General features: G+C 39.1%; 2 protein-coding genes across 6 annotated transcripts; both read right to left on the bottom strand.

Annotated features, from left to right (window-relative positions):
* Positions 1-40,836: 40,836 nt before the first annotated feature.
* On the bottom strand, positions 40,837-206,651 carry TSHR (thyroid stimulating hormone receptor). 5 transcript variants are annotated; one of them, XM_058739907.1, is made up of 11 exons: positions 206,480-206,651; positions 113,126-113,197; positions 108,095-108,169; positions 86,901-86,975; positions 84,008-84,082; positions 82,519-82,596; positions 79,165-79,233; positions 73,724-73,744; positions 68,178-68,255; positions 46,824-47,012; positions 40,837-44,460 (listed from the first exon to the last, which is right to left on the bottom strand). In XM_058739907.1, exons 1-11 carry the CDS (start codon positions 206,647-206,649, stop codon positions 43,047-43,049), a joined length of 2,316 nt encoding a protein of 771 aa, XP_058595890.1. In that variant the 5' UTR covers positions 206,650-206,651; the 3' UTR covers positions 40,837-43,046. The 5 variants fall into 5 exon arrangements, with proteins under 5 accessions (XP_058595890.1, XP_058595891.1, XP_058595892.1 ...); XM_058739908.1 differs by lacking the exon at positions 73,724-73,744; XM_058739909.1 differs by lacking the exon at positions 108,095-108,169.
* Positions 182,111-182,662, bottom strand: LOC131517585 (charged multivesicular body protein 3-like). Its single transcript, XM_058739913.1, has one exon. It carries the CDS (start codon positions 182,595-182,597, stop codon positions 182,202-182,204), a length of 396 nt encoding a protein of 131 aa, XP_058595896.1. The 5' UTR covers positions 182,598-182,662; the 3' UTR covers positions 182,111-182,201.
* Positions 206,652-206,880: the final 229 nt, after the last annotated feature.

Below are 206,880 nucleotides of genomic sequence, written 5' to 3'. Positions count from 1 at the left end.
TTTGCATTTCGTTTAAAGCGCTTTTTAGCTCCTCGTGACTGTTCCTTAGTCCCTTGATCTCTGTAGCAAGAGATTCTCTGCTGTCCTCTATACTGTTTTCAAGCCCAGCGATTAATTTTATGACTATTATTCTAAATTCACTTTCTGTTATATTATTTAAATCCTTTTTGATCAGTTCATTAGCTGTTGTTATTTCCTGGAGATACTTCTGAGGGGAATTCTTCCGTTTGGTCATTTTGGATAGTCCCTGGAGTGGTGCAGACCTGCAGAGCACTTCCCCTGTGCTGTGGTGTAGAACTGGAGTTGGTGGGCGGAGCCGCAGTCAGACCTGATGTCTGCCCCCAGCCCACCACTGGGGCCACAGTCAGATTGGTGTATGCCTTCTCTTCCCCTCTCCTAGGGACAGGATTCACTGTGGGGTGGTGTGGCCCGTCTGGGCTACTTGCACACTGCCAGGCTTGTGGTGCTGGGGATCTGGCGTATTAGCTGGGGATCTGGCGTTTTAGCTGGGGTGGGTAGGCAAGGTGCATGGGGGTAGGAGGGGCAGGCTTAGCTCGCTTCTCCTTAGGTGATCAACTTCAGGAGGGGCCCTGTGGCAGTGGGAGGGAGTCAGACCCACTGCCGGAGGGGTGGCTCCGCAGAAGCACAGCGTTGGGTATTTGCGTGGAGCAAGCAAGTTCCCTGGCAGGAACTGGTTCCCTTTGGGATTTTGGCTGGGGGATGGGCGAGGGAGATGGCGCTGGCGAACGCCTTTGTTCCCCGCCAAACAGCTCTGTCGTCCGGGGGCTCAGCAACTCTCCCTCCCTTTGTCCTCCAGCCTTCCCGCTTTCCGAGCAGAGCTGTTAACTTATGACCTCCCAGACGCTAAGTCGCGCTTGCTGTCGGAACACACTCCATCTGGCCCCTCCGCTTTTGCAAGCCAGACTCGGGGGCTCTGCTTGGCCGGCAGGCTGCCCCTCCGCCCCGGCTCCCTCCTGCCAGTCCGTGCAGCACGCACCGCCTCTCCGCCCTTCCTACCCTCTTCCGTGGGCCTCCCGTCTGTGCTTGGCTCCGGAGACTCCGTTCTGCTAGTCTTCTGGTGGTTTTCTGGGTTAGTTACGCAGGTGTAGGTGGAATCTAAGTGATCAGCAGGACGCGCGGTGAGCCCAGCATCCTCCTACGCCGCCATCTTCCCTTGGTCCCCGAGTTTTAGAAGTTTTCTAAGTGTTCTGGATATAATTCCTTATCAGATACATGATTTGCAAATATTTTCTCCCACTTCAGTGGTTTGCCATTTTATTTTGTTGATACCATCTTTCGATGTATAAAATTTTCTAGTTTTCATGAAGTCGTACTTGCCTATTTTTTTAATTTTCTCGTCTGTGCCTTTGGTATCATATCCAAGAAATCACTGCCAAATCCAATGTCATGAAGCTCTTACCCTAGGGTATCTTCTATATTTTATAGTTTTATGTCTTGCTGTTAGGTACGTGATTCACTTTGAGTTAGTTTTTGCATATGGTATTAGGCAAGGGCCCAATTCCATTCTTTTGCCTATAGACATCAAGTTTTCTTAGCAACATTTGTTGAAAAGACTATCTTTTTCCCATTGAATAGTCTTAGAACCCTTCTCAAAAATAACTTGACCATGTATGTAAGGGTTTATTTTGGGGATCTCTATTCCATAGTGTGTATTTTGTCTTTATACCTGTGCTACACTGTTTTAATTACTGTTGCTTTGTAGTAAGTTTTAAAATCAGAGGACTTTGAATCTTGGGGTCATGAAATGAAATTATAGGAGCAGTCAGAGGTCCTACATATGTTCAAGTCCAGTGGTTTGAGAGTGACTCTCTGGGACAAGGGCAGCCTTCTAAAACAATTTTTGCTAGAGCAGGTCTGTGGTTTTTGCCTCCCCTTGCTTATTCCTGCCTGAGATTGCTTTCCCAGCCTTCTTGTTAATTCTGCAGACTACTGTAGCCTTCAAGCCAATTCCCTTTTGCACTTAAGTCAACCAGAGTTTATTCCTCTTATTTGCAACCAAGAACCTTGATGGTATAGCTCAGTTTACCTGGGGATGAGCAACCTTAAGCATTTACTTGGCATGAAAAGCTTTACTAATCATGCAAAGGAGTATCTGTTGCATGGCTCAGTAGCAAGTTTCATGCTCAGTTACATTTCTATACAGTATTCAAACACTTCCACATTTATCTTTTGGCAAGAGGGGCAAAAAGGTTTGATTTAGCAAAACTGTGGAAATAATGAGGCATGTCCTAAGAATCACCTTCCTCCCCTTGCAGAGAGGCTTCTACCTTTATATTAACCTTTTTTCCCATTAAGCATTCAATATCCTAATCTTCATGAGATACACAAAATAGCAATGTATAGACACTATTATTATGAATATTATTGTTTGTTATGATTGTGGTTGGCTAATTATCCTTGAGAACAAAAGAGTTACATTTTTGTCCTTTACTTGTTGTATTATTCATGTGTTGAGTACCTACTCTGTGCGCAATGAGAGCTAGATCCCAAATGCAACCCAACACAGTCTTGGTGGAATGACTAGTTGGGAGGGATGGAAGCGTCAGGTCAGGATGCTTCATCCCTCACATAGCTGCTCATTGGAGGCCAAGCTGGGGCTTGTCTGGAGGAGGCCACTGGAGGCCTATTTGTAGGGGATGAAGGAGCGTATTGAGGATCCATAGTCATCGACGTCTCCCTAAACCTATTTGAGCCCAAGTCTGCTTGCATTAACTGGGTCCTTTCTCCAAAACATTCTCTCTTTTCTTGGTGTGAGCACATATCAAGATCCCAGGCCCTATCCTGACATGTCATTCAGTTTATATATTCTACATTATAAGGAGTATGTATATATGTACTTAATGTTATTTTCATGTTCTTAAAATCCTCTTTTTGACATGATTCATATATTCTGGAGCTTTCCCATAGAATTCCACTTCCCATCATCAAAGGACCTTGTATGGGGAGTTCTTGTTCTTAAAGAGGGCATTAAAGATGGAAGGAGAAGGTCACTAAAAGATTTTTAATTTTTAAAATTTTTTTTAAGTTTTTTAATTTATTTTGAGAGAGAGAGAGAGAGAGAGAGAGAGAGAGCACATAAGTGGAGAAGGGCAGAGATAAGAGATAGAATCCCAAGTAGGTTTTATGCCATCAGTGCAGAGCCCAATGTGGTGCTCAAACTCACTAACAGTGAGATCATGACCTGAGTAGAGATCAAGAGTTGAACACTCAAATGACTGTGCCACCCTGGAACCCTGAAAGAGACTTAAGAATGAACATTTCTTAGGACACCTGGGTGAAGTCAGTTGGTTCAAGTGTCCAACTACGGCTCAAGTCATGATCTCGCAGTTTGTGAGTTTGAGCCCCGTGTCAGGCTCTGTGCTGACAGCTCAGAGCCTGAAGCCTGCTTCAGAGTCTATGTCTCCCTCTCTCTTCCATTCGTCCACTTGAGCTCTCTCTCACTCAAAAATAAATAAACATTAAAACAGATTTAAAAATAGAGTGAATATTTGAGTGCCAAGTGCTTTCCTTACTTTCTTAATTCCCATAATAGTCCTCAAGGTGATTATTTTTATCTTCCTTCTACAGATGGTTGATTGAGCTTTATGGAGGTTAAGTAATTTGCCTCAGATCACATGGCAAAATGATAGTGAGGCTGGGACCCATTGCTCGAGTGAGGTCAAGATCATAGTTAAGACTAGGGGTGCCTAGGTGGCTCAGTCAGTTCAGCATCCAATTTTGGCTTAGGTCATGATTTTGCCATTTGTGAGTTTGAGTACCACATCAGGCTCTCTGCTGACAGCTTGGAGCCTGGAGCCTGCTTTGGATTCTGTGTCTCCCTCTCTTTCTGCCCCTCCCCTGCTCACATTCTGTCTCTCTTTCTCTCTCAAAAATAAACATTAAAAAAAAAAATTAAGATCCTAGTTAGGACAAGTTGGTCTCTCTGTCACTGAGTTTTCAGGAATAAATGGTGTCCACTTTAGCTGAACCTGCTGGCAAGAGGCTGTGGCTCTTGTGGTAGCCTGGTCTGCTATTTATGTTCAGAGGATGCACTTGTGTTCTAGGAGCACTCCTCCAGTCCTTACTGTCCATACTTACCGCTCTGAAAAGGCAGGGAAACAAACACAACGGAGCAGGGCCATGATGGCAAAGTCAGTCTGGAGAGTGGTTCTGTGCTGAGCTGGCATCAGCAAAGTGGAGAGTTACCGCTTTCTTCCCTCTACTGATGGTGTCAGGTTAAATGAGTCAAAGGAAAAGAGTGCCTTTTCAGAAAAAAAAATCAATATTTTTGTTTGCCCGAGGGAAAGTTGTCTATATTCAGCTCACACCACTTCTCTTCTGCAGGTTTATTCCCAAGAGCTTCCTAATGCAATTGAAGTGGCTTCTGAGGAAGGATCAGGTTTTTGGTATAAGTTTGAATTGACCTAAATACCACAGTTAGTATTGTGTTTTTTTTTTTTAATGTTCATTTATTTATTTTTGAGAGAGAGAGAGATAGAGAATGAGAAGGGAAGGGACAGAGAGACAGAGACAGAGAATCCCAAGCAGGCTCTGCACTGTCAGCACAGAGCCCGATGTGGGGCTCAAACTCACGAACTGTGAGATCATGACCTGAGTCATGATCAAGAGTAGGTTGCCTAACCAACTGAACCACCCAGGGGCCCTGTGTTGAGTTTTAATAATAATATACTTGTTAGCTTCCTTTGTATTACATACTTTTTAAAAAAACATTTTTACATTTTCTACATTTGACATAAATGAAATAAGACAATCACAAAAATTCTAATACTATATGATTACACCAATATGAGGTATCTAAAGATGTCAGATACATAGAAACAGAAATTAGAAAGGTGGTTGCTACAGGCTAGAGGGAGGGGGAAATGGGGAGTTGTTTAATGAGCAGAATTTCATTTTTGCAAGATGAAAAATTTCTGGCGGTTGGTTGCACAACAGTGTGAATATACTTGGCACTACTAAGCTGTATATACTTAAAAATGGTTAAGATGGTAAATTTTTTAATGTGTTTTTACCACAGTAAAAAAAAATATATAAGCCTAGGTATCTTTTAATAAACATTGTCTTCAGTATAGAAATTAATTGGACAACTCTCGATTATACAATCAGACCCCAATACTTGGGGCACAGCCATACTCACCTGTTTGTTTGTTTTTTTAATTTTAATTTTAATTTTTTTTACTAATTTTATTTTTTTAATTTAAATCCAAATTAGTTAGCATATAGTGCAACAATGATTTCAGGAGTACATTCCTTAATGCCCCTTACCCATTTAGCCCATACCCCCTCCCACAACCCCTCCAGTAACCCTGTTTGTTCTCCATATTTGAGAGCCTCTTATGTTTTGTCCCCCTCCCTGTTTTTATATTATTTTTGCTTCCCTTCCCTTGTGTTCATCTGTTCTGTGTCTTAAAGTCCTCATATGAATGAAGTCATATGATTTTTGTCTTTCTCTGACTGACTAATTTCACTTAGCATGATACTCTCTAGTTCCATCCACAGAGTTGCAAATGGATTGCAAAAAGATTTCATTCTTTTTGATTGCCGAGTAATACTCCATTGTATATAAATACCACATCTTCTTTATCCTTTCATCCATTGATGGACATTTGGGCTCTTTCCATACTTTGGCTATTGTTGATAGTGCTGCTATAAACATGGGGGTGCATGTGTCCCTTTGAAACAGCATACCTATATCCCATGGATAAATACCTAGTAGTGCAATTGCTGGGTTGTAAGGGTAGTTCTATTTTTAATTTTTTGAGGAACCTCCATACTGTTTTCCAGAGTGGCTGCGCCAGCTTGCATTCCCAGCAGCAATGCAAAAGAGATCCTCTTTCTCCGCATCCTCACCAACATCTGTCATTGCTTAACTTGTTAATGTTAGCCATTCTGACAGGTGTGAGGTGGTATCTCATTGTGGTTTTGATTTGTATTTCCCTGTTGATGAGTGATGTTGAGCATTTTTTCATGTGTCGGTTGGCCATCTGGATGTCTTCCTTGGAGAAGTGTTTATTCATGTCTTTTGCCCATTTCTTCACTGGATTCTTTGTTTTTGGGGTGTTGAGTTTGAGAAGTTCTTTATAGATTTTGGATACTAACCTTTTATCTGATATGTTGTTTGCAAATATTTTCTCCCATTCCGTCAGTTGCCTTTTAGTTTTGCTGATTGTTTCCTTCACTGTGCAGAAGCTTTTTATTTTCATGAGGTCCCAGTAGTTCATTTTTGTTTTTGTTTCCCTTGCCTCTGGAGACATGTTGACTAAGAAGTTGCTGCAGCCAAGATCAAAGAGGTTTTTGCCAGTTTTCTCCTCAAGGATTTTGATGGCTTCCTGTCTTACATTGGCGTCTTTCATCCATTTTGAGTTTCTTTTTGTGTCTGGTGTAAGAAAGTGGTCCAGGTTCATTATTCTGCATGTCACTGTCTGGTTTTCCTAGCACCACTTGCTGAAGAGACTGTCTTTATTCCATTGGATATTCTTTCCTGCTTTGTCAAAGATTAGTTGTCCACACATTTGTGGGTCCATTTCTGGGTTCTCTCTTCTGTTCCATTGATCTGAGTGTTTTTGTGCCAGTACCATACTGTCTTGATGATTACAGCTTTATAGTACAGCTTGAAGTCTAGGATTGTGATGCCTCCTGCTTTGGTTTTCATTTTCAAGATTGCTTTGGCTATTCAGGGTCTTTTCTGGTTCCATAAAAATTTTAGGATTATTTGTTCTGGCTCTGTGAAGAATGCTGGTGTTATTTTGATAGGGATTGCATTGAATATGTAGATTTCTTTGGGTAGTATTGACATGTTAACAATATTTGTTCTTCCTATTCAGATGCATGGAATATTTTTCCATTTTTTTGTGTGTCTTCGATTTCTTTCATAAGCTTTCTATAGTTTTCAGTGTATAGATTTTTTACCTCTTTGGTTAGATTTATTCCTAGGTATTTTATGGGTTTTGGTGCAGTTGTAAATGGGATCGATTCCTTGATTTCTCTTTCTGTTGTTTCATTGTTGGTGACTGGGAATGCAACTAATTTCTGTGTATTGATTTTATATCCTGCAACTTTGCCAAATTCATGAATCAGTTCTAGCAGTTTTTTGGTGGAATCTTTTGGGTTTTCCATATAGAGTATCATGTCATCTGCGAAGAGTAAAAGTTTGACTTCCTCCTGGCTGATTTGGATGCCTTTTATTCCTTAAAAGGAATGTGTTTGATTGCTGAAGCTAGGGCTTCCAATACTATGTTGAATAACAGTGGTGAGAGTGGACATCTCTGTCTTGTTCCTGACCTTAGGGGGAAAGCGCTCAGTTTTTCCCCATTGAGGATGATATTAGCGTTGGGTCTTTTGTATATGGCTTTTATGATCTTGAGGTATGATACTTCTATCCCTACTTTCTTGAGGGTTTTTATCAAGAAATGATGCTGTATTTTATCAAATGCTTTCTCTGCATCTATTTAGAGGATCATATGGTTCTTGTCCTTTCTTTTATTGAAGTGAGGCATTACGTAGATTGTTTTGCAGATATTGAACCAGCCCTGCATCCCAGGTATAAATCCCACTTGGTTGTGGTGAGTAATTTTTTTAAATGTATTGTTGGAGCCGGTTGGCTACTATCTTGTTGAGGATTTTTGCATCCATGTTCATCAGGGAAATTGGTCTATAGTTCTCCTTTTTAGTGGGGTCTCTGTCTGGTTTTGGAATCAAGGTAATGCTGGCTTCATAGAATGAGTGTGGAAGTTTTCCTTCCATTTCTATTTTCTGTAACACCTTTAAGAGAATAGGTGTTAACTCTTCCTTAAATGTTTGGTAGAATTCCCCTGGAAAGCCATCTGGCCCTGGACTCTTGTTTTTTGGGAGATTTCTGATTACTAATTAGATTTCTTTACTGGTTATGGGTCTGTTCAAGTTTTCTATTTCTTCCTGTTTCAGTTTTGGTAGTTTATATGTTTCTAGGAATTTGTCCATTTCTTCCAGATTGCCCATTTTATTGGTGTATAACTACTCATAATATTCTCTTATTATTGTTTTTATTTCTGTTTTGTTGGTTTTGATCTCTCCTCTTTCATTCTTGATTTTATTTATTTGGGTCCTTTCCTTTTTCTTTTTGATCAAACTGCTAGTGGTTTATCAATTTTGTTAATTCTTTCAAAGAACCATTTTCTGGTTTCATCTGTTCTACTGTTTTTGTTTTTTTGTTTTTTTTTTGTTTTTGATAGCATTGATTTTTGCTCTAATCTTTATTATTTTCTGTCTTCTGCTGGTTTTGGGTTTTGTTTGCTGTTCTTTTTCCAGCTCCTTGAGGCATAAGGTTAGGTTGTGTATCTGAGACCTTTCTTTCTTCTTTAGAAAGGCCTGGATTGCTATATACTTTCCTCTTATGTCTGCCTTTCCTGTGTCCCAGAGGTTTTGGGTTGTGGTGTTACCATTTTCATTGGCTTCCATGAAGTTTTTAATTTCCTCTTTAACTCCTTGGTTAATCCATTCATTCTTTAGTAGGATGTTCTCTAGTCTCCAGGTGTTTGTTACCTTTCCAATTTTTTTCTTGTGGTTGATTTCAAGTTTCATAGTGTTGTGGTCTAAAAATATGCACTGTATGATCTCGATCTTTTTGTACTTATTGAGGGCTGATTTGTGTCCCAGTATATGGTCTGTTCTGGAAAACGTTCCATGTGCACTGGAGAAGAATGTATACTCCACTACTTTGGGATGAAATATTCTGAATATATCTGTTAAGTCCATCTGGTCCAGTATGCCATTCAAAGCCATTGTTTCCTTGTTCATTTTTTTGATTACATGGTTTGTCCATTGTTGTGAGTGGGGTGTTGAAGTCCCCTACTATTATGGTATTATTATCAATGAGCTTCTTTATGTTTGTGACTAATTGATTTATATTTTGGGTGCTTCCACATTTGGTGCATAAATGTTTACAATTGTTAGGTCTTCTTGGTGGATAGACCCCTTAAATATGATATAATGCCCTTCTTCATCACTTGTTATAGTCTTTATTTTAAACTCTAGATTGTCTGATATAAGTATGGCTAATCCGGCTTTCTTTTGTTGACCATTAGCATGATAGATGGTTCTCTTTCCCCTTACTTTCAATCTGAAGGTGTCTTTAGGTCTCAAGTCGGTCTCTTGTAAACAGCATATAGATGGATCTTGTTTTCTTATCCATTCTGTTACCCTATGTCTTTCAATTGGAGCATTGAGTCCATTGATGTTTAGAGTGAGTACGGAAAGATATGAATTTATGCCATTATGTTCCTTGTAGAGTTGGAGTTTCTGGTGGTGTTCTCTGGTCCTTTCTAGTCTTTGTTGCTTTTGGTCTTTATTTATTTGTGTGTGTGTGTGTGTGTGTGTGTGTGTGTGTGTGTGTGTGTGTTTCATCTTTTCTCCCCTCAGAGCGTCTCCCTTAGAATTTCGTTAGTGGTCACAAACTCCTTTAATTTTTGTTTGTCTGGGAAACTTTTTATCTCTCCTTCTATTTTGAATGACAGCCTTACTGGATAAAGAATTCTTGGCCGCATATTTTTGTAATTCAGCACATTGAATATATCCTGCCACTCCTTTCTGGCTTGCCAAGTTTCTGTAGATAGGTCTGCTGCAAACCTGATCTGTCTTCCCTTGTAGGTCAGGGACTTCTTTCCCTTGATGCTTTCATGGTTCTGTCCTTGCCTGAGTATTTTGTGAATTTGACTATGATATGCCTTGTTGATGGTCAGTTTTTGTAGAATCCAATGGGAGTCCTCTGTGCTTCCTGGATTTTTTATGTCTGTGTCTTTCCCCAGGTTAGGAAAGTTTTCTGCTATGAATTGCTCACATAACCCTTCTACCCCTTTATATCTCTCTTCATTTTCTGCGACCCCTAAGATTCTGATGTTGTTCCTTTTTAATGAGTCACTGATTTCTCTAATTTTTAAATCGTGCTTTTCTGCCTTAATCTCCCTTTTTTTTCCTCCTTCATTATTCTCCATTAGTTTGTCCTCTGTGTTGCTGATTCTCTCTGCTGCTTCATCCATCCTTCCTGCCGTGGCATCCATTCAAGATTGCAGCTCAGTTATAGCATTTTTATTTCGTCCTGACTAGTTTTACTTCTTTTATCTCCACAGAAAGGGATTCTAGTATATTTTCAACTACAGCTAGTATTCTTATTATTGTGACTCTAAATTCTGGTTTAGACATCTTGCTTGTATCTGTGTTAGTTAAGTCCCTGGCTGTCATTTCTTCCTGCTCTTAATTTTGGGGTGAATTCCTTCGTTTGATCATTTTGAAGGGAGAAAAGGAATTAATGAAGTAAAAAAAATTAAAATTAAAAAATATTAAAATTAAAAACTTAAAAACAAACACACACACACAAATTGAATAAGTGATGCTCGATCCTAGGTGTGTTTTGGTCTGGGTGTTGAAAGGGGCTTGATAGATTAGGGAAAAAAGGGGAAAGGAAAAAAAAAGGAAATCCTTTGAAAATTTGAAAAAAATGAATACACTGAAATAGACTAAAATCAAGTGATGGAAGTAAAATAGAATTTGAAAAAATTTACACAAAAGTTAAAAAATATAGTAGAAAAAAATTAAAGAAAAATATTTTTAATAAAAATTTAAAATAAAAACGAATTTTATATCTTTCTGTATTCATGAAAAAGAAAAATGAAAAAAAAAGAAAAAAGAAAAAAAGAAAGAAAATTGAATAGATGGACCAGTGAACAGACTGAAATACGAATGAAATTACTTCTTTTTCCCCAGGAAGTTGAACTATGAAGTGCTTTATAGTCCATAAACTAAGCAGGTGGAGAGACTTGTGTTCCTGAAGAGTGAGGTTGGCCTACTTGAGTGGGGCTTAGTGTAATGGCTCCATTCTCCACTAGATGGTGCTGCTTAGCTTACTGGGGTGGATTGTTGTGGCACTTGTAGGTGTGCATGCACATGCACTGGAGTGGTGATAATGGCATCACCCAGCTACCAAGTGTCTAGTATTAGAACTCTGTTCTCCCTTATCAGCAATCATGCACCCATCCTTTGTCTTTGGCTTCCATCCACTCCCCGCTGTTACACTGTCCGTGACCAAGCCCCAGGCAGCACCTCCCTCCTGAGTTTTATCTCAGATGCGGCTTTTTCCCGACCCCTTATTTCTGCGGAACTGCGGCTTTGACCCGTTCTGCCCCTCTGCAGGAGGGTCACACTGAGCAATGGCTGGGTGCCAGCTGCATCTAGGAACGTTTATGGCACCGTGCAGCTGCCAATGTCCAGAGACTGGTCGGGTGCCAGCCCACTCCAGAAAATGTTCAGGCGATTGTGTAGCAGCAGCATTTCAGGGATTATGGCAAATCACAACACACATCTGGTACCAGGCTTCACTCCCAGTGATCTTGTTCCAGCACCAGCAAATGTGGTTGTTCTCCCAGGTCCACTGGGGCCTTTGCCTGTTGGGGGTCCACATAGCCTCTACCAGATGTCCTCCCAGCAGGGGAACCGCCTCTCCCCATGTGGTCTGAAGACCGCAGACTTCACTCTGCTCCTTGGAATTCACCATCCTCACCAGAGCACCACCAGGTATTGAGCTGCAGAGTTTCAGACTCTGTGCTCCCCATGTTTATAGAGTCTTAATGGAATTTAAACCCTCTCCTTTCTCCTTTCTCCCTTTTTAATTCAGTCCCTATGGCAGTTTCCACTTTTCCACTTTCTCTCCAGCTGCTTTTGGGGGGGGGGATGCTTTGCCATATTCTCCCCCCAACACACCATCTCTGTCCTCTCTCTGCATGCAAAAACAGCTCCCCGCCCTTCGTGGCTTCTTTCTCTCTCAGTTCACCTCTCCATGCTGCATACCTGCTGAATTCTGTGGCTCGGGTTGTGCAGATTGTTGTGTTAATCCTCAGATCAGCTTTCTAGGTGTGAAGGATGGTTTAGTGTTGGTCTGACTGTATTTCATGGACATGAGACACAAAAAAACTTCCATGCTGTTCCACCATCGTGGCTCCTCCCCATACTCACCTGTTTTGAAAGTAAATTCCCCTGGGCTCCAAATTGTTTGCATTTGGGGCTAACCTCCTGCATCCAACTCTGGTGGTGTTACATATATCTGTGTTTAGACAGTAGATTAGAAAGAAACAATAGGAGCTCAACAATTTTAAGAACAGAAACAGAATTTAGTTATTAAATTATGTCCTTCAATGTGACCACTGGGAATTTTTATTTGTTTTTAAATATAAAACAGTGAAACAGTGTCAACTATGAAGTACAATCATTTCATTTGGTAAATGTAAATTTAGTCCATAAATGAATATATTTGCTTCATTTCATGACTATTACTGAAAATAATTGTGTCATATACGGGAGAAGGAGGTGTTAACAATGAAATGTTCTGGGTGTCAAATATGCTAGGAACTGGGCATCAAGATCAGACCCTATTCTTTAATGATTTGAAAACAAACACTTACATTAACTAAGGACATAGTGGCACAGTGGGGAGAGCCTGGGCTTCAGAGTTAGATGGATTTGAATTTGAATTCAGACTCCATCTTTCGTCAGCAGACTTTGGGCAAGGCTTTTAAACCCTTTATCTGCTTAAGGGGGATAAGGATACCTCTCTTGTAAGGATATTTTGCCCTGAATAAAGGAGAAAGTGACTGCAAAGCACCTAGCACAGGTATAGGAGGGAGTAAGCATGATTTGTGCTAGTGCAGTGGTTTCCTTGGGCTGCCAAAACGATTTCCCACCAACCAGGTGGCTTACAAGAACACAAATTCATTCTCACAGTTCTGGAGATCAGAAGATCAAAGTCAAGGGGTCAGCAGGGCTGTGTCCCCTCTGAAAGCTCCAGGGGCGAGAGTCCCTCCTTGCCTCCTCAGCTTCTGGTGGCCCAGATGTTCCTTGAATTGTAGCTCCAATCTCTGCCTCATTTCTCTTGGCCTTTTCCTCAGTGTGTCTAATAACTCCCTGCCTCACTCTCATACAGACATTCATCACTGGGGCACCTGGGTGGCTCAGCTGGTTAAGCATCCATCTGACTCTTGGTTTCTGCTCATGTCATGATCTCAACATTTGTGAGTTCAAGCCCCCTGTCAGGCTTTGCACTGACAGCACAGAGCCTGGTTGGGATTCTCTTTCTCCCCCTCTCTTTGCCCCTCCCTCTCTCAGTCTCTCAAAAATAAATAAAAAACATTAAAAGGAAAAAGACATTCATCACCGAATTTAGGGCCCCCTTGGGTAATCTAGGATAATCTCATCTCGAGATCTTTAATTTAATTACATCTGCAAAGACCTTTTTTCCAAATAAGGTCACATTTACAAGTTCCAGAACATCACCATATCTTTTGGGGGCCACCAGTCAACCTGCTACAGCTAGCCATTGGTATTATGAATATTAAACACTGAATATATATTGGGCTCTGTGCAGACTATATCCCAGAAAGAGTCCAGGCCTCTCTCATCACATGGCAGGGCCGATTTTGTTCTTTGTCTTCTCTTTTCACTTTGTGGTTCAAAGAATTTGGTAGACCTTAAATACTCCTTCATTTCAGTATTTTCTTGCCCCTAGATCTTGGCAACTGAAAGAAAGTTCATGGGATACCTGGGTGGCTCAGTCGGCTGAGCGTCTGACTTCAGCTCAGGTCATAATCTCACGATTCGTGGGTTTGGGCGTTACGTCCCACTCTGTGCTGACAGCTCAGAGCCTGGAGCCTGCTTCAGATTCAGTGTCTCCCTCTGTCTCTGCCCCTCCCTCGTTCACACTCTCTCTCTTTGAAAAATAAATAAATGTTACAAAAAAGTTAAAAAAAATAAAAAGAAAGTTCATGATTAGGAAGGTGAGGAGGCCTTTGTTTCTGATGCACTCTTGACTTTTGCTCTACTTAATGAAACAGATCCCTGCTATGTTATAAATACATTTGAGAAAAGAGAGAATTAGATCAAAAAGTCAAGTGGCCCAGTCAAGTGCTAAGCATGTAACATCAGGGCCTTGTTTCTACTGTCTGACTTTTGCTGCCCTTTGCTTTGGGTTTTCTGACTAGCTTTAAATCACCCAGTGTGAAATGCTCAAGCTCTGCTGTTGGCAGGAAAGGAATTTTGCAATCACCAGTGCATAATCAACCCAACTGGTATCATTGGTTTTTGTCGTTTCACAGAGGAGTAGAATAAATATGCCAGCCGCACTCTGTGTTTAAGTGTAAGATTTTGGTTTGCTGCTCATCTCTGGCCTTTGGGAAGGGGGGTTGGGGTTGAGGGAAAATGGAGAGAGGAAAATAACCATTGCCAGACCTTGGCACAGGATGCTTGTCAGAGCAGGTAGGTCTGGGGTGGGATAAAAAAGTCACTCTGCATTGATCATAAGCCTTGCTCCTTGTTACTAAGTAACAAGAGGAAGGGAAAATTGGTGCGAGCTCTTAAGCAACATGCAGCTTCTCTGAAGTGGGGAGTACACTTGTAACTGCCTCTCTCAAGCTCAGACATTAAACCGTACTCGAGGATGACAGGGCCAAATGCCAGGGCTATTGCTTGGGGCTGCTGTGCTTGACTGTTCCATTTGGAAAAGAGGAGTGGAGGGCTCGGAGTTACCTGTGTAAACACCAACTCATAGTCAGGAGTCTCAGCTGCGTGGTTCAAAAATCCAACCCACACTGGCTTAAGCAAAAAGAGAAATTTAATGACTTGGGATACCAGGCTTTAAGCAAGATTGGAAGCACGGGTTCAACTAATGTTATCAAGACTTTCTCTCTAGCTCCATCTAAATGTAAAGTTTCACTTTGCATTTTAATCTCATTCTGGTCTACCCTTGACAGACTATGTCAGAGGAAGATGGTAGCCACCAGTAGGTTTGCATATTAATCCTTAAAGTTTGTATACCTCTCTTAACTTCCTATTTTGAAAATTTTGGACAAGTGCGCCAATTGGCCTGGCTTGGATCCTATGCCCAATCTTGGACTAATCACCATATCCAAAAGAATGCAAGCCCATAATTGACCCAAGCTGGGTCACATGTCCACTTTTACCTAAGGATGGCAGGGATGGAACACTATTGACAACTGAGTAAGGACCACACGGAGCAGGAAAAATGTCCTGAAGCAAAAGGAGGTACGGTTTCTTTAATTCATCCACTCATCCATTCATTCACTCGTTCAGTGTATACAATTTATTGAGTGTCTACAATGTGACAGGCACTGTTCTAGGTGCTAGGAATACAAATCCCTGATCTCATGGAGCTCACCTTCTAATTGAGAAAGACAGATAATTCATAAGTAAAAATTTTAAATTAAACAAATCGATAAATAAGTGAATAAAATAATATTGGAAAATAATAAGTACAATTGAGACCAAATAAGGATGATGAAATACACAGCAATCAGGGGCATAGGTACCACTCCAGAAAGTGTGGCTGGGGAAGTCTTCTTGGAGGAAGTAACATTTGAGCTGAGACACGAAGGGTCAAGAGGAACTAGACTTTGCTAAACTCTTGGGTAAACATGTTTTAGGAAGAGGAAATAGCACTGACAATGTCTTTTGGGCGAGAAGGTGTTTTCTGTTTTGTTCATTGATTGTACCTCAAGTATCTAAAACATTACCTGGGACATAGCTGATGTTCAGTACACATGCCTTGAATGAAAGCACTGAAGGAAGGCCCACATGGCTGGAGTGTTGTAAATAAGAGAAAGAATGAAAGAAGATGAGGTCAAGGAGTAAGAAGGGCTAGAACGTAGGGACTGTAGGCCCTGGTGATTAAGACACTGGATTAAATTCTGAGTCCATGGCAGTTTATTGGATAGTTGAAAGCAGAGGGTAACATGATTTATTTCCTCCCCCTACCTTTTTTTTTTAAACTTCATTACATATTTCCAAAAGAGGGTGGATCGTAATAATACCAGTCAAAAATCATAGAAACCAAAATGCCCCTACACTTAGTACAGTCTTAGCAGTTTTCATATGCTTGTCCACATGTGTGATCCTCACTTCCACTGCAGAACAGACGTTATTCCCTGCAGTGGGAAGGGATCCGTTGCTATTTAAAACAAACAAACAAAAAAGGACTGTCTGGTTCTTCAAGGAGATAACAGGAGGAGTGGCATGATCCATTGTAGAGGAAGGGTGTGTCTTTATACTGCTCCCTTTCTCCTTAAAGACATTGATGCACAAGTTTAGCCACTTCCAGGAATGTGATCCTGTAAAGACTAATATCACAGCTTCTGCTGTGTTTGGGGTTGAGGCAAAGGAATAGGGAAAGATAGCTGGCCTTTTATTTTTGAAGCACCTTAATGAGTTTCCCATGTTAAAAAGTAGGCTGCAGAAGTTTTAGGGTAACAAGTGAAGGACTGTTGTATGAAAAATGATGTGACATTGTCGGAACCTGAAGGTTGGTTAGAGAAGAAGGAAGAGAAGTAGAGAGGGCTAGTCCTGTCCCACATGGAGGTCCCTGAGAAGAAAAACATAATTGAGGATGGTTGAGGGACTTTTGAGAACAGCAGTGTCTATGGTTCAAATTTAATGCATATGAGAGTATGATTCTGGGTGTGAGGCATCCCCCCACCCTCATTACCACATCCCTTTTACTTTTAAGCCTTCAAAAAATGGTTTGATACATTAAAAAAGCTTGTCGCCGTGGTGGGGAATTGAAGGAAAAAGGCGTTTTTTTTATGTGTTGGGCTACTGAGAGTGAAGGGAAGATTAAACTACAGGAGGCAAGATGTGAGTGCCGATGAAGATTCAGGGGTTCAAGGGAATGTGAGCAGAAGATCACCAGAGGCAACTGATACTCTTAAGTATCTGGGGGGGGGGGGGAGGGGGGGAGCCAGCATGCTCTTTCTTCTCTGTGTTTGAATGGGACTTTACACTATTTTAATTTAAATATTAAAGAAATGGTGACCTCTAAAACTGGAGAACTGGGATATCATCAGGTGACTGGTTAACACTTAGGTTGTCCCCCATTTTACAAACGAAGAACCTGAGACCCAGTAGCTTTGAGTGACCTGAATGCAGCAGGTTCCAGGTTTGAGCCCTGATCTGCTCAGTGATTCTCAGTGAAGGGCCGACTGTGATACTCCATCCTACCCCACCTCTGCTGCCAAGAACTTCTGTCACCAGGAGCTTGTGTAGGGGCACCGTGGACTAGTTTCACAGATGGTCCTACCCACTGTTGTTTTGCAGCTGCCAGAGAAATGGTTTAGAAAATCATAGCAGGTTTTATGAGCAATATTTAAATTTAGCCATTTTAAATATTAGATGCTTAAATTTTATTGACATTATTTTCCTTCCCAATATTCTTTTTTATTTCTTCCTACACATAGTAGACAATAAAAGCTGGTTCTATCAGAAAAAAAAATCTCCCATGTGACTCATTTTTTTTTGAACTTCTAAGCAAAATATTTTTGACAAATTAGTTATAGTATTTTTTTCCATCATATGAAATGATTCTAGTGAATCTAGGAGGATTATTTTTGTTTAATGATTAAGATAGGTGATTTGGGAGAAGAGGCTAGGGATTTCAGAGGTGACTTTGGGTACACTTGCACATTTTAGCTGCTTTGTACATGCCCTACAGATTAGAAGCACTTTCAGGGAAGAGGAATGATGTGCTTTAGAAATGGCCATAAGTTGTCCATGAGCTTTTAGAAAATTAAAGCACTCTCTCAAATGACTTTAGGGAAGAAATGACTTCGGAAAGAACTTTTGGTATTAAAAAATGGGTCTTTTCCAGCAATGGCTTTGAGTGGAAAGAATGTTAAAAATTTGATTGCAGACTTTGGATTCTAGCAACATTGCAGACTGTGCTAGTGTGAACTGTGTTCCCTACTCCCCAATCCTCAACGCTTACCTCAACTATTCCGTCAAGCCTTTTCTGGTATGAAAGAAGAGAAAAGATTATGTACAGAACTGCATGTGAAAGAATGGAAAAGGAATCCCCTGAACTACCTCAGGCATATTGTAAAACAAAACCCCTGTGACTTAGTTTTCCTCTCTGTCAAATTAAATTAATAATATTGCCTACCTGTAAGATTGCTGTAAGTATTAAATGAGTTAATATAGGTCAAACATTTAGAATGGGTCAGGGCATATATTACGTGCTGTGTGTTAGCTGTGATTGCCATATTGCTGTGCTGATATATGGAGGTTTCTAATTCCCCTACACTGAAGGACTCTAGACAGGGAAATTATCACAGGTTTTTTACTTTGTTTTGTTTTATTTTGTTTTGCTTTTTAAGAATATGCTTGAGGTTCAGTGTTATTAAGAAGTCAAGTAAAGGGGTGCCTTGGTGGCTTTGTTAGTTGAGTGTCCAACTCTTGATTTCAGCTCAAGTCATGACCTCACTGTCATGAGATTGAGCCGCATGTTGGACTCCATGCTGGGCATGGAGCCTGCTTGGGACTCTCTCTCTCTCTCTCTCTCTCTCTCTCTCTCTGCTCCTCCCCCTATCTCTCTCTCTCTCAAAATAAATAAATAAACTTAAGAAAAAAAAGTCAAGTGAAGATTGAAACCCAGGAAGTGTGTAGAGTTGCTGTTTTTAGTCTGTATCCTGTATTACCTTTCAAGGAAGAATGCATCTATCTGCTCAGGGCTCTGGTGGGACAAAAAGCTGTCCATGGAAACTCAAAGTTCTAAGTATACATACAGAATCTAATTTACATTAAGCATTGACTCAAGAATCTTGAAGCCAAAAAATGTCATATAAAGATTGATCCCAGATATACAAGGAGTGCACAGCAGAAGTAATGCAAAATTTCTCTCCATAATGTTACCACCTCTTAAGGTACATGGAACTCCCATAGAAAAAGCCAACCCTGGCTAAAGAGTTGAACACAGGGAAAAATTATAAATTACATGAGGAACCAGTTCACTACGAGGGAGAATCAGAAGATATCACAAGCAAGAGGATTAACACTCTAAAATTCAATCTAAAAATATCAAAAAGACTACAAGCATGTATAAAATGATTAAATAGATAAATTAAGTCTTATATTCACAAGTAAATAATTGAACACTATGAAAAAAAGAGCAGGCATATTTGAAAATAAAACAACTAGAATTCACACACCTGAAAATTTATGTCTTTAAAATTAGCAAAAAAAGTAATGGATGGGCTAAGCAGCAAGTTAGTCGTAACTGAAGAGTATTAGTGAACTGGGAAAGTAGTTCTAAGGAAATTACCTAAAACATGGCACAGAGGAGTAAAGATATTAAAAGCAGTAGAGGTTGCTAGACATGGAAGTGGTAATGAGAAAGCCAGAAAGCCTAGCATACATTTACCAGGAGTTCCCATAGGAAAGGATAGAGGAAAGGTAATATTTGAAGAGATATTCACCAAGACTTTGCTAGAAAAAATGTAAGAATAATTCACAGTTTCAGGAAGACATCTAGTCCTGGGCAAGATAAAAAAGACAATGCCAGATGATTTTTATGTTTTAGATAGTGGTCACATATGAATCTTTAAATTACTCAGTGCACACATCGGGCCCCGTGCTGCCAGTGCAGAGCCTGCTTGGCATTCTCTCTCTCTCCCTATTTCTCAAGATAAATAAATAAATTAAAAAAAACATTTTAAATTAGTGCAGTATACTTTAGATTCCATCCCTAGCCTCCTGACCCCCATTTTTACAGATAGGGAAACTGAGTCAGAAAAATTGTGTATCTTGTCTAAAGCCACACAGCAAGCAAAGCCAAGCTTGGATCTAGGCTGACCTTAGAGACCGACTACTTACCCACTAAGAGTAGATTCCTTCTCAAAAGAAGAGTAATGAGGGGCACCTGGGTGGCTCAGTCGGTTGAGTGTCTGACTTTGGCTCAGGTCATGGTCTCATGGTTCATGTGTTCAAGCCCTACATTGGGCTCACTACTGTCTGCGCAGAGCCTGCTTCAGATCCTCTGTCCTCCTCTCTTCCCCTCCCCCACTTGTGCTCTTCCAAAAAATATATGAATATTCAAAACAAAATAACAAATGGAGTAATGACGTAGACGTAATTATCCCCAAGAGAGGATAATTCAACCTAGAAGCCTATCTCCAGCCAAAACTATTACTGAATGTAGAGAAAATAAAGATAAGCTTAGATAAAAATGGAACGTTATTACTATTTATTAAGGCCCAGGTTGAAAAAACTACTAAATAGTGAATTTCAGGAAAAAAGATCATGGAAGGATTATGGAGGGGGCAGTGGGGAGAGGGTTGGGTAGGGAAAGAAGGGATGGAGAGCAAGAAAACTTGTGTGGATAGATAAATCTAAATATTAACCATGAGAAAAACATTTGTGTGGGAAATTTTATTTTTATTTTTATTTTTTTAAAAAATTTTTTTTTCAACATTTTTTATTTATTTTTGGGACAGAGAGAGACAGAGCATGAACGGGGGAGGGGCAGAGAGAGAGGGAGACACAGAATCAGAAACAGGCTCCAGGCTCCGAGCCATCAGCCCAGAGCCTGACGCGGGGCTCGAACTCACGGACCGCGAGATCGTGACCTGGCTGAAGTCGGACGCCTAACCGACTGCGCCACCCAGGCGCCCCTATTTTTATTTTTAATGTTTATTTATTTGAGAGAGAGAGATCATGAGCAGGGAAGGGTCAGAGAGAGAGGGAAACAGAGAATTCCAAGCAGGCTCTGCACTGTCAACACAGAGCCCATTGTGGGGCTCAATCTCACAAACCATGTGGTCATGACCTGAGCCAAACCAAGAGTCAGACACTTAACTGATTGAGCCACCCATGCGCGCCTCATGTAGGAACTTTTAAAAGAAAGTGCAACAAGTAGAATTATAACAAAATTTAATTACTCCACGAACTGTAGATAATGGAGTTCCTTTATATAAATGAAGACTATTTTTAGCTTTTAGCTCCATTAAGTTGTCTCTCCTCAGAGGTGATAGCCTGATAAACCTTTCTTATGTATATGTAGCAAAAATTCAAAGATAACAAAATAGTGGTGTCAAAATTTTTTTTGTAGATGACATTATTAGCCATCATTAGCCTCCTAAGTTGATTCTACTGGGAAAATGCACATTTTGGTTATTCCAGTCTTGCTATTTTACCTTGCACTGGTGGTGCCATCAGGTGATGAAGAATATGTTCCTCCCTCTTAAGCATTTTGACTTGTGTTCACTCCGGACACATACTGATCCTTGATTTAGTCCAGATACTTCACATGGTTTTATTGGTCATATAGCATTAGCACAGGTGTGAAAATTGTCAAAATTATTCCTTTTAAGAAAACATTTTTTGAAAGTTCCTTGTCCTTGTATGGGCAGTAGCAGTGATGTCCTGTGTAATTTGCAGGTTTTTGTTGACAGTAATGTATGTTAAGGAAAAAATTTACTTTTCCATGAAGTGAACCTCATAGGATTATTATTAGCGGAATCTAACACTACTTAAAAGATTTTTTTCAACTCCTTATATTTGGATTCTATGCATTTTTATTCTAGATTTAGCATCATGAGTTAACATGATTGTCTAAAGGACTGCATAAAAGGTGATGGCACAATTCTGTATTATTTATTTGCTGTCAAATTGTTTTGACATGGAAGGAATTCTAGTAACATTGACAAAGAGTTCACATAAATTCTGACTATGGAAAAAATAAATATATGTTGCTCACAGCTGCTCAATTTCTGAAGTACAGAGATAAGAATGCAATGTGAGAATATGAATTAGTCAGGGAAGGTGAACTTATGTAACGTTCCTTAAACTCCAAGATTTCAGTGGCTTAACTCAGTAAAGGTTTGGTTCTGCATGTCACAGTACAGTACAGATTGGTAGGGTTGGCTCTGCCCCATGCAGTAATTAGGAACATAAGTTCCTTCAATGGAGTGGTTTTACCTTTCCTTAGGACTGACTCTCTCCCTCTTTCCAGAATCCTTTGTGTTGGTCTAACACAGAAGGAAGGTAGAAAGCACAGGAGGATTGTGTGGGAGCTTTTATATACCTGGATGTGTCACTCCTTACACCTGTCTATTCCATTGGCCAGATTTCAGTCAATGAAAGGAGGGGTGGGAGATTTGTATGTAAGTGTGCACCCAGGATGTAGCGAAAATGGTGAATATATAGCCTCATGTTTGCCATAAAATAGCTAATCGTGTTTGCAAGTATGAAAAAACAACAGTGGGGCGCCTGGGTGGCCCAGTCAGTTGAGCATCCGACTTCGCCTCAGATCTGATCTCGCAGTTCGTGAATTTGAGCCCCACGTTGGGCTCTGTGCTGACAGTTCAGAGCCTGGAGCCTGTTTCAGATTCTGTATCTCCCTCTCTCTCTGCCCCTTCCTCGCTCATGCTCTGTCTCTCTCTGTCTCTCAAAAATGAATAAACGTTTAAAAAAATTTTTTTAAAAGAAAAGACAACAGGAATAATTAAAATATGTAGTGATCACATTTATAATTATCACAGACAGTTTTAACAAGTTAATTATATTCAATTATTCAATTATTTCCTGATAGCCATCGACATGAGTCCTAGAGACAAAACACTATTTCATTTATGTGTTTGAACGACTCATTGTTTTAACATGCAGCTTGCTTCTTATTTTATGTGAGGAATAGAGTATATATGTTGAATGCAACATTTAATTACAGTTTGTCAGCATTTTGTCTTGTAAGTTTAATTTATTTATACATACACATCATCTTCCATTCTATATTTAAAAGCATCACATTCTTCAACAGAAGCTTAATTATTGACACTTCATGGTGTTTGTTGTCATGGACCTCCCTGTAATTGGGGAGTGTGATTTGATTTTGGGCAGCGCTAAGCCCTTTCACTTACAAACTTTGTAAATTTTCATAAAGGAGGAAAGCTATCCAACAAAGCAGAAATAGAGAAACTCTTCAAGTCTGCCTACTCTGATTGCACCTGACAGAAGAGTGTTGCTTTGGGTTTGACAACAGTTGGGCACAGGAGTTCAGTATACAGAAAGGGGGTAAGAGGGGCATATAAAGGGTTTTGACTTCAACCAAGGAATACAGTCTGATTCTTGTGGGAAATGTGGGGAGAGATAGTCTCATGAATGTCTACTCCTCAACATGAAAAATGTAAGTGATTAGACTGCAAGAAACATCTCTATCTTGTGTGGTTCTTTCCTTAGAACAGCTCTTGCCTCGACAGGTCACAAGGTAACTTGGGGTCAGATTTCCTGGATTCCAATGCCTTACCCTTTTCTCTCTCTCTCTTTTTTTTTCTTTCAAGATTTAATTTAAATCCAAGTTAGTTAACATATAGGGTAGTAATGGTTTCAGGAGTAGAATTTAGTGTTTCATCACATACATAGAACACCTAGTGCTCATCACAGGAGCCCTCCTTAATGTCCATCACCCATTTAGCTCATCCCCCCTTCACCTTCCCTTCAGCAACCTTCAATGTGTTCTTTAAAGTTAAGAGTCCCTTTTGGTTTGTCTCCCTCTTGGTTTTTACCTTATTTTATTTTTCCTTCCCTTCTCCTATGTTCATCTGTTTTGTTTCTTAAATTCCATGTATGAGTGAAATCATATTGTATTTGTCTTTCTCTAACTTATTTTGCTTAGCATAATACACTCTCATTCCATCCATGTTATTGCAGATGGCAAGATTTCATTCTTTTTATAGCTGAGTAGTAGTCCATTGTGTGTGTGTGTGTGTGTGTATATATATATATATATATATATATATATATATATATATATATATACATACCACATCTTCTATATCCATTCATCAGTTGATGGACATCTGAGCTCTTTCCATAATTTAGCCATTGTTGATAGTGCTCCTATAAACATTGGGGTGTATGTGTCCCTTTGAACCAGTATTTTTATATCTTTTGGATAAATACCTAGTAGTGCAATTGCTAGGTCATAGGGTAGTTCTATTTTTAACTGTTTTCCACTCTCACCAACAGTGTAAGAGGGTTCCCCTTTCTCTGCATCCTCACAATCTGTTGTTTCCTGAATTGTTAATTTTAGACATTCTGACAAGTGTGAGGTGGTATCTCTGTGGTTTTGATTTGTATTTTCCTGATGATGAGTGGTGTTGAGCATTTTTTTCATGTGTCTGGTAGCCATTTGTATGTCTTCTTTGGAGAAAAGGCTATTCATGTCTTCTGCCTATTTCTTAATTGGATTATTTATTTTTGGGGTGTTGAGTTTGATAAGTTCTTTATAGGTTTTGGATCTGCCCTTTATCCAATATGTCATTTAGAAATATCTCCTCCCATCCCATAGATTGCCTTTTAGTTTTGTTGATTGTTTCCTTTGCTGTGCAGAAGCCTTTTATCTTGATGAAGTTCCAATAGTTCATTTTGGCTTTTGCCCTTGCCTCTCGGGATATATCTAGTAAGAAGTTGCTGTGGCCAAGGTCAAAGAGGTTGCTGCCTGTGTTCTCCTCCAGGATTTTGATGGTTTCCTGTCTCACATTTAGGTCTTTCATACATTTTGAATTTATTTTTGTGTATGGTCCAGTTTCATACTTCTGCATATTGCTGTCCAGTTTTTCCCAACACTATTTGTGGAAGAAACTGTCTTTTTTTCCATTGGATATTCTTTACTGCTTTATTGAAGATTAGTTGACCATATAGTTGTGGGTCCATTTCTGGGTTCTCTGTTCTGTTTCATTGATCTATGAGTCTGTTTTTGTGCCAATACCCTACTGTCTTAATGATTACAGCTTTGTAATATAGTTTGAAGTCTGGAATTGTGATGTCTCTTGCTTTGCTTTTCTTTTTCAACCTTACTTTGACTATTCAGGGTCTTTTCTTGTTCCATACAAATTTTAGAATTGTTTGCTATGGTTCTGTGAAAAGTGCTGATGTTATTTTGATAGGGATTGCATTAAATGTGTAGATTGCTTTGGGTAGTGTAGACATTTTAACAATATTTGTTCTTCCATTCCATGAGCATGGAATGTTTTTTCATTCCTTTGTGTCTTTGTCAATTTCTTTCATAAATGTTCTATAGTTTTCAGAGTACTGATCTTTTACCTCTTTGGTTAGGTTTATTCATAGGTATCTTATGGTCTTTGGTGCAATTGTAAATGGGATTGATTTCTTGATTCCTCTTCCTGCTGCTTCATTATTGGTGTATAGAAAGGCAACCGATTTCTGTATGTTGATTTTATATCCTGCAACTTTGCTGAATTCATGTATCAGTTCTAGGAGTTTTTTAGTGGATCTTTAGGGTTTTCTACATCGAGTAGCATGTCATCTGTGAAGAGTGAAAGTTTGACTTCTTCCTTGCCTATTTGGATGCCTTTTATTTCTTTGTGTTGTCTGATTGCTGGGGCTAGGACTTCCAATGCCCACCCTTCTTTAGAATGGAAGTTGTTTCCAAACCACCCGAGTAGTTTGCAGCAGGGGGAGGAGGGCAAGGGTGAGTGATGCAATCTACCATTTCCCATTTCAACCATCATTATCTAATGGGACCAGAAATCTTGGAGAGTTTTAACTAAAACAAGAAGGTGCTGAAAGGTCTCATGGAATGTGAGGAAGCCCCTGAATTTGGCATTTTTTGGTACCAATGAGGCCATGCTAACAAGTTTGTGTCTAAATCATGGCCTATATTACAGACCAAGGTGAAAATATAAAGAAGCAGAACTGAGTTTCAGGCCCATACACTGTCTGGCCATGGGTTTGTGTTCCCTGGCCTGTGAATCAGCAGCAGAACAATTAGTCATTGTTATAATATCCTGGCTGGGAGAATGACATCAAAGGGTAAAGGACACAGGAGACATGTCTGTCAATCACACTTGGGGACAGCTGAGGATACATGTCTTCCTTGTGTCCCAGCTGTACAGCCTGCAGAGGGAAAGAGTGCTCTCTAGGTGAGGATTTGATCTGTGACATCCATCAACTGTGAATACATTGATGGGCCCTGAATCTCTGGCAAGAGCAGAGGGGAGAAACATATTTTCAAGTAGCTCTAAGTACTTGTCTAGCTCAAAGCTACTTAACTTTCTTCCTCCTCCTCCTCTTCCTTCTCTTTTTGTTCCATTGGTTGATGATGACACTTCAATTTGTCAAGGTCTTGACCTCATTCACTGACCTGACAGACTAGCTGAGTAAGTGTCTGTAGTAAGCACACCTAGTGACGCAGGTATCTTTCATCAAGGTTCTCTTTTTTATTCCTCATGAAAAGGTCACTCATATTTGGCATTTTGGTTTTAGGTCATGTTAACCTTACCCACATTTGGATAAAAACTTCATCCCTTGCCACATTTTGACTCTGAGACTGGGTCTGCCAGATCCATTTGGAGCTGCTATTAAAAAGCACATCTGTCCAGCAGCTGGACTTACCTAGGACACAGGTGAGAACTTAGATGTACACAAATGTGGAATGTAACAAGTTAAGAGACCCTTTGATCCCAGTGTAAGAGAATATGTGTTTGACTCATGGGAGACCTTCTACTACTTACTTTACATAAAGTAAAACTAAAATTTTCTGTCAGTTCTGTAATAAAATCAAACCTATATTTACATTGGCCAAGGAGCAAGACCTTCCATGAAGAGAAGGTACCTGAACTTTAAAGCTTCAACTTCTATTTTTCCTCTCCTTGTCTTCTCAATACTAATCTTGGCAGGCAAGGGATTGATTTTGATAAGGTGTTGATACTCTACAATATGATTGGTGGATTATGTGGTTGGATTAATAGGATAAGTCTAGCTTCTGGGTGACCCAGATGCAGAAGTAGGAGTAGAAGCTTCAAGAAAGATGTAGAAATGGCCCAACTTCTAGAAACCTTGGGTATTATAGATCCTATAGATCCTAAATCTCAGTGTAATATTGGAGGTTGGAAATGTATCATGGTATGTGATATACAAGTATGAACTTTCATAGAAGGTCAAGCTACCTAGGGAAGAACGAGCCAATAGGACCAGCTAAAAGGATAGCAAGAACAGCGTGACTGGCAAGAGAGCTAGAAAGGTATCTAGCAAGGTAAGGAGGCAGTTTGCCTCCTTGTGGGCCTGATGTTGAGATAATCACAGCTAAACAGGTTGATTATTGAGTCATGTTACTCCTTTATTTCTATAACCCCATGGGTTTTTAATAAGGTTTAATTAAATATTCCTGTTCTCAACTGGCTACTGTCATACCCCAGTACTGGGCAGTGTCCATCCAGAACAAAGACACCTTTTTCTAATTTGTTTAAGTGTCTAGTGTGGGCTAGCTGTGGCCTTGGATGTGCTATGAGAAACAAGGGAGGAGTCTTATGATTGTGACTGGATCAAACGCTACAGGAGGACCAGGCCCTGCCTGAGGTCAATGATAATTCATGAGAGAACCCCAAGAGGAAGAGAATCTTCTACAGATGGTGTTGGAGCCCTAACATAGAATTGCATAATTAGTATGTCTGAAATGTGTTGCAAATGTGCCTCAATGTTGAATCAATCCTTAGGGAAGATGGCCAAGTTGTGGGGCAGCTCTGGCTGAGAGTAGCCTCATTCATTTACCTAGTGTTCATGCAGTATGATTGTGTTCGCAGTGTGCCATGATGTGAACAAGTTTGGGGAACATTGTTGTAAGGTTTCACTTGTCAGAGAACATGGGTTTTATATCTTGAAGGAAATAACTAGTCTTCTTCGTACTGATTATCTGTTTCCCAGAATGACCACAAACAAACATTAGAAAGTGATGAAGTAGGAAAATGTCTGCTAAATAACCTTGACCTTCAGCGAGTTTCTAAGACAGAAGTGCTGGAGGATCCTGCGGTGAACATGCATAGGTTGCTGCAAAGGATGAAATCTGGAACCTTGGAGAGAATATGAGCTATTTAACTCAGAGTTAAGTAGCTGTGACAGTCTCTATTTAAAGCTGACAAACCATTCTTACTCTTACCAGTGTTAGTAGTGTGTACCTATGATAATCTGAGCTACTGATAACATTATTGTGTTCATTCTTTCTTTGAAATGTCCCCAGGCCAGCCTCCTCATTTATATTCTCCTAAATCATAGCACCCCTTTCTTAACAGTCAGGCCCTTGACATATAGTTATGCGGTGTCCACTGAGTAGAGGTCAAACTTTACAGTCTGGCACCTCCGTGATCTGGCTTCAGTCTACCCGAATCAGTGAAGATAATGGCAGGAAACGAATGACTCACTCAAAGAGTTTAAAGGAGAATTGAATGAGCAGACTTCCAGAGTGGTAGATAAGGTTGAAAGAACCAATCAAGAATGATGAAACACCCAGGACTTAGCCACATTAAAGTAATTACCACCCTGGGGCTAAATGGACAGGAAAGCAGGCTTGATACTAGACCCTGCAGAGAACTTGGAGCCAAAGAAGAGACACATCCTAGACAGAAGCTGTAACCAAAGAACTACTACTGCTAAAACAGTCAAGAGGCAGAGAGGCATCTGGGGATAAATACCCAAACTGTTGCTCTTCCTGCACTCTGATCTCAAGCCAGTGTCTCCATTGCCAAACCAACTGGAATCAAGAGGGCAACAGAGCGTGGGTGATGCAGTCTGTAGGGGTCAGCCTCTGCAGAACAGAAAACGTTGGGAATGCCTCTAGGAGAATAACCAGCACATTCCTTGCTTCCTTCTAATCCTCTAATCCTATGCATTAGTCATGCTGGTTGCTTTTCTTAATGGTACTATGGCAGTTCACACTTCTCTGAATTTGCTCATACTTATGCCTGGAACTCCTTTCTCACTACCCTCCTATATTAATATATTTGAAGTCTTACTTGTCCTTTAAATCCAAGGTTAAAGATGACTTTTAAGACTTCTACGATCCCCCAAACAGATTCTCTGGACCAGGAGTAAGTATGGCTTGCAAAGCTGAAAATATTTACTCTCTTTGCTCAATTTGTTTTCTGGTTTCAGGTCTCACATTTAGGTACTTAATCCATTTTGAGTTAATTTTAGTTCTGTGAAAATGCTATTGGTATTTTGATAGGGATTGCATTGAATCTGTAGATTGCTTTGGGTAGTATGGAAATTTTAACAATGTTAATTCTTTCAATACATGAGCATGTTATATCTTTCTGTTTGTTTGTGGTATATTCAGTTTCTTTCATAAGTGTCTTACACTTTTTAGAGTATAGGTCTTTTACCTCCTTGATTAAATTTATTTCTAGGAGTTGTATTCTTTTGGGGAAAATTGTAAATGGGATTGTTTTTATAATTTCCCTTTCTGCTATATCCTTATTAGTGTATAGAAATGCAACAGATTTCTGAATACTAATTTTGTCTTGCAACTTTTCTGAATTCATTTATTAATTCTAATAGTTTTTTGGTAGAGTCTTTAGTGTTTTCTATATGTAGTATCATGTTATCTGCAAATAGTGACAGTTTTATTTCTTCCTTTCCAGTTCAGATGCCTTTTCTTTTTCTTGTCTGATTTCTGCAGCTAGTACTATATTGAGTAATAGTGGTGAGAATGGACATCCTTGTCTTATTCCTGATTTTAGAGGAAATGCTTTCAGTTTTTCACCATTGAGTATGATGTTAACTGAGAGTTTTTCATGTATGGCCTTTGTTATGCTGAAGTATGTTTTCTCCAAGCCCACTTTGTTAAGAGTTTTTACCATGAATGAAGTTGTATTTTGTCAAATAATCTTTCTGCATCTATTGAGATGATCATATGATTTTATCCTTCCTCTTATTAATGAATGTTATATGTCACACTGATTGATTTGCAAATATTGAACCATCCTTGTATCCTGGGAATAAATCCCACTTAATCGTGGGGAATGATACTTTCATTGTATTGTTGAATTAGATTTGCTTATGATTCATTGGGTATTTTTGCATCTATGTTCTTCACAGATATTGGCAGGTAGTTTTATTTTTTTTATAGTATCTTTAACTGGCTTTAGTATTGGGATAATGCTGGCCTTATAGAATGAATTTGGAAGTTTTCCTTCCTGTTCAAGTTTTTGGAATAGTTTGAGAATAGTTATTAACTCTTATTTAATTTTTTTAACGTTTGTTTATTTTTGAGAGAGAGACAGAGTGTGAGCAGGCGAGGGGAAGATAGAGAGGGAGACACAGAATCTGAAGTAGGCTCCAGGGTCCAAGCTATCAGCACAGAGCCCAACACAGGGCCTGAACTCATGAACTGCAAGATCATGACCTGAGCCGAAGTCGGACACCTAACCAACTGAGCCACCCAGGCGCCCCATTAACTCTTATTTAAATATTTGGTAGAATTCACCTGTGAAGCCATCTGGTCCTGGACTTTTGTTTCTTGGGAGTTTTTTGATTATCAATTCATTTTTGTTACTAGTAATTGATCTGTTCAAATTTTCTATTTCTTCCTGATTCATTATTGGAAGACTGTATGTTTCCAGGAATTTATCTATTTCTTCTAGATTGCCTAGTTTGTTGGCCTACAATTTTTCATAGCATTCTCTTATTATTCTATTTCTGTCGTGTCAATTGTTATTTCTTCTCCTTCATTTCTGACTTTATTTATTCGAGTCCTCTCTCTTATATTCTGATGAGTCTGGCTAAAGGTTTATCAATTTTGTTTATGTGAGGAGATGATAAGTGCAACAGAAAATAATAGAGGAACATGGAACAAGTTACAATTTTAAGTAGAATGGTTATGACAGGACTCACTAAAAAGGTACCACTTAGGCAAAGGCTTGATGGAGGTGAGGGATTTGTTCATAGAGCTATCTCAGGCAAAAGTATTCCAGACAATGATGAGTCAATGCCAGGGGTCTGGTTAGGGAGTCTGTTGGTGTGATCAAGGAGTAGCAGGAAGGCAGAGCAGCTGGAAAAAAGTCAATAAAGAGGATTGTAAGAAATGAAAGCAGTGAGGCAATTGGGGCCAAATCATATGGACTTTGGCTTCTGCTGAAAGAACTGGAGAGCCACTTACGAGACTGTGCAGAGGAATGACCTGATCTGACTGAAGTTTTAAGAGTACCACTCTACTCAATCTGTTGAGAATATACCAGAGGTTGGCAAATTGTTCTGGAAGGAGCCAGAGAGTAAATATTTTAGGCTATGTGAGCTATATAGTTTTTCTCCCAACTCTGCTATTGTAGCATATGTTTATCCAAACACATGAATGAGCCACGACTGTCTTCCATTAAAACTTTATTTATAGGGACCAAAATTTGAGTTGCATATAATTTTCATGTAGCCTCAAAATAGTCTTCTTCTTTTGATTTCTTTAACCATTTTGATCTCAGGATGTACAAAACCAGGAAGTTGGGCCAATTTAGCCAGTAGGCAGTAGTTTGTCAACCTCTTAAATAGATTGTAAGGGGATAAAAGAACAATGGAGACCATTTAGTAATCCAAGGGAGAGAGATGATGATAATTTAGACCAAGGGAACAGCAGTTAAGGTGTAAGAATGGTCCTATTCTAAATGCATTTTGAAGGTTAAGCCAAAAAGACTTGCTGATGATTTGGATGTGGGTCATGAGAGAAAGGAAGAATGAAGGAAGCTCAGGATTTTCATCTGAGCACCTTGAAGGGTATGTTGCCATCAACTGAGATAGGGAAATGTGAGAACTAAGCCCATTGACCCAATCAAAGGAGTGACACAGAGACTCGGGGCACAATGAAGTGAAGCCTTAATCAACGTTCTTGCAAGAGCAGGTGTCTAATGGACAGGCACACTTGGGGCAGTTACAGCAGGCAATTTGTCTCCTAGCATGAAGTCCTTCCCCTGATTCCTCATTGGCTGAGTACTACAGAGATTACAGCCTTACCTGGAAGTCACCTATGCCCATGTAAGGCCAGAAAGTAGTCTGATTGGAACAAATGTACATTCCTTGAGGTGATGCAGAGACTTCAGTTCTTTGGCTCATGCTCATTGCAAAGCCTGTAAAAAATAAGCCTGTGAAATGAAGAGGTGAAGAAGAACCAGGAACTGAAGTGTCTAAGGGCTTGGGACTCCAATGTGGTGGGGATGGGGATGTTTGTACATATTTCCAATAGGTTGTAGACCTATTGTTAACTAGACAGCACAGTTTTTATTTGGTATTTCTGAAAATGAATCATCTCACTTACTTCTCACAGGAAGACTGTAAGTGAAGTGGGTTTTAGGGTAGAAGATCAGAAGTTTCATTTGACATGTTGACTTTGAGATGCTTATTAGATGGTGAGGAGGCAGATGGATATACACCTTTGGAGTTTGAAGAAAAGTGTGGTGTGAAGATATTCTTTGGGGAATCATCACAAATAGATAATATTTAAAGCCTTGTGACTGTGTGAGATCAGCCAGAGAATAAACATTAATAGAAAAGACAAAAGAACTGAAGACTGAACCCCAGTATCAAAACATTAAAAGGTTGATGCAAAGAGAGAAAGGAGCAGTCAGTAAGTTAAGTGGAACACCAAAATAGTGTGGTGTCCTGGAAGCAAAGGGAAGAAAGGGAATCAATGAGGAAGAAGAAGTGAACAATATACCAGATACTGCTATAACAATATACTGCTAGATCAATTAGGATGAACTGAAAATTGACCATTGGATTTAGCAACATGGACTCATGGATGACTTTAATGAGATTGGTTTCCATTGAGCTGTGGGATTGAAAACCTAGTTAAGAGTGGGTTTAACAGAGGATAGGAGGAAAGCAATTTGCAGCAGTGAGAAGGGCAATTCTTTTTTTCTAGCCTTGTGACAAAGGAGCCAACGCCAGAGAAATGATGGGGGAGAAGTAGAGTCAAGAGAGACTTTTTTAACATAGGAAAAATAATGTCATGTTTGTATGCTGATGGGGGTAACAAGAGAGAAGGAGAATCCAAAGTATGATAACTTTATTATTTTATAATAACTCAAAGAGGAACATCTATACTCCATTTACTAGAATATGGGTATCCTTGTCTATAATTACACAAGGTAAATAATATACAGAGATAACAAAAATAATTAGAATAATGAGCTGTAAAAAGTTTTTGATTTTTTAAAATGTTAATTGAATTCTGAGAGAGAGACAGAGAGAGAACACATGCCAAGTGAGTGGGGAAGGGGCTGAGGGAGAGGGAGACAGGATCCCAACCAGGCTCCACATGGTCAGCACAGAGCCTGATGTGGGGCTCAAGCTCATGAACCTCGAGATCATGACCTGAGCCAAAGTTGGATGTTTAACCCACTGAGCCACTCAGGTGCCCCAAAGTCTTTGATGTTTAATTGGAAATTTTGTTTGCTACCTTAGAATTTAGGACTGTTTCTTTTGGGATAAGTTATATGACCCAATTCTGTTAAAGAAGCTGAGCTAGAGGTGCCGGCTGGCTCAGTCATTGGAGAATGCGACTCTTTTATTTATTTATTTTTTGAATGTTTATTATTGTTGAGAGAAAGGGAAAAAGAGAGAGAGAGAGAGAGAAAGAGAGAGAGAGAGCAAGCTGGGGAGGGGCAGAGGGACAGGGAGACACAGAATCCAAAGCAGGCTCCAGGCTCTGAGCTGTCAGCACAGAGCCCAAAGCGGGGCTCAAACCCACAAACTGTGAGATCATGACCTGAACTGAAGTTGGACACCCAGCTGACTGAGCCACCCAGGTGCCCCTGGAGCATGCAACTCTTGATCTTGGGGTTGTGAATTTGAGCCCCATGTTGGGTGTAGAGATTGCATAAATAAATAAATCTAAACATAAATAGAAGCTGACCTGATGCCTTAATTTTCCTCTTTATTAAATTTTCCTATAGTATAGGCATTTGATATCATTCCACTGACCTTACTTAGCCTTAATTACCTGTAATTTTATTATCAACAAACTTGATGATGATTTTTCCCTTGAAAAATATTTCTGTATGTTAAGGCTAATACCAATTTGTACACTTTGTCCTCCCCTTCTTATTTCAGAGCAAGCACAATCAGAGGAAATGCAGGGGACTAGGAAACAAATCAGTGATTGTCAACTTCCACGTTCCCATTTAACACTTAGTTGACAATTTTCAGAAGGCTTTGTAATTGGAAAGCTAAAGTCATAGAAATAGTTATAAAGTTTTAGCAGACAGTTTTGAAAAGAAATTTCCAAACCTCTCTATGGAATTAAGACCAACATTAGATAATCTACTGATTTTCCAGCCTACTGGTGTCTCCCTAAACTCAGACTTTGAATAAACAAATTGAGTTTTGTCTTTCAATTAATTATCATTTAAATTAGGACATCTCTTAATACATAAGAGCGCTTTGTATAAGACAAAACTGAAGATTGTCTTAGGCATGTTTGAGAAGGTTTATTCAATAAAACCTTAAAGCAAATAGGTGGATTAGATGTTCCCACACATTTTTTCCAAATATTGATTTTTTTAAACATTTTTTTTTTTTGAGATAGAGCACATGTGCACAAGCAGGGGAAAGGCAGAGAGAGAGAGACAGAGAGAGAGAGAGAGAGAGAGAGAGAATCTTAAGCAGGCTCCATGCTCAGTGCAGTACACCACACAGGGCTCAATCCCACAGCACTAGGATTGTGACCTGAGCCAAAATCAAGAGTCAGACCCTCAACCAGCTGAGCCACTCAGGTGCCCCCGATTTTTTTTTTGATGATTGTTATTAATATATCAAAAAAGTTAAGGAATCTTTCTCTGAAAATGTTGGACAGCACTATACAATTTCTGAGGCAGCAATGTAAATATGAAATTATCAGCCCCTGCATTTCCTTTTCAGCTAACTGGAACAGACAATACTAAGCAACAGCCACAGGTTTCCTTTTCATTCTGTATAATTACCATCTCTAATCTTGAACCATTCAATCATTCCTACTCCCATACTCTGTACTGTTGCCATAGCCAGCTTATGATGATTCTTGAACATTTCTGTATATACCCCAGATAATACATCTATCACCAGTGGCCCCTTTACCCTTTATAATCATGGCATGAGGGGTATAGAAGTGGTATTTTTGGGACTCAGGGTAGAATAGAATGAGTGGTTAGAGAGAGGGTATTAGGACCAGGATAAAATAGAAGAGTTGGTATAGGTTGAGGCTCTTCCAGATGGTAGACAGAGTGTGGCTACAGGGCGAGTGGGTTTGGAGAGAACTTAGGAGTACCATATAGGCTGGATGGTCGGTTAAAGAAGAAGAAAATACTTTAACTTCCTTCAGTTATTGCTCCCACTAGTGGCTCAACTGCACCAATTAAAATAAAACCACATAGCCACTTGGATGTCTGGGAAGACCTGAGAGTGCCAGAGGTGTGTGCTCACTTTTTCCCTTTCTCCAGAGTTGGCCCACAGATAGTGAAAACAGGTATGACATCAGGCATCTCTTTTTTCATCTGGACTGTGGCTTCGATTGGTCAGGGTATCTCATTTCTCCAACATTTGTTGAAGCTATTAATACCTCCCCCAGTTCTTTTTTCTGTCAGAATGCTTAAGGAACACTGAGAAATCAGAGAAATATCTGAGAACAAATAGAGTGAATTGGTTCTATTTGTTATTAATAACAAATCCTAGGAGTCCCATATTCCCAGAGATCCACAAATCATTTGCCAATATCTAGTTTGACAATAGCTAGATTTGTCCACTATCGTACCAGAAGCCTTTTCACGTGATGTCTGGAGGACTGAGGTGGAATGTAAGAAAATTTAAACCTGGGGTTTGCTAAAAAGAAATAGGGATGATATAGTTTTATTTTTCTCAAACTTTTACCTCATCTACTTACTAAGGCCCTTATTAAGAAACTTTACAAGCCTCCTACAGAACTGAGGATCTTTAAGACTTTTTTGCAACTCTCTCTGGGGTTAGACCTTTAGATGTAATGCCTGTGGTGGAAGAAAACAAGAGTCATGGGAATAAGTTATAAATAGGCTTTTGTCAGAATACTTCCTGCCTGAGGGTCAGATCTGTAGTGCTGTTTTTGATTGTAAATTTACTAATGATTAGAATCCTTTGTTTAAACCCTATTATGGTAAATTATTAATACATCATTACATGGTTCCCATAGGCCTGAGCTATTTCTATAGTGCATTGTGACTCTAATACCCCCAAATGGGCCACAAGGAAACATGTTGTTGTCTTTTAAGACTGAGAGGCACATGATTGATGTACAATTAGACTCTTTATTGTGTCCTGTCAAATAGCAATTGCCATCACCTCCCTAATCCCCTCTAAAATACTTCAGTAAATGAAATAGAATATTCCTAAATATTACCAAATTCTCAAAATATATTCCAAAATTATACTAAATGGGTGACAGAATCAAAGTTGTTTATACTATCTTGATTACCCTACTTTGTTTAAAGTTTTACTTTTTACTTACTAAATTCATATGGTAGATAATAATTAGTTGCTTAATTTTCCTACTGGAGAAAATTTTAATTTAATATGATTAGGCCGTCCAATAGAATAAGTCACAAAGGGTTTTTACTTTTTTGCCAGATATAGCTACCAAATAGGCACTTTAAGATTCACTGGCTTGCTCTCTCTTTCTCTCAAAATAAATAAATAAACTTAAAAATAAGAGGGGGTCACCTAGGTAACTTGGTCAGTTAAGTGTCCAACTCTTGATTTTGCCTCAAGTCATGATCTCATGGTCGTGAGACTGAGTCCCAAGTCAAGATCTGCAGGGAGTGTGGAGCCTGCTTGGGATTCTCTCTCTCCCTCTTTCTCTTCCCCTCCCCTGTTTGTGCTCTCTCTCTCAAAATAAATAAATAAACTTAAAAAAAAAAGACTCACTAACTTAGATTTATTACATCCTAAAAGTCAAAATTTTGCAATGGCTAGATTTTTGTTCAAGACACTTTCAAAAATGTGGTCTGCCTCCTTCTCTTATAATTCTTAAGTCATAATAATTCAACACTATGATAAAATTGCCCAATCTGCACCTTTCTTTAAATGTCACATGTTTTTTAAGTTTTGTTTGTTTGTTTATTTTTGAGAGAGTGAGCAAGAGTAGGGGAGGGGCAGAGAGAGGGGGAGAGAGAGAACCCCAAGTAGGCTCTGCACTGCCAGTGCTGAGCCTGATGCAGGGTTCCAACCCACGAACCAAGAGATCATGACCTGAAATCAAGAGTTGGAGGCTTTACTGACTGAGTCAACCAGGTGTTCCTAAATGCCACATTTTTAATGTTAATTATCTTAAAGCATAATACTATTATAATAATTTCCATTCCACTGTCTTAAAAAAGTATGCACATGATTTAAAAAACCGGCAGTACACAAGGGTACCAGCTGAAAATTTTCCATCTGTATTAGTTTGCTCCGGATGCTGTAACAGAGTACCACATGCTGGTGACTCAAATAATGGAAATTTATTTACTCCAACCTCTGAATTGAGAAGTTCAAAACGTAAGTGCTGGCAGATTTAGTTTCTGGGGTGGGCTGTATTCAATGGCTACTTTCTGGCTGTGTCCTCTGGTGACCTTTTGTCTGTGCCCCACCCTTATGACTTATTTAACCTTAATTATCTCCATAAAGGCCGTGTATCCAAATATAGTCACACGGGGTGGGTGGGGTTAGAGCTTCAACCTATAAATTTGTGGCAGGGGAACATAATTCCATCTATAACACCACTCAATCCCTAGTCTCAATCTCCAGAGAAAACCATTTTCAGTCAATTTTTGACTTTAATCCTTCTGGTGCTTATTTTTATAATTCTGTTATATACTTAAACATCTGGTTTTTTAGATTATAGATATTTAGACAATATAACTTTTGGCTGGATATAATGAAGAATAGGAAATTAGTTGATTTAACATTATCTGCTAACTCCCAGCTTTAAAAAAAAATCTTTGCTAGTATTAATTTTAACATTTTCAGTTGGTTGATTTTATAACTGTAAAAAACAAATTTCGGTTTCTAATTCTATTAACTGTGGGCATTCTCTCTTTTCTATGGTGTAAAAGAAGAAATTATCTCCTTTACCATGTCCTACACCTCTCCTCTTTCCCTCCCCCTTCTGACTTTTGTCAGCAATACCATTACTTTGACTTGCCAGGGTTTGTAATATTTATATTCTATTGTTAAATATAAGTCAGTCATATAATTTGATTTTAAAACAATTACAGTATGACGGCATACAACTATTATTAATTATAAAACAAATAGTATGTTAAGATCCATTGAGAAAGAAATACATGATTTTCTAAAGTACAACTTCAAGTAATTTTTCAGAAGGAGGATATAAGGAACATTAAACAAATGATTCTCATGTAAATATAAAATAAACATTTTTCAAAGATTTTATTCAACGTAAAATTTAATGAAGAAACTAGCAAAATGTTAAAACTGGTCCAAAGAAACACTTAAGAAGCTAAGTATGTATTAGCGATATACAAATGTTAGGATGATACTGCTGGGTTAGATAAAAAACTGGTTAATGTTCAGCTGGGCCATACACCATGCAGAAGTTATTTGAATCTCCATGAGTCGAAAATCTGCTGGACAAGTTAACCTCTGTCCTGACCGAGTTATAAAATAGCCTAGGCAATAAGAAGTCAAACCCAGCACTGCATCAAAACAACACCCAGTTATCTTCTTGCTTATTTCCAAGTTGTGAATATTTGACATAAGTAATCTTACCAAGTACTTACATATATAAACATGTTGTTATTTTGCCCTTATACTTGGATGGTGATTTAACTGGGTAGAGCATCCTGGGTTTAAAACATTTTTTTCCCCAAAACATTGAAAGCATTGCTCCATTGTCTTCTGATAGACAGTGTTGTTAAAGTTAAAGGTCAGTCTGAGTGTTAATCCTTTCTGATACCCAACTTCTCACTCTCTCTCTCTCTCAAATATTTTAGATCTCCCCTTTCTGACATTTTATAAGAACTGTTCTCATGTGAATTTTTTTCATTCACCCGTGTTAGCGCTAAAGGGACACTTTTGATCTTTACCAGCTCACTTTATCGGCTCAAGATTTTCTCCTTCTGTTTCCCTGGTTATTGTGTTTTCTATATTTTCTCTAGAACTCCTGTTACACAGATGTTGGACCTTGAGACTGATCCTCTATATCTTTCAACTTTTGTCTCATATTTCACATCTTTTGTTTATTTGTTCAACATTTAGGAGATTTCTTCTACTTCAACTCCCATTCTTTCTATTAAAACTCTTGCTTTGAGGGGCACCTGGGTGGCTCAGTGGGTTGAGTGTCAGACTCAATTTCAGCTCAGGTCAGCATCTCACAGTTGTGAGACTGAGACCTGCATCGGGTATTGTGCAGAGCATGGAGCCCGCTTTAGATTCTCTCCTCTCTCTCTCTCTCTCTCTCTCTCTGCCCTTCTGCCCATCACCTGCTCACCATCTCTCTCTCTCTCTCTCTCTCTCTCTCTCTCTCTCTTTCTCAAAACAAAGAAACAAAACAAAAAACCAAAAACTCTTGCTTTGGCAATCCCATTTTAAATTTGCCAAAACTCCTCATTTTTTATTACTACTTTTTTTTAGGTAGCTTGCTATTGTTTTAGGACCCAGTTTTTTGTCAAATTTCTCTGTTGTTACTAACTAGAATTAAAAAAAAAATACTCTGTCTCTGAACTATGCTTTCCCCCACTGGAGAAATGACCTGTTTGTTCAATTTGGTCTTTTTTTGTGTGCTATTGATGTGCAGTTCATTTTCCTCAGATGTCTGGTAATTGTTGTCATTCACCTATATTTTTGAATGAAAGAGAAGGATTGATAACTGAGGTTAATGTTGTATATTTTTCTCCAAGATGCTTTTCCGTGACTGGGGGGCTGATAGTGATGTCTATGTCAATGTCCATGCTCTGTTGTATGATGTGAGAGCAGAAGTAGGTGAGTGGGCTGCATCTGCCACTGCCCCAGACCAGGAACTTGGCCCCATTTACACTGATCACTTAATTCCTTTACAATCACTTTGTTGATTTCAGCCTGGGGCAAACACTGAATTCTAACTAACATAGGAAGAGTCAATGGGGGGGCCACATGAAACAGATTTGCAATTAATTACTTTAATTAGTCCCTTGGTCCTGTGACTTTCAGGCTTAGATGTCTGTCTAGGACTATGCAGGGAAGAACACATCCCTCTAGAACTGCAGCCTTATTCAGTCATTGCGTTCTGGGCCACAGCCTTCTCCAGTCGGTTATCTATCAACTCAAGGCCATAGACTTTCCATCCTTCAGAAAGCCACAGAGGCTGGTCTGTTCTGGTGCCATTCCCCCTGTTCACAGTATGGCTTTGGCTTGGTCCCAGTTTTTACTTCTTCATTGTCATTTCAGTGGAATTTGAAAGAGAAGGTTGGTAGGTGCCAGGACTCCATTCACTGCTCTGAGCTAGAACATTTATATCTTTTAAAACAGAATGCATTGCTACCAAGTTTTACTTGTCCCCTCTACTGTGTTATTATACATTTTCCCCTAAAGACTCCAAGCAGTTAAGAGTATTTATTTTCAAACTGTTATTGTTTTGAATTCTTGTGAATACAGTTTTCATTTTTTGCCCTCACTTTTGCCTTATTGCCACTCTCATGGTACTTCCCAGAATTATACTCTCGCCTTCTAATTGGCTGCTTCTGGTATACAGTAGGTTATTCATAAAGTAAGAATCATAAACTTTGAGGGTGTTTTGAGAGACACTCTTATGGGCAACTAAGCTTTAGGGCATGAAGTTTGTGACATCTATTCTGATTGGCCTGACACTGTTTATCCTGTTATTTGGGTCTATCTTCAGAAGGTTGAAAGCTGCCAGATAAACTAAACTCCAACCAGGAATTATAGATTTATTACCTTCACTAGAGCACTATTTAAATTCCTAATGTCAACACTAATCATATTTTTTCTCTTAGCCATCACTGCAGGTCAATGGATCATAATTCAATTCCTCATGAATAAGTTTTTTACATAAAGATCATTTATTATCAAGACACAATTTTATACTTAAGTTATTGGCAGTCAATAATTTGTTTTAATATGATTTAATTACCAAATTTTTCAACTTTTTTTTTTCCTGTCTTGAGTTTTAACACATGTAATGGTAACCCTAAAAGAAGCTCACAAATTAGACAAAGCAATACTCTAGGATTCAGCACAATCATTTCAAAGGAAGAAAATTTATTTCACGTTGTGAATGAAAATTTTAGTAACAACTGTGTTGAAGTTTCTTTTCTAGGACTGTTTCCAAAATGTTATTTCAACTACTCGAGATAAAACTCACTATCAGGATGTGAGATTTCAAAATGTTATAGGTGAGAAACACTTGCCAAAGCATCACACATCTGTTTAGTTTCATTAGTTACAAGTGAACTGGTGGATAAGTCATGATTTCAGTGTGTAGAGTATTCCTATTAAGATTCTGAGGTTTCAGTGATGATAAGAAATGGGTATTGCTATAGGGAGATTCTAGGTGAGTCAGGGGGACCATCTCTGGGGCCCCACTCCACAGACTTACAACAACAAAAGCTTCAAATTCCTTGGTGTGGTTCATGAGCACTGAGAAGCAAATGCCATCTCTGCTGGGGATGTAATGAAGGGGCTGTCTTGACAGATAATCTGGAGAGTACATCTGTAGATAAAGATAGATCCTAACCATTTTAAGTAAGGGAGCACTGTTGGGGAACAGATTTTATGTCCAATGATCAACAGGCTGGAAAGAGCTAGCAGTTTCAGAAAGACAAACCTTCTCTTGATAGCTTTAGTGTCGCTTTACCTGAGTGCTTGACAGCTTTAGTACTATATTATGGGTTGGAAACAGGTAAGTAAAGAAACCAATCCCTGAAGACAAGTTAAATGTTTTCAAGTGAATCTGCACAGTGACATAGTAACTCCAAATAACCAAAATGTGCAAAACTACCTTTTATTCTATAATATGAATACTAACCTGTTTTGGCCTGATAATTGTAGCTGTGTGATCTAGTAATTAGATGAGTAATTCAGATCCAGCCCAACTGGGTCACTCCATAGAACTTTTGGTTCAGATATCACAACCAAAAATGAACCAAGAAATTTCCTGTGTTGTACCTCTAGACTCCAAAGAGAAATAGACGGCAGCCCTACAAGATAGGAAAAACAGATTCTACTTTCTTAGTGCTTTTCTTTTTTCTTTGTCATGGAAACATGTTTTAAGGGAAAGGGATACACATAGAGATTTAAAACTGGAAGAGGCCATCAAGTTCCTTCATTTCTTTCTTTTTCTTTTTTTAAGTATATTTATTTTGAGAGAGAGAGCACATACACACACATACACACACACGTGCGCGCGTGCACACACACACACACATATTGGGGGGAAGGGCAGAGAGAGGGAGAGACAGAATTCCAAGCAGGCTCTGAGTTGTCAGTGCAGAGCCCAGTGTGGGGCTTGAACTCAGGAACTGTGAGATCATGACCTGAGCCGAGATCAAAATGTTGGATGCTTAACCAACTGAGCCACAAGGTGCCCTAAGCTCCTTCATTTCTACAGACTTAGAGGTGGCCCAGTGATTTGCACAAGGTCCAGTAGTTACCTCGCATCCAGCCTGCTTTGTTAATCAATGGGTGATTTGGTGTGCTCTGCTCATAATTCCCACTTGCTGCTGCTTAGAAATATTTCTAGAGTTCATATCTTTTATGCTATGGGACTAGCCAAGAAGAACAATTCTTAGTTTGCTCAGCCACATAAAAACTGAAATTGCCAGTTTTTTTCTGGGCAACACATAACAGTTGGGTCACATCAGGTAGATTCTTATGAAGAGATGATTAGTAGTTTCAGAGTCTGAAAAAACAAAGCTAAGCCTTTCCCCTCCTTCACCTCATAATAGCTGCTCCTGTATCCTGTTTGACTTTTCAGTTTTGAGGAATTCACATTCTCTTTGGTTGTATCAGGGAACATGAAAATGGACCAAGCCAACATAAAGCTAATTTTATATTGTGGTCACCAGCTAAGTTAATAGCATTTGCCATTTGCTGAATCTTCAGTATGAAACGCTATCTAAAAGTGAGAAGCTCAGTGTTGACCTAGTTCAGTTGATATTTGTTGAGCATCTTACACAATGTTGTCACTGCAGTTAGCATCAAGCAAGTCTTCTAGAAAGGGTCAGTTATTTTGATATCACCTGGGATTCAGACGTGCTGGTAGCTTCTCTTCCTTCTGGGAGATGATTAGGTTAATGCTACCTCTCTCCAGAGATGAAATTTTGCCCCATGAAACATCACCTGCACAAGGGTTAGGTCAGTCATCTTGTGTATGTAATGGGTTAGGAATACATGTTCAAGAAACCAGCCTTTTATAAGTCCCATTCCATTGCAGTTAGTGTAGGGACAGCTTACAAAACTGTTTGATTATACTCTTTTGAGATTTGGCTCTGCTTATTTGGGGTTAGATGGGAGTTTTCCAGCAGTTCATAGTCATCCTGCATGTTGGGGAGACTTTGCCTCATGTCCCGGGTAACCTTTTGGACCTGAATACCAGTGCTATTCTTTGGAGAAACCCTCTGGCCTCGGTATGCCTGAGCCTGGCGTTTACAGATGCCAAACTTGCTGAGCAGGATAAATACATCCCTCTGGAAGGCTTTTGTGAAAATAGCATAGAGAAATGGATTGGCACAGGAGTTAAGTGGATAGAAGAGAACTAGCAAGATTTTGGAGTTGGTAACAGTGATGAGAGGCTTGTTCATAAGTGCTGACAGAGCATAGAATGAGATTGGAGCCATGCACATGAAGTCAGTGAAGATCAACACAGCCATCCTTTTCGCAATTTTGGTGTCTTTGTCCCCGGGGTTGTACTGGGGATTTCGGACTGTGATGTAGATCTTCACGTAACAGGAGCAGACAATGATAAAGGCGACTATGTTGAGCAACAGAACAAGGATAATATATGCCAGGGCAAGAGGTGTCTCAGTGTCCATGGGCAGGCAGATGCTGACCTTGGCATAGCTGCTTATTCCCACCAAAGGGAGCAGGGCCAGCAGGAAGCAGCAAACCCAGCCCCCAACCATGATGGCATATGCGTGCCTGAGGCGCATCTTCCGGTCCAGGCGCATGGCGAAGGTAATGGCATACCAGCGCTCCAGAGTGATGACTGTCAGTGTATACACTGACAATTCACTGGCAAAGACAGTGAAGAAACCAGCCGCATTGCATCCAGGGCCTGTCTGCCAGTCAATGGCATGGTTGTAGTACTCAGAATGAGTGTAGAGGTCTACAGAGGCAATGAGGAGCAGATACATCCCCATGCAGAAATCTGCAAAGGCCAAGTTGCACATGAGAAAGCGTGGGACAGTCAGTTTGTAGTGGCTGGTAAGGAGGATGATCAGGACAAAGACATTGCCCAGGAGAGCCAGCAGACTAACAAACCACACCACAATTCTCAGGAACTTGTAGCCCATTATGTCTTCACAGGGGTTGAACTCATCTGACTTGGGAGTACACACCATGTCTTCATTGCCTCCACACACAGTGTAGTCATAATGGCTATCAAAGGCCTGTAGGGTCTCTTCTTGTGGGTTTTTAAGCTCCTGGCCAAAACCAAGGATCTCGTCTTCTTGTTCTTCAAAGAAGACATAATAATGAGAGTTGCTGCGAGTATCCTGGAACTTAGAGTTGTCCTTGTATCCAGCATGGCTGTCACCTAGATACTCTTCATATTCCTGGTCGAAGGGACTATTCAAAGCATTCACAGATTTTCTCTGACGCAGGCTCCGAATACTGCTGTCATTACACATGAAGGACTCAAGGATTCTGTAAGGCAACAGAAAGAAGTCACTGCTTGCTGAAAACCCCTAATGGTCCCTGCAGGACTTAGCAAAATATGCAGAATACTTACTGTGATCTACATGAGTCGACAAGATTCTACATAATCTAGTCAGGCTTGTTTCTCCTACATTACTTCCTATTACCCACCCTACCCCTTCCCCTGCTGTACTCCAGTGACATTGGCCCTTATTTCTCATCTGTACCCAGTTCAAGAACAATAATGAGTAAAAAAGCATGGATGGTAGAGTCAGTCTGCTTAGGTTAGGATTTGGTTCTACCATTTACTAGCTGTTCACCTTGGGCAGGCCTATGAAGCTTGGCTTTTCCCATTTTTATTTACTTATTAAAAAAATTTTTTTAACATTTATTTATTATTGAAAAACAGAGACAGTCAGAGCATGAGCAGGGGAGGGCCAGAGAGAGAGGGAGGCACAGAATCCGAAGCAGGCTCCAGGCCCTGAGCTGTCAGCACAGAGCCCGACGTGGGGCTCGAACTCAGAAACCACAAGATCATGACCTGAGCTGAAGTTGGACGCTTAATCGACTGAGCCACACAGGTGCCCCTGGCTTATCCCATTTTTAAAGTGGAAGGAGTATCTATTTCATATAGGGTCGTTAAAGGATCAGATGAGTATATTTTTTAAAACTCTTACAAAGAGCACCTGGAACACTGATATGCCATGTATGTGTTGGTTATTATTATTACTGTTCAGAGCTTTTGAACTCCATGTTCCCTTTGCCTGAAAAACGCATAGCTGCTTCTACTCATTATTCAGTTTTAAATTCAAATGTTCCTTTCTCAGTGAGGCCTTCCCTGATCTCCTTAAATAAACTGTCCTACTTTGTGTTTATTTCTTTTGTAGTAGTATCTGATATCTTCTTACTTTCTTGTTTATTTTCTGACTTCCCCCACTAGACTGAAAACAAAATGCGAGAGGGCTTTTGCCCGACCTATTCATTGCTATGGGATTGGACAGTGCCAAGCACGTGCTAGGTGCTTAATAAATACTTATCAAACAAATGAATAAATGGACATGATCATGCAGGCAGGCTCATGGAAGTGAGATTTAGTTTTTCACTAGCCTGCCATACTGACATCAAAAGGGATTCTTTAATTTGTTTCAGCTGCAGAAGCAGATGTTAATTCATCTATTGGGCTCTGGTTAAAATGCCTAAAGGACTGCCTATTGCAGCTTGTTTGGAGGTTAACGAGAAAACTGGACCCTGCCCTTGAGGTACGCTCTAGCCTCCCACCCATCCCTGGTGCTTTCCTACCCCGAGGCCACACAGCCTCAGTATCAAGCCTGCTCTCACCACCCCATACCTGACTTCTGGCTTTCTGCAGGCATTAGGCCATACTGGCCTTCTCTGCACAGCTGTTCAACTTTCCCCTTTGCTTCTGCCCCCACAACTAGATCCCATTTTATTTCTTTTAAAAAAAATATTTATTTATTTTTGAGAGAGAGAGAGAGCACGAGCAGGGGAGGAACACACACACACACACACACACACACACACACAGAATCTGAAGCAGGCTCCAGTCTCTGAGCTGTCAGCACAGAGCCTGACACAAGACTTGAACTCATGAACCCGTGAGATCATGACCTGAGCCGAAGTCAGACGCTCAACCAAATGAGCCACCCAGGCGCCCTAGATCCCGTTTTATTTCTGACTGCAAATATGAGTCAGAAAGTCAGCCGGTAGATATTATATAGAAACTGAGCAGAAGTGAGTAAATGATAAATGAAGGTGGTGTTAGGACACAAGAGGGGAAATAATGCAGAGTAAAAATGTAAGTGAAGAAAAGATTCAGACAAAGCACAGAGAGAAGAGGCCATTCCTCCTTTGCAGCTCGTAAGCAGCCTGATAATAAAATAATACATACCATAGCTAATGTTTTTTGAGAATTTAAAATATTCCAGGTAATTGTGATAGGTGTTTTCTATTCAGTTTCTCATTTACTCTTCTCAAACCCTCTGTGAATAGTAACATTACCATCTCCACAGAGGCTCAGGGAGGTTGAGTAAGCAAGCTGGAATAACACAACTAGAAAGTGGCCGAGCAAGGGTACAAAGCCAGTTGACTAGGAATCATGTAGTATGATCTCTACAAGATTCTATATGATCCCCCCCCCCCCACCTCCCTGCTGTGATCCGGTGACACTGGTCTTATTTCACATTTGCAGTCACTTTGAGTCTGCAGTCATTGTGTCCCACGGATTTCATGATAGTCATGGATGCTTCCATTCTTTCTACCTGGCTCTCAAACCACAGACCTTTCCCAAACCCAGAAATTAATTCAACTTGCACTGAAACCTTTTGTTGCTTTTTCCAGACACCTGTATTTACCCTCTGATTTTCTTCTGATTCTTAAAAGCACAGCAGTGGCTTGGATAAGAAAGGTCAGCCCGTGTGAGGTGAAGGAAACTCAAGGTAAGTGGAAGTTTCTTTAGAGTCCAAGTGTTTCTTGCTATCAATTCCTTCAGGTGCTCCAGGCCTTTGGATGGCAGGGCAGTGACACTGGTGTAAGAGACGTCCCTAGGGAGGACAGAACAGAGTAGTTCAGAGAGGCGGTGAGCAGCCAGAACCTTCTACTTCTTGGCTAGAAAGTCAGGCAGGCCTGAGATTAACAGGGGTGTGTTCTCTTCTGCTGTTGAATATAGACTCAGTTCTTTAGATACTGCCACCGGCTGAAAGAGGAATATTTGGTTTCTAAGTTGATATGTTACAAAGGACTCCCCATTTTTATCACTTGGAATTCCAGTATGCATCGATACAGATAATAGCTTCACAGACATCTTCTTTTATTCATTGCAATACATGCAAACTCTTGGAATCTGAGATGGATATCAATTTTATTCCAGAAATTACAACATATAACTACTAAAGTGTCTCACAACATAAGAGAAATATATTTGAGTGGGTTTAAAGGGGCCTGAATTGCTCTCAGTCTCTATGGGGTCTAGGGTTTGGGGATTAATAAGCTGTTCACTGATATGGGCCAACACTAGTGTTATGAAAATCTTCTCCTAATGATGCAGAGCTTGGGAGTTATATAGTGAATTTCTGACTCCGAACAACCTCCTTACGCTTCCTTTAGGAGGCTGTCAACATATTTCCTGTAAAGAAAACTCCAGTATTTACATTAGTAATCAAGTCACCTCTGAAAATAATGAGGAAGGTGGTGAGGCTGGAAGCAACATAGACACTAGTGTTAGTTACTCAAGCAGAAGTAATTCCCATTGTAGTGTAGCATTTCCTGTTCTTTTCTCAGTCCCAGACAGTCCAGGTTATATATCCTGCTCCATCGTTTTGTCTTGCTTGCATTGAATAATAGCTTGAATAAAACCATGAACATTTAACCTAATATCTCTCATTTTATATTTTATCAATTAAAATAGTCACTGAATAGTGTTAGATTTTACATGATTTTTGCATGATTTTTTATTATGATTTTTAAAATAATTACACTTAAAATGTTTAATATAGTTAGTAGTACTGATTAGCAAGTGAATTCCAATATCTACAGCTTCTTCCTCCATGTCGTTGCCATTGTACTTACCTGGGATTTACATTCTCTGGGTTCAAGGCTGCTAGAACATGCTAGTCATTTTTTACAAACACGAAGCTCTCACATTAAGTCCGTTCTTACTACAGAGCTGTAATTCTCAGGGAAGGGTGCCACATTTGCTATTCTGTGTTGTATGTACTTTAAAAATTCTATAATTCAGCATTTCTCAAACTTGCCTGGTGGTAAGAATTACCCTTGGCACTCATTACTGCATGATCCCAGCTAATTTTGAAAACTAAGCAAGTATGTGTGGGAAACTGGCATAAATGAACCACTTTGCAGTTAATGAGCGAGTTGAGGGATTTTGGAGCCAACCATAAGGGGAATTGTGAAGTAAGTGAAGCTAGACGTTACTCTTCTGCCTCATCTGTCCTGTTGATGCTGTATTTTCCCTTTTAGACATGCTGTCTTCAAGGTGTTGCTATCTTCCTGCCTTCGGTTTTCTGAAAGCAACTTGTGTGTCTCTTTATGCAGTGATGCAGTCATGTCAGTGAAACAAGAGAGCATCTCTTGGCTCATTTTCCCTGCTTTGCTATCTGTTGGATACACTGATTGCGTGTGTTCATCTGAAAGAGCTTATCCTTCCAAGTACTGCGTTTGCATTTTAATAGCTTTTCTTGAGAAAATACTTTAGGAACCATCCCAATTACTGAATGGCAAAACACCCCAAAACTAAGTGGCATCAAACAACAGTCTTTTTATTGTTAGCATAGCTTTTGTGGGTCAGAAATTTGAACAGGGCGTGGCAGGGGTGGCTTATCTCTGCTCTATGATGTCTGGGGCTCAGCTAGGAAGACTTGCCAGGGCAAGTCAGTGATGGGGGCTGGTATTATATGCAGAATCCTTCACTTACATGCCTGGGCCAGGGCTGAGACGACTCAAAGCTCAGCTCAAATGGACTGTTAAGATGGCTTCTCCATGGGGCTTGGGCTTCTCACATCAGGGCAGTCAGGTTCTGAGAGGGAGCATTTTGAAAGGAAGCATCTGGGGTGTCCCAAGAGAACTAGTAGATTGAAAGGTGGGGAACATAGAACCATCTCACAATTGGAGGAGTGTCAAAGAATTTGGGCCTTAGTTAAGAACAAACAAACAAACAAACAAACAAACTGCTATAGTAATCCATGTGGTGAGGATAGGATGAAGGCAGACATTTGGTGAAAACTACCAATTTGCCATTCTGTAAATCAGTGTTTCTTGTCCAGACACCAGCGTGGACCAGCATCAGAATTACATGCAATACAGACTCCTGAGCCATACCCCAAACCAACGGGAGGAATCTGCATTACTTAAGATGCTCTCTAGGTAATTTAGAATCTCACCTCAATTCTCAGAACATTTTTATGAAGCAGATGGAAATTAAATCGAAGACAAAGAAATGAGGCATGTTATATCCAAAGAGACTCAGCAAACAAGGGTAACTATAATTTGGATCTAAAGTTCAGATTCAGTGCTCCAGGAACTCTTCTCTACTCCTTATCATCAATCAGGTCTCTGGAGTCTTTGAATATATGTCCAGGCGCAGTAACCCTCCAGGGACTCATTAGGAATCTGTTGGGGAGAAACTGATTCCATGCTGTGTCTGAGTGTCTGCAACCCAAGCATATCTCAGATGGCCACCAATTGGGTCTCAGAGGGGCTGAATTGGGAGGGTGCTTGGACATGCATGGAGAAAAGCAGGTGTTGGGAAATGTGTAAAACTTATGATAGAAACATCTGTAACATAATGGGTACTTGGCATATAGTAGGGGTTCAATAAATGTCAATTCCCTTCTTGCCCAATTTGGAGTTTATCTTGAGTCAGAAGCAAGGAACCCAGAAAATAGAGCTCCAGGCCAGATCTTGACTTACATATCCAACTGCTTATTTGACATCTCATCCTGGATGCCTCATAGGCAACTCCAATTTAACAGGTCCATCCTACACTTAGCTTTTGATTCCCCATCCCCACCCAACGTACTCTTTTCCATTAAATCTAGCAGAACAAAACAAAACAAACATCCAAAAAACTTTTGAATCCATGTATTTCCATCTCCAGTTTAAACTCTCTAGTCTAAGCTAATGCCATCTGTTGGTACAATAGCTTTCTTGTCTACCCTTTCTCCCTTCCAGTCCATCCTTCACATAGCAGCCAAAGTAGTCATCACATATGGGTTGAGTTGTAACATATGGGTTGAATAACCTTTCAGTGACTTCCCAATGTACCATGAATAACATTTACTCTTCCTGCCATGCTCTTTAATGTCCTACAAATCTGGCCTATGCACTCATCTCAGGCACCTAAGGCCACTTACAGCCCAAATTAGAATCTATTGGAACCATCTGACTCCCTGCTGTCACGAGCCTCTTGATGAAGCTCTAACTATCCATTAGGCCTACTGTTACCTAAAGTGCTCCTGAGCTGCTGCCCTTTCCTGATGTAGGTCGCTCCACTCATGCTACTTTGGTACTTTATAGAGTCAAGCAAGAGGAGTGACTGCTTTTTCTCATTATTGGGGATTTAACCCCTCTTGCAGAGAGCTACAGTTTTAATCAGATATAATCTGGCTGCTATCAGAAAGGAAGGTAGTTCCTTTATACTTGAACACGGTTGTAACGCTGACTCTCCACTCAAAGAATTCCTGATTCTTCCCTCCAAGCCTACTGGTGTTTATTTCCTATTTTCTGTCTACCATCTTGTGGGGCTTGTGTCCTCATGGAGTCTCTTTTGCTCTTGCCCTATATTTATGCCATGAATGTCTATACTAAGATACAATTGAGCTATACCCCTCATCAGAGGATAGCTCAGTTGTTTATAAGTCTTTAGCCATTTACAGTCTCCTAGTTCTCATTGCAACCACCTTAGTTTAGGTCTGAATTACATTTCACCTGAGGTGTGCAAAAACTTTCTGCCTGGTCTTAGAAACCTTCTACTAATCCCACTTTCAGACTTAAAGACAGAATGTTCTTTCTAAAACTTGGATCTCAACGTATTGCTTTCCAGCTTTAAGCCATGGTTCCTCCAAAGTCTATACAATTCTAGCTTCTTAGAAGAGTACTCCTTGTCCCCAGTGGAAATTTCTTCCTAAATCCTGTGTAGTGTTCTTGATTTTTTTCCCTTTCATTGGAGGAAATGTTTGAGTAATTTCTTAGAAAGGCTATATATGAAAGAGATATTTTCTGCATTCTTGCATGTCTGAAAATAACTTTTTTTTCCCTATCCTTATATTCAGTTGATACTTCACCTGGCTGTAAAACTTCAGGTTGTAAATAGTTTTTCTTCAGAATTCTGAAGGCTTTACTGTACTGAATTCTATCACTCATTGTTGCTTTTGGTAAGATAGATGAGATTTAGTTTCTTATTCTTTGGTCATTGACTGGTTTTTACTCTCTGGTAGCTTTTATGGCTGTCTCTCTCTCTCTTTAATTTCCAGTTTTACTGAGATATAATTGATGTATAACATATGTAAGTTTAAGGTATACAACATGATGATCTGATACATGTATATTTTGTGAAATGATTATATGGCACTCTCTTTGTTCCCAGTGTGAGATTTCATGAAGGTAACCCTTGATATGGATCTTTTTGCACTTATTGTGCTGGCCACTGAGGGTGGGGGTGGAGCCTTCAAACTGGAGGGCTATGTTCTTCAGCTTTAGGACAATTTTTGGTATTGTTTCCAGGATAACTTACTCCTCGTATTTTCTTTGTTCCCTCTCTGTAATTCCTAGGAAGTGAAAAAGGAACTTCCTATATTCATCAGACTTATTCCCATTTTTTCTTGTGATTTCTCCTATTATTTTTTATTGAATCTAATGGTAGAATTCTTTGACCATATCATCCATCTCTTCTTTTTTTTTTTTAATTTTTTTTTTAACGTTTATTTTTGAGACAGAGAGAGATAGAGCATGAACGGGGGAGGGTCAGAGAGAGGGAGACACAGAATCAGAAGCAGGCTCCAGGCTCTGAGCCATCAGCCCAGAGCCCGACGCGGGGCTCGAACTCACGGACCGTGAGATCGTGACCTGAGCTGAAGTCGGATGTTTAACCAACTGAGCCACCCAGGCGCCCCTCATCCATCTCTTCTACTTAATTTAAAGAATTAATTAAAAAATTTTGTTTCCAGGGGCGTTTGGGTGGCTCAGTCAGTTAAGTGTTGGACTTTTGATTTCAGCTCAGGTCATGATCTCACGGTTCATGAGTTCAATCCCCACGTTAGGCTCTGTGCTAACAGTGAGAAGCCTGCTTGGGATTCTATCTCTCTCTACTCTTTTCCCATTCACATTTGTTCTCTCTCTCTCTCTCTTTCTCAAAATAAATAAATAAAACTTAAACTTTTGTTTCCAGCTTTATTGAGGTATAATTGACAAATAAAAATTGTATAGAGTTATGGTGTATAATGTGGTGTTTTGATATATGTGTACATTTTGAAATAATTACCACAATTCAACCAATTAACATATCCATCACCTCATACAGTTTTTTTTTTTAATGGGGAGAACATTTAAGATCTACTCTCTTAGTAAATTTCAAGTATACAAAATGGTATTATCAACTGTAGTCACTCTGGTGTACATCAGGTCCTCAGACCTTAATACATCCTGCATAACTGAAACTTTGTACCCTTTGACCAATATCTCCCTATTTCCCCATCCTTCAATCCCTGGCAACCACCAATCTACTCTCTTACTATGAGTTCAACTTTTTTAGGTTCCACATATACATGAGATCATGCAGGATTTGTCTTCCTGTGCCTGGTTTGAATTTTTAGTTTTAGTTTGATGAAAGCTGGGACTCTGCCTATTCTGTTCATTGTTGTATATTTTTGGCACTTAGACTGGTGCTTGAAAGACAGAAAGTTGTGACTACATATTTGTCAAATACAAAGATACATTTTAAGAAGAGCTTTCATGTTTTCCTTTTTTATAGTGTATTTGAGGAAGCACACTATGTTTAGAATGTTTAGAAGAATGGCTTTTAAATTCAGACTATCTGGATTTGAATTCTGGCTTCTATACTTACTACCAGTCACTTAACCTTTTTGTGCCTTAGTTTTTTTATGTTGGGTTTGTTGAACAATAGCTGACAGGGTGTTCTCAATAAATATCTATTATCATTATTGTCACCTTGCAATGAGACATGTCTTCTCAGATTTATCTCAGGTCACTAATGGTTGCTTTGTTGAAAGTTCTCTCCTGTTCTCTTCAATGTGTTTGGCTCCTCCAGGCTTATTTCCACCCCACTTGTTTATCTTGGTTTTGATCTTTCAAGTCACAAACGTTCTTTGGCCGGTGATCCTAGGTTGCATGCTCATGCTTAAAAACAAGGCACTGAAAATCTAATTGGGAGCTTATCTACTGGCGAGAGTCTGCTTTAGGACAATTGTGTGGCATATATGCTGTTGTATCCTAAAAATGCCAGAATATGGAGGCTTTTTGTTTGTTTGTTTTAGAATTTGTCAACTTCTTCAGAAAAGAGTCTTCACATTTCTAGCCTAGAGGGAAGGTACTCTTGGCTGCTGGCATTTTACATGAATAGGGCGGTGGGTTAGCATTTCCAGATGCAGACCTTCAATAAATCCTTCTGTTTATAGCCCCACGTTTCACTCTGTCACTTGCCACCCCCATCACCTCCAAATCCCACACCCTTCAGAAGTTCTGCAAGGTAAGGCAGCTGCCTCCTCAGGTGTGCTTCCTCTGAGTACTCATTTTTGTCTCCTTCTCTTCTGCCTTTTCTCATTCAGAATTCTGTAGCTCACCAGACCACCCACGCACTCTCATCTGTCCTCTCCGTCCTTGTGGATTTATGTATATCAAAATGCCATTCCCATCATTTTAGGGGCCTCTCAAAAGGGAGAGGAAATAAAAGCTTAGGTTGAATTTATCACCTTAACTCTTAGTCATTACTCCATTTAATATGTAGATCTGTGCAAGAGCTTAGAACAGATACTTGTTGAGTGTTGAGTCAGCCAGACAACTAGACAACTAGGCAGATTCCCATGTCTGGTGTTGATGGAGAGAATGAGCCTCAGTCTGACAAAATCCCCAAACTCAACAAGGCAGGGATCATTTTAACTTCTTTGAAGCTGTATCTTTCCTCATTCACCTAATTTTTTATTTGACCACTTTGAATCCAGGATTTACTAACAGTGTACCTTCTTTCCTAAAATAAAACTTGCAAAACGTAGCAAGATTTAAACATTTTGTTTTTGGAGTGAGAGAATATGGAGAGCAGCTATCAGCACTAAAGGGGCCCAAAATAATTTGTGAGTGTAGCCAAATGGATGGAGACCTACAGGCTGGAGGGCTGCCCTCTCTCTTAGTGACTTTGGCACTTTCCACAAAGAGCTCATTAAGTGTTGGGTACCAAGCTTCCTGAGAATTTGTCTCTAGCAAGTATTTACTCACAAAACAGTGCAGTGGAGCTAAGCCTGGCAGACAGTAGGAAATCTGATTGTCTAGGTCATGGGAACCACCTCGAGTTATGTGTCTAATGAAAGTAACAGGACATGAATTTGGAAAGAGTGAGACCTGCAGGGTTACATACAGGGCAAGAATATCATGGAATTTTAATGATGCCAGGAAAAAAAAAGACCCAATTGATATTCGGTGTCATCAGAAGAACAAATTTCTCCTCAAGCAATTATGTATTCTAACATCCCCAAACATGGAAATAATTTCCATTTTTGTGATATGCATTGTCATTATTATTTAAGATGAACCTTTGATGAATTCAATTGTAAATGAAAAAATTTTTTTAGTGTTTATTTAATTTCAAGAGAGAGACAGAGTGCCAGCTGGGGAGGGGCAGAGAGAGAAGGAGACACAGAATCCAAAGCAGGCTCCAGGCTCCAAGCTGTCAGCACAGCTGACATGGGGCTCCAACCCACCAACCGTGAGATCACGACCTGAAACGAAGTCGGATGTTTAACCGACTGAGCCATCCAGGCACCCCCAGTTGTAAATTAAATAAGCACTAATTAGCCTGCCAGTGTTTCAGCAGCAATTTCAAGTCTCTTTAATGTTTGCTTGTAATAAATGTGGGCTTTTCCTAAAGGTCAATAGGTGGAAGCTGACCCATTAAAAATGTATAGTCACATCTGCAAATTGGTAGATGAAATGCATCTAAAACAGAAAGAAGATTAATTTACCATTTAAAAGGCAGTTTAATTTATTAATACTGACTCAGAAAGGGCTTAAAAGCTTAAGGGCTTAAAAGCTATATGTTCAAGAGTGAGCCTGATTGATTATGAGCATTTTAAAACATGATATGCATTTATTCAACAAATATTTATTGATTGCTTTTTATGTATTGATCTATGATACAAGCAGCTAGGGCTCTAGCAGTAAAGTAAATGGGAAGAAATTCTTGTTCCTCTCATGCTTATATTCTAGTGGAGAGAGAGGGACAATTAAAAAAAATAAGTAAAACACAGAGTATATTTGGGGCACCTGGGTGGCTCAGTTGGTTGAGCATCTGACTTCAGCTCAGGTCATGATCTCATGGCTTGTGAGTTTGAGCCCTGCCTCAGGCTCTGTGCTGACAGCTCAGAGCCTGGAGCCTGCTTCAGATTCTGTGTCTCCCTCTCTCTCTCTGCCCCTCCTCTGCTCATGCTCTGTCTCTCTCTTTCTCTCAAAAAAATAAATAAGCATTAAAAAAAACATAGTATATTTGATAATAAGTACTATGGGAAAGAGGAAGACAGGGAAGAGGAAAGGAAGAGCTTAAGAAAGGGGTCACAATTGGGAAGGGTGTCAGGGAAGCCCTCATGGAAGAGATAGTTGAGCAGAGGTCCGATGGAGGTAAGGGAGAGAAACATGTTGATGTCTGAGGCAAGAACAGTGCAGGCTGGGAGACCAGATAGTGTCATAGGCCCTGCTATGTTTGAGGAAGCAAGGAAGCCAGTGTGGCTGGAGCTGAAACAGTGGGGGAGTCGAAAATGTGGGTGAAATCAGAGAGGTAACGGGGAGCTAGATCATATTCCTACGAGGATGTAGGCCATCAGAAGGACTTTGTCTTCTATCAGAGTGAGATCAGAAGTCTTCAGAGGAATGGTATAACCTGACCAAGCATTTCAAAGGACGAATCTGGGTACTGCTTTGAAAGTAAACCAAAGAGAGCAAAGGGTAGAAACAAGAAGACCAAGGTTCAAGGAAGGTGCCTTGGACCAGAGTGGTAGCACTGGAACTGCTGAGAATGATTGGAGTTTCTACAGATTGAAAAGGTAGAGCCAATGGAACTTTCCCATGCATTGGATATGGGTGGGAAAGAGGGGAGTCAAGAACGACTCTGAGAGGGGTGCCTGGGTGGCTCAGTGGGCTAAGCATCTGACTTAGGTTCAGGTCATGATCTTGTGGTTCGTGAGTTTGAGCCTTACCTCAGGCTCTTACATCCAGGCACTCGGAGCCTAAAGCCTGCTTCAGATTCTGTGTCTCCCTCTCTCTGTCTGCCCATCCCCCACTCATGCTCTATCTCTGTCTCTCTCAAAAATAAATAAACATTAAAGAAAATTTAAACAAAAGGTTAAAAAAAGAATGATTCTGAGATTTATGGTCTGCAACTAAAAAATAGACTTTACATTTCCTGAAATGGGGAAGTGAGGCAGGTATGGAGGGAAAGATCACGGGTTCAGTTTTGGACAGGTTGAGTTTGAGATGCCTATTAGACATCCAGATGGTGATAGTGATAAGCATGCAGGAGAAACATACAGGCAGGAAGTGCAATGCGTGCAGCTTGCAAATTTAAATAGGGTGTTCAGGGAAGACCTTGATGAGAAGATTACATTTAAGCAAAAATTGAAGAAGGCGAAGGAGCAAGGCCCATGGATACCTGGGGGAAAAGCCATCTATGTAGAGAAGACAGTTAGTGCACAACCCCTAGATGGCAACATGTTGGAGGGGGATGTGTTCAGTGTGGCTGGTGTGGAGTGTTGAGTAGGAAAGAAGTAGGAGATGGAATCAGAGAACAGATCATGGATAGGGAGCTGTTTCAGCAAAGTCTTTGCTATTTGTAAGGACTGGAGCATTTTAAGCAGAAATTGAAGAAAATGATCTAGGAAAGTTGGAGAATTACAACAGGTACAAGAACAATCATATGTGAAAGGGGCTCACTTTGTGCCCCTTTGTGTCCCTAGGAAGAGACGGTGTTTCTGGGTTAGTTAGTGCTGGTTTGCATTCTAGCACCATCGCTTATGGCCAGATGACCTTGGGGACTTACCTATTATCTCTGCACCTCAGTTTCTCTTTGTTAAATAGGGATAATAACACCTGCCACTGAATAGTTAAAAAGGGTAAAGGTGATATACTATCTGTAAAGAACAGAGAACACAGCTGAAGCTCAAAAATATAATTGCTTTGTAACTCAGAAATCACTGTTAACCTTTCCTCTATCTCTCAAGTTTGTATAATTATATTTCTTTTAAGCCTTTTGCTTCTGTGACCTATGAAATCCCATGGAACTTACCATATAAGCATAATGGATCCTTCAAAGACAAACTACCCATATACTATAAGTCAGTATGGTCAGCTCTCCACCACACAATGACAAGAGGAAATGATGGCAATTTATTGCCAATATTCAGATACTGAAATAAAAACCTATCCTTGTCCTTAGTGTTGAATCCTCTCCCTCTCCTCCCCAAAACACATACGAAATGACCATCACCACAGTGGCTAAAGGACCTCAATGCTACTGGTGAGACGTGAAAAGTCCACTTTCTTTTAAGGTGTTTATTTCCTTTAGACTCAGAAACAGAACATAATTAACAAAATGGATTTCAGTGACTTGGCAGAAATAGTGTGTCAGAATGATAACCCTTAACTACCTTATTTCCTGTCGCAAGAGTAAAAATCTCAGAAGAGTCAAAGAATTTAGCATTCATCTATACTTACTTGGGAAGAACTGAGTGCCTAATTGTGCACACCAAAAACTGTTTCATGTGTTTATGTTTGTGGGTTATTTGTTGAAAATTTTAATCCTAGGTTAATTTATCCCTCCTATCAGTAAGTCTGTTGTCAGCATCTTCTAGTTAATTGTAAAATCATGAGTAAAACGTGCTATAGAATAATGATTTTTGCCTTGTCTATTTGGCTCTATGCAATCTTTTTTTCACCCCGTGACTAATTGAGACTTTATGTGGGTGAAATCACCAAAAACTCTGAGAGGAGTAGTGTTGGAGGGGTCAGAATCCTCTGGGATCAATAGGATGAAATAAAATAATTTATACAAAATATTTAGCAGACAGCCTAGTAGGCGCTTACTTAAAGGTAGATTGTTTATACTTAAAATTGCAAAGAAGATGTGCTCTGACTTACTTTCTGTTCTAAGATTTGTTACTGTTGAGGACTCCTGACTAAAGAGCAGTGATTAGTTAATAAAACTAATAATAATTCTGTTCAGAATTTATATGTTTTAGAACATTTTGCAAGCATTGTTTTCCTAGAATTCAGACTCAGCAAATATTCTTTTATGTTCTATCAGTTTTGATGAAAGTAAAAAGCCCTTACTTAAAGAACTAATTTTAGCAAAACCATGTTACAAGAAACAGTTAATGGGTTTGTGAACTATTCATTTTTATAGGTGAAAGGTCATCCCAGTTTACTGTCCATATTGGCATAGATATGAGAACATTTATTCAGACTGAATACCCTGGTGGAAAATGCATGATCATTTGAGGCCATTGCTCCAGGACCCTGGCTCTTGGTGCTTTGGAGAACTTCTCTTTCAGTTAAAGTAAAAAACTTTTGAGGATGATAGTAGTTGAAATTTTAGTCAGTTGAAGAAATGCAAAGGTTCATATGATTTTGAGGACCTTTGTAATAACTCCATCACCTCTCTCCCACCAAGAGTCAGCCCTCTAGTTTAGGAATTCTCTGGAATGTTTTATCATTAGTTATAAAAAGTAACCCTACCATGATAGATTGCTGTGACTTAAAGTATTAGCTCTGTTTTCTCATATCAGTGGCTATGGTAGTAAGAGATGCTACTGATCAATAAATTTGGATTTTTTTGTTATCCAACTCTCGTGAATTGTTGACACAAGTCTTCCAGTCTGAAGATTCCTAGGACTGAAGTAGGCCATCCTACTTCAAGAAGCCAGCATGCACACAATTATGGAAAGGTTTCTATCTACTCTTTCTCTTCAAATTCTTCTGTGACCTTCCTTGTAGCTCTCAAGGACTGAACAAAATGGTTGCAAGCCATCTCCTTGCCTCTGGAGACACAGGTGTGTGTCTTAGGAGGGATGACCCACTTTGGTTGCTTCCCCAACAACTTGGATCCCTTGGCAAAGGTCTGCTGGCTTGATGGCTTGATGCCCGAGCCAGAAACTGTAAGAGTATGTTTACCTTTGCAACTCATTTATCACTCCAGTGAGCAGAGCAGCCTAGCAGACAAACCTCCTCTGGTTTTCCACCCCTAGGAGATTCCCTTCCTGTCCAAGAGAGCTGCCCCAAAGGCTCTGTTTGACAAACACAGAAAGGAAGACAAGGAGTGCCAGGCTGATTAGGTCTTTGGATTTGATCTTGTCCCTATCTTTGGAGGTCCAGTGCCTGCCAAATAGCCAGGAGATATAGATGAGCAGTCACAGCACAGTTGTTGGGACAGAGGTATCCAAGACTAATAGTGTCAGGGCCAAGGGTGGGTGAAGATGAAAGGAAGAAGGCATGGGGGTGAGTTGAAAAGGGCCACACACTGTAATGGGTTATATAACTATTACTAATATTTCCATAGTAATTCTTCAGTGGGCCATCCTTGACCTGCTGAGTCAGGTCATGGTCCTCACAATATGATTTCAACACAATACACTTTTCCAACACTACCCTTTGCCCCAAATTATGTTTTGTTGCTGTTATTGTTACTATTCTTTGAACACATCCTATGTTTTTCAGTAGAATTGCCTTTGTTCTTTCTCCATCTCTGTCTGTTGCAATTCTACCCCTTATCTGAAGCCCATCAAATACCATCTTCTTTAATGAGGCCTTTGCTGGTCACCCTACCTAGAAATGGTATCTTGATTCTCTAAATATCTGTCATGGCTCTTTTGACATCAAACTTACAGTTATTTACTCACATTTCTCCTAAATTTGGCTGTAACCAATTTAAAAGCAGAAGTTATGTCTTATCCTTATAACATTCATGGAGTTCAGTAGGTGCTCAGTAAAATGTAGAATAAGTGAGTAAATGAACACCTTGCACAAGTTTGCTGCATTTTCTTAAAAAAATTTTTTTTAATGTGTATTCATTTTTGAGAGACAGAGCATGAGCAGGGGAGGGGCACAGAGAGAGGGAGACACAGAATCCGCAACAGGCTTCAGGCACTGATGTGTCAGCACAGAGGGCTGTGCTGACGCAGGGCTTGAACCCATGAACCGGGAGATCATGACCTAAGCCAAAGTTGGACGCTTAACCAACTGAGTCACCCAGGCACTCCTACAAGTTTGCTTCAGATTAGCTATTTCTCCTTAGAAAGGAAAGAGAAAAGGAGAGGTTCAACTATGGATGGTGATGGCCTTGGGGTCAGGACTAAAGCTGATTTCATTTAGGACTAAAATGTACTCAGGATCGCAACTCAACAACAAAAAGACAATCTAATCAAATAAGGTAAGATATTTGAACAGACACCTGACAAAAGAAAATATACAAATGGTTATGAGGTACATGAAAAGGTACTCAACATCATTAATAATCAGGGAAAACAGAGTCAACCATAATGAGAAACCACTTTATAGCAACTAGAATGGCTAAATCAAAAAGACTGACAATATAATGGGTAAGCAAATATCAAACTTTCATACCTCTCTGGTTTGAGTAGAAAATGGGATTTTTGGGAGGCATTATTTCCTATGAAGTTAAATGTACATCTGTCCTGTGACCTAACAATTTTACTCCTAGACTTTTACATTAGAAAAATACATAGATATGTGGTTGTATACGGAAGGTGGAGCATGAGGGAATTTTCTGGTTGATGAAAATGTTTGAAGCCTTGACTAAAGTAGGATAACATAATTTTGCCCAAACTTATCAAATTGTATACTTGAAAACTGCATGTTATTGTATGGAAATTATATCTCAATGAAAAATAAATTTGTCCAGGCTCATACCTAGAAAATTATGCATTCAACACACCAGTGGACTTCACATATGCCCAAAAGAACTGTGCCACAATTTTTCAGCCATCTAATAGTATGATTTTGTGAAGATCATTGAGTAAAAGACAAGAACATAAGGTGCTTATTCTTCTGTAAACCCAGATGGCAGTGCCTTGATCTTTAGATTTTTAAATAATTCATTTGATCAGCTAATAGCAACAAAAGTTTATTTTTGTTGAGGCATGTTACACAGACTCAAGGATATTGTTACAGAGCTGTTCTCTTCTTAGGAGATACTTATAATAGTAACTGGGACTATTATAATCATTTTCAGTGGTAGGTTAAATGCTTATTAACGTGAGTTACATAATTTAGACCTTAGAGAACTCTGGTTATTATGGAAGGCATTGCATTTCAGTGCATTCTTTCCTTGGGGATTATAAACACCGAGAGCTTCTCTTTCAAAATAAGATTAAAAGAAAACAAGATAATCAAAAATGAAAAGCATAAAAATAGAAAATGAGATTGCATGTCTTGATTAGAAAAACAATAGGTAATAAATGTTATTGAACTCCCAAACTATATTAAAAGGCTTTAAAAAATAGAACAGGCCGTACTTTAGATGTTGCACCTGTTTTGAATTAGATTCTTTTTTGAGAAATGACCTTGAGAAAAGATGGTAAACTAAGTGGGCAAAATTTACTGTTTTTGTTGACTGTTGGAAATGACTGTGTTCTTTCTCAAATATCTTTATGAAGCAGAAATATATAGCAGCCATTTTTCTTCTCTTTAGTTGGAGTTTAAGGTTTTCCAAGTTGGCTTTAACACCAACTCACACCCAAATCATGGCTATTTGGTATTCAGTTACAACTTATCAAATATTTATTGAATACTTGCTGTCTTGTCTTTTGAAGCAGGGAAATTACAGAAAGTGTAAGACATAGTCGATTTCCTTAGGATCTTAAAATCTGGTTAATAGGGAGAAGATCTGTGGGAAATACAGTGATAAAGATTTTGACAGATGTTCAAGACAAGAGGTACATGGTGATGTTACAAAGCCATTCATGAGTAGTTACTAGATGCTCTTTAAGACAACTGCCTGAAATTTGAAGGGTGAGATTGAACTCTTTGTTCATTTCTTACTTTCCTCCTACTGGCATTTCAAATGCTGCCATATCCATTGTCCTCTTTTCCTGTGCTTTGTGGTTTTCTTTTTAAATTAAATTCTAATTTTCATTAAAATAATGTGTGGACCTATTTTTAAAAAGCAAACTACACTGGAAGCTTAGTTATACAGGCTCTGGTGCAATTCCTCCCTGCAGTCTGCTTTCTGATGCCCTGAAAACAACTACTTTTAACTTTTAACTGGTATTTTTTTCCATAATTGTAAATATATTTTGATTTATTGGCTTTTGATTCACCCACTGACTTCCTGCTAAGGAAGATGAGGATTTAGCTCTCTTCTATCACCCTACACACAAATTCTCCTGACACCCCCTCTAATCGCCTGAAATAGTTTTAGGACATATTTGGTTAAGCTTATATTTAGTATTTTGGTTATTACAACTCTGCATATTTTGATTTCATTTCCTTTCTTGTGTAGCTTTATTTCCTTACAAAACATCTTTATGAAACATCTCTCTTATTTATGTACCTTGTTTGGATGGACTTCTTGCTAAGTCTTGCACACGCTCTAAAGTTCTCTAAAACATCTATCAAAATAGTTTTTCATACAGCCAATCCTGTCAGATAATGTATCAATCTATTTTATTTCCAGAACTTTCTCTTGGAGCTCTCTTGGTGGGGAGGGTTATCAGAAGTCTCCATTCTAGCCATTTATTGAGATTTCCTCCATAATCACATCTCCCATTACCACCTACATTCCAAAGCATCTCAAATACATCTCTAGCCCTGATCTCTTGTGTTACTTTCCCATCTGTAGCTATCACAGTCTGCTTGGATGTGTCACACATACCTCAGACTGTTCTTCACCACTATACCAACTCCTCCCACAGTCTTCCCTTTCTCAGGAAGTAGTGATCCCATTCGTCTGGCTGCTCATGCCAAAACCCTTGCAGTTGTCTTTGATTCTTCTCTTTTTCTCATTCCCTATGTACATTCCATCAGCACATCATATCGGCTTTACCTTTAAAATATAGTCTGAACTGACCGTTTCTTATTGCCTTCACTGCTACTACCTTGTTACAAGCTGCTATCACCTCATGCCTACATTATTTTTATACATTCCTAAGTGGTGTCCCAGCTCCCAGACTTGGCACCCTACTCTCAACACAACAGCCAATGTGACCCTACTGAAACAAAGGTCAGATCATGGCAAAAGACTCCAGTGGCTTCCTCTATATCTAGGAGCAAATAAAAGACCTTAAAGTGACATTTAAGGCCATCCACAAGTTGCTCTCCCCACCCCGTTATCTTTTTGACCACAACTTCTATCTTTTTCCTATTTAGTTTACTCTTCTTGAGCTACAACAGCCTCCTTGCTATTCCTCAAACATGCCAGGAATGTTCTTACCCGGGGGTCTTTGCACTTTGTCTAGAATGCTTTTCTTTCTGGTAGTCACATGCCTTGTTCCTTTATGACTGTCATATTTTTTCCCAATTGTTACCTTCTCAAAGAGGCTTTCCCTGACCACCTGTCAAAATAGGACCCCCCCTCCCACCATCAAAAGCTCCTAACAAAGAGTCCTGAGCTTAGCCTATGATCAATAAATGTTTACTGTACATTTTCAGAGGTTGATTAGGAAGAATTTAATCGAACTGATGCAAATGGGTCAGAATGACAGAGAAGGAGTAGAAATTTCAGGCAAGTGAGATAACTAAATCAGAGTTCTGAAAAACCTGAAATTAGAAAATTTCTCTCATATTGTCATAATATTTGAGAACAAGTGATTTAACCAAAGGAGAGACAGAGAGGAGAAAGAGCCAGAGCTCGGAACTGAAATACTGGGGGCAGTGATCTCTAGTGAGAAAGATTAGGAAGGAGTGAGCAGAAAGGCTTAGAAAGGTAAGAATAATGAAGTATCAAGAGGCAGGAAGAAGCAAAGGTAATCACAATGCTTAACATTCGTGAAGCATATACAAAGCGCTTTTAGTTTATTTTCTTACTTAAGCTTCACTACTTTTAGTAACTCTGCTTTGACAAATAAGATCACTGAGTCATGGGTCTCACAATTAGTGATGAAAGCAGGAGTCAAGTCCAGGCCTCGCTCCTAATCTAGCTCACTTTTCACAACCTGGCCTGTGTCCAGAAGCAGGAATTGCATTGTCAAGTAGTTGCACAGCTGCTCTTAACTTGGCCAGAGAGTCTTGAAAAAAAAAAATCTTGCCAATACTATCAAAACAACTTTTAAGCAACAGAAACAAATAGATAAATTAATTTACCACTTAGAAAGAAATATAAATGGACACTCTCCCTTAAGGACAAAGTACTGAAATATCTTTAAAATGTGACTGCTATTTAAAGGCTACAGCATTTACAGAAGTGTGATTCAAGTATTTATTGTATACCGAATTAATTTTGCTAACATTTTTTAAGCTAGTACTATGTTTTAGGCATTGTAAAACGAAGTAGAACTGTAGAAACAAGACAGGCATAACCCTGCCCTCTAGGAGCTCTTGGAGAGATAGACAGAAACATACTACTGTTGCTTTGAGATGCATACATAGAGGGGCTAGAGTACAGAAGAAGAAATGGTTATCTTTCCCTAAGGAGAATAAGGGTCAAGAACGACTTCAGTGAGGAGGAGGTTTTTGGTTGAAAGATAAAATGGTAGTAGGTGCTAATCAGACAGGTGAGGTTGTGGTAGGGTTTTCCAAGCAGAACGAAGAAAGAGTTTAACATAGCCATGTAAGTAGGTTGGAGTATTAGGAGAGCTAATACAGACAGATCATTGGTCAGGGGTGTATAGTGGTGTGAGAGACAAAGCTGAAGATTATCACGGAGCCTTGTGTGCCACACCAAGGTCTTTATCCTGAGGGGTACAGGAGACCAGAATTGGTGTTAAGATCCGATTTGCATTTTAACACACACAGGTTTGGGGAAGACGGAATTGAGAGGGACCGAGATAGAAGGCAAAGGGAGATTTGGAGGCTCTTGTCATCTAGACTAGTGCTACTCAAAGCTTGGTGCCCACTGGCCAACTGTTTCTTATGAGTCCTTGACAAATGTAAGAAGCTTGTACTGTAAGGCAAGCCAATGACTTCATGAAGCACACTGTTCAGTTGGGGGCAACTTTGCTTTTATGGGAAGATTTTCTCCATAAAGGAAGCTGTATTTTGATGTACATTCTGGGGCTAGCCATTCACCTTGTAGTGGCCCCGATTTGAGTGGTCGTAGTCTACATCATTGGTCTTTAAATCCTTCCAAGGTCACATATTCACATGCAAAAACTGTTTGAGTATGTGCCTTTAACCTGTGTACATTTATGATCTCCATGCACATATTACTGTAATACCATGTTATATACACTATAAAACACATGAAACATACATTTTAAAAGGATAAGATGAAAATAAATGAGTAATCTTTTAAAAAAATTTCACTAAAGTGAAAGCACTGTAATTAAATATACTTCACTAATTTTGAAAATTGCTGTTTAACCCTTTCTGATATAGCTATTCAGATGTCTGCTTCTGTTTCAGTTTAGGTTTAAGTGGCTGTCAGTGAAAAAGTCACCTCACAAAGATAGATGGTTCCCCATGGACTAAGGCAGGCATGGCTGTACTCATTAAGTTAAGATTCTCAACTCTCAATCCAATTCAGGAACTAAATACACGTTTTTTATTGAAATTCATATTCTCGGATGTCCATCAGTTGTTTTTGCACACTAACCTATGCATGTTTCATTTTCATATTTTATACACGTGGATTTTAAGACCATTGTAATTATTGATTTGAAATATTTTTAAAAAGGATAAAATTCAATTCCTGGTTTTAGCAAACATAATTTTCATAAGTGATATTCACCATTCTCATCGGGAAGATTACATAACTTGGAAATGTTTTTAAATACCTGTTTCTAAAGGCCATTTCCAAAGCACAAATTTCTTCAGAGAAACAACATTCATTAGTGAAATATCACCTTTATCTTGAAGGAGCAGTTATAATTCTTTAAAAATTTTTTTAAAAATGTTTTTATTTTTTTGAGAGAAAGAGAGAGACAAGCATGAGCAGGGGAGGGGCAGAGAAAGAGGGAGACACAGAAATCTGAAGCAGGCTCCAGGCTCTAAGCTGTCAGCACAGAGCCTGACTCGGGGCTCAAACCCATGAACTGTGAGATCATGACGTGAGCCAAAGTTGGATGCTTAACCAACTAAGCCACCTAGGTGCCCCTTGAAGGAGCAGTTATAAAGTTGTCTTTTTTTAAATGTTTATTTTTTTATTTTGAGAGAGAGAGAGAGAGAGAGAGAGAGAACAAGTGGGAGAAGGGCAGAGAGAGAGACAGAAAGAGAGAATCCAAAGCAGTCTCCTGTCAGATCAGAGCCCGACAGAGGGCTCGATCCCACAAACTGTGAGATCATGATTTGAGCCAAAATCAAGAGGTGGCTCAACGGACTGAGCCACCCTGGAGTCCCTATAAAGTCATCTTCTAAAAGTATCTTCTAGGTTAAAAAAAATCACATAAAAGGCCAGCACATTTTTTTTTTCACTTGACTTTTTGTAGAAAGAAAAATGTATAATGCTTTTAAGTACTTTGCCATCAGTTAACAATGAATCCCCATGTGGTATAGTAGATTTTTAGGGTCACTCTGCCCTCTCATATGGCACCTATGTGTTAAGAAAATAAGGCCATATGGGCACCTGGGTGGCTCAGCCCATTGAGCGTCCAACTTCAGCTCAGGTCATGGCCTCACAGTCATGAGTTTGAGCCCCAAATTGGGCTCTCTGTTGTCAGCCCAGAGCTCACTTCAGATCTTCTGTCCCCTTCTCCCTGCCCCTCCATTGCTCACATTCTCTTTTTCTCTCTCTCTCTCAAAAATAAAAATAAAACATTAATTTAAAAAAGAAAAAAAGTAAGGTCATAAATTCACTTAACTAGGTGCATTCAATCTAAAAAGGAAGTACAATTGTTAGAAGTGAAAGAGTGACGATGTTAAGTACTCAAGACTGTGGATCACCCACTGTTCCCTGGGAATGCGTCCATTCCCTACCTGACACCTGAGGGGCTGCAGTCATCTGTGTATATAGTACCAAAACTTAATTTGTCCTTATTTAAAAACATTTCTTAATGTTTATTTTTGAGAGAGAAAGAGAGAGACAGAGTGTGAGCGGGGGAGGGGCAGAGAGCGAAGGAGACCCACAATTTGAAGCAGGCTCCAGGCTCTGAGCTGTCAGCGCAGAGCCTCACGTGGGGCTCGAACCCATGAACTGTGAGATCATGACCTGAGCCAAAGTCAGATCCTTAATGAACTGACCCACCCAGGCACCCCTTATTTTTAAAAGCTTAAATATAAATAGAACCTCTAATATTTATCCTTGCCTCTAATGGATTACCTTGTGCCTTCTCCTGGGGTGCTATGTTCTGCTTTGGCAAGGACCAGATGTTCAATGGTGAGATTCTAAACTGCTATTTTTAAAAATAATTATGTCTCTTTTCCAGTGATTGTAAATTTTACTAGATTGGAGTCAGACAATTTATACTCTTCCTTCTTCATGCCAAGCATTGTGCAATGCACATTCACACACATTTTTCTCTGCACAGAGTGCCTGCCACCTGTTTGTAGACCTTGTGTCTCAGAATTTTGCAAACAGCACCTGCTCAAAGATGCCTGTTTTTTTTGCACTGGGGGCCTCCATGAATGTCCAACCAAGGTGGCTTCCTAATGAGGCATCCGGATGGTACGGTGGAGTGGCCTTCTGAGTGTCAAAGAACAAGAACTTTCTTCCAAGCAGTAGCCTATACAGCTGGGTGGAAGACTACTGCGGATGTCTTTAGCCAAGACAACATGGCTTACCTGTAAACATCAGCCACTTCTCTTGGTGACTGTCCTTTATTCCAAATAAAATAAAATAAAGACCGACATATTCTTCTGTATGTCTTACTCACAGCAAGGTTGGTCCACTGTACACTCCTCCAAATGCATCTTGGTCAATAGCTGTCAAGTACTTATTCTTGTTCAGGTAACTAGAGAGAGAGAAAGAGAGAGAGAGAGAGGGAGAGAATGAATTAAGTGAGGTTAAGCAAATTGACGCAAATTCCAAAATAAAATGTGAGCGTGGTTTCCCTAGCTATTAACTGGTTTCTAAGACTTTGGAAAACACCTTACCTTCTTCTGGCCTAAGCACTCAAAACATCCTAGGTTTTAGTGGTGCAAGATTTATACATATTAATTGCGGCAGAAGTCTTTGAAAGTGAGCATGTTCAGGATCCAGTTTGCATATCTAGATTTTATAAAAATTGCTTCATTCCCTATTTACAGGCATACCTCAGAGATGCTGCAGATTTGGTTCCAGACCACCACAATAAAGTGAGTCAAGTGAATTTTTTGGTTTCCCATTGCATATAAAAGTTGTGTTTAGACCATATTGCAGACTTTTAATTGTACAATAGCATCATGTCTAAAAACCCAATGTACATATCTTAATTGAACACTTTGTTGCTAAAAAATGCTAATGGTCACCTGAACTTAAGCAAGTCGTAATCTCTTTGTTGGTGGAGGGACTTGCCTTGATGATGATGGCTGCTGACTGATCGGGGTGGTGGCTGCTGAAGGTCAGAGTGAATGTGGCAATTTCTTAGGACAACAGTGAAGTTTGCTGCATTGATTGACTCTTCTCTTCAAGAATTATTTCTCTGTAGCATGTGATGCTGTGTGAAGCATTTTACCCACAGAACGTCTTTCAAAGTTGGGGTCAATCTTCTCAAACCCTGCCTCAACTAAATTTATGTCATAATCTAAATCCTTGAGTTATCATTTGAACAATCTTTACAGCATCTTCTCCAGGTGTGGATTCCAACTCAAGAAACCACTTTCTTTCCTCATCCATAAGGAGCAACTCCTCATCCATTCAAGTTTTATCATGAGATTGCAGCAATTTAAATATAATAATAATAAACAAGTTTGAAATATTGTGATAATTACCAAAATGTGACAGACACAAAATGAGCAAATGCTGTTGAAAAATGGCACCAGTAGAGTTTGCTTGATGCAGGGTTGATTCAAACCTTCAATTTGTAAAATGCAATATCTGTGACTCACAATAAAGGGAAGCGTGGTAAAATGAGGTATGCCTGTACCTGATCAGTGGTGACTGTAGTTTTCAATCCACTTCAGTACCAACTGATTTAAATTTTCTCAATATTGGTCAATATTCCCATTTGCTTCTGAAGCCTGGGCTTAAATCAGGAAGGGAGGGGTCCCTGGGTGGCTCAGTCAGTTAAGCATCTGACTTTGGCTCAGGTCATGATATCACAGTTCATGAGTTCCAGCCCTGTGTCAGGCTCTGTGCTGACAGCTCAGCGCCTGGAGCCTACTTTGGATTCTGTGTCTCCCTCTCTCTCTGCCCCTCCCCTGCTTGCACACCGTTTCTCTCTTTCTGTGTCTCTCTCAAAAAATAAACATTAAAAATATTTTAAATCAGGAAGGGAATGACCATGGTGAAGGTGGTGAATTTCTTTGGGGCAGGGTTGCCTGGTTTAGCAGGTAAAAATACAAGATGCCCAGATAAACAATGAATAACTTTTAGCATAAGTATTCCCCATGTAACTTTTGAAACATTCCTATACTAAAAAGTTGTAGTTTATCTGAAATTAAAATTTAATTAGGTGGCACGTATTATCTCTGACAATCATGTTTGTTGGGGGTGGGGCAGGTTATATAGATAAGATTACAGACAATGAATGTGTAAATGAGTGAATAAAAACAAAATCAGGGGTGCCTGTGTGGCTCAGTTGGTTAAGCATCCAACTTTGGCTCAGGTCGAGATCTCACAATTCATGGATTTGAGCCCCTTGTCAGGCTCTGTGCTGACCAGCTGGAGCCTGGAGCCTGCTTCTGATTCTGTGTCTCCCTCTCTCTCTGCCCCTCCCCAACTCAGACTCTGTCTCTCTTTCTCTCTCTTAAAATAATAAACATTAAAAAATTTAAAAAAATCAATGTAGCTCTCTTCAAAAGCAGTGAGGTGGGTGAAGTTCAACTTTTAGTGACACATGAGATTGCTTTAAGGAAAAAATAATCCAGAATGAAAGAAGACTCAGCATATGGTGTGGTGGCCACGTGACTTTCTTGATGGCAGTGACAGACAGCTAGCTGGTTTACAAATGCCACAGGGTATGGGCAGGACATGGCTTTTCAGGCAGTGACTGAGAAAATCCTAAGCTTCTAGGACATTGTTAAGTCTGAAATGGAGGGGTTCAATTAATCTCATACACACACACACACACACACACACACACACACATAAAGACCCGATTAAGATGTGGCAGCAGTCACGTGTGCCTTCTGGTTAAATGGCTGTCATGTAAGGCTGTCAATAACAGGCTTCATGTGGTCACTGTATGACTGTCCCTCAACCCTCCGTGTCCATGAAATTCCTTTCATCAGTGATAGCTAGAGCAGGCAAGAACCATCTTGGAGAAACAATCGGAGAGAAGACCCTGAACAGCATGATTTTGTAAAAAGACAACTAAGTGGAGTGCTGCACTGGCTGGCATCTCTTTTTGTATTCTTTGGACCCTGCAACTTGCAGATCACATTCCGTTCCCAGACTCATGTGAGGATCGGTGAGCTCATCTCAGTTTTTCCTCTTCATTGCAGACTGCTACAAGTGAAAATCGGCTTGCTCTAATCATTAGAAATTATTGTAAAACTAAATAATTGCTTGTCCAATTCTGTAGTGTTTTCATCTGATATTCAATACGCCCCCAAGGATAAGGAGACTGGTTGATAAGCATTGCAGTTTACCAGAAACGCCGCAGAAGATTTCAAACTGGGAAAGCCAGCCAGAGTCCAGGAGGGGAGAAAGGATGGAGAGAGGGTGCAGCCAGCTTGAACGGAGATGAACTGAGTCTTGGGGGAGGCTGTGTTCTCTAAAACCAGCAGGGTTGTTGGGCACTTTATCTCTTAGAGTTAATTAGGTGCTCGCTCAAAAATGAAACTATTAGGGGCGCCTGGGTGGCTTAGCCGGTAAGCGTCTGACTGGCTCAGGTCATGATCTCACTGTTCATGGGTTTGAGCCCCGTGTCGGGTTCTGTGCTGACAGCTCAGAGCATGGAGCCTGCTTCAGATTCTGTGTCTCCCTCTCTCTCTCTGCTCCTCCCCTATTCACACTCTGTCTCTCCCTCAAAAATAAAGATTTAAAAAATGAAAATATTAGTCCATGTGTAGGTGTTTCAAGGGGCTTCCTTATTATCACAGATTGTGATAATTCCGTGAAGATTTTTACCTTGGGTTCAGATTGCTGATCCCACTTTCCATTTGAAGCTAAGAGGATGGGATGGGGACACAGATTTTTAAAACCCTTAATATCCAAAAGGAAAGTGGTTTTTTTGTTTGTTTGTTTGTTTTGTTTTGTTTTGTTTTTATCATCCTCATTTATCACATAATGTTACCTGAGAATGTCAGTCTGGTTAGACTGATGCCTTCACCATGATTTAGGCTGATTCTCCTAGAATCCACATTCTATAAACAAGCTTGGATAAATCAATCACAAACCTTGGTAGGCTACATGAGTAAGCTATTCCAGACAATGATTCCTTTACAGGGATGGGGTATGTGATCATTTTTGCAAGGATATCCTTTTGCAAGGATATGGTTGACATAAATGAGCTTAATAGACAGTATAAAGTCTTTGAGTCAGAGCTGAAAGGAAAGACTTCTTGAAATCCAGGATTTCTAAATACAAATACTGTGAAGGACTTATGGGAAAAGAACTAACATTTCCTTTAGAAATGATACAGACACTGCTACGGGTGTGTTCAATGCTTTACACTGCTTATGATGTGTATCTCACAGTTAAGGAACAACAATGTAGTCAGAAAAATGAGGATGGTCAGGAATGAGTTGGGGAAGAATATCCAATTGATGAACTTAGTATGGAAGATACAATATTATAGCTCACATCCTTGTTCATTGGACTTATCCTTGGCACGTAACAGCCATTCAGTAAAAACTTGATGGATGAATAAATGAATGTCCAGTTGCTGGTTAACTCCTAGCTAGAGGTGCCCTATATATTATGTTTAGGCGAGGAAGTGACCTATGTCAGAGGGAGGAGGTTGACACTGTGGCAAGGAAAGTTGTGGTTGCTGTGGAGCTTTGCTCTCTGGGGAATTTTGGATATATTTCAGCTCCAAGATGGAATTTCAGCCTGCATTTCCATAGTCCCTTTAGGGGAAATTTGGGCTGGCACCTGTTTATGTTGTGAGACTCATGGGAATACTTCTGTAAGGAACCATGTTTCCCCATCTATGCGTTGGTTATTTGGAAAAATTAAAGGGAACCCCTGCCCAGCCCTCATTGCTCCATGAAAATCCTTTTGGTAGCAGAAATCAGATCTGTCTATAAACAGTAACAGGTGAGAAAATGCTCAAAGTTTCAATAGAGGTAAAAGACAGCCTTAGAGCATATTTTACAAGCCATTCAAATACTCCATGGGAAATAATAGCCTGCTTAATCCCATAATCTTCTCTATTGTCATCTTGTCCCAGTGCTCCAAACTGTGGTGTTTTGTGTCTAATCAACTAATGTGTGAGGCTCATTAGCACATGAATTGTGTTGACTTCTCTGTTCATAATGACTAGCGGTTCAGTATGTTCTTAGCAGATCAACATGGTATTTTTTTTTCTTGCCCAAATGTTTATTGTCAGATAGTAGCTAGTTACTTGAGTTTGACAATAGAAAATACAACACGGAGAATCAGACATTAAGTAACATATCCCTATGCCAGATTGTGTGAAAGAGAGGATGGAAAAGAGGTTCCAAAGAATGAATGTGTGGCTTAATTTACAACTGGGAGCAGTTCAACTTCTGCTGAGCAAGGAATGCTTGTATTATCATTAATTTCACATCTGAGTGATGACAGTGTGCTTGGTTCCATATGAAATCACAGGACCAAGTGCTTTTACACATCTGCCATGATTTTCACGAACTTCTACCCAACTACAGCTGAAGCATCTGTGCTTGTTCTTAATGTGAAATTTGTCCAACTTGGCTGCAATTACATTCTTTGGTTCCACTAAAAAAAGGTCTAAATGAAGTTAAATCTGCTAATTTCAGTAAATTGACACAAGGCGGATGATGGGGAATCATTGTTCTTTCAGACGATGACACATTGTTTAAATTTGAACCAAAAGATACACAAACATACTTCTGGAGAATTTAGCAATTTGCTAACATGCTAAGTGTAATGTTTGTACACAAATAGAATAATAGTAGGATATTGATGTGTTCACATTAGTTTAAAATCACAGTTAGCATTGAGACCAGAAGCAACAGCCCTATGTTAAAATCACAAAGTGAATACTATTTCATTATTACTATGGAAACTTGACCTCTGTTTTCTCTATCTGCAGCTCAACTCTTATCTTCCTGTAGTTCCCAAACCGCCTTAGCCCCATCATCATCTTGATTTTACCTTGTGTTTATATGATACCTTTCACTGAAGTGCTTAACTCTGGAAAAAAAAAAAAAAAAGTTTCCATGAGCCAGGAATCAGAAACTGAGGGTAGAATGATGAATAGATAGAACATTGTTTTATAACGGAATTTCAAATTTGGATTCAAAATACTAATTGGAAAAAAAGATCTTTGTTTTCTATTATGATTGGATCTGAACTTTCAAATCCTAAAATATTTTTGTCCAGATACTTCTCTTTATCCCATACTTGCCTTTGACCTTTACCAGGAATTGGAAGACTATATATTTTATCACACAGTCATCCTCACTGAGTACCCTCATCTAGAGCAGAGGTCCACAGACTACGACCATCTGGTCAAATCTTGCCTGCCACCTGTTTTTGTAAATAAAGTTTTATTGGAACACAGGCTCATTTTTTTTTTTTTTTTTATGTACTGTATGTGGCTGCTGTTACACTATAATGGCAGAGTTGAGTAGCTGCGACTGAGATCATATGGCCCACAAAGCCCAAAATATTCATCTGGCCCTTTCCAAAAATGTTTGCTGATCTCTGATCTAGATTTCTAAAAGTCAATAAACAAACGATTCTCATTTAAATATGTCCCACGTTAGTTAAATCCTCCCAAAAACCTTTAACATTTCACATAAAAATGTCAAGAAAGTATGGTGAAAATGGTGCACTGATTTCTTTCCTATGTTTAGAGGCATAGTTACAGTGAGTACAAAAGACTATAATTCAGGGAACCGTGAAATGAAATCCATTTCCCCCAACTTTATAATTCTCTGCCATTAGCCAGGCCTCTTGTAGAACCCAGGACATGGTCAGAGGAGAAAGATGGTGAGAAGGTAGAGAGAGTCTTCTTACATAGCCTCTTCATAGGTTTAACTTCAGAAGCTCATCAGATGATCTGAAACTCTACTGGCTCTTAGATTCTCCATAGACTGCCTCTAAAATAGACCTTGTTAAATTTATCTGCCACTCAACAAAGTTACATATCAAAAGATTCTTCTTGAGTAGCATTTCCCCAAAAGTGTTCTGTGGAACACCAATCCCGAGAGAGGCTTCTGGAACCAAGAGCTCCCTGGGAAGCTCTGCATACTGCCTTCCTCTCTTGGATACCAATAATTCAGCTTGTCCTAGTAAAAGACCCAAGAAGTCCACCATTACACTTTGTTGAAATTTATAAGGGTATGAATAGCTTTTTAAAAATAACATCCATGGGGTGCCTGGGTGGCTCAGTCGGTTGAGTGACTGACTCTTGATTTCAGCCCAGGTCATGATCACAGGGTTGTGGGATTGAGCCCTGCATTGGGCTTCAGACTGAGCATGGAGGCTCCTTGAGATTTTCTCTCTCTCTCCCTCTGCCCCTCTCTCCCAGTTGCGTGCTCTCTCTCTAAAATAAAAACAATAAAAAAATAAAATAAAAGTAACATCCATTAATTTACCATGGAAAAAAAATTCAAGGAACGTAGTTTGGAAAATGACACAAGAGCTGGGGAGAATCTGGGATAGAAATGATTGCTCCCTTGTTAGTGTTTCCATCTTTTCAATAGAAAATGTCTCTAAATTCCTGTGATATTCTGCAGCTGATTTGATGACCGAAGCTATAAAATAATATGCCGCTACACTTACGCTGAGAGTCACATAGCACAGCAGTCTCCAGATTACAGAAGATTCACTTTGGAAATCTCTTTAAGTCTTTGTGGAGTTCTCCAACGTGACCAAAAGGCCATTTATGAGTAAGCATGAGATGTATTGAAGCAAAATGGTCAACATACATGGCCTAACTTCAATCCCAGTCCTTTGAATTTAATAACATCTTATCAGCCAGCCTTTTTTCATCAAGGTGTCTCCCACTCAGACCTCATTTGGAAGTTCGCTGAATTGGTGACCTTGCTGCATTGGTAAAGCCAGGTTCTCACTGAGGAATGACACCATTGCTTGGGGTGACTCTTTTCTGAAACTTCTACAGGTTATTTCTTGAGTCTTGAGTGGCCTCTTTTCTCTCCCAAGTGTACTTCTTCTTAGCTGCAAGATATTTTAGCTTCTGTATTTTGTGCCTGTAATAGACTGAGCTAAGAAGTGTTCTTAGCCCATTTTCCTGGGCTGAGTAACAAACCACAGTAGCCAGAGGAATTGCCTGTCCAAACCTTGGTCGTGGCTGCTAGGTCAGCAAATATGAATCCCAGGAGGGCACAGGAAAAAGAGTCTTGAACAAGGGGATCCAGGTCCTGGCTTTGGTCTGGCTCCACTAGCTAGCTTTACCAAATTTAAAAAGCCATGTTAAAAAAAAAATCACGTGTTTGTTCACTTTGGGCTTCATTCTCTTCATACGCAACTGTGACTGTTGGACAAAAAGACTGATAATAACATACTCTGCAGCAACGGTTCTTGATTCTTGCTTTACACTGGACTCACATAGGGAGATTTTTTAATGGCCATGCCCTGGCTACACCCAAACCAATTACACCAGAATGTGTGGTAAAACCTAGGCATCTGCGCTTCCAAATCTCTTCAGGTGATTTCAGTTTTGGGCCAGTATTAAGAACTATGCTGTGTAGCCCTAAAGGCTGAATTTTACACCCCACATCTCTGTGCTTAAAAAATGATAGCTGAGGGGTGCCTGAGTGGCTCAGTTGGTTGAGCGTCTGACTTCGGCTCAAGTCATGATCTCACAGTTCGTGGGTTCAAGCCCTGCGTTGGGCTCTGTGCTGACAACTTGGAGCCTAGAGCCTGCTTTGGATTCTGTGTCTCCCTCTCTCTCTGCCCCTCACCTGCTTGTGCTCTGTCTCTGTCTCTCTCTTAGATATAAATAAACACTAAAAAAAATTTTTTTTTTTTTAATTTTTTTTCAATGTTTTTTATTTATTTTTGGGACAGAGAGACACAGAGCATGAACAGGGGAGGGGCAGAGAGAGAGGGAGACACAGAATTGGAAACAGGCTCCAGGCTCCGAGCTGTCAGCACAGAGCCCGACGCGGGGCTCGAACTCACAGACGCGAGATCGTGACCTGGCTGAAGTCGGCCACTTAACCGACTGCGCCACCCAGGCGCCCCAACACTAAAAAAATTTTTAAAAAAATGAGAGTGATGGAGAGTGATACCTGTCAATGACTACATATAGCAGGATAAAGGAACAGATAATTTAAAGCACAGCTCCTAATCATGAACTTTAAAATCTTTTGCTTGTGACAAATAAAATTTTCACAAATGACTCTATACCTGAGGTTGGGTTCTGGGTTTTTTTTAATCTCTAAATCTAAAATGCAGATTCTGCATTTTAACAAGATCCCCCAGATGGGTTACATGTTCAGTAAAGTTTGAGAAGCACTGTATAAGAACTATAGGCCTTCAGGTTTTGCGACAATCACTCCCTGAATATAAAATAACTACATGTGAAATGTTTAAAGGGAAAAAAAGATGGAATCACAAAAATGAGTAAGCAGTGAGACTGTTAAAAATGAGCAGGCAGGGTCACCTGGGTGACTCAGTTGGTTGGTCGTACGTCTTCAGCTCAGGTCATGATCTCACAGTCCATAAGTTCAAGTCCCGTGTTGGGCTCTGTGCTGACAGCTCAAAGCCTGGAGCCTGCTTCAGATTCTGTGTCTCCCTCTCTCTCTCTGACCTTCCCCCTCTCACACTGTGTCTCTCTCTCCACTCTCAAAAATAAATAAACATCAAAATTTTTTTTTTTAAATAAGCAGGCAAATTTTTCTTAAAAAGTAGATAGAAGTTCTGGAATTGAAGAAAATATAATTGTTGAAAAAATACTCAGTGATACGTTATTAAACAAACAAAAATCTGTTGTTTGTTGTTGTTCCAGCTAACTCTTACCATGGGGGGTTTTCTTTCTTCTATGTGTGATTTAAAAAAAAATGTTTATTTATTTATTTTGAGAGAGAGAGAGTCGTGAAAGCAGGGGAAAGGCAGAGAGAGAGAGAGAGAGACAGAGGGAGAATCCCAAGCAGGCTCCATGCTTTCCACACACAGCCCTGCACAGGGCTCGATCTCACAACCATGAGATCATGATGTGAGCTGATCTCAAGAGTCAGACATTTGACTGAGCCATGCAGGGGCTCCCTCCTATATGTGATTTTTGACTGTGAGCTCATACATATCTGATTGATCTTGATCTTTAAAAAATCTAGGGGGCCTGCACTGGTTTTTTCCTTCTGTCGAGATTTGCATTTATTTCTGCTGGAATCAAAAGGTACTCCTAGGCTGGTACCACTCCAGCTCTGGTCCAGGTTCTCTGGCTTAATCTAGAAGTCTCTGATTTACCTCACTACACTGCCTTCTCACTGCACTAAAGCCTAGTATCTTGGCACCACTGATCTTGGCAGCCATCCCTAGGAATGTCCACCTTCTGTAAGCACCCACCACTTTGGCTTCAGCTCCTGGTTTCTTTTCCCTCTCTTGGAGCTATGACATAAAATATCTTTTTAAATGTATGATCTAGTGGTTTGGTAGTAGGAAGGCCCTACAAATTAATTCATCCACGACACCGTGGGAAGGAGACTCTACTAAAGCTATTTTATCATTATTAGATATTAGGTTAAAACACAAATTAGTAGGGCTGAGCCAGTCCACAAGCTCTTAGATACAACATATATCCTGGTGTCGATACTGGGGGCCCTAAAGATCTGACAGAAAAGTACAACAAAGACAGAACCCCAGTTCGATGGCTATCTTTTGGCCAACATCCTATTCTAGGCATTATTTATTTTGGGGGCAGGCAAAAGTTGGATATGTCTTTTCAGCTATTTTTGAGTGAATCAAATATAAACTAAACCTTTTGGAAAAGTGCTAGAAAACACTAAAAAGATAAACCTTACTTTCTGAACAGCTTTGGACTCAATTAAAGACACCTTTTACTTCATGTACATATAGATGAATGTTTACACACACACACACACACACACACACACACCTCTACAAGAAAACTGAGATGTGAGGGCGATCTGGCTGTGACATCTGTCACCCCATTGATCACCAGGGTTGAGTCCATTGATCTGGCTGGCTAGGCAGGTGTGCCCCCTCCTCTCTCACCACTCCATGTGCGTCCCTCCTGAAGCTGTGCACTTGGTCGAAGAGGACAACCTTCCCCTGTAGAGAAGCACCGTTCTTCAGTCAAGGGTTTATAAGTAGCTGCACAATCCTGCTAGAACCTCCAAACAAGCTCTCAAGGAAACTGAAGATGAGACCGTGGTTCTCCATTTTATCAAGGATAAAACTTGGGGATTTAGAATTGGAGTCATTGTAAGTGTATACTAAAGCTGCCTCTTGCTAAGTTATTTAACATCATCTCCACGTTTTGGTCATGCTAACTCTGGGTTTGAGGAATGCTCTGGTACAACCTATCTCTAACAGAATTGTGACCCATGGGATGATCCCCCATCGAATGGGTGTGGGAATGTGAAGGAAAACAGTGGTTTCCATGATTACCCTTGACTTACACAGCATCCAGCTTTGTGCCATTGAAAGCATGTCCTTGGATTGAAGTAAAGCCATTGTTGTATAGTTTCCTACAATCAACAGAGAGAGGAGAAATCAGTGACCCATAAGAGGTGAGGGTTGGGCTCCAGTTCTGTGGTATCAGAAATGTACATGAAGGTTCTCAGGTCCCACGAGAAAACTTTACAGTATGTCTTGCTTGGAACATAGAGTAATATCTCCCAGGGTGAATCCCCATTTTCCACACAGCTCCCAGTAACTTCAAACTGTTTCTCAGAAGTGGATTTACTTGGAAGAGCAAAGATTTGCCACCATTAAGGATTTATTTTGTTTTATTTTTTATTTTTTTCATTTTTATTATTTTTTATTTTTTTAAATATGAAATTTATTGTCAAATTGGTTTCCATACAACACCCAGTGCTCATCCCAACAGGTGCCCTCCTTAATGCCCATCACCCACCCCCCATCAACCATGGGGGAAGGGAAAAAAAAGATTGATTTTTAAATGTTCTACCTATACTCAAAAAAGAAGAGTTTCAGGTAACAATTCAATGTTAGTAATGAAGGAATAACTTCAGTTTCTTAAGAGGTCAATTTTAAAAGATACTATGCATCTGAATGCATAAGCTTTATATTTTCCTATTTAAAATGCCACTTCACATTTGTGTTTTATCCACATTTTTGTCCTCAGGGCTTATCATAGATTAAATGCTTAATGGTTGCAGGCTGAATCAAATCGAACTTCAAAGACAAATCTAAGAAAACAGGTAGAGCATTCTTTTTTGTGGAAATTTTGATGTTTTAAGTGGTGCTATGTTTCCGTGACTAGCTACTTTGTGCGGTGATCCCTGGGACTGGACTGAGTGTCATCTCCTCTATGTACTACTCAAGTTACTGAGAGGTGGGGGTGACTTGCCAAAGCCACATTGAGGCGGAGCTGCCGGGAGTCAGGATTTCTGTCCTCAGGAAGTGATTCTTCCTAAGTACCCAAAGGAAAAGGAGCCCTAGCTTAGTCCTAGCCATCCCCCATCTCCAGGGGGATGCATGGGGGCTATTGGCATCCAGAAAGAGAAGGCAGCCACGACCACAGTCAAGTACAACTAGTGACAGTTGTAGGGGAATTCTGAAAACCGTTGTACCCACCACCTGTTAACTCTGGTGACACGCTATGAAGCATGCAAGAGACTCTTCACTTGGAATTTTATCTGGCTCTGTCACTTCATCATATGTGATCCTGAGAATTTCTCAACCTCTATTGTCCTCAGCTTTCTTATCTGTAAGAAATATGATATTAATACCTAACCAAAACGTTGCTGGGAGGATCAAATAGCTATATGTTTATTGGTGAGAGACACTTAGGACATGACCGTGTTAAAAGGGATACCCTGAAAACTGGCATTTATCCTATGTAGTTGTGGAGAACTGAGACTAATCTTTGTTTTTATTTTTGATTAGTTTTAAATAATCATACAATGAGTTTAATTCCAGCTACTAATGTGTCCTGGGTGAGGACTGCAATGCACAGAGGTGCTAGGCACAGAGGCTGAAGAAAGCTCTGATAATTTTTTCTGAACTAGAGTTCTTTTATATTATATGTGAGAATCGTGAGTTTGAGATTTCTGTTCTCCCAAACTTTCTGTTTCCTCCTGAGATTCCTAGACAATGAAAATATTCTTTGTTGGAATTACATTTCAGAGATTAAATAAAACTCTTATTGGACAAACAGGCCTTAAAAAGGGAAAAAAGTGAAGGAAGAAAAAATAGTGAAAAAGAAAAAAAAAAAAAGGATTGCAAACTCTGAAACTCTATCCTAACAGGAATATGCATATAAATTCTGCTGTTGGACTCATACCCTTTCATACTTTTTTTGAGCATGAGCTTCAAAGAAGCAAGAACATTCTTTTTCAGGAATGTAAAAATAATCATCTGAAAAGGTAGTGGGCAACTCATGCCATCCCCACCACTAGATTGCAGGAAGCATGAGATTCCCTTATTTGGATGTTTGTTAAACACCTACTGGGGCCTGTGCTCAGTGGAACAACCAGCAGCTTTTACGTGAGAGGGCTGCTTGGGATAGGAGGTCCTTAGGAAAAAAAAAATGCCAAAAGCTGAAGGTAACCTTCTGTAAAGAAATTGAGAAAGTAGTTTACATACAATGAGTGGTAAGTGGTACAATGGAAACCTTTACAGAGGAGACAAATGGCCTTGGGGTTTGGGACTGAGCAGGCTAAGACTCCAGGTCTTTGCTGTGTTGTCAGATGAAATGGTGGCCAAGAACGAGTCTCTTTTCAAGAGAGCTCTCTCCTTGTTTCGAGAAGGATGAACTGAAATGTTCCACTGTGGATAGAGTCCCAGAGGTTGAGATAGCTTCAGAGGGCCTAGATTGATAGACTTAGAATGGCTTGGAAGCAGCCCCTTACAAGAATGGCAGGAGAGGCTTGGATCAATTGTGCTGGGGAATAATCCAAACAAATTTATATATGATAAAGAACCCCTGGACTGTAGTGTGACCAGAGAAAGGGAGCTGGGTGACAATCCAGGCAAAAATACCACCAGGCCTGAGCTTGGACAGTGGTATTGAAGCTAGAGACAAGGGATCCTTTGGACAACCTCAATTTTATTTTGTGGCTAATTTCATGAAAGAGGGGAATTTCCTACCAGTTTGGAGAATTAACTTTTATACTTCTATTAGACTTATTAGAACGTTTTATAAATTTCTCTAATAAACTTCTCCTTTATCTAAAGAGCAGAACCCATTCAAACCCTGGAAAAGTAATGATATAGAACAATACTGTTTTCTATTCAATATGGCTTTATAGGAGTTTCATAATAGTTGTGATGACCAAGTTGAATGTGAGTACAGAGAGCATGAGAAGCCCTTAGTGGCATCATTTTCGATCAGTGACCTTGGAAGAGTTCAATTTGCTCTAAGCCCAGGTTCTTCCTCTACACAATATGGATACTAGAATACAGTTATATTATAAGGTATGCAGGTCAAATCTGGTCCAGTACTTGTTTTTGTAAATAAAATTTTATTGGAACAGACAGACTCACTAGTTTATGTATTGTGTATGGCTACCTTTTTCAGTTGCCACAAAGGCCATGTGGTTTATAAAACTGAAATGGTCTTCTACAGATAAATCATGCTGACCATTTGTAGAGGAGAATACTTGTCTTGTTACCTAAACCATTTTGTCGTCTACTGAGTACCATACCATAAGGCAATCCTCTTAATTAACTACTTTAGTAGATGATACAGCACATCCTGTAGTATATTTCTTGGATGGGCTATGAAAATATGACAGTGGTCCAAATAAAAATTGCATTTTGATAGAAGTAGAACTGGCAATACTCACAGTGTCAACGTTTCATTGCACAGTCCCTGAAAAGCATTCTCAGGGATGGACGTCATGTAAGGGTTGTCTGTAATTTCACTGCAAAAGAGGGGGAAAAAAACACTTGGTAAAAAAAAATGCTTTCCTTCTGGAGCTGGGCTCTTGCTCTACCTATGCCCTCAAATAAATAACCTGACACAATTTAGTTTAATCTTGTTTCTTTTTAAGTTTCATTGACATTTCTTAGCTGCTAGTGGCTAGAGGTCCAGTGAGGTGGTGAGAGCTGTCCCAGGTGGACACGCAGTCACAGCCCCAAACGTGCAGGAAGCAAGTGCGCTTTGAGTGTGGGCTGAGGTCCCCGACTTAATCCTCATTTGCAAGGGGAGCAGGTGGATCTAGAGTATTCTTGTAAATCTGCGACCAATACTTTGTCCAGGGTAACTAGAGTTTTCTAAGTGTATGGAACCTAAAGAAGGGTTGGTAGAAGGAGATCAATGGATTTCTTTCCATGAATATTACAAAGTGTCCTCTACTTGCAAAACACTGCCAGCAGATGCTTCCGGAGAACATTTGTGTGCCAGTCTAGTTGCAAGAAGACTGCCTACATTTTGAACTGAGCTCTTCTGCAGCAAAGGAGTGTGGTCATTTTTTTCTAGCAAAATCCTGAGAGTTCAGATCCTATCACTCCACATTTTCCTGTAGTGCAGACTCAACCTGTAACTCTGCATAAGTCTTTTTACTTCTATACAAGTAGGTAAGACACTTGACTGTGTCACAGGTTTTGGAAAAGGGCACTTGGCCACCAATCAGAAATCACAGGAAGCAGTTTTAACACCCCTAGTTACTACTCCTTGGGACTCTTCTCAGACAAAATCACTTAGATTCTCAATTCCTCAGTTTCTTCATTTGTAGAATGGAAAAAATTATAACTTCCATTTATACCTTATAAGGTGGTTGAGAGAAGTAAACATAATGCCTGGGAAAGTGTTTGAAAAGCTATTAAAAACTACGTGGAAAATAAAGTATCATCATTATCATCAAATTTCCCTTCCATTCAATAATCGCATCAGCAAACACGCATGCCATAATTTGTCCCATCAAACAACAAAAAGAAGCCTTTTCTCCTGACCCAATATCCTCTAACTACCGCTCTTTTTTAAGAGTAAAACTTCTCAAAAGAGTTGATGGTCACTGTCTCTAACTCTTCCCTTCTGACTCTTTTTCTTTCTTTTTTTTTTGTTTCCTTCTGACTCTTTCTTGAGCCAACTCCAACCAGACTTCATCCTGGAGCTCCTGTGGAACTGCTCTTGTCAGAGTCACCAAAGTGCCACATTACTAAACCCAATGGTCATTTCTCAGTCCCTGTCTTGCTTCACCCACCAGTGTGTTTGTAACAGCTGATTTCTCTTCCCCTTGAGACAATTGCTTGGTTTTAACCAACCCTTATGACTGCATCCTACTTCTTGTTGGTGACAAAATACTGCCAAATATTGCATGTGTGCGTACTTACAGTATAAAGAATACATCAGTAGAATAAACTTTGGTCAGGTCAGGGAATACTCCAAGTCCAGTGTTGAAAATGCCACTAAAGCGCATGAAAGAGAAGAAGAGAACAGAAATAAGGTAAGAAAATCAACACATAGGAAGCAGAATAGCGTAATAGCATGGGTTCTGAAGTCAGACTAGAATCAAATCCTAACTCTTTCTTTCAATACCTGAGTGACTGTAGGCAAGTCCTAAACCTTGAATGGGATGTTGTTCCCTCAAGGTACAAGAATCTAATTCGGTCCACTAGGGTTAATAAATTTTCTTCTGTTTAGAGGAATATGAGGATTCTTTCCAAGGAATCCAAGTAGGATTCCTAGAAATAGGAATTCAGGTTTCTGTGTGTGTGTGTGTGTGTGTGTGTGTGTGTGTGATATTTCCCTGTTTTAATTGGAGGACATTATGGGAAGGGCAGTGGAATAGGGGGAGGATGGGGTAGAAAGACAATATAATATCCAGCTCCAAGCCAGGCTTCCTCTTTAGAACTCCACATTATATTGTGTTCATTATTTTGCCAAGAATGATTTTTCCATGAAAGTCACCTGGGAATAGCATGGCAGCAGTACTATTTAGAAAATATGTCTAGACAAGGAATATGATCAATCAATGATAATGTCTTCACTCTCCAAAGTTTGTGTCATCAGGGAAAAATGTCAAGATTAAAAGATGTACATAAAACAGTACTAATACAGCAACTCTCAGGCTCCTGATGCCTCTCAGATTTGGTTAATTTAATATTTGTTGCAGCTACTACAATGTAGGTAGTAGAAATAGAGTTTTTTTTGACAGGTTTGGCATGGCATGGGGTGAGACTTAGGTAACTACCAAGAAAGTTTTAAAGGAAGTCTTCCAGCAGAGAAAAAACTCTTATTCCATTGATATACCTTCTTAGGCAAATTCTGACCTGACTCCTTTTATTTTATTTTATTTTATTTTATTTTATTTTATTTTCTGTTTTGTTTGTTTGTTTGTTTATTTATTTAGAGAGACAGAGAAACAGAGACAGGAAGAGAGGGCATGTGTAGTCATGAGCAAGTAAGGGAGGGGCAGAGAGAGAGAGGAGGAGAGAGAATCCCAAGCAGACTCCGCGCTCAGTGCAGAGCCTGATGTGGGGCTCGATCTCATGATCACGAGATCATGACCTGAGGTGTAATCAAGTTGGATGCTCAACCTACTGAGCCACCCAGTAGGGGTGCCCCTGACCTGACTCCTTTTAGAGGGGAAGGCATAAGATTTGAAAAGAAAACAGGAGGCCGAGGCCTCAGAAAGAGCAAATGGGATATTCCAGATAGCAAAGGAGAGAGTTCAGATTCCATATAGAACATGTGAAGATCAGTAAACAAACAACAAACAGACTACTCAATTGCAATAGAGGTTCATGTGGAAGAGTGTGGAGGGAAGAAGGCTCTGGAGTTAAGGGAGGACAATATATTGGGGCTGGAAATGCCATATTAGGAACCAGGATCTCTCGTTTCTTCAAAACCCCAAACAAGTCCATCTCCTTTTTGACGTGCCCTCAAATTTCCTGGACCCCAAATAATGTTGTACCTTTCATTTATCACCTACCATTATTTTCCAGTAGGAGAGGAATTTTTTGATTTCATTTATGGGAACTGGCATATGTTGGGAACAATATGTTTCCAACTAGATTGTAAGCTTCTTGAAGCTTAAGGACAATGTTTTATTATCCTATATGTTCCCTGCAGAGTTCTGCACATACTGAGGGATCATCGTATCAAAGAATTATTGATTGATTGAAACTCAAGATCCATACAGGAGTGATTGCCTTGTCCCATAAGTTTTTATTACTCCCCAGATACGCCTCCAGCCACATCTTCCATCACTATTCTCCTCTATTCTCTCTGCATCTCCCACTTCCACCTCTTCAATGCTGAACTATTTTTAGGTCCCACATGAGACACATGTTTCCATACCTCTGTGTCTTTATCATGCTAGTCCATCTACCTGTATTTTTCTTCTACCTCTCCCCCTTCTTTTCCTGGATGACTTCAATTCATCTTTAAAGACCTAATTCATAAAATATATACGGATATACACTTTTATCTGAAAGCCCTAGATGGAAACAACCTAATATTTTAATTGTGATTATTTCTCAGTATTCGGATTAAGGTCGATTTTAATTTTTTCCCCTCATAATGTTTTTGTGTTCTAATCTTTTACAATGCATGTGAACAGGAGAGAAGGGAAGAAGGGAAGGGTTCTTCCAGAGGGTGCCTAGAGAACCTGAGGCCACACATACACATCCATTGAACACATTTTTTATTGAGCACCTGCTCTGTGCCAGGCAGTAAAGATGCAATAGAGAGAAAAAGTGCTGTGGACCCTGCTCTCAAATAGGTTATATCTAGCTCATAAGGTGTCACCAAAGCAAAGCAATAGTGTTGTCTCCTCCATTTTTGTCCTCCCAACCTCTAAGAGATTAGATTTTGCCCTTTGTGGCTTTTTCTTTTCTCTGTGACAGTCACTTTAACATTGTTGTGGTACCCATTTCCTAAGAAAATTGACCAATGGCCTCTCAGAGTTTTTTGTTTTGTTTTGTTCTGTTACACTCCATTTAAGGGTATTTTCTTCCTCATGTCTCTTGGATTAAGTCTTTGGTCCCAGCATTATGTGCTGACTGTTAAATAGGTTTTTCAAATGTGGATCATTTCACCTGATACCTTCCCTGATGGGAAAGGTTGGGGTGTAAATCACAGGATGTGATTTGTTTCAGGCCATATACCACAAAAATGGCTCTGGCCCACAGCATCCTAGGGAGACTCCTGGCTGGCAACAGCATTATAACTCTCTTTAGAAAAAAAGGGTGGGGATAGGATGGGGTAGAAGTTAATACTTACAGGAACTTCAGGAGGGGGAGCTCTTTTAGGGCACCAGGATCTATGTAAGTTAAGCTTCTGGTATTCCGAATCTCTCTGTAAGAGTTACAAGAAACACATTCACAGTAATACGTCCATTTCTGTCCTTGTCAAAGATAAAGCAATACGAATCAGAGTTAACAAATGTTCATGAGAAGAATACACATTTACGTGGTGCCCCAGGAACTGTCTCTGCCAGGAATCAGCCCCATCAACAACAAGCTCCTCCTGGCTCCTCCCAGGGACACAATAACTATTCAGCCCTCCCCATCACTGGCTTAGTTTCAGTCCATCTGAATTTATGGGTGACCTTTCTCTTAATTGCAGTCTCATATCCTTCCCCCGCCCCCACCAAATTTTTTATATTTAAATAGAAAAGAAAAGCCCCTCCAATGGCCGTTGAGGACACATATCTTTATTCTTTTTTTTTAAACTTTTTTTTTTAATGTTTATTTATTTCTGAGACAGAGAGAGACAGAGCATGAACGGGGGAGGGTCAGAGAGAGAGGGAGTCACAGAATTCAAGGCAGGCTCCAGGCTCCGAGCTGTCAGCACAGAGCCCGACGCGGGGCTCGAGCTCATGGACCGCGAGATCGTGACCTGGCTGAAGTCGGACGCTTAACCGACTGAGCCACCCAGGCGCCCCCACATATCTTTATTCTTAATAGCACACATATCCTGGCCTTGGGTTGGGAAGTTGAACAGACTAAATGATGGATGACAGCAAGGCAATAAGAGCAGAGAGCTTCCTTCTGTCAGTTGCTACTTCAGAGGTCATGGTTGTAGTGTCTCAGAGGTTCACTTGAGTTTACTTTTCCTATATCAGTAATTTAAGACTTCAGCACATGTGGTGTGATATCATGTATGTCTGTAACTCACACACTAAGGTTTATATACATGCCAATCAAAATGCATGGTTAGCATTAGTGAAATTCCTGACTGTTAGAAACAGGTTCTCATTGGCAAAATTAACTGTATTCAACACGTGTGTATTGGTTGAAAGCGTTTACAGGCACTCCCTATGCTTATATGAAGAGGACAGAAGGACCCAGTAAGACCTGTATCCTTTCCCCTAGGGAATGGCACCTAAGGCACCTAAAGGAACGTGCATCCACTTGTTGATAGAAACAACTAGAAGTAACAACTAGAACAACCACTGGAAGAGTCACAACCTAGCATCTGGCCTGGACTTTTTCTTAACAGTTTTACGGAGGAAGAATTTTCATAAAATTCACACATTGCAGGTATACAGTTAGGTAATTTGTAGCAAATTTATACAATTGTGCAGCCACCATTACACCCCAGTTTTAGAATACTTCTGTCAATTTCTGTCAAGGACAAAAGTGATTGTATGCCCATTTGTAGTTGATTCCCACCCCGTCCTCCATGGCTAGGAACCACTGATCTGCTTTCTACCTCTAAATTTGCCCTATCTGGATGTTTCATAGAAATGAAATTATACATATGTAGTCTTCTGCATCTGGCTTCTTTCACTTAGCATGGCGTCTGTGAGGTTCATACACATCACAGCCTATGGCAGTGCTTTGCTCCTTCTTACTGCTGAGTACTCAGGTGGAACTCAGATCAACTGTTGACTCTGCCTCTTCTTTCTGGCTACATGACCTTGGACAAGTGTCTTGACCTCTTTGAGCCATAGTCTCCTCACCTATAAAATAGGGATAATAATAGCACATTTTTAAGAAGACTCTTGTGAAAATTAAATAATGTCTGTGAGGGGTTGGACATGTAGCCGAGCACACAGTGAAGGCTCTGTGAACAATAGTTTTACTATGTTATTCTCCTGAATGGACTGAAAGCTAGAACAGACATCAGAGACTTGAGGTTGGAGGTGATGCAATGTTCACACACATTTAAAAACAACAACAATAACAACAACAAAACACTAGGTTTGGTATTTCACTAAGGATGTTGAGTATGAGACAGATCTTGGGAAAGAGAGGATAGAATTAACTCTGAGAACAGAAACCATCTACCCATCCCCTCACCCCACCTCAGTTCACTGTCTTATTAAGACAAACTTACTGGTCCATTGTATTCATTAGCATAAGTTTTGCAGAGACAGATAATGTTATTCCTCATTACTGGAACTTCTTGAAAGACACATCAGTGCTTCAACAGAAAGCATCAATAGTTTATATCCCAAGACTCTTGGAACCCCTCACCCCCAAATCAAGATCCTGATCCTACATGGAAAGAACCACTTTATTTATTTAAAAAAAATTTAAGTTTATTCACTCTGAGAAAGAGAGAGAGAGAGAGAGAGCACAAGTGGGGGAGGGGCAGAGAGAGAGAGAGAGAGAAAGAATCCCAGGCAGGCTCTGCACTCAGTGCAGAGCCTGACGTGGGGCTTGAACTCATGAACCATGAGATTATGACCTGAGCTGAAGGCAGAGGCTTAAATTACTGAGCCACCCAGGTGCCCCTATTTATTTATTTTCAAATGTTTGTTTATTTTTGAGAAAGCACAAGAGGGGGAGGGGCAGAGAGACGAGGACAGAACATCTGAAGCAGGGCTCTGCCCTGACAGCAGTGAGCCTGATGTGGGGCTCGAACTCATGGAACCGCAGGATCATAACTTGAGCCAAAGTGAGATGCTCAACTGAGCCACCGAAGTGCCCAGGAAAGAACCACTTTATTTATTATTTGTTTTAAAGTTTATTTATTTGAGAGAGAGAGTGTGTGAGTTGGGGAGGGGCAGAGAGAGGGAGAGAGAGACAGAATCCAAAGTAGGCTGTGCACTACCAGCACAGAGTCCAATGCAGGGCTTTAACACACTAACCATGAGATCATGTTCTGGACCGAAATCAAGAGTTGGAGGTTTAACCGACTGAGCCACGCAGGTGCCCCCAGAAAGGCCCACTTTTAAGTACATATAAAATTTTGTCCTGGTTTGAAACTAAAAGCCCTGTATTTCTGGAGCTCTGCCTGCCCTGGGTAAACTGGGATACTTGGCTACCGCATTGCACAATCTCATAGTTGTCCCACCTGTCCCTCTAAAGATACTTTAGATGCTTCCATGTGGAAGTGCGCTCTCTCTCTCTCTCTCTCTCTCTGGTGAGCAATAAACTCCTTGTCAGAGCTTTCCTTTTGGGGAGAAGGGTTCGAACTGCTGTCAGTCAAATGTAAACGAGTTAGGAGAGTTTGCAAACTGTCTGAGTGTGGTTTGCAGTCTGGAAAGCTGCTCCATGAGAGAGTACTGTTGAACAAGCCAGACTTGAGTGAGTGCCCCAAGAGAGAGCCACAGTGCAAGGCAGCCAGCCAGCTGAAGCCGCTTTAGGGGTAGTGGCTGGAGAAAGGAGAAACTGCTGTGGGTTCCAGCTGATTAAATGAGGCTGAAGCTACCTGGCGGCTCTAAGGGCAGAAAGCGGTGGGAGAGGCTTCAAGGAGAGGTGGGGAGAGACAAAAGAGGTGGATTTCTTAGGGGAAATCTAAGAGTACAAAAAGGGACAGACAGACAAGAGTTACTCAAGAAAACATCAAGGAAAAGAAGCCACTTTCTGAGGTAAGAAGACAGCTGATCATGCTCATAAGTGACTTAAAAAAAAAAATCTTTGCTGAGAGAAAGATAAATAGATACTGTATGACTTCACTTATATGTGGAATCGAAAAAAGCCAAATTCCAGGGCACCTGGGTAGTTGTATCTATTAAGCGTCTGACTCCTTGATTTTGGCTCAGGTCGTGATCTCCAGGTTCATGACATCAAGTCCCCTGTTGGGCTCTGTGCTGACAGCATGGAGCCTGCTTGGGATTCTCTGTCTCCTCTCTCTCTGCCCCTCTCCCGCTTGTTTTCTCTCTCTCTCTCTCTCAAAAATAAATAAACTTAAAAAATAAAAATAGAAAAGCCAAACTCAGAGAAATAGGGACTACAGTGGTGCTCACCAGGGGCTGGGGAAGGACGGGGAGATGGGGAGATACCGGTCAAAGCGTACATCTATTTATCAGATTAACAAATTCTGGGGATCTAATGTACAGCATGCTAATATACTTGAAAGTTGCTAAGAGAGATCTTAAATGTCCTCACCACAAAAAAGAAATGGCAATTATATGACAGGATGGATGCGTTAGCTAATGCTATGGTGGTAATAATTTTGCAGTATATGAATGCGTCAAATCAACACATTGTACACTTTCACCTTACACAGTGCTACATGTCAATTATACCTCAAAACTAGAAAAAATAAAAACCCTGCTGCAGCACAGAAGGGGGAGGGGCACGGACTGCCAGCTTAGCTAATGGAGACCGATGTGAGAAGCGAATGGAGCTGGCATAATCTTTTCAAAGATAGAAAGCAGAGAGGAGTGGAGGTAAGCACTCTTGAACCTCTGATAAGAGGAAGAGGGTGAAGGAGGAGTCCGAATTTGAATGAATTCCAAGCATGCCTGGGAGAGTGAACTTGAATCACACAATTTTGCGTTAAGCGCAATTTCAGCCAAACAGTGCAGGAGGCGACTATGTTGCCAGGAAGCTGGGGACACCAACAGAAAGAAAACATGTATGCCGTTGCGGCACAGCAGGTTGGAATAGAGAGGACCCCAGAGTGAGTCTGAACAAAAGTTGGAGACGGCGGTGTCCCCGGCTCAGTAGCCTGGGTCCCTGACTGACCGCCCACCTTCTCCTCCACCCAGGACTGTCCCAGGAGCAAGTAATAGCCTTCGCTTATCTTAGGGCTGTTAACGTAGTTTTATTTTTGTCTATTTTTTACCGCAATTAGCCTGCCCAAATGAATACAATAAGCATCAATAAAATTTTTTAAATACAGAGCACAGTGTTAATTGTGGTCATCGCTGGTAGATAGTTCTGGAATCTAGGAATATATAATTTTCACTTTTTATGTTTAAAATTAAAAAAAAAAATGAAACAAGAGGTGCCTGGGTGGCTTGGTTGGTTAAGGGTCCAACTCTTGATTTTGGCTCAGCTCATGATCTCACAGTTTGGTGAGTTTGAGCCCCATGTCGGGCTCTGTGCTGAACCTGCTTGGGATTCTCTCTCTCTGCCCCTCCCTGCTTGCCTGCTTGTGTTCTCTCTGTCTCTCTCAAAATTAACAAACAAATGCAAAAAAAAAAAAAAAAAAAAAAGCATACAAAAAATTCCCCAAATTAAAAAAAGGCAAAGGAATATATATTCTGTATAAAAGTTTAAAAAATATATCTCCAGTGCCAGATCAGCTGCTTCAATCTTCTAGAATGCTCTTCTATGGAGTGGGGCTTTTTAGATGTGCAGAGAAATATTTGAGGATCTTGAATTTTGATTACAAAAGCCCAGCCTTGGAGATTTAAAGGTAATAAGGGACTGAATATACTTACCACTCAGGATAGCTCTACCAGCGAGCGGGTGGGAGAGCTGACTTAAATGAAGCAGGTAACAATCATCCTCATTTTTCAGACAAAACAATGAAGACACGTATAGCAAGGGTATACATAATCTCCTGTTACAGAGAGGCAACCCTGGGTCTTAACCTAGGAATTGTGACCCTAAATACTGCTTTATTTTTTATTTTTTTAATGGTGTTTATTTTTTTTAATTTTTTTTTAACGTTTATTTATTTTTGAGACAGAGAGAGACAGAGCATGAACGGGGGAGGGTCAGAGAGAGGGAGACACAGAATCTCAAACAGGCCCCAGGCTCCGAGCTGTCATCACAGAGCCCGATGCGGGGCTCGAACTCACGGACCGCGAGATCATGACCTGAGCCGAAGTCGGCTGCCCAACCGACTGAGCCACCCAGGCGCCCCTTAATGGTGTTTAAAGGAGATCATCCACCAGAACTAAAAAGAAATTTAAAAACTCATTATTGTTTCATTTCCCTTCATTGGATTTCAAATAAAATGGGCATTTAAATGACCAGTGTTAACAGTGATGCCCTGAATGCCTTGTTTTCACAAACCAGCAGATCAGTACTTTAGCATACATTAGGTTTATTTAATCATCTGACTAGATTCTGGGCTTTTTCTTCTGAGAAACATTTGTTCATTCTTAATAAGAGCAAAGAACTGAGTAATTGGCTTGTTCAAAACAGCTGGCATTGAGGCAGGCACTTAGTACACCCCCAGACAGTATGGGAAATCAGCAAAGTGACAGAAGAGAGTTCCCAGGTTGGGGAGAGAGAGAAAAAGGGAGAGAAATGAAGGTTCAAATCCCTCTACTATTAAGGAACGTTCCAACTACTTATTTCCTTCCATTTTCCTGTGCCCGCTTTCCCTCTCAACTACTCACCAGGCATCAGAAGAACATGGCACTTGCCTGTGATCCTTAGCCTTAGAGATATTTGTCCAGCCTCAGCACCCCCTCCCCTCCCCAGTTCATGAGTAGAAAGCATGCCAAGCTGGGAAACAAACTGAGGGTAATAATAAAGCTGATTCGGCATTTCACCTGTAAAGTGAGAGGGGGACCACGGCAGACCGGAAGACGAGACAGTTTTAGACTTGCAGGAGCACAGACCCTGAGTTGGAACGAGATGTCTGGAGACAAGACAAGCTTCCCTGGCTGGCATGGTTAAACTTTTAAGAAAAACAAATGCAGGGGCACCTGGGTGGCTCAGTGCACGATCTCAGGATCGTGATCTCAAGGTTATGAGATTGAGCCCCATGTCAGTTTCCATGCTTAGCGTGGAGATTAAGATTCGTTCTCTCTCTTGGGGCACCTGGGTGGCGCAGTCGGTTAAGCGTCCGACTTCAGCCAGGTCACGATCTCGCGGTCCGTGAGTTCGAGCCCCGCGTCAGGCTCTGGGCTGATGGCTCGGAGCCTGGAGCCTGTTTCCGATTCTGTGTCTCCCTCTCTCTCTGCCCCTCCCCCGTTCATGCTCTGTCTCTCTCTGTCCCAAAAATAAATAAAAAACGTTGAAAAAAAAATTAAAAAAAAAAAAAAGATTCGTTCTCTCTCTCTCTGGCCCCTCTTCCCAGCTCATTCATGCTCTCTCTCTCAAAAAAAAAAATAAATTAATTAAAAATTAAAAAAAGAAATACAAATATAATAATGTGTAAGACTGTGTAAAACAAGAAACTGAATGTGAATAATGGACAAAATCCTAGCTCTCGGCCAGCCCCCAGCTTCTTTTCAACTCTTACTTCAATTTGATTTTCAATTTTTTTCTAGTCTGCTTTTAAGAAGCAGTAGTTCCGAAAAAAGTGGGAGGCATGGGGCACATGGGTGGCTCAGTCGGTTAAGTGTCCATGATCTCAGGGTTATGAGATCGAGTCCCATGTCAGGCTCCATGCTTAGTGCAGAGATTAAGGTTCCTTCTCTCTCTTCCTGTGCCCCTCTCCCCAGATCATTCGTGCTCTCTCTTCCTCTCTCTCTCTCACTCTCTTGCTCTCTAAATAAATAAATATGAAAGAAATACAAATGCAATAATGTGCAAAACGATGTGTGTAAAACAAGAAGCCGAATGTGAATAATAGCCAAAATCCTAGCTCCCGGCCAGCCCGCAGCTTCTTTTCAACTCTTACTTCAATTTGATTTTCAATTTTTTTCTAGTCTGCTTTTAAGAAGCAGTAGTTCTGAAAAAAGTGGGAGGCATGGGGCACATGGGTGGCTCGGTCAGTTAAATGTCTGACTTCGGCTCAGGTCATGATCTCCTGGTTCCTGGGCTTGAGCTCCTCATCTGGCTCTGTGCAGACAGAACGGACCCTGCTTTGGATCCTCTGCCTCTCTCTGTCTGCCTCTTCCCAGCTTGCATCCTCTCTCTCTCAAAAATAAAGAAACACTGAAAAAATTTTTTTAAAAAGTGGGAGGCAGGCCACTTTCTCTTTGATTAGGTCTGTTCACTCTAGTGGGCACAGTAGAGAGAGATTCGTTAAAACTAAAGGAATTTTATTGGACGTTCATTACGTGCAACTTTACTGTATTCTCTGGGAGGTATAGGGAGGCTGTAAGTAGTTACTTAACTACTTTAGAAACGAGGTGTGTATATATTGGCAAAGCCATAATTTTGTTACCTTAAATACTTTAAATGCGGCACAGTAGTGAGGTGAAAACTGGTATGAACAACTAGGTAAAATTAATTTTAAGGTAACATTTTCTGATAGGCTTTTATCACATAATTCACCCATGTAGTATTTTAACATCAAGTATTAATTTTAAGATTGATGCATACTGAAGGAACCCTTAATTTTTATTTTTTGGTTTTTTACTTTATTTTTTAATGTTTATTTTTGTGAGAGAGAGAGAGAGAGAGAGAGAGAGAGAGAGAGAGAGAGACAGCATGAGTGGGGGAGGGGCAGAGAGAGAGGGAGACACAGAATCTGAAGCAGGCTCCAGGCCCTGAGCTGTCAGCACACATCCCAGTGAAGGGCTTGAACTCATGAACCATGAGATCATGACTGGAGCTGAAGTTGGACGCATAACCGACTGAGCCACCCAGGTGCCCCATGTTTTGTGTTTTTAAAATACCATTATGTAAAAAGCATTTCCTCTGGCATTAAATAGTGTTTGACAACAGGTTTCTAATGGTTGCTCATTATTTCACATTAAACCATTCTCCTAGCTGACCATTTGAATAGTTTCCAAATTAAAAAAAAAAAATTTTTAACATTTATTCATTTTTTTGATAGAGACAGAGCGTGAGTGGGAGAGGGGAAGAGAGAGAGGGAGACACAGAATCTGAAGCAGGCTCCAGGCTCTGAGCTGTCAGCACAGAGCCCGACGTGGGTCTCAAACCCATGGACTGTGAGACCATGACCTGAGCTGAAGTCAGACGCTCAACTGACTGAGCCACCCAGATGCCCCTGAATTTTTACTATTATAAATTATTACTATTTACTATTACTATTGCTATTAAATTTACTATTATAAATTAATTCTGAGACAACTGGATTTCTATGTAAACTTTTTCTCACTCCTCTGTTTATTTTTTTAGGGAAAATTTATAGAAGTGGAATTACCAGGTCAAAAAGTATAAAGTCTGTCAAAGCTCTTGGTGTATACTAGATCCTTAGCTTTTGATGTCCTGATTTTTCGGCTAGCAGTAACTTTTTGCTAATAGTCTATTAATTCACAGAAAAATTTTTTTTCCAAATTATCAATTCTTTTTCAATGAGAGAAATCTTAATTATTCTACTTTGATAATTATCAATGAAGTGTTTCACTACTAACATTCCATTACTAAGGGAAAAATAATCTATAACTGAAAGGTGGTATTCATAATGTTGATGCACCTTTTAATTTATTGAGGAATTAAAAAATAATAGATGTTAATTCAAAGAGAGTTTATAAGTCTTCAGATTTTTATGTTTATTTTTAAATGTTTATTTATTTTTGAAAGAGAAAGTGAGTGGGAGGAGGTGCAGAGAGAGAGGAGGAACAGAGGATCCAAAGCGGATCATGTGCTGACGGCGGAGAGCCCTATGCAGGGCTCGAACTCATGACCCGTGAGATCATGACCTGAACTGAAGTCCAACGTTCAACCGACTGAGCCACCCACCCTGACACCCCATATCCTCAGATTTTTAAAGCTGATTGAAGAAAATGTAAGTGTGCCAGCAGATTTTTCCACTAGAAATAGGACATTATAAAAGTGATTTTCTGGGGCAACTGGGTGGCTCAGTCAGTTAAGTGTCTGACTTGATTTTGGGTCAGTTTGTCAGACTTGATTTGATCTCACAGTTCCAGGCATCAAACCCCATGTTGGGCTCTGTGTTGGCAGCACAGAACCTGCTTGGGATTCTCTCTCTTCCACTCTCTCTGCCCCTACCCCCACTCTCAAAATAAATAAATAAACTTTTAAAAAAAGTGATTTTCCAAATTGCCTGTATGATGCATATAGCTAATTGCATGACTATTTAATCATCAGGACTAAGACGGGTACTTTTGAAATCCCTAATAAATCCACTTGACTCAATTTAATGAAGCAGTGAATATTAAATCTTATCACATGATCTGCCATAAATCACAATTTTTATCTACCCAGTTATAGAATTTTTATTGTGATTTTTTAAAAAATCCACATAAAAGTAAAAACATCCTTCTAATGGCAGCTTTTTCTTTATTTCTGTTTTTAATTGAAGAGAGATGGTTTTGCCAGACACTCTTGGTTTCAAATTCTGACTCTGAAATTTCTTAGCGGAGTAAATTAGGGCACAAGCCCCATGAAGTATGTATTACCATCTTCAGTTTGTGTAGTGGAAACTGAGGCTTAGTGAGATTAAGTGAGAGAAGATACATGAAGCACTTTTAGCAGAGTGCTTGCCCTTAAAAGGTGTTCAGTAATTGGAGCTGCTACTATTAGGGGTAACAATGGCAACAATCTGTGTACAATTGAAACCATGAAATCGAAGATAGAAGTGACCAGGTTTCATCATTTTACAGGTGTAAGTCTTTATCAAATGTATACTTTGGGGGCCAAACTGTACCCCAGTGGTAGTTTAAAACCCAGGAGAACTGATTTAAATCCACTTAGGACTCTCAATAACTTATAAAGAAACCTGCCATTCTTGTAGTTTTCTTATACAAATCTTCAATGTCTTTTACCCATTGTTAACTAATACATAATTGCCACCTCTTCTGGGTATCTGTTGTTGTATAACAAATTACCCCAAACTAAGTGGGGTAACAATTTTGTGGATTAGGATTTCAAGCATTGCTAAAGTGGGCTTTTCTTCTGCTTCATGTGGCATCCACTGGGATCACTGGTTGGTATTTAGCTGGTGTCTGGATCAATCTAGAGGTCCAAGACAGTTGTGCTTCTGTGCCTGGCCCTTTGAAGGTGATCGCTAGAAAGCTAGGCTCAGCGAGGCCCTTCTCCATCTCCGTGTAGTAATTCAGAGCCTCCCCATATGGTCTTGCCTTCAACAGGGTTTACACAGTGGCTTAAGGCTCCAAGCGTCTAAAGTGAAAGCCGCCAGTTCACTTAGAAACTGGGCCTTAGATTATGGTGTCACTTACACCATAATCTATTGATGTACCAAAAAAACATTTCAAAATTTGAATAAAACCAGAAATCCATAGGCCCAGGAATTCCAGAAAACCAAAAGCTGGTTAAATACAAAGACAATGTCACCTAGGTATATTATTTTGAAAGCCCAGAATATAAAGCCTTAAAAGCAGCCCGAGAAAAGAGGGCATGTTCGTTATAGGAGAACAATGATAAGAATAGGAATGATTACTCATCAGAAACAATGAAGGCCAGAAGACATTGAAAGATACCTTCAAAGGGCTGAAACAGATTGCCTTGTTAGAAGTCTATACCCAGTGAAAATAATTTTTAAATATTAAGGTAAAATAAAAGTATCTTCAGATAAAGAAAGCTGACAAAATTTGTGGCCAGCAGAACCACACTAACATGCTAAAGGAAGTCCTTCAAACTTACGGAAATGATTGAATCGATGGAAAGAATGAACACTGGAAACATTAAATATGTGAGTATATATAAGAGACTGGTTTCACTTAAATTCTTTAAAAGTCAATCAACTCTTTAAAAAATATAGTAATGTATTATGCAATTTATAACATATATAGAAATAAAATATGTGGCAAAAATATCACTGAAGATGGGAAGAGGTAAATGCAGTAATAATTTTAAGTTTCTTACATGTCATGGGCATTGGTATAATAAGCCTTCTTGATGGACTATGTTAAATGAAGGATGTATTTTGTAATCCCTGGAATAACCACAAAAAATATTACAAAGAGCTAAAAAGTTAAAGGTAGAATAAAATATTAAAAAACAAAAGCAAAGACAAACCAATTAATCCAAAAGAAGCCAAAGGAGGAATAAAGGAACAAAGAAGATAAATAGAAAATAATTGAAAATGGCAGACTTCAACTGTATCAATAACTGAAGTAAATGTAATGGACCAACTACTCCAACTGAAAGGCAGAGATTGTCAGACTGGATATAAAAGCAAGGTCCAATTATATAAAATATATTTTATATATAAATACATAAAGTTATTGAACTCAATTTTCTTACTATAAAATTATAGTAGCTACTTAGAACTGGTGCAAAGATTAAGTGAAGTGTTGAACATTTAGCATAGTGTTGGGAGATAGTACATTTTCTAAACATAAGTCAGTACACACATATACCAAATGTTCTATCAATCAGATTTTTTATTAATTCAGACTGACCTCTTTCAATTCATTATTTTAAAAGAGTGTGTTCAGTATATATCCACTTGTTCCTTTTGGGGGCTTTAATCTGATAGTTTCTTTGTAGTTTGATGTAGGTGATTGACACATAAAACACACTGCCTTGTGGAAACTATTATCACACATTTGTATAATCACAAATTTTAATAAGTTCTATAGAGGATTCAATGATGGATTCACAAGGAGAATAATGTAGGTGGGGGGTGGGTGGGTAGGATCCAGGGTATGTCTATGTAATATTCAGGAAGAGAAAATAAATAATCAGTAGAGTTAAATGGGCAAAGACTGAGATTAAAGAACTTGGTAGACACAGGCAAAAGCATTTGAAGGTCTTCAGATGGGGAAGATCTTGGACTGTCCAAGGAATTAAAGAACACAGGTTCACAGGAATGGAGTGAGATGAGGAGACAGATGTGGGCAGGGGCCAGCTGCAGTCCTGGGCCTGGAAGTTTCCTTTGAAAACCATGGATTTATCTTAAGAGCAAAATCACTCTGGCTATTGTGCAGAAATGAATTAGAGGGGTCCCAAACAGGCAAGATTAGTTAAGCTATGAAATTACTGCATCCCAAGCAAGAAATTATGATGGCTTGAGCAAGGGTCATGGCAGTGGAGAGTAAAGGATATACTTTTTATATATTAGAGTAGTAGAATTAACAGTATGTGGTGAAGGATTAGAGGGGGGTGATGAGGAAAGAAGGTATAGTGATACCCCTCAGGTGTCTGGAATTTGCAATAAGATGAATGGAAGTGCCATGTACTGCCTCAGCAAATACCGTAGGAGTGGTGGATTTTGGAGGAAGAGGTAGATTTCATTTGGGACATTTAAGGAGTGACATACATGTGAGACATCTGAGAGGAGATGTCAAGGAGACCAAAGGGTAAATGGCCCAAGAATAAAAAGAGAGGCCTGGACCAGTTATGTCAATCTGAGAATAGTTGGATAAGGTCACATGGGGGAGAATCACAGAGTAAGAAGAGAAGAAGACACAGCACTTGGCCACGTGGAACTCCAGTGTTTAAAAGTGTGGAAGTATAACGAACCAGGAAAGGAGAATGAGAAAGACTTACCAGCATGGTAGAGGATGACCAGGAGTGTGGAATCACAGAGGCCAAGGCAAGAGGGTTTAGGTAAGAATATAATGAGGGTACCTGGGTGGCTCAGTTGGTTGAGCTCCTGACTCTTGATTTTGGCTCAAGTCACGACCCAGGGTGATGGGATCGAGACCCACATTGGGCTCTACATTGAACATGGAGCCTGCTTGAGATTCTCTCTCTCTCTCCCTCCCTCCTCCTCTCCCCCTCTCCCTCTCTCTCTGCCCCTCTCCTTCGCTTCTTCTCTCTCAAATAAAATAAAAAAGAATGGTCCACTGTTTTGAATCCTGTGTATAGCTAAGATGTAATTTAGCATAACGTTAGCACAGGGTTAAACGTAACTATTTGTTGAATGAATAGGTAGCTTTTTATCTTTGGAATGCCAGATCTAGGTCACCAACAATTTTAGTGCATATTTTCTAGCAATTCCTACCACAGAGTACAGTCTAAGCATGAACTGGGAAGTGAGCTCAGAGGAGTAATGTAGTGCATTAGCAGAGACATTGGAAAAAGTAGTGAAGGGACGTTTAGAAGTGGGAATGATGGGCTATGAGTCCTTCCATACAGCCTATTTACCAAATCACACAGCGGAAAGGGAGCAAGAGGGCAGCTGAGGAAAGACATCCATGAAACAGAGTAACATTATGTTCTTTAACTGCTAATGTTCTTACTGAGGCCTTTCGGTAAGTGTTGACAATATGCACTGACATTTGCCATCTACACTTCAGTATCTATATTGTAGCAAATCCAACTTGATGAAGGGCTCTGTTTCCTAAATAAATCAGAGGGCTTCAGTTCTCTGCTCAAGAGTCCTAGGGAGGTTTGGCTGATGGTGCTATGCTGTTTATAGATGAAACAAATCATTCTTTATTGATATCTTAAAAACAATTTTTTTAATGTTTATTTATATTTGAGAGAGACAGAGTGTGAGCGGGGGAGGGGCAGAGACAGAGGGACACAGAATCTGAAGCAGGCCCTGGGCTCTGTGCTGTTAGCCCAGAGGCCCATGCAGGGCTCAGATTCAGAAGTGGTGAGGTCATGACCTGAGCCCAAGTCCGCTGTTTAACCTACTGAGCCACCCAGGCGCCCCTCTGTATTGATATTTTGTTTCATGCTTTCCTGTCTATCTCAATTCTTTGAGGGAGGGAGAGGGATTCTTTAGCTCTGTTTTTCTCATGCAAGTAGTATAATGCTTTGTTTATAGTCATTTCTTAATAAATAATTACAAACTAAAGGCATTAAGCATTTGGGTGTAGGAGCCCAAAAGTCTTCACTATCCTTTTCCTTTGTGCCAACGAAAATCATTTGCAGATATGTATTAGGCAGATCTGGAGAAAGGCAAGATGCGTTATTCTCCTATTTTCTAAGATGTCAGACTCTTAATACCTCATATACGTAAGAGAGGTATCCTTTTAAAAATCCATTTCTGAACTCATCCTCCTTTTAGTTTTTGTATTTAATAGTTTTCTTTCTTCCTCAAAGTTAACACTTTCCCTCAGAGGGAGAAAATGGATATTTCTAAGAGAAATGTTAACTACTAGAATCTTTATGAGGAAAAGGCCACAATAAAAACAAAACAGTTGCTTTTTTTTTTTATTTATTTTTTTTTTTTTAAATTTTTTTTTTTTCAACATTTTTTATTTATTTTTGGGACAGAGAGAGACAGAGCATGAACGGGGGAGGGGCAGAGAGAGAGGGAGACACAGAATCGGAAACAGGCTCCAGGCTCCGAGCCATCGGCCCAGAGCCTGACGCGGGGCTCGAACTCACGGACCGCGAGATCGTGACCTGGCTGAAGTCGGACGCTTAACCGACTGCGCCACCCAGGCGCCCCAAAACAGTTGCTTTTAAGAGCTGCAGGATGTATATGGAGCTTTGTCACAAATTAATTTCTTTGATTTTTTTTGGAGAGGGGTGGAGAATCAAAATGGTATAATAAGGGAGCGTTATATTTGGAGTCTGGAGATTTGGTTTTGAATTTAAGCCGTTGTTCTTACTGACCTAGATTCTCAGTTCTCTTGGATATTGTACTTTCTTTAGTTTCAATTTGCTGTTCCTTTGTAAATTTCTTGTGATAGATACGTAAAATATGTAATTTATCGTCAGCCTTCATTTTTAATCTGTCTTTTTAAAGCCGTACATTTTCTTTAACTATGACTTTAACTACATCTTATGGGTTTTGATTTGTCATATTTTTATTGTCACTTAAGTTAAAATTGCTTCCTAGTGTCTACTGTGATTTCTTCTTTGACCCATGGTTATTTACAAGTGCATTTTTTATTAGTCAGAGAACATACTTGGTTTTATTTTTTTGTAAGCTATTGAGACTTGCTTTCATGGCTCTGCATATGGTCAATTTAAAAAAAAAATTTTTTTTTTAATTAAGTAAACTCTACACCCAATGTGGAGCTTGAACTTAAGACCCCTAAGATAAAGAGCCACATGCTCCACCAACTGAGCCACACAGGCACCCCTGCATGTGCTCAATTTGAATAAATATTACATGTGTCCTTGAAAAGAAAGAATATGTACTCTGCAATTGTTGGGTACAATATTTTATACAAGTCAGTAAGCTTAAGTTTGCAAATGATGTTCTTCAAACCTTATTAATTTCTTATCAGTATTACTTTTTTGGTATACATAGTCTATAAGATAAAACCCTATTAAAACAAATCCCCACTATGATTGTGAGTTATCTATTTTTTTTTTCAGTTCTATACATTTCTGCTTTTACATGGTTTGAAGCTATGCTCTTACAGATATTCAAACTTAGAATCATTATATCTGTCTATAGTAATTCTTTTTATCATAATAAAATTTCCCTTTTTATATATAGGAAGACTTCATGGTCAATATGTATTGGTATATTTATATCAATTTTCTCTTAGTTATTGTTTGCATGTTAATATTTTTATCCTTACACTTTCAGTCTTTTTATATCATTGTGTTTAAAGTATGTCCCTTGTAAGCAGCATACTATTGAATTTTTTGTTTTATTAACCTATCTGGCAATCTTTGTATTTTAACTACAATAGTAAGTCCTTTTACATTTAACACAGTTAATATAAATATTACTTGGGGTTAAATCTATTTGTTGCAGAAGTTCTTTATTCTAATTTTTTGCTCTTTTTTGTATTATTTTTATTATTCTGTTCCTCACTACTATTAGCTTGTTAGTTATCCATTCTTTTACAATTATTTTAGTTGTTGCCCTATGGATTAAAACATGTATTCATTATTTATAAAAGTCTTACACAAGGGGTGCCTGGGTGGCTCAGTTGGTCAAGCATCTGACGTCGGCTCAGGTCATGATCTTGCAGTTCGTGGGTTAGAGCCCCACGACAGGCTTTGTGCTGACAGGTCTGAGTCTGGAGCCTGCTTCGGATTCTGTGTCTCCCTCTCTCTCTGCTCCTCTCCTGCTCATGCTCTTTCTCTCTCCTTCAAAAATAAATAAAAACATTAAAAAAAAAGTCTAATACAAGTTAGTACTGTTACCATTTCTCAGACAATTCAAGGACCTTAGAACAATTAAAATTTTTTTTTAATGTTTATTTATTTTTGAGAGAGAGAGACAGAGCATGAGCGGGGGAGGGGAGAGAGAGAGAGAGAGAGAGAGAGAGAGAGAGAGAGAGAGAGAGAGAGAATCTGAAACAGGCTCCAGGCTGTCAGCACAGAGCCCCACACAGGGCTTGAACTCATGAACCGTGAGATCATAATCTGAGCTGAAGTCGGACGCTTAACCGACTGAGGCGCCCAGGTGTCCTGGACCTTAGAACAATTTATAACCCTCCCATTCCTTATTTGCTATTGTGTATTTTAATTCTGTGGATATAGTTAGTCCTTGCTTTGCATGGTTGCAATATGCATAATATTAAGTTACCATTATTTAGTTAAATTTAAATAATATCTGGTCCTGACCACATGGTTCAAATATATTGTGTGAATAATTGCACAAAACTTTGCTGCCAGCTCTTCAGTCTGTGCATCACTATGTACATAACAGATCTGTATCATGATAGGTGACCAGTTACACTTCTTTCAAAGTCATTGGTCAGCAGTCACTGAGCATCTGTTATCCACTTCATCTATAAACAGTAACACTGTGCAGCTGTATTGGCTCCTTGCCTTCCAGTGGTAAACCCATACGGCACTTTGCAAAAGTGGATAATTGAAAGAGGGAACTGACCGGCAGAGTCAGTGCAGCAGAGAAACAAAATGTGATAATGCTGGAAGTAAAATTTGAATTGAGTGTAAATGGAGTCATAGAAGAAATAGCTGAGCGTGTGAATGTTGATACATTCACTATTTGAGAGACTCTAGATATTCAATCACAGGAAATTTGTGAGGGCAAATTATTGACATTACTGAGCAAAATGGTTGCGAATGAAAGGATAAAAATGCCCCAAAAGAAAAGATGCTGATTAAAAAAACAAAATTCAATTAAAAGAACGGTAAGAAATATTTTATGACATTGAAAGAGCAGAGAATTAAATATTGGAAACTGATCCAGACCTAGAAAGAAGAATGACAATTTGCCAAGACATTGACGTGATGTTCTAGTAAGTTACACAGCAAAGAGAAAAAGGCATGTACTGTTCAAACTACTCTTGATTTTTTTTTACAAAGAAATAAAACATTTTAATTGTAAACTTTAATTTTAAAGTTTAAAATTACAGTGTGCTAAATAAGTATCAGTGTACTATTTTTCCTTCCCCTATACATTTATAACCAACAGTAAAGGAGATTTTACTGTTTTGATAAACACTTGTAAAAGTCACAAAACAATCCTAATTTTTTCATTGATTATTAAGATCACTTTGCATAGTTTCAGCATGCAGTTTTACGATCCTACACCCATCATGCAGCACAAGAATTGCCTGTGTTTTTAAATTTATTTATTATTTATTTATTTTATTTATTGAAAATTTTTCTAATGTTTATTTATTTTTGAGAGAGAGAGAGAGAGAGAGAGACAGAGTGCGAGCATGGGAGGGGCAGAGAGAGAGAGGGAGACGCAGAATCTGAAGCAGGCTCCAGGCTCTGAGCTGTCAGCACAGAGCCTGATGTGGGGCTTGAACTCACAAACTGTGAGATCATGACCTGAGCTGAAGTTGGACACTTAACTGACTGAGCCACCCAGGCACCCCTAAATTTTTTTAAATGTTTACTTATTTTTGAGAGAGAGAGACAGAGACAGAATGTGAGCAGGGAAGGGGCAGAGAGAGGGGGAGACACAGAGTCTGAAGCAGGCTCCAGGCTCTGACCTGTCAGCACAGAGCCCGATGCAGGGCTCGAACCCACAAACTGTGAGATCATGACCTGAGCTGGTCAGATGCTTAACCTACTGAGCCCCAAGAATTGCCTGTATTTTAAACCCAGAAAAATATTTTTTGTTTAGTTTTGTGCAGTCCAGTGTCATTTATATTTACCTATTGTATTGCTTGCTTTTCATTTCCTTCTGTACTTCTGGGCAACTATTTGGCATTATTTTCCTTTAACCTTAAAATTCCCTTTAGTAGGTTCTTCATATGAAGAACTTTTGTTTGCTTGAAATGTCTTTCTTTTGCCTTCAATTTCGAAGAAATTGGCAGATATTTATTATTGCTAATTTTGTTGTTATCCTCATCGTAGGTATCTTTCTATTGCTTTTATAGATTGTATCATTTCTGTTGAATGAATGATCAACTATCAATCCTGTTTCTACTTATTTTAAAGTGTATATGTGTTTTTCCCCCTTTGGCTGCTTTTAGTGATTTTCACATCATCTTTGGTTTTTAATACCTTTACCATGACGTGCCTTGATGTGTTTTCTTTGTATTTATCCTATTGGGGTTTGTGCTAATTATATCTGTGACTTGACATCCTTTATGAATTTTAGAAAATTCTCTTTAAATATTGCTTCTCTCCTTCTTTCTCTTTTCTTTTTTGGGACCCAATTACAGGTATTCCAGACTTTTTACTGTGCCATATATTTTTTATTTTCTTTTTCTCTCCATGCTTCAGCCTGGATAAATACAAATATAAATATATTTAAAGTTTATTTCTTTATTTTGAGACAGAGACAGCACAAGTGGGGGTGGGGCAGAGGCAGAGAGAGAGGGAGACAGAGAATCCAAAGCAGGCTCTGCACTGTCATTGTGGAGCCTGATGTAGGACTCAGTCCCATGGAACCATGAGATCATGACCTGAGCTGAAACCAACAGTTGGATGCTTAACTGACTAAGCCACCCAGGCGCTGTGGTTGGATATATTTTTCTGACTTAATCTTCCAGGTTATGGATTCTCTTTTGAGCTGTGTCTAATTTGTTGTTAAACTCGTGCTTGGATTTTATTTCAGTTATTGAATTTTTAAGTTCTTGTTTCTATTTGATCCTTTTTATAGTTTCCAATTCTATTTTGAAATTCTCTAGTCTTTAAAATTTTGAATATATTAATTATAGTTATTAATTAAAGATCTGTGCCTAATAACTCCAAAACTCTAACATTTGAATTTCCTCTCGTTTTCTTTTGTTTGTTTTCTTCTCCTGCTTTTTTTCCCCCATATGTTCTTGTTTTGTTTTTTTCTATGCCTTGTTATTTTTTGTTGATTCAAAGCCAGGCATTAGTCTTTGTGAGAGTTGATCTATTTTCCATACTTCTGTGATGAAGCTGTTTAGGGATCCCAGCTAAAATCTTGGGATGTTAGTTTACTGAGGAGTCCTCCTCCTTCATAAGTCCTGAACTCCAATATTTGATTCAGTAGCCCTATGGTATTGCCTAATCCTCTGTTCAGTCAGAGCCTCTCAGTTGTTGATTACAATTCACAGAACACCTCAAGAGGAAAACAATCGAATGTTGTTTTGAGGATTTGCTTCTCTAGTTACTTTCAGAGTAATGATTGATCTGATGGAAGCTTGCCTACCATAGCTAAAAGCAACATTCTGAGCCTCAGTGTTCTTGAAGGCAGCAAAATGCAGTGCATAGGGAAAGAATTTTCCAGTAAGATATTTATGGTGTAAAGATTCTGCTCTGATCCTTTAGTAACTGAGTGACTAAGGAAAACATATTTATCCTTTATGAATTTATGTTTTCCTTATATAAATAATAAAAAAATAATATCTACTTAATAAGGTTGTTTTTTTGAGCCTTAAATATAGAACATAGAACGTTTATCATAATGTCTAGAACATAGTAGGTATTTATAGAAAACAGGTATTTTTGTTTCTTCAAGGAAATAGTTAATATTTCATAGTATTTCATAAAATTAAGTGGCTGCTTAGAAGGATGTAATGTGATTATTTACAACTTTTAATCAATTGTAATGGACTAGAGAAATAAAAGCAGAATAATTATTGACGAAATGTGCTGCCTGGTTTTAACGTGGTAGGCATGGTGCTTAATGCTTACATGCATTATATCGTTCAATATTTATGCTCACCATATGAAGTTAAAACTCTTATTAGCTTTATTTTACAAATAAGGAATGTGAGGCTAGGAAAGATTACATGATTGTGCAAGGTTAGACAGTGGGTGGACAGAGAAGCCAGGGTTCCAACCCAATTATAATCAACTCTAGGGCCAGAGTTTGTACCCTGACTCCTGTTCTAATCTCATGAAGCTACATTTCTCTTCTATGTTTTCCTAACTGAGGAAAAATGTTAGATCTACAGAATCTTGCACAGGCCTGGAATCCAGTTAGTAGTCAGTAAATATGTATTGACTCACTGACATCCACACCAATGAAATCTGCTGACATACTAGTAATAGAATGAAATGACAATTTGAGAAGAGAACTTCTAGTTTTGACTTTACCTTTCAACCATGGAAATGGGATTTTGGATGGATTAACAAACTGTGAGAACAAGTCAAGAATTTAATCAGACACAGAAATTTTGAACCATGGTTGAACACCCAGCTGTTAACAGCCATTTGGAGCCCAGAATTATCAGTCAAGACTGGCTATGGTGGGGTCTGTGCTGCACTTTTCATTGTACTTACATGTGAGTCATTTTACTCAAATTGTAGAAGGAATGTGATTCCAGTCGCTGCAGAGTTGCATCTATTGACAAATAGCTGAATATCATAAAAATATAATGCAAAGTAGAAAGTTAGTAGGGTTGTGAATGCCAAACATACTTCAAACATATTGATTTTGTTAAAACTTCTTTGTCAGGGGCTTCCCAGATCAGACAACATGTATAACCTCCATGATTTCTCCCTAATTATGCTCCAATTAGTTATACTTTTTTCAAATCCTGTGATACCTGAAAGCTTCCCGATTCATTAGGTCCTATTCATCCCTAAGGTTTCATTTAAATGACACTTCCTTCAGAAGCTTTTCCTGAATTTCCCGATCAGGTAAAATTTCCCTTAAGTATCCCTCATTGCATCAAGAACTTCTCCTTTCATTAATTATCACAGTACAACTTTCTAATTGTTTGGATATTGTCTGATTAGGCTGTACATTCTCTGAAATGGAGAACAGTGTCTGCTTTGTGTGGCCTTTGAATTTTGAGTGTCTTTCATGGTGCCTGGCATGTAGTAGACCCTCAGTGAATATGTGTTAAGGTAATGAATAAACGGTGAATTACTCAAAATAGCAGAAAATGAAAGAAATTAGAAAAGAACACAATAATAAAAAAAGAGGCATTTTTAACAGTGTACCTGCATGGGATTAGAAATAGAGTCTCAAAGAAGATGAGAAATTTACAATTCTCTAGCAGAACATTCCATAGGGTAGTGACTACATGTCTACTCAAGACTTCTTTATTTTGATTAATCTGAAAATTCAAGACTTTTCTGGAACTTTGTAAGCAAAGGATAACTCAAATAAAGGCTTTAATTATTATAAAAGAGAAAAGAGAAACTTCTAAGTACAACTTGTCAAGAATACCTAAGGAATACTGTTTCAAGTAGCCTCCACAAATTCCATCTTGTTATAAGAATGACTAACGCAGCCAAACTCAGTGACTGCTTTTTTTGAGAGGTATCTCTATATTTGGGAAAATTAAATATTAATAGATGGTGTCCACCTGTTGTCATAACAGAGATTCTCAACCCTGGCCATTAAGTTAAACTACCTGGGAGGCTCTTAAAAGATACATATGTCTAAGACTCAATCCAGGATAACTAAATCAGAGTTTATGAGGGATGATGTGCAAATACTTTTATTTAAAAAAATATCTATCTTTAAATTTTGAATTAAATCTGCCAGTAAAATGTTTTCATTAATACAATGTTTATAAAAGGAACTCTGTTCTATTTGAGTTTTTATCACGTCATTGGGAATGTTCTAATGGTCCTGTACTTTCTTATCTATTCTCTAAATAATTATCCTTTGATTTATCAGGTCACCCAAGCCATTGCCACTTGTAGATAACATTACATAAATTATTTTAATCCAAATATATTTTTAATATGGAAGGAGCAATGGAAGACATTGAAAAGATTATTTTTTGTGTGTGTATGTGTGTGTAGAGATCTGCAGAGATTTATAATGGATGAAGCTGTGCCATTTGAAGGAAAAGATGAATTTTGAAAGCTACAAACTTGTTTTCCTAACTTTATATCATACCTATTGCTCTGAATTTTCTCCTGAATTTCTTAGTTTAGAAGTGTGAAGCTTTCTCAAAGGGTTACTAGAATGGTCATTCTGTCCACGTCATAAGAAGTTCCAGTTTCTCCAACTGAATGATACATCCTTAAAGGGCTCTTATGGCTCAATTTGGAAGACAAGACGTAGGAACCATTTATTCACTGGGATGAAAGATGTGATTCTCTGCTTGCTTATCCCTTTTTTATAAACAGGAAAAATCAGATCCCATCTCTTCCTCAAATTTCTTCTTAGCATGTAAGTCTTATGTAATCACTAGGGTGACCATATCATTTATCATCCAAACTAGGATATTTTTGTGAGTTACACAGGGTGCTATTAATAATTATGCATGAATAATAGGTGGAAATTTATACTGAACCAGTACAAACCTATCCAGGATTGCCCAAATGTTTTCTCTCTTGCCCCCTAAGCAGACAAGAACTTTAACTATTATTTATGTATCTCTGCATGTTTTCATTCAACAAATATCTATTGAATATTTACTCTGTGTCAGTAAGTGGGCATTGACAAAACAGACCTGTTCCCCAGCTTCAAGGAACTCATAGTAATGGGTGATATAGGCACGTAAACGAGATTAGCATATACAGTGATAAGTGCTCTGATGTGCTTCAGGAAACATTTAACCCAGACTAGAGAATTCAGCATATTCTCCACGGAGGAAGTCTTAACAGGACCTTCAGATCTGCCTGGATGTCCTGTATATCTTAGCCAACCCTCCCTCTTTTATTGTCCATCACTTTTATTTCAAACCTTCTCAAATTTCTAACTCTCCTAACTTCACCCTCAATAATTAGCAGATAATCTTTTAATAATTTGTAGAAAAGATTGAAAGCTTGAGATGAGAATTTCTTGAATTCTCCACCAATAAGCCTATTAATCACCTGCATGGCTTCATCTCTTACTACTACTTTCTTGTTACAGTGTAAAAGATGACAATTTTCTTGTACCAAGTCAATCCCTTTATTTGGATCCCATCTGTTCTTGCCTTCTCAGGGACCCCCAAATTGTTTGTTCTTCATTCTCTTTAGCCTATCCCTCTCCAATGATTCCCCTTCACTGGTCCCAATTACATCTGCCTGGAATGAAGGAAAAATCATGTTTATGTCCTGATTACCTGCTGGACCCATAGCTTGCTTGATGCCTCAAAGGTAACTCAAATGCCATATGCCCCAAGCGAACTCCTGTCTCCTCGATTCTCCACAGCAAATTCACACAAAACTTCTCTCTCTCAGCAAATATGCTCATCAACCACACAGGTGTCCTGGTCAGACACTTGGATGAAATTCTCCATCTCTTCCCACCTCCAAATCAATCAACTTTTGAGTTTGTTAGTTCTCTTATTTATTTCTCAAATCTGGCCACTTTTTCTTTATTTCCCCTCAACCATTAGCATTCAGTTCACCATCCCCTCTGCCCCAGGGACACTGCAACAACATCCTCACAAGTTTCCTGTCTCCAGTCTTACTCCATTTGACTCCCTTTCCACAGAACAAGCGAATGTTTCTAACACACCTGATCTGCCACTTCCATCCTGATAACCATTTAGTGGCTTGGACCTTAGGGAAGATTTCAAATTCCTTTACGTGGTTCACAAGGCCTTGAACTTGCTTATTCCCCAGTTTCATTTCTCTCTACTGCCCTTCTTCCCACTTAAGCTTCAGCCTCAACAAGTTTATTTTAATTTAACCAACAGCACAGCTTTTCCCTTCTTCTTGGAACTATCTTTCTACTTATTTCCCCCCCAGATCACAAGTTAGGTGTCATTTCCTCTAGGGAGCCCTCTATGACCACACTCTCCATCTAGGTAAGATGCTTCTTATATGAGTTACACAGCACTCTCTAACTGACTACACCATAGTATATCTCTTAGGAAGGAAAGTGGAAACTCCATGAGTTTTGTCAGATGTCATATGTGAAGCATTTAGCAAAGTGCCAGGCACAGAGTAGGGCCCGATAAATATTTGTTGAATGAATGAATAAAGTAATGGTCAAGCTATTGGGACATCCAAGCAGAGACACCAAATAAGCAATTATATAAGAAGATGAGAAGGGTATTTCAAGTTGTTTAACTTTTAGGCCACTAAGCGCTGGTGCTGTTAAACGGAGAAGAAGGAACACTTTAGCAGGAAGATGAGTTTATTTTGGCTATGCTGTTTGAAGTGACTGTGGGACATCAAGATGATCATACTTGGGAAGAAGCTTTAATTCAGGCCTCAATTGTAGCAACAAGTCAGGGCTAGAGATACTCATTTAGGAATTAACTGTATTGGGTAACAGTGAAGCCAAAGGAATGGGAGTGTCCATTCAAGGAGAAGAGGGTATGAAGGAACTGGGACAAAAGAAAGAATGAACTGATATTTAAGGAACTGAATGAAATGAAATAGGAAGTTAGGAAAGGAGAGTGAGGATGAGGAAGAGTAGCTCAGGTAAGATGTTAAAAAGAAGGATGAGAGAACAATATCAAGGAAATCAAAGGAGACAAGAATTTGAAAATAGAAGGGCTGTTCAGGAAATCAAAGACTGCAGAGATACATAGCTGGAATGGTTTCTCAGCCTCAGCCCTGTTGACATTTTGGACTAGAAAATTCTTTGTTGTGGGAGGATATCCTGTGCCTTGTCGGGTGTTCAGCAGATCCTTTGCCTCATCCATTCAATGCCAGTAGCACCCTCCTTTCTAGTTGTATCAACTAAAAATGTCAAATGCCCCTGAAATGACACAACAGACACTCGATAAATGGTCATGAAATGAATCAAAACCGACACAGGTTGCTCCTGGTTGTATTGTCATTTGGTGTACCTGAATTATCTTTGTGGCTTGTCAGAATCCATTAAACGAAATAAGGCCCTGGTTTATTTCATATACAGTTATACTCTTTGTCAACTCAACATGGAAGTCCTTTTTATCCTTACTCTTGAGTGCATAACAATTCAGTTTTCTAAGGTTTAGAATTATTTTTGTGGGTTTTTTTTGTTTGTTTGTTTTTTTAATGAGAGAAGTCTGAAATCATTAGCTACATTTCTGACAAAATGTAAACACTTGTCCTGGTAAAAAGTGAATCAAGAATCTGTAACTAGGAGAGATGGACTAGACAGTGTGTGTATGGGAGAGATTCCCAGCTAACACTTTGTCGCATCCCAAGATACATTAAAATACGTTGAGAATTATTAAATTGTCAAGATCAAATGAATTTAATTTTGCAGTAGGTTTAAGAAATTAGGAATTCGGGATTGGAGATGTAGCAAAATCAAATAAACATCTTTTACATAAACTTTTCAAGTACATTGGAAATGCAAATATCATTGTTTTATGCAGATACAATGTATAACAAGTATTTTTCTTGATAGAACACATTTAGAAAATAACATGGCTGGCACAGTTGCACACTTCTCTTTATATTAAAAAAGTGACTTACATCCTGGAAATATTGGGCAGATTTGAAAATGCACGACTGGGAATGGTTTTCAGATGAGTCTCTATAAACTTCCTATGAAGATAACAGTTACACAATTAGAGTTTTAATCATTGGACTTTTCTAATAAGTCACCTTAATTATGAGCAATACATTATGAGAGGTATCCTGGTCCTTATGACATCCATTTTATCATACATAATCAACAAAAATAATACTCAAGGAAAAACAAACATACATTTTTCCCCCAGCAAACCAAGAACTGAGAGTGAGAGTCAAATGCAGAAAATAAAACTTCAAATGTCATCTTTGAATTTGTGGTAAATTCGTATACCTTGTGTGACATCATATTCAAATTATTAACTGGAGGGCAATATACCATACTCATGTTCTGTACGACTACTGAATTCATGTCAGGCACATGTCAATGGAAATATCTTGGAATGCCATTGGAACATATATTAAGAACACATTAAGAGGATTAAATCTACTTGATATATCTTAAAGATGAAAAATAGTGGCATGGTTACAATCTTTTTGCCCAACCAAAATCTCTTCAACCATTACCTTGATCTTATCATCTACTTGCTGAAGTTTGGAAATAACTGGCTGACAAGGAGCTAATTCTCAGGGTTGTAGCATCTTTGTTGCATATGCAAGTTAAAGGTTATGACTTTTCTTACAGTTTGCTTTTTTGGACACTTTTCAGAAGGCCAAGGTTTTTTCCTTATATCAGTAATAAGACATCTTAATGTATTTCAGTATGTCCGCTCACCAAGGTGTTCGTTCCATTTTTTACTTCCTTTTTTTGCTACAGCAACTTCTTGATAGAATCCTGTATGGAAGAAGGTGTCCTAACTCGCTTTATAAAAAGACAACACCTCATCACACTTACCATCTTATCCATGGGTCTGTTTTTGCCATATAAATATTCATAATTACACATCATCCATTTACTTCCTTACTTAAAGAAATAAGACTAAAATTGTGTGTTTCCCTCCTAGGCTGCAGGGTTTTATTTCTCAGCAATCTATTTCCTTGGTCTCTGCATTTTTTGAACTACTAATTTTTGCAGTGATTGAAATGCATTTGAAACTTCTGGTTTCTGGTTCAGCATGTCAGGAGCCTGGAGAAGAGAAGACATTGGGCAAACCACTGTTGGCAAGATTGTAGAGACAGACAGGCAAATAAAGGGAGTCCCAGACTCCCAGAGTGGAGACTGATGTGTGGAAACCACAGAGAGAACGAGTGTCAGGATAGGAAACCTGAATTGGGATTGGTGAATCCTGGAGGCACGGTGCTGATAGATCTCCATGGGGACACAGTCACAGGGGGACTTCCACAGTTTTGTGAGATTTACCTCCAGGCTCAACCATGTCCTAATAGTAAACAGTAGAAAAAATAGCCCCTTGTGCTTCTGGCAAAGAGAAGAGAAAACCACTTGGAAATACATCAGAGCACTTTGTTCTTCTTAACAAGGCCTGCCCCCCTCCCCCCACACCCAGGGGAAACTATTAACCCGGTCCTAACTGACTGGGGAAGGGAAATACCCAACTCTAGGTCACTCTAGCCATCCTATTCTATCTAAGGAGAGAGGAAAAAAAACGTGAAACACTTGTGAAGTTCACAGTGAGGCACAGTCTCACTAAAAGACTAAGACCTAATCACAGGACTATAGAATGTTTCCCTTCCCCCCAGCACTTCACCATCACATTACTAATGGCCTCTTTACAGCAATTCCTTTCATCTAGTACATCATGCCTGTCTATCAAGACATAATATCTGCAGTTTGTTCAATCAGTGCATCAGTGGGGCCAAATTAGTTTATAAAAGGATCTATTAACTTAGAAGAGGGGAGGTGATGTGAATGACAAAAGGGTAGGTTGTCAGCTCTTTACAACCCTGGATGTTTCAGCATAAAGCCGAGTGTTGCCTTAATATGGTTTCACAAATTTAGGTCTCATAAATGATCCATCCTTTCTCATAGGTCTCTCACTTACATTCCCTTAATTGCATTGATTAAAACCTATTGGTCCAGATCCAAGATTCTGAATTTAAAAATAAAAGCATAACAACTTATTCAATTAAAATCTCCCAGTAAAAGTGGGCCATGCCAAAGGAAAACAAAGGATCAGGTACACACCTGTTGGGTATCACCCAAGGAGATTGAGTTTCTCAAGCTCAAAGATCGTCCTGCATATAGAACCTGCTCTAAGGGCATGGATCTTGAGGACACACTTATTGTAAAATTGCACACACTGCTTATAGATAATGTGGACTTAATTTGTAACTTCACTGTCTAAAAATTTGGGTGTTCAAAAGTAAATGACCTATTAAGAAAATTAGAGTAAGTTTACAATGGTATGTAAGAAATTTGACTTGGAACAGAAATACCATCTAAATGTAATTTAATAGATTTTGGGTAAAAGATTCAAATAATGTTTATATTCTTTCACAATGCATGAATTTCTGAAATATATAATTCATGTTTCTTGAATTCTCTCTTTCTCTGTCACACACATAAACACATACACACTTTAAGTGAGAACAAAGACCTTTTTCCTACTACTGATTTAGTTGTAGTTGATGGAGTTCAGGACATGCTATCCCAAAACATGGCAATTTAGCATGTTGAACATTTTAAGCTGGAGGAATCTGAGACACAACAGGTGCATTAAGGACTCTGATCTCCTTCTCTGAAGCAAGTCATAAGACTCTCATGTGGGGGGTGCCCTGCCTATATCCTTATCTCAGAAAACACCAAGGGAATCTGAATGAACAATGAATAAGCTCCCTTCAGTTTTCTACCCTTTTGTTCTACCACATTTTCCCATGACTTTACATTCCTCGTCAAAACAGCATAAAAACACTCAGGTTTAATCAACTCTTTGGGTCTTCATTTCTTTATGAAGGCTTCCATGACACATAAACATTTTCCATTAAATAAATTTGTATGTTCTTCTCTTGTTAATCCATCTTCTGTTACAAAGCCACAGCTGAGGAACTAGAAGGGTAGAAGGAAAAACATACTATTTTCCTCCTCTACAGTTTCTGGTGATGAGGATTGGATAGTAAAAGGCTGGGATACTCCATCACCTTGGAGACTGCAGCTAAGGTCTGGGACAACTGGCAGAAAGCCAGCAGAATGTAAGAATTCTTAACGTATCAGTTTTCAGGATCTTTATCTTCGTTGAGAGAGGAAGGTAAACACTTCTCCTTGCCCTTTCCTTTCCAAATTCAGGTTAGCAGGAAAAAATATTTGTATTTGTCAAATCTTTGGATAGTGACCCTTTTGAGTTTAGTGTTAAGTACCCATTGTTTATTGATCCTTTCCCTCCCAGAGTCAACTATTTTCTTCCTGTTTAGGTTTTTGTTTTGTTTTGTTTTTGTGTTTTGAGAACCTTGCTTGGCTTTTTACCTGCCAGGCTATGCAGATCTTCAGTTGCCTTTTAAGAAATTTGCCTAGGAAACAAAGATTCTGTGTTTTATCAAACTAATTTCCTGTGCTTCATGTTGTCTTTATAAGGTCTTCTGATTACTTACTTATTAAGGTGTCTAATATTAAAAGAGTGGAGGGTTTTGTTCACAACTATGTAATGTTGTATATTTGCCTTAAAAATCTTCTATTGTCAAATTTGGTTAAATAGTTGACCAAGACCTTATTTAATCAAGTGTTCAAATCTTTTGATATTCTTGACAAGTTTCCCCAAATCAAATTCTAAATAAAGTCTTTCTGACTTTGAACTAACTTTGAGCTTTTCCGGAGGATTCCTTCAAAGCAGACTTAAAAAGGGCCTGTATTATCAATCAGTTTTCTTGTTGTACTTGTATAAATAATTGGGCCAAGTTTAATCAGACTAGATTTATTTTTGCAAATAAAAATAGTCTTTGATTATCTATGGTAGAAATGGAGGTGACTGTAGAGAAAAATTTTGTTTCAGTTAGAAAGTATTACCTACTCTTGTCAATGTTTGCCGTCTTTGAACTATTTTTCATTTCCTTGTAAATTAGATTTTGCCATTTTGTACATCTTGTCAGTTGTTACCATATCCAATTTTCTCTCACCTTCCTGACTTGTCATCACTAAAAACGAAAACTACCCATTTCTCAAAGTCCTATAAGCCGAAGCTGGATGATGATATAAACTTTTAGGGAATCACCACAACAGATCATGTATGGGTACTCTTTGTACCTATAACTGTGTGGGTCACTCAGAAATTTCACTGGAACATCTAATTCCATCACCAGAGACATTCACACTGCAAACCAAAAACATTTATTGATTGTTACTCCCTGCCCTTGCTACCCTACCTACAGGTGCTTTGAGCCCAACATCTAGAAATCGTGACTGACCACCCTCTGGGTTCAAAAATTGAATTTATAGTTTGTTGGAACCATTAACCTTTGTTTTTCTTTTATTTCCATTGAAATGTATCTCATTCAATGCCTGATTACTAACACCGTTAGAGGCCTAACAGATGGGTGCCCTTGCTCCCGCTCATATCACCACCTTTTGAAATGAAACAACTCTTTAGGATTGACCTATTCCTAGGACTGAGAGCCTGGTTTGCTAGGACAGGGGATGATCGATCTACCCACTAAGTTTCTGGACTGTCAAACTTCTTGGGGAAAATTTCAGATGAGAGAATAATGGGGTTTAAAACATGCTACCCCAAAATATAATATCTTGGCATATTGAATATTTTAAGCTGAAGGGATTGAGAAACAGTAGGTTCAGGAAGAACTCTCTGAGCCCCTTCTCCCCTGAAGCAGGTCATAAAAGACTCTCATATGAGAGGTGCCCTCCCTATACCCAGATAAAAGAGCAATCTTATTTCTGAAGACAGAGGGATGCCTAGGGTAATCTGAACACATAGGCTTTGCTAGATCTCCCCAGTTTACTACCCTTAGCTCATACCCCTTTGTCCAGTGACATTTATCACCACCTTCCATTTTTTACCTAACCTAGTATAAAAATGTCATTTCTTCAAGTCTTCATTTCTTCATAAAGGCTCCCATGTCATGTAAAACTTAAATAAGTATTCTTTTCTCTTGTTAATGTGTCTTTGGTGATAGAGCCCTAGCTGAGAAGTTAGAAGGGTAGGAAAAGATGTTTCTCTTCCTCTACACAGCATAACATGCTTTAAAAGACAGAAAATTTGAAATGCTGACATTTTACTCATTCTTCTCAGCCAGGTTTCTCACCAAAGAAAGTCCACCAATACAAATGGACTAATAAGGATTATGGATTTCAGAACCATGATACAATGATTCTGAGATACAATATGCACAATAAATCCAAACAAAAGTGATGGGGGAATGACAGCAATTCTAGCCCTAGATGAACATTAATTATCAATTATTAGTGGATTAACTTAGTTTATATCATGATGATTATAACATAGCCTGACACAGAAGACTGATTTCAATAATGTTAAACAAATGAATTATCACAATAGAAATTGATCACATAAATTGCCAAGTTCAGTTTAGCAGTTTGTACATTTTACCTGGATATATTCATAGTAATATACACATAATCTGGAAAAATGAACTCATTATTGAGTTAAAACATATTTTTAAACTCTTGGTATTAATTACCTTAGTTGCAACTCTAAAATTTATCACCTATTAGCTTAAGCTTTCCTTCACTTTCTTCTCTAACTTTTTTAAGTTTATTACTTTATTTTGAGAGAGACAGAGTGTGAGCAGGGGGAGGGTCAAAAAGAGGGGGAGAATTTCCAGCACTGACAGCACAGAGCCCAATTTGGCTGGAACTCATGAACCTGTGAGATCATGACCTGAGCTGAAATCAGGAGTTGGATATTCAACCAACTGAGCCACCCAGGTGCCCCTCCTCTCTAACTTTTAAAATGTTATTAGCCTGAACATTATGAAAACATGTAGGAAGAGTTTTCTTCCAAAGTACCTTTTTCTCTTCAAATAAAGAGCAAAAAATAATTGGCTGGAACATGGCGTCTAGCTAATGAAATAATAAAGACAGCATGTTTGTTTACAGAGCCTGTGTTCTATTTTCCCCCAATAGTCTTACTATAAGTTGAGGATTATGGAGAATAAATTATTGTGATACATGGATGCCTTGTAGCTCCCTAGCTAATCCCAGGTGCATGAGCCTTAAAACTCATAGAGGTTTCACGGTTGTTTTGTTAGGCGGTATTTTGTAGCTAGAGCTAACTGATACATGGTTATATTGAGCTATTTCTCTGTGCCTTCACACGGGCAAGCAGCTGCATGTGTTTTCCATTGTCTATGTTTTCAAAAGCAAAATATTTATTTAAAGAATTGTGTAACATTGTGATTACTGCTTTAAAAGCAGATGGTAGAGGAAAAAAAGCAAATGATTGTGATTATTTGGCTAGAATATTTTAATTTACTTTCAGAATAAATTTTGAATATTTGTGGAAAAGGAAAAAGACACATCTAAGTATATATTCTGTTGACAAAAACATTAGCAAAGCTTCAAGGTGTTATACTACTGTCCAAAGAATTAGCATCAAAATAGTATTTATTTTGGATGAAAATATACTAGGTACTGAAGAGACTTAGTTTTTTATGTTTTTGATGGTTCAAAATGAGAAGGCAGTGATTATTCTTGCTATAATGAAAAAAACTCAGAAAATGTGCCTCATACAAATAGCAGTATTTACTATTAATGACTAGGGGCATCACATACAATTCATTAGGGGAAAAAAGCTTATAGTTTTATATCTAAGTGAGGTATATACACTTAGTTGTTAAACAAGTTGGCTTTAGGATATGGAAAGAATAAATATTTAATAATGAACATTTATATTAATAAATTTATTTTATAATAAATAAGAGAGAATAAATATTTAAGTTCATGATGTAATTTAATTTATTTTTCTATGAGTTATGTAACCAAGAATGATCCACAAAGGTATGCCTTAGAATCAAATGTTTCCTTTCAGCCTTGCCAAATGTCTGCATTTAGAAGGTATAATGGTGAAACAGAAATGCATGTGAAGTGCCAGTGATTGACTTGAAGAATTTGCAGAATAGGATCCATTTTTAAGGACTGTCTTTTTTGTTCTTGCAGTAGCAATGCGGGAGGGAAACCTGGTTAATGCTAGTAAAGAGAACAGACAGTTCTCTATGTTCCAACAACAACAATTTGTGCTATTAGATTTTTCACATGATGGTAGGGTCATTTCACTGAAATTTTAGCAACATGCAAATCCAATCAACATTCTAACATTTTGTTATGTGTGACTTCCCTGTAATCATAAATACATAGTTTTTATGTATGTGTGTACACGTTGGTGTGAGGTTTAGTTAATTGATGCTGCGTGAGAAACATCCTATTTATTAAAAAATATAAATTATGAATGGATGAGCATGACTGAATTTTACTGGGTTGAGAAGCATAGTTGATCTTCCTTGCCATGGCTAAGCTTGTGTGTGCCAGAAACACCAACTTCCCATTTAATCTCTTGGCAATCAGGCTGAGAATATTTTGTGATTTTGCATCAAGCTTGTTAAAATATCACCACTTGGATTTCAAAGGCCTCCTTTTGTATTAAATACCTGTATCAATCAATCAACCGATATCTCACTGAGATATGTCAAGTGCATAACATTGAAATAGTCATTGTGACCATAGAAAGTACTAGTAGTAGAAAAAGAAGAAATTGTTACAAATAATGCAGATACTTAAATATTATGAAACTGTGGATTGTAAAATGGGCAATATTAATATGACATTTATCACTTGCCTGCTGTTTTTACTTTGCTGAGAAGATTCTCATTAGTGAATTTAATATATATACATATATATATATATATATATATATATATATATATACATATATACACATACATACATACACACACACACACACACACACACACACACTGTGGTAAGTTATGAGGAATGTAGCAAGTACAGGAATTAAAGTCAGGGATGTAGATCCAGAAGGATCATGCAGCCAAATATTTGGGACTCTTTATATAATATACAGACTATATTTTTAAATATGAAAAAATTATTATTTAAAAATTTTTTAAATGTTTATTTATATTTGAGAGAGGGAGAGAGCGTGAGCACGGGCAAATGGGGGAGGGGCAGAGAGAGACAGAGACAGAATCAGAAGCAGGCTCCAGATTCTGAGCTATCGGCACAGAGCCAGAAGTGGGGCTCCAACCCAAGAGCCCTGAGATCATGACCTAAGCCAAAGTCAGACACTCAACTGACTGAACCACCCAGGTGTCCCTAAATATGAAAAAAATTTTAATCTGTACTATGTGTGTTTTCTGTTTCAGTGGTGGAATGGCATTTTAGTCAATGTTCCTACTGAGTTATTTATAAGTAACACAAAAATACCAGGTGATACCTACAATTCAAGGTACTATATTGCAACCCACCACCAGATTCCAAATGGAGATGTGAATCATCATTTTGGGACAGTTAATTTCTGTTTGAGCTTTAACTTTTGTGATCTTGGACTTAGAAATACAAGCAATGTCTTGACAAGTTTGGCTGTATGGAAATTGTCTAGCTTAGGCCATCTGGGATAGTTTTCTATACACAACAAATAATTTGGCTTAGTTCTCCAGATTAAAAAAATATATACATAATTTGGTTTTATTTCATTATTTAGGACACTCTGTGTATTAAAACTTAAAATATTTTTAAGTTTATTTATTACTTTTTGAGAGAGAGAGAGTAAGAGAGTGTACAAGTGGGAGAGAGGCAGAGAGGGAGAGAGCAAAAATCCCAAAAAGGCTCTAGCATGGAGCCCAACATGAGGGTCAAACTCATGAACCGTGAGATCATGACCTGAGCTGAAATCAAGTGTTGGATGCTTAACTGAGCCACCCAGGCACCACTGTATTAAAAGTTTTTAATACAAATTTAACGTATAATTTACAGCCAGTAAGATGCATAAATCTTAAATGTATAATTATATACTTAAGTGTATACAAGTATGTATGTGTACTTATACTTTCCATATGTACACATCTATTCTCATGACCAGGACTTGGATCAAAATATAGACTATTCCCCCTGCCATGCACCTTTTCTGACCAAACACTTTGAAACTAGGTGTCAACCATAAGAAAAAATCTGGCAAGACCATAAATACATGGAGGTTAAACAACATACTACTAAACAATGAATGGGTCAATGAGGAAATCAAAGAAGAAATTTAAAAATACATGGAAACAAATGAAAATACAAGAGTCCAAAACTTTTGGGATGTACAAAAGTGGTCCTCGGAGGGAAGAGTATGGCAAGATAGGTCTACCTCAAGAAGCATGAAAAATCTCAAATAAACAACCTAATCTTATCATCTAAAGGAGCTAGAAAAAGAACAACTAATGAAGCCCAAAGCCAGTAGAAGAAAGGAAATCATAAAGATTAGAGCAGAAATAAATGATATAGGAACTAAAAAAAAAAAACAAAAACAAAAAACCATAATAGAACAGATCAATGAAACCAGGAGCTGGTTCTTTAAAAAAATTAATAAAATTGATAAACCTCTAGCTAGACTTATTGAAAAGAAAAGAGGAAGTTCTCAAAATCACAAATGAGGGAGGAGAAATAACAACCAACACCACAGATATACAATTATAAGAGAATATTATGAAAATCTATATGCCAACAAAATGGACAACATAGAAGAAATTGAAAACTCCTAGAAACATAAATTACCAAAACTGAAACACAAAGAAATAGAAAACCTAAACAGACTGATAACCAGCAAAGAAATTGAATCAGTAATCAAAAAACTCCCAACAAACACAAGTCCATTACCACAGGTGAGTTCCACCAAACATTTAAAGAGTTAATACCTATTATTTTCAAACTATTCCAAAAAATAGAAAAGGAAAGAAAACTTCCAAAATAATTCTATGAGGCCAGCACTACCCTGATACCAAAACTAGGTAAAGACAGCACTAAAAAATAGAACTACAAGGCCAATATCCCTGATGAACATAGATGCAAAAATTCTCAACAAAATGTTAGCAAACCAAATCCAAACGAATTTAAACAATACGTTTAAAAATTCACCATGATTAAGTGAGATTTATTCCTGAGATGCAAGGGTGGTTTAATATTCACAAATCAACATGATACATCACATTAATATAAGAAAGAATAAGAACCATTTGATCCTATCAATAGATGTAGAAAAAGCATTTGACAAAGTACAATATCAATTCATGATGAAAACCCTCAATGAAGTAGGTTTAGAGAGAACATACCTCAATATAATAAAGGCCATATATAAAAAATGCACAAGTAATATGATCTTCAATGGGGAAAAACTGAGAGCTTTTCCTTTATAGTCAGGAACAAGACAAAGATGTCCACTTTCACCACTTTTATTCAGCATAGTACTGCAAGTCCCAGCCACAATAATCAGACAATAAAAAGCAATAAAAAGCATCCAAATAAGCAAGGAAGAAATCAAACTCTTACTCTTCACAGACTACATGATACTCTGTATAGAAAACTGGAAAGACTCCACCAAAAACTGCTACAACTGATAAATGAATTCAGTAAAGTTGTAGGGTACAAAATCAATGTACAGAATCTGTTGCGTTTCTATACACCAATAATGAAGCAACAGAAAAATTAAGAAATGCAATTCCATTTACAACTACACCAAAAATAATAAGATATCTAGGAATAAACCTAACCAAAGATGTGAAAGACCTATCTATCCTCTGAAAACTGTAAAACAGTGATGAAAGAAATTGAAGACGACACAAAGAAATGGAAAGACATTCCATGCTTATGGATTAGAAGATCCAATATTGTTAAAATGTCTATACACCCCAAAGCAACATACACATTTGATGCAATCCCTATTAAAATACCAAGAGCATTTTTCACAGAGCTAGAACAAATAATCCTAAAATTTGTATGAAACTACAAAAGACCCCAGATAGCCAAAGCAATCTTGAAAAAAAAAGCAAAGCTGGAGGCATCATAATTCTGGACTTGAAGTTATAGTACAAAGCTGTAATAATCAAAACAGTATGCCACTGACACATAAATAGACACACAGATCTATGGAATAGATTAGAAAACCCAGAAATGGACCACAACTGTATGGTCAATTAATCTTCAACAAAGCAGGAAAGAATACCCAATGTGAAAACCAATGTTTCTTCAACAAATGGTGTTGGGAAAACTGGACAGAAACATGCAAAAGAATGAAACCAGACCACTTTCTTATACCATATACAAAAATAAATACAAAATAGATTAAAGATCTAAATGTGATACCTGAAACCAACAAATCCTAGAAGAGAACACAGGCAGTAACTTCTTAGCAACCAGCCATAGCAACTTCTTTCTAGATATGTCTCCTGAAGGTGAGACAGGTGAAGCAAAATAAAAAATAAACTATTGGGACAACATCAAAATAAAAGCTTCTGCACAGTGAAGGGAACAACAAAGCCAAAAGGCAACCTGCAGAATGGGAGAAGATATTTGCAAATGACATATCTGATAATGGGTTAGTATCCAAAATATACAAAGAATTTGTAAACCAACACCCAAAAAATGAATAATCCACCTAAAAATGGGCAGAAAACATGAGTAGTCATTTTTCCAAAGAAGACATACAGATGGCCAACAGATATATGAAAAGGTACTCAACATCACTTATCATTAGGGAAATACAAATCAAAACTACAATGAGATATCACCTCATACCTGTCAGAATGACTAAAATCAACAACACGAGAAAAAATAGGTGTTGGCAAGGATGTGGAGGAAAAGGAACCCTCTCGCACTGTTGGTGGGAATGCAAACTGGAGCGGCCAACTATGGAAAATACTCTGGAAGTTCCTCAAAAACTTAAAAATAGAACTACCCTACAATCTAGCAATTGTACTACTGGGTATTTACTCAAAGATTATAAAAATACTAATTCAAAAGGATACATGCCTCCCGATGTTTATAGCAACTTTTTCTACCATAGCCAAATTATGGAAACAACCGAAGTGTCCATTAACTGATGAATGGATAAAGAAGATGTGGTGTATATATTAAATGGAATATTAGTCATCAAAAATGAAATCTTACCATTTGCAATGACATGGAGAGTATTATGCTATGCCGAGTGAAATAAGTCACTCAGAGGACAAATACCATATGATTTCACTTATATGTGAATTTAAGAAACAAATGGGAAAAAGGAAAAAAGAGGCAAACCAAGAAACACATTCTTAACAAACTGTTACCAGAGGGGAGGTGGGTGGAGGAATGGGTGAAATAGGTGATGGAGATTAAGGAGGGCACTTGTGATGAGTCCTGGGTGATGTATGGAAGTGTTGAATCACTATATTGTGATTGTAATAAACACACAGCACTCACTATGCCAAACACTATAAAAGCACATTACATATATCATTACATCTTCCTAACAGCCGTGTGAATTAGGGTATATTATTATCCCCATTTTATAGGTGATGATCTGAGGTACAGAAAGGTTAAATAATTTGGTAAAAGCTACGCAGCTGCAAGTATGAGAGCCAGCTTTCACTCACAGGGAAAAAAAGACATCAGATTCTTTAGCATATTCTACTGCCATTCTGCAAAGTATAGAATGTGGATAATAATACCTACCACATAGGCTTGCCATGGAGATTTAATAAATTATTATTGGAAACACTTAGAACAACATTGGCATATTATGAACACTAACGTGTTTTTGTTAAAGAAACAAAAACATATAAATCTTTTGGCCAATATATTAATCAATGATGAGAAATACAATGTCCAATGGGCCACAATATTCATGATGACATGCGTATTTTTTTCTTGTGCGCAGACTACTGTAGGGAACTAAGACATGCAGAAGGTTGCTTGAAGGGCATGAAATCAATCAAAACAAGGAGATGAAATGGTTTTTAAATGTTCTCAGGCTAAGAGAGCCTATCAATACCATTTTACAAGGAATGGTTTTGCCTGTAGGGTATGATATCCACTAGTTTAAACATCCACAGATTTAAGTTTCCTTTGTCCAGGACATTGACTAGATGGAAATTTCCACAATTCTTATCTGTGAATCCACTTTTTCTCTGCCTTCAGCTGATCAATCCTCTGCCTGATGGATGTTTTCTTCAACCAGATTACAGAGGGTCATACTATTTCCTTTATAGGATTTCATATGTCTCTATTATGATCCCTTACGTGTTACTTAAGAAATTTACTTTATTTCATTTGTTTCTAGTTTTCTAGTAAGCATTACAGTGCAGCTTCAATATTATTGGCAATATTTTATTATAGACCTATCCTTAGACTCTTGTTTGTGTTGTGTTCCTTTTAAATGAAAAAAAAAAAAAATGTAAGGGCACCTGGGTGGCTCAGTCGGTTGAGCATCTGACTCTTGATTTCCACTCAGGTCATGATCTCATGGTTTGTAACAGTGAGCCTCACATTACCAAGCCTGCTTGGCATTCTCTCTCTTCCTCTCTCTCTGCCCCTCCTCTGCTTGTGTGTGTGGACATGCTCAATCTCTCTCTCTCTCAAAATAAATTAATAAACTTAGAAATAAAAGAAAAAATGGAAATGGTTTCCTTTAATACTCTTCTTCAACAGGTGAGGAAACCTTTAGGTTTTGAGGAGCACAGTTTAGAACCTATGTATTTGTCCAAATCTTGTTATTTTATGGACGAAGTAAGGTCCATACATAATCTGGAGTTCATTTATAATATGAAGAAAGGTTAAGTGACTGAAGTTCATATGATAAAGTGAGAGCAGTCCAGTTTCCTGCAAACTTTTCAGTGTAAAGCATATATAGATAATCTGAAGATTCCTTCCTTTGCTATGAAGCTGACTCAGAGGCACTTCAGGAATCAACATGTATTTAAAAATACTACATATAAGTTGAGTGCCTACCACATTCCAGGCATCACGCATGGTGTGGGGAATGCAGTGGTAAGCAAGGTCAGATGAAGGTCCTGCCTTCATGAAGCTAAAACCAGTGGGGGAATTTGACATTTAAAAAAAAAATTTTTTTTTACATTTATTTATTTTTGAGAGAGAGAGAGAGAGACAGAGCATGAGTGGGGGAGGGGCAGAGAGAGAAGGAGGTACAGAATCTGAAGCAGGCTCCAGGCTCTGAGCTGTCAGCACAGAGTCCGACGTGGGGCTCGAACTCACAAACCATGAGATCATGACCTAAGCCGAAGTCGGAGGCTTAACCGACTGTGCCACCCAGGCGCCCCAACAAGACATTTTTTAAGACCCACTTAAATAACTATATTATTATCATGGTGTTAGTGCTATGAAGGAAGAGTATAGATCTATGTGAGTGTAGAGAAGTCCTCTCTAAGGAACTGATTTAAGCTGAAGGCTGCAGTTGACAACAAATTCTGAAATGAAGTGTCAGTGAAGGAAGCAAGGTGGCGGATTGGGAGTCAGGACTTCATGAACTTCCACCAAAAAAGGGCAATAGCAAGGTGAGGTAGATATCAAAGTGAATTATATATTGCAAAATACTGAATGTCAGAAATTATAATGTTTGAGGTCTTAAAATGATGCCATAAACACAGCTGGCATTCAGTATGTACTTCTAGATAAAGCAGCTTGGTGAACACTTGTCATCTGTCCAGTGTTCTAAAAGTAGTTTTTGTTTTTGTTTTTGTTTTTTACAAATGGCAATGTAGGCTTTGGCAGAGGGTGACATTTTTTTCTGGCTCTGATATGCGAATTGGAAATAAATTCACGGTCTCATTAAAATTTCAAAGTATTGTCTGTGAATTTTATCGAGGGAGAAAAGAATTTATTGGCTTAGGACACTTTCAAATCAGTTCCCAGTTTCAAATTAGGAAAACGAGCTAGATATTCAAGAGATAGTATGTGTATATTTGTCTCTCTATATTCTATTCAGAAATGTTGAATACAAAGGTCAAATGTATTTGGAGGAGGGTGGTTTGTGTGTATGTATGTATACATGTGTTGTATGTATGTTTTTGTTATTACTATTATGGAAAAGAAAAATAATTTTATCTGAAAAATGCAAGTACTTTCCATTCCTAATTTGCATTTCAGGTGTTAACATTGTTTTTTAAGTTTATGTAATTTGAGGGGGGCGGGCAGAGAAAGAGAGAAAATCCGAAGCAGGCTCCATGCTGTCAGTGCAGATCCCAACACAGGGCGCGATCTCACAAACCATAACATCATGACCTGAACTGAAATCAAGAGAGAGACACTTAACTGACTGAGCCATCCAGGCACCCCAGGTGTTGACATTTTTGTATGAGTTAATTCTCCTTTTTGTGTTTGTTTCAACTGTTCTACGTTGATTTGAAACCACATTCTTCCTACCCACCATCTCTGTTGTTCTTCATTCGTTTGTATAGACCCAAATTTCCATTTGGTATTGTTATCTTTCTGTCTAAAGAACTTCCTTTAGTGTGTTATTGCTGCTTTTAGTGCAAGTCTACTGGCAATGACTTTGCTTAATGTTTGTTATCTAAAAAAGTCTTTGTTTTGTCTTCAATATGGAAAAATATTTTCACTGGGCATAAAAATATAGGTTGGCAGTTTTCTTTCAGTAGTTGAAGATGTCATTCTGTTGCATTACAAACTGTGTAGTTTCTCTTTTAAAATATTCTCTACCACTGATTTTCAGCAGTTTGATTATAATGTGCCCTGATGTAATTTTCTCTGTTTGTTCTTCTTGGGGCTCATTAGAGCTTTTTGGAATTGTAGGTTTAGAGTTTTTATCAAATTTGGAAAATTCTGGGTCATTACCACTTCAAATATCTTTTATTCTGTTCCCTTTCTCTCTCATCTCCTTTTGGAGCTCCAATCACATGTATGTTAAATGAGTTAATATTTCCACAAGGTCAGTGATATACTCTTAATTTTTTTTATATCTTGTTTTCTGTCTGTACTCAATTTTGGATAGTTTCTATTGCTGACTTTTCGAGTTCTTAGGTTTTTTTTCCTTCTGTAATGTTTACTGTTATCAAACTCCTTCAGTTAATTTTTCATTGTATATATTTTTACCCATAAAAGTGTCACTTATTTCTTCCTTATATCTTCTTTATGTCATGTTTTTTTTTTAATTTTCTTGAGTTTATTTAGAAGCCGTATAAAAAATATTTTAAAGTAATTGCCTATAATTCCATTATCTCTGTCATTCTAGGTCTACTCCTACTAACTGTTTTTACTCTTTATTGTGGATCATATTTCCTTTTTTTTTTTTTTTTTAATTTTCATTCCTGTTGCCTGGAGAGATAACATAATGTAGAATTTGCTACTGGAAGGGAAAAAAAAAAAGATCTACTGAGGTTCACTGTGGTAGTAAAAGATGGCTACAAATTTCCCTCTCTTTGAATCTGGGCTGGCCTTGGGTGCTTAACCAAAGAATGTGGTAGAAATAATGCTGTTGGATTTTGAGGTTATATTGAAAGTCTTATAGCTTCTGCCTGGGTCTCCTGGAATACTCTCCAGGAGAGCCCTGAATTTTCATGAAAGAAGTATGACTATCTTGAAAATATCACTTAGAGAAGCCACATGTAGAAACTGGAGTCAAAGTCCCACTTGAGACCAGCATTCAGCCATCCCCACCAAGGCAGCAGACATGTGAATGGAGCCAGCTTAGACTCTCCAGCCATACTCATTTGTCATCTGAATACCACTGAGTGAACGCTTATGATGCCATAAGAATGATTCAGCTGTTATCTTACTCTAATTCCTGACATATATCATTAGATATCATAAAATGGGTTTTCTAATTGCTGTATAATTGACATACAATGTTACATTAGTTTCACAGATTGAACATAGTGATTCAACAGCTCTATGCTATGCTCAACACAAATGTAGCTACCACCTGTCACCATACAGCATTATTACAATACTATTGGTTATATTCCCTATGCGGTACATTTTATCCCCCCAATTTGTTAATTCCATAACTGGAAGCTTGGTTATGGTACCTCCTTGGTTAAGGTACCTCCTATTACCTTTCACTCATTTTGCCATAAAATGATTTTTTTAACCTCTAAATTTTAATGCAACAATAGATAACCACAATACCTACTATATGTTAGCTACTGTGCTAGGAATTTTATACATATCACATATTGCTAAGAGTAGCAGAGTAGCTATATCTTAACGTAGTAAACCTCCTCACCCTGAGATAAAATCAGTAGAATTGATAGAATAAACTCCTACAGAATGATAGCAGGTAAGCTTCAGGTCCACTGTTCTCTTTTCCTCTATTATTTCTATTCTGGCTATAAAGTTACTTGAAAACTTGGATAATAATAGGATTTAATAACTTGTAAGAGGCAATCTAGGAAGGAGTCTTCTCCATGTAGCATTGTCAGTATTTATTTTACTACCTGTTTTCCCTCAGTACGATGGAGAAGAGACTTCAGCTGCCTTTTGACTGGACTGGCCTCTCTCAACTCTGCTACTAACTATCACTGTGACTTTAGGTAAGTTATAAACTTTCTGAGCCTCAATGTTTTGTGCATGTGTAGAGAAGAACATTTTTGTTTTGTTTTGTTTTTTTCACTAATCCACAGGGTTGTAATGAGAATCAGGTAAAATAAGCTAATTGAAATTAGATAGAAAATTTTATGATTGTGATTATAAAACTGTTAATAATTATTATAATTAACAAGCATTTAAGTACTTATCTCAAAATATGTACCTCCACCCCACCATCATAGGTAAAGAAGTGGTTTAGAAAGAACAGACATCTCTCATTTTCAAATTGAACTTGGTTCTGATTTAGGAAATACTGGAAGGTAGAGGTTGAACTAAAGGTTCCATGTGGTCTAGGCCCATTGCAATGTCATTTTCAAAGAAATACTGTTAAGTCAATAAAAGGAATTCCTATCTTGTAAAACTTAAAGAACATTGAAGGGAAACCACTCATAATCCTCACAACACATTTTTAAAGGTTCTTTCCTCCACTTCTCCCTCTTTCAAAGCTATAACCTGATAAACTTCTAAAATTCTGTCAAATTTCTTCCTCCCCTTCTCTTTCTACCTCCATCTTTCTTAAAAATGTTGTGATATGCAAACTGATCTAAACTTACTAGTTATTTCTGCCTCCTTTTTGGATATCTTACTCTACCCATTTTCCTGATTTTGTACACAACTCATAAAAAGAAATGGTTTAGAGAGAGCCTTCCTTTGGGGTAAGGAGGGAGGCACAAGCTAGTTACAACAACATTATTAAAAATAATAACATTAAGGTGATTAACATGCTTTCTTATAACAGCCTAAAAATCAGCTACTTTTTATAAGGCTGCAAACTGTTGAAAGTTGCATAAGACCCTCTAAACGTGATATGCTTTTTAATAGTCATTTTCTGAAATCATTTCAGCTGGAGGACATTTAAAATGAGTCACCTAAAAACAGCCAAAACCTCATTTTTCCCCCATGAGATGACTTAAAAGGTTTTATTGTTACTTCAACCTTAGGGACAAGCTTTATTAGTATTATCACTGTATCCAGTATCCAATTAAGCTTTCTGTATCCAGTATCCAATTAAGCAGACTTGAATTTGTGTGTGCACAAGAGAAAGTGCTATTAACATTGTCAAGACATCAACACACCTTGGATGAGATTTTCCTTATTGAAAAGAGTCACTGGATTTCCCCATCTTTTCCACGATGCCATAAGCAGGTCCTGAGGCAAGGATTTGTGTGCAAGTGATTTACTAAGGAAGTGTTCCCAGGAAAAATCACAGAGGGACAGAGGGAAGCAGGGCAGGAAAGAGAAGGCCAAGGCCCAGACTCAGCGGGAAGGAGCTCTGGAATGTCTTAGGGTTTTTCCTAACTCAGAGTGTGGGCTTTCATAGTCCTACTTCAGTCCTCTGTAAACTCTTCAGATCAGCTTCAGGCATTTCTCTAAGGAAGAGGCATGATCTGCCAGAAGTAAAAGCATCCTGAAGTTGGGTAGGGACACGTGGAAATAGTAAGAGGGACCTAAACTGATATGGAGTACCACATGTCTGGGGTTCCCTCTTAGTTATGAGCAGGTAAATAACATAGGAACAGACACTGGCAGCTTACCAGGTGCCTGCTGCTGGGCTAAGTGCTTCACATTCATTATTTTATGTAAACCTCACAACATCCCTATGATATAAGAGTATTCCTATTTGTCAGCTGGGGAAACTAAGGTTCAGTAAGATTGACCTTCTCAAGGTCACACAGCAAATTAATTGACATAGATATGAACCCAGGCCTGCTGAAGCTGTCCTGGGAAAAAGGGAAGAGAAGCCCTTTTGTGAATTAATGAAGCTCTCTATTCCATTACCTTCTGCTTGAAGGGCTGATTACTAAAGACGATGTGAAACAGTTTATGCAAGATCAAGGACTCCTGAGAAAGAAAGCTTTTACCCCTTCCCTTCTGAGCTGAGATGTACTAGAACCTGTCCAAAGGATGGAGACGGCTCTCAGTGAGATCTACTAAAAGGAAAGACACCTAGGGGCCCCCATGATGGAACTCCACTGAATGACGGGGCAGTATAGACTTCTGAACTAGATCCTGCATGAGTTTAAACAGTTAGGGTGCTAATAGGAGTTCTGTGCAGGGTGGGTCTGTGGCTGGGTCATCCCTTTTAATCTGACCATTATGGAAATAATTACTTGTCATGAGAATATAAGCTAGGGCATTGTAATTTGAGGCATCCAAACATGGACTTTGCTTGGCTGAGTGTAAGATTTTCTTTTCTTTGAAGAACCACTTCATCCCAGACAGGGATCTGGAAGAGTATTGGCTTTGTTGCAGCAGTGGACTATTTCTACCTGCTCTTAGGGAGCAAAACTGACTTTGTGAAAAAGGTCTGTTTCTGTGGATTTTTAACAATACAGCAGCAAAATAGAGGATTAAACAAAACTGCCCTCTTTCTAACACCATAGAAATGAGACACTTGATGTAGATGTTTTGCATTCATGAAATTATCCTTTAGATTTCTAGCTCCCCTAACTATTCAGAAAATGAAATGAGTTTGGATGTATGTTTTCATTGAGAGAATAGTGGTGATGACTCAAAAAACAAATTATAACATGAAAGAGATGGTGTTTACCTGTTTTTATTTTCTTTCAGACTATCTACTTGGAGAAAAAAAACTAATTGTTACTGTTTTCTTTCAATAGCCTAAAAGCATTTAAAATGTACTCAATCTTTCGGGGCGCCTGGGTGGTGCAGTCGGTTAAGCGTCCGACTTCAGCCAGGTCACGATCTCGCGGTCCGTGAGTTCGAGCCCCGCGTCAGGCTCTGGGCTGATGGCTCGGAGCCTGGAGCCTGGAGCCTGCTTCCGATTCTGTGTCTCCCTCTCTCTCTGCCCCTCCCCCGTTCATGCTCTGTCTCTCTCTGTCCCAAAAATAAATAAAAAACGTTGAAAAAAAAATTAAAATAAAATGTACTCAATCTTTAAAGATCTAAAACATGGTATTTCTGATAGTTTCATGTGGATCCTTTATGCATATGATAGTGACCATTTCAAAGTATCTGGACAAATCAACAAACTATTATTTAGGTAGGTGCAATTAGCAACTGACTCACAATTCTTCGGATTACTCGTAAAATTGTTTCTTGCTGCCTCTCTCCAAAGATGAGCAAAATAAATCTAAAGAATAGGCTTGTTTGTGGGGCGCCTGGGTGGCTCAGTCGGTTAAGCGTCTGATTTCAGCTCAGGTCATGATCTCACAGTTCATGGGTTCAAGCCCTGCGTCAAGTTCTATGCTGACAGCTCAGAGCCTGGAGCCTGCTTCAGATTCTGTCTCCCTCTCTCTCTGCCTCTCTCTCTCTCTCTCTCTCTCTCTCACGAATAAACATTAAAAAAAATTAAGAAAAAAAAGAATAGGCTCATCTGTGACAGCAAAAAATATGGATGAATGGATAGATAGATAGATAGATAATTATAGTGTCCAAAGACAAGGGATTGGTTAAATAAGTTATGCTACATCTACTAAATGAAATATTATTCTGCCATTAAAATTTATTTAAAAGTTATATGGGAAGAGCATGAGAAGATATTTAAAATGTACTATTAGGTAAAAAATGAACCAGTTACAAAAGAGCACATGGATTACAAAACGGTTTTATGTAAATTGTATAAGATGTGCAATAAATGTACCACAAAATGTTAGTTGAAGTTTTCAGGGAGCAGGATTAAAGATATTTAAAATTTTCGTTTTGTAATCTGTGCTTTTTAATTTGCCTACCAAAAACATCTATTTCTTATTTTGAAAGTTATTAACCATTTTAAAAAGCGTGAACAGGTGGAACAGGGTTGCATCAAAATTATTCATAAGTATAAGCATGCTTTATAGTTCTAGAAGAGTTATTCCTTCATTAAAAGGTCAAAAGTATGGCGCACCTAGGTGGCTCAGTCGGTTGAGCGTCCGACTTCGGCTTAGGTCATGATCTCGTGGTCTGTGAGTTCGAGCCCCATGTTGGGCTCTGTGCTGACAGCTCAGAGCCTGGAGCCTGCTTCAGATTCTGCATCTCCCTCTCTCTCGCCCTCCCCTGCTCATGCTCTGTCTCACTCTCTGTCAAAAATAAGTAAACATTAAAAAAAATTAAAAAACAAAAGCATGGGGGTTGAGGATCTGGGGTTGGGGGTAGTGGAAAGAGAGGAGTTTTGGTTCCTTCATCCCAATACAGTAGCTGTAACCTCCCTTCATAGAGTAGAGCTGCACTGTCCCATATAGTAATCACAGCCACATGTGGCCACTGAGCCCTTGACGTGCAGCTAGTCTGAACTGAGACGTGCTGGAAGTATAAGATACATAAAAGATTTTGAAAACTTAAGAAAAAGAAGTACAGTATCACATTAATAATATTTTATTTTGATTACATGTTAAAATGATAATTTTTGGATATATGAAGTACATTATTAACATTCATTTCACCTGTTTATTTTGTTTTGTTTAATGTGGCCAGTAGAAAATTGTAACTTACATATGTGACTTGCATTATACTTCTCTTGGACAGCACTGGAGGGTAGAGTTCAGCCTTAACATTCTATGTCTTTTTTTTGGACCACAAAGGATTCTTAGGAAGTTGTTCTAAATATACAAGATACTAAAACAATTGAAAGAAAAGAAGCAATTACAGATTAAAAAAAAAAAAAACCTTTTAAAATCTGAGACAAGATACCCTGTTGGTATTCTATAGTGGCAAAGTATAAATAAATAAGAAACAATGTAGATAGAATTGCTCTTAAAATATATTTCTCAACTGAAGCTTGATGTTTTTCCTAAAACCACACACTTGATATAATTACTATAATGCAAATTACTATTAAAAATTAATTAGTGCTATTACTATTCAATTAAAAGTTTTGTTAATAAACAAATTCATCAAAATATTAATGAAGATACTTAGGAGCCCATGCCCACTTTGTCTCCCATGTGTGGAGTTCCTTCAGAGGTATGACTGTAGGAACAAACTGGATGGTGATTTGAGATCAAGAGCAGAGTGGCAAGGTAGGTGGAAACCCATGCTCTTCCAAGTATAAAGCTGTATGTCACTGACAGCTCAGCTTTCCATCTCCCCGTCCTCAGTTGCAAGGGTATGGACAGGTTTGTGAGATCCAGGGCTTATACAGGGTGTACCTGGATACTCAAATCTATGGAAGGAAAAACCTAGGGATTCCCTGGTGGTTTTATTTATCAAGGCAATGGTTCTCCCTCAGCTTTTGCAGACAGGTCTGAAGTTTTATGATGCTATAATTTTATATGAAAAGGAAAGCAAACCATGGTGTATACCGCTGAAAAACTTCCAGTGTCATGATGGAAAACTATTATGACCAAAAAGGCACATTTGCTCCATGCACATTGTATACAGAAATCATTTCCTATTGACAACCCACTTGAGTAAAACAAAAAAGATAGTAACTCCACATACACATCCCCCCCCCACCCCCTCCCGGCAATCCTCTCAACCAAAAAAAAAAAAACAAAAACAAAAAACAAAAAACCCACGTGATTTTCCATTTTGAATGAAACAGCCTAAGTGGATGGGAGATCCACATGCATCTGTATCTGGGAGGTCATATTCAGATAATTCCATTCAGAATGATTAGAAACACTTTTCAGTAAAGTCCTTTCTTGAGTGATGCCATTGTATATAGCAAAGCTGGCTTCACAAAATGAAAAATCTTTGGTAAAAAGAATTTAACATTTATCTCAACATGGTTTTTAAATAGTGCTTCTTCTGTATCTTAATTAATTGATTCTACTTAATTGATTCTACTTTAATTATGATAGGTGATGAAATATTCTGTTATTAATCCAGAAAATAACAGAATTACTAGCAGAATTAATAATTAGAATTAATAACAAATTAATAACAGAATAGAATTAATAACAGAATATTTTAGAATTAAGAAAAGAATTAATAACAGTATTTTATCCCCTATCATAATTAAAGTAGAATTCATTTTCAATAAAATTCAGCACAAAAATTTTAGATTTTTAAAAAAAATGTATTTCAATGTGATAACCTGGAACTTAATCTTTGAGATAAAAAATGAATTTAACCAAAGCAACATAATTTTTTTTTTTCTGGAAATTAAGTGAAAGACCATTTTCTGTAGTCTTTTAGCCAAGATAGAAGGGAAAAAAAAGAATCTGGTCTATTTTGTTTCGACCAGAGAGCAGGCAATTGAAAGCTCCCTGTGGCAGTGAGTTTATTTTTCCTCAAGGGCTCTTGAGGGTTCACACTGGAATGTCAGTGACCTTGTTCTTTCAGAGTTTGTACCAGCCCTTCTCAAATGCCCTCTTTGCTCCAATAAATATACTCCAGTAATTGTAGGTACTAAGTTTCTAGAACCTATCAACACTATTCCCTAAACATCAAGGGGCTGTTCTTTATGACAAAACAGACTTTCTGCAAGACTCTCACTAAATTCAACATAATTCCCACCACACATCCACCTTATATTATAGTTCGAAGTGTAATGTTAAGTAACTACACAATATAAAATCATTTGGAGGCAGTTCTAGGGAATTATTTTTATAGTGCTGAGGTTTGGAAATTCCAGACAATATTGGACAGTTTCAACAAACCATGTGACAGAAAACTGGCAAGGATGCAGTGTCCCTGGTATATTTTTTTTAAAGAAAGACTAAGTTATTATTTCACTCTCTTGTCTTTAGACAAATGGTAAATGTTTTGATCAACTTAAAGGCTACCAGGGAGCCCAACTTAGAAGTGTTTCCCAGAATCGCCTTACTCATTTATACCATTTAGTACAGAAAATTTTTATTTCCATGAAGTAAGCAAGCATGAACAGATTGATTTGACTTGGGATTTTCCTCATCAACACATTTTATTTTATTTTATTTTATTTATTTTTATTTTTTTATTTTTTATTTTATTTATTTTTTTATTTTTTGTTTTTTTTCATCAATACATTTTAAAACCTAAAATCAAGTCACACATTTTTATTTTATCCATTGTAATGATAAATAATAGCTACTATTCATAGAATTCTTCTGGGATCTGTGCTAATACTGTTCCATGTATTTTCTCACTTGACATTTACAATGATGTGTGAGATTTACCGTGATGATCTCTATATTATAGATTAGGAAATTGGAAATGAGAATGGTTAAATAATTTGTCCAAGGACCTTGCTCAAGGATTGCAAGACAACACACTCACATGCAAACAAACACACACACACACACAAACCTTAATCACTTTTTCCTATTGCTTCTCTGAATATATTTTATATTTAATAATATCAGTGACTATTTATGACTATTATCTGTCCAAAGGCTATAAACAGACTGAAGAGGATGTGGATGGAGAACAATAATTCAACTCAGAGCAGTTTTGTCTCCCCCCTCCTTCCATGTCTTTCTCCCTTTTTTCCCTCACTCCTATGCCCCATGTTCTCCTGTCCTATGATTTGCAATATAATTGAGAAGCTAACACATGTAATCCTCAGAAGCAAATCATAAAAGGGTTTTGATAACATTGAGTAAAATAAGACGGAAATAGGTACTCATAATTTTTAAAATCCTTCACACATTCCTATAGAAAAACTAAGGAATGCTTTCTCAAAAAGATGAAAATAAAATTTTAAGTAGAAACAAATGAGTGTGATACCTCTGAAGATATCACAATTTGTCTTTGTTATGGTTTTTAATTTAAGTTTATTGAATGATTCAAAATTTTTATTTCTTCCTGTGTCAGTTTTGGAAAGTTGTATTTTTTTTTTTCTAGAAACATGTCCATTTTATCTAAATTTTCGTGTTTTTAATATCTGTAAATGACATAATGATAATTTTTTAAATATCTATATGCTCTGTAATGACATATACCTTTTCATTTCTGGTTCTTTTTTCTTTATTAGCCTCATCAGAGGCTTATCAATTTTATTAGTCTCTTTCAAGAATAAATTTTAGGTTTTTTAAAAAATTTCTCTCTCGGGGCGCCTGGGTGGCTCAGTCGGTTAAGCGTCCGACTTCAGCTCAGGTCATGATCTTGCGGTCTGTGAGTTCGAGCCCCGCGTCGGGCTCTGTGCTGACCGCTCAGAGCCTGGAGCCCGTTTCGGATTCTGTGTCTCCCTCTCTCTCTGACCCTCTCCCATTCATGCTCTGTCTCTCTCTGTCTCAAAAATAAATAAACGTTAAAAAAAAATTAAAAAAAAATTTCTGTCTCAAAAATTTTAAAGTTGTGCCTATAATTCACTATCTGAACTTCTGTGCACCCATTTCTATTGCTGTTTTTTCTTTTGATTTTTAAAATTACATTATCTTCTCTTCTTATTTGTCTTTTTTTTCTTTTTACGTTTATTTATTTTGAGAGAGAGATAGAAAGAGCACAAGTGGGGTAGGGGCAAAGAGAGAGGGAGAGAGACTTCTGAGCAGGATCCACACTGTCAGCACAGAACCTGAGGTGGAGATTGAACTCACAAACTGAGAAATCAAGACTTGGTTGCTTAACCAACTGAGCCATTTAGGCACCCTTGTCTGCTTATTTTTATTGTGTGCAAGACATTGTACAGTACATGAAAAAAAGCGTTGACATAATCTGAGTCCTAGAATTATTTTCCTTCAAAGAGGATTTACATTTGCCTTTGGCAGGTGGTCAGGGGCACCAGCAATCTTAAATCATTTTAATCCAATTATAGGGACTGAGATAATTTGAAACTACATCAGTCCCAGGTTTTCCCAGTACTCCTTACTCTTAGGTGGAGCCCTTTGAGATCTTAATTCAGTGTGTAGAGATTTAGCAGAGATCCCTTCTTGACAGACTTAGATTAGATTTTTTTAAACCATTTAACCTTATGGGGCTGCCAAAACCTCTGTTCAGTTTTTCCCTTAACCTCTTCTAGAATCATCAGCCACTCCTATGAGTCACTGCTCTGGGTTTCTTTATCCTCCTCTTTGCTTCACAATTTTTTCCTACCTTGATTTGTGACATCAAAAAAAAAAACATTTTATCATGCTTTGTCAATTTTCTCATTAGGAGTGGTTTATGTTATGTGTGTGCTTTGTGCGTATTATTTTGATATTCTTGAAGCAGAAGTCCTTTATACTTTGTTGTTTTTTTTTTTAATTTTTTTTTCAACATTTATTTATTTTTGGGACAGAGAGAGACAGAGCATGAACGGGCGAGGGGCAGAGAGAGAGGGAGACACAGAATCGGAAACAGGCTCCAGGCTCTGAGCCATCAGTCCAGAGCCTGACGCGGGGCTCGAACTCACGGACCGCGAGATCGTGACCTGGCTGAAGTCGGACGCCCAACCGACTGCGCCACCCAGGCGCCCCTATACTTTGTTTTTAATTTTTACCATTGATCTGTGATTTCTTATGTCCATTTTACATGTGTACGTATTTCTTTTTCATAATGTGTAAGATTTATGGTCCAATTTTAGTTCTTCAGGTAATTTTCTTGTTGCTTAAAATACAATTTTATATAATATAGTAAGTTCTCTCTTTCTTTAACCAATCTATTAATTCCCCACACTGAATGATAATGTTTTTTAGAATGATTTGCTTCTTTTACCTCCTTGTTATACTTTTCTGCTACACTTTCGTTTGGTTATGTACTTGATTTTAGATCAGTCTTAAACAATACATGTTGAAGATGAGAAAACCAGTATACTTAAACTACCTCCCATCTTCTTCTCTCTCTTATTCATACAGGTGCCCTGTGATAGTAGAAAGATTTTTCAGTTTACAACAAGGTCCAAAGTAAGACAAGGGTTTCAGTCTCTCCCTGTCTCCCTCTCTCTCGCTGTGGGTGTTGTGTGTATGTATGCATATATAAGTATGTCAATGGGGTGACCTAACCATAACCTCTCTTCACCTATCCATCTATCTTACAAATATTTATTATGCACTCGCTCCACGTCAGGTGCAGCTTTAGGTTTCGGGAATACAGCAATAAATAAAACAGAGGGAAAAAAGGCCTGACTCCATGGAGTTTGTATTCTGTAGATGATAAAGATTGATAGTCTCAGGCTGCTTATTATTTACAGTTTCTTATCTAATCTGCTGAAAGAAAGATAACTTCTTGAAGAGTTAGCTTGTCTACAAATGCCCTCATCAATGATCACATCCTCTGCCTCTGCAGGGTATCTTGTGGGATTTTGGGAGCTCCTTGAGCTCACCTGCTTTGTTCTGTGCATGCCTTGCCGCTTGATATGATATGTGCCACCTGCTTCAGAGAACTCTGCCTTCTCAGCCTATGATCTCCAGTATCCCCCTCATTTCAGTCTACTCCCTTCCTCTCCTCTGATTTTCACTGATCTGACAAATGTTCTTCATGTATATTACAGTACAAGTTAATGAAGATTTTCTAATAATCACAAATGGGAGTGTCTGCTCCTAATTTTTCTTGTTGATTTTGGTTGGTTTCCAGAGAGCAGTCTTTGCTCTTGTAAAAGAGAGCAGTCTTTTACATCCAGTAAAGTCTGGATGTCTTTACTATACTGAAACTAAATATCTCATCTTTTTTGCTTTTAAAGTGAGGGGTCTTGAGCCTAGAATGGTTCAGTGATTTGGTCAAGGTCTCATATATAATTTGTAGTAAGAATCCAATCCTAGAACTCAAGCATCTGGGCTCCCAGTTCACTGTCCTTTCCACCATTATATTTTATTTTACATTTATTTAATAAATATTAAGTAAACAAATTAATATCCATAAAAACAGCTTCAGATTTGTCCAAACCTAACTTCCTACCTCTTCTCACATTAAAAACACAAGTACATATTCCTACTGATTTACTCAGAATTTTCCATATAAGCAGAACCAACAGGATGCATACACACACACACACACGCGCGCGCATATATATATATATATATATGCGCGCGCGCGTGTGTGTGTGTGTATAAGGAATTGCCTTGTGCAGTTGTAGAGGCTGAGAAGTCCCAAGATCTGCAGTGGGCAAGCTAGAGCCCCAGGAGAGTTGATGGTGGTAGTTCTAGTATAAGTCCAAAGACCTGAGAACCAGGAAAGTTGATGCTCTAGGTTCTAGTCCAAGTTGGGGCTCAAGACCGAAGAAGAGCCAATGTTTTAGTTTGAGTCCAAAGATAGGAAAAAGGCTAATATTCCAGGTCAGCAGTCAGGCAATAGGAATTTTCTTTTACTAAAAGAGGATCAGGACAGCTCTTTTTTCCTTTCAGGCCTTCAGAGAATTTGGATGAGGCCCACCCACACCAGAGAGAGCAATCTGCTTTATTCAGCCTACTTGTTCAAATGTTAATCTCATCCCAAAATAGAATAATGTTTGATCAAATATCTTGGCAGTCTGTGGCCCACTCAAGTTGACACATAAAATTAACCAGCACACCCATACTATTAACTGTGATTTTAAAGTCCAGTTTTGGATCAGTGAATGCAATATACTAGCTGTTGAGTAGCATCAGTCATTGAGAAAATGAGGTTGTCAACTTAGAAAAATATAAAAGTAGATCATAACTGAAAGTGCAGCCATATATTTACTGATATTGTTATCTAGAAAATGTCTTCTTTATCATGAGTCAGATTATATATTTCATATACTTAAAAGTGGCTAAGTGGTTTCAGTAAGCTGCAAATATATATATATATATATATATATGTGTGTGTGTGTGTGTGTGTGTATATGTGTGTATATATATATATATATATATATATATATATATATATATAAGACTTGATCCAAAGCATTGTAAAATTACAGATTTATTCCCAGAGTGGTAGAGCAATTCATGTCATTTAATAATGCTTACTGTTAGAAGGTAGAATTGAGGTTTTGATTTTCTAACAACCAGGCTACCGGATCTCTCATCCACCATAGATTCCTTAGATGCAGGGAACATGGTTTATTTCACTCCCCCCAACCTTTCTCCCCTGGAACTGTCCTCTCTTCCTTACTCTCCCCTTTCTCTTTCCCTTTCCCCTTTCTCTTACTATGTGGTCAGTAGATTTAGGGAAAACAAAGACGGGAAAAAAACACAGAATCTTTTTGCTCTTATCCTAGTGAGAAAGATAAGCAGGCAGAACAACTAACCTAGGTGAATGGCATGAGGTCTCCAGTGCAATAGTGATTCATCATGCTGTTAGTAGACCTTCCGGGGGAGGGGACACTTCAGTGGGGCCTCAGGAATTCATCAGCAAAGAGACACATTCCAGAGGACATTATTAATTAAATGATACGAGTAATCTCATAGTCTTTTAGTACCTTTTTTCTTAAGGCATCTAAGCTTACTTCATGTGACTTGCAACCAAATTACTCAAGTTATGACCTCCACCATTTCCTGTCCTCCCCATCCAGCTCTTTGATTCCATGGATTCTGACTCCAGCTTCCTGTATCTTTCTAACCCTTATTATTTGGACAGCTTGTTTGGATATTTCTTCTCCATCTTCTTGTCCTCACCTCCCTTTATATTTACTTGGCCCTCTGCTTGCATATTCTTGTTAGCCAAAAGAGTAGCAACTCAATTGAACATTTGTCAATATTCAGATTAGTACTTACTAATTAGTACTTATTTATGTTTAATATGTTATATTTTGGGGGAGTTATTAGCAATTGGATAATTTTAAAACTATGACTGGTTACAATTTGTAGAATTACTGGCAATGGAGAGATTGTGGATATTACTAGGAAAATTCTTTCTCATTCATTACCTCTGTTTCTGTATGCCAACATGTCTCTATTGGCCACTGACATTATATCAGGTACGTGAAAAGGGTAGACTTATATACCACAAGTACTACTGAAGCACTGCAGGTGGAATATAATGTGCAAATTAGGTACTGGCCTTTGGAGCCAGATTGCCTGATTTTGCAACTCAGCTTTGCCACATATTAGCCATATGACCTTGGATAAGTTACTTGCCTCATACCCGTCTCATGGGAATTAATACACATAAAGTGCCCAGAACAGTGCTTGGCACATAGTAAGTTCTCAATGAGGATTGGCAGTTAATTGTATTCCATATTTATTATTGAGATAACATTAAAGGTAGTAGGTTTTGCATACACCTGTCATTTTTAAAGTGTGGTTTCTGAATTAGAAGCATCAGCATCACCTGGGAACTTGAAAGGAATGCAGATTCTTGGGCCTTTACTCTGGGGTTGAGAGTCCAATGTGTATCTTAACAAGCCCTGTAACAGGTGATTCTGATTCATGCTCAAGTTTGACTAGGATAAAGAGCTGTACATAGAAATCAAGAAACCCAGGTTCCCAACTTAGCCTTCTAACTTATAAGTTGCATGACTTTGGGATATGTTTAATATTTCTGAGCATGACTCTGAGATCAAGGATGTTGGGCTGATGCAAATTATGATCAACATAGCTAAACAGTATAAATTCTGGATGACTCTGCTTATTTACATAAACTCATTCAGTGGTTACTCACACTCATTTAGAAAGTTCCTATTGTTGGGGCACCTGGGTGGCTCAGTCAGTTAAGCATCCAACTTTGGCCCAGGTCATGATCTCACGGTTCATGAGTTTGAACCCCGTGTTGGGCTCTGTGCTGAAAGCTCAGAGCCTGGAGCCTGCTTTGGATTCTGTGTCCCCCCGCCCCCACTCTGTCCCTCCCCCATTTGCGTGTTCTCTCTCTCTCTCTCTCAAAAATAAATAAACATTTAAAAAATTTAAAAAAAAAAGAAAGTTCCTATTGTTGCCCATGTATTTTGGTGACATCAGCTTCAGATTATTATGGAATCTTCTTCAAGAAGTTCTACCTTTCCTGCTCTTTTGTATTATAGGAGCTAAACCTCATGTGTGTACCTGTCTGATCTTGTCTTTACAAATATAAACAGATTAATCATCTGCATCTGCTGGTATGGGGATCTGATTTGGCCTTGAGATCTTCAGGTAGGCCCATGCGTACCTTCACTTCCAATCTTTGTCTTCAGAAGATAGTAATCTGAGATAGTTTTCTGGTCATTGAAACCAAAGGGGTCTGAATTTGATTGCTCTCATCCATAATGTTGTAGTTGACTTTACCATATTAAACAACAAGGAATTGTGCAAAATAGTGTAAAGGAAAGGAATTTGAATGTAAATATGATAATGTTTTGAGTGCTCATCTTCATCTCTTTCCTTCTTTAGGAACTGATCGTTTCTGTGGTTTCTAGTCCATTGCTTCAGACTTCATCTGAGTCTCAATCACAGTTCACAAACACATACGCGCATGCACTCACATACCACCACCACCACCACCATAACCACACATACATGTCTCTTCTTTTACCCTTTGCTTTCCTAAAGTGAATGTGGTAGCTATGGTTCTTGTCTGCCCTTCATTACTGTTTTCTAGTTACAGAAGCCCAATTTTTCATACATCCATTGCATGTGGTTCAAGTGGATCCCTACAATCTGTTCCCCACCCACAATTTTCTATGTGAGGAAGTGGTCTTCTCATTGGGATCATTAGCAATGAGGACAGTGTAAGCCTAGAGCTATTGTTGCCCATCTTTGCCACCATAAAGGCAAGGTTATCTGGGAATAAACCTATGCAGAGTGTTAGTTTTACAGCTGGGTGGGGCTGTGAGGAGAATGAAAGGATCTGGGTGAGACTATTGTTTTCAGCTTTAAAATGAGTTTGGTTTGGTCCACAGTATTGCCAATATGTACCATATGTTGAAATCTTACTATATGTTAGTCATTTTGCTAAATACTTTCTACGCATTAATTTCCTTTAATACACATGGAAAATCTATGATGCATAAATTTCTATCCTTCTTTGATCCACATCACTGAGAAAACTGAGTCCCATAAGAGCCATCCCATGTCGATTAATAAGTTTTGCTCACCATTTTAAGTTGGCTTCTATTAATATCTGGCTTAATGGTAAAATCTGAAAAACAACTTGTCAAATAAATAGATAAATCAAGATCTCTTTGACCTTAAAGTCCATGTCCATAATCATCATCAATAAATTGAAACATTTATTGACTTGACTAGCTAAACTCACTGAGTGAGTACCTGAATTTGTTTCTAGGTCTAACAATCTATGTTTCTAAGAAATTTGAAATGGCTAAAAATAGAAATAAACATATACTTCCTTCAGAGTCAGCAGGAAAATACCCACCCACCGATCCATCTGTCCATCCATCTATCTAGTCAGAATTGATCTGAAGTTGTTCCCTGACATGAGTATCAGAGATTCCTTTTATGGTAACTTTTTTAAAAAGTAATTTCTATACCCAGTGTGGGGCTTAAACTCATGACCCTGAGATCAAGAGTTGTACGCTCTACTGACAGCCAGCCAAGAGCCCCTGAGATTCTTTTTATTTATATCAGAGATCTCATGGTGCTTTTCCAGAATTTTAGGTCAAACCATATGAAACCCATATGAAACAGCTGATATTAAACTATTTTTCACCCCAAAAAGTGGCAATTCCACATATTTCAACCTAATAAAAAGATTAGAAAGGTATGTATGTGTGTGTACATCTGTAGATTAAAGAAGTTGTTTTGATTATAAGTAGATTTTCAAAAGAATTTACATACTTTAAAGTGATCAGTTAAGTATATTCAGCTGAATTATTATACAAGCTTCCTCTGAAACATAATGACTACTTAATTTAAGTAATATCCACACTCTTGAGTCCTTTTAGTTAGCATAAAGTTGACAGGAAGAAAACAGCTCTGTTAGGCAATTAATTCCATTACAAAGAACAGTTCTTTTTTTTTAAAGTAGGCTCCAATTCAGTGTGGAGCCCAATGGGGTGCCTGAACTTATGGCCCTGAGATCGAGACCTGAGCTGAGATCAAAAGTCAGACGCTTAACCTACTAAGCCAACCAGGCACCTCAGAACAGATTTACTCTTACTTCATAAATGGCTTTTAAAAAGTAAACATTGCCATGAATATTAAGACTTTCATGGTTAATGCTGCATATTTTTAGCAGAATTCTAGCTTTGGGTTAAAGTTTTAGACTACAGATGACATCAGTTTTCTTTGTTTCGATATAACTTATTGAGTTCACAGGTGAACTGAGCTTAATTATATCTCTGTATTTTCTAAAATCATTATATCATCTCTGTCAATCCACCCCAATTCCAAACTTGCCTTTTCTCTAGTTTTCCTCGTCTCAATAAAAATCCCTGTGAGTTGTTCAAGCCAGAAACTTGGCAAAATGTAGGAGTATTTACAACTTTGTCATCAAGAAGTGACTTGCTGCCATTTGCTGTCTACATTCATAACTGAAGAAAATTCTGAATTGGTTAAATATCTGTGAAAATAAAGATATAATTGTTTCCCATTCAAGTTCATGGACCCCAGCTATAAAACCCTAAAAATCTACTTGTAGGGATCCAGTGTCCCAAAGGAGAAATGTATACAGCAGGTGCCTTTGGGTGCAGGGAGGGAGAAGAGGAATGAATCCCTCATGCAAGAGAAAGATTAAAAGGTTTTGGTTCTGACAGACGGGACCTGAGCTCCCCTGTGCCAGAATCTCTGGGGGAGCGGGTTGAAATGCAGATGCCGGGGTCTCACCTCCAGGAGCTCATTCAGCAGAAAGTGTTGGGGACTGCTGAGAATATGGCAGCGTAGGAGGACGCTGGGCTCACCGTGCATCCTGCTGATCACTTAGATTCCACCTAAACCCACCTAACTAACCCAGAAAACCACCAGAAGACTAGCAGAACGGAGTCTCCGGAGCCAAGTGCAGATGAGAGGCCCACAGAAGAGGGTAGGAAGGGCGGCAAGGTGGTGCGAGCTACACGGACTGGCGGGAGGGAGCCGGGGCGGAGGGGCAGCCCGCCGGCCAAGCAGAGCCCCCGAGTATGGCTGGCAAAAGCGGAGGGGCCGGATGGAGTGTGTTCCGACAGCAAGCGGGACTTAGCATCTGGGAGGTCATAAGTTAACAGCTCTACTCAGAAAGCGGGAGGGCTGGAGGACAACGGGAGGGAGAGTTGTTGAACCCCAGATGACAGAGCTCAGCTCAGCGGGGAACAAAGAGCTTGCCAGCGCCATCTCCCTCGCCCATCCCCAGCCAAAATCCCAAAGAGAACCAGTTCCTGCCAGGGAACTTTCTTGCTCCGCGCAAACACCCACCGCTGTGCTTCTGCGGAGCCACCCCTCCGGCAGTGGGTCTGACTCCCTCCCACTGCCACAGGGCCCCTCCTGAAGTGGATCACCTAAGGAGAAGCGAGCTAAGCCTGCCCCTCCTGCCCCCATGAACCTTGCCTACCCACCCAACTAATATGCCAGATCCCCAGCACCACAAGCCTGGCAGTGTGCAAGTAGCCCAGACGGGCCAGGCCAACCCACAGTGAATCCCGCCCCTAGGAGAGGGGAAGAGAGGGTACACACCAGTCTGACTGTGGCCCCAGCAGTGGGCTGGGGGCAGACATCAGGTCTGACTACAGCCCCGCCCACCAACTCCAGTTATACACCACAGCACAGGGGAAGTACCCTGCAGGTCCGCACCACTCCAGGGACTATCCAAAATGACAAAACGGAAGAATTCCCCTCAAAAGAATCTCCAGGAAATAACAACAGCTAATGAACTGATCAAAAAAGATTTAAATAATATAACAGAAAGTGAATTTAGAATAATAGTCATAAAATTAATCGCTGGGCTTGAAAACAGTATAGAGGACAGCAGAGAATCTCTTGCTACAGAGATCAAGGGACTAAGGAATAGTCAGGAGGAGCTGAAAAACACTTTAAACGAGATGCAAATTAAAATGAAACGTCCACGGCTTGGATTGAAGAGGCAGAGGAGAGAATAGGTGAACTAGAAGATAAAATTATGGAAAAAGAGGGAGCTGAGAAAAAGAGATATAAAAAAATCCAGGAGTATGAGGGGAAAATTAGAGAACTAAGTGATACACTAAAAAGAAATAATATATGCATAATTGGTATCCCAGAGGAGGAAGAGAGAGGGAAAGGTGCTGAAGGGGTACTCGAAGAAATAATAGTTGAGAACTTCCCTGAACTGGAGAAGGAAAAAGGCATTGAAATCCAAGAGGCACAGAGAACTCCCTTCAGACGTAACTTGAATCGATCTTCTGCACGACATATCACAGTGAAACTGGCAAAATACAAGGATAAAGAGAAAATTCTGAAAGCAGCAAGGGATAAACGTGCCCTAACATATAAAGGGAGACCTATAAGACTCGTGACGGATCTCTCTTTTGAAACTTGGCAGGCCAGAAAGGATTGGCAGGAAATCTTCAATGTGTTGAACAGAAAAAAATATGCAGCCGAGAATCCTTTATCCAGCAAGTCTGTCATTTAGAATAGAAGGAGAGATAAAGGTCTTCCCAAACAAACAAAAACCGAAGGAATTTGTCACCACTAAACCAGCCCTACAAGAGATCCTAAGGGGGATCCTGTGAGACAAAGTACCAGAGACATCGCTACAAGCATAAAACATACAGACATCACAATGACACTAAACCCGTATCTTTCTATAATAACACTGAATGTAAATGGATTAAATGCACCAACTAAAAGACATAGGGTATCAGAATGGATAAAAAAACAAGACCCATCTATTTGCTGTCTACAAGAGACTCATTTTAGACCTGAGGACACCTTCAGATTGAGAGTGAGGGGATGGAGATCTATTTATCATGCCACTGGAAGCCAAAAGAAAGCTGGAGTAGCCATACTTATATCAGACAAACTAGACTTTAAATTAAAGGCTGTAACAAGAGATGAAGAAGGGCATTAAATAATAATTACAGGGTCTATCCATTAGGAAGAGCTAACAGTTATAAATGTCTATGCACTGAATACGGGAGCCCCCAAATATATAAAACAATTACTCATAAACATAAGCAACCTTATTGATAAGAATGGGGTCATTGCAGGGGACTTTAACACTCCACTTACAGAAATGGATAGATCATCTAGACACACGGTCAATAAAGAAACAAGGGCCCTGAATGATACATTGGATCAGATGGACTTGACAGATATATTTAGAACTCTGCATCCCAAAGCAACAGAATATACTTTCTTCTCGAGTGCACATGGAACATTCTCCAATATAGATCATATACTGGGTCACAAAACAGCCCTTCATAAGGATACAAGAATTGAAATTATACCATGCATACTTTCAGACCACAATGTCATGAAGTTTGAAATTAACCACAGGAAAAAGTCCGGAAAACCTCCAAAAGCATAGAGGTTAAAGAACACCCTACTAAGGAATGAGTGGGTCAACCAGGCAGTTAGAGAAGAAATTTAAAAATATATGGAAACAAACGAAAATGAAAATACAACAATCCAAACACTTAGGGATGCAGCAAAGGCAGTCCTGAGAGGAAAATACATTGCAATCCAGGCCTATCTCAAGAAACAAGAAAAATCCCAAATACAAAATCTAACAGCACACCTAAAAGAAATAGAAGCAGAACAGCAAAGGCAGCCTAAACCCAGCAGAAGAAGAGAAATAATAAAGATCAGAGCAGAAATAAACAATATAGAATCTAAAAAAACTGTAGAGCAGACCAATGAAACCAAGAGTTGGTTTTTTGAAAAAATAAACAAAATTGACAAACCTCTAGCCAGGCTGCTCAAAAAGAAAAGGGAGATGACCCAAATAGATAAAATCATGAATGAAAATGGAATTATTACAACCAATCCCTCAGAGATACAAACAATTATCAGGGAATACTATGAAAAATTATATGCCAACAAATTGGACAACCTGGAAGAAATGGACAAATTCCTAAACACCCACACTCTTCCAAAACTCAATCAGGAGGAAATAGAAAGCTTGAACAGGCCCATAACCAGCGAAGAAATTGAATCGGTTATCAAAAATCTCCCAACAAATAAGAGTCCAGGACCAGATGGCTTCCCAGGGGAGTTCTACCAGACGTTTAAAGCAGAGATAATACCTATCCTTCTCAAGCTATTCCAAGAAATAGAAAGGGAAGGAAAACTTCCAGACTCATTCTATGAAGCCAGTATTACTTTGATTCCTAAACCAGACAGAGACCCAGTAAAAAAAGAGAACTACAGGCCAATATCCCTGATGAAAATGGATGCAAAATTCTCAATAAGCCACTAGCAAATCGAATTCAACAGCATATAAAAAGAATTATTCACCATGATCAAGTGGGATTCATTCCTGGGATACAGGGCTGGTTCAACATTCGCAAACCAATCAATATGATACATCACATTAATAAAAGAAAAGATAAGAACCATATGATCCTGTCAATCGATGCAGAAAAGGCCTTTGACAAAATCCAGCACCCTTTGAATTGAATAAATATTGTCAAAATGTCAATACTACCCAAAGCTATCTACACATTCAATGCAATCCCAATCAAAATTGAACCAGCATTCTTCTCAAAACTAGAACAAGCAATTCTAAAATTCATATGGAACCACAAAAGGCCCCGAGTAGCCAAAGTAATTTTGAAGAAGAAGACCAAAGCAGGAGGCATCACAATCCCAGACTTTAGCCTCTACTACAAAGCTGTCATCATCAAGACAGCATGGTATTGACACAAAAACAGACACATAGACCAATGGAATAGAATAGAAACCCCAGAACTAGACCCACAAACGTATGGCCAACTCATCTTTGACAAGGCAGGAAAGAACATCCAATGGAAAAAAGACAGTCTCTTTAACAAATGGTGCTGGGAGAACTGGACAGCAACATGCAGAAGGTTGAAACTACACCACTTTCTCACACCATTCACAAAAATAAACTCAAAATGGATAAAGGACCTGAATGTGAGACAGGAAACCATCAAAACCCTAGAGGAGAAAGCAGGAAAAGACCTCTCTGACCTCAGCCGTAGCAATCTCTTACTCGACACATCCCCAAAGGCAAGGAAATTAAAAGCAAAAATGAATTACTGGGACCTTATGAAGATAAAAAGCTTCTGCACAGCAAAGGAAACAACCAACAAAACTAAAAGGCAACCAACGGAATGGGACAAGATATTTGCAAATGACATATCAGACAAAGGGCTAGTATCCAAAATCTATAAAGAGCTTACCAAACTCCACACCTGAAAAACAAATAACCCAGTGAAGAAATGGGCAGAAAACATGAATAGACACTTCTCTAAAGAAGACATCCGGATGACCAACAGACACATGAAAAGATGCTCAACGTCGCTCCTTATCAGGGAAATACAAATCAAAACCACACTCAGATATCACCTCACGCCAGTCAGAGTGGCCAAAATGAACAAGTCAGGAGACTATAGATGCTGGCGAGGATGTGGAGAAACGGGAAGCCTCTTGCACTGTTGGTGGGAATGCAAATTGGTGCAGCCACTATGGAAAACAGTGTGGAGGTTCCTCAGAAAATTAAAAATAGACCTACCTTATGACCCAGCAATAGCACTGCTAGGAATTTACCCAAGGGATACGGGAGTACTGATGCATAGGGGCACTTGTACCCCAATGTTTATAGCAGCACTCTCAACAATAGCCAAACTATGGAAAGAGCCTAAATGTCCAACAACTGATGAATGGATAAAGAAATTGTGGTTTATATACACAATGGAGTACTACATGGCAATGAGAAAGAACGAAATATGGCCCTTTGTAGCAACGTGGATGGAACTGGAGAGTGTGATGCTAAGTGAAATAAGCCATACAGAGAAAGACAGATACCATATGGTTTCACTCTTATGTGGATCCTGAGAAACTTAACAGGGACCCATGGGGGAGGGGAAGGAAAAAAAAAGAGAGAGAGAGAGGTTAGAACGGGAGAGAGCCAAAGTATAAGAGACTCTTAAAAACTGAGAACAAACTGAGGGTTGATGGGGGGTGGGAGGGAGGGGAGGGTGGGTGATGGTTATTGAGGAGGGCACCTTTTGGGATGAGCACTGGGTGTTGTATGGAAACCAATTTGACAATAAATTTCATATATTGAAAAAAAATAAAGTGTTATGCAAACTGCAAATGCAAAAAAAAAAAAAAAAAAATTTGGTTCCTAGAGTAGAATCCTCACCTCTGCCTCTGTTAGTGTCTTGGGTAAGGGCCAAGACCTGGGAAGGAAGGGCTTCTTGGAGTATCTAGGAGGCTCCATCCTAAGTATTGGGACTCCCAGTTTCAGTAAAGCACCTCTGCAGCCCATTTGCCATGGCTTTAACAACAGGTGTTTATTGGTATGGATTGGAGGTTGGAAGAGCCCTCAGAGTGCTCTGCTCTAGGTAGGTATTGGATCCCTCTTCTCATTCTGTGGTTATCAACTAATGGAAAGGAAGCCACAGAGGACCAGGAGAGTCTCAGACTTTAATTAAAAGTTTTTTTTTTCCTGCTGAAAACTGTAATTTTCTTTTTTTTTTTTTAAATTTTACTTCTAGTACAGTTAACATACAATGTTACATTAGTTTCAGGTATACATATGTTATTTCAACAATTCCATACATCACTATAGAGAATAAACTGATGGTTATCAGAGGGGAGGTGGGTGGAGGGATGGGTAAAATCAATGATAGGGATTAAGGAATACACTTGTGATGAGTACTGGGTGATATATTAAGATTCCTTGATTTCTTTTTCTGCTGCTTCATTTTTTTTTTTGCACACCTTTTAATTTCATACCCATTACACATGCTTTACTCCTTTTCTTAATCCGCAAACCCAACCAACTGCCCCTTCTTTTGACCATAACCCATATGCTGGGCTGTCTTTCCCATCACTGTGGCCTAACCTACTATATAGCCCTCTGCTCAGCATTCACTGTTGCCACTCTCAAAAACACTCTTCACTCTTCAACCAGGGATGTTGCATTTCTTTTCAAAACAAATCTCAAACCTGTAAGTGGTTTCCCTTTCCCTTAGAATAAAGTCCCAAATCCTTAACCGTCCTTGAACAGGGCACTGTGTACTTCCTACCTGAATTTTCTCTTGCCTTTCTATAGTTTCTTGATTACATTTACTACATTTCTACATTCCAGGCTATTGCATATACTATTCCATTCTAGTCTTCCCTCCAGGGCCAACTCATATGTGAATGGCACCCCCTTGGGTTGTGCAGTGTACCACCTATACAACTCTACACTGCAACCCTGTCCCCTGCCTTCTCTCCCTTCCACACTTCCATACATATCTTTTGTTTGACCCTCTGGCTTAAATTAAACCCTCTTCCATGTGCTCCACTAGAAACAGTACTTCCTTTTCTACACATGATACTTCTAACTGTCATTCCACTAGACTGTAATGTCCATGAGAACAAATACCATTTGTGCTTAGGATAGTTCATCAGCATCAGTACAATACCTGACACACAATGAATGCTCATTCATTTACTCATTCATTCAATAATATTTATTAAACACCTCTTATGTGCCTAAGTGTAACACACACACACACAGGCTTAATAAACATTTGTTACTGAGTTTTAGAACTGAGATTGGCTTAGACAAAACCATTTACCTTTTTTTTTTTTTTTTTTTTTGTCCTGGTAAGTCTTGCTTGTATTTTGGCACAACTTGAGTCACCCTCTTTTTTTTTGTCCTGGTAAGTCTTGCTTGTATTTTGGCACAACTTGAGTGACCCTCTTTATATATTGATCTTACCACAGGCTCTCTGGAGTTCACCAACACATATGTTTTGTTATGAACACTTATAAAATCATGTGTCTGCTTCAGATTCAGAAAGTTTGATCATTTTGTTACTATTTGTTTAAGAAATGTACTTTTTTCTTTTAGTTTCTCCTGCTCCTCAGACTGCCTCTAGTTTCCATCCCATAAAATGTCTCTTGTTGTGCCTCTAGAGTCCTGACCTTTGTCTTCACAAATATAACATGCTTTTATTACTAAGTTGATCTACAAGAGAAATGTAATCTAGGTCTTGTTCAATTTCTGAGTTGGTTAGATTCCAAAAGTTTGTTTGTAAATCTGTTTCCTGGGAGTTTGAATGCATTTTTCCATAGGATGGTCAAATTTTGAGGCCAGGCTCCCAAAGCCTACTTTATGTATTCAATAGAGTGGAGCTAGGACCAGCTTGAGTTTTGTGTTGAACTATGAGGAGGCCATGGCCATTGCAGGAGAGTTTTATCCTTCCATTCTGAGTGCAGGGTTGTTTCTAGGTAAAATTATGAAATAAGCAGCTTGCTTCCCAACACCCCAACAGATATCCTTTCTCACCTCTCTGTGACCTTCCCTCCTGCCCCCTCATCCTCAGTGTCCTCATATGGGCCTTACTCATTCATTGCATGGCTGTACCCAAAACCAATTTAACCCCAAAAATTCTTTGTCAAAATTACCGTGTCTCCTCTTCCTCATTTGTAGTTCCTCTCCCATCTCTGGAAAACCAAAGGTGGAATTAATTCACCCTATTGGATAGCTGACTGGTTTCATTAATTAAGCCAAAATTCTCAGTTACCCCAAAAGGGATCTTAGGCAAGGAAAACATTTGGCTTGGTTAAGGAATATGTTTTGGAACATCAAGAAATTTGCCATTTACTAATTTAAAGGACATTTCCTGAGCATCTCTCATGAATTAAGCTGTATGTTGTCAAATAAATTGATGAACTGAGCTGTATTTAAGTTTAAGAGATGGCCTGAAGAATATATGAGCTAATGGGAAGGACAAGTAATTCAGTAGAGTGTATTCATTACTATTAGAGAAAATTGTAAACTATGAACTATGGGGTGCTCAGGCTTCCCAGAGGAAGTGACGCTGAGCTACGATATGAGTGACAAATAGAAATCTGTCCTCTGAGTAGGACATTCTAGGAAGAGGAACAACAAACACAAAGGCATGGAGGCAAAGGAAAATATGGTCTATTTGGGGAAATGCAGTCAGCTCGGTATAGATAGACTATAGGTTTCAAGAAGGGAAATGGAGCAACAGGAAACTGGCTCTGGCCATTCTTTTCCAATAAGTGGCATTTATCTACTTATTTGACATTTTGCAATTCTTCCCTTCTCTTACTTCTATACCAGAGTTTCTCCCAAAATCTACATTTGAAATTTTCTTAATCACTCTGAAAGCAATTGCAGAGGAAATTTTGGACCTAAGGGCTGTGAAGGCCTGAGCACAGCCATTTTTATGCATCGTGTTTGCTAAGTTCCTCTCTAACATAATACTTTCCTACTCTTGACTTATTCTTTGGTGCAGAGGTCAAACATGAATGTGAACTACCTAGGCGTTTTGTTTGAAACTCATATTCTCAGGCCCCAATGCCAGTGTTCTCATTGAACTGATTTGAAGTGTATCTGGAAACTGAGATTTTTAACAGACTCACAGGTAATGTGGATCCAAGCTGTGTTGAGATATAACAGTGTAGTCAGGCAGGGCTGATTTTGGCTTAAAGTATAAAGTGGGAGAGGTGTCCCTTTGTGCGCTCCCTCCCTTTCTTATATACTCCTGATGCCCTTAAGCTGCCCTTGGATTGGTCAGAGCTTTAATGGGGTCCAACCAGCCATTACCCTGATGCCTAGTCCTGTGTCTCCACCATCCAAACTTACCACCTATAAAATCACAAAATATTAGCAGGACATTAGAATTGGCTGACACTTGTAATGTTAGTAAAACCGAATCATTGCTCAAATTCAATTTCCTTCTTAGTTTACCTTTGTAATTCCCAAGTGCCCTTGACATTCCACCAACTTTCAGGGCCTATGCTTGAGTCTTATTTCATTCATGTTCCTCTCTCTTTTGCTATTAAAATTTAAGGAGGTGAAATTCATACACTGGATATCTAGCATCCATCTAACACTAAAACGGTGTTGGAATAAAACAAATTGAAGTTTTTACCAGTCTTGAAAACTGTATGCTAGAAATTTAATATAAATTTTAAATTGAAAATAATTAGTCTCCCCCCTCTTTTTGTTCTCCTTTACCACAAAACAGATTTTTCTATCATTTTCCCATTCAACTATCCAACTTCTTTGCCAGCCTCAGGTTTTCAGAGCTATTTTTTAAAGAAACATTTTAGAGGCAGTGGAGAACTTTATGGCAAGAAAACTCAATGCTCATTTAAAGTTTCTCAAACAAAGGGATTTATGTTGTTTTCAAAGTCCAATTTCTATGCTTCAAAAAATAACACGTGACATAGAGAGGTTTTGAGTTTATATCAAAACACTGATCATGATCCTAATACTCAGAACCAGACCATTTCTGTATTCATACCACATAAACAGGGTTTAAGAACTCTATCTCCAATACTCAGATCACCAGTCTAGGAAATTGAAGTGAAAATTAGGATAAGGTGAAGGTTTATTTTTAAGGAACATTTGATCCCAAACAAAGTTAAACTTAAAGCATAAATTCTGTTCTTCCTGACACTCTAGTTTCTCCCTGTCATTACAGTTGGCCAAAACTATCTGTATGAAGAACCAGGACTTTGGAAAGCATTTAAGAAATAACTTTTTGAGATTGTGTTCCACGAACACACCATGACTAATAGCTGCAGGAACTATGACCAGGTCTCCAAGTCATTTTATGTGTCCTACTTGGTGTGGGAATTCTATGACAAAGTCCGTTAGCCTTATTTTGGTTGCCAACAAAAATGCTTCCATCCAATGAAATTGTGGCAATCGGAGCATGTTAAAGAGTCTTGTGACATTAACTGTAGAGTGCCATTGTTCACTCAGGCCTTTAGAGCTTGCATAGACAAGTCCAGGGGTGTGCCAAGGATGAGATGAAGAGGAGAATGAGGAAAGTAGAGAAGGAATCTATTGAAGACTGTTTTTCAGCCATTCTACCTGGCTTTTCATATACATTATTTCACTCCCCACTTCCTGGACTCTGACACACAACAGAAAGATATTTATTATTTGATATCTTGTGAAGCAGCCAGAAGAACTCTAAAGTCATGAATTATCTGCTGATACACAGCCACTTTCTCTGGTCTAACCCTTAAATTTAGCTCATCTGGTTTCCTCCTGGGGAGACAAACACTTGCATTAAGGCAGACCTCCTAAGGGTTCTGAAGAGGACCATCCCTGACATTGTTTGACTCTTCTTCAAGGCTGCAAGCAAATGAAAAACAGCTCTTTCTCACAAAGGAGCTGAAAAACCTTGATATAGAACAGATCTCCAATTGGCTTTTGGACTGAAGTAACTGAGCCAACAAGATATTTTAGAATGTTTATTGCATTTCTCAAATTCAGATGAATTTTATAGACCCATTTCTCATGGGCATATCCATTTTAATCCTAAATTAAGGTTTGGTACATATTTTTTCCACAAATCACTCTATGAGTAGAAATAATCCCACAAATATCATGACCCATAAGGTTAATACATGAAAATCCTTTCATCAAGAACTAGGATTATACTCTGTCCCAAATTGAGCCAAATAAATATAGATGATGCCAGACCACTAAACAATGTTTCCTCGGACTCTAAAAGGGCAGAGTAAATATCACTCCTTGGGCCATATGTGTGGTCTGGTATGAAGAGTAATTTTTAAGGTCCAGGCCAGTCACTTACTCTTCCCAAAAAACCAGTGCCCAGTGTCATGAGAACTTGGTTAATAAAGGCCTTAACTCGTAACAGTATGGTGGACAATAAAGAATGGCTATAAATTTTCATTAGTTTGAAAACTCTTAGAGGACTGGGTGTGCATGTTTATCTTCGCAGCAACAATGTTTATCATAATAGTGATTGTTTAATCCTATATAAGCATATATTCATTTAAAATTATCTAAATGTCTGTACAATCATTTACATCTGTTAAGATTTCCTCACAAGAACTCCATAGAAAAAAAATATTAATTCATATTTTCCAGGGAACTTTTCAGTGTCATCGAAACAAAAAAGTAACTTCTTGTTAGAAGTTAATACTTATGACTAAAAATTCCAATTACTATTCCTTTTAGGCCATAAATATTGTACCACATTTTTAAAACTTGATAAATGCAATGAACTTGATAAATGAAAAACTTGAGAATGTAAAACCTGATTCTTTGAAAAAAATCTAATGACACAGAAAAACAATTAGCAAGATTAAGCAGGAAAAAGGGGAAAGCACAATACATAACTGTATTAGGAATGTAAAAGAGGCTGTAACTATAAATATTGTACCAATCTATAAAAATAACTTAAAATGGTAGCATTATCTTTGTATAATTTAAAAATTTAATGAAATTGATAAGTCTCTAGAAAAAATGACCAAAAATAGAAATAGAAAAAATTGAATAGACAAATAATGATTAAATTTTATCTCTCCATCTATCCTCATCCCCAAACAAGGCAACAGCCTGAATGAATTTACAATTTATGAAACCTTCAAGAAACTGATACTCTCCTACTTGTATAAATCATTGCAGAAAAAAAGGGAAAAGGGAAAGAAGGAATGAGGGAGGAAGAGAAGAAAACGAGAGAGAGAGAGAAAGAAAGGAAGGTGTTCTGACTGATTTTATAAAGCTCATACAATGTTGACACTAAAACTAGATCTGAATAGTACAAGAAGAAAGAGTCAAACCTAGTCATGCTCAATTCCTACCTTTAGCTAATTGGATGCTCTTATCTGGGCCTTTGAATCTTGAGAGTGACCACAAGATGTAAGAACAGTTGGGAAGTTTTGTTCGGGGTAGCCATGGCAGCGACCATGATAGAACCAGCACTCAGTGCCAAGAAGCAACAATGGCTGTAATGGTGTCCTTGGCAGCATCCTTGGAAGTGGGTTTGTACAACACCAGATGAAGGTGAGTTTCTGTGACTTCTAACCCTAAATCCGGACTGATTCACCTATAACAGGAGTCTACAAAAAAATACAGCAAATTTCATACTTAATAAAGAAACTTTAGTAGCATTGCCTTTAAGGTCGGGAAGAGAAGGTGCTACTACTGGATACTGTAGTGGAGTTCTTTTTTTTTTTTTAATTTATTTTTTTAACGTTTATTTATTTTTGAGACAGAGAGAGACAGAGCATGAACGGGGGAGGGGCAGAGAGAGAGGGAGACACAGAATCGGAAGCAGGCTCCAGGCTCTGAGCCATCGGCCCAGAGCCCGATGTGGGGCTTGAACTCATGGACTGTGAGATCGTGACCTGAGCTGAAGTCGGACGCTTAACCGACTGAGCCACCCACGCGCCCCTGTAGTGGAGTTCTTAATCAATGAACTAAAACAAGAAAAATGTAGTAATTAATACTGGAAAAGAAGAAACAAAATTATTGTATTTATATATCTTTCTGTGGGGAAAATCGAGGGCCAGTAAAATTGGTGCAGACAAGATTAGTAAACAATCACCACTAACATTCTTATATACCCATAAAAATCACTTAAAATGTAATTTTTAAAAAGTCTAATAAAAAAGTGAAAACAAAACTAGTAGATAGTAAAAAAGACCTCAATGGAGAAAATTATTAGATTTGATAGAAAGGAAATTAGAGATATATTCAGCTATATCATAATTAAATTATCTCTATAATAAAAGATGGCATAAAGTTAAATGACCAGAATATAACTCCCTCATCAATACATATATTTAAAGTTAAAAGGCAACTTATGGACAAGGAGAAGACATTTCATAATTGTATACCAAAGCATAATTACCCAGGATATATAAATAACTAAATAATTCACAGAAGTAAAAAGGATGAATCAACATTGAAAATGTTCAATCTCAGTAGTTATCAGGAAAATGAGAGTAAGAATAATATTTATCAGATTGGTAAATATTTAATATCTGAAGATATTATTAGGATATATAGAAATAGGAATTTTTATATGCTACTCTTAGGAGTGAATTCTGCTACAATCATTCTAAAAAGTAATTTGGCAATGTCTGCTAAAATTGAAGTTAACTATATCATACAACCCAACAAATCCTCTTTTTTAGGTATATAGCCCAAATAAAGGTACAAGATGACATATACAAGATTGTACAAGGATATTCACTGAAGCATTCTTCACTAGAGTCAGGAGCAACTTTTAAGCCCATCAATAGGGAAATGGATAAATTCTGATGTAGTTACACAATCAAATACCATTCAGCCATTATAATAAATTAGATTACATGCATCAACATTAATTTCTCTTCAACTCATGTATAGAGTCAAAAAAATAATCTGCAGAATGATGCACAAAGTACAATACCATGTAGATAAAATCTTAAATTATAAAATAGGTATCTATGGATATGACATATATGATGAAACTACAAAACAAAGATGATGTACATCAACTGCAGCAAAGTGAGACCTAGAGAAAGAAGGAAAGTCATGGAAATGGAACCGAGAAACTCAACTGTAACATTGTAATTTTTCAAACACAATTAAAAAAATTTTTTTAATGTTAACTTATTCTTGAGGTGGGGGAGGGGCAGAGAGAGACTGAGACACAGAATCTGAAGCAGGCTTCAGGCTCCGAGCTGTCAGCACAGAGCCTGATTGATGCAGGGCTCAAACTCACAAACTGTGAGATAATGACCTGCGCTGAAGTTGGATGCTTAACTAACTGAGCCACCCAGGCGCCCTTCAAACACAATTGTTAATGATGTTTCTTGGTGATGGGCATTTGTTACAGGACACTGTGTATCTTTATGCATTCGAAATATTCCATAATAAAGAACCTATAATTAATATGTAGAATGTAGCCAGTATATGAATAAATGTGACCTATAAGCTAAATGATGCTATTGAAAAACATTTGGCAACTCAGAAACTTCATCACTCAAAAAATCTTCCCATATCGAAGACAATATCACTTGTTTCCTTTCCCATAAATTATAAGGAGATATGATTATGTTGACATTGTTTTAAAGATCTGAGAACATGGAAGTTATTAATTATAATCACTCTTCTAAATTAACATCATAGATCTCTCCTTTAAAAATGTGGGTATTTTGCCCATGTAATCATGTTTAATGGGGATTAACCTTGATTTAAATTCATTTTTAGGCAACAAAATTATGTTTCCTCTGAGGACTGTTTAAGGAAAATACAATCTCATACTGCATTGGTACACTGCTGTAAGTCATGGATAGATGTACTTTTATAATCATTAAAAAAGGAAATTCTTTTATTTATTTATTTTTATTTTTTTTAAATGTTTTTATTTATTTTTGAGACAGAGAGAGACAGAGCATGAGCAGGGAAGGGGCAGAGAGAGAGGGAGACACAGAATCGGAAGCAGGCTCCAGGCTCTGAGCCATCAGCACAGAGCCCGATGCGTGGCTTGAACTCACAGACTGTGAGATCATGACCTGAGCCGAAGTCGGACACTCAACCGACTGAGCCACCCAGGTGCCCCTCTTTTATTTTTTAAAAAATATGTTGCTTTTAACAGTTATTTGTTCTTGAGAGACAGAGAGAGACAGAGCGTGAGCAGGGGAGGAGCAGAGAGAGAGGGAGGCACAGAATCCTAAGCAGGCTCCCGGCTTCGAGCTGTCAGCACAGAGCCTGACACGGGGCTCGAACTCACAGACTGCGAGATCATGACCTGAGCCAAAGTCGGATGCTCAACCCTACTGAGCCACCCAGGCGCCCCCGAAAAAGGAAATCTTCTTAAAGAACAAATTTATATTCTGATTATTTAAAGAGAAAAATGTCCACTATTCTAGGATAATTTGAGCTTCTAAGAATCTCTTAATGCAAATACCTTTAAAGCTGATGCAGGAAATAGGAAGTTGATGTGAAACAGCAGTTCTTCACATTTTAAGAATAATTCATCTATGATAGAGTAAAGAGTTCAATTTCCATTCAACATTCATTTTGCCTTATTTTACACATGCATGTAATTTCAATGCATGCATCATACACGGAATAAAAAACATAAACTACATAGAGTTTGTATTCAAGATAAAATTTCTAGCACATTTCACTCTTGGTTATAGAAAATGGTACTAAGAGTGTCTTGTGTTTGTCAGATGCAACTATTTAGCAATCAACATGATTATTGAATGCTAATTACTAAAACCAGCGAGTTGTATCCAATTCTCTGTCATCAGTGTCAAGAACAGATGTCCAGAAGCTTTCAGAGTTGAGTCTGAACACCAGGACTAAGTGATGTGTCCAAGTCTGATCAATATTCTTAAGGACAACTTGCAAGGAGGGAGACCATTACATTGCCCTACATTCACAATGGTTATTTTGTTTGTTTGTTTGTTTGTTTGTTTTTTGTAGTCTATCAGTTTAGAGAGCTAAGGAAGTTGAAATGACAAGTTTGAATCTAAGTGATCATGCTCTCCCCCTGTTCTGTGACTATAGACTTCATTTTTAATCACTGATTACAAGGAATAAACTGTAGATTTAGAAGTCAACAACACTGCTGGTTTACAGATAAAAATGTGAAGCTCCATAACTCTTCACTCCTTACGTGTGGGCTGCACATAGTGACTTCCCTTCAAAAAGCACAGTACTGAAGGGAGAAAAATAGTAACTTTACAATACAGAAACCTGAAAAGCCTTACCTTATCCAGGCGATCAAGGTTAATATCAATAATGATAAGTCATGTTGATAGTATGTACCCTTGATATGATTTGATAAGTAGGGCATTTACCTCTGTGTTCTTCGTCCCAAACACCCCAAACCCTAGTCTGATCATGAGAAAAACATCAGAGAAGTCCCAATTGAGGGACAATATACAAAATACCTGACCAGTACTCTTAAAACTGTCAGAGTTGTCAAAAACAAAGAAACTTTGAGAATGTCAGAGTCAAGAGGAGCCTAAGGAGACATGATGAGTGTTGTTGTCTGCTCAGGATGCCATAATGAAATACCATTAAGTGGAGTGGCTTATGCAGACGTTTATTTCTCCCAGTTCTGGAGGCTGGGAAGTCCACTGTCAGGGTGCTGGCAGATTTGGTTCCTGGTGTGGATTCTCCTTCTGGATTGCAGATGGCAGTCTTCTCACTGGGTCCCCACAGGGTAGAAAAAGAGAGGGAACACTCTGAGCTCTCTATCTCTTCTTAGAAGGGCACTAATCCTGCTATGAGGGCCCCACCTTTATGACCTCATCTTAGCCTAGTTACCTTACGAGGGCCTCTCCCCCAAATGCCATCATGTTAGGGGGCAGGATTTTGGTATATGAATTTGTGGTGGGGTGAGTACAATTCAGTCCATACCAATAATAAAATGTACTATGGTCTCCTGGATGGTCATTGGGTAAAAGGTCATTAGGTAAAAACTAAGGATATAGGGATAAAGTATACACTTTAGTTAATAATGTTTCAATATTGGTTTACTGATTATGACAAATGAACCATATTAATATAATAATAGTGCATTGTGGACTGAGTTGTGTGCCTCCCAAATTCATATGTTGAAGTTCTCACTCTCAGTACCTCAGAATATGACTATTAGAAGATAAAGCCTTTAAAGAGGTAACTTAGTTAAAAAAAATAAGGTCATTAGGGTGGACTTTAATCCAGTATAACTGGTGTCCTTGTAAGAAGAGGAGACTATGGGGCACCTGAGTGGCTCAGTCGGTTGAATGTCTGACTCTTGGTTTCAGCTCACATCATGATCTCACGGTTTTGTAAGTTCAAGTCCTGCATCGGGCTCTGTGCTGGCAATGCAGAGCTTGCTTGGGATTCTCTGTCTCCCTCTCTCTTTGTCCTTCCCCTACTTGTGCTATCTCTGTCTCTCTCAGAATAAATAAATAAACTTGAAAAAAAAAGAGGAGTTTAAGACAACACACAGACCAAAGGACAAGCAGCAGAGGACACAGTGAGAAGAGGGGGCCAGCTGCAAGTCAAGGAAAAAGGCCACTGAAGAATCCAACTTAGACTGTACTTTGATCTAGGACTCTAGCTTCCAGAACTGTGCGAAAATAAATGTATTATTTAAGCCACCCAGTCTGTGGTGCTTGTCATGACTGCTCTAGCAAAGTAAAACATTGGGGAAACTGGGGGTGGGGTGTATAGGAACTACCTGGACTATCTTCACGGTTTTTCTGTCAAATAGAAAACCATTTTAGCGCTGCCTGGGTGGCTGAGTCGGTTAAGCGTCTGACTTCAGCTCAGGTCATGATCTCATTTCGTGAGTTCAAGCTCCACATCAGGATCTCTGCTGTCAACACATACAGCTCACTTTGGATCTTCTGTCTCCCTCTCTCTCTGCCCCCTCCCTAGTGCTCTCTCTTTGGGCTTCACTTCCTAAAACAAAATTAAGATATTTAAAATGGTTGGGGTGCCTGGGTGGCTCAGTTGGTTAAGTGTCTGACTTCGGCTCAGTCATGATCTCACAGTTCACGAGTTTGAGCCCCACGTCAGGCTCTGTGCTAACAGCTCAGAGCCTGGAGCCTATTTCACATTCTGTGTCTCCCTCTCTCTCTGCCCCTCCCCCGTTCACATTCTCTCTCTCTCTCTCTCTCTCTCTCTCTCTCTCTCTCCTTCAGAAATAAAATAAACACTATAAAAAGTTTAAAGATATTTAAAATGTTTTTTTTAATGTTTATTTATTTTGAGAGAGAGAGAGAGAGACAGCAAGGCAGTACATGAGTCAGAAATGACACGGGGAAGCCTGTTGTTATACCTCATCAATTCGGAAGGGTTACTTACCCTCTTTAAGCCTGTGCACATTTGTCAAATGAAGGTGGTGGTGTCTGCCCTACTTATTTCACAGGGTTATTATAGACATCAGTGAATCTAATACCTGCAAATGCAATGTAATTAAAAGACTTGTCATTAAATGTTTCACCCAAGTCCCATGGCTATTTTAGGCAGAGGTCAAATTACTTCGAGCTCTTATTAGCTATTAATCTGGTCCTCCTCCTACTACTCCTAACTGACCCCATGCTCAAAAACTTCTGTAGCCCAGCAGTTTCCAGGGCACACTAAGTCATAATCTGTGGCATGTTATAATCCACGTTGGCCATCTCAAACTGCAAATGCTTGCCTTTCATGTTCAAGGTGCCCTGGGGAATGTGACATGGAGACCAACACTGCACCTTGATGAGCAACTCCGTCAACAAATCCTGCTTGTGGATTTATATTGTTTCTGCATATGAAGGAAAACATGTTTTTCTATTAAGTGTGATACTTCACAGGTGGTCTCCAAAGTACAGTGTCCAAGGCAATACTTTGTGGTACAGAAAAAATATTAGAACTTGTGACTTGTGATTTTAAAACTTCATACTCTGAATTTCTGTTTCTGTGTGTTTTATAATTTACGTGGTATATTAATACAATAGTACGTATCTGTAAAACATACACACACATATATTTTAGAATGCTGATTGGGAATGTGCACAAAAAAAGGTTTGGAGACCACTTCATTAGAGGACAGGAGAAATCAGACCATTGGGTGGACAAGTATAAACTGGAGACTTAGTCTTTATTTCTCTTAATACAAAAGCAGAGGCAAGTTATACATTTTCATCTGTAGGGCTATTTTCAAACTATGGACTCTACTACTCATTGGTTATGTGCCTTGCGCAAATTACTCTATCTTTCTGTGCCCCAGCTCTTCTTTCCTTAAAGTGGGGCTCATCCAGTACCTCTGTTGTGTTGGAGAGGGATGAGCAGAAAACTCTGAATTTACTAGAATGGAAACTTTTGATTAGAAAGTCATATGGTGGGGCACCTGGGTGGCTTAGTGTGCTGAGCGTCCCAACTTTGGCTCAGGTCATGATTTCGCAGTTCATGAGTTCAAGCCCCACATCAGGCTCACTGCTGTCAGTGCAGAGCTTGCTTCAGACCCTCTGTCTCCCTCTCTCTGCCCCTCCCCCACTTTCACTCTCTCAAAAGTAAATGAAAACATTGGAAGAAAGAAAGAAAGAAAGCCATGTGGTTGCAAAGCCTGCAGGCCTCACTACTCAGATTTATCTTTCTCCTTGTTCATTAACCAACCTTGAGCCTGACTTCCACTACGTCTGAATCAGAACAAATGAGAACGACATAAGGCCGTCGCACCCAAGTTATATGGGGTGAGCTAGAAGAAATGGCAAGAGCCATTGCTAGAACCACTTTCACCAGGAAACAGAGTAACTGAAGAGGCCCATAGACTAGGCTTGGTACCCCTATTACTGAATTGACTTTCGTAAAGAAATAGATTTTTACATACATTACTAATGGTAGACATTCACCTGCTGAAAGGGAGTATGAAAGGCATTCTAAGCAGGGAGGAGAGGAGATGCAAAGTCATAGAGGTGTGAAAATGCTGGAAGTGTTTAGACCTGTGAGGACTCCAAGTAAACGTAAATATAAAAGCCAAATAAGTGAAGCATGCTTATTGGGTCCACTGCTGTATGCTTTATGTATACAGCCTAATAAGTAGATGCTTAATAAATATTCATTATTGTTTCCATAGCTAAGTAGAACATATGGGAGGTATCAGAACCACCTGTAGGGGGCCATTTTCTTCTTCACATTACAACCTCTGCCCTTGGAGATTCTAAAACACACACAGGAAGTGTTAATGTATAGAGCCACTGTTACAGACATGGGGGTGAGTGGGTAAAGGCCATTATTCTAGGTTAGTGCTTTTGAAACTGCAGGTTGTAGGGGTGCCTGGGTGGCTCAACTGGCTAAGTGTCTGACTCTTAATTTCAACTCAGCTCATGATCTCATGGTTTTGGGGTTCAAGCCCTGCATTGGGCTCTGCACTGGCTGCATAGAGCTTGCTTGGGATTCTCTGTCTCCCTCTCTCTGACCCTTTCCCACTTGCACTGTCGCTGTCTCTTTCAAAATAAATAAATAAACTTAAAAATATATATACATATACATACATACACACACACACACACACACACAAACTGTAGGTTGTAAGCCATTGGTAGATCATGAAATCAATGTATTATATCACAACTATCCTTTTTGAAAAGTGAGTTAAAATAGAACACATACATACATAAATATGTCTGTATCCTAGGGTACGTTGTAAAGTATATTTTTTACTGTGGGTCATGATCTAACATGTGAAGCCACTGGTTTGCATAGTAGTTGGTGGAAGCCTTGACTAAAGCAGTAGGTAGATTCTAGTGATGACTGTGAAAAAAATTGATGGGATTTAGTGACTTACTGAGTATGCAAGGTAAAGCAAAGTGCAGACTCGGAGTTTCAGAACTAGCTTAAGCTAGTTGGTGAAGTGCCATGTCTTTAAAACTGAGATTAAGAATGAGGCAGTCAAATGTTGTGGGATTCTTTGGGGGTTGAGAGTGGAGACTGGGGGCAGGATGTCAGTGAGAAGATAATGAGTTCGGATGAGATGAGTTGAGTTTGAGACTCCAAGTGGACATGTCTATGAAGCAGTAGGAAACATAGTCTGAAGCATAAGGAAGAGTTCAGGGTTAATGACCAAGTCTGTAGTCATTATTATCCAGATGATAGCCGACATGTTAAATTGGATGAGATTTTCTTTCTTTTTAATTTTTCTAATTGGTTTCTCCACCAAAAAGAATTTGTATCACAAAATTCAATTTCATTTATATTTCAGTACTTGAAACACTTCCTTGTGACTCTGTTAGGAAATATTAATTTAGCCCAGAAATAAAGAATAACTTTTTAAAATTCCTTTTAAATATGATTCATTGATGATATGATTAACAGTAAATAGAACCTAACTAAATGAATCAATATAGGTACATTTTATGACACTTAAATTTTAATAAAATTTATATAATTCACTGAAGAACATTAAAAGAACAATGTGAAATTTGAGGCAGTTTGAGAAAGTGGTAAGATAAAAACCTAATGGTCTATATTCCTTTATTAAGATTGTACCAGAATTGACCTTTAAAAGATTAAGTCCATTATGTGCTCATTATGTTACTGAATTGCACAATAATTTGTTCTAATATCATTCAAGAGAAAAATAAGTATCTTGCACAAAAACCATAATATGCTATTCTTTTTCATTTTAAATATGAATATTAGGCATTTTTCCCCAATAACTGCTTTTCCTTGTAGAAAATTCTAAGCAAAACTTACCATATCTAGTTGTCCATTACACAAATGCCAGTTTCTATTCTTTCTCTTAAGTATTAGGTGTTATTTTTATTTTTTGAATTTTAAGCTGTTGTGGTAATAACATTAGAGATCTACGCACTTAAAGTTTTAAGTGTACGATACATTAAGTGTGCAACAAACTATTGTTGCCCATTGGTAAACAATGTACAGCAGATCTCTAGAGCTTATTCACCTTGTTTAATTGAAACTTTATGCCCATTGATTACAATTCCCCATTTACCTCCCCTTTAGCCCTTAGCAACTACCATTCCACTCTTTTGATTCTATGTACTTGACAGTTTTAGTTACCTCATATAAGTGGAGTCATGCAGGATCTTGAGGACATTACACTAACTAAAATAAACCAGACACAGAAAGACAAACACTGGATGAGGTTTTCTAAGGAGACTGGTAGTGTTCAGTAAGGACTACTCCCAAGAATAGAATCCTTGGGAAGGTGAACCTTTAATGAGCAAGTCTCAGGAGAGTTAGAATAGAGGCAAGATAGGAGAAGAGTCTATTCATTACAGAAATATATGTTAGAGAAATATCAAGCAGAATAAAAACTGAACCACAACCTTTATATAGGTGGTTGAGTCATTAAGGATCTCTCGGAGGCAGTTATCGTAAAGTAATGGGACAACTAACCAGTTTTAGCAATTTAAAGAGTAAATGGGAAGTACAAAGTATGATCTCTGAAGAGAAAGTATGGTTTTGCTTTATGACAGAGAATGGAAGGAAGCTGACAGAGGGTTAACTATGGGGAGGCAGGGTAGAATAGGACTTTTATGTGCAGAAATTAGATAACATTTGTAAGTGGTGGTGAAAGATAATATTTGTAGGTAGGATGATGGTAATAGTGAACATAAGGCGCTTACTATGTGCCAAGAATTATTCTAAACACTTTACATAGATCAGCTCATTTTAATCTTCACAACAACACTGAGGTAGGCACTATTATTATCCCCATTTAAATGAGGAAACAGGCAGAGAGGTAAAGCAAATTGAGCAAGTTCACACACAACTATCAGACACAGGATTTGAATCCAGCCTGGGGCACCAGAGTTTATGCTCATAACTTCTACACTTTGCTGGGGAAGACGAAGGTGCAGGAAAATAGGGCATAAATGGCCACAATCCCTTACCCAGAAACTTTTGGGACCAGATGTAATTTAGAATTCAGAAATTTTCAGCTTTTAATATACATATATTTTCTTATAGCCACGTAGGATCTGGGGCTGTACCTTAAACACAGTCACATTGGTAACCGACATCTTTGTAGTAAATGTATCAATTAATAAAGACCAACCTCACATCAATTGGGGCCAAGTTCTTCCAGGGGTTAACAGAAAACTGTCAACGTTCAGAGCTGTTTGAATTTTGGGCTTGCAGATAAGGAACTGTGCTCCTGCAGTAGCCAAGCATATCTCCGAGGGGGAGGCAAAGAAGAATCTGGTAGTGGGATCTTGGAAACGGTTAGGAACACCTGCTCCTTTGTGAAAAGAGAAGCAGGGCAAAAGGAAAAACAGCAAGGTTATGTCCCAACTCCTCGTTCCCATCTCCCACAAAATCCCTGTTTTCCTTTCTTAGTATAAGTCAGATGCTGATGGATGTCACCATTTTCCCTTTAAGGTCTAGAATGGCTTGTCCTTGCTTTTCCTATATTTTACCTGACCCACCAATGGGGTCAAGGTGATTCTACCTCTTCCTTCCAGGTATAGGTGAGACAGAGAAAGGGGAGAGAGGTTGAGGGGCAGAAAATACCACAAGAGAGATTTTTTAATTTTTTTTTTTTTAACGTTTATTTATTTTTGAGACAGAGAGAGACAGAGCATGAACGGGGGAGGGTCACAGAGAGAGGGAGACACAGAATCTGAAACAGGCTCCAGGCTCTGAGCTGTCCGCACAGAGCCCGACGCGGGGCTCGAACTCACGGACCGCGAGATCGTGACCTGAGCCGAAGTCGGACGCTTAACCGACCAAGCCACCCAGGCGCCCCCGAGATTTTTTATAGTACTTGTTTCTTCTTTGTGACTAGCAATAATTCATTAATTCATTCATTTATTCATTCACTCACTTACTCATTTTGCTACCACTGGGGCAAAATCCTTAGAAAACAGCTAAAACCTTGGAGAGTACTTTAGGGACAAGTGAAACAAAACTTAAGAGACTTCATTGTGATGCCCAGGAAGTCAGAGAGAAAGAGAGATTGAGAATGAATAAGACATTGAATCATGGAGTGCCTGGGTGGCTCAGTCGGTTAAGCATCAGACTCTTGATTCTGGCTCAGGGAATGATCTCACAGTTCATGAGATGGAGACCCGTGTCAGGCTCTGTGCTGACAGGACAGAGCCTGTTTGGTATTCTCTCTCTCTTTCTCTCTCTGCCCCTCCCCTGCTTGCTCTCTCTCTCAAAATAAATAAGTAAACTTAAAAAAAAGACACCGAATCAGGCTGACATGGATGAAAAGAACAGGAGCCCAAGTAGAACTAATTAAGATTGAGAAGGTATTATTTTTTTCCAGAAGGTCTGTAGCATCTATCTCTGCAACTCACCTTTCCAGCCACTGCCAGGCCCAGGTTGCAAGAGTCCCTGGGTTATGTGTTTGGCTGGCTGGAGCAGGGAATCCTTAACTCAATTGGATAGGAGAGGGGAAGTATGAAAACATTCCCGGTATTCCCAGTAGTCACTTGGACATATTAATTTAGAAAAATATTGTTAAATGTAGTGTTGGCTACTAAAGTATTCCTGGTGGTCCAGTGCTTAAGGTATAGGTTAAGCCAGAAACTGGAGAATGCATTCTGGTTTGCAGGTTATTTCTGATATGGTATTACAATGTCAGGCATCTCGGGGGTTAAAAAGTCTTTGGTAGGCTAGCCAGGAAATTTAACATGCATGTAAAATACATTCCAAACAACCAACTTTTGGAAAACAACCCTATAAGTTGGGGACTGCCTGTTTTTATATTCCCTTTGCCAAAGCTACTAAAATTTGTAGCAAAATAGAGATTAAAAAATAATATATTCTTGTGACTCAACAGTGTGGCAGCATCTTCAAACTGAGAGTGTAATTTTAGAGTCAATATTATTTTCTTGGGCATTTTCTAGAACCAAAGAGAATCAAGTGGCAAGTCACCACATGTGGCAGTATCAATGGAGAAATTCTGCCTTTACCTTTACAGTTAAAGTAGCTCTTTCAAGTTTAATTGTCAGCATGAATGGGGGCACAGGTCGTATTCTGATCAAACCTGCTGATGTTACAAAACTGAGAGATATAGCAGGTATGTTACCGAAGAGACACAAACATTTTGCTCCTCTCCTATCTCCTCCATTTCCATGATCCAATATGGTAGCAGTTTGGAGGATCATGTTGCATTTGGTATGGAGAAAAAAAAGGGGGTGTTGTGTTTAGGGTAGAAAAGACTTATGGGAGGGAAGAAAATCATTAAATAGAAGTGAGATTCTTTCTGATTTGTTTTATGGGGCTCTAGTGGACACACCTAAGACCATGGTGGTAGATTTTTTTCTAGTATAGGAAAGAATAACAGAATTTCTCAAAAATCAGATAGTAGGTTCCCTTTCTCATGTGTATGCAAAGAATGAATATCATGCATCAAGCTCAGGAGAGTCTTACATTGGGTAGAGGGTCAAAGTAGATGGTCTCCAAGTTCTTCTTCCAATACTAAAACTCCATAAGTCCCATGAAAATTATAACTACTCCCGCTTTCTTCCCCAAGCAATATGATATCTTCAAAGTCAGATGCCAATGGGAAAATTCTAGTTGATGCTAAGCCCCCAGTTGGCCATACAATTGTGCAATCAAATTTTAAGTGTTCCTAATGGAGTCAGCCAACCTGGGACTGCTCATTTCCTTAGTCATGGAGATGTACTTTTGGAAACCAAAATCTGTAGTAGGCAAAAATCAGTCCAAGCCATGTGGCTTTCCAACAGGGTATGATTACAAAAAAAGGCTGAAATTATTATAAGCCAGAAGGGAAAAAGTCAGCAGAATTCATTATCCTCATAAAATACATTCTTTGATCCTTCCTTCTACCATATTGTATGCACTGTTTCCTGGGCTATCTAGTGGTCAGTGAGGTCAAGATAATGTTGTGTATCTCCTGTTTCCTTTATATTGGCCTTACAGAAACTGAGAGCCAAGATTAGCCATTCTAGTTTTTTGTTTTTTTGTTTTTTTGTTTTTTGTTTTTTAGAATAGTTACTATTTAAGAACTTCAAGTTTTTCATTGTTGGAAATCATTTGGAATTCTCTAGCATGTAGCAGTAGCTTCTACTTGATCTTTGTAAGTAAGAACTTCAAGACATTGCAATGTGCTCACAAATAAAGTCATAATGGAAGTCTGTTTTTCTCCTTTGTAACACCAAATGAACTTGTAATTGCTTGATCAATGTTGGCTGTCCATCTGGAATGCAAACTCCTTGAGAGTGTGGACAAGCAATCTGTCTTATTCAGCATTCCATGTCCATTACCTAGAGCAGTATTAACACCCAAAAAATGTTGAATGAATAAATCTAGCAATGAAATGATTACCCGTTCTCTCAAATGCTGCTTGTTATCTTCCACATCACCACACACACACACACACACACACTCCTTTGGAACAATTTCTTAATAGAATAGAAACAGTTTACCTTTTTGTTTCACAAATTGCAGAAAGAAAGCACTACTTTCTTGTTCCCATGTCCTGGATCAGTGCAAAGATTCTCTTTCTTCCTTTCAAACTACTTCATTGATCTTTGTTATCAACTATATCAAATGGGTACTGGGACAGTTCATAGTGGTGTAAGGACAACTCATCCAGCTTTCAAGATTTTCCTCTAAAGTACAACAAAACTGGGGCGCCTGGGTGGCTTGGTCAGTTAAGTGTCTGACTTCAGCTCAGGTCATGATCTCATGGTCCGTGAGTTCGAGCCCCTCATCGGCTCTGTGCTGACAGCTCAGAGCCTGGAGCCTGTTCCAGATTCTGTGTCTCTCTCTCTCTCTGCCCCTCCCCTGTTCATGCTCTGTCTCTCTCTGTCTCAAAAATAAATAAACGTTAAAAAAAATTAAAAAAAAAAAAAGAAAAGAAAAAAAAATAAAGTACAACAGAACTGCTTCTAAGTCCCATACAGAGGGGAACAAGCTGTGGATGGCTTCCCAAGTAGGTAAATACCACCTCACGGGACAGTGGAGACCAGCGGCCTCATCAAAAATTTAGGTGAATATAGAAGATCTCCTGATGCTTATATAACTTTGAATGTCTTTTCAGGCAAAATTCTTTTCTGAGAGGCCGACCAAAGGCAGCTAGAGAGTATGTACTACCTGGGAATTGGGAGGTGGGGAGATGGATACTTCTAAACACTAACTTTCCCTGTCTAGCAATTTTGCCAGAAGCTGGACAATCCAGTTTCTAACCCAGGATAGTCTTTTTTTTTAATGTTTATTTATTTTTGAGAGACAGAGAGACAGAGTATGAGGAGGGGAGGGAGAGGGAGACACAGAATCTGAAACAGCCTCCAGTCTCCAAGCTATCAGCATAGAGCCTGACATGGGGCTCGAACTCACGAACCATGAGATCATGACGTGAGCCAAAGTTGGGCACTTAACCAACTGAGCCACTCAGGCTCTCCGACAGAATAGTCTTAATAATAAAATTATCTTGGTTCGTGTATTATGTACTTGTTCCATAAACACCTATGTATATATTTCATTCAAACACTGTGAGGTAATTATTGTAGGTATTGATTATTATCATTGTTATTCCCATCTATCTTGCATATGAAAAAACCGTAGATTTAGATGACCATTTTAGGGTTAAACTGCTAGTTAGAGGCAAAGCTGGATCTCTCTCTCTAGGTGACAAAGAAGCATGGTGAAGCAATCACAGGATGAAAGCCCATTCAATCCCAACTCTGTTTACTATCTGCATGATCTTAGAAAAATCCTTTGCATTTTCTGAACTTTATTTTCCTTACTGTTTTCAAATGGGGGCTAAAGAGGTATAGAGGTGGCACAAAAACAGACACATAGACCAATGAAATAGAATAGAAACCCCAGAACTAGACCCACAAACGTATGGCCAACTCATCTTTGACAAAGCAGGAAAGAACATCCAATGGAAAAAAGAGAGTCTCTTTAACAAATGGTGCTGGGAGAACTGGACAGCAACATGCAGAAGGTTGAAACTACACCACTTTCTCACACCATTCACAAAAATAAACTCAAAATGGATAAAGGACCTGAATGTGAGACAGGAAACCATCAAAACCCTAGAGGAGAAAGCAGGAAAAGACCTCTCTGACCTCAGCCGTAGCAATCTCTTACTCGACACATCTCCAAAGGCAAGGGAATTAAAAGCAAAAATGAATTACTAGGACCTTATGAAAATAAAAAGCTTCTGTACAGCAAAGGAAACAACCAACAAAACTAAAAGGCAACCAACGGAATGGGAAAAGATATTTGCAAATGACATATCGGACAAAGGGCTAGTATCCAAAATCTATAAAGAGCTCACCAAACTCCACACCCGAAAAACAAATAACCCAGTGAAGAAATGGGCAGAAAACATGAATAGACACTTCTCTAAAGAAGACATCCGGATGGCCGACAGGCACATGAAAAGATGCTCAACGTTGCTCCTTATCAGGGAAATACAAATCAAAACCACACTCAGATATCACCTCATGCCAGTCAGAGTGGCCAAAATGAACAAGTCAGGAGACTATAGATGCTGGCGAGGATGTGGAGAAACGGGAAGCCTCTTGCACTGTTGGTGGGAATGCAAATTGGTGCAGCCACTATGGAAAACAGTGTGGAGGTTCCTCAGAAAATTAAAAATAGACCTACCCTATGACCCAGCAATAGCACTGTTAGGAATTTACCCAAGGGATACGGGAGTACTGATGCATAGGGGCACTTGTACCCCAATGTTTATAGCAGCACTCTCAACAATAGCCAAACTATGGAAAGAGCCTAAATGTCCAACAACTGATGAATGGATAAAGAAATTGTGGTTTATATACACAATGGAGTACTATAGGGCAATGAGAAAGAACGAAATATGGCCCTTTGTAGCAACGTGGATGGAACTGGAGAGTGTGATGCTAAGTGAAATAAGCCATACAGAGAAAGACAGATACCATATGGTTTCACTCTTATGTGGATCCTGAGAAACTTGACAGAAACCCATGGGGGAGGGGAAGGAAAAAAAAAAAAAAGAGGTTAGAGTGGGAGAGAGCCAAAGCATGAGAGACTCTTAAAAACTGAGAACAAACTGAGGGTTGATGGGGGGTGGGAGGGAGGGGAGGGTGTGTGATGGGTATTAGGGAGGGCACCTTTTGGGATGAGCACTGGGTGTTGTATGGAAACCATTTTGACAATAAATTTCATATATTGAAAAAAAATAAAATAAAGAAAAGTAAACAGGTATAGAGGGATAGGGAGCAGGTGTTAATTTTGTCCTGTTTACCTCATGGATTTTTTCTCATGGGGACATTAAAGATCAAAGTGCTTTGTAAGGTATAACTGTGAGACTGTATTACTTTCCTAAAGAAGTTTTTATTTTAATTCCAGTTAGATAACATACAGTGTTATATTGGTTCCAGGTGTACAATTTAGTAAATAATCCAATTAAAAAATGGGCAGAAGACATAAACAGACATTTCTCCAAAGAAGACACACAGCTGGCCAAAAGATACACAAAAAGATGTTCATCATCACTTACCATCTGGGAAATGCAAATCAAAACTACAATGAGCTATCACCTCACACCTGTCAGAATGGCTAAAATCAACAACACAAGAAACAAGAGTTGATGGTGATGATGTGGAGAACAGGATTACTCATTCACTGTTAGTGGGAATGCAAACTGGTGTAGCCACTGTGGAAAACAGTATGGAGTTTCCTCAAAATGTTAAAAATAGAACTACCTTGCTATCCAGGATTGCCACTACTGGAAGTTTACCCAAAGAGGTGGTATTACTCATATTCCCAAGAGAGGTGTAGAGCATGGTACTATGGAGTAGGACAAGTTTCATTCAAGGCCCAGGGCCCCCTGCTTTGTACCTATATGACCTTGACTGTGTTCCTGAATCTCACTAAGCCTCAGTTTCCTCATCTGTAAAATGGGAACAATAAAAACTGCCTCATAAGGCTAACATGAAGATTAAGTGAGATTAAGTGCAGAAAACAGAATCACCAAAAGGTAATAGGAGCACCACCCTCATAATGTGTCTTCTTTACAATGGAAGAAATGGACGTTCAGTAGCTGATTGATTTGGTGTCAGGACACCCAAAGAGCAGAGCAGTAAGAGACTCAGTAAACCAGTGTTTTGTCTTGTATTGGCTCTGAGAGAAACAGATTTGGTGAGTGGAAGCTGGACAAGAAGAAACTTTTTTTCTTTTTCCCTCCTTGCTACCACCCCACCCACCTCAGTCTGTAGGCTCTATTTCTTTGGGGTTTGAGAAAACAGGAGTCCCTGGAGGCCCAAGGTGGGACTAGTACCAAAGAGAGTTTTCCTCCTCTGTTGCTACAGGAATCCCAAGAAACCTTAGGCAAGAGATTGGATCTAAGTGGGGCCATTGCTTAACACCCACGTTCTCCTGATTATGACAACACTTCTTCCCAATGAGGACAAGGTCTGAATGTGGGAGTTTTGTGAGCCCCGTAAGTAACTGGAAGTAAACTTTTCAGACGAAACTTGCTTGTCTCTTGCTGTTGCCTCTGCTGGTACATGACAGAGCAACATGATTCACAAATTTTGCAATAAATAAATTGTAGTCACTTACTAAGTCATAGAAGAAAGTTTCTAAGAATAAAGAGGAATCATGGGACTGTGTGGCATCATATTGCATAACAATTCATTTTAAAATAGTTCAAATCTTCCAGGAAAGGGAGGAAATATTGGTAAAGCAGAGAGCATCTAAAAATTCAAACAAGGCTGCTAGGTTTATGTTTAGACTTTGGGATTCGGTTGAAAGTTTGACAGAAAGGAGGAAGAATTAGTGATTCCATTCTGGTTGATGCTATTCACGTGAATTTCTCATCTCAACAGAACACCAGACAGTTGCAATTTTGAAAAATGTATTATATTTATAAGGGAACAACACCTGCTTTTGAGACACAAGATAGAAAAACTGGATCAAAACCATTCAGAAAAAATTGGATCAAAAACATGGATCAAAACCAGGAAACTCATTTTTAAAATTATTTTTTTAAGGCTTACAAGAAACATATACAGATATTCTAAAAAAAATCACTTAACTTTCTTCAAAAAACAGAAGCAAACAAAACAAAACAAAACAAAAACCTGATGTAACTAGTTTTGTCTACATGAGAAAAGGGAAATGGAAAACTTTAAGGTTAATATGTAGGTAATTAACATCAGGAAGGGTCCAAAATATGCAAGTATTTGAGATAGAGGTAAATTGAGCTCCTTAATTGTCCACCAGTGCTTTGCAGAGTGGGTTGGCCACACTGAGTTATTGTGTACAGAAAGAAAATACATTAATATTTCTTTTTCTTTATCCCACACCTTCACCTATATATTATATGTGTCTTATATATATGTACAAAATGTGTGCTGATTAGTATAGTTGTATAGCATGGAATTTAGAAATAAATGTGCATATTAGGAGTACATGTTCAAAAATTTTATTGATGGGAGTACACAGTGAATTAGATATGGAGATCATGACTGAATGATTGGCCCAGTTCTAAATTCTACTGGGCAGAGTAGACATATACTCATAGTTACATATGATTATTTACTTTGGCATCAATCTGTGAAAAACATTTGGGGAATATGGATTGTGTGATGAGCGCCATGCTAGACATAGATAGGAGTACAAGAAATGTCTAAACTATAGGCATTCAGCCTGTGCCTGAATGTCTCTCTGACAGTCTCTCCATCTTGTAGAAGAGTCTGTTCCATTGTTGGAGAGCTGTTATCATTAGTATATTCCTGTTTATACTGCATCTGAATTTGACATGTGACAACCCAATTTGGAAGTACAATTTTTTTGGGTCTAAGTTTTACCTACAAGGGCAACACTGGATAGATTTTATTATTATTATTTTTGTTTTTAATCTTAATTTATTTTTGAGAGAAGAGGAGAACAGAAAGAGAGAGGGAGACACAGAATCTGAAGTAGACTCCAGGCTCTGAGCTGTCAGCACAGAACCCGACACAGGGCTCAAACCCATGAACAGTGAGATCATGACCTGAGCTGAAGTCAGATGCTTAGCCAACTGAGCCACCCAGCACCCTTGGATAGCTTTTAAATATCTGAAGACAGCTCAAGTCTATCTTTTATTTCTCTCTTCCCTTGGACCCTACTTGGGCTCTTTCAACTCTGTAATATACTCTCTTAAATGGCAGGTATGTGAAGTTAGTCTAGTTTGTCAATTCTGTTTTAAAATGTGATTGAAAGAAAATAAAAATAAAATGTGATTCAACTTGTGCTGAATGCATGAGATTATCATTTCTCTTGATTTGGATGCCAAGTACTATTGACAAAATTAATAATTAATATTATTGAAAATTTCATCTGTCTCTTTATGGTTGACTAGGGTTCCCGGAAGTTTTTACTGTGAACTCTGGGCTAGGACTTTACTAGTTTATTTATATAATTACCCCTATAACTGTGCAAGTTATTATTTAGACCTAAATGTAGGGTTTATATTTATCTCAGTTAAATATCATCCTGTGTGCATTTTGATTTGTAGCATGGCTTCCTGGGATTATTTTTTTATCTTGCCTCATTCAACAAATATTTACTAAACCCCCACTAAAAATGCTAATCAGTGTTTTGGGTTGTGGGCTCATCTGAAAAAATAAGTCATAGTCCCTTTTCTTGAGTATCTCACACTGTAATCAGGACACTGGACATAAACTTCTCCATCATGCAACATGTTAAACTCTATAACAGAGGCATGTGTAATGAACATGCAAAGAAGAAAAGCATTTAAATAATTGGTAATATTTTTATATTGATTTAGAATTTGTGATTAACTTGCATATCTTATTTAACTCTCAAAACAATTCTGATGGATGATAGTGTTAGAAAATAGTCATCAATTTACAGAAGCACCAGAGGCTCAGAACAGTTAAATGACCCAGCAAATAAGAACTATCTTTTCCCCCTTTTTTATAGGAAACCAGGACAAAGTGATTTTATTTTTCTGGCTCAATGCTTATTTTCCAAGATTACCCAGAAATTCTACATAGTGCCCTCAGAGATTTATGACCAATTCACTTTGGCACCTAGGGATGTAATCTTTTCAGGTTTGTTGGTAAAAATTCATTTAAAACAACTTCTCTACCTATATGTCAGCTGATCTTGGTCTATAATACACCTTTCAAAGTTTGAAGTCCATGAATAGAACTTTTTTATGCTCCTGTTTGTCATCTGTTGTTATTTGCTAATTTTCCAGTGTCCTCTGGCAGTGGCTGATTCTTTCCTTATTCTTCCTCTACTCTGAACACGGCTTTTGAATACTCCTTTCTGTTGAATTTTCTCTTCAATTGCCAGGTTCCTTTTTCCTCCTCTTCTCCAATGTTTGACAATAAAATATGGAAAGAGCAGTGGTGTTACTGATAAAATGAAGTAAAGTCCTTGTGATGGGGTTTTGGGGTAATGGTGGGGTTTGGAGCTGATGGCCAAGAAGGAATTCTTGAAGGAGTCTTTGGTGCAGAAAGGTGATTTTATTAAAGCATGGGGACAGGACCTGTGGGCAGAAAGAGCTTCACTGGGGCTGTGACAGGTGACTGATTATATACCTTCAGGTTGGGAGGGACTTAGGGACAGTGTAAGTCTCTAAGGAATTTTGGAAACAAGGTTTCCAGGACCTTGAGGGGCTAGCTGTTGTTAGGGAAAATATCATTTATTACTATTTAGTAAAACCTCAGTCATGAGACCCTTCAGATGTATGTCAGGGGCCATATGCTTGGAGCGTAATTGCCAACATACACTTGGGGGTTAAAGATAAAGGAGGTTTACAAAGGAATTTTTATGTGTTTAAGGATACTCACAGGATCCCAGGGAGAGAAGGATAATGTTAAGCCCAGATTCCCTTTTGTCTTATCCAGGCAGCTGAGCTCCTAGAGGGAGATCACTCTGCCTGTTCCAAGGACTTGTCAATGGGCTGTAGGCAGTAAAGGAATTTAATTTTTCATTTGCCTTTGTTTCCTACATCACCATGGCAAGCACTTAAACCCTCTTACATCTTGATGAGGGTAATATTAGGGCTCCAGGGAACGCCCTGGAGTCTATAGGCTTCTGGAAATTAGGGTATGGATAAGATTGCCTTTTTCTTGAAGTTTACTAAGTTATCCATGAACTGAAGGAGACTCCTGTCCTGCATGACTGTGATCTCTATCAGTCAACCATTTTGCTTTCTTTCCTTTCCCCTGTTCTTGGGCAGCCAGGAGTGTCCGAAGAATAGCACACATATCCCACGTGGGGGTGGCGGGGGGAGGTGCTGTGTGCTAGCTTGTGCTTTGCCTCATGCTCCCTCATCACTTGGAACTGTCACCATTAATTGCTTTCAAATTTTGGCCCGTCTTTATGAAATTTGTTTCTTTATTCCCTCTTTGAAAACAAACCTAGGTTATTGAACGTCTGGGCTGGAATTTCTGTTGAAGAAAAATATTCAGAGGCTCTTGGAGGGTGTCCAAGTTCTCAAGTCTTTTTTGTAAGTAGGTAAAACCACTTGTTTGAAAAACAAAATTCTCTCCTCTTAAGTCTTTTTTGTCATGTGCACTGGTGAGCAACTTTCATTGAAATTATGAGTTACATATGAGGACAGAGTGACAGGTTAAAAAGATGAACCCTTTTGCACTATATTGAGTAATTTAATAGGAAGAGGAGTTTGTAGGTCTTTTAATTTTGAATCATAACATCTATGAGAATCAACAATCCCTCTCTAACCATAAAAACTATAGGGCATCAATGATACTGAAGTTATGAGTACACAGATTATAAAGATCTAAATTTTGACTCCTACATAACCCCCACTCAATAATTAAAACCCGGAGAATTGAGACTGCTAAAAGTTGACAATCAAGCAGTACTACCAATAGAAATAACCATTTGTATACTCATCTTATCAGGAGATGTCTGCACTCATGGGCCGTCCCATCCCTGGGTCTATAAACTGACACCATCCCAGACTGACTAAATCAAAGAACCCTAATGAGCACACGACCCAGACTATATTAGTCTGGGCCAATGCTCAGACATTTGAGGCTCAAACCACAGCTTTATACCCATGGTACTTGAATTGGTTCCATTAACATATTTCAAAAAATGATCAGCATGTATACTATAAAGTCATTAACAAGCAAAATAAGCATTAACCTTTAAAGTTAAAGATTGGGAATTTAAATCTCCCCTTAATGATATGCCACAACTAGATACATCAACTTGATTCACCAGTATTATGTCAAAAATTTTTTTTGTTAAAGCAGAAATTTATTAAAATCCATTTTATATAGTGTTTTAGAGATAAAAAACATGGAGAGTCCTCAACATTCAGGCCATCAACTCTATCCTCAGAAGTGCTTCAGGAGAAGACAGATTCCTTTGCCCTTGCCCCCAAAAGATACTTCTATGTATACACCTGAAAATGATGCTTTTATAACCCCACCTCTCAAGACCAATCCTGTTGAGATCCCAAAACCTCTGCCAAGTGAAGCGATATTAGCAGAGAACCTTCTCAGAATAAAAGTGCCTGATTCAGAGGTGTAGTGCAAGAGATACATAACATGATGACTGCTTCAGAGGAGTGTGCCCACTCCCAGTAGGTGGGCCACGAAAGAACCCGAGGGCCTAGCTGAGCAGCCACTAGCTGCGGAGTGTGGCAAGATGGGACTGCATGGCCTCCAGGGCCTCTTCTTCCTTCTCATCTTCTGATGCAGCCATCGCTCCTGAAGGTCTGGGCTCCGGAAAGGCATCGGTCACTTTACTAGGTGCTTTGCCCAAGGCACCTGCTGTGATTTCAAACAGAATTTTGTCAATTTCCATTTCTGCTGCTTCTTCCAATTCTTCCTGATCATCCATGCTTTCAAAAGTATCTTCTAACATTTCTTCTATGATGCCAGCCTTCATCATCTCTTTGGATAGCTCCCTCATGGTGGCCTGGATTTCTGGGATCTTCACAAGGCTCTGCATGGCCTTCATCACTTCTTTGCTCTTCTGCAGGGAACCAGCCACTCGCAAAACCACCAGCTGGTTCTTCATCCCTATGAGCACGGAGTTCACGTGAGCATTGGAAGCATAGAGCTTGCTCACAGCAAGCTAGTTTTTATGAGCTATGTATGCATTTGCCAATTCTTAATTACGATTAAGAGAAAAATCAGGACTTGTTCAATCTGTAAGTCTTCTTATTCATGAACATCACTGTTTACTTGTATAGAACATTTAAAAGTTATTTCTGTTTCAGGCCTCTGTCTGATGAGGGAGCATAAGGCAAGCTGACACCTTGCAAACCTCCTCCCCCCATCATCCCCAGGTGGGATATGTGTGATATTCCTTAGGCACTCCTGGCTGCCCAAGAATAAAGGAAAGAGAAAAATAACTGATAGAGATCACGGTTCTGCAGGGTATGAGTCTCCATCACTTTACCAATGTCTTAGTAAATTACAAAAAAAAAAAAAAAATCTGATCAATAACCTAATCTCCAGAAACCTACAGACTCTGTTTCCTGGAGCCCCAACATTACCCTCCCCTTCATAGTGATGTGGGGAGCAAAAGCAGGAAGAAAATAGCAAATAAAATTAAATTTCTTTGTAACCTGCAGCCCATTGACAAATACTTGAGGCAGGCTGAATATAATATCTCTCCAGGAACTCCCTACTGTCTTAATGTTAATGCCTTACTAGAGGGGGAAAAAACAGCCTTAGCTTGACAATAGCTAGACTTCCCACATCCTGTGAGTCTTCTTTAGCATATGAAAGTCCTTTTGGAAACTTCGCCTTTTCTTTACCTCCCCCAACTCCCAAGTATATAATATCACCCTCATAATCCAGGGGCAGGTCTTTCTGCCCACAGGTCCTGTCCCTGTGCTTTAAAAAAAAAAAAAAAAATCACTTTTTTGTACCAAAGATGTCTCAAGAATTCTTTCTTGGCCGTCAGCTCCGGACCCCTACTACCACTCCAAAACCACATCATGTTTAAAGAAAACTGCCATCAATTTTGTGTTGTGTAGTATCAAAGTGCTTCAAAAACTACCAAAATAGCAGTTGTAATGGGCTGGGGTTTAGGATACTTTGTTGGACTCATCTCATGTACATCTTCTAGTCTGACTCAAATCAGCAGCCTTTCAATAGGGCATGGAATCCAGCTTTCCAAAGAGCCACTGAAGGGCCAAAGGTCAAAACTGAAAGTGTGGGTGGGAATGGGGTGGGGAGGGCAATTCTGATCCGTGGGAAACAGGAAGTGGAGGGAGTATTGCAAACTCCTTCCTATGAACTGCCCTAAAGCATGGTTCTGCCTGTTTCTCCTTTTCCTCATTCTCACATCAGCAAGTAACCTCCGGCTCAGACTGTTTACTGGGAAACCCAGGATAGGATGGCTGTTGGCTAAAAGTATCTGTTAACTAGCACATTAAGCATTCATTTTAATCCAGGATAATTTTGTGAACCTCCTGTATGCAAAGCACTAGTTTAGTAATTATAAGTGAGGCAAAGCTGAACAGAACTCAGTCTTTGACTTTGGGCACTAATATTCTAGAAGAGAAGATAGAAAAATTACATAGGCAGCATAGCTCCAGGGGATTCAGAAGAGTGACTGGCTCTGCCAGTCACTGGCTGACATTTACTTCTGAGTGAGACATTTATTCTCTTTGGGCCTCTGTTCTCTTAGCTGTAAAATACAAGGTTGTGTTAGATAACCTCAAAAGTCCTCTCCACATCTAAAATCCTTTGCTTTTATAAATTTAGTCTAGGAGAAGGATGACTCCAATCAGTTCTGTATGATAGGTGTGTTCTCTGAATCCAAGTGCTGTGGGAACCAGAACTTTAGAGACTTGGGAAGCTTTTATGAAGAAGGAGGTATATGAGCTTGGTGGATTTGTAGGATTTTGATGGGCAGGTAGGGGACAGATGGGCATTTTAAGCATGAGGAAAAACATACTCAAAGGAATATAAAGGTAAAGTATATGTCTCATGCAGGAAGAGCAATGAATAGTTCAGTCTGGTTGAAGGGGTAGATGGGTATCTACATTTAAGAGACTGGTAAAGTAGAAAATGGAAGATCCAAGCTATTGCATTAAGTTTGAGCTTTACCATGTATTCTTCGATTTAGCATGCGTATAGAACACTTACTATGCTCCAGGCAGTGAGTGAGGTGCTGAGAACACAGAAATCAATAAGATGCAGTGCCCTCAACAGGCCTGTGAGCAGTGGGCAAAGGAGTGAAACTAGTGTGCAAAATCCTGTAACATAAATACAACTTAAGTACAGAGAATGAAAGTGTCGAACACCTCAGAGGTATAATAACAATAGACAGGCAGAGAGGGAGTCAAGGGTGATATGACAATAGGAAAGAGAGAAGGATGAGCAGTTTTTTTGATAAGAAAATGAATTTGACGTTGAATTTGAGGCCCTTCCAGACAGCCAGATAGAAATGTGTAAATAGTAGAAGAATATTGGTTTGTGACTAGCTTGAAATGTTGGAACAAGAGATTGAGATATGTGTATATTTTCTAAGTAACTCATAGGTCTGAGAGGGATTGTCAAGGAAGAAAATATAGACAGAAAAAAGACCAAAGGGAACACCTTAGGGAATTCCCATGTTTAGGAGTTAGAAGAAGTAAGTGGCATGAACCAAGAAGAGTTAAGACTATCAGAAATGGTGGGCAACCAGCATAAAGGATGTCAAGGGAAGAAAGAATTTCAAGAAAGATGGGGGTGGGGGGTTGGACAAGATCAAAGGCTCCCCAAGCTTGATGGACCAGCTGCATTAAAATCAGTTGAAACATGTATTAAAACTATGTAATTTGTGTCTAGATGGATCTTCAAGAAACTACTAACAGTAGCTGCCTTGGAGGGAACCTAAGGACTACAAAGCATGAGTAAACTGTATGAACTGATATCCTAGCCCTCCAAGTCAACTACAAAATTACATCACTGTCCCTTCCTTGGCTCATGGCTATGGCTGTATGAATTGTCCCATATGAACAGCTAAAGTTAGAACACAAAAGCCAGAGCTTGGTTAGTGGATCATTTGGTTTGGTATATAGATGTTGGTTAAGTATATCCACCCAAAATGGACATGAGCTGCACATGGAGGGGGCCTTGAAAGACAGCAGCAAGGGAAAATCTTCCCAATGGGTAGATTTCATGGAAAATAGCCAACAGTAAGAATATATATGGACTCAAGAGCAAAAGGATTGGCCAGCTGGTCAGAACCTGGGAAGAGAAAAGCTAGAAGATTGTAAGAAAAAATGTCTGGGCCAGATGCATGAGTATGAATATATGGGTGTGGGCATAAAATGTGAAGATCTTTGTATCAGATATTAATGACCACCAGTAAGCAGTCACCAGAGAATAACAATTGAGTAACTAAGGCAAAATGACTTGATCAGTTAAGAATAGCTAGTCTTTGTCACTGGCCACCCCAGAACTAGCACCACTGGCACATTAACAGAGTGGAGACCACATGTTAATAGCATGGGCCCCCAATAAGCAAGGCTGGTTTCTTTCCACCATTGAAAGTCCAACCAGTTAGCAAGCGAGCTCAATGTGGCACTATTTCTTGAGGATACAACACTGTCACAAATTGATCACAGTGAGGCCTTTCTTCCTGGAAGGAACAGTGGTATGTCATAGTAGTTACACGTATTCTTGGTAACTGTTCACCTTTCCTGCCTCTACAGCCTCAGCCAAGCACCACTATCTGGAAGATTTTAAAGTATCTGATCCAGGTACACAATCTCGTACAACACAGCATCTGACCATGAGACCTATTTCACAGAAAAAGAGATAGGGAGGTAAGCGCGTGGTCATGGGATCCACTGGTCATATCAAGTACCACATAACCCAGAAGTAATTGGTTTTACAAAGCAATGGAATAGCCTGCCAAAGGCATAACTTGTTGGCAATACTCTGCCATGGTGTGGTATCATCATAGCAAATCACAAATTTCTATTTGGATGTTGTGTCCCATTAGGAAGAATGTGTGGGTCTTGAAATCAAGGGGCAAAAGCAGGAGTGGCCTCAGTTGCCTTTATACCCAATGACCCACTTAGGAATTTTGTGTTTCCAATCCCCATAATTCTAGGCTCTGCAGGAACTATAAGCTATGATTGTCACCTGGGAGTTTTGGACTTTTTATGTGCAGGGATCAGTAGACTAAAGGAGGAGTTAATATCTTGGTAGGAGTAACATCCTGATCAGTGCAAAGAGGTAAGTCTGCTGTGACCCAATGACGGTAGGGAGGAATATATGTATATATGTGGAATTCATTTAATCCACTTGAACATGCCTTAGCACTTGCTCAATTATAACTAAAATGAACAATTCCAGCAACTCCTGCCTGAAAGGAGTATAGTTACCATGGGTTCAGACCCCTCAGGAATAAGAGCTTGGATTATACCAGCAGATAAGTCATCAAGGCCAGCAGAGGTTAAAGCTGAGTATGAGGCGAATTTAGAATGGGCAGTGGAGAGAAACGGAAGCACCAATTGTGGTCCTGACATCAACTGCAGCAACAGGGCTGTAGTTCATCCCCATAACCTGTCGTCTAAATTTCCCGCAGGAAGACAGATCCACTGAAATCCTGGATGCTCTGTTTTCCAAATGTGTATGAGGAAGTTGATCACATCACAAGGGTTGCAACAAGCATGGAGGTGAGCACTCTATTCAAGACACACTTCCATTGAATCTGTAGGTTGCTTTGGGTAGTATGGACATTTTAACAATGTTGATTCTTTCGATCTATGAACATGGAATATCTATCCTTTTGTTTGTGTCATCTTCAATTTCTTTCATCAATGTTTTACAGTTTTCAGAGTTCAGGTCCTTTACCTCCTTGGCTAAGTTTATTTCTAGGTATTTTATTCTTTTTAGCATAATTGTAAATGGAATTGTTTTCTTAATTTCTCTTTCTGCTACTTCATTATTAGTACATAGAAATGCTACCAATTTCTGGATATTAACTTTGTAGCCTACAACTTTACTTAATTCAAGAACTATACTCAAATTAAAAAAAATATATATATATATATACATATACACATATATATATTAAAAAAGAACTCACTTGCTGTTAAGAGGGAAGGAGTGCAGCTAGCACTCCTAATTGGCTCATATCTCAGTATCTGCCCCCCTTGTGCAACAGTAGCCCTCCCTTATGTGCTGATCAGAGATGCACTTTATGGCACCAGGCAGTCAGAGTGTGATGTGGGGAAACAAAGGGAAGTGATCATCACTACAAAAGCTACCATTGGTTCAATCCAGAAAAGGATCTAAAAATGTCCACTGGATTTTGCAGCAAAGGTTGTTAGTGACTTTGGCAAGAGCCTTTTCAATTGAGTAATGGGAGCAGAAGCCAGATTGCAGTAAGTTAAAGAATGAATGGAAGTAAAAACGTCAAAAGAACAACTTGAGGAAAGTCTTTATGAATGTTCAGCTGCCAAAGGGAAGGAGGCAGCTAGGGAAGCAGCAGTGGCGGGTGGACTGAGATGTGAGAACTATGGCGGGATTTTGTTTTAGTAGAAAGAGACTGGAGTGTGTTTAGATAACGGTGGGAAGAATATGGGAGAGGAGAGGGGAAAAGTCAAATTAGGGTGAGGAGAGCAGGGAGCATGGATGCAGGTGGAGGATAGTCTGCTTGCATTGTTAGAAGAGTAGAGGGGAAAGGATGGGTGTAGATGCTTTTAAATTGCTTTATTTTGTTGTTTTGTTTGTTTTTAGTCTCATTCTTTTAAAAATCCCTGCATGATAAATCTGTGTTTCTCAAAATATCTGATAAAGCATCACCCCCTCTCGCATATTCTTTTTCTGCTGAATGAGAAAGCTCCCTGAATAAAAAAGATCACCTTGTACACTTGAACAATTACTTCCCTGGTCTTCACAACGGTTCTCCGAAGTAGGACAGAACCATCCTATGGTTTCATTTAACAGATACAAAGATAAGAACACAGAAGGATGAAAAGTACCTTGCTAAAATGTTCATCAGTAATTTCCTTATTCAGTGGGAAACTTCCATCCTGTACTCTTCATGATGACTTCTCTCATTCAAGAGATTTCCCCTCCCTCTTGCTATTGAAAATGAAGATACTGGATATAATGTGAAAAGAAAGAGTAGCCCCTCCAAGCCACTGAGTTTTTTGATCCTGAGATACATACTTTCTATAAAGTAAGTTTCTTATGAGTAAAAGGAGTTCTTCATAAGTACATTAAAACCTCTATTGTCACACAGAACTGAAGCAGACAGAACCTTAATAGAGTGTTTCATGCTTCATAGCACACATTTCAGAGCTTCTGGCTTTGTTGTTTTAGATTCCAGGGATTCGGGATGGTTGTGAAACGGCAACTTGGTTATGCTACATAAGAAGGCCAGCCAAGCATTAAATAGGGGCATCTGGAGAGTCTGGAAACCCTAATAGGCTTGTCAGCCAAATTCTGCCATAGAACAGTTAGATCCTTACAGATTTATGGGCCCTAAGAGGACAGAGAAGCCCCATCCATTGTTAGAATTTCAGTCACTTTACCCTTTACCCTAACAGTAACTCCCCAGGGACAAATATCTCTGGAAGAAAATAAGCAATCTTATAAATATTTAAAATGTGCTTTTTGCACAGTGGACAAGTGTTTGGTCTTAATAAAGCCACACGATCCTCAAGCCCAACAGCTGCTGAATGGTCCCTGTGTGGAAGCATGCCCTCTCCAAATCAATATAATACCCACGCTGAGGGTTAAATCAGACCAGCTCTTACAGGCTCTCAAGCCCACTACTGCATTAGTGATAACAGTTAACTTCGATCAGGCTTTATTCTGGTTTACTAGGTATTTCACATACACACTCATAGCATTACCTCACATGATCCTCATGACTACTCCATGATGTGGGCATAACAGATCTTACTAGTTTGTTCATCCTGTGAGTTGAACAAATAGATTCTTCCACACAGTGAGTTGGTGGAGAGCTAGGATTTGACTACACGTCTTCTGTCTCCAAGTTCCAGAGTGGGGAGGGAAGAAACAGCTGAGAAGTAAGCTCCAGTAAACCTAAGGGAAATAATAATCTACTTCTTTCATTTAACCTTTTTTTATTCTTAGCAAATTTCCTTTATTGGCATATTGGTTACATTTTTTTAATGTTTATTTATTTTTGAGAGAAAGAGAGTGAGGGGGGGGAGGGGCAGAGAGAGAGGGACAGGGATCTGAAGCAGGCTCCACACTGATAGCAGAGAGCTGAAGTGGGGCCGTAACCCACAAACTGCAAGATCACCACCAGAGCCAAAGGTGTACGCTTAACCAACTGAGCCACCCAGGCACCCCTATTGGTTAAATTTTTAAATGGAGATATAAGATAGAAAAGCCAATATTATTCTTTTTTAGTGTTTATTTATTTTGAGGCGGGGGGGGGGGGGGCGGGGAGTGGGAGAGAGAGAATCCCAAGCAGGCTCTGCACTGACAGGGCTCAATCTCACAAATTGTGAGATCAGGACCTGAGTCAAAATCAAGAGTCAGATACTTAACCCACTGAGCCACCCAGGCACCCCCAATATTATTATAATAAATACCATTACAAATGGGACATTGTTTAAGTTCCTTGCCTATAACACAGAAAAACCCTCTGCATAAGTATTGGCTCTCAAAAGGGTATAAGTTACAGATAATGGCTCATGCATTGCTATTAAGTCACCTCTTTCTAGAAGTGTTGACTAAGATTCCATGGGATCCAGAAGGCATAAGCACATGGTGTTGCTCAGCCCGCTGGTTAGAAACACTTTCCTTCACCAAACAGGTACTCTCAAAACCTTTTGATGTGGGAAAGTAGTTTTGTAGCTCTAAGCCTTCGAGAATAACTATGAACATTTTTGGCACTCTAATGATCATCTCTAAGGTGTAAGGCATTGAGACATGGAGTAGGACTGCTCTCTACACTAGGGTGTTAGAAATGAACCTGGCTGAAAAGTCCTGAAATTACATAAAGCTTGGCCTGTTTACACCTGTTTTCCTATCAGGCCACTTGTCTGATGGCCCACACTCTTTCCCTGCAGTGTGGTTGAAACGTAAAAACATTATGCTAAGTTAAAGAAGCCAGGCACAAAGTTCACATGTTGTATGATTGCATTTATATAAAATGTCCAGAATAGGTAAATCCATGGAGACAGAAATCAGATTAGTGGTTGCCAGGGGGTATGAGGAGAGGCAGAATGGGGAGTGACTGGTTAATCAGTAGGGATCTCCTTTAGAGATGATGAAATTAGTTTGGAACTAGAGGTGATGGTTGTACAACACTGTGCATGTACTAAATACCACTGAATGGCACATTATATGAATTTCATGTCAATTGGGGAAGGGGAGGGAAGGGAAGAAACACAAGGGAAAGGAAGAGACCAGATTTAGGAAGATAGCTACTATAGAGAGAGAGCCTTGGATTTGAAGCTAGAGGACCTGAGTTTGAATGCTCTTTCATTTACTGGCTGTGAGATAAAAGATAAGAGAGACCACATTTCTGGGTCTCAGATTCCTCATCTAAAGTGGAGTCAAACAGAGCTGTTGTGAGTCCCAAGTGAGATACCATATGTGAAAACACATAGCATGAGGCTGGACACAGAGTTGACACAGTATGTAATTAAACAAACAAAAAAATAACAATGGCAACAGATTTTTAAGGCAGTGCACAAAACCCATTTAATTCATATTATAGCTCAAGCAGTAATTATGTAATAGAATAACAGATTAATAATTCATAAGAGATAACCATTATGGCAATTTTCAGTAATCCAAATGCTCTAAAGAACTAGATGCTTTTGTAATTATAGCTCAGAGTTTATTTTTCTGGCATCAAGGCATTAACCTAAATCTAAAAATTAATGTTATGGCAAATTCTTCACTCTAGTTCTGTGTTTGCACTACATCAAAAGTAACAATTTCTTCAATTTATGATGCACATTTTTGTATTTATTTATTTATTTATTTATTTTTAACGTTTATTTATTTTTGAGACAGAGAGAGACAGACAGAGCATGAATGGGGGAGGGGCAGAGAGAGAGGGAGACACAGAATTGGAAGCAGGCTCCAGGCTCTGAGCCATCAGCCCAGAGCCCGACGCGGGGCTCGAACTCATGGACCGTGAGATCGTGACCTGAGCTGAAGTCGGACGGTTAACCGACTGAGCCACCCAGGCACCCCTATGATGCACATTTTTAAAAGAAAAACCTTAATATCTCTGAAACCAGAAATCCACTGATTGAAAGGGAGGCTGGATCCCTCGAAGGAAATTTTTTCGGTGTCCCTTCAGAGGTGACTTTCAACAACCAGGTGGGTAGGATGACTCATTCTATGGATGTCATCTACAGTGCTGGTACAGTGGGCGTGAATGAAATGGCCATGGTGGCAGGGATGGAAGCCAAGCATAGGTTCGTTTTCATCAAATCTAGTAAAGATACTGCCTCTTTGAATAACCAAAACTACCAGTAGTAGAACCCTACACTGCACCCTTGATAAGGCAAATTTCCTCCAAAAGAACAGCTAGCCAATTGGTGGTAGTTTGATTACACTGGACCCTTTCTACTCGTCAAAAGTAGTAATTCATTTTAAAAAGAATTGTGACTTTGGCTTCGAGTCTGCCTTCCCTGACCTCACTGCCTCCACTAGGGTCACTATTCGAAGGATTATAGCTTGCCTGATCTACCAGTATGAGGTCCTACAGAGTTCTGCAAGAACCAACTTGTTGCACAACACTACAACAGCACAACACTCAACCAAGAGACCCATTTCATGGGAGAGAAGGTACAGTAAAGGGCACATGACCATCATATCCACTAGTCTGACTATGTCTTTAATCATGCAGAAGCAGATTGCCTAGCAGAATAGTGAAATGACCCATTAAAGGATCAGCTAAGGTTCCAACTTGGGACAAAGCCTGGACGGTTGGGGATCCACCTCAGTGAAGTGTACATGCTGAACCAATAGCCAATATATCCCAGTACCCATGTAGCTAGAATACATGGGTATGAGGACCTAGAGGTGTTGGTAGGATTGACCCTTCTCATCATCACAGTGACCTACATTCAGAATTTGAACTGCCTGTCTCTGTTCCTGCCAGAGGTACTAGTTTTTGGGTGTAAAGACTACTCCCTCCAAGTAAGGGCCTGATGCTATAATGATCACCTGGTTATTTGGGTTCATGATACCAGTAGATGAATGGGCAAACGTAGGAGTTTCTCTCCTGATAGGAATAAAACAACCATGAGAAGCTATGGTTGCTGCTTTACATCAGCAGCAGTGAGGAGTATGTCTAGAACCCAGGGATTTATCTGGGACATGTCTTGGTTCTTCTGTGACCAGTGATAATGGTGAAATAGGGCAAATATAGCTAAGGGTTTAAAACCCTTGGAGTTGAAAGTCTGGGTCCTTCTCCTAGGCAACCACAGGCCAAAGTCTGGGCAGTGCTGAGAGAAATCTAAAATCAGAGTTGAGGAGAGATATGACTATTAATTACAACCTTGGGATCAGCCACAATAGAGGAGACTTTTGCTTATTTCACGAGCCCTCCCGCATCATGTCTTTGCAAAGATTGCATTTTGAAGGGAGCTCTGTGGCAGATTGGACTTGTATCCCCCTCTATCTCAGAAAAGACATAAGGTCATTTTATTTTTACAAAACAGAAGGTCCCATATTTTGGTATGAGAGCCAGACATAATTAAAAGCTTGGGAAGGGGAGCCTGGGTGGCTCAGTCGATTGGTTGGTTGGTTTCGGCTCAGGTCATGATTTCATGGTTCATGAGTTTGAACGATGCATATGGCTCTGTGCTGACAGTGTGGAGCCTGCTTAGGATCCTCTCTCCCTTTCTCTCTACTCCTTCTCGACTCACACTGTCTCTGTCTCTCAAAATAAATGAATAAACTTAAAAAAAAAAAAAAAAGAGGGCCTCCTGGGTGGCCCAGTTGGTTGGGTGTCTGACTTCGGCTCAGGTCATGATCTCTCAGTTTGTGAGTTTGAGCCCCGTGTCGGGCTCTGTGCTAACAGCTCAGAGCTTGAAGCCTGCTTCAGATTCTGTGTCCCCCTCTCTCTCTGCCCCTCCCCTGCTAATACTCTTTCTCTGTCTCTCAATAATAAATAAACGCAAAAAAAAAAAAAAAAAGAAAGAAAAAGAAAGAAAGAAAGGAAGGAAGCAAGCTTGGCAAGATCTGAGTGGTTCATAGGGCGAATTGCATTAAAGACCTCTTAATACATCACTTGAGATCCTCTCAGTCCTACCTGTCCTATTCTAGTCACGCCACAGCCGCCAGATCTATGTGAGTGCTGACTAGCTTCATCCAGGTGCAACCTGACAGAGCTGTACCTCAGCCCTGCCTCTGTTCCCCTCATCTTCCACCCTGGGGCATTTCTGTAAACATCTAGGACTCCATCATTATCCATGCACAAGAAACCTGGAAGGCTGGTGGAGATAACACCCCAATCTACAAGGTGGGGCAGGGGGATAAGAACTCATGGATAAAAGTTTCCCTTTCCTCCCTCCTAGAGCAAGGGTCTGAGATGCATAGCATTCTCAGGTGGCCATATGCGATCAACAACAACTTGCCTCTAGTAGCAGCAAACTCTCCTTGCCTCCTTTCTTCATGTCACCAACTCACCCTTCTGCTCCTTGGAATCACACTCCCCAGTAATAATTCTCCACAGGCTCTGCTTTCTGGAGAATCCAGGCTAAGACATTACCGACTCCTTTCTTTCACTCAGACTCCACACACTCTGTGAGGAAATCCTGTTGACTTTACCTTCATCATAAATCCAGGACTCAACCATTTCTCACCACCTTCCCTGGTATTAAGCCAGTTGGAGCCATGGTCATTTCTCAATTAACAAATTAGTTGATTTGTTGATTAACAAATATAGTAGCCTGGGTGCTCCTAGGAAAATGTAAATCAGTTTATGCAATTTTGGGGGTGGAGCTCAACATCCTTAATAGCTATTTATCTCATTCAGAAAAAAAATATACATGTATGTATTTGTATGCCTTTATATTATTTTATACTTATTTAAGGTATATATTTATATTTACATATTTTTAGTGCCTTATAATGACCTACAAGGTACAACGTGCTCTGTCCCCCATAACTCCTCTGATCTCATTTCCTGCAACCCTCTCTGCTTCAGGCACATTTTTCTGCTTGTCACTTACAAACATACTATGCAAGTTCCTCCCATGTCCCCCCCTGACTCTGGGTCTTTCCATTTATTCAGAATTTTCTCCCCCCCAGCCCCAGATATCAGCCTGGCTTAGTTTTGGGGGCTCCTTCAGGTCTTTACTCAAATGTCACTTTGTCAGTGAGGCCTTCTCTCACCACTTAAAATGCAACCCCCAGCCTTCCTTCTCCCTGTCCCTCCCTTTATTTTTCTGCATTATACTCATCACCATCTGACATACTATGTGTGTTACTTACTAATATTTTTGGCTATTCCCCCCTGCTAGAATGTATGATCAAGGAGGTCATTTATTATATCTCTCCATACCTAGAGTAGTACTTGCAAATATTAAGTAATCAATAAATATTTGTTAAAAAGAAAAAAAGAAGAAAGGAAGGAAGAAACACTAACCACAATAAAATGCCACCTATCTAGAGTAAGATTTCCTATCATCTCAAACTTTGGACCATGGCTATGTACCCCAAAATAACTGGAAAGGGTGTTGAGAGAGAAACAGAGCAGCCACAAAGCTCACTAAAGACTGTCACAGGAGAGCCCCTCATTTGTGCCCTCTCTTGAGATCATTTATTTATCGTCATGTACAGATCCTTTCCCTAAAGTTAGCCTTCTAGTTTCCTAGCTCGTAAAAAGATTGAAATAACAAAATATAAAGTGACAGTAGCTGGCAATAAGAAAAGACAATTTCAGTCCCTCTCTGGAGTTGAGTAATTATGATAATACTCGGGTGTGGGTAAAATTAAGCTAATGCCTGCAAAAATGTTAGCCAAGAGCTTCATGTATCATATAAATAGAGAGATCATGTTTTTGAAAGAAAAACTGGGACACAGGGAGCTCTTTCCAGGTGCAAAAGGGGTGTGGAAAGTATAGCTAAAATGATGAGAAAATATTTGAATTTCTGGAATGTTCTGATGGCAAGATATTTTAAATAGGGCTGTACCAGAAAAACCCAGGGCAGATTTACATGTCAATACATGTAAGAGAACACTTATAAGATGCTTTAAAAATCACAAAGGTCTGCTTTGTAATTCTAAGAAAAGGATTTCCTCTGAAATTTTCTGACATCCTATATATTCTTAAGGATTCATAAAAAAATGAAGAAAGTAAGGAGAGTCTGACATCAAAATGGAACACTGTAGAATCTAATTTGTAGCTCCGAACAAATGGAACCATTTTTACTCATACTTTAAATTTCCTTCAACTATTTCTTAATTGGAGTAATAAAAGGCAAAAGAATAATTAAGCAAGCAGATTCAGTGAGAATGGAAACAGGAGAGGTAGAAAGGATTTAATGTCAGATATAAGGCATTAGACACTTATAAAATCTGTTTTTAAACAGTGACTTGAAGAATAGCTACACTTAGTGAACTTCTGTGAGAAGAGCCTATTCAAAGGATGAGCTAAGTGTGAGGCATTAAAAAATAATCATAGCAATATAGTCAGGAGAAAAAAAATCACACTCAAAGGTCAAGAAGTTTTATTTTTTAAATATATGTTTTAGTGTTCTTTCTAATGCAATAAAAAGATTAAGTCATGGTTAATACCAAATGTATACTGTCACACACAAAAAAGCCAAGTTATTCCAAAATGTAATTTCTTAACTTTTTTGGGTGGGGGTTCAAGGACACCTTTAATAATCTGAGGTAAGTTATAGATTCCCTCAGTCGTGCCCTGATGTACAAATTTTCATTTAATCACAGATTTCCAGGAGGATACACATGGGCTCCTAGGAAGCCCTTGAATCTCTGGTTAATAAACCTTCATCTCTAAAGTAATAATTAACATACTTTGTACCATAAGAAAACATTAAAGTAATCAATAGTTGGATCAATTAAAATTAATGATTTCTCAGTTCTGGAAGGGGGAAAAAACTATTCCAATTAATTGATAAATCCAAATACAATCCACGCATTTAACAACATATGGTAAGTTTTTATGAATTAGTTTTCTCTGTCCACTGCTTCATCAGAGCCAATAGAAGAAAACAGACTCACACTCCAGGATAGCCAGGGTTTGTTCACACAGGTGAAACAGTTAGACATTCTGGATCCAGGCGTCTGAGAATAGGACCTAATGGGCTTGGCCTCTGCAGAGCAGGCCTGGCTGCTGAGGCTGGCTTCTTAAGCACACACAGCACTGCCTCCTAAAGTACTTTACTGGCCTCTTTCAGTGACTGCCATTCTGTACACCATCACTTGAGTCAAATTACTGGGATATTCAAATATAGAGTTGCATTATCCTAAAGGTAGAAGCGAACCCTCTGAAAAGTTACATGTGAAGCCCCACAAAAAACAGCTACATGATGGAAAAGAATTCAAAATTGTCACTCATTTTTTAGAAGCTAAATAAAAAATAACAAACCCAGAGACTTCAAAGAAGTGTCCTGCTTGCTCTGGATTGCTTCAGGTTGTCCCAGATATCCTGGGGCTCTCTTCTACTTTCCTCTTGCTTAGGGGTGCTACATTTGGAAAGCTGAGGAAGCACTGGTAGAGTCAGTTTCTTGGAGGTGGCTGCTCAAAGAAACATCTTTCACATGGTTTTTGTATCGTGAAATAGGGTCAGATGGGTGGTAAGGCATGCGGCGCCCCAGCAGATGTCATTTTAATGTCTAAAAACTAGTGTCTCAGGTGGTCAGGAAAAACATTAAACAAAAGTAGAATTTCATCTACCTTAACAGGGCAATAAACCCAAGGACTCTGAAAAAGAATTAAAGGGTATGAAGAAGCCGGTGGCATGATATTAAGGTGCCTCTGGAGACCTTCATCCATGCATTCATTTATTAAACCAGTATGTAATGACTACCAATCATATGCCAGGCTCTTTCTGGGCACTTGGGATACATAACTGAACAAAGTAAACCACAAAAACAAACCAACACAAAAACCTAGCCCTATGGCGAAAGATATAAATAAGAAACATAGACAAATTATATCGTATATTAGAAGGTGCCAAGCTCTATGGAATTTTTTTTAAAAGCAGGAATGCTAAATATTAAGTAGAGTGATTATGAAAGCCTTATTGAGAAGGTAACATTTGAACAAAAACTGGAAGGAGGTGAGAGGATAAGCCATGGGAACATCTGGGAAAATAAGGTTTGAGACACAGGGAAGAACCTAATGTGGAAAAGCCTGACAAACATGAGGAACAGCAAGGAGGCCAGTGGAGTAAAAGTTGAATTATGAGTACGAGTAATAAAATAGAAAAAGAAAAAAAAAAAAGAAGGTCTGAATCATGTAGGCCCTTTTGGGCCACTGTAAAGACTCTGGTTTTTATCTTGAGATAACTAGGAAGACGAGGAGGGTTGTGAGCAAAGGACGGACGTGACCTGACATTCATTTTAAAAGATGTCTCTGGCTGCTGTGTGAAGGATAGACTGTGGAGGGCAAGGCTGGATGCAGGAGAGCTGTTTGGTGGCTCCTGCAATAAGCCAGAGGGGAAGATACAAGTATCTTAACAGAGCCAAGGAAATGCAAAATTCAGTTGAAGCCACGAAGGAAGTTCACTACCATGTAGGTGGGGGTTGCAGAATTTAGGCAATACCAAGAGACCAACCCTGTTTAAGTTGTTGACTTATAATGTGACAGTTACATGACAATAAACAAGGCTCAGGATGTCCCAGCATGTCCCGTGGGCCTCTGGACTTAATGGTCTATTAGTAAGATCTATTAGTAATTTACCCTCCAAAATCTAATTTGAGAGTCAAGGGAATGCTCTTAATTACACCTGGATAACAGATGTAAGAGGAGGCTCCTTCTAGACAGGGCAACCCTAACCATAAGGAACCTAGGAAGCCAGTGGACGTTTCCATAAGGAACTGGTGTTCTTAACTGGTGGGGGAAGAGCGGGCCCAGCTTGCTTAATGAATAAACATCTTTTAATTTGGGAAAATTTAGAATTAAAAATAGAAATGGGGGGGGGGCGCCTGGGTTGCTCAGTTGGTTAAGGGTCCGACTCTTGGTTTTGGCTCAAGTTGTGATCTCACAGTTTCAGAGTCTGAGCCCCACACTGGGCTCTGCACTGACAGCATGGAGCCTGCTTGGGATTCTGTCTCCCTCTCTCTCTGCCCCTCCCCTGCTTGGTCTCAGTCTTTCTCTCTCTCTCAAGAATAAATAAATAAACATTAGAAAAAATAGAAATGAGGGGTCCCTGAGTGGCTCAGTCAGTTAAGTGTCTGACTATTGATTTTGGCTCAGGCCATGATCTCACAGTTCATAAGACTGAGCCCCACATCGGGCTCTGCGCTGACAGTGTGGAGCCTGCTTGGGATTCTCTTCTCTCATTCTCTCTCTGACCCTACCCCGCTCATGCTCTCTCTCTCAAAATAAATAAACATTAAAAAAAATAGAAATAAAAATCTAAGTCAGACCCATAATATTAATTTGTGTTGAATTTAAGAATACTCAATATAGGGTGCCTGGGTTGCCCAGTTGGTTAAGTGTCTGATTGCAGCTTAGGTCATGATCTGGTTATTCATGGGTTTGGGCCTGGCGTTGGGCTCTGTGCTGACAGCTCAGAGCCTGGAATCTGCTTCGAATTCTGTGTCTCCCTCTCTCTCACTGCCCCTCTCCTGCTCGTGCTCTAACTCTCTCAAAAGTAAATAGACATTAAAAAAATAAAAATAAAAAAAAGAATACTCAATATATATTTGGTATTTTGAGTATTGTGTTATTTAAACTCAGTCTATTGATTGGAATATCTAATAGATTGGCCTTGCAATTTCAATTTAAAATGTATAATTGAATAATTTATATTGACCTGTGATTTAAGTTGAAATGGAAATTATTTTTTACTGAATTTCCTCATAGAGTGTTTACTGGGAGTCAATAAATTAACCGTTCTAAGTGTTCTGTGTGTATTGTAGGGGATATTGTGCTTCACTGGAAAATTTTGCATTGACTAGAGCATATTCTTCCAGGATTCTGAGTCTGATTCAATGGGAGCTCTTTCATAATTGTGTAGATTGTAAATAATTGATAGCAATGCAAAATAATTCTGTCTATAGACATGGCAAATTCTGTCCTTTCTGGTAGAGCTTCAGTTGACTTCCCCCATCCCCTGACTATGAAAGAAGTCTTTTGCCTCCATTAGCACGTCCATTTCAATATTCCTCATCTATAAATCTATTTTGTGGATTTTTAACATAATTGCAACATTTTACCAGTTTCCTCGCTGTAGTGGGTTGAATAGTGTCTCCCCAAAATTCACAACCACCTGAGCTTCAGAATGTGAGCTTATTTGGAGATAGGGTCTCTGTAGGTGTAATTAGTTAAGTATACATCATCTTGGATTAGCGTGCACCCTAAATCCCATGACTGGTTCCTTATAAGAAGGGGTGGAGGACACACAGAGACTTACACAGAGAAGAAGGTCATGACTGAAGAGACAAAGACTGGTGTCAGGCTGCTACAAGCCAAGGAAAACCAAGGATGGCAGGCAGGCATCAGAAGTTAGGAAGCAAGGAAGGATTCTTTCCTTGAGCCTGCCAGGGTAGCATAGCCTTGTCAGTACCTTGATGTCAGACTTTTAGCTTCCAAAAATATGAGAGAATAAATTTCTGGTGTTTTAAGCCATCCAGTTGTGGGTACTCTGTTATGGCAGCCTTAGGAAACTAAAACAGAGTTAAATAAAATCTTTAAGGCGTTCAATTTATTGCTGTAGGAGACTCATGATTTTACCTTTCTTTGAAAATTATCCTTTAACACCATTAACTCATTCATACCTCCCAGCAATCCAACGAGGCCGGTACTATTATTATCCTCATTTTACAGATGAAGAAACTGAGGTACAGAGCAAATACTGATAGTGTTCAGAGCATGCCCTCCCCAAACGTGGCATCTTGGCACTTTGGATATTTTAAACTGGAGAAATCTAAGAAACTGCTAGTGCAGACAGGGCTATCTGACCCTCTCCTACAGCAGGTCATAAGCCCCCTGCTGTGTAGAAGTGCCTTCCCTATACCCAGAGGAAAGGAGTATCCTTTTCTGCAAAGACGAAAGGAAGGCAAGAGGAATCTGAAGGAATAAACTCGCTGTTTCCCCCAGTTTTCTACACTTAGTTCACCCCCTGTTTTTGTCCTATCACATTGTTCCATGACTTCCCACTCTTTATCAAACCCGATGTAAAAACAATCAAGGTTAATGGCTTCTTTGGGTCTTCATTCCTTATTGAGAGTTGAGGAATGCTATTAATTACACCTGGATAACAGGGATAAGTGGAGAATCCTTCTAGATAGGGCAACCCTAACCATAAGGAACCTAGGATGCCAGTGTCCTCACTCCATGTCACATAAAACTTATTTTAAGTAAATATGTGTGCTTTTCTCCTGTTAATCTATTTTCTTTATTGTTGCTACTAGGGGTCCTAGTCAAGGATTTAGAAGAATAGAAGGAAAAATGTTTTTCCCCTCTCTTCATTTCCAAAAGTATGCTGAAGAAATGGTAGAGCAAGGCATTCAACCATGATGATCTCACTCCAGAGAGTGCCCTTAACCATTCTACTCTCCTGCTCCTATAAACAGCACTGGGATGTCTATAAAACTTAGGATTCCTGGTACTAATAAAGCTTAATTTAATAGACTTTCTAGACTTTTCTAAGTATTTGGAAAGCACATTCAAGTGCTTTAAAAGAAAACGTATTATGTTTGTACTCAAACTATTATTTTATTAAATTATTTATTAAAATATTATTAAATTACAAAGTCTTCCATCAAAAAATATGTCTTCCTTAAGGTAATTATTATAATTAAATTTACAAATAAAATAATAAATATATGGAAAACTCAGAAAAGAACTAGTCTTTACATTTATTACTTTAATGAATCAAATATTGTTTTTAAACAGTTACCCCTAAAAAGTCATTTTTTTTGTTGTTGGCACAAAGGCTGCCTCCAGAATTGGAGAATTGGAGGAAAAACTGACATCAGAATTCACCTCGACCTGTACTGTGTCACAAAGAAAGTAGCAACGTATATTGTTGCCCATCAACTCTTTCACTGTTCAGGTTAGAATTCTTCAAAGCTCTTCAAATGAGTAATTCAATCCCCTGGAACACCACTTCCTCACCCTCTACCTCCACACATGCAACTCCTTATGCCTACTAGTTTAGGATCCTACTAGTTTAGGATGTAGCTCATAACATTCCCTGAACCCAAGTTGAAGTCAGTCTCCACCCCCCATTCCCACCAAGTACACTCTCAGCACACTTACACAATTATAATTGCATGCTTATGAGATTATTTGATGGATATTCAGCTCCACCCTAGATTGTAAAGACCCCTGAGGACAGGGACATGTTGATGTTGTTCTCTGCCAAGTCCAGAGCGTTAGCACATGTCTGGAACGTAGCCAGTGCTTAATAAATGTTTGCAGGATGAAGGAAGTGATGAGCAATGGTGAGGGCAGATAGCTCCTCTTTGGTGGAAAATGCCCCATTAATATGTGTACTGTTAGAAGGACCCAGTTCTTCACCTCCTACTATAGACACCAAAAGTGGGGGAAAAGGGACCTCCCTCCCCCTACTCCCCCCAGCAGCTGGGACACAGCAGGTAACCTACGGCAGACGATCAGATGCTTCCATCTAGAATATCCCTTTCTGACTGGTGATTCAAAGTGGCAGGAATGGTTGAGACATTACTGATAGCAGTACACAGACAGCCCAGCAGCTACAGAACTAGGTGCCCAGCACCACAGATGTCCAGTGGCTGTGGTTATGGTGTTGTCTGTGGAGTTGTTCCAACCAGATGGTTGGCTGTGGCTCCAACTCCCTGGCTGCCCCGGGCTCTGGCTTGTTTTAAAAGCCAGGTTCTACAGTGATTCTGTAAATTACATGTTATTGTTTCAGAACATTTCTTCCCTCCTTAAGCTAGACAGACCGGGTTTTCTGTTACTTACCATCAAAGACCTTGAGTCACACACACAGAGGAGAAAAAAGAATAATAAATCATGGAGCCCAGAAGCATGAAGTGACACCATCTTTGTAAGACAGAGTATTTCTGTATTTGGCAAGCATGTGGGTGCTAAAGCAGGGGGCTTCTTTTTAGGTGGGAAATCAAACACTATTCAGGTTATGACCACTGATTGTGACTAAAACAGTTGTGAAATATGGAATAAATGCACAATTCCCTAAGTGTGGAAACCAAGTATGACGTGAGATTATTTTAGGTGGAATGCCCACGTGGCATTAAATAATATTGAATACCAGTGAAAAAGTGATTCCTTTTTCCATGGTTTTTCAATTCTTCTGATACCACCAAGGACAGCATGTTGAATTGGTACCTCTTGAATATTTAACGCTTACACTCTTCCCTTTCTTTAAAATTTAATTTAGGGGCGCCTGGGTGGCGCAGTCGGTTAAGCGTCCGACTTCAGCCAGGTCACGATCTCGCGGTCCGTGAGTTCGAGCCCCGCGTCAGGCTCTGGGCTGATGGCTCGGAGCCTGGAGCCTGTTTCCAATTCTGTGTCTCCCTCTCTCTCTGCCCCTCCCCCGTTCATGCTCTGTCTCTCTCTGTCCCAAAAATAAATAAAAAAACGTTGAAAAAAAAATAAAATTTAATTTAAATTTATCTTTTTTTAATTTAAATTTATTTATTTTGAGAGAGAGAAAGCAGCAAGAGCAGGTGAGAGGCAGAAAAAGAGAGACAGAGAGACAGAGAGAGAGAGAGAGAGAGAGACAGAGAGAGAATTCCAAGCAGGCTCTGCACAGTCAGTGCACGGAGCCTAACCTCATGGACTAGAAGATCATGACCTGAGCCAAAATCAACAGTCAGATACTAAATCAACTGAGCCACCCAGGTGCCCCTATCCCTTTTCACTTTTAACAGCCTCAGGCTTAGAGCATTCACAGGCAATAATCTTGAGCCTAGAATGTAATTATATTTGTGTTTTCAATGTTTTTCGCTTTCTGGGTTACCTCCTAATTACAGCAAGTTACGCTAATTTCCCATTTATAGTCATAATATAAGCTTTCTAAATAAATTTCTTTCAGTTAAAGAAGTGAAATACTTAAAGATACTGAATGTATAATAGCACAGGTGGAACACAGATCTGGCAAAAATCCTGAAGATGTTGAGTGAGTGTCTTCAGTTTCAAAAATAGTGGGCTAGTCCATCAATTAGAGCCACAGATACAGATGCAGAATGCAAATTAGCAATAATGGAAGCAAAATCCAGAACCTGAAAACAGTTGCTATAACAGCTCCTTCAGAAACATTTCTGAAGGGGGTGGTGCCTGGGTGGCTTAGTCAGTTAAGCATTTGGCTCTTGATTTTTGGCTCAGGTCATGATTTCATGGTTTGTGGGTTCAAGTCCCACATAGGGCTCTGCACTGACAGTGCTGAGCCTTCTTGGGATTCTCTCTCTCCTCTCTCTGCCCCTTTGCTGCTCTCGTTCTCTCTCTCTGTTTAAAAATAAATAAATAAGCTTAAAAAATTTAAAAAAGAAACATTTCTGAAGGCACATAAGTGTGTGATAGACAAACCTTCACTCCACTGGAGTTGAAGGAAGTTGGAGGGGGTGAGGTAGTGATTGTCACCATCATGAACCTGAAAGTGGATAGGTCAAAGGACAAGGCAAGGTAAGGTGGCACTTTCTTGCGGAAGAATCCACACAAATCCAAAACGAAAATCAAACCCCACCCTCATTCAGAGAAGGGGTAGTCCTCTTGTGCACACAGGTAGCAAATGGCAATTCTCTGAATGAGAGTAATGGGTCCATCTTGCTATCCTTGGTTCTGAGGTGTTATGATCTATAATTATATGCCAACATTAAAATTTTTCATTTTATTCTGCTGGGTTCATTTAATTTCCCTTAAATCAGTATTCTCAATCAGGAGGAGCAATTTTTTTTCAAACTACCTGCATATCAAAGATTCTAGAATGTTCCACTGGGGAGTAGGAATATCAGCTCTCCCTTACTTCCTACCTAGTTAGAATCACTGTTATAATAAGAGTGAATCATGCTGTCTTAGATGGGGGAAGTAGAGAAGATTCAGAACCACCGTTTCAGTGGAAGTCACAAACAGTGAAACTGTCTCCCATCCATCTAGTGAACCACACGGCAAGTGTATGGGTAATGCAGAAAGGGACAGTCTTGTTTACTTTTCAGCACCATAATACATGGATAGAGATTAAGGCTTAGGAAAAAATGCTCTCAGCACCATAATAATTTGTAAAACAGCCAGCCATGGTTACACAGCATCTAGATTCAGAAAAAAGGTTGCCACCCAGAACAGGCTTTAAGGTCTGTTTTGTTTCAGCAGGAAATGCCTACTATAACACAGATACAGTCTTTCTTTTCCTCCCTCCCTCCCATTCTTTCTTTTTGCTTTCCCTCCTTCTTTCTGTTCCTTTTTCTTCCCCTGCCCAACTCTTACTTTTCTAAGTTCTTACACATTTTTCTCTCCTTTCTATTTTTTTCCAAGACCATATTGGAGAAAAGCTGGCAGGGTTAGACCTGCTTTCATCTAAGGGCAGGGGCTTAAGAGTGCAGCTCGGAGCTATTTCAAATCTTGGCACCACAACTGATTAACTGCATGACATCGAACAAGTGGCCTTGCTTTTTGTGCCTCAGTTTCCCCATCTATAAAACGAGAATAGTAAAATTACCTACTCAGTTGGATTTTGTGAGGAGTCAGTTGGTGAGTTTGTGTAAAGTGCTGAGGACAGGAGTAAGCACAATAAAATGGTTAGCTTTACATATTTGACTTCTCTCATAAGCTTTCCTTTGACAAGAGTTCTACTGCCCCCCCCCCCCCGCCAAGATTTGAAAATCACTTTGCTACTGTTGCAGATGGCTGTGGCCGCTGTCTAAACTGGCATGCCTTTTCACCCACACTCTTCATCACTGTCTCTTCTCAGAATAATTTTGTTCTTCAGCACACCATCCCTCCCCTACCCCTACTCCCATTGTTTTCAAGGTCAGATTCTCCCTGCTACTGTCTTTATCAAGTTCTTACTCTTTGTGATCCAGCGAATCCCCTCACTTGCATCATCAGACATCGGAATGCACCTAACTGACGCCCCTCTTTTACTCAGAGGTAAACTTGGGTCTTCCCAAATAAATGACCTCCCCTATTTTCCCAGCTGGTGAGAGGGGCATGAAGAGAACGGTCTCCTGACTCTTAGTCCCTTGCCTTCCTCCAACATTATCCTTTCTCCTCAACATTTGGTGGAACTGTAAAAAGATGGCTCCAAGTTCCCCTCCACTGTCAGAGCCATGTTTCTCTCCCATGACTTGAAATTCTACCCCCTTCAAAACTGTCTCTAAAGAAGTGGTGGACGGACATCTGAGACCTGCATATTCATTGGTTCACTTACTCAACAAGCTTTTGCTTGTGCACCAGAAGAGTTCCAGGCCATATGCCAGGTGTGGGGAATTCAGAGTTGAAAGACAGGGTCTCTGTGCTAGAGGTCAATTCTTGAGTTGCTATTAGTGTTATTAATATCTGAAGTGAAAGATTCAGCCAGGCCTGGGCAAAGTGAAGAGCAGCTCTTGAGAAAGGGCAGCTCACGCTTGTATCTTGCACCAGGGTTTTAGCTTTTCGCGTGTTTTGAGTAACTAGGATGGCAGCAATCCCAGGTTTGGGCAGTTGCGTTTTTACTCACTGCACACACACACACACACACACACACACACACACACGCAGCCCTTTGGCTTACTCTCACACTCTTTTTGTGCACTTCTGGCCATCTTTGCAGCTGTCCCTGGCCTCTCGATGCTCCCCTCTCCTCTCCCAGGTACTCACAGAGTCTGCGTGCTGGGCGGTAGGCTGGGGATACGGTGAATATCCTTGCAGGTGACTCTGAAGTCATCTTCCTGGTGACACTCGCAGGGCGGAGACGGACACCCTTTCCCCCCCAGGCTCCTGGGCAGGGCGAGAAGTAGCGCCAGCTGCAGCAGGGGCGTCTGCCTCATTTTCCAAGGGTCCCAAGGCTAGTTCTTCATCCTCCACTGACGTCTCGTTCCCGGCCCTCTGCGCCTTGGGCTCCCGCGGTCTGGAGGGCAGACGGAGGCGTGGGAGGAGAGAGGACTCGCTGGAATTGTGACTTCAGCACCCCAGAAGAGGCTGGAGAGGGGAAAGAAGAGGCTCTTAAGTGTTCGGTTTCCCTAGGCAACTCTCCACCCAAACAAACCTAATTGCTTCAC

The sequence above is a fragment of the Neofelis nebulosa genome, chromosome 7, assembly GCF_028018385.1.
Source record: "Neofelis nebulosa isolate mNeoNeb1 chromosome 7, mNeoNeb1.pri, whole genome shotgun sequence".
Taxonomy (NCBI): Eukaryota; Metazoa; Chordata; class Mammalia; order Carnivora; family Felidae; genus Neofelis; species Neofelis nebulosa.
This window is presented reverse-complemented; position numbering and strand designations above follow the sequence as displayed.

Excerpts from the sequence above, each read along its gene's own strand:
- TSHR (XM_058739907.1), bottom strand. The coding sequence starts at position 206,649 with ATGAGGCAGACGCCCCTGCTGCAGCTGGCGCTACTTCTCGCCCTGCCC. Across the intron at positions 73,745-79,164 it reads GGCACAAAGCTGGATGCTGT|AGTTAAGCACTTCAGTGAAA; the intron begins GTAAGTCAAGGG and ends TTTTTTTTCCAG. Across the intron at positions 68,256-73,723 it reads GTTAAGCACTTCAGTGAAAG|TTACCTGAACAAGAATAAGT; the intron begins GTATCATATAAA and ends CTCTCTCTCTAG.
- LOC131517585 (XM_058739913.1), bottom strand. The coding sequence starts at position 182,597 with ATGAAGAACCAGCTGGTGGTTTTGCGAGTGGCTGGTTCCCTGCAGAAG.